The sequence below is a fragment of the Scyliorhinus canicula genome, chromosome 19, assembly GCF_902713615.1.
Source record: "Scyliorhinus canicula chromosome 19, sScyCan1.1, whole genome shotgun sequence".
Lineage (NCBI taxonomy): Eukaryota > Metazoa > Chordata > Chondrichthyes > Carcharhiniformes > Scyliorhinidae > Scyliorhinus > Scyliorhinus canicula.
In genome coordinates this window covers 88,603,565-88,891,922 of record NC_052164.1, presented here as the reverse complement: position 1 = coordinate 88,891,922, position 288,358 = coordinate 88,603,565, and the positions used below count along the sequence as shown (strand labels likewise).

At 44.4% G+C, this 288,358-nt stretch overlaps 4 protein-coding genes and 1 non-coding gene across 8 annotated transcripts; all 5 read left to right on the top strand.

The window, feature by feature from the left end:
- Positions 1 to 59,180: 59,180 nt before the first annotated feature.
- LOC119953958 (cytotoxic and regulatory T-cell molecule) lies at positions 59,181 to 99,363 on the top strand. Of its 4 annotated transcripts, none has more exons than XR_005458150.1 (16): positions 59,181 to 59,299; positions 69,170 to 69,316; positions 76,111 to 76,263; positions 76,439 to 76,579; positions 78,282 to 78,440; positions 78,994 to 79,038; positions 81,366 to 81,470; positions 83,299 to 83,388; positions 84,353 to 84,454; positions 84,541 to 84,591; positions 89,332 to 89,436; positions 89,530 to 89,580; positions 92,504 to 92,605; positions 94,549 to 94,702; positions 96,516 to 96,605; positions 98,889 to 99,005. XR_005458150.1 is itself a non-coding variant. In XM_038778680.1 (16 exons), exons 1-16 carry the CDS (start codon positions 59,251 to 59,253, stop codon positions 99,047 to 99,049), a joined length of 1,626 nt encoding a protein of 541 aa, XP_038634608.1. In that variant the 5' UTR covers positions 59,181 to 59,250; the 3' UTR covers positions 99,050 to 99,363. The 4 variants fall into 4 exon arrangements, 3 of the variants coding, with proteins under 3 accessions (XP_038634608.1, XP_038634607.1, XP_038634605.1); XM_038778680.1 differs by having other exon boundaries at positions 76,186 to 76,263; positions 94,549 to 94,698; positions 98,889 to 99,363; XM_038778679.1 differs by having other exon boundaries at positions 89,335 to 89,436; positions 94,549 to 94,698; positions 98,889 to 99,363.
- A 15,730-nt stretch (positions 99,364 to 115,093) lies between these two features.
- On the top strand, positions 115,094 to 129,242 carry LOC119953957 (heat shock cognate 71 kDa protein). The gene is made up of 9 exons (XM_038778676.1): positions 115,094 to 115,253; positions 118,519 to 118,728; positions 119,431 to 119,636; positions 122,073 to 122,225; positions 123,316 to 123,871; positions 124,177 to 124,379; positions 126,236 to 126,434; positions 126,854 to 127,086; positions 128,859 to 129,242. Exons 2-9 carry the CDS (start codon positions 118,524 to 118,526, stop codon positions 129,039 to 129,041), a joined length of 1,938 nt encoding a protein of 645 aa, XP_038634604.1. The 5' UTR covers positions 115,094 to 115,253; positions 118,519 to 118,523; the 3' UTR covers positions 129,042 to 129,242.
- Positions 129,243 to 137,566: 8,324 nt separating this feature from the next.
- On the top strand, positions 137,567 to 143,608 carry LOC119953959 (heat shock cognate 71 kDa protein-like). Its single transcript, XM_038778681.1, has 9 exons — positions 137,567 to 137,704; positions 139,416 to 139,625; positions 139,926 to 140,131; positions 140,213 to 140,365; positions 141,339 to 141,894; positions 142,041 to 142,243; positions 142,387 to 142,585; positions 142,823 to 143,055; positions 143,262 to 143,608. Exons 2-9 carry the CDS (start codon positions 139,421 to 139,423, stop codon positions 143,436 to 143,438), a joined length of 1,932 nt encoding a protein of 643 aa, XP_038634609.1. The 5' UTR covers positions 137,567 to 137,704; positions 139,416 to 139,420; the 3' UTR covers positions 143,439 to 143,608.
- On the top strand, positions 142,658 to 142,751 carry LOC119954587. The gene has a single exon (XR_005458269.1). It is a non-coding gene; the product is annotated as a small nucleolar RNA SNORD14 (small nucleolar RNA).
- Positions 143,609 to 161,214: 17,606 nt separating the features above from the next.
- Positions 161,215 to 286,929, top strand: LOC119953904. The gene is made up of 41 exons (XM_038778563.1): positions 161,215 to 161,283; positions 162,599 to 162,688; positions 165,914 to 165,965; positions 169,360 to 169,522; positions 178,117 to 178,204; positions 178,292 to 178,348; positions 180,549 to 180,675; positions 183,594 to 183,676; positions 184,919 to 185,013; positions 186,706 to 186,768; positions 188,734 to 188,788; positions 192,866 to 193,031; positions 195,292 to 195,328; positions 195,514 to 195,697; positions 198,031 to 198,404; positions 202,089 to 202,203; positions 204,898 to 205,271; positions 208,300 to 208,414; positions 211,751 to 211,870; positions 228,831 to 228,911; positions 232,107 to 232,225; positions 233,512 to 233,638; positions 237,623 to 237,748; positions 240,924 to 241,025; positions 241,330 to 241,416; positions 241,883 to 241,950; positions 247,493 to 247,581; positions 248,659 to 248,696; positions 252,172 to 252,213; positions 256,416 to 256,459; positions 258,439 to 258,841; positions 262,433 to 262,501; positions 263,930 to 264,079; positions 265,087 to 265,226; positions 273,227 to 273,283; positions 273,463 to 273,559; positions 274,840 to 274,943; positions 282,124 to 282,211; positions 283,067 to 283,848; positions 285,174 to 285,300; positions 286,423 to 286,929. Exons 2-41 carry the CDS (start codon positions 162,608 to 162,610, stop codon positions 286,633 to 286,635), a joined length of 5,502 nt encoding a protein of 1,833 aa, XP_038634491.1. The 5' UTR covers positions 161,215 to 161,283; positions 162,599 to 162,607; the 3' UTR covers positions 286,636 to 286,929.
- Positions 286,930 to 288,358: the final 1,429 nt, after the last annotated feature.

Here is a 288,358-nt window from a genome sequence, read left to right as displayed (position 1 = left end):
AAGAATAACAATTCATAAAAATAGGGTACATTTTGAACACAAAGTTCAAACATCTCTTTTATAACCTCAAGGTACTGCAACTATTAATTTCGGACTGGCAGCTACCGTGTCCATTTTCATGCAGCAATGCAACTTCACTAAATTTGGAATATCAAATGCAAACATGAGTTCTGCACTCGTGTACTAAGCTGCACCTCAGGTCATTCCATTTTAAAAAGTATTAAGCGCATAAAGGGGAACCTTTAATATGTTGTCATATGTTCTGTATAAGTTTTAACGGTGTAAATGGCCCACAAAGACTTTGTGCATTCCGTTTGGCTCGACGCTCAAGTGAAGTTCTGCAGCGTGAGAGTATCTTCTCCACAGAAGCACCGTTATCATACTGGCAGGTCGGAATCAGAATCCTGAAATATAATGTGGCTTTAGTATAGCTGTAACTGTAACATTGCAGGATGCATCCACCCTCATGAAATAAAATGCCTGCCTAGCTCCTTTTTCAGGGTGTGAAGGACCGTGTGCCATTTTCATAATAGTATGCACAGCGATGCAATTCAATTTAATTCATGTCATGATCGTAAAATTTAAAGCAAAGGTTCACCAAGCACTTGTTCATGAAAAATTGTTGCTTTAATAAATGAACGTGAAGGGAGTTTGGGCTGCCAAGATTACCTCATCTGTGATGGTTAATAAACACCATCTCACAAATTTTAATCATGATTACAGCTTATCATTGAACCCAGTCGAATTAAACTTTAGTTGGTAAAGTGCTTCCAATTCCAGTGTTGATTGCCACTATTGTAGAACAGATTCGAGCTTTTGGCTTATGCAAACATTCAGACATTTCAGTTAACCGTGTTTTTTTCAAAAGCACGCTTCTGTCACTATCTCTGCTTTTTTTTAAAAAAGAGGGCAGCATATATCTGACAAGGCAGTTAACAATTAAATTAAGTGATTAATTGAAGGCAGAACGAGAGAAAAGGATAAATCAAGCTGGTCAGAAATGCCAACAAAGACCAATACCTGAATATTTTCATCAAACTAGAATCAATTAATTTGATACAGGCTAGACAGGCTCAAGCTAAATCAATCCCAAGAGTGTTGGGAGAGTTAGAACTCGATTTTTAAGCCATTATCAATCATTATGAAAGGTACACTGGACACTGTTAAAGTACAATTAAACTGGACAAATGCTAAATTGATTCCCCCACGTTGAAACACGTTGGGTGCCAACGCCGATGCAGACAGCCTATTCATTTTGCTTCTACTCTCGTGTAAAACACTGGAATCAGTTATTAGGAATACACTTCAGAAATATCTGTACAATAATTACCTGCCACACTGCAGTCATGCTGAACTTCATGACTAACTTCCTCAAATGTTTTGAGGAAGTGACATTGCAATTTGGTTTGCGGTATGCCCTCTGACATGGTACATCCAGCCTTACAAAAGACATTTGACAAAGTTTCATTTGAAAGACCGTGGGCGGAAGCTTCCCATATATTTTCAGAGTGTCAGGCTCCATCGGAAACCCGACGTGCAGCTCTCCACCTGCACAGCTGAGGTTTTAGGCCATATTTTGAACCACTCAGAATATCAAATTCAAGGGGCTTTTTAAAGGGTGCCCCGAGCAGCACAGAAAGAACCCCCCCCCCCCCCTCCCCCCCCCCCCCCCCCCCCCCCCCCCCGTCCATCTCAATAGAATTGGAGCCTTCCTGCCCCATAAACATCAGGGGCTACCTCTCCCCCCAGCATTGGGGTTCTTACCCACCCCCCCCAACACAAGCATCAGCATCGGAGCTCTCCCCACACCCACCACCGTCAACATCTGGGCTCTCCCCCCACCCAGCAACCCCCTCCCCCCCACTCGCCACCACCACAAGCATCAGCATCAGGATCCTCACCCACCCCCACCCACCACCATAGAATATCAGAGTTCTTGCACAAGCATCAGCATAGAGGGCTCTGCATGCCAACGTCATCATAAGAGCCCCGCCCCACAGTTAGCCGACCAGAGATACTGCCCTGGCACTGCCCCCTGGCACAGGTTGTCACTGCCAGGCAAGTTGGCAGTGCCCACCTGTGCCAGGGCAGTGCCAGGGGAAAGTACCAGCGTAATGCCCAGACATGTCCCACTCCCCCCAGGGGTTATAGCTACCTTTGCATCTGGGGGGTGGGGGGTCCACTTACCAGATTCAAGTTTTTCAAAGCCTGCCGTAAAACCTGTGGACATGAAGTCTCATTGACGAGGTATGAATATTTAGTGAGGGGGGATCATGGGCAGCACGGTGGCGCAGTGGGTTAGCCCTGCAGCCTAATGGCGCCGAGGTCCCAGGTTCAATCCCGGCTCTGGGTCACTGCCTGTGTGGAGTTTGCACATTCTCCCCGTGTTTGCGTATTCTCCCCGTGTTTGCGTGGGTTTCACCCCCACAACCCAAAGATGTGCAGGGTAGGGGGATTGGCCACGCTAAATTGCCCCTTAATTGGAAAAAATGAATTGGATACTCTAAATTTATTTTTTTTAAAGTGAGGGGGATCATGTGGAGGGGGGTTCGGTAATTACACTGAAATGTATTTAAATGAGGTTCCTGCCCTTGGTGCGAACCTCATTACATCACCGGAGAGGACTGTGGAAAATCGGAAAACGCAATCGTGCTGACGAGAATCGCGTGTTCAGATTCTCAATGGGTTTTCCTCTCGCGTCGCCGTTCTTGCCGACGGCTAATGTGGGCTGAAAATCACCCCCAATTAGTGCATTAAGAGTCAAAGTAAACTCTAGGAATGGTTCAGGAATTGCAGGCAGGTAAGGGGAAAAACTTCTTAATAAGAAAAAAAACTATGAAAAACTACTAATGAAAGGAATTATTCTGTGGGGGGGAGGGGGAAAGGGAAAGTAAAGAATGGGGGGGTGTTGGGGTGCAGAATCCTCCGCACCTTCAGGGGCTAGGCCGGCACCAGAGTGTATGGCAGAGGGCTTGGCGCCACGCCGACCGGCGCCGAAGGGCCTCCGCGGCCGCCGCGAGTTGCCGCATGCGCGGGAGCGCCAGCATGTGCTGGCGTCATCCCAGCGCAGGCGCAGGGAGTTCTTCTCCACACCGGCCATGGCGGAGGTTGACAGCGGCCGGTGTGGAGGGATAGGGTGCCCCCATGGCACAGGCCCGCCCGCGGATCGGTGGGCCCCGATCGTGGGCCAGGCCACCGTGGGGGCACCCCCCTGGGGCCAGATCCCCCAGCGCCCCCCCTAGGACTCTGCAGGTTGCCTGTGGAGCCAGGTACCGCCGGCAAGGACCAATTGCGATTTACACCGGCGAGACCCGCCGAAAACGGGCAGCCACTCGACCCATTGCGGGCCGGAGAATTGCCGGGGGGGCCGCTGCCAGCAGCCGCGATTCCCGCCCCCGCCAAAACTCCGGCACCGGAAAATTCGGGAAACATTGACTTGGGAAATCAAAAACTCTGTGTAAAATGGTCCAAGTTGGAAATTATACTAAAATAGATGGAGCAATGGAATTGGTTAGAGACAATGTAGAAATTACAAAGTGAGTTTGATAAAATATGTAAAGTAAAATTTGCTGAAATTTCATTCGGACATCTAATATAATCACTGCATTTTAACCAATTAGAGACATTGAAACTTAGTTCAACTTTGAAACCCATTTCCTTATATAGAACCTCATAGGTATTGGGTATTGTATACCTGCATTGTATTGTAGACCTCCTGAAGAGGTTTTTCACCAAGGATTCAGTCCATAGGTGTACAGTTGGTGGGGGGGGGGAAGGAAGGCCAGGTAGGTTAGTTGGCTAGACAGCTAGTATGTGGTTCAGAATAATAGCAATAGCATAGTGTTTGCTCCCAATTCCAGGTGAACTAAACTTGAAGCCTGACCCTAGCCCATAGTAAAATCACAGCATAAACCTCAGTTCAGCAATTCTTCAACAACCAAGGATGATACTTGGAAAAGAAGATCAATTCCCAGATGAAAGTTATTACGTTGCATACCTTTCACAAGTGCCAAATAGCTTTAGCATGGGTTAGCGTACGTTCTGAAATGAGGGCACGTCATGTAATCAAGGTTTGAGTGTGCCGCAATATGAAACAGAGGCATAATGAGGAGAAAATTCACAAACATATCATTTCTAATAATACTGATTCTCATGGGCTTCACTTTACCATGCAAAGTAACTTGTATTGCCAATGTCAGCCTCAAATTAATATTCAAGCATCGATGTACATTTAAACTGGAGAATAGCTGATGTCACTTTCAATTTACCCATAAGGAGGCTCCCAAATAGCTGATGGTAATCAGACCAGACTGAAGTATCTTCTACTGGGCGAGGGATTATCAACATGTAAACACTAGAGGGCAAGAGAGATCGATTTTCTGATTTGAAAAATGAAATGAAAATCTCTTATTGTCACGAGTAGGCTTCAAATGAAGTTACTGTGAAAAGCCCCGAGTCGCCACATTCCGGCGCCTGTTCGGGGAGGTTGTTATTTATTCAGATAGCACAATTTTGTAAATATAAGTCACAAAAATGCCTACAATTTTTCAGAAATGAAAGTCTTGGAAGATTGTTCACATCTTTAGCTTTGACCGCACGGTACAGACCGCATGGTAGCACAAGTCGATAGCACTGTGGCTTCACAGCGGCAGGGACCCAGGTTTGATTCCCTGCTGGGTCACTGTCTGTGCGGAGTCTGCACCTTCTCCCCGTGTGTGCATGGGTTTCCTCCAGGTGCTCCGGTTTCCTCCCACAGTCCAAAGACGTGCAGGTTAGGTGGAGAGGCCATGTTAAATTGCCCTCAGTGACCAAAAAGGCTAGGAGGAGTTATTGGGTTATGGGTATAGGGTGGAAGTGAGGGCTTAAGTGGGTCAGTGCAGATTCGATGGGCCGAATGGCCTCCTTCTGCACTGTATATTCTATGACTCTATGACATCAGAAATATCCAGATAGGCTAATTGGACTGTTCCAATATACACTGATATCTGGACCCCAGTGGTGGGCTCTCTACATGGGAGTCCACCTTTTTTCCATTGAGGACCTGGAGTGGAGAGTTGCATGCAGCTGAGAAATGGAATTGTAGATTAAGATGGTTCACAGACTCCCAGGCAGCATGCATTTTCTGCAGCCAAGGGGAGTCCGTGTTTCACCTTTACGTATATTGTGCGAGGTTGCAGCCTCTTTTAGGTCATTTGAAGGGGCTGCTCCTCAATGTTTAGTTGTACTTCAGCCCCCACGCTCCTAACTCCAGTCACCCGATGCAGAGGGGGTGGAAAGGGAGCAGGTCCTTCTCATAAGCCTGCTCCAAGTTGACCAACAACAGGCCCAGATAGTGGGCGGCTGAGGGGGCCTGTGGCTGCATTCATGGCCGGATGGCTGTGGAGAGGGAGGACGAAGTGTCCACCGGCACGCTTCAGGCCTACCATGACCAGTGGGTACTGCAGGGGCTGGGGTGCATCATCACCACGGGGAATAATTTTTTAGTTTAGTTAATTAAATTTCCTTTTGAGGTTTGTTTTAGTTACAGTGCCCTCGCAGGGGCTGTCACCCCTCTATTTTGTTCAATTCATTGATTATTGTTTTCTCAAAAAGAGCATGCACGGCATCTAAATATCGGCAGAAAACCTCATAATCAATTCTGTAAAAACATTAATGGTAGGCCATTCATATTACATGGTACAAAAACTTTCAGCAGCAGCTACAACAATAGTTTGCATTTTGTTCATACCTTTGAAGCAGTAATTGTCCCAAGGACCTTAACCGGCATTATCAATAAAGGGCACTATCAATATGCCTTGTCAGGAGATATCAAGACAGATGAACGAAAGCTTAGTTAATGAAGTACTGTGGGCTTTAATAAGCATCTTGAAGAAGGAAATAAAGTTCGCGAGACTTAGAACTTTAGACTGTACATTCCAGACCTTCGGACCTAGGCAGCATAAAGCACAGCCACCATTGTGAAAGCAATTTAATTTGGGGGTGCGCAATGGGCCAGTATTGGAGGACTGCAGACATCTCAGAGGGTTGTATAGGGCTAAAGAGATAGGGGACGAGGTCATGGAGGGGTTTGCAAAGAAGAATTAAGGTATTGCCACATCACATAGCATTTTGCATGCAATGCACTGAAATGCTGTCATTTGTTAATTTGGCAAATATGGAGACCAAGATTTGCGCAGCAGGTTCCCATGAGCACAATGCCAGTAGTGACAAGTTAACATCCATTTGAACCACTAGAACAGGCAGACAGCTTAAATTTCATTCAAATAATGCAGCTCTTTCTCAGCACAGGAGTGTTGACCTCGATTGCATGGTAAGGTAAACAATCTCATTCTCCCAGTGAGGAGCCACTCCAAGAGGATGCAAATAATACGTGGGGCTTCGCTGCACCACCAGCCAGTTCCCAGTCGCTGTATATGCAACTCCTTACGGGGAGCACTGTTCTGCTAAATTTCTCCTTGTCTACTCAAGTGCAGTGTTACCTGCCTTTCTCCTTTTCAAACTTCTTTGATTTCTTTTGTTTCTCGTCACATTTCCAGCATTTGCAGTTAATGTTGTTTCAAAGACACGTATTCTACCTAAAGTGAAAGAGAGGAAGTACAGGAAAAGAATAGGTACTCTGCCCATGATCTGAAAATGTTGCTGCATATTAACTTCCTTTCATTTCATCGAACATTCAATTGTTCCCATTCTACCGATATGTAGTACCTGTGTCTGTCCATATGCAGGAAGAGAAAACAGTCATTCTGATTAGGCCAGTAATCCAGTAATTAACGCAAATATCATTGTTGGGCATTTCATGCAAAACACTGAAGCCAGTCTGAACATAACAAGTCAAGTTGACTGAAACACTAACTTCAGATAATTACTGACAGGATTAAATATGAATATAGAACGTGTTTCCCCACGTTTCTGGGGAAGCTAAAAACATGCTGAATCCTGGAAATTACGCTTTCTTGAAAAATATTTTAATTGAACATTTTTAATGAGTACAGAACAATAAAATAAAACAAAACATGCCCTCAGGCAAAACAGCAAACCATCCACACCCTCCTAACAGCTGACGGTGACTAGCTCTTTAAAAAAACAGAAAGATAGGACGCCATCTTTTATAAAACCCCTCAATTGCACCCCTTGGCATGTACTTAATTTTTGCAAGATGCAAAAACTCCATAAGATCCCCCAGCCATACTGAGGCATTGAGTGGAGAAGCTGACCTCCAGTCCACTCTAATAGCACCCGCCTGCAGGCAATCAGCGAAGCGAAGGCTAAGACATCCCCCCCCCCCCCCCCCCTCCCCCCCCCCGCACCTGTCTGCAGCTCCGGCAGATCTGACACCCCAATTATGGCCACCAGAGGACTGGGCCCCAAATCCATCTGTCGAACCGTCGGCATGATGCTGAATTTATGTACATTGCCCTGGCCCTCCACAGTTTACACACCTCCTTATCCGAGGTCACCAGATTAAACTGCGTCTGCAGTTTCTTCCTACTTGGTAATAGTTCGGGGGTGGGGTCCTCTGCATATTTACCATCCACCTCCAAAATTTCAACCACCAGCCGCTGGCGCTCCTCCCTAGCCTCCCTATCAGCCTGCATTTTATAAGCAATTATCTCTTCTCGCACCACCACCATCAACACTCCAATAGCACCGAGGGCAGGACCTCCCCATTTTGCTAAACCTCATCAATTGCCCTTGCTACCCTCACACAAAATGGCAGATCTGCTCACAGCCCTCCATCTAATCTCCAGGCCAGCCACTGGGGCAACCCCCACTCCAGCACCACATCTACCAGGTGCAGGGCATGATCTGAAATAACAATAGCAGAATATTCCATTCCCCGAACCCCCGGCAACAGAGACCTCCCCACAATAAAGAAATCCCCCCACCAGAGTCCCCCCTATCCTAATAACCAACAAACAACAGACCCAAGGAGTCTCCATATCCACCTTAATACCTTAAAAATCCCTTTCCCCATTCTGCACCACCCTGACCGCCCTCTCCATTTCCATACACCCATACCACAAGAGAGAAAGGAGAGAAGAAACCCCTTTCTGCAAACACTCTCAAAACACTTTTCATTTAACAATTCACAATACCACAACACAAAAAGAATAACGCAGCCCAAATAAAACAAAGAAAATACAAGACACATAGCCTGCCAGCACCCCACTTTTTAAACAAAGTCCAACTTCCATCATTCTCAATTCAGTCCAAGTCCCTCTGCCTCCTCCTCCGTCTCAAAGAGGTGATCCCTAGAGTTGTGCGTGACCCTCACCTTTGCTGGGAAGACCACGCCAAATTGCACTCCATTTTTGTAGAGATCTGCCTTTGCCCTATTGAAGGTAGCCCACCTTCTCGCCAGCTCCACCTTGACATCCTGGTATCTCCGAATACCACTGCCTTCCCATCTCACCTCACCATTCTGCTTAGCCCATTGCAGCATGGTCTCCTTCACCTGGTAGCTGTGAAAGCAGACTATCAGAGCTCTACGTGGCTCATTAGACCTTGTCTTCAGCCGGAGAGACTAATGTGCCCTATCCAGCTTGAAGGAGGAGGCTTCATCCCCCTCCCCCAACAGCTTCCCAAACATTGTCGAAAGTACTCCATGGGTCTAGGGGCTTCCACACCCTCAACGATCTGCAAATTCAGCCACTGGACCTGTTTTTGAGGTGCTCGACCTTTGCTCTAAGGCCCTTATTACTGCCTGCCACCTTCAACAGCTCAGGCTCCAGAGAGGCGAGCTGGTCACTGCATTCGACAGCACCGTCTCCAACATCCTTCCAACTACCTCCCTTATCGGAGCCAACGTGTCCTCCACCGTTTGCTTGAAATTCTCCAGCATCTCCCTCCCATGTCGCTCAAAATGTTTACCGAACTGCTTCTCAAACTCAGACGCCATCAACTCCGGCAGAATATCCATCATTACTGAAGCAGCCCCACCCAGAGAGCCCACCTCCACCATCTTTCCTCCCACATCACTCTTCACTGAACCCGCCCCTGCTGGCGGACTAACGCTCACACCTTTCTTCAAAGTATTCCTTCGTTGGTTCTTAGATATCCTCTCACAACCAACTTTCAATTGGGACAGGTGTTAATGTGTTTTGAGTCTGCATGGCTCTTCTTCAGTACTGAGGAGAGGTGGAAATGTGATGTTTTTTATATGCTATTGAAAAGGTGAAGCAGATGGAGCAAAATAGCAGGTCAGGGACAGATTGGAGATCAGGGGCTGGATTCTCCCCTACCCGGCGGGGCGGGGGGTCCCGGCGGGATGGAGTGGCGTGAACCACTCCGGTGTCAGGCCACCCCAAAGGTGCGGATTTCTCCACACCTTTAGGGGCCAAGCCCTCACCTTGAGGGGCTAGGCCCGCGGCGGAGTGGTTCTCGTCCCGCTGGCCGGCGTGGAAGACCTTTGGAGCCTCGCCAGCCGGGGCCGAAGGGACTTCGCCGGCCGGCGGAAGTCCGCGCATGCGCCGGAGTGTCAGCGGCTTCTGACATCATCCCCATGAGCAGGGGAGGGGGTCACTCCCACGTCGGCCATCGCGGAGGCTATGGCCAACGCGGAAGGAAAAGAGTGCACCCACAGCACAGGCCCGCCTGCGGATCAGTAGGCCCTGATCGCAGGCCAGGCCACCGTGGGGGCACTTCTTCAGGTGATTCACCTGAGGAAGGAGCTGCGCTCTGAATGCTAGTCATTCAAAACAAACCTGTTGGACTTTAACCTGGTGTTGTAAGACTTCTTACAGTCACACTTAAACAATGGGTTTATCAGTCTCCACAAATTCGAAATAGAGGATTGCGCCAGGAATGCAAAATCACCAGCCTTAAATTCTGTTGCTGCGTGGGAATCATTCTCCTTTTAATTTCCGCATGTACGAATACATATAATCAAAACTACTGCAACACAACTATTTGCGTTTAGCAAATTATCACTTGTAGACAAAGAGTGTGTAATGCCCACCGAAGACACTAAAAGACAGAATGTGACATCTGGACCACAATTATTTGATGACAGCGTGGAGCAAATTATACTCCCAACATATCTTTCCTCTCAAAATTATCAGTTGAATTGCATCCAGAAAGGCACACTTGCACCCGAGAGAGCAATAATTATATGTACGTACTGCTGGGTCTAGTGATGCATAAGTGATAACTGCTTTTATATTTTCAACATTTGTCTTGTGCAAGAACACATGAGGTTTGGCAAGTAAAGCATCTCAGGAAGTGATGTGGCATTACTATTCTTTTGAGCTATCGTAGTGTGATTTCCTGTTTTCAATCTGATAGTGTAAAAGGTTTGTCATTGATGGATGAACACTCACGTAGTGTCAGCTGCTTGCGTAGACTTTTCCTTCGCCATGCAGCCTCGCTGAATTTAACTCCTGTTATCGTAGGAATCAACCTCAAAGGGATCAAATACAACAACAACAGCCTGTATTTATAAGCGCCTTTATTATGGTAAGCACTTCGCGGGGGCAATTATCAAACAGAATTTGACACCAAGTCACAGAAGGGGTTGTCAGGACAGATGGCCAAACATCTGGTTAAGTGAGTTTTAAGGATTATCTTAAAGTAGAAGAGAGAGCTAAAGATATTTAGCAAGGCGATTTCAGAGTTTAGGGTCTAAACGGCTGAAGGCACAGCCAGCACTGATAGGGATTAAAATCAGGGATGCACAAGATGCCCGAGTTGGAGTAGCGTACGTTTAATTTGGGGTGTTGTGGGCTGGTTACATTTATGGAGATAATTCTTTATTCCATCGAGGCAAGTGGGCATCACTGGAAAGGCCAGCATTTGTTGCTTCTTCCTAATTTTCCTTGAACTGAGCAGCTTGCTGGACCATTTCAGAGGGCAGTTAAGAGGCAACCACATTGTTGTAGATCTGGAGACTTAAGTATGCCAAACCTGGAAAGGGTTGCCGATTCCCTTCCCTAAAGGACATGAATGAACCAGATGGGTTTTTACAACAATCAACCATGATTTCATGGTGACCATTAGGCTAGTTTTTAATTCCAGATCTATTAATTGAATTCAAATTCCACCAGCTGCCATGGTGGGATTTGAACCCCTGTCTGATGCGAAATTGCCTGAATGCCATCGTAATGTAAAGGTGTTCAGCAGAGCAAGGGTTAACAGGGAAACTGGAGAATAGCACCGCCCATGGTATGATGCATAAAGGCCCATCGGGCTGGATTCTCTGATTGCCAACGCCAAAATCGCATTCGGCGATTGGTCGAAGAATCCTCTCTGATGCTGAAATCGGAGGCGCGCCTGTTTTCAGATGCTCTGCCCCTCCAAAACAGCGCCTTCAATGAGTACGCCGCACACCGCCAGGACGGCCTCAGGACATCACTGGAAGACCCTCCCCAGATGCTCCGCCCCCAATCGGCCAACTTCCCGACAGCGTCAATCACTTGTGGTTTTGTCAATCGCGCGTGGCGGCTGCCGGGGGTGCTTCGGCGGGGGTTGGGCAGAATGGTGAGCCGTGGTTCAGGGGTGGCGAGAGGGATTACAAGGGGGGCACTACCTGGCAGGCCAGGTCCCCGCGCGGTCGGCGCCATGTTGTACGGAGCAAACGCCACAGGTCGCCGCCTTGCGCATGCGCAGCCACGGACCCTGACACTGTGAGGCAGGAATGCAAACCACGTGCCACGTGCCGCCCCACAGAGCACGCTCTTCAGTCCCGGCGGGAACACTTAGGGTGGAATCCTCCGTTTGAAATGAAAATGAAATGAAAATCGCTTATTGTCACAAGTTGGCTTCAAATGAAGTTACTGTGAAAAGCCCCTAGTCGCCACATTCCGGCGCCTGTTCGGGGAGGCTGGTACGGGAATTGAACCGTGCTGCTGGCCTGCCTTGGTCTGCTTTCAAAGCCAGCGATTTAGCCCTTTGCGAAACCAGCCCCTAAGGTCTCGCAGTTTGAGACTGAGGCCGGGGCTGAATGGCGGGTGTTTCCCGATAGGGGTGAGACTGGCGGAGTAATTCAGGACATATTACTGGTCCAGCACTCACACAATGTGGAACTACTGCAATTCCAAAGCACACCGGCTGAGGCTGGGAATGTATTCGAGAGCCTGACAAGTTGCAGCCACATATAAGCACACCGTTCCCCACACACTCTCATTCCAGCCAAGAAGATGGCACCACGGAGAGCGGCCCCGAGGTCTGCAGACGCAGAGCTCGAGATACTGCTGGATGCCATGGAGGAGAGGCAGGATACCCTTTTCCCCAGGGTGGGAAGGAGGCTGCAACCCACCGGCATCAACCTGGCCTGGGCAGCGGTGACAGAGACGTGGTCGCAGTGGGCCCCGCCGCAAGGACTGGACAGCAGCACAGAAAGAAGATGCTCAACCTCCTCAGGGCGGTCTGGGTGAGTCACCAGCTCCATGCTTCTTGCACCACCCCATCCCACACTCCCCACATCCATCATTCCAGCCCCCCCATGTAGCCCGCACCAGGTGGACTGGTAGGTGGTGTTGGGTGAGGATGGGAATCCCCCAGGCCAGCCAGGGGAGTCACTGCCACCACATCTCCGATACCACCCCTGTCCCACACTCCCGAAACACATACCCTCCTCCTAGAGTGTGACAGAACCACATTCACCGGCAGCCCACTTGCACCCTACCCTGCACCACATGTGAACTCCCATACCGCCTGCCATGGCCGAGTGCCCGGCACACACAGCCACTAGCTGCGGGCCCCTATGTTGCCCGCGTCTGAGTGGCTCGCGCTATGCATTATCTGACCCCTTGAGAAGGCAATCCACAACCGCCAGGAGCGGGAGAAGACTGGAGGGGACCCACCAGACGTGCGGCCCCTCACTGTCGTGGAGAAGAGGGCGATGACCTGGTTGGCACAGTTGAAGAGCGGGCAGTCGCCGAGGCAGAGGTCAGCATGGGACAACCAAGTGAGTCCCCAATGCATTGTGATGTCCCTATGGTACGTGAGTCACCCCTTCCCTCCACATCATGAACACCCGTGATCTCAGCATGCATATTGTCTTGTGCCTTGCAGAGCCACCTCCCAATGGGGCAGGCCTGTCGGCCAGGGTCCCTCGCCCCCAGCCACAACAGCTCAGAGCACATGTCCGGGGACAACACCGACTTCTCGTCACTGCTGTCACCGGTTAGGTATTTTAGTGAAGAGGCAGCTGATGCGCACGACACACATGCAGCGGTGCATCAGGTGGAGGTAGGAATGGTCGGAGGGCGACCAAACGCCAGGGACTAGCTGCTGTCAGGACAGGTCTGACCCTCCTGGAAATGGTGGTCCCACCAATGTTGGAGATGCAGGTGCAGAGCCAGGGCCTACAGAAGGGTGTGTCAGCAACTATCCAGCGCCTGCGGTTACAGTTGGAGGAGTCCAACCACCTGCTGGAGCAGGAGGCACTGCCAACAATGCGTATCACCTTGGCCAACATTCAGGGTGGAGGCCTTGGGTATGAGGGTCACGGCCATGGGTCAGTATGTCCAAGGCCTGGGACAGTGTGCGGGCAGTCGCTGAGGCGCAGGACAGGGTAGCCATGTCACAGGCAGCTATGTACCAGGGCCAAATGGACATTGCTGTGATGCTCAAGAGCGTGGCCAATCACGACGGGCCATGGCTGCGGGTGTCGAGAGCATTGGCCTGGCACTGGCTGACCTGTGCCAATCACTTAGGGACCTGGCATAGTCACTGAGTGATGTGGCACAGTCCCAGAGGAACATGACTCCATGGCATGAGCATTGAGACCCTGGTTAAGATGAGAGCAGGCCTCCAGGGCTGACAGCACTAGGTGCCAGAGAAGCTCCGGAGTTTGCTCTGGCTGCACCACCATCCCAAGTTTCAAAGCACATTTTACATCAAGTCGGTGGTCAGCTGCACATAACAACTAAAAAAGGAGCAAGCTTAAAAAAAGGGAGTGGTATGCCAGGTTCCCCTCAAGTGAGCACGTAGCATTGTACATAGCCCAATCGCTTCACAGCTCCAGGGTCCCAGGTTCAATTCCGGCTTGGGTCACTGTCTCTGCGGAGTCTGCACATCCTCCCCGTGTGTGCGTGGGTTTCCTCCGGGGGCTCCGGTTTCCTCCCACAGTCCAAAGATGTGCAGGTTAGGTGGATTGGCCATGATAAATTGCCCTTAGTGTCCAAAATTGCCCTTAGTGTTGGGTGGGGTTACTGGGTTATGGGGATAGGGTGGAGGTGTTGACCTTGGGTAGGGTGCTCTTTCCAAGAGCCGGTGCAGACTCGATGGGCTGAATGGCCTCCTTCTGCACTATAAATTTTATGAAAGTCAGCGAACGCTCCTGGGCATTATGGGCCTGTTTTGCCTGCAGAAAGAAATGAAAATGTCAAGTACAGGGACAGCTGAAAGCTTGTATCCTTGGAGGCTTTTTTCCATTTTAATACATAACCAGCTCATAGAACCAGAGAATCCCTACAGTGCAGAAGGAGGCCATTCAGCCCATTGGATCTGCACTGACCCTCCAAAAGGGCACCCTACCCAGGCCCATTCCCTCGCCCTATCCCCGTAACACTGTAACCAATCAAACTAACCTGCACACCTTTGGACTGTGGGAGGAGCCCTGGCCCACCCAGAGGAAACCCACACTGACACAGGGGAAGGTGCAAGCTCCACACAGCCAGGCGCCGAAGGCCGGGATTGTACCTGGGTCCCTGGAGCTGTGAGGCAGAGTGCTAACCATTGTGGCACCGTGCCATCAGAACCATCTCCAAGGTAAGATTATTTTGTGACACCTCAGAAAGTTAGCAAAGAAACAGTCTTATTTATACTGGATGGGCTACTTCATAGAATAACTAATGTCACTGCATTCTGACACCCTTAAAACATTATCAAACAGACATCATTGTGTGTTGTCAAGACTGGGCAGCTCAGTGCAGGCTGCAGGCAGTGAGGAGACTGTTACAGGATATTGGTGCTGACCCAAGCTGACCTCTTTGAACAGATTTGAACTGGATCCTTGAGTTTCAACCCCCCCCCCCCCCCCCCCCCCCCACCAGGACCAGTCAGAACATTATTGAAAGTTTGATTCCTGTTCGCCCCTCATCACGGAGACCCCTGTAACCACCCACTGACATCGTTGAGAAATTAAACCCCAATATTTTTGTGATGAGATTTCTCCCAGATTTTGAAATAAAGATGCATGCAAACTGAAAAAAAAAAGATTGCATTTGACACATCAAAAACTGAGTCAGCAGAATGACCATTATTCCCTTTCTTAACTTTTACTGTCAGAAACTAGGATTTTAGGATCTAGCGATTACTTTATCACTTAAGATGTATACACACTCTCTATCCAACTCATCATCCATGAGGTTGAGGTTCTGATATTTCTTCTTCACAACCAGATTTTCAGTTGCCATATTCTAAATTAAAACATAAAAATACTGTTAAGCACGCCACACACAATGTTAGATAGTAATATGTAGCTGATTTCTACAGTCATTTCATAGACTTAAAACAAATAACAAAACCTATGTTCACTTATAAATATCGAATATAATAATCTTAAATCATAAAAAAATTAAAAATTACACTTTAAATGAGTCAATGGTACTAATGTTTAAAAAGAAATTTTAAAGGGTAGCACGGTGGCACAATGGTTAGCATTGCTGCCTATGGCGCTGAGGACCCGGGTTCGAATCCCGGCCCTGGGTCACTGTCCGTGTGGAGTTTGCATGTTCTCCCCGTGTCTGCGTGGGTTTCGCCCTCACAACCCAAAAGATGTGCAGGATAGGTGGATTGGCCATGCTAAATTGCCCCTTAATTGGAAAAAAATAATTGGGTACTCTAAATTTATTTTTAAAAAAGAAAAAAAGAAATTTTAATAAAATTTTAAAAATCTTCAACATACCTTAATAATAGTAGGGAATCCTTGGGCAGTCTCAGTCTTCACTTTAGAACTGTTATTTCAGAGCAGGTCCTCGAGGGGCATTTCCAATCTGGCCCCATCATAAGGGTGTGTGGCTGCACTCCTCCTGCATTATGCTGTGGCCTGCGAAGGCTGCTGCTCCGGTCAGGAGTTCCATCGGGATATTTCAGCGGAGGTAGGTACGCAAAGAAACCTATTTTTGGCAGCCCATGGCTTTCCGCCACTAGGTGGAACTTATGGGCCAGTATTCCAACACGGTGTGCAGTGGTGGTGTCAGAGATCATAACCAATGGTGATAGTACCATGGTGACAGTAAGAAAGGGACAGTTAAGTGCAAGAACCCAGAACAGCATCCCAAGATATGAAAACTAGAGAAAAGCCCATCTGAGACCCCGGAGTGAGAAGCCACAGGAGCAAAAATAAAAGAAGCACCTGTGCTTACATTTTGGTATAGGTGGCAGTCCCAAGGCTCAGTATGCAGAGAGCAGCTGAAAGACAGATGCAAACAAACAATTTGTAAAGTCCTGCAGGAAAAAAGGTTGCCAGAGTTAAATAAAGGAACCTGCAGTGCACAGTAAAAGTAATACACCTGGAGAGTTTAAAAAAAAGAATTCCTGCTGTTCTATAGATTTTTTAAAATGGTAATCAGAGCAAAGATAGAATAACAGCCTGCTAAAACCCGAAAAGCTTGGGAAACTCAAACAACAAGAAACCAACTTTAAAGGGAAGCGAGTCGGCCACGTTCCCAGAAGTGCTCCTGACGTTCAAAGAAAATTTGCAGAGTTTAAAGGCAGCAGTCTCTGCACTTCTTTGAAATATAAACAAAAGATTTTAACAGTTTAGGAAACTTAATGGGAACAAAAGTGGCCCACAATTGCCAAGATCCCAAAAAGCACGGGAAACTTGCAAGCAAAGAAAACCAGCAGGCTGCTGACGGTGACGTTAAAAAAAACAGTTACTGCCTTAAAGCGACAACACATTTACAGCAGTAAATAGAAGAAAAAACAAACAGCCATGGACAGAAAATTAGAAAAGCCAAATGCATTTGTGGTAAGAAAATAGTTACGTCAGACACACAAGTGGTCCCAGTAATGTATGAAGGGCAACAAGAGATGCCAGAGAGAGAGCAACTTTGCCAAAGGAACCAAAAGATCCCAGAGGAAGGACAATAAGAAACTAAACAGTTGAAAGAACAGTTGATTGTCCTTCAAATCAAATGCAAAATGAACATGTGACCATGCAGCGACATGAAGAAATGAAGATTGCAACAGAATGGAAGAACAGCAGAAGAAACTCGGGGAGACTTTGCTGAATGACAGAAAAGCTCAAACTGGTGCTAGTGAGCTTCACAAAGAAAAGGAAAACCTGTTGAAAGATCTTCACGCGCTACCAGAATTCCTCAGGTCAAGGTTTATTCCTCTGGAACATTACAAAGAGAAGCAAAATGAATTTAACGTGAAAAACCATTCGGCAGAAAAATCTTGGCAATGTTCAATATTCCAAGAAGAAACTGAAAGCTACAAAGAACAGACTAAAGAGAGGAAAAAGCAGTTGAAAGGAAAAGAGGAGGCGTGGAAAGGAAAAGCCGCGGAACTTTTGAGGCTGCGAGGAGATAATGAAGCCATGAGTAGCACTGTTACAGAACTAAAAGGCTTTGCTGGAGACAGATCTGGCCAACTGTGAATCCAAAATGAAGAACAAGGGCAAAGTTATGTTGCAGACAGAGAAAAAGGGACAGAAATTGTGACATTATGTGAAATGTTCAGAATACAAAGGGTTAATGTCATATCATAATTAACCACTAGATGGAGCTAGATGCAGAACTATATAAAGCACTGACTCACAGACTGGGAGAAGGCAGGAGAGGAGCAGTGTGAGAGTGTAGAGTACAATTATAGATAGAGTGTAAAAACTAGTGTTAGTTAGAGTGTTGATTGTAGATTACTAGATCAATTGGGGAGTATGGAGTAAGGCACTGCGTAGGGTAAACAGGACCTCCTCTTGTGCAAGGATGAAGCTGATGCAGGTTAAGGTGGAGCACAGGGTGCATATGACTCGGGCAAGAATGAGTGGGTTCTTTCAGGGGGGAACAGATGAATGTGAGAGGTGTGGGTGGGGACCAGTGAATCACATGCACATGTTTTGGGATTGCGAAAAATTGGAAAAATTCTGGTCAGGAGTGTTTGCGGTCTTAGCCAGGAGAGTGGAGGAGGACGTGGACCCGGACCCTTGGGTGGCGATATTTGGGGTTTCAGAAAAGGCAGAGCTCATGGAGGTGAGGAAGGCCGATATTGTGACCTCCGCCTCTCTGATTGCACGGCGACGCAATTTGCTGGAGTGGTGGTCGGCATTGCTACCGGGGGTAGCAGCATGGTTGGGTGACCTGTATGACTTCCTGCGGTTGGAGAAGATAAAGTATGAGTTAAGGTGCTCTGCAGAGGGGTTTGAGAAAAGGTGGGGTCTGTTTGTGACCGTGTTTGAGGAACTGTTCGTCGAGGGGGATGGGGAGGTGAAAAAGAGGGAAAATCTGTAAAGGTGGTATAGTTAGGGCAGCATGGTGGCACAGTGGTTAGCATTGCTGCCTACGGCGCTGAGGACCCAGGTTCGAATCCCAGCCCTGGATCACGGTCCATGTGGAGTTTGCACATTCTCCCCGTGTCTGTGTGGGTTTCGCCCTCACAACCCAAAAGATGTGCAGGATAGGTGGATTGGCCATGCTAAATTGCCCCTTAATTGGAAAAAATAATTGGGTACTCTAAATTTATTTTTTAAAAAGATGGTATAGTTGATTGCTGGGAAGAATGTTTTCCGGGGTGTTTATTTGTTGGTTTAGCTCACCAGGCTAAATCGCTGGCTTTTAAAGCAGACCAAGCAGGCCAGCAGCACGGTTCGATTCCCGTACCAGCTTCCCCGGACAGGCGCCGGAATGTGGCGACTAGGGGCTTTTCACAGTAACTTCATTGAAGCCTACTCGTGACAATAAGCGATTTTCATTTTCATTTCATTTCATTGCTGTAACCTGTTTTGATGCATGTTTGTAATAAAATACATTTTTTTTTAAAAGGTTGTAGATTACTAGATTATTGTTTACGATAGCAGTAAGTGGTCAAGCTTTAATAAGTAGTGTAAATAAAAGTTAGCTTTGTTATTGAACTTAGCTCCTGTGGTCTTTGTGAACACTGCAACATCCATCCTGATAACAGAATCACAAAGGACACCACAGAAATGAGATCGGAAAATGTAAACCTGACACTGAAACGCAAGGCACCAGAAGAAGGAAAAGCTCTGGATGTCTTAGGCATATTGAAAACTACAAAATGAAATGTTTCACAAGCTTGCAAAGGGATTTGAAAAAACACCGGCAAACAAAGGTTTGACTCAAATTGTGAAACATGTAGAAATGAATGTTCCATTTTTGCAACACAAATGTCCAGCAAGAATACGCAGACACCACGGAAAAGGAAACTTTGACACAAAAGCAGAAAATGCTCGACAATCTCAGTAGATCTGATAGCATCTGTGGAGGGAGAATGAAGCTGACGTTTTGAGTTTGGATGACTCTTTTGTCAAAGGAAACAGTTCAGTCCAGCAATGAGAGGAGTGCACATTCACCCCTGGAAGCAACAGGATAAACTTGCAGTGTCCGCAAAAAGCTTTGAGTTGTCAACAAAGAGATGTGGAATTCAAAGGAGTGAAAAAAGTGAATCAAATGGAGCTAGCCAAGTACCGGAAACAAAGAATACAACTACCATTCCTCCAAACATGACAGACTAAGATGTGGATGAGCTGTCAGCTGTCACAATTTCTGTCTCTTTTTCTCTGTCTGCAACGTAACTTTGCCCTTAGGTTAGATGGGGTTGCAGGGTTACGGGGATAGGGTGGGCATTGGGGTTAAGTAGGGTGCTTTTTCCAAGATATGGTGCAGACTCGATGGGTTGAGTGCCCTCCTTCTGCACTGTAAATTCTATGATTCTATGATTCTATAAGACTATCTGAAGGTATGAATTCAGAGACTTGAGATGGGGGAGTAAGAATACCAACTAAAAACTGTATTGTAATACTCCATAGAGGGGAGGAATGTTTCCTTTTAGAGAAGAAAAAGGGGTGTTGTGATATTGTCTGCATGACATTGTAATGCAAAGGTGCTTGTCATGGCAAGCGTTAACGTTGAACTGGAGAATAGCACAACCCATGGTATGATGTACAGAGCCACATGGTAAGAGACTCTGGGAGAACAGTCTCGTGTAGTAACCTGACAGGGCCTAGTTTTGAGCCCGATTAAATTGGATATCTTAAATTAAGGAATTGAGCACTTTAAATTAGACTACAGTCCAAACCTCAAGCAAGCTGATGGGAATTTGGGCTTAAAAGACACAATACATAACCCACAGACCAACTGCCAGGAACATGTCGAGAGCATACCCGTCAATCACCCACCAGGAGATCTTCGCACCCTACTCGCATGCACCGGTAAGTAACCCAGAATGAACCAGACTCTCGGGCACCCAGAGTTCCTGCCATCATCGTATTTGGCAACGGTGTATGTGAAAGCACTCTACCAGAGATGTACACCTGGGACAGGCTCAGGTGACCTGTCAAACCAATCATCAGCCGGACCACTGGATGCTGAGACCCCCCTCCCAGGGCCTTACTGGCAGAAAGCCAGAGGCAAAAAGTGCATGAAGGGACGGTGATAAAAATAGGCACCCGAGGCCCATTAGCAGCAAAGACTCCATGTAGAGGCAATCGAGACATCTGACCAGAGGCAGAAGGAAGCAGCGTGCGAGATCCATCCTCGCAATGACTGGCCTGAGAGACTCGGAAAATCAGATGCAAAGTCACCTTTTTAAAAAATTTAGAGTACCCAATTCATTTTTTCCAATTAAGGGGCAATTTAGCATGGTCAATCCACCTACCCTGCACATCTTTGGGTTGTGGGGGCGAAACCCACGCAAACATGGGGAGAATGTGCAAACTCCACACGGCAGTGACCCAGAACCGGGATCGAACCTGGGACCTCAGTGCCGTGAGGCAGCAGTACTAACCCACTGTGCCACCGTGCTGCCACAAAGTCATCTTTTATGATAGCATAATGAATCTTGGGAATCTTTAGTAAATATTATTGGGTTAATTTAAGGGTAAATATTTTTGTTGTTAAATAAAGTTGGTTTGATTTTACACTTGTGTTCTCCTTTGTTCTTCTTGCTAATAAATACATCTGGGTAAAATTTTAATTAAAATACTGATCGCAGTATCTGAGAATTGGGCAGAATTGGCACTAGAGAGAGCTTCTGTAAATAAGCAGCCTGCCTGTGTGGAGCAGCACCATGCACAGCTGTAACCTGGGCTCTGTGAATAGTTAAACACTAGCAATAAATGGTTCATGTTTAAATTTGCAAGTCTCAAGGTTTCCTCATTGGGACATTTAAAGAATTCATAATAGAGCAGACAGTAGCAGCAAAGAGCACCCATATTATAACAGAATAAACCTGGGCCGCAGATTACAGTCCAGTGTCATTACCTCTATGTCCACAGCTCCTCCTCCAGGGATAGAGAAGAGCCAAGGCCATTTGAGGTTTTGCAAGTAAGATGAAACTTTAAACATCAATGTGTTGCCAGACCAGGAACCAATAGAAGTCAGTAAGCACAGATGTGATTGGTAAATGGGACTGGTGCGACTTCAGATACAAACAGCAGAGTTTCAAATTAACTCACGTTTATGGCGAATGTCAGGTGGGAGGCTGGCCAGGAGTATCTCAGAATGCACAGTTGTCTTGGTGAAGATAGAAAAATGATTCTACTCTTTTCCCCATTAAGGGCTCCCTCCCCAGTGAAATATTTAACGAGGTTAGCACCTTCCCAAAGCAGTGGACACAAGTATCAGCTGACTGGACTTGATGAATTCAGCGATTTAAGTAATTTTGGCCCTTGTTGTACAAATAAAACGAAGAGTTGGATTGAAATATAAATAATAATAATAGCTTATTGTCTCAAGTAGGCTTCAATGAAGTTACTGTGAAAAGCCCCTAGTCGCCACATTCTGCCGCCTGTTCGGGGAGGCCGGTACGGGAATTGAACCCGCGCTGCTGGCCTTGTTCTACATTACAAGCCAGCTGTTTGACCAGCCCCTGCTAAATAGCTAAAATTGATTTCCATGTAGTGGTTCTAATATGCGGGATGTGGTACAAAACAATTTTCAGCTTTTTTTAGCTTTGATATTTTGTTGGTACTTTTATGCAAAATATTAATTTTTTTGCTGAATGTTAAATAAAAAATGAGATTTGACAGGAGGTTGATTTTAAGGGAGGGCAGGCATGGTGCAGGGTGGGAAGATAACCCCGATTGAGATTTGAATGTGAGTCCATGAGTGAAGCCTCATTAGCATGAGGCTCAGGAAACTAAGGAAATTCAGCATATCCACACTGACTCTCACCAGCTTTTACAGGTGCACCATAGAAAGCATCCTATCTGGCTACATCACAGCCTGGTATGATGACTGCTCAGCCCAAGACTGCAAGAAACTTCAGAGAGTCAAGTCCATTAAATGAACCTGCCTCCCACCCATTGACTCTATCTACAACTTCCGCTGCCTTGGGAAAGCGGGCAGCTTAATCAAAGATCCCTCCCACCCGGCTTACTCACTCTTCCAACTTCTTCCATCGGGCAGGAGATACAAAAGTCTGAGAACACGCACGAACAAATAGCTTTTTCCCTGCGTTATCAAACTCCCAAGCGACCCTCTTATGGACTGACCTGATTAATACTACACTCCTGTATGCTTCACCCGATGCTGGTGACTAGGTATTCACATCGTGTACCTTGTGTTGCCCTATTATGTATTCTCTTTTTTTTCATATACTAAATCAGGGGTGGGCAAACTACGGCCTGCAGGCCGCATGCGGCCCGCCAAAGGTCTTTATGCGGCCCACCAAGTCATTAAAAAAAAAAAATTGTTTTTTTTTAAAATCTTTTTTAATTTTTTTTTTTAATTTTTAAGGTTAATGGGGGGGGCTGTTGGGTTACTTACTGGTATAGGGTGGATACGTTGACTTGAGTAGGGTGATCATTGCTCGGCACAACGTCGAGGGCCGAAGGGCCTGTTCTGTGCTGTACTGTTCTATGTTCTATGTTCTATATGAGGCGCCCAGAATCATAACCGGGTGAAGTAATTATTTTACTTAATATACTATGCGGCCCTTTAAAATTGTGAATTTCTGAATGTGGCCCTTGCACGGAAAAGTTTGCCCACCCCTGTACTAAATGATCTGTTTGACCTGCTCGCAGAAAAATACTTTTCACTGAACCACGGTACACATGACAATAAACAAATCCCACAAACAAATCCAATCCAACAGAACTGTCTCCTGACTGGAGTGGTGCCAGTGCAGGCAGAAATGGGGAATGGTGGTATGAAGATGCAGGTAGCCGGGGGAATGATGTATGAGAAGACATCAAAACTGGGGCGAGAAGCTTGACAAGGAATGCAGTGTTTCGGAGGGAGATCAGCTGGGACTGTGGGGGCCTGGGGAGAAACTATATTAAACAGAATAATTTGTCTCCTCTGGCCACTTGGGCTGGCTGCCACCAGATCTTCTTGCCGGGTTTAGCCCCATGCAGGCCTCCCAATGTTTTAGTTACAATGGTGTTGCCAAACTATATGATGTCATCAGGTGGCGACCATTCAATGTGAAGAAGGTCCCCAATTTCCTGGCGCAGGTACCCCTCCCATGCCCGCTTTATGCTGAAGGTTGCAGCCCCCAAGAACACCTCAGGAGCAAGATGCAAAGTCTCTCTACTATCTCAACGATCTTGGCAAGTTTGGTTATAAAATCTACCCCCAAGGTTAGAACATTGTTCCTTTCACTTCTAAAATCTGGGGTTTGAGTCCAGCCCAGAGGGGAAACTTGCTTTCTTTGTTGACTGTAAGAGTGGCAAGTGAAATGAATTATATATTTTGAGTGGGCATTAATCCACAAATAAGTTCCGAACATATAAGGAGCCCTTATAGTTCAGCGGAAGATAAGGTGCGGGATTCTCTGACCCCCCCCCCCCCCCCCGGCCGGGCCAGAGACTCACCGGGAAGGGGGCGGTATGAATCCCACCCCGCCACCCCGACACCAGCTGCCGGATTCCCCAGCGCCGGATTTTCGGCGGGGGCAGGAATCGGCCAGTTGGAGGCCGTTGGCAGTGCCTCCCCCCCCCCCCCCCCCCCCCGTGATTCTCCGGCCCGCGATGGGCCGAGTGGCCGCCCGTTTTCGGCGGATCCCGCCAGCGTAAAATCCCGCCTGGACAGAAGGGGGTGCACAGTTTCCCTAGCCCCACTACTCCACAAGTTGCACCATAAGTATAAATGTTCAATTCACTCACTAAAATAGTCAATTGTTTACTTTCTCTACCGTTAGTCCCAGAATAAAAGATACTTTAACCAAACTTATTTTAATAAAATTAGAATGACCGATTTATCATGAAATAAAACTTATTTTTAAGAAACAAGTTGCAAGCATCGGCTAATATACAATTTGTAATCTGGAAGGATAACCATACATTTATTTAAATCCCAACACACACACATTTTAAAAAATAAATTTAGAGTACCCAATTGTTTTTTTTTCCCAATTAAGGGGAAATTTAGCATGCCAATCCACCTAACCTGCACATCTTTGGGTTGTGGGGGTGAAACCCATGCAGACACGGGGAGATTGTGCAAACTCCACACGGAAGGTGACCCAGGGCCAGGATTCGAACCCAGGTCCTCAGCGCTGTAGTCCCAGTGCTAACCACTGTGCCACCCACCCCCCCCCCCCCTCCCTCACACACACACACACACATACACACAGAGAACAAAACAAATAGGGTCTTTGCAGTGGTTAGCATTTAAGGGGGAAATCACCTTTTGGTCAATGGGAATATTTTATGAAAAAGGATAAAGTTTGAAGGGTTTTGACACTGTTAATCTGGTGCTCCTGCATGTGAAGACAGACAACTGGTCACAGTAGTTGTCTGGAAGTTCTTTCCAAGAATCTTTGGTGTGGAGGAGAACAGAGTGGGATCTCTGGGCGAAATTCTCCGCCCCCCACGACGGGTGGGAGAATAGCGGGAGGGCCTTCCCGACATTTTTGCCGCCCTCCCGCTATTCTCCCCCCCCCCCCCCCCCGCCGAAGTCCCGACCCAAATCGCTGCCGCCGTTTTTTTACGGCCGGCAGCGATTCTCAGCTGTTAGATGGGCCGAAGTCCCAGCCCTTTCCGCCGTTTTTACGAACGGCAAACACACCTGGTCTTGCCGTTCGTAAAAACGGCGTCACAAACTCGCTATTAATAACCATGGCACCCTTGGCACGGCCGTACCACGGCCGTGCCAAGGGTGCCATGGGCCCGCGATCGGTGGGCACCGATCGCGGGCAGCGGGCCCGATGCCCGTGCACTACTTGTCCTTCCGCCGCCCCGCAGTATCCATTCGCGTAGCGGCTGAGGGGCAACCCGGCCCGCGCATGCGCGGGTTTCGCGCAAAAACGCGATGACGTCACCCGCGCATGCGCGGGTTGGAGTCTTCCAAACTGCGCATAGCGCGGCTGACGTCATATGACGCGTCAGCCGGCGCTAACTCCGGCAAGCGGGCTTAACGATTTTCGTTAAGCCCGTCTTGCCGGAGCCTACGGCGTCGGGCTGCTAGCCCCGACCGGGGACCAGAATCGGTCCCCGGTCGGGAAGGGGCGCGCTGCCGTAAAACCCGCCCGGGTTTTACGGCAGCTTTACGATTCTCCCGTTTTGGGAGAATTGCGCCCTATGTCTTTGGGATCTCTCTCTCTCGTCTCAGCCTCTAAGGTTTCCAAATGTGGATGGGTTTTGCTGAGATGACGATTTCTCGCTGGAGACTGAAACCCACACTGAACTGTAGACAGGGCAGGGAGAGAATGAATTGGGCAACCTTCACCCTCTTGGTTTATTCCCAAAACACACGTTTGAAACAGAAACCCATCTCAGTCAGCTGGTTTCCAGAAAATCACCAGTGAGAACATCACGCAGCCTGAAAACTAGTTTTCTCCCTCCTCCAGAAATGTAAGTACAAGTAAACAAACAGTTCTTATCCAATAGAACCAAAATGCTGCAGATGCCAGAAATCTGAAATAAAAACAGAAAATGCTGGATACATTCAGCAGGTCTGACAGCAACTGTGGAGAGAGATACAGAGATTATCGTTTCGAGTCCCTGCGCAGAACATTAACTCTGTTCCACAAACGCTGCTGGACCTGCTGAATTTATCCAGCATTTTCTGCTTTTATTTATTCCAAGTAGTTCTTATCTCCTCAGGTGCCTTGTTGGTCATTTAGCTGAAAGTAATGTGACTTCTTGGAAAAAGGAGATTGCCCACAGTCCAAATCTTTTAAATAAAGTTCCCAGGTCAATTACCAAGAAATTGCCCAAATAATTCAATGCCTTCCATTTTAAAAAAAATTGTTCTTGAAGATATGTGTTCATGACACAGTACATCCCCAATCCCCTTGGTGAGCATAAAGCTCAGTGTAAAAATGTAAAACAGAAAATAAACTGATATAAAATATAAATTATCTCTCAGTTAATCGCTTTTTATCACAAAACATTAACTTTATGATCATTCTTGTGGGAACCAGTGAGAATGGAGAATTATATACTCTTCTGCATCAGCTATTTCCCTCTGTTAGATTCAGTTTTAGGCACCCTCTCCACATGTTCACACCAGCTAATTATAACTTCTTCCTTATAGAAACTAAATATTGTCCTTTTGGGGATTTCCAAAGAAGTAGTGAGAAATAAGTATCACAAAATTCCACCTAAAACTTAATGGGCGGGATTCTCCATTCCCCAACACCAGTTTTGTGATCGGCGATCAGGCGGAGAATCCCACTTGATGCCGAAATTGCGGGGGGCACCTGTTCGACGCAGTTTCGTATGCTCCGTCCCTTCCGAAATGGCGTAATTGCGGTGGGCGCCGCACGCCGTTGGGACGGCCTCAGCGCATCACCTGAAGACTCCCCCCCCCCGATGCTCCACCCCCTGACGGTGTGGTTCACTTATGGTCTCAGCTGTGCGGGAACCCGAAGTGGCAGCTGCAGACTGTGTCCAGCACCGCCACAGTCAGGAGGGAGCCATGCTGCCAGCCGGGGTGGGGGCGGGGGGGGGGGGGGGGGGGGTTGCTTCCACGATGGCTTGGGGGAGGGGGGGGACTGATGGGGGGTTGCCAGGGGATGACCAGGGGCACACTATCTGGCAGGTCGGGTCCCTGCACGGCGTGCCCACAGCTGGTTGTCGCCATGCGCTTGCATGGCCATGGACCCGGCCATTCTCTGTCCGTTTATTTTGTGGAGGCCGGGCGATTTACGCGCTGTGGCTGCTAGCCCCTCACCAGTTGCAGGGTCGGTAAGGGGGCACCGCCAAATTTTTCTACGTAAAACGCCACATATCCTCCACACTTCGCCCCAGAAATGGAGAATCTGGTCCAATGTTGCTGATATTGTGCATCACAGTTTTCAAAATACTAATATCTCACTGCATACATCATCAACGTTCATTTATTTAGCATCTTTAGCATAATAAAACATCCTAAACTGCCTCACAGAAGGATACAATTCAACACAACAAGATATAAGGGTAGCTCACCCATAGATTTAACAGAGAGGTAGGCTCTAAAGCAGGAGTTCTCAACCTTTTTTAACCCATGGACCCCTTTTCCTCTTTATTTTTTTTTGTGGACCCCCATAGACATTCCACAGAAAAAAAAGCTTCTTATATGCGTGGTAAACTAATCCTAAATTCCATCTACCTTACCGTGAGGGTTGGAAACGGGTTAGCGGTATTTTCGTACGTTGCCAAACTTATTCTAATATGAAAAGTAATGATAAAAACTTTTTACTGACTAAATTGAATTAAATTACTCTAAAAATAACCAATTCATATCAAATATACACAGTTTCTAGTGATTACTGTGTTAAATCATTCATCAAACTTGTCAAGGAGAAACGTGGCATAAACGTCAGGTCAACCGTGGGTATTTACCTCAAGGTAAATTAGATAGATTATAATCTCTCTTTGACCTTTGTCAGTGTGAGAGAGAGAGAGAGAGAGAGAGAAAGGTGAATATTCATCATGAAAACAAACAGTTTTTTCTTCTACTTGATTCTCAGTAATAACAATTGTTCTGAAGTAGAATTGCTCTATGGACCACTAAAATATCACCGTGGACCCCCAATTCGGTATTTTTTTTGTGTGGACCCCCAGTAATGTTACATGGACCCCCAGGGTCCATGTGGACCCCGGTTGAGAACCACTGCTCTAAAGAGAGAGGGGAAGGAATGCCAGAACTTAGGGCCCAAGCAGTTAAGGTATGACGTGATAAAGTAAATTAAAGATGCATAGAACAAAGAGTTCCATAGGATAGAATCCTTACAGTGCTCAAGGAGACCATTTGGCCCATCGAGTCTGCACCAGCCCTCTGAAAGAGCACCCCACCCAGGCCATTCCCCTGTCCCATCCTGGTAACCCCACCTAACCTCCACATCTTTGGACTGTGGGAGGAAACCAGAGCACCCGGAGTTCGGAGAGAAGAGGGAGTTTGGTGAGGAGCGGAGGTCAGAGCTCCATTCCTTTCTCGCCTTTTCACCCTGGACTGTGTGGAGTCTGTGGGGAGTCTGCATGTTCTCCCCGTGTCTGCCTGGGTTTCTTCTCACAAGTCCCAAAAGACGTGCTGTTAGGTGATTTGGACATTCTGAATTCTCCCTCAGTGTACCCAAACAGGCGCCATAGTGTGGCGACTAGATTTTCACAGTAGCTTCATCGCAGTGTTCATGTAAGCCTACTCGTGACAATAATAAATATTATCATAATTGGTTTCTACCATTCTACAAGCGACGAGGTGAGCTGTTGGTAAGTATCTGGTAGATATCCAGTGAGTGGTCAAGGTCTATTTTCTGAAGGTTTATATTTGTCTTCCAGTTTATGCAAAGATTAATTAATATTTAAAATAAAATAAATAATGGGATAAAATGATTAAATAACTAGTCAAAGATCATAATTATGGCAGAACAGGTGGTGTGGCAAGGCTGCAGCAGGTAGGATCTCATGGATACCGGTCTTATCCAGGGCAAGCACATCAGCAGTAAACCTCTGCGTCTCGAGGAGCTCAGTCATTAAGCTGGAGGCCGAGCTACAGACACTGCAACACATAAGAGAGAGACTGTGTTACCTGTTACTTTGATTCAGAAGGAGGTCACACACATTAGGATAGAATCTTCTGGTTTGTAAAGTGGTATCTACCACAAAATAAAATAATTAATGGCACAATTTGAGGTTGATTGATCTGATCGTATGACTCTCGGCGGTTGTGGCAAGGACTAAACATCATAACGGGCTACAAAGCGAAGCCGAGCAGTATCTGTGGCAGCAGCGCACCCCTCCCCGATAAACTTAATGCATTCTATGCTCGGTTTGAGCACGTAACCAACAATCCGCTGTCGAGTGCCCCAGCAGCCCATAATTCACCCATACCCACCATCACAGTTTCCAAAGTCAGATTGGCCTTCCTGAAAGTGAACCCACAGAAGGCGATGGGCCCGGACGGGATCCCTGGTCGTGCACTCAGAGCCTGCGCATACCAGCTGGCAGAGGTATTCACAGACATCTTTAACCTATCCCTACTCCACTCCGAGGTCCCCACCTGCTTCAAGAAGACCACCATCATACCGGTACCAAAGAAGAACCAGGCAACATGCCTCAATGACTACCGCCCGGTGGCCCTGACGTCAGTTGTAATGAAGTGCTTCGAGAGGCTGATCATGAAGCGCATCACCTCCATACTCCCGGAACGCCTTGACCCACTTCAATTCGCATACCGTCGCAACCGGTCCACATCAGACGCCATTTCCCTGGCCCTACACTCATCCCTAGAGCATCTCGAAAACAGGGACTCCTACATCAGACTCCTATTTATTGACTACAGCTCCGCCTTCAATATCATAATCCCACCCAAGCTCATATCAAAGCTCTAAAACCTAGGACTTGGCTCTCCACTCTGCAACTGGATCCTTGACTTTCTGACCAAAAGACCACAGTCAGTAAGGATGAACACCAACACCTCCTCCACAATAGTCCTCAATACCGGTGCCCCGCAAGGCTGCGTACTTAGCCCCCTACTCTACTCTCTGTACACACACGACTGCATGGCAAAACTTGGTTCAAACTCCATCTACAAGTTTGCTGACGTTACGACCATAGTGGGCCGGATCTCGAATAACGACGAGTCCGAATACAGGAGGGAGATAGAGAACCTAGTGGAGTGGTGTAACGACAACAATCTCTCCCTCATTGCCAGCAAAACTAAAGAGCTGGTCATCGACTTCAGGAAGCAAAGTACTGCACACACCCCTGTCAGCATCAACGGAGCCGAGGTGGAGATGGTTAGCAGTTTCAAATTCCTAGGGGTGCACATCACCAAAAATCTATCCTGGTCCACTCACGTCGACGCTATCACCAAGAAAGCACAACAGCGCCTATACTTCCTCAGGAAACTAAGGAAATTCGGCATGTCCACATTAACCCTTACCAACTTTTACAGATGCACTATAGAGAGCATCCTATCGGGCTGCATCACAGCCTGGTATGGCAACTGCTCGGCCCAGGACCGCAAGGAACTTGAGAGTCGTGAATACCGCCCAGTCCATCACACGAACCTGCCTCCCATCCATTGATTCCATCTACACTTCCCGCTGCTGGGGGAAAGTGGGCAGCATAATCAAGGATCCCTCCCACCCGGCTTACTCACTTTTCCAACTTCTTCCATCGGGCAGGAGATTCAGAAGTCTGAAAACACGCACGAACAGACTCAAAAACAGCTTCTTCCCCACTGTCACCAGGCTCCTAAATGACCCTCTTATTGACTGTCCTCATTAACACTACACCCTGTATGCTTCAACCGATGCCAATGATTATGTAATTACATTGTATATCTTGTGTTGCCCTATTATGTATTCTCATGTATTTTCTTGAATTTTGTTTAATTCCCTTTTCTTCCATGTACTGAATGATCTGTTGAGCTGCTTGCAGAAAAATACTTTTCACTGTGCCTCGGTACACGTGACAATAAACAAATCCAATCAAATCCAATCCAATTAAAGAGATGAACGCCGAAATTCTCCAAAAATGCGGCTAAGTGTTCACACCGGCGTAAACACTGGGGTGTTTCATGCAAGCGTCAATGGGCCTCTTGGCCCAACGATTCCGTGGCACACGGGGCCAGCATGGCACGGAAGTGCTCCACGCTACTCCAGCCTCCGATACACGACCCTGCACTGCCGGCTGTGGGTCCGTGCATGAGCACAGCGGCCGCTTCTGTGCCGGCGCTGCACAACATGGCAAAGCCACATAGCCGCCGGCGTGGAAGAAGGTAGCCCCCACCCCCAGATCACACACACCTGCCTATCGGTGGCCCCGATCATGTGCCTGGCCCGGAGACTGATCTCCCCCCACCCCACTAGGATGGCCACCGCAGCCGCGGCGCCGAGCTCCCGCCAGGTAAAACCTTACCTGAACCACGCTGGCGGGAACTCAGCCGGTCAACCGCGGAGAATCGCCACGGGGGTCTCTTTCAATGGCCCCAACCGGCGCCGCATCGTCCGTGCGCGCGTGACTGGCGCCGAATCTCCAGTCATCGGAGGTTCACGTCCTGGCATCGGACCCGATCGCGGGTCCGACGCCCCATTCTCTGCCCCCGCGCCGAACGTGATTTCGGCTCGGAGAATCCCAGCCGAGGTTACAAGGGGATCAAAACTGGGAACTAAATATTCAGGGGATGTGACTTTTCACAAGGACAGGAAGAAAAGGGTGGTGGGGTAGCTTTGTTAGTCCTAGTTGGAATAAGTACGATAGCAAGAAATGATCTTAGATTGGAAGATGAGGGCCGGGATTCTCCGCTGGCGTGATTCTCCATTATGCCAGCGCCTGGGGGTTTCCCGAAGATGTGGAGCTGCCCCACAATGGGAAACCCCATTGACAGGCCAGCGTAATGGAGAATACCGCTGGCCAGTCGGAGCAGAAATGTGGGGCAGAGAATCCCGCCCGTAGTATCCATATGGGTGGAGGTAAGAAATAACATGGGGAAAATGGCACTGGTGGGAGTAGTCTAAATGCCCCCTGTAGCTATACCGTAGGATGGAAAATAAATCTGGAGACAATTAGTGCATGTAAAAAAGGCAGTTTATTCAGCATTGGTCACTTTAATCTTGAAGTAGATTGGGAAAATCAAATTGTCAGAGGTAGCTAGGAGGAAGAATTCATAGAGTGTAGTTGGGACAGTTTCCTAGAACAATATGTTGCAGAACCAAGAGATCAGGCTATTTTGGATCTGGTCATGTGTAATGAAGCAGGTTTAATACACAATCTCAGAGTAAAATATCCCTTAGGAAATAGTGACCATAACATGGTAGAAGTTAGCATTCAGTTTGAGAGTGAGAAACTTGGGTCAGAAACAACTGTGCTACAATTAACTAAGGATAATTATAAAGGAATGGGGGAAGAGTTGGCGAGAGTGGACCGGGAAAGATGTTTCGCAGGAAATACGGTTGATCAGCAATGACAGACATTTATGAAAATAGGTCATGATTCGTAACATGATTCGAAACAGCCAGAAAGAAGAATTCTCAGAAGGGGATAAATCAACCATGGTTAACCAAGGAATTTAAGGACAGTACTAAACTGAAAGAAAAAACATATCATGTGACAAAGATTGGTGACAAACCAGAGGATCAGATAAGTTTTTAAAAACAACAAAAGGTGACCAAAAAAAAGAGGGAAAAGATAAACTATGAGGGTAAACTAGCAAGTAATATAAAAAACACATAAACAAGAGCTTATTTAAATATACAAAAAGAGAGAGACTAAAGTGAACATAGGCACCTTGGAAAAGGAGACTGGGGAAATAATGGGGAACCAGGAAATGGCAGAAGAGATAAACAAATATCTCACATCAGTCTTCATGGTGGAAGACACTAACAACATTCCAAAAATACTAAATAATCAAGGGGCACAATGCTTGAGGAACTGCTGGATGTGGACAGTATGGAGAAGGGAAACTGTGGGGACATTTACAGACGTCTGTTAGAAATGGCGAGGACACCACTAGATGGAGCAAGACAGAAATGGGAGGATGATTTAGGGATGGAAGTAGGGTGGGGACTTTGGAGCGAAGCCCTGCGGTGTGCCAACTACACCTCCTCCTGCGCGAAGGGTAAACCTCATGCAGTTCAAAGTGGTACACAGAGTGCACCTAACCAGAACCCGAATGAACAGGTTCTTCCCGAAAGTGGAGGGCAAGTGTGAATAGTGCCAGGAAGGCCCGGACAACCACGCCCACATGTTTTGGACCTGCCCCAGACTTGTCAGGTTCTGGACAGCCTTCTTCAAAGCAATGTCCAAAGTTGTGGGGGTGAGGATGGAACTGTTTTTGAGAGTGGAAGTCTTTGGGGTTTCAGACCAGTCAGAACTACACATGGGGAAGAGGGCCGATGCCCTTGCTTTTGCTTCCTTAATCGCACGCCGGAGAATCCTGCTCAGCTGGCAATCAGCAGCATCACCCACAGCTGCGGACTGGCTAGCAGACCTGTCAGAATTTCTCCATCTGGAGACTATCAAATGCATAATCCAAGGGTCGGACAAGGGCTTCCACAAAGCACAGGGGCCATTCATCAGCCTCTTCCAAGACCTGTTTGAAGCCAATAGCGGATAGAAAGGGAAGGGGGCAGGGAAGCCAATGAGAGCAGACAGGACCACACAGAGCAGGTAGGAACAAGGAGGGGGGGGAAGGGGCAGCATAGAAGGAACCTAGGGAAACATCAGGAGCGGATACGGGAAAAGACCAAGGAGGGGGCCAGAGGGCCCCACTCTCCCACCAAAGCAATAAGGTCAACAGTATCAAATACAAAACGAAAGAGCCTACAGCATCTACAAGAAAGGACCCAAGATGGAGCCTTAACAACAAAAAGGGTTGAGGGGAAAAGGGGGGCAAGGGAGGAGGGGAAGGCTGACAAAAGGGGAACATGTAAATTGTACATACAAACTGTCCTGCTCACCTGTTGTATAGTGTACAAATGTAACAACTCAATAAAGATATTTTAAGTGAAATAATAAAGGGGCAAAAGGGGGAGGAAATAAATACAATAACCATCACTAGAGAAAAAGTATGAGGGAAACTAATGGGGCTAAAAACCAATAAGTCTCCTGGACCTGATGGGTTGCATCCCAGGATATTAAGGGAAGTAGCCACAGAAATAGTGGATGAATTGGGAGTAATCTTCCAAGAATCATTTAATTCTGGAAAAGTCACAGAGGATTGGAACACTGCCAATGTAAAACTTAATCAAAAAGGGAGGGAGACAAAAATAGGTAACTGTAGGCCAGTTAGCATAACTTTTGTCATTGGGAAAATGTTAAGAGTCCATATGGAAATAGGTGGGAAGTCAAACGGTAAGGATAAGTCAAAGAGTCTACAGAGAGATATAACCTGGATTCCCTGACGCTGCGATCAGGAAACCCAATCGGGCGAAGAATGGAGTGTCGACTGTGGCTTCTGTGCCCCCCCCCCCCCCCCAAAGCCGGCAGGAGGATGAAAAATCAATCACTTGCGTCACTTTCAATTTGATTAATGGGCTGGAAGCTCGATTCAACCCCCCCCCCCCCCCCCGTCCCCCCGTCCCCCACACCCATCTTATGCACCGAACTCCATAGGAGGAATTCCACTGGGTGGGCTTTGTTGCAAGTTTGCCCAAGCGTGACCTTGATACGATGAAACCCGAAGTGGGCATGTGGTCAGTACTTAACTGAGGTTCCCCCCAATGTCTATCAGAGGACCCCTCCCCCCTCAATGCAAGACTTGCCCCCTCCCCCACCCCCACTGACAAGTGGGAGCATCCACCCCGCCACCAGAGAAATAATGGGTCATCCCCCCACAAGGCGCACTAATGAGGATGACCTGAACCCCTCCCCCACTAACCCCGCCACAACTACCCAGCACTCCCCATCACATCCCCCACCACACACCCTATCACACCCCCATCAGACTCCCCATCAGAGACCCCCATCATAGACTCCTGCTTGAAAGCTGAAGAGCAGTCAAGGCAGTACAGTGAAAGATCACTTCATTTTCACTTATCTTGCCGAACATCTTCTGCCTCGGATAAAAGTATTTAAAGCAGAAGCTGTTACAAGAGTCAGAGGCTTCCTCAAAAGACAAGTACACTTGAATGGGCGTCAAATCCCCTGACAGCCTTTGAAATGCAAAACTACCATTCAATTTCACACAGCAATACATTGCACTAACTAGTGATTGACAGTTTTATTATTCCAGAGACAGGTGCTTGTGGATTGTTTATCTATCTTGAATGCATGTAAAGTTCCCTGCTTTGATGCCAACCACAATGTTTATAAACACTCTTGCGATAATTGACAGCTCCTCACCACCTCAAAAGCAGCTAAGTGCTTTCACTGTCCCTTTTTCACAGCAGAAAGCACTGGTCCTGATACTCGGCTGACGCGAGAACACCGAGTCTCCAGAGCGGTGAATCCCAGCCACAGACAGATTAGGTGAGTGGGCAAAAACTTGACAGATGGAACATGATGTCGGAAAATATGAAGTAGTGCATTTTGATGTTATTTAAATGGAGAAAGGCTGCCAAAAACTGCGGCGCAGAGGGATTTGGGAGTCCTAGTGCATAAATCACAAAAGGTTGTCATGCAAGTTCAGCGGGTAATTGGGAAGGCAAATGAAATGGTGGCCTTGATTTCAAAGGGAATGGAGTATAACAATAAGGAAGTCTTGCTAAAACCATACAAGGCACTAGTTAGGCCACATCTGGAAGACTGTGAACAGTTTTGGTCCCCTTATCTAAGGAAAGATATATTGGCATTGGAGGCAGTCCAGAGAAGGTTCATGAGGTTGATCCCGGGTATGGAGGGATTTTCTTTTGAAGAGAGTTTAAGTAGGTTGGGCCTGTACACATTGGGGTTTACAAGAATGAGAGGTAACCTTATTGAGACATATAGGATTCCCAGGGGGCTTGGCAGGGTAGATGTTGAGAAGTTGTTGCCAATTGTGAGAGAGTCTAAGACCAGAGGGTAAAGATTCAGAGTAAAGTGTCACCCATTTCAGACAGAGATGAGGAGACATTTCTTCTCTCAGAGCATTGTGAATCTGTGGAATTCTTTACTGCGTGGGGCTGTAGGATAGATCGGGGCGGGATTCTCTGTCTGTTCACGCAGCGGGATTCTCCAGTCCCACTGCAGTGAATGGGAGATTTGGCTGAGCGCCAAATTCTCCATCCTCGCTAGCAACGGTAGCCGGGAGAACTCGCAATGGAGAATCCCGGCCCTGGTCAGTCAGGCTGTGTAAGAGAGAGGTTTTGCAGCCATTGCTGGGTTCCCCCACATCCGGGGAGATACTGATTGTACCCATATGGCCATCAGGATACCAGTTGGTCAACCAGGAGCCTTTGTGAACATTAAGGGCTTTCATGAAAGGGCTTGATGAAAGTTCAGATTGTGTGTGATGACCGTTCAGATTGTGTGTGACTACGGAACTCAGATCCTGTAGTTGTGTCCTAGGTACTTGAAAAACTCCCATGGTTCATCAATCCTGCGTCACTCGCAGGTTCCCAGGCTCTTCAATGCTCCAGCTCGTTTACACGGGTGGTTGATCAGCAAGAAGGGTTACCATGAAAGCTGGCTGATGACACATTTCAGGTGCCCAAGGGCAGGTGCAGAGGAGAGAAACAACCTGTGCCATGTATCCAAGAGGGCAATGATGGAGAAGACCACCCTGGCGAGTGTCGCTCATTGTGGTAGTCTGCTGTGCTCTTCACAATCTCATTCTCTCCAGGGGGGAGCCTCTTGAGCAGGAGGATGATGGTGCAGCAGTCCAACTTCAGACATTGAAACCAACGAGGGATCCAATTCTGATGCCAGGCTGCTATGTGGAGAGGACAGCGAGGAAGCAATGAGGAACCTCCAAGAACAATTGGGAGCGGATTATCGTTTCAGATCAGTCATGATCTCATTGAATGACGGAGAAAACATGATGGGCTGAATGGCCAACTTCTGCTCCTAAGTCTTATGGCCATATGGGTCATACCAACTCAATAGCCAGGAACACTACACAGTTACCAGCAGATCTGACCAAGGAACACACCCGCCAACTCAACAGTCTGATCAAGACCTTGGATCCAGACCTTCAGAGCACCCTACGTTCTCATCCCATGTACTCCCCGCGTTGGAGATCTCAACTGCCTCCCGAAAATACACAAGGCCAACACACCAGGCTGTCCTATTGTATCAGGCAATGGGACCCTGTGTGAAAACCTCTCTGGCTACATTGAGGGCATCTTGAAACCCTCATACAAGGAAAGCCCAGCTTCTGTCGTGACCGGACTTACTACAAAAACTCAACCAGGAACATTCCTCATCACAATGGATGTCTCGGCACTTTACACCAGCATCTCCCATGACGACGGAATTGTTGCAACACCCTCAGTACTCAACACTGACAATTGCCAATCTCCAGATGCAATTCTGCAACTCATCCACTTCATTCTGGATCACAATGTCTTCACCTTCGACAACAAGTTCTTCATCCAGTCGCACGGTATAGCCATGGGAACTAAGTTCGCACCTCAATATGCCAACATCTTCATGCACAAATTTGAATAAGACCTCCTCACCGCACAGGACCTTCAACCGACGTTGTACACCCGATACATCGATGACATTTTTTCCCTGAAACGACTACACGATGACATCAATAATTTCCATCCCCAATTTTGACTTGTTGACCACCAGAAAGGCGGAGACACAGTGGAGGAGGGCGCAGGGTGCGGTATATGAGTATGGAGAGAAGGCGAGCAGGATGTTGGCGCATCAGCTCCGTAGGCGAGATGCGGCTAGGGAAATTGGGGGAGTGAAGGATGGGGGTGGAAATGTAGTGCAGAAGGGGACAGAAGTAACGGGGTCTTTAGGGACTTTTACGAGGGATTGTACCGGTCGGAACCTCCGAGGGGGAGAGAGGGGATGGAGAGCTTCATGAACAGGCTATGTTTCCCAAGGGTTCAAGAGAGGCTGGTTGAGGGGCTGGGGGCGCCGATAGAGTTGGAGGAGCTAGTCAGGGGGATCGGGCAAATGCAGTCAGGTAAGGCCCCGGGGCCGGACGGGTTCCCGGCAGAATTTTACAAAAAATATGCGGACCTGGTGGGTCCCCTGCTGGTGCGAACTTTCAATGAGGCGTGGGAGGGGGGGGCTTTGCCCCCGACGATGTCGCGGGCACTGATCTCTTTGATCCTAAAACGGGATAAGGACCCCTTGCAGTGCGGATCATATAGGCCTATTTCACTCCTTAACGTAGACGCTAAGTTGCTGGCGAAGATCCTGGCTACCAGGATAGAGGATTGTGTGCCAGAGGTAATTCATGAAGATCAGACAGGGTTTGTCAAGGGGCGGCAGCTCAACACGAATGTGCGGAGACTGCTCAATGTTATCATGATGCCGGCAGTGGAGGGGGAGGCGGAGATAGTGGTGGCGCTGGATGCAGAGAAGGCGTTTGATAGAGTTGAGTGGGGGTACCTATGGGAGGTGCTGGAGAGGTTTGGATTTGGGGAGGGATTCATCAAATGGGTGAGGCTGCTTTACGCGGCGCCGATGGCGAGTGTAGTCACAAATGGAAGGAGATCGGAGTATTTTAGGCTTTATCGTGGGACCAGGCAGGGGTGTCCCCTGTCCCCCCTGCTCTTTGCACTGGCGATTGAACCGCTGGCCATGGCGTTGAGGGAGTCAGGGAAGTGGAGGGGTCTGGTGCGGGGGGGGGAGGAGCACCGGGTATCGCTGTATGCAGACGACCTGCTGTTATATGTGGCGGACCCAGAGGGGGGAATGTCGGGGGTGATGGAACTGTTAGCGGAATTTGGGGGCTTCTCGGGCTATAAGCTGAACTTAGGAAAGAGCGAGGTATTTGTAGTGCACCCGGGAGATCAGGAGGAGGGAATTGGGAGGCTCCCCTTCAGGAGGGCAGTGAAGAGTTTCAGGTACCTGGGGGTGCAGGTGGCCAGGAGTTGGGGGGCTCTTCATAAGCTTAACTTCACCAGACTAGTGGAACAGATGGAGGAGGAATTTAAAAGGTGGGACATGGTGCCGCTATCGCTGGCGGGCAGAGTGCAATCCGTCAAAATGACGGTTCTCCCGAGGTTCTTGTTCCTCTTCCAGTGCTTGCCCATCTTTATCCCTAGGGCCTTTTTTAAAAGGGTGACCAGCAGCATCATGGGATTTGTTTGGGCGCATGGCACCCCGAGGGTGAAGAGGGTCTTCTTGGAGCGGAGTAGGGATGGGGGGGGCTGGCGTTGCCCAACCTCTCGGGGTATTACTGGGCGGCCAACGTGTCGATGGTGCGTAAGTGGGTGATGGAGGGGGAGGGGGCAGCATGGAAACGGATGGAGAGAGCGTCCTGTGGGGATACAAGCCTGGGGGCCCTGGTAACGGCGCCGTGGCCGCTCCCTCCCACGAGGTATACCACGAGTCCGGTGGTGGCAGCTACCCTCAAGATTTGGGGGCAGTGGAGGCGACATAGGGGAGAAGTGGGGGGCTCGATGGAGGCTCCGTTAAGGGGGAACCATAGGTTTGTCCCGGGGAACATGGATGGGGGATTTCGGGGATGGTATAGAGCGGGCATTAGACAGCTGAAGGACCTGTTTATCGACGGAAGGTTTGCGAGCCTGGGGGAGTTGGAAGAGAAATTTGGGCTCCCGCCGGGAAACATGTTTAGATATCTGCAGGTAAAGGCATTTGCTAGACGGCAGGTGGAGGGATTCCCTGCGCTCCCCGCGAAGGGGGTGAGTGACAGGGTGCTCTCGGGGGTCTGGGTCGGGGAGGGGAAGATATCCGATATCTACAAGCTTATGCAGGAGAAGGAAGAGGCGTCAGTAGAGGAGCTGAAAACGAAGTGGGAGGGGAACTGGGGGAACAGATCGAAGACGGGACATGGGCTGATGCCCTGGAGAGGGTAAATTCTTCCTCCTCGTGTGCACGGCTTAGCCTCATCCAATTCAAGGTGCTGCATAGGGCCCACATGACTGGGACGAGGATGAATAGGTTCTTTGGGGGTGAAGATAGGTGTGCCAGGTGCTCGGGGAGTCCAGCGAACCATGCCCATATGTTCTGGGCATGCCCGGCATTGGAGGAGTTCTGGAAGGGGGTGGCGAGGACGGTGTCAAGGGTGGTGGGATCCAGGGTCAAGCCAGGATGGGGACTCGCGATCTTTGGGGTTGGGGTAGAGCCGGGAGTGCAGGAGGCGAAAGAGGCCGGTGTGCTGGCCTTTGCGTCCCTAGTAGCCCGGCGAAGGATTTTGCTACAGTGGAAGGACGCGAGGCCCCCAAGCGTGGAGACCTGGATCAATGACATGGCGGGCTTTATTAAGCTTGAGAAGGTTAAATTCGCCCTGAGAGGATCGGTGCAAGGGTTCTTTAAACGGTGGCAACCTTTCCTCGACTTCCTGGCTCAACGATAGGGTACTGGGACAGTAGCAGCAGCAACCCGGGGGGGGGGGGGGGGGTGGGGGGGGGGGGGGGGGGGGCGTTGATTATGTTAGCTTATTTTATTTAAATTTGATTTATCTAATTTTAATTTATGGTTAAGTTCTCTTGTTTGGGGGGGGGGTGGGGGAATGTGATACATGTGATGTTACGGTATGGGGGGGAATTGTGGGTGTTATGGGGCTGTTAGTTGCATATTACTGCTTTTTGCTATACTTTTTGTTATATTTTCTGCAAAAAATTCCAATAAAAAAATTAAAAAAAAAAAAAAAAAAAAAAAAAAATAGTTTCCATCCCACCATCAGACTCACCATGGACTACTCTCCAAATCACTTGCATTCTTGGACACACTCATCTCCATCCAGGATGGTCACCTCAGCACTTCACTTTACCACAAGCCCATGGATAACCTCATGACGATCCACTTCTCCAGCTTCCAGCCTGAACACATTAAAGAAGCCGTCCCCTATAGACAAGCCCTCTGTATACACAGGATCTGCTCAGACGAGGAGGAGCATAACAGGCATCTACAGATGCTGAAAGATGCCCTTGTACGAACAGGATATGGCGCTCGACTCATCGATCGACAGTTCCAACGCGCCACAGCAAAACACCACACCGGCCTCCTCAGAAGACAAACACGGGACACAACCGACAAACTCCATTGTCATCCAGTACTTCCCCAGAGCGGTGCAACTATGACACCTTCTTCGCAGACTTCAACATGTCATCAATGAAGATGAACAACTTGCCAAGGTCATCCCCACACCCCCAGTACTTGCCTGCAAACAACCACGCAACCTCAAACAAACCGTTGTTTGCAGCAAACTACCCAGCCTTCAGAACAGCGACCACGACACCACACAACCCTGCCATGGCAATCTCTGCAAGACGTGCCAGATCATCGACATGGGTACCGCCATTACACGTGAGAACACCAGCCACCAGAGACGTTGTACATACTCATGCAACTCAGCCAACGTTGCCTACCTCTTACGCTGCAGGAAAGGATGTCCCGAAGCGTGGTACATTGGCGAGACCATGCAGACACTGCGACAACGAATGAACAGGCATCGCGCGACAATCGCCAGGCAGGAATGTTCCCTTCCAGTCGGGGAACACTTCAGCAGTCAAGGGCATTCAGCCTCTGGTCCCCTGGTAAGCGTTCTCCAAGGCGGCCTTCAGGACCCGCGACAACGCAAAATCGCCAAGCAGAAACCTATAGCCAAGTTCCGCACACATGAGTATGGCCTCAAACGGGACTTTGGATTCATGTCGAATTACATTCATCCCCCAGCATCTGGCCTGTGCTTGCAAAATCTGACAAACTGTCAAGGCTTGAGACAATTCACACCTCTTTAACCTGGGCAATCCCTCTCTCTGGCTCTGTAAAGACTTAATTACCTGCAAATGCTCGCATTCATGCGTTGTCTTGCATCTTTGACTTTATCGAAAGATATGTTTCTGGAACCATACCTCTTCATTCACCTGAGGAAGGAGCAGTACTCCGAAAGCTAGTGTTTGAAACAAACCTATTGGACTTTAACCTGGTGTTGTAAGACTTCTTACTGTGCTCACCCCAGTCCAACGCCGGCATCTCCACATCAGGTCATATGGGGGTCAGGGCTCGGTAGAATTCATCCAGGAAACAGGGCGCTTGTTGGCTGCCCGAGTTCCTATTCCTCCTTGCTGTGGCCTCCTGTTACTGTCTTCTGCGGCCTGTGGCGGCCACTTTTGAAGTTCGCGACAGGCATAAGTGGCAGCTAGCGTAATATCGCAAGTTCAAATTGAATGTGAGCTTGCCCATCAAGGGTGAAATTCTGCCCTATGTCCCAATGAACTTCTGGGAAACAATCTTACTTGCCCCTTCACCTGTTTAGTGTTAATGATAAACATATGCTGCTTGTTATTGATTTGCCAACCCAGTAGGAATGATCTTTCCCTAATTCATCATTTCATAATTTTAAAAATCTCAATTAAAATCATAACCTTGATTAATGTGACAACAATCTCCCAAATGTTAGACTCTTTCTCCTGAAGTATAGCTTCTAATTGATGATTGATGGTATGATTCTAATTGTTGAAAAGAGGTGCTTTTGTGAATTAATGAAGAACAGTGTAATTTATTTTCTTTATTTAAATTTTCAGATTATTCTACAGAGGTAAACGCCCAGATAATTAACTTAAGTCCAAAACACTTCAAACAAAATATGCATCCGTTGGATAATGCAATAATACAATAATGTGGGGAGCCCCCCCCCCCCCCCCCCCCCCTCCCCCCTCCCCGCCCAGCGAATACCTAAGGCCCCAGCAAAAACTCTTTAACCTACCTGGCCCAGGAGAACTGCTGCCTCCTTTCCCCGGTGCAGGCCTGACTAGGCCCACACCGGAGTCTGACCATGAGGCCATTCCCTCCAGACTCCGACCACATGACCTGACCCAACCACGTGGTGTTCAGCCTGTCCATCATCCTGTAGCACCTGGAGGAAGAAAAGCTAAAAGATGGGTCCTTTCCAGACTCCCACCAAGGCCAACCTCAGAGTGACGTGACAGCGGGGGTGCAGGGCCTCGCCAGGAAGCAGGAATGCCCGAGCCAACCCTGGAGCGACAAGTACCCGTTGTCCCCGCCGGAAGGTGAACCCAACCTCATCGCCCCACGCACAACCCCCTCCAGTGACCCTGATACCGCCAGATTCCACGACCCCTCCAAACGCAATCATCTACCTTACGTAAACTCAGCCCTGCCAGCCAAGAGCAGCCATCGACCCAGGAAGAGGGGGAAACGTGCCAGCCTGAAGGTGAAACTTAAATTACGCAGCTTCAAGACTCCTCTCCCCAGCGCACTCCTGGCGAACGTCCAAGCAATTGAAAACAAACTGGACAACCTTAGCGCTAGACTCACCTCCCAGAGTGAAGTGAGAAACTGCTGTGTGCTCTGCTGCACTGAGACATGGCTCACTCCAGCCACACCAGACTGCGCCATCCAACCCGAAGGTTTTTCAATCCACTGAATGGATCGCCCGAAGGCCTTAGGCAAGTTGAAAGGCGGGGTTGTTTGCCTCCTGATCACCACCTCCTGCTGTTCGGATGTGGTGTCCCTGGCGTGCCATTGCTCTCCAGACCTAGAATACCTAACCGTGAAGTGTCGCCCCTTCTATCTCCCACATTAATTCACCTGTGTACTTATCACAGCAGTCTGCATCCCACCCCAGGCGGAGGTGAAGAAAGCACTTGATGAACTATATTCCACGATCAACAACCAAGAAACAAATCATCCCAAAGCCCTGACAATCATGGCTGGAGACTTCAACCAGGCCAACGTCAGAAAGGTCCGACCCAAACTCCATCAACATATCTTCTGCTCCACCAGAAGTGCAAACACCCTGGACCACTGCTACACGAGCATCAAAGGAGCCTACCGCTCCATTCCCCGACCTCACTTTGGCAAATCCGACCACAAGTTAGTATTCCTACTTCTGGCTTCCAAACAGCAACCCAAGCGTGCTGAGCCAGTCAAGAAATACGTGCAATGCTGGTCTGAGGAATCTGAGGGCATCCTCCACGACTGCTTGGAGACTGTGGACTGGTCCATATTCAAGGCCGCGGCGGCTAACCTGAACGAGTATGCAATCACCGTCACAGACTTCATCAGTAAGTGCGTTGAGGACTGTGTACCGAAGAAGACAATACGGGTGTTCCCCAATCGGAAACCCTGGCTCAACCAAAAAGTTCACTCCCTGCTGAAGTTCCGGACGGAGGCGTTCAAGTCTGACGACCCTGACCTATATAAGAAATCCAGGTACAACGTATGGAAAGCCATCAGGGATGCAAAAAGACAATACCGCATCAAACTAGAGTCCCAGGCCAACGACACTAACCCACAACAACTATGGCAGGGCCTACACAGTCTGTAAAGCAAGACCAGGCGGAGTATCTGGGGGTGGAGCATCCCGACATGATGATCTGAACAAGTTCTATGCCGGCTTTGAGCAGTCAGCCAATGTATCAATGCCACCCGTCCCAATAGCCCTGGACACACCCATACCCACTATTACAGCATCAGAGGTAAGAGCTGCCTTCTTGAAAGTGAAAGCGACGGGCCCCGGCTGAGTCAGTGGGCGAGCACTCAGAGCCTGCGCAGACCAGCTGGCGAGTGTATTTGCAGATATCTTCACCACCTTATTCCTCTGCTCTGAGGTCCCCACCATAATACCAGTACCATAGAAGAACAAGGTAGCCTGCTTCAACGACTACAGACCGGTGGCCCTAACATCTGTTATCACAAAATGCTTCGAGTGGCTAATCATGAGACAGATCACTGCCAGCCTCCCAGACGGTCTCGATCCACTGCAGTTTGCCTATCACCGCAACCGGTCCACAGCAGACGCTATCTCACTGGCTCTGCAATCAACACTCGAACACCTCAGCAACAAGGACACCTATGTAAGACTGCTGTTAATACACTACCGTTCCGCCTTCAACACCATTATACCAACAAGACTAATAACCAAACTCCGCAATCTTGGACTTGACCCCTTCCTGTGCAGCTGGATCCACGACTTCCTCACCAACAGACCGCAAGCTGTCAGGATAGACAACAGCACCTCCTCCACAATAGTCCTCAACACCGGAGCCCTGCAAAGATGTGTGCTCCGTCCTCAACTGTACTCCCTATACACCCATGACTGTGTGGCAACATTTAACTCCAACTCAATCTATAAGTTTGCGGATGATACAACTGTGGTGGGCTGCATCTCAAACAACGATGATCAGACTACAGGAGGGAGATAATTGGTTGCATGGTGCACCGAAAACAACCTCTCTCTAAATGTTGGAAAGACCAAGGAACTGATCATCGACTTCAGGAAGCGCAGCACGACACATATTCCCATCTGCATCAATAGCTCCGAAGTGGAGATGCTCGATAGCTTTAAGTTCCTGGGGGTCACCATCACCAACTGTCTGTCCTGGTCCACTCACATTGATGCAACAGTCAAGAAAGCCCAACAACGTCTCTACTTCCTGCGGAAGATAAAGAAATTTGGCATGTCTGCATCAACTCTCACAAACTTCTACAGATGTACGATAGACAGCATCCTATCCGGCTGCATCACAGTCTGGTTTGGCAACTGCTCAGTCCAAGATCGCAAGAAACTGCAGGCTGTGGTGAGCTCAGCCCAACGCATCACACAAACTTGCCACCCCCACATTGATTCTGTATACACCTCTCGCTGCCTCAGGAAGTCAGACAGCATTATCAGAGACCTCTCCCACCCAGGCATTGACTTCTTCCAGACCCTTCCATCATCGAACATAGAGCAGTACAGCACAGAACAGGCCTTTCGGCCCTCGATGTTGTGCCGAGCATTGTCTGAAACCAAGATCAAGCTATCCCACTCCCTGTCATTCTGGTGTGCTCCGTGTGCCTATCCAATAACCGCTTGAAAGTTCCTAAAGTGTCTGACTCTACTATCATAGCAGGCAGTCAATTCCACATGCTAACCACTCTCTGAGTAAAGAACCTACCTCGGACATCCCTCCTATATCTCCCACCCTGAACCTTATAGTTATGCCCCCTTGTAACAGCTACATCCAACCGAGGAAATAGTCTCTGAAGGTCCACTCTATCTATCCCTCTCATCATCTTATAAACCATCATCTTAAGTCGCCTCTCATCCTCATCCGCTCCAAAGAGAAAAGCCCTAGCTCCCTCAACCTTTCCTCATAAGATCTATCCTGCAAGCCAGGCAGCATCCTGGTAGTTCTCCTTTGCACCCTTTCCAATGATTCTACATCCTTCCTATAATGAGGTGACCAGAACTGCACACAATACTCCAAATGTGGTCTCACCAGGGTCATGTACAGTTGCAGCATAACCCCGCGGCTCTTAAACTCAAGCCCCCTGTTAATAAACGCTAACACACTATAGGCCTTCTTCACAGCTCTATCCACTTGAGTGGCAACCTTCAGAGATCTGTAGACATGAATCCCAAGATCTCTCTGTTCCTCCACATTCCTCAGAACCCTGCTGTTGACCCTGTAATCCGCATTCAAATTTTTTCTACCAAAGTGAATCACCTCGCACTTATCAGGGTTAAACTCCATCTGCCATTTTTTGGCCCAGCTCTGCATCCTATCAATGTCACTTTGCAGCCTACAACAGCCCTCCACCTCATCCACTACTCCACCAATCTTGGTGTCGTCAGCAAATTTACTGTCCCATCCTTCAGCCCCCTCCTCCAAGTCATTGATAAAAATCACAAATAGCAGAGGACCCAGCACTGATCCCTGTGGTACACCGCTGGTAACTGGTCTCCAGTCTGAAAATTTTCCATCCACCACCACCCTCTGTCTTCTATGTGATAGCCAGTTACTTATCCAATTGGCCAAATTTCCCTCTATCTCACATCTCCTTACTTGATTCATAAGCCGACCATGGGCAACCTTATCAAACGCCTTACTAAAATCCATGTATACAACATCAACTGCTCTACCTTCATCTACACACTTAGTTACCTCCTCAAAGAATTCAATCACATTTGTGAGGCAAGACTTACCCTTCACGAATCCGTGTTGACTATCCCGGATTAAGCTGCATCTTTCCAAATGGTCATAAATCCTATCTTTCAGGACTTTTTCCATTAACTTACCGACCACCGAAGTAAGACTAACCGACCTATAATTACCAGGGTCATTCCTATTTCCTTTCTTGAACAGAGGAACAACATTCACCACTCTCCAGTCCTCTGGCACTATCCCCGTGGACAGTGAGGACCCAAAGATCAAAGCCAAAGGCTCTGCAATTTCATCCCTTGCCTCCCAAAGAATCCTTGGAGATATCCCATCTGGCCCAGGGGACTTGTTGACCCTAAGGTTTTTCAAAATTGCTAATACATCCTTCCTCAGAACATCTACACTCCAGCCTGTATCACTCTCATCCTCAAAAAATGCCCTCTCTCCTTGGTGAACACTGAAGAAAAGTATTCATTCAACGCCTCTCCTATTTCTACTGACTCCACGCACAATTTCCCACTACTGTCCTTGACTGACCCAACCTCACCCTGGTCATTCTTTTATTTCTCACATAAGAGTAAAAAGCCTTGGGGTTTTCTTTGATCCGACCCACCAAGGACTTCTTTTGGCTCATTCCTTGCTACCTTGTAACCCTCAAGCGACCCAACTGAACCTTGTTTTCTCATCCTTACATATACTTCCTTTTTTCCTCTTGACAGAACATTCAAACTCTTTGTGAACCATGGTTCCCTCACACGGCCATTTCCTCCCTGACAGGGACATACCTATCAAGGAGACGCAGTATTTGTTCCTTGAACAAGCTCCACTTTTCATTTATGCCTTTCCCTGACAGTTTCTGTTCCCATCTTATGCTCCCTAATTCTTGCCTAATCACATCATAATTACCCCTCCCCCAATTATAAACCTTGCCCTGCCGTATGGCCCTATCCCTCTCCATTGCAATAGTGAAAGACACCAAATTGTGGTCATTATCTCCAAAGTACTCTCCCACAAACAAATCTAACACTTGGCCCGGTTCATTACCCAGTACCAAATCCAATGTGCCCCCCCCCCCCCTCTTGTCGGCCTATCCACATATTGTGTCAGGAAACCCTCCTGCACACACTGTACAAAAACTGCCCCATACGAACTGTTCAACCTATGGAGGTTCTAATTAATATTTGGGAAGTTAAAGTCACCCATGACAACTACCCTGAAAGGCAAAAGGTACAGAAGTCTGAAGACTCGCACATCCAGACATAGGAGCAGCTTCTTCCCCACAGCTACAAGACTCCTCAACGACTCCCCCGGGACAGATCTGCTCCCTGTAAGAACACTATTCACGACGCCCTATGCTGCTCTTGCTCATGTATTTGCTTTGTTTGGTCCCGTTGCACACTGTAACCAATCACTGTTTTGTCGATGTACCATTTGTCAATGTTCCCTGTTGAATATACTTGTGTCTACTATGTACATACTGTGAACGTTCCTCGGCTGCAGAAAAATACTTTTCACTGTACTTCGGTACATTTGACAATAAATCAAATCAAATCAAGTACATGGAGCTGGTTTAGCACAGTGGGCTAAACAGCTGGCTTGTAATACAGAATGTAAGGCTAGCAGCACAGGTTCAATTCCCATACTGGCCTCCCTGAAAAGGCACCGGAATGTGGCGACTAGGGGCTTTTCACGGTAACTTTATTGCAGCCTACTTGTGACAATAAGTGATTATTATTAAGTAAAATCATGTTTAATCGCCACACATCTACTTATTTCTCATTAGCTACAGGTTAATATTTAAGCTTCCCCTTTCCATGTTTCAAATTGAATTTCATATCACAAGGCTCTATATTTCCCCAAAACACACACACACAAGTTGCATAAGGTTAGCTTAACAGATTTCCCCAAAGCATACCGACTTCCTTCAAGTTTATAACGTTACTGACACATCACTGAAATTCCCAACAGTGGCGCTGATACTTTTCATTCATACGTTGATATCTGCGGAGATTTATTTTTATTTTTAAGAGATCTTTGCTCTTCACAGACTTGTATTTTGTCACCCATGAAGAACAGGCTCAGGTTACTCTGCAGGTGCTCAACAGAGGCCTGGAAAGTAACAGAGAAGAAACAAAGTCCCTGTGTGACTACTTCAAAGAGATATTACACTGTGAGCAGTAGTCATCCCCAATGTGTATTTCCAACCTGTGCTTGACACGTTTTATAGAGGGAATGAGCGAGAGATTGATAGTTTATACAGTCCTACTCAATTCTTCATGCCAAACTACTATAAAGATAATTCAGAATTAGATTTGATACATTCATGGGTGAAATTTCATGGTTTATTGCATTGGGACACTATGGTGTCCCAACAGGACCTCGGCCCAGTTTATGGGGATAAAATGCATCAAAGGTAACTACCAAAATGAGGGGCTGGATTCTTCTGCCCCACCCGCCGTAAGATCGACAGGAGTGGGACGCGGACCATGGAAAAGTCCATTGACCTCAGGCGGAATTCTCCGGTCGCCGGGCGGGAAGGTGCAGCTGGAGAATCCCGCCCGAGGTGTTGAGAACCTTTATTGAGGGCTGAAACATCTGTTTTACGATCCTCGTGAAAATTGGGCTTCACTGCGTGAAACATAGGCCTCCTCCTCTCAGATATTCCAGGCATGGATGCATCCTAGTACCACCATCTCATGTCCACATGTCCGTCCTTGGCCTGCTGCAATGTTCCAGTGAAGTCTAACGCAAACCGGAGGAACAGCACCTCATCTTCCGATTAGGCACACCAACTTCAGATTGTGAAGTCTCTCCTCCACTTTTACCCCATTTTTATTTCTATCAATTTATTTAAATTTCTTCCATTGATCCATTCCCCCCCCCACCCCTCCCCCTCCCCCCAGCATTGTCCTTTTCTCTACGGCATCTTTGTTAATCTGCACCTATCGCTGGCCCTTTGTCCAGCCCCACTGTTCCACACACACACACACTCCCCCTCCCACAACAGTATCAATCTCACCGTATTTCCAGTTTCTCTAGCTTTGACATAGAGTCATCCTGACTCGAAACGTTAGTTCCGTTCTCGCTCCACAGATGCTGCCAGACCTGCTGAGATTGCCCAGCATTTTCTGTTGTTGTTTCAGATTCCAGCATCTGCAGTAATTTACTTTTATCGAAAATAAACATTTTTATTAGGTTTCATATGAAACCGGAGGATCAGGATTTGTCCTTACAGCTCCACAGTGCTCCTACTTCCAGCTCACGAGTAACCTTTCCACCCCTCAAATTTCTTTTATGTGCACCCGTACCAATCCCCCCCCCCCCCCCCCCCCCCCCCCCCCCCCCAAACAGGGCTTTACCTTTGGGCTATTGCAAGGCTATTTTTCTCAAATCAACTCATATTCCATGGGAGTGCTGCCTTTGAAGATGGGACGGGCACTGGCAATACATTCGGATAATGTCAACGCGGTTCAAGGCCTAATTTCGGTTTGTCCACTATTTTTCTTTCCTTATTCACTTTTCCCTTCTTTTGCATCTTTATTACTGTTGTCTTCTCCTGATGCTTCCCATTCATTTCTTTGTTGTTGTCACCTGACAGATCTTTCACTTTCCCTGCTGAATTATCTTGCTGGCTATATACAGCTCACTAGCTCCTCTTTCAACTGATCTTCTCCATTTGCCTTCTCTCTCCATATACCCCATGTCCCTCACCTTCTCTTCTCTCCTTTTCTCTGTCTCTTCCACAGGTCATTTATCCCCTTTTCACTTCTCCACTCCATTTTCATTTCCTCAGTTGCCTCATCTCTTTGCATTGGACACTTTCCCGTAATATCTCATTTCAGAGTTACCAGATAGCCTTTGTATGTCTGTGAAAAACTGACTACTTAGTCTTGACCAATTTTGACCAAAAACTATGATTAACTGCATGCATGGAGAAAGATAACCAAACACATCACATACATAGGGAGGGGGGTGCAGGAGTAGGCCATTTCCCCCGCCCCCCCCCCCCCCCCCCCCCCCCCGCCGAGCCGACTCCACCATTTGACTAGATCATGGTTGATCTTCGACCTCAATGTCATCTTTCTGCAAAATACCTGTATTCCTTAATGTCATTTGTATCCTTAGTGACCAAAAAGGTTGGTGGGGTTATTGGGTTACGGGAATAGGCTGGAAGTGAGGGCTTAAGTGAGTCGGTGCAGATGCGATGGGCCGAATGGCCTCCTTCTGCACTGTATGTTCTATGTTCTAAATTATGAAGAAATTCCTCATCATCTCGGTCCTAAATGGCCTACCCCTTATTCTGAGACTGTGTCCCCCCTGGTTCCAGCTGCCACCCTCCCCCACCCCCTCTCCAAGCCAGGGGAAACATCCTTCATGCACCTACCCTGGCGAGCCATGTACACGTCAATGGGGTTACCTCTCATTCTTCTACACTCCAGAAAATACAGGCCCATTCTCTTCAACATCTCTTCATAAAACAACTCCGCCATCCCAGGAATCAGTCTGGAGAGCCTTTCTTGCACTTCTTCTTTGGCCAATATATTCTTCCTTAGAAACGGAGATCAAAACTGCTGACAAAATCCTCTAGGTGAAGTAATATTTCCTCATGGCTCAAAACAATGAAATAAAATATGGGTAAAAATATCAGACATATAATTAAATAATACCAATCAAATAAGCCAATCATTAAATAATCACACTGACTGCCATCTTTTTGGAAAGTATTCATTATGCACATACTTCTTTAAAACCAAACAAAGTACATTTTATGTAGAATCAAACTGCAGAACAGGAAGTTGTCTGTTCTGGAGAAGTTGCCCCCACTCATGAGTAACCCTGTGGCTACTTGGTTGTGTATTTTTTTCCTTGTGGGTTAGAAGATCTTACAGTGAGAAATAGTGGGGGGTGTGAAGCTTTATTCCACTCTTGATTATAAACTGTAGCGACGCAACTCTGACTCCTTTGCTCGTGGGCACAATTTAAGGTCACTGATGGGCAGTGGTTCTCGCGGCCAACACTTACACGAGTTTCAAAATCACTCTGCACGGGCTGTCACTTTTTCTGGTTTTTCCAGACCACAGCGATGATCTAAGCAGAGTGTGGGCAATTCGCTTCAGTCCAGTTTCCATTCGACAAATAGCCGCTAATTCTTCTTAGCCTGACATTAATTATATTTCCTGCTTTGTTTCAGACATTGAAAAGTCAAGAGTCAATGCCCATAGCAGGATTCACTGCACCACCAGCGGACCAAGCATGCAGAATTCTTAAAATGGCATTCTTAGAAAGGGGATCCCCTAAAGGAGCTGATAGGGTAAGTGTTGGGAGATGGTTTCCACTGGTCGGGACTGTAAAATACAAGGGGCGCAGTCTCAGGATAAGGGGCAGATCATTTAGGATTAAGATGAGGTCTTTGGAATTCTTCAATCCCACAGGGTTGTGGGTTCTTCATCGTTGAATACATTTAAGACTGGGATGGACAAATGATTGGTCTCTCGGGGAGTCAAAGGATATGGGGAGCGGGCGAGAAAGTTAAATTGAAATTCAAGATCAGCTATTATCGTAGGGAATGGCAGAACACGCTTGCTGGGCCACATGGTATAGTCCCCTCCCATTTCTTGTGTTCTTATGAAGCAGCCCACTGATCCAGAGAGTGAAAAATCCAGTGTTCCTTCAGTGAGTTCAGGTGGAAGAAGGGTAGGGACTCTTTGAGGTGGCATTGAAAAGACCGCCAGTAGATCTGACGATTTGTCTGGGGCCAGGACGAATATTTGTCGCAACTATAAGGACAGCAGTCTTCATTAGTGTGTGTTTCTGTGTGAGGCTTTACTCAACTGGCTTTAAGAGGCAGAGTCTCACGGCATGGTCACATGGCTGTGGCAAGTCAGTTAGTCAGACAGTACAGGATTGCATTTCCCATACCCAAACAGTATTCTTTTCCAGGGATCTTTGAGTACTGTTTGTTAGGCTACTCTATGACAAGGACCAACTCCACCTATTGGTATGTGAAAATAACAGTGGTGCCTGGTGTATGTCAGTGAAACGGTAAGATGCAAACCAAGAGGAAGCAGTAAATTTATCAACATGCTCCGGGATTCTCCTGAAGCAGGATCCTCCACTTTGCCGGCAACGCACCCATGCCCTCAGGTTTCCTGATGGCACGGGGTGGAAATAATGGGAAACCCCATAGGCCAACTAAAGCAACGGAGAACCTCACTGCCAGCGGTGGCACGGCACGCTGGAAAACGGAGCCGGACAGCATCATTTGGCATGTGCTGGAACGTGAAAACTGGTAAATGAAACAGCTACCAAGGAAAATGATAGAAACAGAACTTGGTCAATAAACAGTAGTGTCGTAGACCCAACCATTGTCTGCTGCTTCTTCAATGACCTGCCTTCCAACATAATGACAGAAGTGGGGATGTTTGCGGATGACTGCACAATGTTCAGCACCATTCACGACTCCTCAGATAATGAAGCAGTCCATATCAAAATGCAGCAAAAACCTGGACAATATCCAGGCTTGGGCTGACAAGTGGCAAATTACATTCACACCGCACAAGTGCCAGGCATTGACCATCTCCTACAAGAGAGGATCTAACCATTGCCCCTTGACATTCAATAGCATTAGCACTCACGAACAGTGGCAGCCAGGTGTACCATCTACAAGATGCACTGCAGTAACTCACCAAGTATCCTTAGACAACACCTTCCAAACTCATGACCACGGCCATCTAGAAGGACAAGAGCAGCAGATACCTGGAAACCCCACCACCTGGAGGTTACCCTCAAGTCACTCACCATCCTGACTTGGAAATATATTGCCGTTCCTTCACTGCCGCTGGGGCAACATCCTGGAACTCCCTCTCTAACAGTACAGTGGGTGCTTCAAGAAGGCAACTCACCACCACCTTCTGAAGAACAACTGAAGGCCATTCAGCCTATCAATTCTATACTGACCCTCCGAAAGAGCACCCTACCACGGCCCACTAACTCGGCATCTCCCTGTGACATAACCTTTGGAAATGAAGGGACAATTTTAGAATGGCCAATCGACCTAACCTGCACATCTTTGGACTGGGGGAGGAAACCAGAGCACCCGGAGGAAACCCACACAGACGCAGGGAGGATGTGAAAACTCAACACAGACAGTTATCCAAGGTGAGAATTGAACCCCAGGTCCCTGGCACTGTGAGGCAGCAGTGCTAACCACTGTGTCACCCTGTCATCCTGATTGCCCAAATTAGGTACAAGAAGTGTGAGTTTTCAATTGTTGGTGTGATTCATTCTAAAGTTATGGAAACAGAAGACATAGGACGTGTGGGATTCAGTGAGGCAAATTTTGAAAGAACTTTTAAAAAATCACAGTAAGATATTAGAAATATGACTTTGGATCCTGCTTCACCTAAAATTTTAGTAGTACATTTACAGCCTATTTAGAACTTGTACATCTATGGAACTGCTAGCAGAATTTGGGGACTTTTCGGGGTACAAGCTAAACTTGGGCAAGAGTGAGGTATTTGTGATACACCCAGGGGACCAGGAAGAGGGAATCGGGAGACTCCCGTTTAAGAGAGCAGGAAAGAGTTTTAGATATTTAGGGGTGCAGGTGGCAAGGAACTGGGGGACTCTCCACAAGCTGAACTTCTCCAGGCTGGTGGAACAGATGGAGGAGGAATTTAAAAGGTGGGACATGGTGCCGCTGTCGCTGGCGGGCAGAGTGCAGTCCGTTAAAATGACAGTCCTCCCGAGGTTTTTGTTTTTATTTCAGTGCTTGCCCATCTTCCTCCCTAGGGCCTTCTTCAAAAAGGTGACGAGTAGCATCATGAGCTACGTGTGGACGGACGGCACCCCAAGGGTGAGGAGGGTCTTCTTGGAGCGGAGTAGGGATAGTGGAGGGCTGGCATTACCCAATCTTTCGGGGTATTACTGGGCGGCAAATGTATCGATGGTGCGCAAGTGAATGATGGAAGGGGAGGGGGCAGCTTGGAAACGAATGGAGAGGGCGTCCTGTGGCAACATAAGCCTGGGGGCCCTAGTAACGGCGCCATGGCCGCTCCCTCCCACGAGGTACACCACGAGCCCGGTGGTGGCGGCCACCCTCAAGATCTGGGGGCAGTGGAGGCGACACAGGGGGGAAGTGGGAGGTCTGATGGAGGCACCGTTAAGAGGGAACCATAGATTCATCCCGGGGAACATGGACGGGGGATTTCAGAGCTGGCACAGGGTGGGCATCAGGCAGCTGAAGGATCTGTTTGTAGATGGGAGGTTTGCGAGCCTGAGAGAGCTGGAGGAGAAATTCGGGCTCCCCCCGGGAAACATGTTTAGACATTTGCAGGTGAAGACATTTGCTAGACGCCAGGTGGAAGGGTTTCCCTTGCTCCCCAGTAGGGGGCGAGTGATAGGGTGCTCTCGGGGGTCTGGGTCGGAGGGGGGAGGATATCGGACATCTACAAAGTAATGCAGGAGGCGGAGGAGGCATCAGTAGAGGAGCTGAAAGCCAAGTGGGAGGGGGAGCTGGGAGAACAGATAGAGGATGGGACATGGGCTGATGCCCTGGAGAGGGTTAATTCTTCCTCCTCGTGTGCGAGGCTTAGCCTCATTCAATTTAAGGTGCTACATAGAGCCCATATGACGGGGACAAGGATGAGTCGGTTCTTTGGGGGTGAGGACAGATGTGTCAGGTGTTCGGGAAGTCCAGCGAACCATGTCCATATGTTTTGGGCATGTCCGGCACTGGAGGAGTTCTGGAAGGGGGTGGCAAGGACGGTGTCGAGGGTGGTGGGATCCAGGGTCAAACCAGGATGGGGACTTGCGATCTTTGGGGTTGGGGTGGAGCCGGTGGTACAGGAGGCGAGAGAGGCCGGAGTACTGGCCTTTGCGTCCCTAGTTGCTCGAAGAAGGATACTAATACAGTGGAAGGACGCGAGGCCTCCAAGCGTGGAAACTTGGATTAATGACATGGCAAGCTTTATTCAGTTGGAAAGGGTCAAATTCGCCCTGAGAGGGTCGGTACAAGGGTTCTTCAGGCGGTGGCAGCCTTTCCTCGACTTTTTGGCTCAGAGATAGGGTACAGAGGTCGCAGCAGCAGCAACCCGGGGGGGAGGGGAGGGGGGGGGAGGGGGGGGGGGGGTGGCAACAACGGTTGTGGTGGGTTATTTACGGTTGAAATGCGGGCAAATTTGCTCGCAGTTCATGTTTGATGTTGATTGTTGCTTTGTTTGTTTTTGGGGGAGGGGGGAGGGGGGAGGGACAACGCGCGCGCGAGTTCGGGCGGGGGGGGGATATTTGTTAAGAGGGAATATTTTGTAATATTTTATAGTTAGTTGGGGTAAATATCTTCATGTAAAAAATTCTTTCAATAAAAATTATTTAAAAAAAAAAAGAACTTGTACATCTGTAGTGTTGGGGCACGGCTATGGCATCGATAGGTAGAAAAGTAAGTTGTCACGAGGAAGTAAAGGGGACAGATTTCTGGTTCCATTCGCCACAGACACAAATTCCTTTATGGCCGTCAATTTACGCAGCAAGAGGACCATAATGGGATTTGAGACAGGGAGATCTCAGAATGAGATTATCCCTGCACTCCCGCCTGCGGCATAATCAGGTTCACACCCAGCGAGGGCGTGAACCTGATCATTAGCAATTTAAATAGATTTAAATATGCCTTACCTTCTGGATTTGCTGCATATTCCCCTCACCAGCGTGATATCAGGAATGGTTTCCAAAAATGGAAACCAGTCATGATGACCGTACCGGGAGCTTGGAGGTTACTATCGCCCTGTGATCGGCATGGGCAGGCAGTGCCCTGGCACAGCCACTGATGCTTCCAACCCCTGACGTTGCCAGGTTGGCACTGCCACATTGGCACTGCGGTGGAACCAGGGAGCAGGGCCAGGTGTGGGGCCTCTGGGAACCCCATTGGGGGGGGTTCCAATTATGTTGGGGCGAGGCGTGTTATGTTGGTGGAGGGTGGGACGGCGGGTGAATGGCAGTGACGCGCATGGACATTTAGATTGGGAGTTCCCCGATGCCATGGAGAATAGGGAGGAGAGGTAGGACCACCTTGATGCCTGCATGGTGTGGTGAGGGCTTGGGGGGGTGGCGGTGACCTGACCATTAAGTGTTTTGTGTGTGTGTGTGTGGGGGGGGGGGGGGGGGGGGGGGGGGTTTGGCCTTCTGTGTTGGAGGGTTGGGGGTAATCCCGTTTTATGCCAGGTCTCCAGATGTCTGGTGGGCAATGGGGGCCTTGAACTTCACTTTAAAATTGAGGCGCCCTTTAAAAATGACACCCCAATCTCTGAATGCCAGCTTTGTTCTAAAAATGGAGAGAGATTGCAGAATTTGCTGGTACTGCAAATATGGGTATCCTGGGCCGTGAATCACAAAAGTTAGAATGCAGGTACAGAAAGTGAAGGAAGGAAGGCAAATGGAATGATGGTGTTTATTGCAAGGGGAATGGAATATAAAGGTAGTGATGTTTTAGTACAGCTGTACAGAGTGTTGGGAGAACACGGGTGGGCGCCCGGGGCCGGCGTCAATCCCACCCCCGCCGTGTCCCGAATTCTCCCCCCCACCCCCCGCCGAGATTCGGCGGGGGCGGGAATCGCGCTGCGCCGGTCAGCGGGCCCCCCGAGGCGATTCTCCCGCCCGCGATGGGCCGAAGTCCCACCGCTGACAGGCCTCTCCAGCCGGCATGGATTAAAACACCTACCTGACTGGCGGGATTGGCGGCGCAGGCGGGATCCAGGGTCCTGGGGAGGGGGGGGGCGCGGGGCGATCTGACCCCGGGGGTGCCCCCACAGTGGCATGGCTTGTGATCAGGGCCCACAGATCGACAGGCGGGCCTGTGCCGTGGGGGCACTCTTTTTCTTCCGCCTTCGCCATGGTCTTCACCAGGGCAGAGGCGGAAGAGACGCCCTCCCCTGCGCCTGCACCGGTATGATGTCAGCAGCCGCTGACGCTCCGGCGCATGCGCGGACTTATGCCGGCCAGCGAAGTCCTTTCGGCCCCGGCTGGCGTGGCGCCAAAGGCCGTTCATGCCAGCCGGTGGAGTGGGAACCACTCCAGCGTGGGCCTAGCCCCTCAGTGTGAGGGCTTGGCCCCTAAAGGTGCGGAGAATTCCGCATCTTTGGGGCGGCCCAGTGCCGAAGTGGTTCACACCACTCCAACACGCCGGGACCTCTCGCCCCGCCGGGTAGGGGAGAATCCCGGCGCACATCTGGAATACTGTGTATAGTTTTGGTCTCCTTATTTGCAAAAAGATGTAATTGCATTGGAAGCAACTCAGAGAAGGGTTGACTTATTCCTGAGATGAGCGGCTTATCCCATGAAGGAAGGTTGAACAGATTGGGCCTATGCAAATAGGAGCTTAGAAGAACGAAGGGCGATCTTATTGAAAGATGTAAGATCCTGGGTGGACTTGATAGGGTGGATACCGGGAAGATGTTTCTTCTTGTGGGGGGGACTAGATATTTTAAAAATAAGATGGTTTTATGATGGAGATGGGAAGAAATTCTTTCTCTCAGAGTGTCATTGGTATGTGGAATTCTCTTTAACCACAATGCAGTGGAGGCTGAGTCATCCAATGTATTCAAGGCAGAGCTGGATAGATAGAAGGGAGTCAAAGATTATGGGGCGGGGGGGGGGGGGGGGGGGACAGTCAGGAGACTGGAGTTCAAATCATCCATGATCTTACTGAATAGCAGAACAGACTGAATGGCCTATTCCTACTCCTTAGTCCAATGTTCCTATAATAGCAGAGGGCTGCATTCAAGGTTATAACAAAGAACAAAGAAAAGTACAGCACAGGAACAGGCCCTTCGGCCCTCCAAGCCTCCGCCGCCCATGCTGCCCGTCTAAACTAAAATCTTCTACACTTCAGGGGTCCATATACCTTTATTCCCATCCTATTCAAGTTCTGCTGAAGGTGGAGGAAACTTGAGTGTAAGTGTAAGAAAGGGTTTAAATTATTTACACCCAAATTTCCTCGATCTCCATTGAAGAAATTGATGCAATATGAGGAGATTAGCAGCTGTCTCCACAGCTTTTTGGGAATGAAAAATGTTACATTTTTACTTGAAGGAGGAAAACAGCATCGAAACGTTGTAATGTTTACCCAGCCTGATGTCTGCGCTATACATAGATTTAAAACTGGGTGGAAAGTCCATTACCACTTATGACTTTGTGATGTCACGGGAACCCACGTCCTGTCTTGTACCAGGGTGCTTTACTAAATACAGCAGTAGAGGAAGAGACCAGAGACTGTACGGTTTGTGAAGGGATACCATGGCTACTTGTTCAATGCTGTATCTTCTAGCATTTTTAGTGCTGCAAGGTAAATCAAAGCTTTACTTTACTTCTCAACAGTAAAACTAAAATGATTTTATTTTTAACTTACACAGTGCAATGAATAAGATGAGGCTGGGTGGATATAGCTAACTGGCATCCTGTTTATAAAACTTTTGTATTCAGCTTTTTCAATGAAAATTAATATTTGGTTTTGAATACAGAAAGGTGTTTTGGAGGTATGGGCACACTTATCTTTGAAAGTGTTAAATGGTTATATTGACATTTTATTAATTGCATTTTCATATCAAGTATATTTATTGATAATTGAAAGTGATGTATTCACCCGGATTATAACAGCCAAATTATTTGTACGACATCTTATGTTGAGAAAGCTGGCCTCAGAAGAGTTTAAATTATTTATGAGCTCTCTCAGGCAGCACCATGGGTTTTTGCAGCAAATCACCCATATGCACCAGGAAGTTCAATATTTAGTTCATGTCAGCCAGAGCAACATTAGTGGTGCTTTAATTGTTGTTCAAGCCCAAGTTAGGGCAGAGAAAGGTCAGCAAGGAGTCTCGCTCCCAATTGCCAGTGTGTGAAGCCCACTGCAAGTGTCCAGACCAGCCAAGCTCAAGCTCAGCTGTAACGCTGTATGAACAAACAAACCTTGTTTTCCTTCAGTGATGGGAATTTACCTGAATATGCACTCTTGTGTTGTGGAAACATTTGTAACATTGCCATTATCGTTATATTCAGAAAGCTGAGAGAACACAGGAGAATCTATATGATGACTTTTTTTAAATTAAGGCAATGATTTATGTTTCACTGCAGTTATTTTAATTACTGTGTTTTAAAAATTATAGTAAAAGTAATCTATGTTAAAATTCTTGTATATTTTGCAATTGCTGCCACTAAACAGTTGCCTCTGCAGCATCTTTTTCTTCATATTTTCTCCAATATACTTGTCCAACTGAGCATGAGAGTATATTTAAAAGATTGAAACAGACGTCCCTCATGCTATCTCAGTTGAGTTTAGCCACTGCGTAACTGAGTCCCACAGAATAGCACCTTTATGACAAGTTCCAATTATCTCTTAGACATAGAAGACATAGAACATACAGTGCAGAAGGAGGCCATTTGGCCCATCGAGTCTACACCGACCCACTTAAGCCCTCACTTCCACCCTATCCCCGTAACCCAATAACCCCTCCTAACCTTTTTGGACATGAAGGGCAATTTAGCATGGCCAATCCACCTATCCTGCATGTCTTTGGACGGTCAGGTTTGATTCCTTACCTGTGTTAATTTAGCTTAATTGGCCAGGACACTATAATTGGGCTCAGCACTCGTAGGTTGGAATGAAACGATCATATGGATTTCTTCTTGATTACCGTTCTGCAGTGCCTAAAGAAAGTTGTCACCTGTGATGGGATAATTCCCCTGTTCTTCTTTTGAATTATGGGCATGGGAACTTTTGTGACCACCTGCCAAGACCGGGCTTGGAATCTGGACATCTAATCTGGAAGATCGCACCTCTAATCTTTTCTTCCTGCATCAGTAATGCATTGAGGTGGCAAATCTTGTGCTCATATCTCTGGAGCGGAGCTTGTATTCACAATTTTGTGAGAGGGGCAACCACTGCGACATTGCTGACACAGAGGGTTAAAATACCGATGGTTATCTATCTGGTTAAAATGTTAAACAGGTGAAAATCAGCTTCGGGGGGGGGGGGGAGCAAAACAGCAAACTGGAATAAAAGCAAATCAGACAGGCTGTTTAATAGATGTCCAATTTCCTACCTACCACATGTTTTATGCACAGTTGAATTGTACTTAAAACCCCTTTACAGACGTGACCAATATTGATCTGCTGAACAGTTGTTGGAAATACATGAACTTAAAATGAACGGGTCTATAAATTGCATAAAGAATTAAAAATACAATGGTGCATTGGGTTTACAAGCACAATTGAGGCAATTTTTATAAATAGTGAAAGTCAGCTTGTCCCTCTGGGCCACAGCCTGCTCTCTCCTTTTGAGAAAGAGCTGACTGGTGGTGATTTAACCTGAGGATCACCACACCTCAGGCAAGGTTGAGAAGGCGGGGCCTTCATGGATAACCTCAGCCGGTATGGGAATTTATAAATAGTACAATTAGTAAATATAATTGTAATGAATCAAAAAATTAGCTTAAGAACCCCTTGAATCAATCCTCTTTCTTTCATGAAAATGGATCATCTGGACATAGATTAAATAAAATCTGATTTGTTTTCTAGAAATATAGAATAGATTAATTTTTCTTGAAGTACATTAAAACATAGTGTTAGTAAAAACAGAAAGTGCTGAATAAACTCAGCAGGCCTGGCAGCATCTGTGGCGAGCGAATCAAAATTGACGTTTCGAGTGCATATGATTCTTCTTCAGAGCTGAAGAGGGGTAGGAATGGATGGAATATATAGCTGGAGGGGAGGGGGGTGGAGAAGGTGGAGCAGTTTAGAAGATCAGGGATAAGTGGGAGATAAGGGGAGATTGACAACAGTGTCATGGACACAAGACAAAGTGTTAATGGTAATTTTAAAGACTAAAGGAGGTGCTGATAGTGGCATAAAGGTAAAATAGCAGAATGTGTTAATAGGAGAACAAAAGAGAGTGCTCAGTGAAATCAATACTAAAGAACAAGCGACAGGTGGCCCTGTATGGGAGGGGGTTGGGGTTGCTTTGGGACAATCCAGCCCCTGGTATTTCAAATTGTAACAGTAAACAAATAGCAAAGAAGCTGAATATGTTTTTTCCAGTTTATTCTACTGATTGGAAAGTCAGCATTGTAATACATGAGTGGCAAAGGTCTTCCTCCCTTACCCATTATTTATATCATAAACAGCAGCCCATGTTATCTACCTTAATATCGTGAAATAAAGTTTATTGATATTTTGTTCAATTGTAAAATGGATTATTATAGTGAAAATGTTAAATTTGGAATGAGGAAAACGAGCTTCAAAATTAAACCTCTATAGGTTACAGACTTGAACTGCCATCCCGTTCCTTGCTGGCTCAATCGACTGTGCCCAAAGGGAAACAGGCACAAAGATAGTATTAAAATCATGACTTTGATCTCTGTTGCTGAATTATCTAATAAGGCTTGGGTGTGAAGACTCCCTGGTCAGAAAAGCTTTTTAACACCAATTTTCCCGTTATATTTTACATTGAAAATATAGTTGGCATGCCTGAAATTAAATTTGGAGATTTTGTTGAAACGACTGAAGGTTGCAAATCCATAACATCATTTCACATAGTTTTTTTATATATTATTCATTCAACTTATGCACAAGTTCGGAATTATCTTGTGTGTGGGGAAATGGACAAGTATTAGCTTTTTCTCCCTTCCTCTTGGATTCAACTTTGTTTCTACTGAGGGTTCATTTTGAAACTTGGATAGGAATTGACAAGAGTTCACCCTAACTGAGGCAGATAGATTTGTGAGACAAATTATCCAAAAAATGCACATAGTGGCCAACTAGAAATATTGGGATAAAATTCCATTGATGTAATAATACTGTAAATGTGTCTGCGAAGAGTTTCTTTTCAGATAAATCATGGCATATTATAACATTTATAATTTCATTGGAAATATGAGGAGATCAACATGAACATGTTTTATGATGCTGTTACAATATTATAGCCCTATTTTCAACTCATGCTCCCTTCACGCATGGGAGTGTGGGACGGGCGAAGTTACCTTACTGAGATCTTACAAACTCTTCAATACGTCCCTTATCCTTTCATGGCCATGAGAATTTAACACTGTCATTAACACTATTGCTCAGTGCTATAATTTTAATGTAAAAAGAACTTAAATATACAAACACATTTACCACAGCACGTTATTCCTATGCCTGTGGCTTATTTACTACAAATTTATGATAGTTAAAGTTACGTTATAAAGCTTTTAACACCATTAAAGAGTTTAGATGTGGACATGAACTGAAATCATTTATGTAAGTCATTTAAATTTCAGGACGAGACTACAGCTTTGTACCGAACGGTGACAAACTAGCTATCATGAATTATAATAAATCTAGCCTATTCAAAATCTTTTGTTGCAGGATTTCTCATATCTTGATTTTGATTATTATCTTGTGGCAATTCATGTTTTACTATGCCTATTCACATATTACAGCGTGACAGGAAGAGTGGCTACAGCAGACAGTTATTTTCATCTCAATTCGTGTAACAGGAAATCAATGTCGCCTCACCTTTTAACTTGCCCACTTTCTCCTGCTCCATTATCAATCCTGCGAGATACAAATACCAAATTTCCACATTGTAAAATTATTTTAGTAGCATTTTCCCTCAGGTTTATCGTGCCGAATGCAAATGCCACTACCCATATTCCAATGCAATAAGCTATTCATGGCTGCAGGGTTGAAGTGATCATTGTACAGGAAGCCAATGTTGACCTCTGTAGGGTGAACCAGTCGAATTCTGAGAAGACAGCTTGGTTGGTTTTGTGATGAATAAACTCACTCTATCTCAAGCATTTCCCAAGTAATGAATTAACCCTGAAATGCGGTGTTTGTTAAGGCAATCAACAGGTACACAAGCTGCTACAAGCAGAAATAGATGGAAGAACCAGATAATCTGTGGCTGCTGGTCTTAAATCTGGTTCAAAAACGTGCTACAGTTACATCTTGCACAGTATTAAAATCAATTAATTTAAGTTAACCTTCCCATGAGAACAATTGGAAATATAATAACACCATTAAAAATAAGTATAATCATCAGCATAGTTGATTTTGATTAATAGAAACATTAATATTATTTGCATCAATTAATCCAGTAAATGGACCTCAACTACAAATTACAAATTTTTGATTTGATTGGATTTGATTTATTATTGTCACATGTATTAGTATACAGTGAAAAGTATTGTTTCTTCCATGCTGTACAAACAATGCACACCGTACGTAAGGAAGAAAAGAGAGACTGCAGAATATAATGTTACAGTTATAGCAAAGTGTAGAGAAAAGATCAACTTACTCCGAACATTGTTAGAGAGTATAAAAGAGTTAGAATGAAGTTTTAGAAGCATAGAACGAGAGTGAAAGATAGAATTAGAGGATATGCTGGACACAGCTTGCAAGAAGTCACCTCGCTCCGGCGCCATCTTAAGTCAGTCTACAACATTTAATACAACATTTGTACTACCAACAGGTGCATTTTGCTATAGATTGGTAAAATTATGTTGAAATAGGAAAAAACGCTCTTGGCTCAGCATTGCTCCAGATATCAATCCAAAATCATTTAAGTCTTCTTCATAATGTCATGGTCTTGGTGAATCTTAAATACTTAACCAATATTTTAATGATGGCACTGATTCTGTTTCTGTGCAGTTGAACCTGTCCAGAAAACAGGGACAAACCCAACAACTCCTTCAGGGTCCTCCAGCATGCAACTGGTATTGAGGGATTCGAGTACTGGAGCTATGTTGAGAAGCAATTGTGTTGTGTAATATTTTCAATTAGTCATTGGCCAGTAATTTCCTCCCAGTTGTCATCCCTTGAAACTGTTCTCTCGGTCATTTTCATTTGACTGCATTTACAGATGTCAGATGGTCCACTTAGGGAGGCAATGCTATTAGTGGTCAGTTGGCTTTTGTCATGTTCTGTTTCTCAGGTCAAGTGGAGTGTTGTGAGTGGTCGGTGAAGAATTGAATCAAGGTTCCATAAGATCTCATGGTTCCAATTTTGCATCATCTGAGGAAGCGAACAAAAGTTTTTATTTAACATTTATAATGGGCAACACGGTAGCATAGTGGTTAGCACAGTTGCTTCACAGCTCCAGGGTTCCAGGTTCAATTCCTGGCTGGATCACTGACTGTGCAGAGCCTGCACGTTCTCCCCGTGTCTGCGTGGGGTTCCTCCGGGTGCTCCGGGTTCCTCCCACAATCCAAAGATGTGCAGGTAGTGGATTGGCCATGCTAAATTGCCTTTAGTGTCCAAAAAATGTTCAATGGGGGTCATTGGGTTACAAGGATAGGGTAGATACGTGGGCTTCAGTCGGCTGCTCTTTGTAAGGGCCGGTGCAGACTAGATGGGCCGAATGGCCTCCGTCTGCACTGTAAATTCTATGATTATATGACAGCCCTTGCTGGCATTGTTTGGGCTATCCCATGTGACGAATTGATAGTACCACTAAAGTATTTAAAGAGCAACAAATATAAATTTGGAGAAACTGAGAATGAGTAAACTGAGTTTTACTTGTCACTGGCTTACTCCATGAAGTTACAGTGTGGCTTGTGGTAAAAGCTGAATCATTGACACATTTGTCTTTAACTCGGGTGAATAATTGCAAAATGAATATGTTCTGCCTCCTAATGTGTTTAAAATAGAAATGTGGATAATGCTTGGGCTATAGCCGACGTGACTTTGACAAACTCGTAGAGTAACATCTAATTAATTTTCCAGTGTTTTTTTTTAAGTGTTAACAATGAATCATATCGTCTTGTAGTCGTCTTTGCACCGGAAAGACCACCACTGTCACAGAGTCCAAAGAATAGGGAGGTGAGGTGATTGAGGGGGCAGGAGTGGTGGAAGGTTACATATCACAACTTTTTTAAAGAAAATATTAAAGCTTTAAGCATAGGAATCTTTTAATTATTTCACATTTCCTCCTCCTTTTCACATTTTGTCAAGCCAATTAGAATTTTACACACAAAAATTCTTTTCAAATGCCTTTCTCTTTTGGTTCTGCAGCCAAGATGACTATTGAAAAGTCACATTTTGCAAACGGGTTGTTTTACAAACTTTCCAATGTGATCTCCCCTAACTTCTGCATGACCATGGCAGTCTGTTTTTTTTTTCCTCTCACTTCCTCTCATCATGCTGTTTTAGATTTTAGTTCAGATTTTAGTTGTCAAATTGGAATTCCTGTGATCTACTAAATTCCCAGAATTTTGGTACTCGATATAAAGTTTAGAAAACACAGTTTGGGACTATTCAAAAATTCCCCAAGAAATGTCTTTAAATGGCTTCTCACAATTATGGGCTTATATATATAACACACAGAAATACATCAATATTAATTCTTCCCCAAAAATGTGCAATTTGTTTCTTAACTAAGAACAATAGAATTCGTACAGTGCAGAAGGAGGCCATTCAGCCCATTGAGTCTGCATCGACCCTCTGAAAGAGCACCCTACCTTGGCCCACTCCCTGTCCTATCCCCGTAACCCCACCTAACCTGCACATCTTTGGACACTAAGGGGCAATTTAACATTGCTAATCCACCTAACTTGCACATCTTTGGACTGTGGGAGGAAACAGAAGCACCTGGAGGAAACCCACGCAGACACACTGCTAAGTCCTAATCTAAGAAAAAGTCTGGAGGACCGATCAAACAAGAAGTCACATTAATAATGTCAGCCTAAATATTTGATATGTTTTTGCCATTTGAAATTCATGATAGTTCTATCAATATATAAATGTTTAATTAAGCATCTTCTGTAACTGGCTATGAAATATTTGGCAACTATTAAATGTATTTCATATTATGTATGGGGTCGTGGTTAATGCAAATGCCTAATGTCACTCATGCGGTCCATGGGCATGATGCAGGGCCACTCATTAGCCTTGGTTGCTATTATTGATGTCATCCCTTTACCACCAATGATAGCCGTGTGTAGCATCACAAGATGCCCTGCAGCAACTCAAAGAATACTTCAAAAGTACCTTACAAATTGACGATCTCTGCTACCTACAAGAACAAGGGCAACAGATGCGCGGGAACACCACCATGTTAGGCTTGAAGCCATACACCATCCCGTCTTGAAAATATACCACCATCCGTTCATTGTAGCTGTGCCAGAATCCCAAAATGCCTTCCCTCACAGCATCTTGGCAGTTCTTACACCAGATGGATTGCAGCATTTAAAGAAGCTGGCTCACCTTCACCTTCTCAAGGGAAATCAGAGATGAGCAACAAATGCTGTCCTAGTCAGTAACGCCCACATCCCATGAACAAATTTTTTTTTAACCATGCCGGTTCCAACCTTTATTTTATTCTGAAAATTATTAAGCAATGATAATCGGAGCCTGGTACTTTTTTGGTTTGCTGTCAGACAATTCTTATTAGTTAGCTACTTAACCCGCTTGATGTCACTGTTGTGGACATCACAGAGCACCTTTTGCTGACACGGTGGTTGACTATAGCAGAGGTGATTGAGAAGGAAATGAAAAAGCCACATTTTCCCAGCAAATCCACTTCCAGAGTCTTTAGACAGATACAGAAGAGACAGGACTGTGCATATCATATCTTGAATTATTTATTGGTGTGGTATGTTTCAAACTCATAACAACCTTTGTAGCCTATTCAACCTTGTAATAAGATGAGCCACCACACCAATCAGATCCTAGCGCTGTCTGCTACCAATTTGTGGATTACAAGAGGCTTTGTTGCAAAACATTGATGCAAAGAATTACAGATAAAGTAGTTGTGTTACTTTACCAATGGTTTAATTGCATAAAGCAGCAAGGTTCAATTCCCTCTGTGCACTGAATTAATAAGTGAGGCTCAACTGCTAAACCGACAAGATATTTATACATACCGGAGTGTCACACGTGGAGAATGGCCAAGAGGGAAACATGTTGCACTTAGCACAAATTATTGGGTTGGAGTGAGGAGAATAAAAGATTTATTGGTTGTGCAAAGGTTGATAAACAATACTCATGCAAATACAGTGTGTATTTGTTACCCTGCATCTCCGAATGGCATAAGGTTGTTGAAGAGTCTCTCTTTAATAGTTTGGGCTGCACGGTAGCACAGTGATTAGCACAGTTCCTTCACAGTTCCAGGGTCCCAGGTTCGATCCTGGCTTGGGTCACTGTCTGTGCGGAGTCTGCCCGTTCTCCCCGTGTGCGCGTGGGTTTCCTCCGGGTGCTCCGGTTTCCTCCCACAGTCCAAAGATGTGCAGGTTAGGTGGATTGCCCATGATAAATTGTCCTTAGTGTCCAAAAAGGATAGGTGGGGTTACTGGGTAACGGGGATAGGGTGGCTGTGTGGGCCTGGGTAGGGTGCTCTTTCCAAGGGCCGGTGCAAACGCGATGGGCCAAATAGCCTCCTTCTGCACTGTAAATTCTATGATTCTATGAGATTGTTACCCTGATTGTAAAGTGCCTCCATTTTTCTCTTCGCTAGACAGCGTAAGGTGTTTATCATGACCTCTTTGGCAATCGAGTTCAAGTTGTTAAAGGAACAAAGGTGATTGGTACTGCAATTGATAACAAAGCAATATTCAGAACAACCTCAGATCTGTAAAGAATGAAATTCTGAGCCGTACTAAAATTCTTCAGGATGTGAGGAATTGCTGAATGTTGAAGGAAGTTTCATTGAAGAGGATGTGCAGGAAAAAATTGTGGTTGTTTATCACCTTCTGTATGTATTATAAAATCAAAAATAGCTGCGTTTCACGATTGGGCCTATTGTGAAGGGGGTATTACTATTAGGATCTTGAAAGCCGGAAATTATTGGAATGCTGATTAACTCACAAACAGTGATTAATGCAGAGGGAAAATGTTATCTTTCAGCATGATACAATATACAGTGTAAAATGCACAATATCAAATCAACCACCCAGTAAGATCCTCCTCTTCCATTGAATTCAATAAAATGACACTCAATATTTTTGAAAGTTTTCAAAGAGCAACAATCCAGCTTGCTTGCACATTGACACTTGAAATACCTTTGTTTTGATGTTGAATAAATCTCTGTCTTTCAAGCTTTTATAAAGGACTTTGGAATAATCAGTTGGGATTTGTCAAAGAGCTTGATTCTTCACACAGTAGGATTGTAAGGAGTCACATTTCCAATGAAATGTACGTAATTCAAGTGCAGGTTTTTAAAAAAAATCTTCTGTACTTTCAGCAAACTCAGCCACCCTGCCGAGGGAAAACATCACTGTGATCGAGGGCCAATCAGTCGTTCTCAATTGTTCGATGGATGGAAGTGAGAAGGCATTTATTGAGTGGACAAATCCACGGTGGCAAGTTACATATTTTAACAATATTCGAGGTAAGCAAGAATATTATTGTTCAATGTACCAGAAGTAGGCCTTTCAGCCTCGCAAACCTATTCCACTATTTATTTGGGTCATTGCTTCTTGAAAGATAGGAATATAGGAGCTGGAGGAGGCCATTTAGTCCGTTGAGCCTGCTCCACCATTCAATTAGATCATGGCTGATCATATACCTCAATGTCACTTTCCTGCAATATCCCCAGATCCACTGATGTCATTAGTATCCAGAGGTCCATCGGTTTCTGTCTTGAACATGCTCAATGATCGAGTTTCCACAACCCTCAGGGGTAGAGAATTCCAAAGATTCACTAGCCTCGCAGTAAAGAAATTCCTCCCCATCTCAGTCCTAAATGGCCTGCCCCTTATTCTCAGGCTGTGCTCTCTGGTCCTAGACTCACCAGCCAGGGGAAATATTCTAACTACATCCAATTTTTAATGGTCTGTATGAACTTTGTGTTGAGCTCCAATGATAACTCTAGAATAAGAACTGGAAAGACTTCTTCGATTCCAAGTTTGTGTTTAGTAATCATTTCATCTACAGCATCACAATGCCACCTGTACCACCTACAGCATGACAATGCCACCCTCTATATTTGGCACAATCTATTAAACAATAATGCAATCTATTAAATAATAATAAAAATTATCTTTATTATTGTCACAAGTAGGCTTACAGTAACACTGCAATGAAGTTACTGTGAAAATCCCCGAGTTGCCACACTCCGGCGCCTGTTCGGGTACACAGAGGGCGAATTCAGAATGTCCAATTCACCAAACAGCACATCTTTCAGGACTTGTGGGAGGAACAGTGCTAACCACTATGCTATTGTGCCGCCCAATTACAATTAAACCCCAATTCCAACTTAAGTACCATAGAACATTAGAGAATACAGGCTCAGTTTCATCAATTTCCCCTTATAAGACAATTCTGCCATCCCAAGGATTTGTCTGGCAAACCTTCATTACACTCCCTCCTTGACAAGAAAATCCTTCCTTAGATAAGGGCACCAATACTAGACACATTACACCAGGTGCAGTCTCACTCAGGTTGTGTTCAATTGCAGCAAGACATCTTCATTCCTCTACTCAAATCCCTATTTGTTTTCCTAAGTGCTTATTGCACCTGCATGCTAGCTTTTAGTGACTCATAATCAAGGATATCCAAGTCCCTTTGGACATCAACAATTTCCAATGTCTCACCATATGCTGCCTTTCTATTTTTATAGCAAAGTGGATAACCACACTTATTCACATTATACTCCATCTGCCATGTTCTTGCCCATTTGTTTTGCCTGGCAAGTCCTTTTAAAGCGTTCTTTCATCCTCTTCACAAGCTATATTCCCACCTAATTTTTGTGTCGTCAGCAAATTTGGAAATATCACATTTGCTCCCCACATCCAAATGTATATTGTGAACAACTGTGCCCCCAGCACTCATCGTTGCTGTACCCGGTACACAGAGCACATTTAACTAGAACCCAAATAAGCAGCGCCGGCTCTAGGGTTGCTGGCGCCCTGGGCAAGCTGAACTTCGGCGCCCTTGGGGGGGGGGGGGGGGGGGGGGGGGGGGCCGGGGGGGGGGGGGGGGGGGGGCCGGGGGGGGGGGGGCCGGGGGAGGGGGGTCGGGGGGGCCGGTGGGGGGGGCCGGGGGAGCGGGGCCGGGGGGGCGGGGCCGGGGGGGCGGGGCGGGGTCGGGGGGGGGGCGAGGCCGGGGGGGGGCAAGGGTGGGGGCGAGGCCGAGGGGGGGGCGGGGCCGGGGCCGAGGGGGGGCGGGGCCGAGGCCGAGGGGGCCGAGGAGGGGGGGCGGTGTGGGGTGGCCGAGGAGGGGCGGACCAGAGGGGGGCGAACACGCGGGGGGGCGGACGGACGCGGGGGGCGGGCGGACGCGGGGGGCGGGCGGACCCGAGGGCGAGGCGGGGGGGCGGACCCGAGGGCGGGGCGGGGGGCGGACCCGAGGGGGGCGGGGGGGGACCGAGCGGGTGGGGGCGGACCGAGCCGGGGGGCCGCCCTGGGGGCTGCCGGCCACCGCGCATGCGCTGGTTGGCACCGGACCAACTGCGCATGCGCGGGACCCGAGTCTGGCGCCCCCGAGCACATGGCGCCCCGGGCAACAGCCCGAGTTGCCGGTGCCTTGAGCCGGCCCTGCAAATAAGCAGGTTCTTCCCGGAGGTGGAGGACAAATGCGAACGGTACCAGGGAGGCCCGGCCAACCACGCCCACATGGTCGGTCATGCGTCAGACTTGTCGGATTCTGCACAACATCTTTCTCGGCGATGTCCAGTGTTGTGGGGATGAGGGTGGAGCCATGCCCAAAAACAGCAGTCTTCAGAGTATCAGAACAGTTAGAACTCTTTATGGGAAGGAGGACAGATGCCCTGGAGAGTGAGGAGTGAGGGAAGGGAGTGAGGGGAGGGACCTCCCCCCCCCCCCCAGCCTGAGGGGACCTTCTGGTTTAATGTCCACCCTCCCCCCTCCCCCTTCCCAACTCACCCCTTCCCACCCATGATTGACGGTGAAAATATTTTCAGGTTCCCATCCTCAGTCATTGGGCACCAGCCAACCTAAAAATTGGGGCTGTGCCATTAAGTGGCCACTTAAGGACTTTAATAGCAGCATGGTTCCCACCCAATACCCTGCCTGGCCCACTGTAAAATCTCATCTGGATCAGGGTGGGTGAGATTCCACAAAATGATATGTTTCCCATGAAACCCCCCCCCCCCCTCCCACCCCCACTCCCATTGTCCCCATCTCAGAACTTGTCATGAGGCATCATAACATTCTGGTAACAGTATTTTTAAATATAAATACAAATCTCCACAATCTCCAAAGCCACCTCCTTCAACACTCTGGAATGCAGCTCATCAAACCCATGAGATTTACCAACACACAATCCAATCCAATTAATTGTTCAAGTACTACCTCTTTGTTAATAATAATTTGTTTCAGTTCCTTATTTTCACAAGCCGTTTGGTTCCCTGGTATTTCTGGGAGATTTTCTGTTTCACCCTCCTTGAAAGCGAGACATGAACTGATTGGTTTCTCTGCCATTTCCCTATTCACTATTATCAATTCTCCTGCCCTGTCCTTATAATGGAGTCACATTTGTCCTTGCTATTCCTTTTCACTTACCTGAAGAAGCTTTAACAGTCCGCCTTCATGTTTTTCACTAGTTGGAGTTCATATTCACTTTTCCCTTTCTTTCTCAGTTCCTTAGTCCTCTCTTGCTGCACTCAATTTCTTCCACTCTACGGGCTTACTGGTTTATCTAGCAACCTTATAAATCACTTTCTTTAATCTAATGCAGCCTTTAACTTATTTTGTTCGCCATGGATGATTCACCCTTCCCGTTGGTTTTTGTGTCTTTCGAGAAATGTGTATTTGTTGCAAACCATGCTTCTTTAAATACTAGCTATTTCCTGTCTTCAGTTAAATGTTATGTGTATTTTCTCAATCCACTATAGCCAACTTGCCGATCATACTTCATAGTTTCCTTTATTCAGATTTAACACCATATTTTCAGAATGAATTATTTTACATTCAAACTTAATGTAAAATTCTATCATATTATGGTCATTATTTACTAAAGATATCTTTAAAGAAAGGTTATTAATTAGCCTTTTGTTGTTACATAATATTAAATCTAAAGTAACCTAATTCCAAGTTGGTTCCTCAATGCACTGCCTCAAAAATCCATCTAGTACATAATAATAATAATTGTTATTATTGTCACAAGTATGCCTACATTAACACTGCAATGAAGTTACTGTGAAAATGCCCTAGTCACCACACTACTGTGCCTGTTTGGGTACACTGAGGGAGAATTCAGATGAGCTTCTTGCTAGTTGATACTAGCCTTCACTTAATTTGCATTCTAATTTTATTTACTGCTTTCCTGCTACCTTCCCTCCGATCTGAGCTCCCTCTCAGGTTCCCATCCGTTGGCAATCTAGCTTAAATTCTCCCCAACAGCACTAGCAAATCTCCCTGAAAGGATGTTATTGCCAGTCCTGCTAAGGTGCAAACTGTCCATCTTGTACAGGTCCTATCTGGCCCGATACCAGTCCCAATGTATCAGATATCTCCCTCTCCCTACACCAATGCACCAGCAGTCCCAGTAGCAGCAGAGTTCAATAGTAGGCATTTCGGGGTTCGGCAAGTACGCCCAAGGTGCATATCGATCGATTCCAGACTAAAATAAATCCTGAGCTTTTGGAGCAGAAAGGAATCGGAGAACCTAAGGAGAGCGGCGAGGAGGGTGAATTTTCAAGGCCAGGCAGGGAGGAACAAGGGGTGGAGTAGCACCTTGATGTGCACAGGAAATTCCCCCAAAATATATAGAGAGCAAGAAATTTCCAGGTTCAGTCCTTGTCTGCGTAGAATTAATTAATCAGATTACAATGAAAACCTGCATGTAAATCACACATTTAACAGAGCAAAGCATCCCAAGACAGAACCACTATCTGATACAATTTAACACCAAAACACATACTAAGACATTTTAGGACAGGAGACCAAAAACTTGGCCAAAGAGATAAGTCAATGCCACGTGGAAATTATACATCAGATATTTCTATTGCGACGTTGTGACCAGGCTTTTAGTTACAGATTTAGGGTAAAGACACTGAGTGCAATGTCTGCTAGTTTATGTTTTTCCTGTCAAACTGTCTGTGAAACTAATGTCCGAGCTGTACAGACTTTGTTGCGGTCTGACACAACATAGCTTACTCTAGATATAGCTAAATGTGCTTGACTTTATCTTTTACACTAAATTCGCCACTTCCTCTCCATTTGTTAATAGTGCCGCCCCCCCCCCCCCCCCCCCCCCCCCACCTCCCTCCTCTACAATTCAAATGTGCTACCTAATAATAGCAAGAAAATGTGAGCACTGAAACTTAAGTTTAGCAAGAGGCATAAATGTAAGTTGGAAACCAAGTGAGATACGTTCTTACATGTTATGTACCTCAAAATTGCTTATTTTTATAAATCAACACCAGTCAGAACCTAGATCCATGAGACCAATGTGATTCTACTGCTGTCTGAATTTCTCTTCTCTCCAGCTGACTCTTGTGGTCCAGTGAAATAAAGTGGGGGGCTTGAATTCACATCGTTACCCCACAAAAACAAATTACTAGTTGTCTTCTTAGAAGTCATTGCTCACTAATATAACATTAATCTATAAGTATAGTTTCTTTTTCTTGAAAGCATCATTACAGAAATGTACATCATATCCCTTCGTCGGGCAGCACAAGTGGCTAGCACTGTGGCTTCACAGCGCCAGGGTCCCAGGTTCGATTCCCTGCTGGGTCACTTCTGCGTGGAGTCTGCACGTTCTCCCCGTGTCTGAGTGGGTTTCCTCAGGGTGCTCCGGTTTCCTCCCACACTCCAGAGACGTGCAGGTTAGGTGGATTGGCTATGCTAAATTGCCCTTAGTGTCCAAAAAGGTTAGGAGCGGTTATTGGGTTACGGGGATAGGGTGGAAGTGAGGGCTTAAGTGGGTCGGTGTAGACTCGCTGGGCTGAATGGCCTCCTTCTGCACAGTATGTTCCATGATCTATTTGATAATGCTACTTCTATTTGAGTAGCATTTTTATGAAACATTGTTAATGAAATTTGAAATACTGTCGTTCTAAACTCTTATCTGCAATGATTTGTTTTTGATTTTTTTGATTTTATTTTTTTTTATACATTTAGATTAGCCAATTATTTTTTCTAATTAAGGGGCAATTTAGCATGGCCAATCCACCTACTCTGCATATTTTTGGGTTGTGGGGGTGAAACCCACGCAGACACGGGGAGAATGTGTAAACTCCACACGGACAGTGACCCAGAGCCGGGATCGAACCTGGGACCTCAGCGCCGTGAGGCGGTTGTGCTAACCACTAGGCCACCATGCTGCCCCTCTGCAATGATGACAACAAAAACAGAAAATGATGGAAACACTTAACAGGTCACCCAACATTTTTGGAGGGAGCAGGCAGGTTCATTTTCAGATGTGGATCCTTCATCCTTCTGAAGCAGGGCCCACATCTGAGAGATCCTTCCCCTCTAATAATTCTGGATGAGCTGCTGAGTGTTTCTAGCATTTACATGTTTTTTCCCAGATTTCCAATATCCACAGGACTTCACATTTGTGTTGCAACAATGTGGACGATTCTCTGGCCGCGTTGCGTCTGCCGCATATCCTGCTACATCGGGAGAATTGAAGTAGAGCCCCGAAATGGGATTGGCATGGCCGCAAATCAATTTCCCATTCTCCCATCCTACTTCATTTGGCGTGAACAGGATCTCGCCCAGATATTTAAAATTAAGGACTTCAGAACCAAAACAAAGCCTTTATGAATAAACCGCAGTTAGAAACAACTGCTCAAAAGAGGAAGCCCTTCAGAATTAATGGACTGTGAAAAGCTATAAAAACAAAGTGAATCTCTCCTTTGAAATAGTATGGACCTGGCAGTCAAGAGGCTTGTAAAAGGTAATGGATCGTGAAATTGATTGTAACCAATGCAGTTCAAAGCTTTTAGGCTTCTCAGCAAACCCAGATGCTTGAAATAACATGAATGAAATGGAATATTTTAAATATATAATTTTCACTTACATTGATCCCTCAAGCAACAAGATGAACAGATCTCTTTAAAAAGTAATCAAATATTCTATAGAAATAAATTTCTCCCACTTCACAACGTTCAATTTCCATCTTTCAATGGAGACATATTGTTCTTATTCTCAGATATATGTATGCTTGTTTGGATATTAAAAACAAAGGTTACGAAGAAATTATTTTTTCCAACAGGTTTAAGGGACAGAAGATACAAATTAGTGCATTACTCAAGCTCAAAATTAATTGTCACTCTGCTCAATACCACAGTGCAAGACGATGGCGTGTATACCTGTTTATATTATGACCACCAAGTATTAACCAAACAGGTGTGCCTCACTGTCTTAGGTATGTATGTTCGAAGGATAGAAATGCGGCAATATTATTCAGTCATTCGATTGAACGTAGTAACAGCCGGTTTTGAGGAAAACATGAATTATTTGCAGTTTTTCATTTCATTTTAGAGGACATTTAATTTGCAATGCGGCCTTTCAAAGCAATTGTTAACCTTTTATCTCCCTAGCACAACCATCTCCTCCTGTCCTGACCATCACCACACATTTCCAGAAGGGAAGAGAGGAAAAGGTGATCAGGTGCATCACCACTGGCAGCAAGCCAAAGGCCCAAATAACCTGGCTCTTAAATAACAGATTGGAGTTGCATGGTAAGGAACGTTTTATTGAGTCAGGCATTTGAACCTTTTTTATTTATATATCTAGCTTTCTTTCTGTGTTCTCACTTTTTTCTTTCCCTATATCGCTTGCACATATCGTCCTCCCATCAGCGGTGCAGTGTTGAGGTGGCAGACTCCACTACAGCTGTATATTCTGTGTCTTCCCCACAGTGACACAATTTAGGCAGCTATCCATGAACTAAGTCAAATCCTTAAAAATGTAGGAAATCTGAAATAAAAATCGGGTAAAAAGTTGAAATAAGTGACTCAGTCAGCTGAGTAAGGGAATTCATCCAGAAGTAGAAGCACGTTTTCTACATCCACCCCATCAGTTTGAAAGACATCCACCAGGTTTTCTCTTATCCAGAAAAGGGATGCTAAAGTGTTCAATATTTTCTGATAGTTCATAGAATCATTGAATCACTACAGTGCAAAAGGAGGCCATTCACCCCATCAAGACTGCACAGACCCTCAGAAAGAGCACCCTACCTATATCCATTCCCCCTGCCCTGCCCTGTAACCCTGTAACCTAACTTGCACATCTCTGGACACGAAGGTGCAATTTAGCATAGCCAATCCACCCTACCTACACATCTTTGGACTTCTGACTCAGACAAAAGAATGTGGTCACTGAATCCAGGATGGTAACTCAACCTCAGTTGTTAGAATAATTGGAATAAATATGTTTTAAAATAGTTTAAATGATAGGGGGCTGAATTTTATGGGGAAGTGGGATGGGGGGGGGGGGGGGGGCATGATGGTCAATCACACCTTCACCCGGAAGGAAAGTTGAGACTGTACCGATCGATTGTCGATAACAAGCTGCGGTGGCCTGAAGAAGGTAAGGGTTGGACATCCCCCCCTCAGTGGGCAGAAGTCCCCGAGAACCATTGGCCGGTGGCTCCAGCAACACTAGAGTTTAATAGCAGGATTCCGGACTAAGATAAGTCCTGGGCTTTTAGAGTGGGAAGGAATCGGGGAGCCCAAGCAGGGTAGAGAGGGTGGTGGGTTTTCAATGCCAGTCAGGGAGGAACAAAGAGTGAAGTAACATCTTGATGTGCACGGGAACCACCCCCCCCCCAAAAAAAAGATTCACCCTGTTCCTGTGTTTTCCACAGTTATTTCAAAAATGGCTTCTGAATCTCGCTCCCCTGCCCATGCCAACCATTTTGTGCCATGGGCAGCATTATATTCAGGTCAACTGCTTTGTTGGCAAGCTTCAGTGCATGTTAATCATTTATTTAAAAATGGTGGCCTTGCTGCCAATTTCAGTGCCAACCAGCCGATCGTATATAATTGGGGATCATAGGGGAGGTGGTGGGTTATTGATATTTTACATGCCACCCCACCACCCCGAGTAAAAAACACCCTGCAGGGGTCCATAAAATCCAGCTCATAATCTTTGTGCAGGCCTATTTTTGACTACCTGGAAACATTCGTGTAAACTTTAAAAGCTTCTGTTGATTTTTATATCTACGCGATACTTTCATTTTCCTACTGATGTTAGCCACAAATTCCAGTTGATCAAATAAAGAATAACTATAAAGAAATTGCAGAGGGGGGGGGGGTGCTTTCAGTCCAACACAAATGTTGCAAATGAGTAGAGTTGAGGTGTAGCGTTTAAGGGTTACACACCGTCTTATTATCTTTCCATGTTTTGTAATTCCAATAAACCTTTTCTTTTCAAATGTAGGACACACAGAATATATTCCAGAAAACAATGGGGCAAAGTTTACAACAATCAGTACGTTGAAAATCAAAGCACATGATCAGGAATCCAGAATTGACTGTCTGGTTCGCCATGAAAGTTTGAACAAGGTTCTTACAGCAACCCATAAATTTGATAACAACTGTGAGTGGAATCTTCGTCATCATAGTTATATTAACAATATTTATATAAAGTAGGTGATTATGGCCACTTGATGCAGAGAAAGCGCAGCAATTAGTGAGAGACCAGATTCACTCTAGGTGCAATTTCTGGCCGTGTTGACATATCTTCTCTCATAACGATATATGCACCAACTTGTAATATGGGCTCAACTAGCAAAAGCATTATGAAATTCAAAAAAAATGTTTCAAATGTCAGAGACCAACACCAACGGAGTCATCAGTTCTGTAGTTTGCGACTTAAATATTTACCAAATATAGGTCGGAATTCTCCGGCCGTTGGTATTCTCTGTTCCCGCCGGCAGTGCACCTCCGTCTATGGGTTTCCCGGCGGCGTGGGGTGACTTAAATGGGAAATTCTATTTACAAGTGGCAGGAAGAGACAGTCCTTCGCCAGCGAATGGCGCACTGCTAAGAAGCACATGGGGACCGGAGAATCCCGCCATAATTTTTTTTTTTTAATCATTGGATAACTCTAACCTTAACCTGTATACAATTGCTATTTTTGTTTCTAACAGACAATTCCCATGGACTAACCGAGTCATACACTCAAACCGCAAATGGTGAGTTTTTGTTTCAAATTGAATGACAAATATACAAAACTTTTAGCAAAATGACTCTGTCCCCCACCACCCCCCACCCATCAATGTGACTGATTTGCACACCTCCTCCTCCTCTTCCACCTGTGGTAATGTGGGTGCAGATCAAGAAGATATATGTCTGCAACCCTCTTCACTGTATCCAGCCCACTCCGAGCTCAGTTGCTCAGAGGCACAGGCTGCAAGAGTGACGCAGGGGAAATGTCAAGTGAGACAATCCACCCCTATGTTGCACCACCACAGACTTAAAAAGAAGTCTTCATACATTCACTGTGAGGCGGGGTTGAAAATATAACTTTTTTTAAAAATACCAGATGATCTCATGGGATCTCATGATTAAGACCAAGTGTACTTCAGAACATGCCAAGGGTAACTGGGCCCAGACTGTGGTGGGAGGATTAAGAGGAGTGAGATTTAAGAGGCAGTGTGCAATGGGGAGAAAATGGAAATCAAGACAGGAGAGGAATCAGTGAAGGAAATAGAAGGAAAGAAGGGGGGAAAGAGTAAGATGGGGGAGAACAGGACAGAGATCAAAAATATGGATAAGGGAGTGAAAAGGTTAATGCATGTGAAGAGGGAGAGGGAAGAAGTTTCTGATAAGGTACAAAGGGAAAAACAATGTTCACTGGTTTGGGAGTTAGTAAGTAGAAAGTACACATATAAGATAATGAGAACAACAAAAGAAGAAAGGAGATTTTTTCAATACAGTGTTGTTATACCATAGGGTTAGTTGCAATCTGAACTCAACCTTTGACTTGCTAATACTACGTCCGAACCACTAGGCTATGAGATCTTATCAGAGAGCAGATACAAGTCCAATTGTGGGGTTTTAACAAAGGTTCCTTCAATGAAAAGAAAAGGAAACAATCCCATCTGATAGTTAAGAGATAGACTTCTGCTGTCCATCGACAGGTGTGACGTGTTAGGCAGGCTGGTTCGATGTGGACTGCACTTGATGCAGGGAAGCTAGAAGCAGACATCTAACACTGGAGAAAATCCAACACTGTTTTATTCAACGAAAGAACTGTTCAGCTGTAGGCCGACACTATACTGAACTGACTGGAGACCTTGGGCGGGATTCTCTCCTACCCGGCGGGGCGGGGGGTCCCTGCATAGCGGAGTGGCGCCAACCACTCCGGCGTCGGGTCTCCCCAAGGAATTCTCCGCATCTTTAGGGGCCAAGCCCTCACATTGAGGGGCTAGGCCCGCGCCGGAGCGGTTGGCACCACACTGACTGACGCCCAAACCGGCTCCAGCGGCCTTTGACGCCCACCGCCCGGCGCCGGGGTTGGCCGAAAGGCCTTCGCCGGTTTGCGCATGCGGCGGTGCGTCAGCTGCCGCTGACATCACCACCGGTGCATGCGCGCTGGGGGATTCTCTTCCGCCTCCGCCATGGTGGAGGCCGTAGCGGTGGCGGAAGAAGAAGAGTGTCCCCACAGCACTGGCCCGCCCGCCGATCGGAGGGCCCCGATCGCGGGCCTGGCCACTGTGGGGCACCCCCCTGGGTCTGATCGCCCCGCCCCCCCCCAGGACCCCGGGGGCCCGCTCACGCCGCCTGTCCCGCCGCCACCAGAGGTGGTTCAAACCACGGCAGCGGGAGAGGCCGCCCAGCAGCGGGACTTCGGCTCATCGCGGGCTGGAGAATCGCCGCAGGGGCCTCGCCGATCGGCGGGGCGTGATTCCCGCCTCCGAGAATTCCCGGGTGGCGGAGAATTCCGGCCACGGCCGGGGCGGGGTTTACTCCGGCCCCGGGCGATTCTCCGACCCTGCGGGGTTCGGAGAATTTCGCCCCTTGTATTAGCCTGACCAGACTGCATGGTGTTTGCACTGGCTAGCTCGTGGACTCTGACTGTCTCAGTGGCTGGGTCCAGAGAGAGCGGGAAACCTAGTGCCCTCTGGCTTTATAGTGGTAGTGTCCTGTCTGGTGATTGGCTGCACTGTGTTGTGTGCTTATTGGTCGTCCTGTATGTCAATCACTGCCTGTCTGCACTTCATAATATACATGAGTGGGTATTATGACAAGTTGAGCCTATCCCATTGGCAGGTCAAAGTTCAAACCTACTGCACTTCTGTTGCTATAAAGGGGCAGCAGAATATCTATAATCTACATATATACAGGATATTCTGTAACCCAAAGAGTTTAATTACCTTTTTTTAAGTTAGAGTTAAAGAAGTGGATATTATGTTGGTGCATTTTCATTCTGCAGTCTTTATTTTCTGATAACACCTAATATTAGTTACAGGCAACTAAATATTAATTACTTAACCACCCGTTTTGCTTTTTTGTTCAGAAATGAACACAAGTTCAACCTCCATGCCAGAACCAGCAAGTGCCAGTGAATTATTTGAATCAGTCACTCAGGAAAACAGAACAGAAGATGTACCTACCGTCAATTGTGAGTTTACAATTTTGCAAATCAAATTTGTTTGCATCAACTCACTTTTGTTCCAAGTGGCGATTGGGTCCACTCCCTAATTTACACTAATCTGACAATCTTGCTCAAAAATGTTACTTCCATTTAACTTCTCCGCCTGACCTCAAAATGCTGGAAACTGATGCAGAGTAACAAAATGGGAAGTGTCCCATTTCTCAATTCCACATAAAATTCACAAGAAGTATGAAAATAAAAAGAGACATGATTTTTTTTTAAATGTCCACGCAAGTGAATTCGTTGGGCGCGATCTTCCCAAAAAGGACAAAGTCCCCGAGCGAGCGTATTTAGCCGCATGTTTCCCAGCACTCGCAGTGCCGAGAAATGCAATGGCTATTCAACGCTACTCGCATTGAATAAGGAGCCTACACGGCGAATGGGTGGCCGAGGCTGCACTTGGCCAGCGCAGCATGGCCGGAATATTATGCCCATTGTCTCATTTGAAATGACTGATAGTGAATGAATACTGACACTTTTCATGCACTACATCAAAATAGGACGTGGATGTACAGTGATCTGAAATCCAGTTATTTACCTGTACAATTTAATCTACTGCTAACAAAGGTAATGGGCAGAATTCTCCAGTCTCGTCCCTGGCGGCACCTGTTGCGGGCAAGAATGGAAAATTGGCATTCCAGCCAAAATCCCATTCACTTTCAGCGGCACCGGGAAATCCCAGCCGCGGACAAAGATGGAAGATTTCGACACAATGTTAGAAATAGTGCAGAAAACAATTGGAGAAAAATGTTCCATCATGGCAACCTGTTGGATCATCCTCTTTTGAGCTCAGACAATGGCAAACTCTATTCTGGTTTTAGCGTCCACAGAATTGCAGCTTCTTTTAGTCACTGTGTTATCTGAATTGGGACATTTACCTCAGATATTCTACCTAATGGCTGAGGGAAAAGAAATTCAAGCCAATTTGATGCTCAATAAAAGCAACGGGAGGTCAGATTCAATCTATTTCAATATGTCTCATATTGTCACCTCTTCTCTCAGACATTTGCACACCCCTAGAAATAATGCAGGTAGTGGAAAGCACCACCTCTGTCACACGTGAACTATGTTTTTCAAATATCATCAAATGGAACGTTGGCCTTCATATATTCACAAAATATGAGTTCTGGTGTAGACAATTCCTTTGGGCCAAGTGAATTCTTAAAATTACTTTTTTTTAAATAACATTTTTTTCCCCTTTCTGTCAATGTGGCTGAATTGCAAATAGCACTGTCCATATGTGTGGGGACATAGTTAATCTGCCCTGTGCTCTCATTTCAATATCATTCGTCCGACTCGGGAATGATTACTGGCTGCAAGAGAAACGCAGGCAAAACAAGTAGCCCTACGACCACCAGCCAATTTTTTTTCCTCAGCCCACTTAAGCAACATTTTCTTGAACTGAAACCATCCCTTCTCCTAAAATGCTCCACATGATAGTTAAACAGAGTTCATCAACATCATCACCGTAGCAATAGAACGGAACTACTCATAATCTGCCTATTAATTACCAAACCATAATCTCCAGGATATATATTTATATTTTCACTTTAAAAGAACTAATTTTTAAAACATTTTGGTGTCGTTCATTACCCAAAAATCTTGAGGTCCTTCAATCATTTCACGATGGGAAATGTGAAAGGCCTCTCTGCCACTGATGTTTTTTATGTGCCATTGGGTGATGTTCCAGGATGAAACTGATGGACCTGTTGCTTAATTTTCTTTCTGATCACTATCCTCCTGCTTTACTCTTATTGTTCTCCTCAACCTTTAATCATTTTTCTTTTATGATCAGACATTGCCACAACTTTCATCTCAGAGTCAGCAGCTGACGGCGAGCAACCTGAAGCAGACACGGTGGAGAATAGCACCCCGGGTACCAATGGTGAGTGTTTTCCTTGTTTGGAAAAGAAACAAAAAACATGTTTATGGTGCTAGTAATTAGCATAGGAGTCAACTAAAAAGACCCCACATGTAACATGGAATAATCCAAATCACAGGGTCATAAGGAAAAGATAGTAATCAATGCACTGAATAAAAAATTCAATAGAAACGTCTTTATGCAAAGAGTGGTAAGAATCTGCAACCTGCTACCATGAGCTAGATACATACACAGAGGAGAAAGAAAAAGATGGGGATGCTGATAGGATGGGAAGAAGTCTGGTGACATGAGGCTCTTGTGGAGCATAAACACTGTCATAGACAATGCCATGTAATATTGTGTATTAAGCACATTTTGGGCATTTAAATAAATACTTACTTTGTATTTACCAATTTGAAAAGTTCTGATGATTTCAGCTACAATAAGGACTCCAACCAGTTTCAGCTCCTGATGCCTCATTATATTGTGATCTCATTGAATAGTGGGCAGTACCAGCTCAAGGGGCAAAATGGTTTACCCCTGTTCCCATAGTTCAATGGGTGAGATTTAACAACGTGTTTTGGGCGTGTTTAGCTGGATGCTTCTCGACGGCGAAAGACACCAGCACTTTGCTTGTATTTTTGCCCTCAATGACGAACGCTCCGCCAGTGCAGCACTAACATCATTTCCTGCACTGCCAAGCTTAGCAGTGGGCATCGTTGCGGGGGAGGGGTGGGGGCGGTAGAAATTGCAGAGCCGTTACAAGTCATTTATTCAGAGATTAGCACCTCTAATAATGAAGCACACCTTTGATTCGAGCACAGGATTGTTAGGCTAGGTTGTGAGTTTCAAACTACAACTTCCATATCCTGGGGCAAGAATGCTACAAAGTAAGTCAATAGGTTTATACAAAATAAAGTTATTATTTGTTCAAAGATTGCAAGATCCTTCAATTAACTTCTAATAACTGACTTTTCTCCACCAACAGAAAGTCAAACGGAATCCAGTCTAAACTCAACATCCAACACAAAAATACCTCCAACAGAGACAGAGCAAAGCACCTTCCAGTTTACAGAAGATTCATCCAGTTGTAAGTGAAAATATTTAATTTAGAAAGAAGTGCAATCATCTTGCTGCCTTGTGATTTCCCTAATCTGATTTTTTTTAATCTTTCAGTTGATAAAAATCATCCCCACAATTTGACTGAAGGTACCACAGAGTCAGATGGTAAGTAATTGTTTTCATCTTCATGTTAACCAAACGTGCTCTCTCAATTTTAAAAAATGCAAGGCAGCCAATGTTAATGCAACTTTTAAACAGCATGCTATGTAATATCTAGCACATGGGTAACAACAAGTTTGCTAAACATCTACTTATATATTCAGCTAACGTGTACCCAATATATTATTTATACAAGCAACCATTATGTTCACTCACTTCTACTGAGCTGTTGTTTTATTATATGTACTTGTCTGAGACTATTACTATTTTTGAAGTGCTGCAGAGCAGACAGACTAATTGTATTTGGCTTAACTGTATCTTTTGGAAAGAGTGACCTGCATGTGTTACTCTCTTCACTTTATTTATTAATTTTTAAAATAAATTTAGAGTGCCCAATTAATTTTTTCCAATTAAGGGGCAATTTAGGGTGGCGAATCCACCTACCCGGCACATCTTTTGGGTTGTGGGGGCGAAACCCATGCAAACACGGGGAGAATGTGCAAACTCCACACGGACAGTGACCCAGAGCCGGGATCGAACCTGGGACCTCGGCGCCGTGAGGCAGCAATGCTAACCACTGCGCCACCGTGCTGCCCTTCACTTTATTTTTTAAGGATAGGTTTTGGTCATGCTGGGTTCTTCAGCAATATAAGAACCTATTTGCTGTACCGGTGAATGTGCAATGGATGAGCAAGCTCAATCTGGTGGCATATCCATAGGTGTCCATGGGCTGTCAATACTGTCAGTTCACCAAGTGTGTGGCCTTCTCCATTACAAAGTGCATCTACTGAGTTTCCATCGCCTGTCCCACCCTAATATAAAAGCACCTCACTGGCATCAAGAAAAACAGATCTCCAGTACTACTTCTTTGTTGAATTAAGTGAAACTGAGAAACCATCCTGGAACTGAAAAACAAATGTTATATTCCCTGAGGATAAGAATGTCATACATCTTTGAAATCAAATATCACAAGCAATCTTTTAAAAGATATATCAGAGGGAATTTCCCCCCATCCCCGTGGCGTGTTTCTTAGCGACGGTGGGCAGCCTGCTGTTGGCCGGCGATGGGATCTTTGGTCCCGTCGCTGTCAATGGGATCTCCCATTGAATCCATCCCCCGCCAACTTAACGTTTGCAATTATCCTCCTCATTATTTACTAAATTTCCAAGCTTTGTGTCATCTGCAAACTTCTAAATTATGCCCTGTATAATATAGATCAAAAAGTTCCCATAGTGCCTCCCTCAGGGACACCACCGTGTACTTTATCATTACTGTTTACCAATACTGTCTATTTCCTGTCCAGTCGCCAATGTTGTATCTATGTTGCCACTACCCCCTTAGTGTTTAAATAATTTTGTATTTTTTCTGTCCAATTCCTCTGTTAGAAACAGACAATATGTTGCCCTTCTATATGGTTACTCAATAACTGGTCACTAGGTGGTGCAAGAGCCAGCTCTGGTGCTCCAGCCTCTGTTTATTTTCCATTTTACTGTTGCTGGCGACAGATCTCCACACTCCTCTTTTTGACTGCAAGCCACTTACCATGTGAAAAATAATAAGGTTGAGGCCATTCTCCCTGAGTTGATGCCATTTCACAATGGCATTTCAACGGCATGTGGCATCGTAACACCTGAGAATAATCTTTTTTTTAAAGCTTTTTTTTATATATATTTAGAATACCCAATTCATTTTTTCCAATTAAGGGGCAATTTATCGAGGCCAATCCCACCTACCCAGCACATCTTTGGGTTGTGGGGGCAAAAAGCCACGCAAACATGGGGAGAATGTGCAAACTGCACACAGACAGTGACCCAGAGCCGGGATTGAACCTGGGACCTCAGCGCCGTGCTAACCCACTGCGCCACCGTGCTGCCCTGATAATAATTTTAAGACAAACAGTTTTAATGATCTGAAATTGCATCCTCAACTCTCATGAATGATAAAGTATATGTGTGGATTGAATTCTACCTGCAGTGGAAAGTTTATTTAAAGTGATACAGTTAATCAGATGATCCTGGCTGATATAAAATATGTGAAAATAAATGGAAAAAAGAAAATGAAGGCATCAGCCATATAGAAACCAGACAGCTCCAGAGTGTCAGTGTCAATATCAGACATGTCATCATTTCACCTGTGTGTACAACAATTAAAAGGAGCACAAGATTTGTTCATGCAGAGTATTTTGTTTTCCATTCGGGTCTAGAATGAAATAATGTCACAAATATTTTATTTTTAAGTCCGTTCAATCAGGAACAAACTATATTGTAGAACAAATTAAGTGCTTTATTCAGTCAGAGGATATGGGTTTCACTGACAATGCCAACATTTATTGCCCATCCCTAATTGCCTTGGAGAAGGCAACGGTGGACTGCCTTCTTGAGGCGTTGCAATCCGTGAGGTGTTGTGATTTGATACAACTGAGTAGCTTGCTCTACCATTTCAAAGGGCAGATGAGAGTCAACCATGTTCCTCATAGGGACAAGTGACAGATTTCCTTCCTTCGAGAACACTAGGAACCGGATGGACCATTATTATTACTGTTTTTTTTATCCCAGATTTATTTAATTAACTGAATTGAAACCTCCAACTATAGTGGTGAGATTTGAACTCATGTCTGTAGTTCATTAGGCCAGGGTTCTGAATTACTAGTTCTCTAATATATGCACAAGACTGCAGTACCCTAGAAATATCAGATCAGTGTGACATTTTAGATGCTGTCGTTATAGAATACCATCTGTCGACTGTAATGTTTTTATTCATGTCTGAGTGTAGTTGTCATATTGAAGCTGGAGTTCTCTTGTGCTTGCAAATGCATAATGGTTATTGTTTGCATTTCTGAAACACACATGTTAAGTAATTACAATGGCCTATATGTAGATATCAAATTAAAGACTCGAGGTGTGATGTTACTTGTTTAATGCAGAACAGCAGAATTCCTGCATTTTATCTGTAATCAATGGCTCCAAAGAAATTGCACTTTTCAAAACTGTACACCTTTCCAATTTTAAATGGCTATTTTTTATGAGATGAGCAGAAATATTCTATTTTCCGTCTTTAAAATAAATCCTGCCATTTTTCATTAATATAGAAATTCATTGATTTGAAGTTGAAGCTATTGGTTAGAAGAAAGTTGTCTATTTATAATGTGATGGTCATATTTTGGGTTTAGCTGCAGTTGTTATGCGTTGTATTTACGCGTTGTCTGTTCAATGCATTGTCTCTTCTACTGTCAGAATACTGAAATATTGATGAACTGTTCCAGTTAACAGTGTTTGGGACTGCCTCTTTTCACAGTACTGCAGCTGCAGCTGAAACAAGGGGGGAAACAGTTCAATATATTAAATAACAATATTTGCATTTCCGCTTAACATCTCAAATCAATTACCACTTAAAAAGTGGTAACTGTTGTTACATTAGGCACACAAGACAGCCAATCCTCATAAGGATGATTCATGAATATCAATACAATAATCTCTCAATAAATTGTCTTTTTGATGTTGTTGATTGAAGGATAAATGCTGAGAAAATTCTCTGCTTTGTTTTGAATAGGCCAATGAGATCTTAGCATTCACCTGAACTTCCAGAACAGACAGTTATCTGGTCCAAAGAACAGTAGTTCCAACAATACAGTATTCCTTCAGCATTGCGTTAAAGTATCATCCTCAATTTAGGCAAGAAAAGCTTGTATTTATACAACACCTATGCATTTTTAAGACGTTTTGAAGTATCGCATGGCCAATTAATTAGGTTTAGAAATGTAATTGCTGTTGTCACATAGACAATACACAGCTAATTTGTGCCAAGCAAAATCCCACATAAAAATGAAACTAATATTCTGCTTTAAGCTCTGGAAGATCATAGAATCCCTACAGTGCAGTAGGAGGTCATTCGGCCCACTTAATCTGTACTGATCCTCTGAAAAAGCACGTAAACCTAGGCCCACTCCTCACCCTTACCCTGTAACCTCGTAACCCCACCTGACCTTTGGACACTAAGGGGCAATTTAACATGACCAATCCACCTAACCTGCACAATATTAGACTGTGAGAGGAAACCGTAGCATCCAGAGGAAATCCACACAGACGCGGGGAGAACGTATAAACTCCACACAGTCGGTCACCCAAGGTCAGAATCGAATCCGGGTCCCTGGTGCTGTGAGGCAGCAGTGCTAACTGTGCCACCATGCTGGTGCCGTGCTGAAGAGTCATATGGACTCAAATCCGGGACCCAGACGCTGTGAGGCAGCAGTCCTATTTGTGGCACTGTGCCAACGAGTCATAAGGACTCAGAACATTATCTCTTAGTTTCTCTCCCCACAGATTCTGCCAGATCTGCTGAGTTGTTTTCCAATATTTTCTGGTTTTATTTCCGATTTCCAGCATTCACAGTATTTTGCTATTATGCTTTAAACAGTATTAGCCGAGAGATTAATGTTAGTCAGGTCTTCTTTGGAAAAATGCAATAGGGCCTAAGTCCATCTGAAAGAATGGAAGTTTGGTTTAACATCTAAAAGATGGTACATTTGGCAATGCAGAACACCCTCAGTAAAACACTGAAATGGCAGCTCCTGTTATGATCTAAAACCTGGTATTGGGTATGAATCCACAGCTTTTAATCCCTGAATGTCGGTGTTACCAACTGACCCAAACTAACATTTATATATGTTTATTTGAGGAAGAAATTATTTGCTTAAAATCATTTGCCACTTCTTTTTGGGTTGAACTCTGATATTTTTTCTCCCACCAGCAGTAAGCGAGACAGAATCAAGTGTAAACTCAACACCCAGCATGGTGTTACCTGTCACAGAGACTCCACAAAACACCTCCTGGAATAAAGCAGACTCATTCACTTGTAAGCTAACTGTTTAGAAAACAAAAATATTTTCTTGCAAAAAGTATAATTTCTATGGCCATGATATCGTAACCTGATTTTCTAATTTTTCAGCAAGTTACAGCAATCCCCACAATTCAACTGAAAACAACACAGAGACAAATGGTATGTTGATACAAATATATTTCCTCAATATTCTTAATAGTGACTGATGAGAAATTTTCAGCACGGGTCACTGTCTACTTATGCACTCTGAACAATGAGTAACCAATCAATTCAGGCAGATGAGAATGATCTTCCTTCTAAATATGTTTTATATGGATTACATCCACCTCTCTAAATCTCAATATTATCCCTGATGTACCTCCCAGGTTTCTGCTCTTCTCCATTTCATAGAATAATATATTGCAGGTTGTTTTTTGAAAGAGTTGGCATAAAATTAATGTTATTTATGCCCATTAATTTTATGCCAACTCTTTCAAAAAACGATCTTGTTAGTCCCACTCGCCGCTCTTTCTCCATATCCCTTCATTTTTGATGGTTCAAATGTTTAACCAATTCCCTTTAGAAATCTACTAGTGAATCTTTATCTGCCACCCTATCAAGCAGTATATTTTAATCACAGCCACTCATTGAGTTTTAAAAAATCATCTATCACCTGTTCTTCTTTGTGTCAATCATCTTAAATCTGTTGCCCCAATTATCAACTCTTCTAGTCACTAGAAACAGTTCTTCCATATTTACTCTACCTAAACCCTTCATGCTTGTAAGCACATCCAACCTTCCCTGCTCTCAGAAAAGCTGTCAAAGTGACTTTAATTCTCTATCACTGGAATCCATCCTAGTAAGTCTCTTTCATATCCTCTCCAAAGCCTTCACATTCTTTCTAAAAGGTGGTACTCAGAATTGGATACACTACTCCAGCTGGGATGTGGCTGACTGAGATACAAAATTAGAACTTTGCATCAGTGCTTGCTAAGGAAAGAGGACATTGACAGGGTTACAGCAAATAGGAAGGTTGTAGGAATAGCGGATGAGATAAAAATAGATAAAGAGTATGTATTAGAGAGGCTGCTAATATTTCAAGTGGATTAGTCAAATGGTCTGGATAGGATGTGTACTGTGTTGCTAAGGGAGGTTAGAGTAGAAATTGCAGAGGTGCTAACCGCAACCTTCCAATCCTCCTTTGGTGTATGCATCAAGCCAGAGGAGTGAGGAATTGTAAATGTTGTACCTTTGTTTTAAAAAAGTGGAGAAGGTTAAACCTGGCAACTACAGATCAACCAGTTTAATGCTGGAGATGGGGAACCTTTCATAAACAATAATCCAAGAGAAAATTAACAGCTACATGGATAAGCATGAACTTAAAAGGGAGAGTGAAATATGTACCTGTTGTGGTTATATGCATACATTTATATATAAACATATAATATATCAGTCTTGATTTTTTCCAATTTCCTTCTAATGCTTTAATAAAAAATCAGAACCAAATCTGCCCCCTTCCAGATCCACAGGGCAGTGGCTAGATGCTCTTTTGCCCAGTCTCCTCCTCAACCAGATCTTTCTATTCAGGGTATTATAAAATTCAACTATTTTAATGTTTTCCTGGTCGACCTTCCATTTCCACTCTGCTGCTTGTATTTTTTCCCACACTAAGATCCACACACCCATCATCCCTGTTGTTGCCGACCTACAATGGCTACCATTTCCCAATGCTGCACCACCACCAACCACCTCAGATATAACATTTTTATCTTGATGCTTATAATCTATTATTTCCTTGCACCCCACCTCATCCCCCTTCCAAATCTTTTGTGCATTCTTCGCTCCTTTCGCCCCTAACGTTGACACTGCTTAAACCATCTAGACCCTGTGGAACTCCCTTCCTTAGTTCCTACTGTCTAGTTTCTTTCAAGGCCCTCTTTAAAACCCACTTCTTGGACCAAACCCCTCCTAACCTCGATGTTTCTGCATCCATTTTCATCTGATTAGAACTCTGAAGTGCTTTTGAATAAACATGCAAATTGTAATTGTATTACATCAAGTGGACTGACTAACATTGGCAGCTTTTCAGCAATGATATTACTGTCTTTCTTTGAGAAATTAGGACCTGTGCTCTTTGGGAATATGTCAATATTTTCATGCAGGCAAGCTTGAAAAACATTACATAAAATACAATTTGATTGTATTTGCTTTTGAATATACTGATTATTTAAAGAACCACAAATAAAATATTTAATAAAGTTGCATTGAATTGTATTCAGGGAACTGATCAGTTTCAGAAAACTCTTCAATTTTAAATGTTGAATACAATTTACTCATAGTTAACTGGCAACAACCTGGAAATCTGCAATGGTGAATTGCAGTCTTGCATAAAAGGTCATCACATATCATATAGCAAACAAAGCTCATTGATACTGCCTGACAATCCCATGCAACATATTAAAGCTCACTCCTCAAAAATTCATTCAACATATCAATTACTTAAAAAGAAATTGTGCAAAAACTCTCTCCTGTGCAGTTGTATGAAAATGTCCAATTCAAACTAGTGGATAATTAACAAAAATTAAAAGCAAAAATTACTTTAACGTAACTAGCTTGGGCTCTAACTACAAACACACAGAAAATTAAACCCATTACATCTTATGAAAATGGTTCCATGGAGTGACAGAGTTTAACCCTGCATGCCAGATCATGATTCGGCATAACACAAAAAAATGCTTACTTAGAACAATCACTCCCCTCTCCGCCCCCCACAAGCTTCAAACCAGCATTTGGCACCCATGTTCATGACAGCAGCGACCAGGTGTGGTTGCCGCCGTCGTGAACTGGTCGGGAACGGCAGGCCGCTCGGCCCATCTAGGCCAGAGAATCGCCGGTCGCTGTGAAAAACAGCGAGTGGCAATTCTTCCGAGCGGGGGAGTGGGAGAATCGCGGGCGGCGCAAGGGGGCGTGTCACCCGGCCCTCCCGCGATTCTCCCATCCGGCGTGGGGAGCGGAGAATCGCGCCCATTATCTTTATATTTATTTTAAGTATATGTTAATCAATCATTGCTTTACTTCATTCTGCGTGGTGTTTATTTTTCAGAAAAGACCATAAACTCTACAACTGCCATTAGCTTAACTAACAGTTCATCATTCGAACAAGAAGATCCAATTCCCACAGCAAAATGTGAAAATAATCAAATCAGTAAGTCAGTCTGAAAAATAATTTTTATGCAATTAAAAAATCCACAATTGCAAGTGTGAAATCGGCAAAAATACATTGTAAGAATGTAGTCAAGAAATAACTATTCATTGTAATAAGTGATACCTAGAAAAGCTCACTGTCTCTAACAGTGGATGTGAGTTCCATCCCAGTAGTATGCTCAAGTAACATTGAGTGTGGCACTTGTCTTGGTCGATGGCATTAAAAAGTGCAATAGCGTATCAGCAGTCTGATGTACAGAAATCCAATTTTCTTTTCCATTAACTCCAACAAAATCAGTGTATAAGCCGTGCAGCCTACCCACTATCACCCATGACCAATTTTATCCCCATTATCGCTACTCTGAATGGATCCGTTTCAGCACTGCCCATGCAGGCTGCTCGGCAAAGCTTTAACAGGATTCACAAGATCACTGGATAAATTTGTGCAGGGAAAGGCTTTCACACATTGCAACTTATCCCTCAGAGCTAATCTTCTCGTAAAAGTGTCAGACTGCAGCTTTAGCTGCTTTTCTATTGGGTTTGATGAAGTGCTAAAAATGCCTTGCCTAAGGGTGGCATGCGGCGCAGTGGTTAGCACTGGGACTGCAGCGCTGAGGACCCGGCATTGAATCCTGGTCCGGGGTCACTGTCTGTGTGGAGTTTGCACATTCGCCCTATGTCTGCATGTGTTTCACCCCCACAACCCAAAGATATGCACGTTAGGTGGATTGGCCACGCTAAATTGTCCTTTAAATGGGAAAAAAAAATGTCTCGCCCGACATGTGTGTCTAACCTAACTGGCTGTCGGCAGTAGCTTTTTGCTTTGCTTTCCATACCTTTTGAGAATTCCATTTCACATGTCGTTCACACTTATGTGAACAAGAACTTGCTGCCTTTCACAATGGAGAAAGTCCTCTTGAGGAGTTAGGGAAAGAAAATTGGTGGGAGTCTTGAACACCAATATTTTTAGTAATAATAGAATTAGCAAACAAGTTTACAGCACAAAGGATATCGGTCACCCATTTTGTGCCCTGCCGATATTCAATTCCACTAACTCCAATACTGATGAAACTGGTAAAACTCAGATGAATGTTTCAGGAAAACCCATGATCAGAACTGAAAACTGAAAGTTAAGGAATTTCCTAGCAGAATTTGAAAAAAGGGCGAATGATAATAGTCCAGCTGTGTACCCTGCTTTATCTTCAACATTTGAGTGTTTTTTTTTTATCTGTACAATGCATGAACGTGTTCATAACTATTTGGCAACTTAGTTAAGCGTGGTTCTAAACAAAATCAATTGATTTTCATTGATTCATAGGAGTTGGAAGGCACTGGCTCGGCCAGGACTTATTCCTCTCATTGCCTTTCAACTGAATGGCTTGCTTGGCCATTTCAGAGGGCATTTTAGGAGTCAGCCACATTGCTGTGGATCTGGAGTCACATGTCGGCCAGACCAGTTCAGGATGGCAGATTTCCTTCCCGAAAGGGAAATTAAGGAACCAGATGGGTTTTTACATCAATCAACAATTAGACTTTTAATTTAAAATTTCACCATTTGCCGTAATGGGATTCGAACCTGGATTCCCAGAGCATTGCCCCGAGTCTTTGGATTCCGAATCCAGTGACAATATCACTAAGCTACTGCCTCCCCTGTAAAAAGAAATCTGAAGAAATATTTTTAAATATGTTAAACAATCCAACCATTCTTTTTGGAATGCACAGTGATCTGAATTTTTAAAAAAATAATTTCATACAGCCATAGATGCAGTGCCCAAATGCAAGTACATTTATACTCATGGAGAGACATACTGTATATATTTTTTTTAAATGTTGATTTATTGGATTATTTCCTGTAACTGTCTGCAATATAAAGGTAAAAAAAGGATTCCTCTATGTTTTCTACTTGCAGGCAGTCATTATTAATCGTGTTTCTATCCTTTACAGTGGGCAAGAAAGAAATACCAAGGAAACAACAAATGAAGCAGAGTAGTGCCCTCTTACTGATACTTGTAGCTTTCCTGATCTGTGCTTTACTTATTGTGTTCCAACTGTTCGTGCTCAAAATCAGGAAGGAGCATTTAAAGTGGAGGAAACGTAAGTTTACTTTTAATGTTTTAACTTTGAAAATGTTCAGATATCCCCGTCTCCACGATAAATACTATCTCCTTTATTGAAAAGCAGTTCCACCTGTATTGGTCCTCCAATACCTCACCCTGGCACCAATTATGCAGTTGTGAACTTCGACAGTGATGGTTGGCAGACTGGACAACTATTTGACTATCACAGCCAAAGCTCAATACAATTGTTATGAGTAGATTATTTCCAGATCCTTTTTTAAAAAATATTTTTATTGAAATATTTGTAAACTTTTATAACAAAAACAGAACAATAGGCGATAGACATCAACATATTGAAAACAATAGAAATTTCCCCGAACGGCTCTGTCTTCACAGGCCATCAAAAATAGCAAAAAACGAAACAAACACAACACTAACCCCCCCCCCCCCCCCCCCTAACCTCGGAAAGCTGCTACTGCCGACATTTTAAATTAAATTTCTCCAAGAAAGTCGACGAAAGACTGCCACATCTGGGAGAACCCTAAAATTGATCCTCTTAAGGCAAACTTTATTCTCTCAAGGCTGAGAAAACCAGCCATGTCACTGATCCAGGTCCTTACACTTGGGGGCTTTGAGTCCCTCCACAATAACAGGATCCGTCTCCAGGCTAACAGGGAGGCAAAACTTTGGCCTCTCTCACTCCCTGAACTCCCGGGTCTTCTGACACTTCAAAGATTGCCACCTCTGGACTTGACACCACCCGTGTTCCTAGCACCTTGGACATTGTCCTGGCAAACCTCCGCCAGAACTTTTCAAGCTTCGGGCATGCCCAAAACATATGGACATGGTTTGCTGGGCTCCCCACACACCTCGCACATCTGTCTTCTACCCTGAAAAACTTGCTCATCCTCGCCGCCATCATGTGTGCCCAGTGAACCACTTTAAACTGTATGAGACTGAGCCTGGCACATGATGAGGAGGAATTGACCCTGCTTCGGGCTTCCGCCCATAGGCCCGGCTCTAACTCCTCTCCTAACCCCTCCTCCCACTTGCCTTTAAGCTCCTCCACTGAGGTTTCCTCCACCTCCAACAGCTCATGGTAGATGTCAGACACCTTCCCCTCCCCCACCCAGATACTGGACACTACTCTATCTTGTATCCCCCGTAGCGGCAGCAGCGGGAAGATTCGCACTTGTAAATACCTAAAGCTGTTCCCTGGCGGCAATTTAAACTTGTCCTCTAGCGCCTGCAGGCTGGGAAAGCTCCCATCTATAAACAGGTCACCCATCCTTCTAATACCTGTCCTCTGCCAGCTCTGGAACCCACCATCCATCCTACCCGGTAGAAACCTGTGGTCATTACATATCGGGGTCCAGACCGACGCTCCCTCCACCCTCTTGTGTCTCCTCCACTGCCCCAGATCTTCCGTGCCGCCACCACCATCGGACTTGTGGAGTATCGGGCCGGCAAGAACGACAGAGAAGCCATTTCCAGCGCTCCCAAACTGGTGCCTTTGCATGACGTCGCCTCAAACCGTTCCCATGCCGACCCCTCCGCCATTACCCACTTCCTGATCATGGCAATGTTGGCTGCCCAGTAGTAGTTGCAAAGGTTCGGCAGTGCCAACCCCCCTCCCACGTTCCAACAATAGATTATTTCCAGATCCTGCACTGCCAATGCAGGAGTCTAATTCAGCACTATTGCAACTTTGTTTCATACCTCTGCTTTTTTAAATGTGGCCCCCACTCAGAACATTGAATAGGCTAATTTACTCTACAGGGGCTAATGCATGGCAGAATAAAAAGAATCTTGAAGACTTTGTCATTGCTTACAATTTGCTTTCACTTATTTCAGAAAAAGATGACTCTGATTTAACAGTGGAAAGTAACAGATCAAACAGATCAAGTAATGAAGAAAATGTCCGACCGGAAAACAATAATCGAGGTAAGATAGGGAAGATTATTTCCTGCGCATATTTGTAGCATTTCAAATGTATACATTCGTGTAGAATGTATTCCATCAACATTACGAATTGACTGGGCGGCACGGTGGCACAGTGGTTAGCATTGCTGCCTATGGCGCTGAGGACCCAGGTTCGAATCCCGGCCCTGGGTCACTGTCCATGTGGAGTTTGCACATTCTCCCCGTGTCTGCGTGGGTCTCACCCCCACAACCCAAAGATGTGCAGGTTAGGTGGATTGGCCACGTTAAATTGCCCCTTAATTGGAAAAAATTAATTGGATATTCTAAATTTATAAAAAAAAACATTACGAATTGACTCTACTGTTCCAAATGATTAATTCTACTTTGAAACATTATTCTTTGAAATTCTTAAAAATTCATGAAAATAAATTAGATTTATTAAATTCACAGAAGATAAACCAAGATCCATAGTCCGAGACATCACCAAGATTGAAAAAAGTTACAGTGCGCAGACACAGCAAAGCAAAGATCAATGTCTTAGTGATGATAAATTTTGATTTCATAGAATCATAGAATTTACAGTGCAGAAGAAGGCCATTCAGCCCATTGAGTCTGCACCAGCCCTTGAAAAGAGCATCCTACTTAAGCCCACACCTCCACCCTATCCCCATAACCCAGTAACCCCACCTAACCTTTTTGGACACACTAAGGGCAATTTAGCATGGCCAATCCACCTAACCTGCACATCTTTGGACTGTGGGAGGAAACCGGAGCACCCGGAGGAAACCTACGCACACATAGGGAGAATGTGCAGACTCCACACAGACAGTGACCCAAGCCGTGAATCGAACCTGGGATCCTGGAGCTGTGAAGCAACTATGCTAACCACTATGCTACCATGCTACCCCTTCAGTGGCTGATATATTAAAGGAAAGAATGGCCTGAATTTCAATAAATTGAATACTCGTATTATAGACAATAAAGGGAGAAAGGGAGGGAAAGGAGATGAGAGAGGGAAGGGGTGGATTGGGAAGTACTGATAAGAGAGAGATTGCCTCACAGATGACAAGTTTTGTACCTTCAAAGCATTTAAATAGATCTGACAGTCCATTTGTAAGAATATACAACACTGATTACAACATCCTTTCATGGTTGAGCAAATTAATTTTCATACATTTCAAATTCTGAAAGAAAACAATACAGGTATCAACTTTAATTTTATGCAGTGAGGTGAAAATAAACCAGTCTCTAAAATTGTTAGGCAATGAGTTTTGTAAATGTGAATACTTTTGGTGCGTTAGTATTCTTAGTACTTACATCGAATAAACAATTTCAGAAAAGCTACTTTTCATCTATATAAATTATTTTCACGAGTATTCATTACTCTGCTATACATATGGTACAGTTGAACTGATTACAATAGTCAGTGTTCTTCACAAAACAATTATTCCTCTGTTCATAATCCGTTACTTATCTATAGAATAGCTCTCTTCAACTTGCAGACATTGTCCTTGCTGTTTTGTCCAAGTATATGGGCAGCACGGTGGTTAGCACTATTGCTTTACAGCGCCATGGTCCCAGGTCCGATTCCCGGCTTGGCTCAATGTCTGTGTGGAGTCTGCACGTTCTCCCCATGTCTGCGTGAATTTCCTCCGGGTGCTCTGGGTTCCACCAAGTCCCGAAAGAAGTGCTGTTAGGTAATTTGGACATTCTGAATTCTCCCTCAGTGTATTTGAACAGGCGCCGGAGTGAAATGAAAATCGCTTCTTGTCACAAGTAGGCTTCAAATGAAGTTACTGTGAAAAGCCCCCTAGTCGCCACATTCCGGCACCTGTTCGGGATCACCTTCAACAATGCACCTCAATATGAATTTTCTAAACTATTGATTACCATCCAATTTCCATGTTCAGGACTGAACAGTATTCCAACGAAGCTTAATAGCTGGTTTGTGAAAACTGCTTGCACTGCTGATATAACTTGGCTTTTTCAGGAGACAGCATCTTATGTAACACCGAAGTGATTGCAAATCAGCCACTGGTAGTGATAATGATGGGACCAAGATCAGATAGTGAATTAAAATTATCATAAGTACAGAGAATTAAAGCCTGTTTACCTAAATGGGGCTCTTGCCTCAGTCTATTGATATTAATATTCTCAATAGGATCTGTAAAAGCACTGCATTAAATTTGTTAAATTACAATTGCATAATTAGAAATGCTTGATAACAGTAATGAATTCCTGTTAAATGTGGGTTAAGTTTTTGAAATGTTAAGTTAAAACTGTTTTCTTTTTTCTCCTGTACAGATCCCAATTTTGGCACACAATACACAATTCAAATACATTCAGAAGAACAAATGAAGCAGTATACTAACAACATCACTGAATATACTAACAACATCTCTGAATATACTAATACCATCACTGAAGATGAAATAAATACATTGGATAAGGAGAGCACAGTATAAGTTATTGTTATCACAGCAACTTATATTTGCACGAGGTTTTAATACAAAATGTCTCTTTTGTAATATTTTTAAAGCATTTTTGCAAATAATTGCCTTTGTTGCACATATTTCAAAATATATGTTGGGGAAATTTAATTTATGAAAAGGATAATGCAACAGTTGATTGAATGTGAATCAGGAATGAATCTTCTTTAAATGTTTATTTCCAGACTGTAAAATGTGAATGTGTTTAAGTGTTTTATCATATGTAACCATTGCACCTATATTTATTGCTATTTGCACATTAAATACAATTTTTTACTTTTTAAAATACATTTATTTTGATTTTTTTTCTCATTTGTGTGTGGGAAATGGGATGCATTCTTGGTTCTTTACCAGATAATTAGGAAGTTGGATTACTACACCAAGTTTATGCTAGCGCCTTCCACATCTTGTTCATGCTGGTATTCTCCCTGTTCACTGTATTTCAGTTCATGCTTCCTTATCTTTCGCACCTCTAAGGTGTCATTCTGAGCTCTTTCAGCAAATTACCTAGCAAAGCATTATCATCTATTGCCTCCTTTTTCCTCAGTGCTACCTGACCTGTCACATTACCTCTACTCTTCATTGGTATTAATTTACTCTACCTTTTGGACAATTGCTACCTCACTGCTGGAACTAATGGATGGGAGCAGGATACTTTGCCTCTGTGCTCCTGCTGGTGGAAGGAACTCCTGCATCTGGGTTAATGGTTCCTGGTTCTTGCAAGAATTTTAAGGGCACATCAGAATCCAGGAGTGGTGCTAAAGGGAGAATATCCTGTCACATTCAGGGCTGCTTCTTTTGTGAAAATAAAAGCATATCTACATCATGGCCTACAAATTAGGTTCCCAGAATGGAAAACAGTAAAAACTGGGAAATAAGAACACTGCTCCGAGCTGTTTATTCCTCTTGCAAATTTCTGGATATATGGGCGCAGGTAACAATCCTTACACATGAATAGTGAGATAAAAGCACCTTTCAATATTAGGCATCAGACCGCAGGGTCTCCTTTTATTGTACAATTTTTATTGAGCCAGTGAATGAGAGAGAAACTGGCAGCTTGCATGATTGAAGATTGGGCCAATTCACATAGAATTTACAATGCAGGAGGTTATCCGGCCCATCGGTTCTGCACGGGCCCTTGGAAAGGGTATCCTACTTAAGCCTACACCTCCACCCTATTCCCGTAACCCCACCTAACCATTTTGGACGCTAAGGGCAATTTAGCATGGCCAATTCACCTAACCTACACATCTTTGGCCCGGGAAACACACGCAGACATGGAGAGAATGTGCAGACTCTGCACAGACAGTGACCCAAGCCGGGATTCGAACCTTGGACCCTGGAGCTGTGAAGCAACAGTGTTCACCATGCTACCGTGTCATGATATTGCAGTGGCCTTCAGATAAGTGAAGAAAGGACCCGGGTTTGCTCCTGGCCCCAGGTCACTGACTGTGTAGAGTTTGCACATTCTCCCCGTGTCTGCGTGGGTCTCACCCCCACAATCCAAAGATGGGTACTGTAGGTGGATTAGCCATGCTAAATTGCCACTTAATTGGGAAAAAAAATAGGGCACATTAAATTTTTAAAAATAACTGAAGTAGGCGACTGGGAAAAGGAAAGATCGAGTTGGAAGGATTAGGTGGAGCACTCATCCTTCCATCAGCTCTCATGTCACCTATGACTCAGTGTAGCATTTTCACCTCCGAGAAGGTGGTAAGGTTCAAGAGCACAAAACCTAGGTTGATACTCAGTGCAGTACTGAGGTGGTGTTGGTGCTGCTGTCTTTCAGATGGGATGTCAAGCTCAGACTCTGTCTAACCTCTAGCATAAATGCAAACCACCATGTGGCACTATTTTAAAGAATATCAGGGTGTTTTCCCCAGTGTTCTAGCTAATATTCATCCATAAACCAACGTTACCAAAATAGATTATCCTGTCATTATCTCATTGTTTATAGTAAGAAGTCTTACAACACCAGGTTAAAGTCCAACAGGTTTGTTTCAAACACGAGCTTTCGGAGCACGGCTCCTTCTTCAGGTGAATGGGCTGAATTCACCCCATTCACCTGAAGAAGGAGCCGTGCTCCGAAAGCTCGTGTTTGAAACAAACCTGTTGGACTTTAACCTGGTGTTGTAAGACTTCTTACTGTGCTTACCCCAGTCCAACGCCGGCATCTCCACATCATGGCTCATTGTTTATGGCAGCATGATGCATGCAAATTGGATGGTATGTTCCTAAATTACTGCAACGATTACACTTCACCAAAATACTTTCTTAGGGCTTTCAGGTATCAAAGGCTTTGGGACTACCAGAGGTTAGATGCATGTATTGCAAGTTCATTTTCCTTTCCAGCTTGATGTTCAAGTATAAAAAACTTAACATGCTGTTTGTGGTCTAATAAATGGTTTCTTTAAGCATCATCGATTTGATTGTATGAAAGTCTGTTTTTCCTGGGGCGGGTTGGAGCAATGGACTTTAAGCTCCTGACGAACATCTATTGGATAAGCTACTGGCCACTTAATAGGTGAATTCATATTCCATGAAAACCATGGGGAGATTTATAGATGATCCTTTGTGTCCTTTGTGCACACTGTAACAGTTGCAGTGATAGATTTAGATCAGGACAAATGAGAAGAGACGTGAGTACAGCTTAAGAGGCAGCATGGACCGGTGGGGCTGAAAGGTTCATAGCTCTGCTGCATATCCTATGAAAATTAAGAGAGGTTCTGAAACATGAAACCATTAAGGTGCCAAAAAGATAGCTTTGTGTTCATGAGCAAAGCGGTTAAATGGTGTTGATCAGATCAGTCACGATGTAACTGAATTTTGGAACACGCGCAATGGCTCAATGACAATGGATAATAAATAATGTGTAATTTTTTCATATATCATGGGAATTAAAACACATAATACCCATGCAAGTTGGAAAGCCTTTGCTAGCCATGATCAAAAGGGGGTTAAAAATACAGAGACAAAAGAACAAGAAATTTTATCAAGTTTCTAGGCTAGTTAGCTTAACATCTGTAAGGGGTAAAGTTTGAAAGCTATATTAAAGATGTTATGGAAGGGCACTTCAAAATATTCAAGGCCGAAGAAGCACATAGCCTCGTTTTCTACAGTGGGGAGCTCCGCTTGGCAGAACTCCCCATTGTACCGAGAGATCGGGACGCCATTTTTAAATGGTGTCCTGATATCCGAGGTACCCAAAACAATCAACAACCTGAGCGCACTATGGGATGGTCCCCAGCCACCCCCCCCCCCCCCCCCGCAAAGCCACACCGGGCAACCCGGCCTGACTGCTCGTGAGCAAATATTAGCTTGGCACCTTGGCAGTGCCAACCTGGCAGTGCCAATGCCAGCTGGCAGTACCACCTGGGCATTGCCAGTCTGTCACCCAGGTGGCACTGCCAAGGTGCCAGGCTGACACAGCCAAGTTATCCAGTTGACACCAGCAGTGCCAGAGCTTCACCCTGCCCAAAGGGCATGCAGCTGGGGGCCTCCAAACCCGTAGGAGACCAAGGAGTGCCGTTCCATCTGATTTGATTTGATTTATTATTGTCACATGTATTAGTATACAGTGAAAAGTATTGTTTCTTGCATGCTGTACAAGCAATGCATACTGTACGTAAGGAAGAAAAGAGAGACTGCAGAATATAATGTTAGTTATAGCAAGGTGTAGAGAAAAGATCAACTTAATACGAGGTAGGTCCATTCAAAAGTCTGATGGCAGTAGGGAAGAAGCTGTTCTTGAGTCAGTTGGTACGTGACCTCAAACTTTGGTATCTTTTTCTAACGGAAGGAGGTGGAAGAGAGTATGTCCGGGATCCGTGGGGTCCTTAATTATGCTGGCTGCCTTTCTGAGGCTGCGGGAATTATAGATAGAGTCAATGGATGGGAGGCTGGTTTGCGTGATGGACTGGGCTACATTCACGACCTTTTGTGGTTTCCTGTGGTCTGGGGTAGAGCAGGCTCCATACCAAGCTGTGATACAACCAGAAAGAATACTTTCTATGGTGCATCTGTAGACGTTGGTGAGGGTCGCAGCTGACATGCCAAATTTCCTCAGTCTTCTGAGAAAGTAGAGCCATTGGTGGGCTTTCTTAACTATAGTGTCGGCATGGGGGGGACCAAGACAGGCTGTTGGTGATCTGTACACCTAAAACCTTGAAGCTCTTGACCCTTTCTACTTTGTTCGCATTGATGTAGACAGGGGCATGTTCTCCACTATGCTTCCTGAAGTCGATGATAATCTCCTTCGTTTTGTTGACATTGAGGGAGAGATTGTTGTCGTCGCACCAGTTCACCAGATTCTCTATCTCATTCTTATACTCTGTCTCGTCATTCTTTGAAATCCGACCCACTACGGTGGCGTCATCAGCAAATTTGAAAATCGAGTTAGAGGGGAATTTGGCCACACAGTCACAGGTGTATAAGGAGTATAGTATGGGGCTGAGGACACAGTCTTGTGGGGCACCGGTGTTGAGGATGATCGTGGAGGAGGTGTTGTTGCCTATCTTTACTGATTGTGGTCTGTGGGTTAGAAAGTTCAGGATCCAGTCGCAGAGGGAGGAGCGAAGCCAAGGCCACAGAGTTTGGAGATGAGTTTTATAGGAATGAAGGTGTTGAAGGCTGAGCTGTACTCCATAAATAGGAGTCTAACATAGGTGTCTTTGTTATCTAGGTGTTGCAGGGTAGAGTGCAGGGCCATGGAGATGGCGTCTGCTATGGACCTGCTGCAGCGGTAGGCAAACTGTAATGAATCAAGGGAATCTAGGAGGCTGGAGTTGATTCATGCCATGACTAACCTTTCGAAGCACTTCATGATGATGGATGTCAGAGCCACTGGACGATAGTCATTAAGGCACGCTGCTCGACATTTTTTTGGTACAGGGATGATGGTCATCTTCTTGAAGCAGATAGGGACCTCAGATTGTTGTAAAGAGAGGTTGAAGATGCCTGCAAATACCCCCGCCAGCTGATCCGCGCAAAACCTGAGTGGTCGTCCGGGTACCCCATCCGGGCCAGTGGCTTTCCGTGGGTTCACCTTCAAGAAGGCTGCTCTGACATCTGCAGTGGTGATCTCAGATACAAGTTCTGGTCCCCGTTTGTGGGAACCAGTGCAGAACAACGCTCGCCCGATATCTCTGAGGCGAAGGGGTTGAATTCCAAAGCCTCAAATAACTCAGGAATCTGCATGTTAGTGAGGCTTACTGCCTCACTCTAATATGCAGATTTGCCAAAAGCTGCTCCCGCCCACAATGGGCGGGACTCACATTGCAACATCTCACGAGGTCGCGTTGCATCTCGCGAGGCGTTGCGAGCTGAGTAGATCCTGGGAGTGGGGTGTCCTGGCTTTCATCAGGCACACTGTGCTGAGGCGAGCATGGCCGATGGATCGCGCCCATAGACTGGTTTAGTGAGTGGACAAAGAACTGGCAAATAATAATAATCTTTATTATTGCCATAAGTAGGCTTACACTGCAATGGAGTTACTGTGAAAAGCCCCTCGTCGCCACACTCCAGTGCCCGTTGGTGTACACAGAGGGAGAATTCAGAATGTCCAATTCACCTAACAGCACATCTTTCAGGACTTGTGGGAGGAAATCTGAGCACCTGGAGGAAACCCATGCAGACACGGGGAGAACGTGCAGACCGCAGAGACAGTGACCCAAGCTGGGAATGGAACCTGGGACCCTGGCGCTGTGAAGCCATCATGCTAACCACGATGTTACTGTGCTGCCCACATTTCATTCATGTGATGTTACATCATCATTAAATGCTCTGATGTTAACCTATTGTCTGAAATCCATTTATTCTTTTAAGTTCTGCAATTACGTGGGGGTGGGGGTGGGAATACCGGGTTGCTGCTGGAAGGGCCAGGAGAGAGCTGGTGTGGGCCAGGGGGGTAGAGGGGAGGCGGTATCATCATGGGGGATGGGTCGGGCAGGGTGTGCTGGCCTGGGGCGAGCAGTCGATGAGCTATGGCTAGTCGGCGGGGGAGGGGGGCGGGGTGCCCTCTGATCCGGCTGATCACCTGGAACGTGAGGGGGCTGAATGGGCCAGTTAAGAGGATTAGGGTATTTTCTCATTTGAAGGGGCTGAAGGCGGACGTGGCTATGCTCCAGGAGACCCACTTGAAGGTGGTGGACCAGGTTCGTCTGAGGAAGGGGTGGGTGGGACAGGTTTTCCACTCAGGATTAGACGCGAAGAACCGGGGGGTGGCGATTCTGGTTGGGAAGAGGGTGGCGTTCGAGGCGTGAGGTGGTGGCGGACAAGGAAAGCAGATATATTATGGTGAAGGGTAGGCTGCAAGGAGAGAAGGTGGTGCTGGTTAATGTGTATGCCCCGAATTGGGATGATGCTGGCTTTATGAGGTGCATGTTGGGCCGCATTCCGGACCTGGAGGCAGGGGGCCTGATTATGGGGGGAGACTTTAACACGGTGCTAGATCCCCCCACTGGACCGGTCCAGTTCAAGGATGGGTAGGAGGCCGGCGGCGGCCAAGGTGCTGAGGGGGTTTATGGACCAGATGGGGAGGGGGGGGGGGGGGGGGGGGTGGACCCCTGGAGGTTTGGGAGGCCGAGGGCGCGGGAGTATTCCTTTTTCTCCCATGTGCATAGGGTTTACTCCCGAATAGATTTTTCTGTCCTGAGCAGGGGATTGATCTCGAAGGTGCAGGATGCCGAGTATTCGGCCATAGCAATTTCAGACCATGCTCCGCACTGGGTCGATCTGGAGATGGGGGAGGCGCGGGACCAGCGCCCGCTTTGGCACCTGGATGTGGGGATGCTGGCTGATGAGGTGTGCAGGAGGGTCCGGGGAAGTATTGAGGGGTATCTTGAGACCAACGACACGGGGGAGGTCCGTGTGGGGATGGTCTGGGAGGCTCTGAAAGCAGTGATCCAGGGGGAGCTGATTTCCATCCGGGCCCATAGGGAAAGGAGGGAGAGGGAGAGACTGGTGGGGGAGCTCCTGGACATTGATAGGAGGTACGCGGAGGCCCCGGAGGAGGGGTTGCTGGGGGAACGGCGTAGTTTGCAGGCCAAGTTCGACTTATTGACCACCAGAAAGGCGGAGACACAGTGGAGGAGGGCGCAAGGCGCGGTATATGAGTATGGGGAGAAGGCGAGCAGGACGTTGGCGCATCAGCTCCGCAGGCGAGATGCAGCTAGGGAAATTGGTGGAGTGACAGATAAGGGTGGGAATGTGGTGCAGAAGGGGGCAGAGGTGAACGGGGTGTTTAGGGACTTTTACGAGGAACTGTACCGGTCGGAGCCACCGGTGGGGGGGGGGGGGGGGGGGGGGGGGGGTGGAGAGCTTCATGAACAGGCTACGTTTCCCAAAGGTGCAGGAGGAGCTGGTGGAGGGGCTGGGGGCGCCGATAGAGTTGGAGGAGCTAGTCAGGGGGATTGGTCAAATGCAGTCAGGTAAGGCGCCGGGGCCGGATGGGTTCCCGGTGGAATTTTATAAAAAGTATGCGGACCTGGTGGCCCCCCTGTTGGTGCGAGCCTTCAATGAGGCATGGGAGGGGGGGGGGGGGGATTTTGCCCCAAATGATGTCACGGGCGCTGATCTCTCTGATCCTGAAGCGGGATAAGGACCCCTTGCAGTGTGGGTCATACAGGCTAATCTCGCTCCTCAATGTTGATGCTAAGTTGCTGGCGAAGATCCTGGCCACCAGGATAGAGGACTGTGTGCCAGGGGTGATACACGAGGATCAGACAGGATTTGTCAAGGGAAGACAGCTTAACACGAATGTGCGGAGATTGTTAAATGTTATTATGATGCCGGCGGTGGAGGGGGAGGCGGAGATAGTGGTGGCGCTGGATGCAGAGAAGGCGTTTGATAGAGTTGAGTGGGGGTACCTGTGGGAGGTGCTGGAGCGGTTCGGATTCGGGGAGGGGTTCATCAAATGGGTGAGGTTGCTCTACGAGGCCCCGATGGCGAGTGTAGTTACCAATGGAAGGAGATCCGAGTACTTCAGGCTCTACCGTGGGACCAGGCAGGGGTGTCCCCTGTCCCTCTTGCTTTTTGCACTGGCGATAGAACCTCTGGCTTTGGCGCTGAGGGAGTCGGGGAGGTGGAGGGGCCTGGTGCGGGGTGGGGAAGAACATAGGGTATCGCTGTATGTGGACGACCTGCTGTTGTATGTGGCGGACCCAGAGGGGGGAATGCCGGGGGTGATGGAGCTGTTGGCTGAGTTTGGGAGCTTTTCAGGCTATAAGTTAAATCTGGGCAAGAGTGAGGTATTTGTAGTACACCCGGGTGATCAGGAGGAGAGAATTGGGAGGCTCCCATTTAAGAGGGCAGTGATGAGTTTCAGATACCTGCGGGGTGCAGGTGCCAGGAGTTGGGGGACTCTCCATAAGCTTAATTTTACCAGGCTTGTGGAGCAGATGGAGGAGGAATTCAAAAGGTGGGACATGGTGCCGCTGGCGGGTAGAGTGCAGTCCGTCAAAATGACGGTTCTCCCGAGATTCTTGTTCCTTTTTCAGTGTTTGCCCATCTTTATCCCTAGGGCCTTTTTTAGGAGTGACTAGCAGCATCATGAGCTTTGTTTGGGCGCATGGGACCCCGAGGGTGAAGAGGGTCTTCTTGGAGCGGGGTAGAGATGGTGGGGAGCTGGCGTTACCCAATCTCTCAGGGTATTATTGGGCGGCCAATGTGTCGATGGTGCGCAAGTGGGGGATGGAGGGGGAGGGAGAAGCATGGAAACGGTTGGAGATGGCGTCCTGTGGAGGCACAAGCCTGGGGGCCCTGGTAACGGCGCCGTGGCCGCTTCCTCCTACGAGGTATACCACGAGTCCGGTGGTGGCGGCTACACTCAAGATTTGGGGGCTGTGGAGGCGACATAGGGGGGAAGTGGGGGGCTCGATGGAGGCTCCGTTAAGGGGGAACCATCGGTTTGTCCCGGGGAACATTGATGGGGGGTCCCAGGGTTGGCACAGAGTGGGCATCAGACAGCTGAGGGACCTGTTCATTGATGGGAGGTTTGCGAGCCTGGGGGAGTTGGAGGAGAAATTTGGGCTCTCCCCGGAGAACATGTTCAGGTATCTGTAGGTAAAGGCGTTTGCTAGGCGGCAGGTGGAGGGATTCCCTTTGCTTCCCGCGAGGGGGGTGAGTGACAGGGTGCTTTCGGGGGTCTGGGATGGGAAGATATCTGATATCTGCAAGGTAATGCAGGAGGTGGAGGAGGCGTCAGTAGAGGAGATAAAGGCTAAGTGGGAGGGGGAACTGGGGGAACAGATCGAAGATGGGACATGGGCTGATGCCCTGGAGAGGGTTAATTTCTTCCTTCTCATGTGCGCGGCTTAGCCTCATCCAATTTAAGGTGTTGCACCGGGCCCACATGTCCGGGTCTAGGATGAGTAGGTTCTTTGGGGGCAAAGACAGGTGTGTCGGGTGTTCGGGGAGTCCAGCGAACCATGCCCATATGTTCTGGGCATGCCCGGCACTGGAGTTCTGGAAGGGGGTGGCGAGGACGGTGTCGAGGGTGGTAGGATCCAGGGTCAAGCCAGGCTGGGGACTCGCGATTTTTGGGGTTGGGGTGGAGCCGGGAGTGCAAGAGGCGAAAGAGGCCGGTGTGCTGGCCTTTGCGTGCCTGGTAGCCCGGCGGAGGATCTTGCTACAGTGGAAGGATGCGAGACCCCCAAACGTGGAGACCTGGATCAATGACATGGCGGGATTTCCCAAGCTGGAGAAGTTCAAATTTGCCCTGAGAGGTTCCGTACAAGGGTTCTTTAGGCGGTGGCGACCTTTCCTCGACTTTCTGGCTCAGCGATCGGATACTCGGTTAGCAGCAGCAGCAACCCGGGGGGGAGGGGGGGGGGAGTTGACTATGTTTGCTTATTTAATTTAAATTTTATTTTAAGTTCTCTTGTTGTTTATTGGGTTTGGGGGGGAGGGGGGGCGAGGTACATGCGTTGATACAGTCTTGGGGGTGTTATAGTTTTTATGGTGTTTGATTGTGGCTTCTCATTGTTTGTTGTTATACTTTCTGTAAAAATTTCAATAAAAATTATTTTTTTTTTAAAAGTTCTGCAATTACGGAGGTGGCTTTGAGACCAGGAAGAGATCAGCCATGATCTGATTGAATGGTGGAGCAGGCTCGAAGGACAGAATCACCTATTTCTGCTCCTAATTCCTATGTTTCTATGTAATTCTTTGGAATATAGTATGGGAAGTTGCCCATTTTGATAGGAAGAATATTATCAAAATGGTGAGAAATTGCAGAGCTTTGAAATTCAGAGAAATCTAGATACCTTTGTGCATGATTCACAAAAGGCTAGTGTGCAGGTACAGCAAGAAATTAGGAAAGCGAACTGAATGTTAACATTGATTGCGAGTAGAACTGAATACCAAAGTAGGCAGGTTATGCTTCAGATGTACAGGGCACAGGTGTGACCACATCTGGAATAGTGTGTACAGTATTTATCTCCATATTTAAGGAAATATGTAAATATTTGTAGGATCTCTTTTTTTCTAATAAGAGTCGAAGTCTGGTGGGTGGTTTAGATTGAGCTTATTGCAAAACTTAGTCCAAATTCAGATATTAAAAAAAAGCACAAGGAGCAAAAGGAAGAGAACAAAGAACCATGCGCACAAAGGGTCAAACTTTCTTACATGCATGTTTTTGGTAACACCCTTTCTTTGTTCCACATTAGTTAAGTAATCCTGAGTTGTGACTCCTGATTGGCGCTCCATCTCAGCATTTTCTACCAGCATTTTGTACCAAGCATTTACACTTGCATTTAACTTACTGGCTGCACGTACATTGTTGCATTGTCACATTTGCCGTTTGGATTTTGAAAAGCTGATGTGTCACTCTGAAGATTCAATATTTTCCCAGTTTCAATATTTCCCCACTATGGGCAAGAAGCAGCTCAGAGGTTCATTACACTTCTACCAGGAATCAGTGGGTTGTCTTGAGGGAAGGTTGGGCAGGCTAGGCTTGTATCCACTGGAGTGCGACAAGATAGCACAGTGGTTAGCACTGTTGCTTCACAGCGTCAAGGGCCCGGGTTCAATTCTTGGCTTGGGTCATTGTCTGTGTGGAGGTGTTCCTCTTGTGGGAGCACCTTGAACGAGGGATCACTGTTGCTTCTATAACACAAGATTAAGAGAATTTCTTTCTCTCAGAGGGTCGTTGGTCTCTAACTGCGGAAGCAGAGTTTTTGAATATATTTAAGACAAAGGTGGATAGAATCTTGATAAGCAAGGGGGTGAAAGATTATTGAGGGTAGGTTATGAGGTAGTAGTGCTAACAGAGCCACCATGCTGCCGTATGGCATGTTCTTTATTTTGTGTTATTACATAAAAAAGATGGTGTACTAATTAAATTAGCTGAGCCTTTGTATTCAACCTTCTATGAATTCAAGCAATAGAGCCAATCATGCCTCGTCTCCTCTCCATCTTCTGAGGTTCAAGAAGCAAATATTCAAAAGACATCAATGTGCAGTTCAGGTGATAAAATGGACGTTGTTTTTAAGACTTCTGGGTTACACTATTTTACAAGGAAACACATGACAGTTCGGGTCACTTTGCATAAAAGTAGACTGCCATCACTAAACTCAAATTCTAGACAATGAGGGAATGCAAGAAAAATCCATAAATTTTTCAGCTTTGAGATGTAAAGAAATAACAGCATATGAAGACATGAATGAGCACTGCATTGCTGAACTGTGACATCTGCCCCATCTTTCAGGAGCTTGTCCCAATCAAAGTAGACTCAATTCCAAACTCTCGGTACTTATGGGGTGGGGGTCCCAGATGGAACCATATTCCCGTCTTAAATTAGCACATTTATTTTGGAAGCAAAATTACTTTTTTTAAATTTAGAGTACCTAATTCATTTTTTCCAACTGAGGGACAATTTAGCGTGGCCAATCTACCTACCCTGCATATCTTTTGGGATCTGGGGACAAAACCCATGCAAACACAGAGAGAATGTGCAACAAGGGGCATGGGAACCTGGATTGTAGTTTTGATGGGAACCTGGATTGTAGTTTTGGGGTACGGGAGATTGAGAGTATAGAGGTCAGGAGCACAGATTTGACTTCGCAGGAGGGTGCCAGTGTTCATGTAGGTGGTTTGAAGTGTGTCTACTTCAATGCCAGGAGTATACGAAATAAGGTCGGGGAACTGGCAGCATGGGTTGGTACCTGGGACTTCGATGTTGTGGCCATTTCAGAGACATGGATAGAGCAGGGACAGGAATGGTTGTTGCAGGGTTCCGGGGTTTAGGTGTTTTAGTAAGCTCAGAGAAGGGGGCAAAAGAGGGGGAGGTGTGGCGCTGCTAGTCAAGGACAGTATTAATGTTGCGGAAAGGATGCTAGATGGGGACTCTTCTTCTGAGGTAGTATGGGCTGAGGTTAGAAACAGGAAAGGAGAGGTCACCCTGTTGGGAGTTTTCTATAGGCCACCTAATAGTTCTAGGGATGTAGAGGAAAGGATGGCGAAGATGATTCTGGAAAAGAGCGAAAGTAACAGGGTAGTTGTTATGGGAGACTTTAACTTTCCAAATATTGACTGGAAAAGATATAGTTCGAGTACATTAGATGGGTCATTCTTTGTACAATGTGTGCAGGAGGGTTTCCTGACACAATATGTTGACAGGCCAACAAGAGGCGAGGCCACATTGGATTTGGTTTTGGGTAATGAACCAGGCCAGGTGTTAGATCTGGAGGTAGGTGAGCACTTTGGAAACAGTGACCACAATTCGGTGACCTTTACGTTAGTGATGGAAAGGGATAAGTATACCCCGCAGGGCAAGAGTTATAGCTGGGGGAAGGGCAATTATGATGCCATTAGACATGACTTAGGATGTGTTGGTTGGAGAAGTAGGCTGCAAGGGTTGGGCACACTGGATATGTGGAGCTTGTTCAAGGAACAGCTATTGCATGTTCTTGATAAGTACGTACCAGTCAGGCAGGGAGGAAGGGGTCGAGCGAGGGAACCGTGGTTTACCAAAGAAGTGGAATCTCTTGTTAAGAGGAAGAAGGAGGCCTATGTGAAGATGAAGCGTGAAGTTTCAGTTGGGGCGCTTGATAGTTACAAGGAAGCGAGGAAGGATCTAAAGAGAGAGCTGAGTCGAGCAAGGAGGGGACATGAGAAGTCTTTGGCAGGTAGGATCAAGGAAAACCCAAAAGCTTTCTATAGGTATGTCAGGAATAAAAGAATGACTAGGGTAAGAGTAGGGCCAGTCAAGGACAGTGGTGGGAAGTTGTGTGTGGAGGCTGAGGAGATAAGCGAGATACTAAATGAATACTTTTCGTCAGTATTCACTCAAGAAAAAGATAATATTGTGGAGGAGAATGCTGAGACCCAGGCTATTAGAATAGATGGCATTGAGGTGTGTAGGGAAGAAGTGTTGGCAATTCTGGACACGGTGAAAATAGATAAGTCCCCGGGGCCGGATGGGATTTATCCTAGGATTCTCTGGGAAGCCAGGGAAGAGATTGCTGAGCCTTTGGCTTTGATTTTTAGGCCATCATTGGCTACAGGAATAGTGCCAGAGGACTGGAGGATAGCAAATGTGGTCCCTTTGTTCAAGAAGGGGAGTAGAGATAACCCCGGTAACTATAGGCCAGTGAGCCTAACGTCTGTGGTGGGTAAAGTCTTGGAGAGGATTATAAAAGATACGATTTATAATCATCTAGATAGGAATAATATGATTAGGGACAGTCAGCATGGTTTTGTGAAGGGTAGGTCATGTCTCACAAACCTTATCGAGTTCTTTGAGAAGGTGACTGAACAGGTAGACGAGGGTAGAGCAGTTGATGTGGTGTATATGGATTTCAGTAAAGCGTTTGATAAGGTTCCCCACGGTCGGCTATTGCAGAAAATACGGAGGCTGGGGATTGAGGGTGATTTAGAGATGTGGATCAGAAATTGGCTAGTTGAAAGAAGACAGAGAGTGGTGGTTGATGGGAAATGTTCAGAATGGAGTTCAGTTACGAGTGGCGTACCACAAGGATCTGTTCTGGGGCCGTTGCTGTTTGTCATTTTTATAAATGACCTAGAGGGCGCAGAAGGATGGGTGAGTAAATTTGCAGATGACACTAAAGTCGGTGGAGTTGTAGACAGTGCGGAAGGATGTTGCAGGTTACAGACGGACATAGATAAGCTGCAGAGCTGGGCTGAGAGGTGGCAAATGGAGTTTAATGTGGAGAAGTATGAGGTGATTCACTTTGGAAAGAATAACAGGAATGCGGAATATTTGGCTAATGGTAAAATTCTTGGTAGTGTGGATGAGCAGAGGGATCTCGGTGTCCATGTACATAGATCCCTGAAAGTTGCCACCCAGGTTGATAGGGTTGTGAAGAAGGCCTATGGTGTGTTGGCCTTTATTGGTAGACGGATTGAGTTCCGGAGCCATGAGGTCATGTTGCAGTTGTACAAAACTCTAGTACGGCCGCATTTGGAGTATTGCGTACAGTTCTGGTCGCCTCATTATAGGAAGGACGTGGAAGCTTTGGAACGGGTGCAGAGGAGATTTACCAGGATGTTGCCTGGTTGAGGGCATTTAAAAATTTATTGGATAAGCATATGGATGATAAGGGCATAGTGTAGGTTAGATGGCCTTTAGATTTTTTCCATGTCGGTGCAACATCGAGGGCCGAAGGGCCTGTACTGCGCTGTATCGTTCTATGTTCTATCCACACGGACAGTGAGCCAGTGCCGGGATCTAACCACTGTGCTGCCCTGGAAGCAAAATAACTTGATAGAAGCAAAAAAAAATATTAAAAATAACATTGCGGTAGATCACAGATTTTACAGTCCAGCTTTACACTGGAGCATTCCAGCTGCCTACTTGCAGCAAGAGGTGAGTAACAACTGGCCTTCTCAGAATCCAAGACAAATAAATGTCAATTCTGTTTTAGTCCTTGTGGCCTGATGAAGGGACATTCACACAATGTCGGTTCTCCTATTAGCCTAGATGGTGATGCAGGCATCCACTGCATCGCCGTGCTATTTCTGTTCTATTCTCCATGTCAACGTGACTGATCCACCTGCAGCTGCAAAGTGGGCTGGCTGAGCGAGAATAGTTTGCATACTAGAACGGGGTCTTGGGTTTCAAAGGCTAATGACACTTCACAGGCTCTGAAACCATAACCCAAAGGTAATCTCCAATAATTCATCCCGGCTAACAACGTCATGCGTGTGCCCAGGACGAATATCCTGACCCTAACCTTGAACCGTGTTTCCACCTCATATTTCATACTGGTTCGGGACAGGTCTGAGGCACTGTTCCTTATTTTAAATTTTTCCAATTAAGAGGCAATTTAACGAGAAGGTGGTGCAACGCAACTGCAGAGGAGCGAAGCAGCCTGATGCCAATTGGGAAATGGGGAAGAGGGGGTGAACCAAACTTCACAGACTGGAGCTGGGAAAGTTTTGAACGGCGACCCATTATTCGGACTCAGCTGAAAAATCGAACCCGCCCAACACAATGCGCCGATTTCACCGTTCGGAGGCTCGGGGTGAAGAATTATTCCGATTTTAAAATGCGATTTTTTTTCTTGGCAGAGGGGGAAGGAAATCGATACCTTAATTAATCTATAAAAGCAAATTAATGTGGATGCTGGAACCCGAAACCAAAGAGAAAATGCTGGAAAATCTCAGCAGGTCTGGCAGCATCTATAAGGAGAGAAAAGAGTTAACGGTTCGAGTCCAGATGGCCCTTTGTCAAAGCGTTGATTCATCGTTCAAAAAAAATGCAGGATGATGGCGCCGCCGCAGCCCCTGGGGGTGAAGAGGAAGAAGAAGCCGTTCAATCGACGCTAACCTAGAAACGTCGAAGATCTTTCCAGATTGTTCCACCCGAGCTGCTGAAGGGTCCGCCTCCCGAGCGAGGGGGAGGGGGCGGGGCGACGCGGCGGGAGGGGGCGGGGCAACGCGGCGGCTCCTCTCTATTGGTCGCCCGGGCGCCGGTGGGCGGGCGGCAGAGTGACGCAGCGCGAGAGTACGCGCCCGTGATTGGCCGGAAGCTTCCAGCTCCTTCCAGAAGCTTCTGCGGTGATTGGCAAAAGCGCTCGGAGCCGCAGTGTGAGTCGGCGGAGCAGCGGTCGTCTCTCTCATCTTTTTCCACACCCCTCCCCTTCATCCTCTATCATTTAAAGAGCCCGTCGTAGGTGATCATCGTACTTACATTTCCACCCTGATTTCGTAAGATATTAAAGTAAGTGCGGTTTTATTGATGTATAATATAAATATATGAGCATTGTGCAGTTTTTCTTGATTTGTTTTTTCGTCCCATTGAATGAAGCGTCCCTTTGTCCTCCTGCGCTTCATCATCGGGGAGAACGGATTTATCTCGCCGCCGAGGGTTTAAATAATTCCATTCGCTGCGGGCGTGTGAAGGTGAGAGGAGGTGACTTTCCTGTCGAGAAATCCTTACCTCGGACACCTATTTTTTTTTTCTCTCCATCCCTCAAACAGACAAAAATGTCGCTGACTCCTCACTGAGGATGCTCCCCACCCCACACTGAAAGTGTTAAATTGGTTAATTCGCCTTGAGCTGCTTTTTAATCACGCAGCAAACGGATGTTAATTCTCTAGGTTTAAGCTTGCGGGTGTGATCGGTCCCGTTGGTTCATCAACCTTGTCTGAGAAGCTTCAATCAGTTGGGATTAAAAGAAACTGCGTCGCCCTCCATCATTACCATTTTGACTCATTCATTTGTTGGGTTGAGTGAGTCTTGTTCCCAGGTTCCACTCTTCCCCCCCCCCCCCCCCAGTTTGGTGCGGCAAATTGTCCGAACATCTTGTATGTTTTTTTTTATACGAACTTAAATCATTAACAGCAATATAGCATGTCTTGAGCATGGGAAATAGTTCCATTTGCAATTCAGTGTATCCGAAGAGTTATTATCCTGAAGAGAGAGCAGCAATTGATACCTTTTAACAAAGCTTGGGATGATAGTGTGCCTCTGAAGAATTATTATCTGAAGTGTCAAAACTTTGGACCATGTTGTGTTCTCTAGTTCATTCATCCCAGGACAACAGAAAATGCTGTTTAGGTCATTTATATTTAGAACCATAGAATTCCTGTAGTGGAGAAGGAGGCCATTCAGCCTGTCGAGTCTGCACTGACTTCTGAAAGAGCACTGCTCTCCCACCCTATCCCAGTAACCCCACCTAACATTTTTAGACACTTGAGGGACAATTTGGCATGGCCAGTCCACCTACTAAGCAAACCTTTGGACTGTAGGAGGAAACCGGAGCACCTGGTGGGAACCCATGCAGGCACTGGGAGAACTTGCAAACTCCACGTAGACAGTCAACCAAGGCTGGAATTGAACCCTGGCCCCTGGTGCTGTGACGCAGCAGTGCTAACCACTCTTGCTGCCCTGGTGGACAATTTTGTTACCTAAAAAACAAGAGGTCCACAATGAAAAGGAGAAGAACTTTGTTTCAGTTTGGAACCAGGTAACCCAGAGGCAAAGAGCATTCCACAGAAACAGCAGATTTGATGAGAAATCGGCAGAAATTGTTTACAGTGGCAACTAGTGTGGTATGTCTGACTGACACATTTTGCCTATTAGTTTATGTCAACTGTACTTTAAACATTAGTGGGGTAAGAGAGTAATGTATTATAGTTAATCTTGTTCAATAAATGTCAGCAGGGCAGCACAGTGGTTAGCACTGCTGCCTCATAACACCAAAGAGCCCAGTTCGACCCTGGCCCCAGGTCGCTGTCCATGTGGAGATTACACATTCACCCTGTGTCAGTATGGGTTTCGCCCCCACGACCCAAATATGTGCAGGGTAGGTGGATTGGCCATGCTAAATTGCCCCTTAATTGGAAAAATATTTTGGCAGTCCTGACTGTTCATCAAGCCTCTAAACAAAATTAGGATGAATGAAGTCAGGTTCTATCCTGGTATGACTTATCCAGTAGTAACGTCAGCTAGTCATAATCATTGTCTGCAGTGATGTTCAGGTATTACATGTACATTTAAACATCGCCATTCAATAATCACAGATGTACTTTAAGAATTAAGTCCCCTCTAAGCCTTTCACACTCTTGACTATCCCCATTAATATTGGGGAAGTTGAAATCCCTGACTATTATTACGCTATTGTTTCTACACTTCTGAGATTTGGTACATTTTATTGTATTTGTTCATGGGATGTGGGTGTTGCAGGTTATGCCAGCATTTATTGCCCATCCCTAATTGCCCTCGAGAGGGGCACAACCACACTGCTGTGTGTCTGGAGTCACATGAAGGCCAGACCAGGTAAAGATGGCAGATTTTCTTCCCTAAAGGACATTAGTGAACCAGATAGGTTTTTACAGCAATTGACAATGGTTTCATGGTGACCACTAGACTTTTAATTCCAAATTTTTATTGAATTCACTTTTTTGAAGTGCTGAGGGTTTTGGCCAAGGGTGGTAATAATAATCGCTTATTGTAACACGTAGGTTACAATTAAGTTACTGTGAAAATCCCCAAGTCGCCACGTTCCCGTGCCTTTTCGGGGAGGCCGGTATGGGAATTGTACTTGCGCTGCTGGCATTATTCTACATTACAAGCCAGCTGTTTAGCCCACTGTGCTAAACCAGCCCGGTCATGCTATCATGACTGGTACAATGGGCCTGTTCCTGTGCTATATTTGTTAAAGTTCTATTCAGCCACTATCTCATTGAATAGTGTTGAAGATCCTACTACTGTTGAATACACACTTGTTCTACTTTGTTTTACCATTTAATCAACAAATAAAAAAGTAAAAAGCCAGGGGCATTTCTGTTGCTGGTCTCTTTGAAATGCAATTTTGACATCTGAATTGCCCACCAGGGGTGTGTGTTGCTAATGTATTGAACAACGCTGCTGTAATGGAGGTTATCATTGGTTTGCTCCTGTAAATTCCTTTTGGCTGGGAATTGTCTGGAGGAGGATCCTGAGTGCTGACATGAATATATTTTGAGACTTCATTTTATTTTGTTATTCTGAGCAGTTATTTGGCATACCATTGTTAAAGTTTAACACAATTGTGACTTGTTTGGAAATTAATATGACCTTGTAAACCACACTTACAACCTGTTTAATGAATAGAATCTCAATCCTGTAGAAAGAGACCATTCATCCCATTGTGCTAGTTCTCGGAAGCAATTCACCGATCATCACTCTTTCACCTTCTTCCTCTTCAGATGATCTAATTCCCTCTGAATGCAATGATTGAATTTGCCTTCACTCCTTGAAGCTGCCTTCATTACAGTCTTAAGGCAGTGCATTTCAGATACTAATCACATGTTGTTTGGAAAAGATTATCCTCCTGTTGCCATTATTACATTTGCAAATTATTTTGTATCTGTGCCAATGACCCTTACACTAATGGGAACAGTTTTCCCTACTATTTTGTCCAGACCCTCATGAATTTTGAATAAACTGCATTTGATACTGCAAATAACTATTTTTCACACTCGTTTTTCTTTCATTGCAGGCAAAATGTCTAAGGGACCAGCTGTTGGTATTGATCTTGGGACAACTTACTCCTGTGTAGGTGTCTTCCAGCATGGAAAAGTTGAAATTATTGCCAATGACCAAGGCAACCGAACCACTCCAAGCTATGTTGCCTTCACCGATTCAGAAAGGCTCATTGGTGATGCAGCCAAGAACCAGGTGGCAATGAACCCAACCAATACTGTCTTTGGTGAGTTAAGTTTGGTGTTGTGCAGATAAAGTTAAAATACCATTGCTGAACTTAACCTGGGCAAAAGAGAGGCATACCCAGTGAACCCAAACGGGGGAGGGAGAGAGCCGGAGGTGCACCCGTTCAAAACAGCCCAGAACAGATTCTGCTATCTGGGGATCCAGATAGCCAGAGACTGGACACTGATCCACGAGTGGAACCTGACCAGCCTGGTGGAGGAAGTAAGAAGAGCCCTTCAGAGGTGGGGCTCACTCCCACACTCCCTGGCGGGGAGAGTGCAGACGATCAAGATGAACCTACTGCCAAGGTTCCTCTTCCTGTTTAGATCCATTCCGATCTTCATCCCCAGGACCTTTTTACAAACCGTAGACAGCCTAATCACGTGTGTGCGTGCCTTCAATTCCTTAACTGCGATAATTTGATTCACTGCGTCTTGTGCACAATCACGGCAATTGATGTCAGTGTCCCAGGTTGGACGACTGGGAACGTTCTTCCAGTTGGGTGAGACTGAGGACCGAGAATAGAAGTCCGCTACCCCATGTCACACAATGATTAGTTTGCTGGCATGAACCACTGTCAAAAGTTCACATTGGGGGAAAAAATATTATCTTTAGTGGAACTGTACTAGTCTAGTACACATTGTCTTGTGGCAGATGAGATTATTTCTCTGTTGCTTGTCTTCAATATTCTAAAATTTTGTAGATGCCAAGCGCCTCATTGGACGCAGATTTGAAGACACTGTAGTTCAGGCTGATTTGAAGCACTGGCCTTTCGATGTCGTAAATGATGGAGGTCGTCCCAAGGTTAAGGTGGAATACAAAGGAGAAAACAAGTGTTTTTACCCTGAAGAAATTTCTTCAATGGTACTCACAAAAATGAAGGAAATTGCAGAAGCTTACCTTGGAAAGGTGTGTAACATAATTACTTGTGATAAGCCCATTTAAAAAAAAAAAAAAACATTTTTAGTTGGCCGTTGCTTTCTATATCTGCAAGATTCTGAATTTAAATTTTATTTTTCATTTTAATGTGGTTAAACTGTGGACCGATGACCCGGAATAGATGTAAGCAGTTGTGCACTTAACATAATGTGTGAATTTGAAAATGGGGATTGAATTGAATCGCATGCATGTAATACATATTGTTCTGCCACCCTGGGCAAGAGTGTGGTCAATACCAGCCCCACCTGCCCCAGAGTCTCCATACAAGTGAACTGACCAAAGATTTTCATAAAAATTCCCAAGTGTTTGGCCCTTGGCAGCCCATAGTCACTGGGTTTGTAAGTTGAAACACAGATACTGTTTATTAATAATAATATACACTAAATATAACAAGCTAACTTACTACCCCCCCCCCCCCTTTACTGTCCCACCACGTATGCACAAACATGGGTGGGTGGAGGAAGGGGTGAAAATAATACGGATAAGGTCAAAAGAGTCTTTGCTTCCATTGGTGGTTTGCTGATAGTCCTTGGTTTGTAGCCTAAAATGATCATCTCTGTAGTTTAGAAATCTATTACTCACAGCTTTGTCTGAAGAGGCACTTTTGCTTCACATCAAACTCTCCTTTCAGTTTGTGGTTGTGGTTTATTTCCAGGCCTCTGCCTTTCCTGGAGAGCATTGGTCAGTTTACATTTGTCTGCTCTGTAGAGAATTGATTGGTTCTGGACTCTGCTGGCACAGCCTGTAATGGTTCTTCTGTACGTAGATTCATCCAGACTATCTGATAGTCTGGAAAGACTGAGACGAGAGGACAGGAGTCCTTTCTCTTCAGAGGTCAGGAGTCAAACTGAAACCAACAACTTAACCTTGAAGCTGTGAAACATTCCAAGCAATCCGATCCAATCACTGCCTGTTGCACAGCCTTTTAGGGCCAATCCATTGATCACCAGGCAAATCAATCAAACCACATCATCACTGATGCCAGCCAATCTGTCATTGATGCTGGTCTGGCTGCAATCACCAATTTTAGATCAGCACAGCCTTCTGGTCCTTTTGAATTAAAGACACAGACTGCCTTAAACACACGTCTCCAAAAATCATCTACAGATCAAAACTAAGGAATAAATAGGAAGGACCATAACAATACATAGTTTTTCATCTAGTTCACTTGAGGAATACTTTTGTCAGTACTGCACAATATGGCACATCAGCCAGTGTTGTTGACTGCAGTTTGTTTCGGTTTTTCGCTAACACCGTTGCTATCTTGTGATTTAAAGCATGGTTTTATGGTCAAGGTAGAAATGGTTAGAATTTCCAGACTGCTAATTTTTAGCATCCAGGGACACGAGAATTGAATTCCTAACGAGGTCCAGCATCTCGGTCCTAGGACATCACTGCAGCAGATCCTCGGGATTTGCGGCCCAACTATCTTCAGTTGCTTCATCAGTGACCTTCCCTACATCCGGTTGGATTTGGGCATGTTTGCTGGTTGTGCTTCAATGTTCAGCACCATTTGCAACTTCTACTGAAGCAGTCTGTGCCCATATGCAGCATGACCTATACAGGCTTGGGCTGATGTGGCACAAATGTTGCCAATGGCCATAGGCCATTTCCCCTTTTTAAGGGGGAGAGAGCTGATGCTGATTTAACCTGAGGATTGTCCCACCTTGGGCAAGGTTGAGAAGGTGGAGCCTTCATGAATAACCTCAGTTGGAGTTGAACACATGCCGCCTTTTTAGTACTCAATTATTTTTCCCCCAATTTAGTGTGGCCAATCCACCTACCTTGTACATCTTGAGTTTCTGGGGGTGAGACGTATGCAGTCACGGGGAGAATGTGAAAACTTTACACGGACCGTGACCCAAGGCCGGGATCAAACCCGGGTCCTTGGTGCCATGAGGCAGTAGTGCTAACCACTATGCTGCCCACAGAACCCCTGCTGCTGATGCCTGTCTGCATCACAAACACTCCTATCCCGTGAAGGAATACAAAGTGTCTATCCTGGTTAAGTGTGTAGTGGAATATTTAACCAGGTACGGCATCCTCTGAAAGGAAGGTTGTCTCACTCATTAATGCAGACATTTTGTCATGCAGTAATCCAGTACTTTGGCGGCAGGGAAATGTAGCCAGCAGGTTGGGCATGACCGGAATTCAAGGTCAGGAACAGTGATTCAAGAGGGCTGAGTTCAGAAGGCAGTTGGTTTAATGGAAGAGAGATTTAATGGAAGAGAGATAATGTAGAATTTGGAGCTAAAAATCATTTTAATAAGTGCATGTATAAACCAGCTGCCTTGTGCAGACTAATTTGGGTCCAAAAGTCATTTTAATTGCACGTATAAATAAGCTGACTATGTTGAGCTAATAATTAAAAATTTATGTAAAACTTAAATATTCTCTATCTTGTAGACTATTACAAATGCTGTTGTCACAGTACCTGCTTACTTCAATGATTCGCAACGTCAAGCAACTAAGGATGCTGGAACTATTTCTGGTCTTAATGTTCTTCGTATTATAAATGAACCAACAGCTGCTGCCATTGCTTATGGCTTGGATAAAAAGGTATGATTTATGACTTCAAATTAGAATGTAAATACAATTTTACATAATGCTTAATGACAGGTTTTCAGGGATCCTCCTTTTGAATGTTGTAGCTAATAAGTCAATCACGTGTTTTTCTTTTACCATAGCTTGTGTGTTAGTCACCGTTTAGTTGGTAGTACTCCACTCTTTAATCAGAAGCTGTTCACACATCGGACTAGATTAAAAATCATCATCGTTCTTGTGCAGGACTTTGGAAGTGCTACACTGTCAGAGATGCCATCTTTCAGGTGAAATGCAAGTCTTGAGGGTCAGTCTGCCTTCATGGGTGGATGTGAAAAATTCTGTGGCGCAATTGTAAGGAAGAGCCGAGGAATCTTGTGTTCTGGCCAATATTTAGTTATCCTTCAAACAACATCAGATATTTTAAAATGTGATCATTATCACATTGCTGTTTGTGGGAGCTTGCTGTGTGCAAATTAGCTGCTGCATTTCCTCCTCAACAGCCAAGACTACACTTCAAAAGTACTTGATTGGTTATAAAGAGCTTTGAGACATTTGGTAGCTGTAAAAGGTTCCAGGGAATAGCCAAGTTTACAAGACACCTTCTACAGACAGGTTTAAACCACTTATTAGCTGACTGGTGACTACATTTATACTCCAGGAGGGCATAATATACATTATCCACTCCAATGGGGGAATGCTGCAGTATTGGAATTGTGATCCTTTAGACAAAACAAAGCCAACAACATTTTAGTTTAAAAAAAATATAGATCAGGGCTGAGGTAGCTGAAAGATATGTTTTATCGTGAAGTGATGCTCTAATTGGACGAATCAGACTGAAATGGATGGGAGGGGATACAAGACTGGGGAGAAGTATAGGGTGGGACTTGGTGAAAGCATTTTGTCAGTTTGAGGGTTAAGAAGTTGGTTGAGGACTTGGGTAAAAGATGACTGAGACATGGTGTGTAATAAACTACAAGCATTCAAAAATGATAAAGGAGGTCCTGAGGGTGGCAGCTGGGTGGGGGATGGCAGTTGGAAATATAGAAAGGGACCTAAAATAAGACCACAAAATAAAGTGCCATTGAAACACATTGTGTTTTTGCAGGTTGGTGCTGAAAGAAATGTACTGATTTTTGACCTGGGTGGTGGCACCTTTGATGTCTCCATCTTGACCATTGAGGATGGTATATTTGAAGTCAAGTCTACTGCTGGTGACACCCATCTTGGTGGGGAGGACTTTGACAGCCGCATGGTCAACCATTTTATTGCTGAATTCAAACGGAAATACAAGAAAGACATTACTGACAACAAGAGAGCTGTTCGCCGTCTCCGCACCGCATGTGAACGTGCTAAGCGTACCCTGTCATCTAGTACGCAAGCTAGCATTGAAATTGACTCTCTGTACGAGGGTGTTGATTTCTACACCTCCATCACCAGGGCACGATTTGAAGAGCTCAATGCTGACCTCTTCCGAGGCACGTTGGATCCTGTTGAGAAATCCTTGCGAGATGCAAAACTTGACAAGGCTCAAATCCATGACATTGTACTGGTTGGTGGATCCACCCGCATTCCCAAAATCCAGAAGTTGCTGCAAGATTTCTTCAATGGCAAAGAGCTGAACAAGAGCATCAACCCTGATGAGGCTGTTGCATATGGTGCAGGTAACCAAACTTTATTTTTGCAGAAATCAAAATCTCGTACTACAATTCAAATAGGACTGTATCAAAATGTTGCAATTAGTATGAGTGGAAAATGTAAGATCATTAGTCACTTGCAGAACAGGTTCAGGAACTATTCATGCTTTTTCCATTATTTTGATGCTTGCATCAATAGACAGATGCAGTAGTATGTATGCATCTCCCTTTTGTCTCAATTTGGTGTTTTTTTTAAATTTCCAATCCTGAAACAAATGTTCTTGTGATCTAAGCATCTATTAATTTGGTAATGTAATATGATGTATTTTCAGCTGTGCAGGCTGCTATCTTAGCTGGTGACAAGTCAGAGAATGTACAGGATTTGCTATTACTGGATGTTACTCCACTGTCCCTGGGTATTGAGACAGCTGGTGGTGTAATGACTGTCCTAATCAAACGTAATACTACCATTCCAACAAAGCAAACACAGACCTTCACTACCTACTCTGACAATCAGCCGGGTGTGCTCATCCAGGTGAGAACTTAATTTGTTTGCCTTTAAGGTCATGTGACTATATTTTGTCTAATATACTTGGGTGTATAAATGTGCAAGAAATGCTTTCACTGTACTTTGAATATAGAAAAGATGCATTCGTAAGATGAGTGGAAAAGTTGAACATTTCAGGGAAAAATGGAGAGGAGTGACCGAGCTTAGTTGAAGAGGTGGCTGGTGAAGCAGAAGAAATTGGGAACAGTGTGGGTACCCAGGCATTTTGGAAGGGGGGGGGTTGAATGGAGGTGTTTGGGATGGATAAATGCTCAATAGACCAGTGTCTGAACGATGTGAGTGAGGAAATGGGATATTTCTGGGTTGCAGGTAGTTGCAGAAAAATGAGGAGAGCCCATGGAGGGATGAGAATTTTATATTTGAGGCATTTGGATGAAATAACCTTGCTGACTTGGAACAATTTGCAATTAAGAACAAACAAGGTGTATCAGTGTTTTTGAGATGTACTCCGAGAAAGCAGAACTGGATATACGCAGCAAAATATGGATGTGATGGTAACAAAGACCTGATATGACAAATAGGTTGTTTTATTAGCAGGTGATGGAGCCAGTTGATTCAACAAACATGGAGATGGGCTTTTCTTTGGCCAAAGTGAGGATATAGAGAGGCTGAGCTCAGTTCACCTTCAAATTGAATAACTGCCAAGGATGTGCAATGATTTAATAGTCACAGTCACAGTCCAGGAAGTTTGACATTACAAAGAACAATACAGCACAGGATCAGGCCATTCGGCCCTCCAAGCTGTACTGGTCATGATACCAACCTTTGCCAAAAACCGTCAGCTCTTCCTTGTGCTGTATCCCTCTATACCCATCCTATCCATGTGTTTGTCAAGATGCCTTTTTGAATGGCATTAATGTATCTACTTCCACAACCTCCCCTGGCAACACATTCCAGGCACTCGCTACCCTCTGTGGGTTTTTTTTTTAAAAACTGCCTCACACATCTCTAAACTTGCCCCACAGACCTTAAAACATATGCCCCCTGGTGACTGACCCTGTCACCCTGGTAAAGTGCCTGCCCATCCACTCTATCCATGCCCCTTGTAATCTTGTAGACCTCTTATCAGGTCACCCCTCAACCTCTGCCTTTCTAATGAAAACAAAAGACAATCCGTCTATTCAGCCTCTCCATGTGGCTAACGTTCTCCAGACCAGGCAACATCCTGGTAAACCTCCTCTGCACCCTCTCCAAAGCCTCCACATCCTTCTGGTAGTGTGGCAACCAGAATTGTGCGCAATATTCAAAGTGCGGCCTGTACAACTGTAGCATGACTTGTCAGTTTTTATACTCTGCCCCGTCCAATGAAGTCAAGCATTTTATATGCTTTCTTGACAATACAAACAGTTGATGTTGGTATAGTAACACTGCAACCGAGTAGAGTTTCCTTGTCTAACAATCACAGGGTTTCACTTCCAGGAAAGATTACTAACAATGGAGTGTGCAGTCTGGTTACTCTAGATTTGGTAGAGCCAAATTTAACATTTCTGATGCAGTACAGACTAAGTGAACCTCCATTTCTGAGAACCTGAGCATAGCTTACCAAGATGCCAGGTGCCTTAGAGTGGGTAACTGGGAGAAGTTAACTCCTGTTCTGGAACACCTTTTTCAGGAATATTCCAACATTGACAAACATCTGTGGACTAGTGAAGCATTAAACAGTAATTTTCAACTGAGCCAAGCAACAATTGTACACCTTGTTATTTAACTGATAAAAGGTATAAATATTCCTTTAGTTTTATGTACAAGCAGGATCTGGAGATTGATAAAGTATGCTTGTCTATAATGTTAACTTTAAGACAACCGTCTCATTTTCATTTTAGGTGTACGAGGGTGAAAGAGCCATGACTAAGGATAACAACTTGCTGGGCAAGTTTGAACTGACTGGAATTCCACCTGCTCCACGGGGTGTGCCTCAAATTGAGGTGACATTTGATATAGATGCCAATGGTATCTTGAATGTGTCTGCAGTGGATAAGAGCACTGGAAAGGAAAACAAGATCACCATCACAAATGACAAAGGTGAGTCACTTATCTAGATGGTGGAGTTTCTGTTCCAAAGCTAACTCACACCCACATTGTGGTGAAAATTAATGGAATGATTCACTGAACACTTTTGCACTGAACTAAAAGAGCTTTGCTCATTATATTTTAGTTTTTTTTTGATGTGAATTTGCTCTGGCTGATCATTGAACTGATATTGTAGCTAAAAATCCACATCAGCCTGATATAACATAGAAATTTAGTTTATGCTATTCCTGAGGATCACTGATAAAAGGCCACTGCTTTATTACTTCAAGTTCCACAGTTCTTTCTGGAAACTTGAGGCACTGCAGAATTTAAAATTTGTTATGCTTGTTTGAGATTACATTGACTGATTTAAATGTATCTCAATATTTTATAACTAGTGGCATAAATAGCATTTTGAATTATATAAACAGGTCGCTTGAGCAAAGAAGACATTGAACGTATGGTCCAGGAAGCGGAGAAGTACAAAGCAGAGGATGATCAACAGCGTGACAAAGTTTCATCAAAGAACTCTCTCGAGTCCTATGCTTTCAACATGAAGGCTACGATTGAGGATGAAAAACTAAAGGGAAAAATAGGTGATGATGACAAGCAAAAGGTTTTGGACAAATGTAACGAAGTTATCAGCTGGCTGGATAAGAACCAGGTAAATTGTAATTAATGGAGGTTATTCTGTTGCAGGATTATTGTAATCGCCACAACATTCATTAATTATTATAGCACAAGAGGGCCATTTGTCCTATCTAGTGTGCTGGTTCTACTGTGGAGCAATCCAGTCAGTCCTATTTCAATGCTGTGTCCATGTAGCCCTGGAGGTTTATTTTCCCCCGGGTATCCATCCAATTTATTTTAAAAATCACTCAACATAGTCTTCTACTCCCACCTCCCCTCATAGTGATTTCCAGGCCGTTATTACTTGATGTAATTGTGTACTCTAATTCTCTCAACCTTTAAATCTGTGACCCTCCTTACACAAGGGCCAGACCAGAAATCAATTGCACCATCTGGTGTGGCACAGACCCATAAACATCAAGAGGGTCTTTGTTCTGTCTGTCGTATCTCTTGACTGCCTGTAGTTACTAGGAATGCTCTCCCATACTTTGGTTAAATATGGGTGTAACATTTGGCACTCCAATGTTCTGGCACCTCCCCTGAATCTAGGGCAGACTTGTCACTATTTCGCCTTCTAACTATGTTTAATATAAAACGAGTATTTGACTGGTGACGTTCTATTGGCTGCCCCGTATTAATTCAGCTGTTTGTCCCCAATGTCCTTGTTTTCTGACATGGTAAGTGTTGACAATAATTGGGAATGAAGTAAAGTACCTATGCATCTTTGCTTGAAGTGCATGCATCTGGCCTTACCACCCCTATCTCTCAAGTATGAGATCAATTCAATTGAAGTGCTAATTTACAAATGGGCTCAAACTTGGGACAGTCTCAATGTTTGTGTCGTGCCCATCGACTTGTAGGCTAGTTAGGAAAATGGCATGTCTCAAAAGTGAATAATAAGGAATGCAACTTCAGTAATTGCATAAAGAGCAAAGTGATTTGGGTATCCAGGTACTTTTAGAAGTTGCTGCACTTGTACAAAATACTTAAATGCTAATAGTGTAAATGCTAATAGTGTTGGCTTTTATTCAAGAGTTACATGTAGGCCAGACCCAGTAAGGATGGTGGATTTCCTTCCCTAAAGGACATTAGTGAACCAGATGGGTTTTACAGCAATCAACAATGGTTTCATGGTCATCACCACTAGACTTTAATTCCAAATTGTATTGAATTCAAATTTCAACATCTGCCATGCTGTTTGGAATCCAGGTGCCCAAATCTTGCCGTGAGTCTCTGGATTGCTAGTCTAGTGACAATACTGCTATGCCTCCAACTCCAGTATTAGCTGCAAAAATTTGACTTGTATTTCCTTGTGTGATTAAGTTGATAAGACAAGATATAGATAGAGAAACCATCACTGGGAGAATTCTGAATAAGAATATAATTGCATGTAAGCTATTTAGGAGAGTTGTTTGGTGGGGTCATCGAAACATGGGGGAAGGTCAGGTTAGTGGGGTTTAGATACATATCTGCCTTGAACTGATCTGTTGCAGTAAACTGAGTTGAATAACCTATTACAAGGAGAAACAGATGGTAAGCAGTGTGACCTGCAGCAATTTGTAACCTGGGTTTTTTTCCAAAAAGGCACCCCTGCTTAGTTCATGGGGGATAAAAGAAGAAATTAGTATTAGTAACCCGAGGCACATAAGTCAATTTCTTGGTGGAAAGACAAACATTTATTTGCATTGCCTGGAGATTCTTTCATTCTGGAGTCACAGGTTTGACATATCCTTTTAAGGAAGTCTGATAAATTACAGTTGTTAATATCTATACCTATGGTAGTAACCTGATTGCTTTTTTTGTTAGACTGCGGAAAAGGATGAATATGAACATCAGCTGAAAGAAATAGAGAAGATCTGCAATCCAGTTGTAAGCAAATTGTATCAGGGTGCTGGTGGCATGCCTGGTGGGATGCCAGAAGGCTTTCCTGGTACTGGAGCTGCTCCTGGAGGAGGATCTTCTGGACCAACTATTGAAGAAGTTGACTAAAAACATTAATGTACAGTAAGAATCAGTGAGAATAGGAAACCGAATGTTTGTGTATTGTGATTTAAGGAGAATCCAAACTGTACTATTGCCCTGTAATTAAATATGGTGTAAAAGTTAATGAAACTGAAAAGCATCTTGTTAATTTAAATTCGCGTTGAAAACTTCTCATCTTCTAATAAAAGAGCAATACATATCTGAAAAGTTGTTTTCCTTCACTCTTAGCCTTGCTGACCCATCTGTTTAAATATGGTAGCTGAATTCCTACTGCAGTGTGATTTAAGGCATCCAGTACTGTAATCATTTTTCATGTTTGAACTTGACGATGAATAACTGGCTTTGACAGGAAGAGCAACACCTAAATCCAGTACTTTTATTCCCCTAATCTTCATATGTGCATTTATAACAATCCAGGATAGGAGCCCTGGATATGTTTTTGGCTATTACACCCTACAAATAAAAAATGCTGTACAGTTTATTGCACTATTGGTCTGATGCTCTTTTGCAATCAAATATGAATATAAATCTACTGAACCCTCCAGCTGCTTTCTCTACCAACAACTTTGATTTTAAATATTCTCCCCCCTTTTTTGCTAACAGGTTAAAAAGTATTCAGACTTAATTACCTGCATTGTTTCCTTGCAATGTCTGCAAAGATGACCCAGGTTGCCCCTCTTGCACCCAAATCCATGTCAACTTTTTCCCACCTTCCCTTGTGCTTAAGCTTGTTCCATTAACCAACATTGCTTAAACAAAATCGGATCATTATCATATTACCCTTGGAGTACAGATTTTTTACTAAATATTTAATTGGTTGCAAATCACTTTGGGCTGTACTGAGATTGTAAAGCTTTGAATGCAAGTTATATCCTGCCTTTTTCACAAAATTGCCATGCCAACATTGGGCACTCTTCTGCACTGGCCATAGCCTTTGTGCAGCAAATTGGCACAAAGTAGGGTTTTGCAGGGAACCCAGACTACAGCTGTAGTGCACGCCAATCAAAGGCGCACACCATTAGATTGAACACTGCCCCCTGAAAATTCAGCGGCTGGCCCTCTAAAAGCTATTGCGTGGCTTGGTGATCACTGCATGCATTGTGTCTTTCTAGGCTAGGAAACAGCCACTTCACCTTGTAAAGCCTTATGAAAAATGTGTTTCATGAGACCTATCCAAGCTTCCAAACTCTGGAACAAAGGTCTGTTTTCCTCAATCTCTTAGTACAGCCCTTTCATGCCAGGAACTAATCTAATCCATCTACAATGTCCCCATGTCTTCCCCCTTCCTTCTCTTCTTTCATCTTCTCCTCTTTTCCCCCCCCCCCCCCCCCCCCCAAAAGACGAGTATAGCTTGCCTTGCGTAAGACCAAAACTGTATGTGGTACTCCAGATTTTATCTTGCCAAAGCTCTTATTGCAGAAAAAATTGTTTGCTTATAGAGCTGCAACCCCCATTCCATAGATGCGAACATCATCTGCCTTCTTAATTTATTGCTTTTATCTTCTGGGGGAGGGGTGTGTGGGAGAGGAGGAAATGTTTCATTTAGTCATCATGATGGACTTGCTGATGTTGTCCTGCCTTAAAGTTTGGCTACAGTTGCTTTTTTGCAGCAAACACCCCCAGGTAAAAGGTCCCAATGAATCACAACCCTTGAGTAGGGCATAGAGCAAAAGTAGGTACGATGTTTGAAATTGTGAATGGTTTGATAACTTAAGGGGAACATTTACTTCCAGCTGCAGAAGGGTCAGTAAACAGCAGACACATTTTAAGGTAATTGTATAAAAGCTTCTTCACACTGCTTTTTCTGATAAGTTGTTGAGATCTGGAATGTATTGAAAAGGTGGTGGAAGCCAGTTCAATAAATTTTCAAAACATAATTTGATAAATACTTGAGGAAAGATTTGCATGCCATGGGGAAGATTGGGTATGTGTGACTACTTGGGTAGATGTATTAAGTGGTTGATATAATACTAATGGCTTCCTTTTGTGCCATATTAGTATGTGGTGAACTACTAGGACTACAAGTATGAAAGAACTGTAATCCGCTTTCTTTATAAAATGAATGGTTAATTTTAGCTACCTTGCATATGGAATGTGGTGAACCTGGTCAACAGTGAATCATTATTTTGCAACGTGCAGTTTTTCAGTGTGCTAACTTAATCTCACTTGTATAAAATACCTTGTTTCTGATCCTGGGTAACATTTTACAAACTTCGATTAGTAGTTGTAACTGAACTAATCTAGATATTTTCTGATTAGACAATATTAAAATGTCACCATAACTGAATATTTGGAAAGAAATAACTGGTATTAGTAAAAGTGATTGAAGCTGCCAGATGGTCATAAAAGCCCAACTTGTTCATTAATGTTCTTTGGGGAAGAAAACATTCTTTAGCTGGTGTGGGCTGTGATTCCAGCTCCCCACCAATGTGGGCTACTCACTCTGAAGCAGTCTCACTAGCTAGGTTCAAGAAAAAGACTCTTATCTACCGGCTCGGGCTAACTAGGGGTGGGCAAGAAATGCCCGGCTTGTCAGCAACATATCTTAGAAAAGTTACATCTTTTATAATGCCTTGAAGCATAGTACTTCAAAGGAACAGCACCAAACAAAATTTGACATCAAGTCATAGATATTAGGACAGGTACCTAAAGTTTGACCAAAGGTAGATATTAAGGAGCACCTTGAAAGAGCTAGAGGAGAAATTTATGGATGGAATTCCAGAACCCAGGGCTCTCGGGTAGCTGAAGGCATACTTACCAATGGTGGAGGGATGAGCAAAATTAAAGAAGCACAATTGCTTCAGGGCTGTAGAGCTGGAAGAGTTTGCAGATGCAGGGAGGGGTGAAGCCATAATGGGACTCTAAAATCAGAATGAGCATTTTAAAATTAAGACTTTGCTAGACCAGGATCCAATGTCAGCGCAGTGATGAGTGAACCAAACTTGGTGTGAGTTTGTGAAGGTTGGAACATGAGGTCAAAAGTGCATCAGGATAGGCGAGTCTAGAGGTAACAAAGTCATGGATAAGGGTTTCTGAACCAGAGGAGCTGAAGGAGTGGAGTAGAGTTGCACAATGTTAGCAGAGGTGGAGGAAGGCAATCTTGGTGATGGAGCAGATAGGTCATTTGTGGAAGCTCACCTTGGCATCAAAGTTGAGAATAGACTCTGATGGTGAAAGGGAAGAAAGCCAGGAGCTGAAGATAATTATTTTGATCTGCCCAAAATTTGGTTGAAAATTCTACTCATCCAAAACTGGGTTCTGACCATGCAGCAATATAAATAGAGACTGGATTGTTGAGAGGGAGGTGGCAGAGGTATAACTGGCTATTATCAGTGTACACTTTTTTTTATTATTTAGATTAGCCAATTATTTTTTCTAATTAAGGGGCAATTTAGCGTGGCCAATCCACCTACTCTGCACATTTTTGGGTTGTGGGGGCGAAACCCACACAGACACGGGGAGAATATGCAAACTCCACACGGACTGTGACCCAGAGTCGGGATCGAACCTGGGACCTCAGCGCCGTGAGGTGGTTGTGCTAACCACTAGGCCACCGTGCTGCCTTTATCAGTGTACACTTGACCCTGGCATCATATTTTTGAATGCGCTTGCTGAGGGCCAAGGATAGATACTTGGAGAATCCAGAGGGTAATATGAGGTGAGAAGAGAAAATAATGCAGACGTTTCTCTGGTGGCAACTGGACAGAATCTGATCAGGTGTGTACAGTTTTGCACAGCTGTAGAGATTGATTAGGATGGTGGTGTCAACTGTTAAACACTGCAGATGTGTCAAGCTGAATAAAAGGGATACTTTACCATAGTCACTTGGATGTTACTTGTGACTTTGAGGCTGTTTCAGTGTTGTAAGCAGACAGAAACCTGTTTGGAGGGGTTGAAACAGTTGCAGGTCAGCTGGATATGGAATTTATTTGGTTACAACATCTTAAAGACTTGAAGAAAAGACATGGGAGAAAACAAGTGGTGTTAGGTTCTTGTCTGGAGCAGCAATCAACACATGGATGTGGGAGAATTCAACTTACAATTATGTACATCAGATGATCAAGGTAGATTTTGACTTATTCTTTCAAGGTATGTGGATATTGCTGGCAAGGCCAGGGTTTGTTTATCCCAATTGTCCTTGAACTGAGTGGCTTGCTAGATCATTGCTGAGGGAAGTTTTAAATACTGTGCTTCTGGAGTTGTATGTAGACCAGACTAGGTAGGGATGACAGATTTTGTTATCTAAAGGACATTAGTGAACTAGATGTATCCTGGTAACAAGTGGAAAATGGAGGCATAGTAGACAGTCCAAAGTTAAAGTCAGCAAGTTTTGTGATGAGATGAAGTTGCCGTATGGTTGGAGCTAGCTTGAAGAGTTGACCAATTGATGGACAGGTTTAAAGATGGATTTGGATGGCAAGTGAGTTCGGAGCTATTTGTTCTCCCCATGTCTGTGTGGGTTTCCTCCGGGTACTCTGGTTTCCTCCCACAAGTCCCAAAATACATGCTTTTGGGTAAATTGAACATTCTGCATTATCTCTGTACCCAAACCAGGCACAGTTGTGTGGTGACTAGGGGCTTTTCACTGTAACTTCATTGCAGTGTTAATGTAAGCCTACTTGTGACAAAGATTATTGAGGTAGAATAGAGGAGAATGCAGTTCTGGAGGTATTTCAGTGGGACACTGCTGAATCGATTTTGAGGCAGAAAAACTGAGGGCTTTGGAGGTCGCTATAGGATCTAGAGCAGCTGATAAATGGACTTTTGTCCCAGAGACTGCATGTATGGCAAAATAACACACAAAGTAAAGCTGAAAAACCAGTAGGGTGACCATAAGCTCAGCAGGAAACGGCAAGGTGAGAGAGTATGTAAGTGAGAGGAAGTTACCGTAAAACATGAGCAACTAAATAGAAGCTCGGTCACAGCAGCTGTGTCTTGCAGTGGAGTTGCAGAGTCCTGATGGCAGAATTTGAACAAAGCTGCATCACCCACTGACGAAACAAAGATGAGGCATAGTTGTGAGTTAACTTTAAACCCACAGCTTGAACTTTTAACAATTGGAGCTTAATTGCACCCACTATTACAGGCAGGGGAATTTCAATAGTAAAAGTGCAGCAATTGGGGGAGAAAAGACAAAGATGGGAACAGATGGCTAAGAGTAGATAGCTGCCAGCCCAGCACTATAATGGGATAGGTTTGCAGACTTTGCAAAAATAGAACCACAGTTATTATTTTCACCCATCTAGAAAAATCTACAAACCTCGTACTATCTGAAATAATTCCTTTCTAAAATAAATTAAGAGTACCCAATTAAGGGCAATTTAGTGTGACCAATTCACCTACCCTGCACATCTTTTGGGTTGTGGGGGTGAGGCCCACGCAGACACGGGGAGACAGTGACCTGAGGCAGGGATCGAACCCGGGTCCTCTGCCATGAGGCATCGAACCTGGGTCCTGTGCGGTGAGGCATCAGCGCTAACCACTGTGCTGCCCTCATTTGAAATAATTCCAAGCTTTGTGCATTCATCATTGCCCTGTCTGGGAATCTATTCTGAATGCTGATTACTGTGTTCAACATTTGTCCCCAAGACAATCGGGATCAGCGTCCCCTTATCCCTCCTGTTTTGTATAAAGCAATGCAAAGGCTATCCCACAAACGGTTACAAGAGGGTGCCAACATTAAAGTGAAATGGGATGTCCATGCAGATTAAAATCAATAATTAGAATAACAAAATTGGTTTTATACTGCATATAATTCTGTGTTCCCCATCAAGAAAGCTTCTTCTAACCTTGTGGAGACTGTAGGGCCATGCACTGCTTCACGCTAAACCTGACACCAAGTTTGACTGTCATAATTTACCCTGAAGTATCGTACCAAATTTATGTATTTCTGTACAATTTAATATATATCTGAAAGGTTGTCTCACCTATTGAGGTTGAAAAGCTTACTTTTCTCCAGCCATTCTCAGTCATAATCCTTGTCCAGAGATGTCAAAAACTTTAATGTTTGTTTTGCCTTGGTGAGCAAGTGTGGTTGCGAAGAAAATGCAGGTAACCTGACCACAGCATTGTACAATTTCAGCATAACATTCCCTGACTTGCACTATACTGATTAAACAATAAAGCATCCTATTGGTTGTTGCTGTTCTGCAATGAATTACCATGTTACATACTGAGTATACAAACACTTTTTTTGTGGCCACTATAAGAAAGTAATGGCACAGAAGAGCCATTCAGCCCATCCTGTCTGCACCAGCCAAAGAAACAAGTGGCTCGTTTGGATACCACTTTCTAGAACCTGGTCTGTTGCCTTGCAGGTTACAGCACTTCAAGTGCAGATCTAGGTCATTATAAATTAGCTGAACGTGTCACCCTCAACCACTAATTTGAGCAGTGAATTCCAGGTGCTCACGATCCTCCGGGAATAAAATAAAATATTTGAAAATGTTTTTCCTCATGTCCCCTCCAATCCTTCCATCAAATATGCATCTCTGTACCTTCTGCTGCTCGTGAAACAGGTATTCCCTGTTTACCTTATCCAGGCCTCTTGTAACTTTGTTTACCTCAAATAGGTCACTCCTCAACCTCCTTTGTGCTAAGGAAAACGATCCTAGCCTAACCAGTCTTTCCTCATACGCAATTTTCAAGTCCTGGCGACACTTTTAAATCTCCTATGTACTCTAGAGCAATTATGTCCTTCCTGTGATGGCCAGAACTATACACAAAATTCTAGCTGTGACCTAACCAACATTATAAAATGCTTTTCATGACGACTAGTCATCTCCATGTGCCAACAAAGTACATCAGTGCATTAAAGGATCATTTTAAATTATTGAACACTTACATTTCAGGACAATGTTATGACTTTTTAAAATTTTGCACCTCAGTTCAGAATAATTTCCACATCTTTCATAAATGCCATACTCCTGCACAAATTTACTGCGGCCCAAACCTTTACACATAATTCCTCTTCAATCAGTGAGCATGTCCAAAATTAGGAATAATGGAGAATTTCAATCAGTGAGCATGTCAAGAATTTGGAATAATGGAGAAAAAGTATGCATTAAGATAGCAGTCAGCGTCTGTGCAGAGTTAATGAATCATAGAATCACTACCGTGCAGAAGGAGGCCATTCGGCCCATTGAGTCTGCACCGACCCTCTGAAAGAGCACTCTACTTTGGCCCACACCCCCACCCTAAACCCATCACCCAGTAACCCCACCTAACCTTTTGGATACTATAATTTAGCATAGCCACTCGACCTAACCTGCACATCTTTGGATTTTTATTTTACTTTTTTGCTTTTATGTTTTTTTTGTTTTACAGGATATGGGTATTGCTGGTGAGGCCAACATTTATTGCCCATCTCTAAATTGTCCTTGAGAAGGTGACGATGTGCCATCTTCTTGAACTGGTGTAATCCCTATGGTGTAGTTACAACTTTGGGCCTGTTAGGAAGGGAGTTCCAGGATTTTGACTCCGTGAAGGAACAGCAATATAGCTCCAAGTCAGGATGGTGTGTGGCAGAGGTGATGGTGGTGTTCCCATGTATCTGCTGCCCTTGTCCTTCAGGATGGTAGAGTTTGTGGATTTTAATAATAATCTTTATTATTTTCACAAGTGAGCTTACATTAACACTGCAATGAAGTTCCTATGAAAATCCCCTAGTCGCCACCTGTTCAGCTACACAGAGGGAGAATTGAGAATGTCTAATTCACCTAACAAGCGCATCTTTCAGGACCTGCGGGAGGAAACCCACTGAGATACAGGGAGAACGTGCAGACTCTGCACAGTGACCCAAGTCAGGAATCGAACCTGGCACCCTGGTACTGTGAAACAGTGCTAACCACTGTGCTACCGTGTGATTTTGAAGCTGCTGTTCAAGGAGACTTGGTGAGTTGCTGCAATGCACCTCAGAGATGGCACACACTGCTGCCACTGTGTGTTGGTGGTGTTTAAGGTGGTGAATGGGATGACAAATCAAGTGGGCTTGGCTTTGTCTTCATGCATCTTCCTGCATACATAAATAGAAATAGGAGTGAGCTGTTTGGCCCGAGCCTGCCCCACTATTCAAAAGGATAATCCAACATTCCTCAAGTCCACTTTTCTGCCCTTTCCCCTTAATCCTTGATTCCCTTATTGATCAATAATCCATCTCAGCCATAAGCATGCACAAGTACTCTGCCCCACAGCTCTTTGTATCAAGGGCTTCCAAAGACTGACAACCTTCAGAGAATAAATTCCTCCTCATCTCAGTCTTAAATGGGCGACCTTTTATTTGATTTGAAAATGAGACCCGAACAATGTCTGCCAAACAAGTGATGGAGATGGATCCCTCCCTCCTTCTGAAAATAGTTCTTAGAAATAAAAATGCAACCAAACGTTTGGACTTGCTGTTGCACTTGTGCTGGACTGTTCACGTGCCGCACTCCCAGCTGGGAACCTCAGCCAGCCCCGCCCCTCGCCTCGCTTCCCGCCACTCGCGCTGACGTAGCCGCCTGGGCGCGGCGCCGATTGGCGGGCAGCCGGAGTGACGCGGTGCGCTTTCTCGAACTTTCTGTGGAGGTTTAAAAGGCGGCGCCGGGCGGGGCTCAGCCTCATTGCAGCGCTCCGGACATCGCCAACAGCTCTCGGCGTTAAAGCACCTACCAAACCGGACAGCAAAACAGGTAATTATACTGAGAGAAGATTATTTAAAAGAAGAATCTTACTCGGAACCGACACCCGGTTGCCTACTTTCCATTTGACTCGAATGTTAGGCTTGGCTTCAGCCCTGGACGTCGATTTTTTTTTCCCCCTGCCTGGCCCGCTCGGCGCTTTCTTTCTTTCCCCACCCTCTGCGTTTTAGTTTCTGGAAAGGGGTTATTCCGGGTGAAGAGTGCGATCGTTAAACATTTACCCCCCCCCCCCCCCCCCCCCCCCCCCCATTTTTGCTGATCGGTCTCGAAAACCGTTCACCCGCCTCATTTGTAAGAAAAGAAACGACGGCGTCTGTCTTTCTTTCCAACATGAAACAAGGGGGTCTGGAAGGCGCAGCGAGGCTTAGATTGAGATGTTTCTGTAAGGTTCCAGGCCTTCCTGCCTCTCGGTAGAGCCGCCGGGAGCTGACTCCTCCCCACCCTGGGGCTGCGCTCTGTCCCCGGATGTGACTCCCTCTGCTCACACCACGTGATGTCCTTCAGACACTTGCTGGGGGGGGGGGGGGGAGAGAGGAAATGCTGTTTCAGTTTCTAATGGGGTCCAATTGAAGTTGCTTCTACTGCAAATCAATTGGATTTTTTTTTGTAATCCTGCTCGGACAGAAGTTCAGGTGTAGGATCGTCCACCTTTTTCTTTTGACCTTCCAGTGTGTCGGCCGTTTATTTTACTTTTTGGTTTGCATTTGCGATATCTCGTTTCTCCCCCCACCCCCCCACGCGCATAGCTAGCAGGGCAAGGTGACGGGAGACAAACTTGCAAATGTTGTTGGCTTTTCGAAAAGTCGTGTTGCATGCAGCTCGCGTTGATTTTAGAGATCGTCACCATCAGATTTTGTAAGACTCACATTTCTGGGTCGTCTTTGGCGAGCTTAAAAGTGGGTGCCGCCTTGTGAGGTGTTGGCTGTTTAACAGTCATGTTGCAACGTGAGCAATGATTTTAAAAATGATTCGTGTTCTACAAGCCAGGTTTTTGGGTGACTCACTCACTGCTAACTTGGGTGGGAGGCTGTGTTGTAAAACTCCAGTCACTTGTGAGATAACCTGGATGACTTGGTGAATATAGTAAGAAGTCTTACCAGGTTAAAGTCCAACAGGTTTGTTTCAAGCACGAGCTTTCGGAGCACAGCTCCTTCAGGTGACTGGAGAGGTATGCTCCAGAAACAAGTATATAGCTAAGTTCCGCACGCATGAGTGCGGCCTCAACCGCGATCTTGGATTCAAGTCGCATTACATCCACTCCCCACCATCTGGCCTGGACTTGCAAAATTCCACCAACTGTTCTGGCTTGAGACAATTCACACCTCTTTAACCTGTGATTATCCCTCTCTCTGGATCTGTAATGATTTGATTACCTGAAAATTCTCGCATTCCAAGCATTGTCCGGCATTGCTGACTTTGTCTATATAAATGTTTCTGGAACGTACCTCGCCATTCACCTGAGGAAGGAGCTGCACTCCGAAAGCTCGTGTTTGAAACAAACCTGTTGGACTTTAACCTGGTGTTGTAAGATTTCTTACTGTGCTCACCCCAGTCCAACGCCGGCATCTCCACATCTTGGTGAATATGGTGCAAAGATAAAATAACAGTTTACCGTAAACAAATAATTAGTACTCTGGTATGTGACGTGTCGGGTGATTGTTAGCGGGGACTTGTACATAATAACTCTGTAAATCTATTTCAGACAAAATGTCCAAGGGACCAGCAATTGGTATCGATCTAGGGACAACCTACTCCTGTGTAGGTGTCTTCCAGCATGGAAAAGTTGAAATCATTGCCAATGACCAAGGCAACCGAACCACTCCAAGCTATGTTGCCTTCACCGATACAGAAAGGCTCATTGGTGATGCAGCCAAGAACCAGGTGGCAATGAACCCAACCAATACTGTCTTTGGTGAGTCTAAGCTCTTGTCTTTTTGCCTATTTGCGATCTCATTTTGTTACTTGCCCATGCCTTTTTATACTGACTTCATGGAGGGGGTATGTGAAACAAAGGGGAGCTTTATTTGAGAAGCTGGTCTTTGAACCCATTTAGGGAGTGTTGGGTTTATTGTTCATGGAAATTAAATAACTAGGCGTGTTGAGTTTTGTAGTTAATAATGCCAACTTATTGCTGCAATCCTGGTGAAGGAGTTTGGTGAGGAAGATACTTTGGAGTAGCTTGCAAATGACAGAATATTTTTTTAAATTTCAGATGCCAAACGCCTTATTGGCCGCAGGTTTGAAGATGCTGTCGTTCAGTCTGACATGAAGCACTGGCCATTTTGTGTCATCAATGACAGTGGCCGCCCCAAGGTTGAGGTTGAGTACAAAGCTGAAAAAAAATCCTTTTATCCAGAAGAAGTGTCATCCATGGTGTTGACTAAAATGAAGGAGATTGCTGAAGCCTATCTTGGGAAGGTAGGATAGAATTTTTCATTAATTTGAGAGTTTTATGATGTGAAAAAATTGATGCTAATTGCTGTTTTCTCTACTGTCTAGACTATTACAAATGCAGTCGTCACAGTACCAGCTTACTTCAATGATTCTCAACGACAAGCTACAAAGGATGCTGGCACAATTTCTGGCCTGAATGTGCTGCGTATCATCAACGAACCAACTGCAGCTGCCATTGCTTATGGTTTGGACAAGAAGGTATGCAGTTAACCAATTGAATTAACGATCCACTGTAAATGTGCATATGTGTACAGACAAATTTCCATGTTTGTTAGTTTTCTATCTTTGTTTTCCTTTGTGGTGTCCCATCCATGTGACCAGATGCATGCGTCACGAATCATGATTTGATCCTGAACTGCCTTGTCTTGGTTTCATGTGTGCTTTCACTGGCAGCTGTTTTGTACTTCTACAATTTGCTGTCACACTGTTCCTAGTAAGAAGTCTTAAAACACCAGATTAAAGTCCAACAGGTTTGTTTCAAACACTAGCTTTCGGAGCACTGCTCCTTCCTCGGGTATCAAGATGCCAGACAATGCTTAGAATGTGAGCGTTTGCAGGTAAGTCTTTACAGATCCAGAGATAGGGATAACTCCTGGTTAAAGAGGTGTGAAATGTCTCAAGCCAGGACAGTTGGTAGGAATTTGCAAGCCTAGGCCAGATGGTGGAGGTGAATGTAATGCAACAGGAATCCCAGGTCCCGGTTGAGGCCGCACTGATGTGTGCGGAACTTGGTTATGAGTTTCTGCTTGACAGTTCTGCATTGTCGCGTGTCCTGAAGGCCGCCTTGGAGAACGCTTACCCGGAGGTCATAGGCTGAATGCCCTTGACTGCTGAAGTGTTCCCCGACTGGAAGGGAACATTCCTGCCTGGTGATTGGCACGTGATGCCCGTTCATTCAATGTCGCAGCATCTGCATGGTCTCGCCAATGTACCAGGTGTTGACTTTAACCTGGTGTTAACTTTTACTGTGCTCACCCCAGTCCGATGCCGGCATCTCCACAACACAGTTCCTTGTGCAAGATAACTTTGCACAGTGGTGAAACCAAATTTAGTTTGCAGCAGTAGGATTTTTTTTTCTGCGACTTAATAAAGCTTCATACAGTTCTGTCATGACTTGTCTTCTAATTACAAGTAACTTCTGGGTTGCCCTGACTGCTGTTGCCATTTGCAGGTTGGTGCTGAAAGAAATGTACTGATTTTTGACCTGGGTGGCGGCACCTTTGATGTCTCCATCTTGACCATTGAAGATGGTATATTTGAAGTCAAGTCTACTGCTGGTGACACCCATCTTGGTGGTGAGGACTTTGACAGCCGCATGGTCAACCATTTTATTGCTGAATTCAAACGGAAATACAAGAAAGACATTACTGACAACAAGAGAGCTGTTCGCCGTCTCCGCACCGCATGTGAACGTGCTAAGCGTACCCTGTCATCTAGTACGCAAGCTAGCATTGAAATCGACTCTCTGTACGAGGGTGTTGATTTCTACACCTCCATCACCAGGGCACGATTTGAAGAGCTCAATGCTGACCTCTTCCGAGGCACACTGGATCCTGTTGAGAAATCCTTGCGAGATGCCAAGATTGACAAGGCTCAAATCCATGACATTGTACTGGTTGGTGGATCCACCCGCATTCCCAAAATCCAGAAGTTGCTGCAAGATTTCTTCAATGGCAAAGAGCTGAACAAGAGCATCAACCCTGATGAGGCTGTTGCATATGGTGCAGGTAATTTAATTTCTTGATTCAGTTGAAAATTGTTTTTGTCCCATCAATTTTTGTCCTGTTTCCAGTACTCTTATGGTAATGCATGTGGCTGGTTTATTGTACTTGTTCCAATCATGAAACATCTATTAATTTGAATGTATTTCCAGCTGTACAGGCTGCCATCTTGGCTGGTGACAAGTCTGAGGCTGTGCAAGACTTGCTGTTGTTGGATGTTACTCCATTATCACTGGGTATTGAGACTGCTGGCGGTGTGATGACTACATTAATCAAACGTAACACCACCATTCCAACAAAGCAGACACAGACCTTTACTACCTACTCTGATAACCAGCCTGGTGTGCTGATTCAGGTAAGTCCTTGCTGCATGGTTCTATTCTTGCAAACATGTTTTTATTCCATACTTACATTATTGATGATGTGTGTACAGGATATAAATTGATTTCAATTTAAGTGTGCTTTTGTCTATAATGTGTATACCGTGTATCAATTTAGGTGTACGAGGGTGAAAGAGCCATGACTAAGGATAACAACTTGCTGGGCAAGTTTGAACTGACTGGAATTCCACCTGCTCCACGGGGTGTGCCTCAAATTGAGGTGACATTTGATATTGATGCCAATGGTATCTTGAATGTGTCTGCAGTGGATAAGAGCACTGGAAAAGAAAACAAGATCACCATCACAAATGACAAAGGTGATGACATTTCTGCACTCTGTATGCACCATTTATAGTTGCGCTTGCTGTCTGCACCATTTATAGTTGCACTCGCTGTGATGAAAGATGCCAAACCATTCGTAGTTTCCACCAGAGGTCTTGAGACCCATGTTGGCTAAAACACCTTCCTTGGATGTCTGAGCGATTAACTAACTTTATATGTGTAAATAAAGACTTGTCATGAGCTATACCAATAGTAGCCTTTTTGTTAATTAGGTCGCTTGAGCAAAGAAGATATTGAACGTATGGTCCAAGAAGCTGAAAAGTACAAATCTGAAGATGACCAACAACGGGAAAAAGTTTCTTCCAAAAATGCTTTGGAATCTTATGCTTTTAACATGAAGGCCACAATTGAGGATGAGAAGCTGAAAGGAAAGGTTGGAGATGATGATAAGCAAAAGATTTTGGACAAATGCAATGAAGTTATCAGCTGGCTGGATAAGAACCAGGTAAATTACCAGGGACAAAATTTATTTTAGAATGAGCATCTTCTACGCTATGATGAAGTAGAGACCATTACCATTCGTAGTTTCCACTGGAACCCTGTCGGGTTATGATGGCAAATCTTCCTTGGATGTCTGAGCGTCTCTTTTCTGAGTAATGTTGAGACTTGTCAAATCAAGGGTATTGATTGTATGTATTTTTTTTTTCTTAGACTGCTGAAAAGGATGAGTACGAACACCAACAGAAGGAGCTGGAGAAAATCTGCAATCCTATTATCACAAAGCTATATCAAGGTGCTGGTGGTCCTCCAGGTGGCTTTCCTGGTGCTGGCGCTGCTCCTTCTGGTGCAGGTGCATCTTCTGGTCCAACAATTGAGGAGGTTGATTAAAAGTAAACATCATTTCTATTTGGTCATTTGTGTTTGACTGGGATTGGCTAATAAGTGCACTTAAAATAGACTCCAGGAACTGATTTTTAATTTAAGTGCCAAAGTTTTGGATGCACATGAGCATCAATATAAAGATTCTTGTCAGTCTTAATAAAACCGTTTGACCAGAACTTTCTTTGTTTGCTTCTTTTATGAATGCTGACCTTTTTTAAAAAGATGTGAATAGCCGTTATCAAAGTTTATCCCTGTCCTTAACAACTTTCTCTTTTCTACCCCCTCCTTCAAAAATCAAATTGAAGGCCATGGACCAAGCATATTTTTTACCCAGAGGTATTTCTGGAAGGGTCTTTATGATCAGTGGTAGTTGTGAGCTGGGCCAGCATTTGTTGACCAAGCCAGGATGTTGTGGTCCCATGTATCTGATGCTCTTATCTTTCTAGGTGGTTTAGAAGATGCTGCCCAAAGGAGCCTTGGTGGGTTCCTGCAGTGCATTTTGTAGATGTGCATCGATGGTGAAGGGAGTGATGTTGTGAAAGGTGTGATTTGTCCTACATTCTGTTGGAGCTGCATTCATCCAGGCAAGTGGACAGTGGTGGTGGACAGGCTTTGAGTAGTCACTATTCCTGACATCTGACCTGCTTTTTGTAGCCAGTGTTTATAGAGACAGTTCAGTTTGTGGTCAGTGGGGGATTCAGTGATGGTAATGTCAAGGAGTGATTCGTATCCTTTATTTGAGAAGGTCATTGCCTGGCACTTGTATGGTGTGACATGTCAACCCAAGCCTGGATATTGTCCAGGTCTACCTACATTTTGCATGTAGTCTGCTTTCGTGTCCTTGGGTGGTGGTGAGCTGCTGCCTTCTGCGCAGTCGATATAGGTACACTGCTTTTTCAGAGAAAATTTGGAATAGTGATATATTTCCAAGTTTGGATGATGAGTGACCTGGAGTGGAATTTCTAGATGGTAAGTAGTGTTTGGAAGGTGTTGTGTTTCACCTTGAGTGAGTTCCTAAAGTGCATCTTGAGGTTATATACCATGCTGCTGATGGTCCACTGCTTCCTGTGTATAGTTGCTGGATCTGTTTGAAATCTATAATGCCACAACTCCAATGTGAAGATGGGACAATCTCACTTGTCGAGGGCAAACCTGTGAGTGGTAGATAATGAGGTGGAGATGCTGGCTTCCTCCAAGTGGTGTTGGACTTGAGCCTGGGGCCCCACTAGTCAACTGGCATTAACACTACACTAACCCTTTGCATAATTATTGCTAGTATTTGGGAATAGTTTATTCCACAAGTATGATATGGGAGATAACATTTCACTAATAAATACATTGGGAATTCAGGAGAAACGTCACCCATAGAGCAGTGAAAACAACCTGCTCAATAAGAAATAGTTGAGACAAAATAAAGAGCATAGGGCTCATTTTGAACATCTAGAAAAGAACAACTGGCTGAATTACCAGTTCCTTGATTACTTTTCAAAAAAAAAAATTGCCAGGCAGTCCCTCGTCAAAAATAAAACTTATTTTGCGTTCTTGGGTAACTGAGGCGTCCAATGCATGACTGCAGTCTGCCACCGGTGGGGGAGAAGGTGGTTGGAGAAGCAGGTAGGTGGGGTGCATGCTTTCTAGTCTCTTGACGCTTCAGCTGGAACTTGCTATTGGAATCGGGTTCAGCTCCTTCCTTTTGGGGGGGGGGGGGTCAGTTGTATGGAGAATTGGGAAATTGAAGTTCAAGGAGATACACAGTGCGATTCCCGGTTTGGATCTGCCGGGGCAGAGTGCGTATTCTTCCTGTGGGTTTGCTCTGGTCTCTCAAGTCCTGACCAAGATGCGCTGTTGGGGGGAGTTGGACATTCTGAATTCGGTGTATTCTTAACAGGTGCTGGAATGTGGCGAGTACAGGCTTTTCACCGACTTCATTGCAGTGTTAATGTATGCCTACTTATGACAAAGATTAGACAATTATTACTACTATGAAGGTTCTGGGGAAAGAAGGTTTGAAGGTGGATAAATCAGATTGACTACATCCCAGGGTTCTGAAGGAGATTGTGGAGGCATTGGTGGTAATCTTTCAGGAATCACTGGAGGCAGGGAGAGTCCCAGAGGACTGGAAAGTAGCTAATGTAACATTGCTAATTAAGAAGGAAGGGAGGCAGCAGATGGGAACTCACAGGCCAGTTAGCGGGCATTGGCAAGTGATTGATTTAGATTTCCAGAAGTCCTTCAACAAGGTGCCGCAGAAGAGACTTTAAGAGCCCATGGTGTTAAGGGTAAGATTCTGGCATGGATAGAGGATTGGCTGACTGGCAGAAGGATCTTTTTCAGCATAGCAGTCAGTGACTAGCGGTGTGCCTCTAGTTGGAGTGGAACCATAACTTCACAACATACATTAATGATTTGGAAGAAGGAACTAAAGGCACTTGCTTGGTTTGCAGATGGTGCAAAGATATGTAGAGTCTCGGGTACTGAGGAAACAAGGGAGCTACAGAAGGACTGGGGAGAGGCTAAGGACGTGGGAGGTGCTGGAGAAGGACTTGGGAGAGGCTAGGAGAGGGCAAAGAAGGTGGCAGATGGAATACAATGGGGGAAAAGTGAGGTTATTGCTTAGGAGGCATCGACTAATTTCTAAATAGGGAACCACAAAGGCACTTGGGAGTCCTTGTTAAAGGTTCTCTTGTGTGCAGGTTCAGTCAGCAGTTAGGAAGGTAAATGCAACGTTAGCATTCATGTCGAGAGGACTAATGTACAAGAGCAGGGTTGTTCTGAGGGTGTATAAGGCTCTGATCAGACCCCATTAGGAGTATTGTGAGCAGTTTTGGTCCCTGTATCCAAGGAAGGGATGGCCTGGGAAAGAGTCCAGAGGAGGTTCACAAGAATGATCCCTGGAATGAAGAGCTTGTCGTATGAGGACATGTTTTGCACTCTGGGTCTGTACTCGTTGGAGTTTAGAAGGATGAGGCGGGTAAATTATTGAAACTTACAGGATAGTGCGAGGCCTGAATAGAGTGTACGTGGAGAGGATGTTTCCACTTGTAGGAAAAATTATTCGAGGGCACAATCTCAGACTAAAGAGACAATCCTTTACAACAGAGATGAGGAGGAATTTCTTCAGCCAGAGGGTGGTGAATCTGGAACTCATTGCTGCAGAATGCCTTTAAGACATGGTTAAGGGTTTGATTCATAAGGAATAAGGGGTTATGAGAAAGGGGAGGCGAAAAATATCAGCCATGATTGAATGGTGGAGCAAACCTGATGGGCCAAGTGATCTAATTCTGCATGTGTTATGGTCTTTTGAGGGAGTCCTTTAGGTCAGTAAGTACTCCTTTATCAACATACAAATATGCTGACATGAGGATGGGATAAAGTTGGGCATACTGGCTCCCATATCCTTCACCTGGGCAATCGAATGCCCTCGGGTATGCACTGTTGATTTTTAAATGCCGCCTGTTGCTCTCCTCGCAAAACCAAATACCAGGATGTGGATTTACAGTTAAGCAGAGGTCTGTGCCGGGAGGGAAATCTTAACAGCATTTTGATTTTCAGTCACTGATTCCTGATTTTGACCAGATCGTTTGAGATGAAGCACAACATGGAGGGCAGGCTACTTCTGATACTTTATGGACTCTTGATGAACAGTTTACTTTAAGGCTAAATCACAAAAGGCACAGCCAGTATTTCATGCGCCCTTGACCCATAATTTCATATTACTCCTCTTTCTACCCTTTCAATTTTGAGCTGATTGTGCTAATGATAGTTAGAGAGCAAATCTTTGTACTATTTCACGTCCATTTCAGTATATCCGCATACTAATGTGCTACATATCATTGCCGAATTCCAAAAGTTACAGTCCCCCGGCGTCTGGTACAAATAACATGAAATAAATGAAGGTCATATGATAAAACACGTAGAACTGCTTTCCTATCTTAAGTAAACAGGATCTTTTGACTTGCTTAGTTTTAGAAACTTCCTTCAACTTTTCTTCAAACATACCAAAACTAAAAGTTAACTGGATGCTCAATGAAAGTATGTATAATGTAGAAAGCATGTAAGCATAAATTTGTTCATAATGTTTATCTAATAGTGGATAATTTGGTTATAAGAGAATAAGTAAACTGAAGCCAACTGTATGGAAATTAAGCTGATGTAACACAATTATGGTGTTACAAATTGATAATGTGCCCCATGTTTGGTTTTTATAGTTTATCGGTTTGTTGCTTCGTAATTTTCTCCCACCTAAATAGTGGAAGAAGATCAGCTAGATATTTATTTATCTGGATTGGGAAGTACTAAAATGTTCACTAAAGTCGCAATTCATAAGTGTCCCATCATGTGGTGGCACAGCGCCAGGGACCTGGATTCAATTACCGTCTTGAGTGATTGTCTATGCATGCATATTCTCCCCGTATCTGTGTGGATTTCCTCCAGGTGCTCCGGTACCTACCAAAGTCCAAAGATGTGCACGTGAGGTGGGCTTACGAGTATAGGGCTGTGGAGAAGTGGGCCTAGGTAGTGTGCTCTTTCAAAGTGTCGGTGCAAACTCAATGGACCAAATAGTCTTTCTTTTGCACTAGGGATTCTATGGATTCTCAACAATACTCAACAGTTGTATACATGTTGTCATTCATGCATATTGTTGACTGCAAGAGCTTGGATAATGGTCAGGAGGAATGTAGCCTAGTTAGAAGTCAGTTTAATCAAGAGTACACTTAATCTTGATGATTCATAACATAGTCTGATGCACTTTGAATTAGTGTATTGATGTATTGCAAGATACTGTAGTTAACTCATTCTTGATCTTAGCCAGGTTGCGAGAAAAGTGTCAAATGGAGCTCAGGAGCTGTTTCAAATGGTAGCTGTGACAGGAGTGCCAAATTTGAGTCTGCTAGACCTGTACTTCAAATCTGTCATCTGATGAATTATACAGTAGAGTTATGGATCTCTGAAAACAAGTTGCCTAGATGTCCTTTTTAAGCAGTGTAAATCTGCATGACTTGGGTGAAACAAAGTTTAAAAGAAAATCTTTCATTAAACATCTAGGAGCAAGAGTAGGTAATATTGTACACCTGGAGTACTGTGTACAGTTTTGTTCCCCTTGAATTACAGGCAGTTCAGAGGAGGTTCACTGGATTGATTCCAGAGATGAGGGGTTTGTCTTATGAAGAGAGATTGAGCAGTTTAGGCCTACACTCTCGCGTTTAGAAGAATGAGAGGAGATCTAATTGAGGAATATAAGATGATAAAATATATTGGCAAAGTTTCTTGTGGGGCAGTCTAGAACGACAGATAGTTTTAGGATAAGGGGTAGCAGATTTAAAACAGGAGAAGAAATTATTTATCTCGCAGGGCCATGGATCTGGAATTCACTACCCCAGAATGCGATGGATGGCGGGACATTACTAATTAAAAATTTACTCAATGGGTTGAAGGGTTATGGAGAACGGGCAGGAAAGGAGATGAGGTTGAGATGAGATCAGCCATGGTCGGGGCTGAATTGCCTTATGGCCCATCAAGCGTTCACTGCCATTTAGTACAATCATGGCTGATCTTTGGCTTCAACTCAATTTTCCTGCAGACACCCCATAATCCCTCGATGTATTTATGCGATTTGGGTGGCGTGGGCTTGACCAGCAATTATTGCACATCCCTAGTTGCCCTTCAAAAGATGGTGGTGAGCTGCCTGCTTGAACCGCTGCTGTCCCCAAAGTACAGGGACACCCACAATGCTGTTGGTGAGGGAGTTTCAGGATTTTGATCCAATGACAGTGAAGGAATGGTGATATATTTCCAAGTTGGGTGGTGAATGATTTGGAGGGGAACTTTTAGGTGGTGAGGTTCTTCTGCTCTTGTCCTTCTTCTAGATGGTGGTGATCATGAGTTTGGAAGGAGCTGCCTAAGGAACCTTGGCGAGTTACTGCAGAATCTTGTCTGCTGCAATGAGATCACTTCTCGTTCTTCTAAATGCCAAGTCAGTGGGCCATGTCATTCAATGTCCAAAAAATGCTATGTCGGGTGCATTACCAACAAGGAGCCACCAACAGATATATTTAAGTCCTGTAATGAAAATCAAGGTAGATATCAACCATGCCTCGGGTTAAAAATAATCTTCAGTAGGGATTCCATATTCAGTGGAAAACATTCAAAGCAAACCGAGTTCTTGGATTTCTGATGAGGAATCTTTGGTCCTGCAACAAAAAGATCAGTTATAGTTTTGCAAACGTTTGTTCATCCAAGTTGTGTGTGTGTGTGGGGTCCTCCATGCGGTGAGAGATATAAAGACATTCTGCATGATTCAGTATGGGAAATACACCAGTGTCACATCCTTGACCAAAGATTTGGAATGGAATGGACAGCAAAGAAGGGAGGAAAATAGACTGACCATGTTTTCTAAAATATGAAATGGACTGTTGGGAATTGACAGAAACAAGTACCCGATGATAAATTACCGAACAAAGACCATTTGTTTCCAAGACTGTCAATAATCTTTCTTCCCAAGGACAATATGACCGTGAAACAAGCTGTCAAAGGAAACAGTCGCAGCCCTAGCACTTTGTCTGCAAGACCCATCCTTGGATAATTTTGATTTTAAAGTTTTATTTATCAGGTCTACCATTCACCTGAAGAAGGAGCCGTGCTCCGAAAGCTCGTGTTTGAAACAAACCTGTTGGACTTTAACCTGGTGTTGTAAGACTTCTTACTGTGCTCACCCCAGTCCAACGCCGGCATCTCCACATCATGGCTACCATATAAATGTGTGAGGTATACAGATATTAGTCTCTGATGCCAACACTAGATGCAGAACTCCAAGGACGAGAGGCCCAATTTACTCAGCCTCTCATCACAAGGCAACCATCTCATACCAGGAACCAAACTAGTGAACCTTTGCCATCTTCCGTAGATATGGAGACCAAAGCTTGCTACATGTTCCTCTGAACATTAACATAAGTTGAATGCCGTTTAAAAATTAAAAATAAAAAAAATTCTGCTTTTCATACTACCAAGCTGAATAACCTGACACTTCTATATGATACTCTGTTGCCTTGTTGCCCAATCATTTAACCTGCTTCCATCTCTTTGCAGCCTCATTGTGTTCTCACAGTTTACATTTGGCTTTGCATTGTGAACAAGTGTCGATATATTACTCTCTGCCTTGTCACCTAAATCATTAACATAGATGATAAATAGCTGAGGCCCAACAGCCTTCCTTGCAGAACTCCACTAGGCAAGCCTGCCAACATGAAAATGCCCCAGCTACCCTCACATTTTGCTTCCAGTCTGTTAACCAAAACTTTATCCATGTTCATATATTACTCTCAACTCCTGTGCTCAAATTGAAAAGTTGACTACTAGGCGGGAAACACATCTGATGAAAGATCCTTGACCTCTATTGTTAACTCTGTTTCTCCCTCCACAGATGCTCCTTGACCTGATGGGTGTCCCAGCATTTTTTGTTTTTACTTGTGTGTTCTGATCGTGTGTATAACCATTTCTATGGCCTTTTGAAAGTTATTTCAATGAGTATTCTAGGAATAATGAATATTAATAGTCGCCCGGTAGTACAGAACTATTACTGAAAAGAGGCATGCTGTTGAAGTTTCCCATCTTGCATCATCATTCACAAGAATACCAAATTTCAAAGGGAACAACAATATATACCATATGAGGAAAGGTGGCAAGTCTATTCTGTCATTGCCATTGTAAGCATCCTTCCTGTTTGTTCCCTGTTCATTCCCTTATTTAGCCTTTTAATTTTGTCATTACATTTCTGATCAATGGATTATTAATAGACATGCCGCTTTTAAGGCAAGTAGACTGTATTCAAGCAGAAATAATCTGGAAGGTTGTGCTGGTTTAAACAGCATCTGCAGACTGGCCGGCATTAGTGGCAGAGAGATGGGTTGGGACTTGGTTTGATTGATTTGGTGGTGGGCAATGGATTGGCCCAAAAGACTGGTCTGCCTGGTAACAGGTGGTTATTGAATCTGATCCCATTGAAATGCTTTTCAGAGTCCAAGGTTTCCGTTTCAATTCTGGCAGCCTGGTGAAGATATCCAGCTAACTCTTTCTTTCTAGAAGGCAACTGTGAGGGCTGACTCCCTCCAGAAAGCCTCTGGGTGCTGTTTTCTTAGAACTACAGAGGCCTGAAGACAAACTACTGTGACGGCCTTTCCTGTTTATTCACTTATTTCCCTTCTTTAATTTCTACGATTACCATTTTGATCCAGGGATGAGTAATGGGCATGTGATTTCCATGCAGCCTGTGTCCTTAAACTCAAGCAGAAGCAATAGCTTGTGCCTTTAATTCAGGCAGGTAGAATTCGTAAGGTGTTAGTGATGACTCATTTTGATTGACTTGAGTGTGGGAAGGGAAAGAGGGAGGTGGATAGGCAGAGCAGGTAAAGGGGATAGCGGGGTGGATCAAGAGAGGGGAGAATAAAAGGGGGAATAAAGAGGGGGTAAAGAGTGGGGAGGGGGAACGAAGAGGGGGAGGGGGATAAAGTGGGTGGAGGGGGATAAAGAGGGGTGGGGGGATAAAGTGGGTGGAGGGGGATAAAGAGGGGTGGGGTAATAAAGAGCAGGGCGGGGGAATAACGAGCAGGGAGGGGGTAATAAGAGTGGGGAGGGGGATTAAAGAGCGGGGAGGGGGATAAAGCAGGAGAGGGTAATAAAGAGCGGGGAGGAAGACAAAGAGAGGGGAGGGGGGATGAAGAGCGGGGAGGAAGACGGGAGGGGGAATGAAGAGCGGGAAGGAAGGTTATAAAGAGCGGGGATGGGGGATGAAGAGCTGGGAGGGTGAAAATAAAGTGCATGGGGAGGAGGGGAAAGAGGAGAGGGGGGAGCGGGTGTGATGAGAGGTAGACTATCATCGGTATATAATATGAATAGATCATCATCAACTATGTATTATAAGATATATATGTTTTCCTGTTGTAGTTCTAGCATCCGACCAGCAGGTGATGCGGGTCTGCAGGCATGTGACCCGGATGCACCAGGGGCAGGATTCTCCGCGATCGGCGTGCTGGCCCCCCGCCTCCGTCAGGGACCACTCCGGCGTCGGGTCAACCGAACGTCGGAAAACCTCCCACCCGGAATGGGCTAGCATAGGCGTGACGCCATTCACAACGGCGGCATGCGCACGCCGTCATTGACGCCGCGTGGCGTCGCAGCACAAAAGACGCCCCCACCGGAGACCCAGCAAAATGGCAGCCCACCGACATGGCTGCACCCACCCATGCAGGCTGCATTGGCAGGATGGGGTGTTGATCTATGTCAGCATACACACAACCGCTGGTCCGCATGTATATGTCTGCCTGCCACCCCCCCCCCCGGCAGGAGAAGCACACTCGTAACAACCAGAAGCGTGAGAGGACCGGAGGGGGTCCACCTGACATGCACCCACTCACCTTCATGAAGAGAGGGCCCTGGACCTTGCAGGCGGACCCGAGGACCGGGAGGTTGCAGATGCAGAAGTCGGGGGAGCACCACCAAGTGCCAGCCCCTTCCCCCATCACTGCTTCCCCCTCACTCCTTCCTCCACACCCCATTCCCCCCTTCCCCCTGTCCCATCCTCGCCTGCGTGTCTAACCATGCACTCAGGACACTGACACGCAGGACACCCACACAAAGGACACCCACACACAGGACACAAACCCCCAGCACACCCACACACAGGACGGACGGACAGGAAACACCACTCCAAGGGACACCGGAGTTTGGGTCGGATGAGGGCCTCAACATTGCGCCACTTCTATCTTCTACACCCTTTACCATCGCAGACACTCACCTCGGTTAAGCACTTTAGCGATGAGGCCTCTGGTACACTAACTGGTGCGCAAAACACAGCCGTCCCGGTACAGCAGGTGGAGGTAGGAACAGCCGAGGAGTCGGACGGTCGAAGGGCAGCCCGGTGCAAGCAATCATCTGCTTCCCAGATGGGTCTCGGGTACCTGGAGTTACCACAACCACCCATAGGCCTGATGCAGTCACGGACCCAGGGACAACCGAATCGGGTGGCGGCAGGCTTGCGGCAGCTGCAGACGCAGGTGGAGGAGTCCACCCGCGTTAAGGAGAAGGGAGTGGTGCCGGTCATGCGTGCCACCCAGGGCGACACTGCATGGGTGGTGTCCGCGGAGGAGGCAATGGGGGCGACGGTGTCAGACATGGGGAGCAGTTTGCAAGATCTGGGGCTTTCCGTGCAGGCGGAGTCCGCAGAGGCATTCAATGCTGTTGCCCAGTCTCAGCAGGCCATCGCTGGGGGCATCAGCGCCATTGTCCAGGTGCTGGCCGGCGTCCCCCTGTATGGGATCCTGGAACACCGCAACACCTCGGACACCCCCCCCCCCCCCCCCCCCCCCCAAACCCCCTTCCGTTCCGGGTGCATCTAGTGGGCAACGGGCTGGACAGGCTGGCAGCTCGCCATCCCAGTCGCCCAAGCCGCGGACTGGCCCATTCAGACTGGGCCGCCCCAGGAAACGGCCACCAAAGAGGACCCTAGTCACAGGGCAGGAGTGTTTGTTATTAAAATAATTTTCACACCTACAGAAACTGCCTCTACGTTCTGTCCGATGCGTGCGGGGATGTGGTGTGAGGTGAGAGCCAGTTTGTGTGTGAGGGATGATAGGACATCAGCGTCAGGTGAGTGTGACCCCCTCCCCCCCCCGGGTCGCCCTCGCCATCCCCCCGGGTAGACGACGGGACGGTGAGCTGCAGTGTCAAGGCCGCATGCAGGGACGGTCCAGGTGGAGGGTGGTACTGTGGCCTTGAGTCAGATATTGTCTAACGATGTAGAGCCCAGAGCTCATCGCAGAGCGGGTTGTCATCATCCTCCATGGCATGTAATAGACACGCTTCCACTCGTGAACGTGTGAGCCCTGCTCAGTATGCCGTAGGTGGATGTGCAATGGAGGGGTGGTGTGCATGTGGGTGATGTGAGGGTGGTTGGTGTTGGGTGGGTGGGTGGGGAGAGGGTTGTTGGTTGGTGCCGTACTGTGCAGCCTGTGCCATACCCGGCGATTCCCACACCGCTGGCCCAGCCGGTAACGGTGGGCAGCTTCCCGTCCATGTCCAGCCCATCTGTCCTGTACATTGCCCCCATCCTCCTCACCTGGGGAGGCCTGCCCTTCGTCATGTTGCTCCTCCCCTGCCTCCAGCACATTGCCCCTCTGCTGAGCTATGTTGTGCAGGACCAGCAGACCACAATGATGCGGCCGACCCTATCCGAAGGGTACTGGAGGGCCCCTCCAGAGTGGTCCAGGCACCTGAAGCGCATCGTCAGCAGCCCAAAGCACCTCTCTATCACACCTCTGGTCGCTGCAAGGGCATCATGGTAGCAGTTCTCCACGTCAGTCTGTGGCCTCCGTAGAGGCATCATCAGCCACGACCGCACCGGGTAACCCCTGTCGCCCAGCCCCTCAGCCAGGTCTCTCGAACATTGCGGGGATGAACGATTGCGCCAATACGAACAAGTCATGTACACTGCCCATGTACCAGGCGCAGACGTGCAGGATCCTCATGCAGTGGTCGCAGACCACCTGAATATTCATGGAGTAGCCCCCTTCCTATTCGTCAACACAGCCCTGTTATCCACTGGTGGCCGCACGGCGACATGCATCCCATCGATTGCCCCCTGGACCATGGGCATCCTGGCTACAGCAGGAAAGCCCGCTGCCCAGGCATCCTGGCTGGCCTGGTCCACAGGGAACTGAATGTCGCGGCCCGCGATAGCATACAAGGCGTCCGTCACTGCACGAATGCACCAATGCCTACGCACCAAATCATGGTACGACGTGCGGCGCCAGTACACACGGGGCCTCATCGGGCGTCTACGTCGCCATGGCACCACCACCTCCTCCTCGTCCTGTTGGGCATTGTTGCACGTTTTACTTGAGTGTAATACGCGTTTATTGGAGTGTATTAACACGCCTCCGTTTAAAGGCCGTGTGCTTAACACTGCTAGGCTCTGTATGTGTAATTTCAGCTCGGAGTCGCCAGGTGTCGTATATAAACACCTCACAAGTATCTCAAGGTCAGGTTCAAAGTAATAAAACTATACACCGATTAGTAAGTTCCAACGATCAATATTTATTATACAAATATAATAAATACGCATGCACACGCTAAAGACTAATACCTATTTCTACTATTAAACGACTAAATACTTATCTAAGTGGGAACCAGCAAGGTCAGGGGACAAGGCCTTTGTTCCTTTCTGGGCTGCACCTTCTGTTCGTTATTAGTCGAGTACTGTATAAGTTCACGTAGCGAGCGTCGTTTTGGGACTTACTGAACGATGGCTGGTGCTCAACGGCTGGTGATAGAAGACAGGATCTGGAGGCTGGAGTCGGAGTCAGGATACAACAGCAACGGAGTCAACAGCGGAGCCGGAGTAGAGCAGAGCAGAGCAGACAGGACCATCTATCTTTATAGTGGCCCCCAATGTCCGTGCCTTTTCGGGGCGGGCTTTACCTGCCATGCATCGATTGGATCAATTCCCAATCCATGCCTCACAAATCCCCCAATCTGAGGGTCTCTTCTCGATGGGTGGGGCGCTCTCTAGGGTCTTTTGTGATGGATACTTCTGGTGCCGTTTCGTCTGGGCGTCCACTCAAAGTATCCATTCAAAACCAAATGTTGCTATTGTGTGTGCCCAGATCTGGATTGCCTCATTAATATGCAAAGCGTTTTGCTATTAACACCTTTGGTTGAGATCTTCCACCTGGCCATAAACTAGTTTTGCTACGTGCAGAATGCTAATTAGTCTTTGCAGACTGCTTGTCCTGGCTAAACTGCTTTTTCCCTGCAGTCTTAGCAGTTCTCCATTTTGTTAGCCCAGTGTCCATCTTAGGTGGCTACAGCATGCAGTCCTCCAGCCTGGGCAGCTGCCACCTGCCTCTCTGCGGCACGCTCCACTGCGGCAGCCTCCCCTGGCACGCTCCTGCTCCAGGTCCCCCGGGGCAACATGTAGAAGGTCGGCTCCCACCACGGCGGCCAACATCGCTGGGTGATACCCAAACATTACAGTCTGCAGTGGGTGGGGGATAGACGACATATCATCATTGTACATACCGCACTCCGCAGCCAGGTGCCGTGGGCTGCATGGTCGCGACTGTTGGCACCGGGCCAGGCAACCCCCCCCCCCCCCCAGGTACTCACCCTCCCGGCAAACACCCTTCCCAGCACTCACCCTCCCCACCACCTCCCCCGCAGCCCCCCCCCCCGAGCACGCCCTCCCCAGCTCCCCCTCCCCACACTCACCCACCCCAGCACCCCCCTCCCCTGCCCCCCCCCCCCCAATCCCCCCCTGCACTCAACCCCCACCAGCACTCACCCCCCACCCCCGGCACCAACCACGATCACCGGCACGCACCCTCCACCGGCATCCGCGACTCTTCCCCCCCTCACCCTTTTCCGCTGGGTCACTGTCTGTGCGGAGTCTGCATGTTCTCCCCGTGTCTGCGTGGGTTTCCTCCGGGTGCTCCGGTTTCCTCCCACAGTCCTGCAAGACCTGCAGGTTAGGTGGAATGGCCGTGATAAATTGCCCTTAGTTGCCAAAACGTTTTGTAGTAGTTATTGGGTTATGGGGATAGGGTGGAAGTGAGGGCTTAAGTGGTTCGGTGCAGACTTGCTGGGCCGAATGGCCTCCATCTGCACTGTATGTTCTAAAGCAATCGGAGATTTGGGCTGCAAAACAACATACTACCAGAATCGTCGAAGCAAGATGGAAGCATTGAAGACTCCTAGCCAACTGCTCACAACTAGTAAAGTAGATGTGAACTGGCGTGCTTTCAAGCAACAGTTCACTTTTTACGTGCAAGCTCTTGGTCTCCAGGAAGCTTTGGAAATGAGAAAAATAGCGCTCCTAATGACAGTGGACCGTCCCCAAGCAATTGATCTGTATAATACCTTTTAGTTCGCTTTGGAGGAAGACAAGAAGAGCTATTCAAAAATAATCGAGCAATTTACTAACTATTGCCATCCGCAAATAAACAAAACTTTCAAGCATTATGTATTCAGGATGAGGCTGCAAAAATCGTGTGAAACCTTTGACCGTTTTGTCACGGATCTACGTCTCAAAGCGCAATCCTGCAATTTTGTAGACCTCCATGATTCATTGATAGAGACCAAATTGTATACGATCTGCAATGTGATAAATTACATGAGCGATTGCTGAGGGAAAACAATTTAAAACTAGCAGATGCCAGAAAAATATGCAAGGCCAGTGAGATTGCACAAAAGCAAATCACTGAGATCCAGACACAAGAAAGTGGCGGAAAAAAAGAGGGCGCGACCGATGCCATCTTTGCTGTGTCGCAATGGGATCAGAAATATGGTCCAGGCGGTGGCCATTTTGAGAAATGTTCCGAGAACGCCATTTCATGTCGGCGGTGTGGCAGAACGCACAGCCCGAGACAATGCCCTGCAATACCTGTCGATTGAAAGAACGCAGCAATCTAAGAGTTGCCTAAACCTTAATGTTAATGTAATAACCGAGGCTAAAAAAATGAGTGATATGTCAATTATGCAAAGTGCAGCCCTGAACAGGCAAGCTCAGTTTAATGATACACTAGAGGAAGGTTCTTTTATCGTGTACATGATCAATGAAGCCGCTGACAACGAAACACAAAAATAGGAGAAGAAATAGCAAACCACTTGGGTAATTGGATGATTCCAATCATAATTAATCAAACCAGCATGAACATCAAACTGGACACAGGTGCCAGAGCGAACTTAATCAATGAAGCAGACCTGCGAAAGATGTGGATTCAACCACGCATAGAGGATAATGATTGCAATCTCACTGACTGCCACGCACCAATCACGACCTTGGGAATGTATAACCTGCAAGTCGAAGTAAATGCACAATTATTCACAGTTAAATTTGCAATTGTTGAAGCAGACAAGAGATCACTGCTGGGCACAGCAGCATGTGAGTCACTACAGCTAGTACAGTGATTATTAAATACAGACACCGAAGATACAAACACCGACTATATACCAATGCAGCACACGGCAGCCATAGATGCAAAATTGGTACAGTACACAACAATCCAAGACTCAGGCCACAGCTCTGCACACAACGAATTACAAAAAAGTTTCTGCTGAAAGACTGGTGGACCTTGAAGATACGGGTGCCCTCAAGAGTGGGAAACAACGCATAAATACCAAGTCAGAAGTCGACAGAAACAAAGTCTTCAAAGCGAAGCCAAAGACTGCTTCAGAAGATGATTCCACGGGTTCTGGAGGCAAATGTCTCTTCGAAAAGAAACACGACGGTGATGTCAATGGCTGCTCATCAAACAGAAGTGCTGTGCCAGAACAATAGAAAACAAGAACAAATGGTCCGAACAGCAGGACAAACAAGAGTTTGAAAAGCACGGAAAGAAATCAAATAAGCCAAAAAGCACTCTGATCTTGAGCGACAAACAAAAGAAAACTGGCATAGTGTAGCATATCATGGCCTCACAAAAGGAAATTATGAACTTTTGGAATTGAAACAGCACCATGAGCTAAAAATGAAGGAACTGGAGGGGACATAAGCTGTGCTACGGGGAGTGAAGAAGGAACTAGAGACCCTTGCAACTCAGTTTCAACGAGCAGAAATAGTACACCAGGAACAGCTTGTTGAGAAGGATCGGCAAGTCATAAATCAGCTGAACAAAAAAGTTTAATTCCCGTCAACACAGTATTGAGTCTCTGGAGAGAGAGTGAAGCCACATGAAAGGGAATTGCCTTGCACTGGAGAACAAACTTACTCAGTCAAAAAACGCATTTAAAGCAAGTGAAGACAACAACAGAAAAGCTTTGTTTAAACTGCGGAAAGTACAAACTGAGATTGGTGAATTGCATCAGGAAACTGCAAGAGAAAAAGACAGAGCTGCAAGTTGTGACGAATAATCTCAGAGATACCAAAGAACAGCAGATCAGCGCAAAGAACAGCACAATCGGGCAGCACGGTGGCACAGTGGGTTAGCCCTGCTGCCTCACGGCGCCAAGTTCCCAGGTTCGATCCTGGCTCTGGGTCACTGTCCGTGTGGAGTTTGCACATTCTTCCCGTGTTTGTGTGAGTTTCACCCCCATAACCTGAAAGATGTGCAGGCTGGGTGGATTGGCCACGCCAAATAGCCCCTTAATTGGAAAAAATGAATTGGGGACTCCGTTCCCAAAAAAATAGAACAGCACAATCAAGCAACTAGAGGAAAAGCTGAAAAGGCAGTCTGACTATGAACAGGTTAAAAAAGAGCTGAGTATCCTGAAGTCGATGAAAGGTGTAGCATCAGAAGGATCGGGATCACAAGACACATCCAAAACCCGAGAGGTACTTCTGCTGGAGAAGAATCGCTCATTGCAATCTGAAAATGCAACTCTGCGGATCACCAACAGTGATCCCATTCCAGCATTAGATCTAGGACAACAGCTCCAGCTCAAAGTCCATCGTATGCAAGATTTAGAAACCGAGAATCAGAAACTGCGGGACACACTTGAGGAATACAACAAGGAGTTTGAAGAAGTCAAGAATAACAAAGTAACAATAAAAACACTTAAAGAAAAAAGCAACAAGTATGAGTAGACCTTGAGCAGCAAAGCAGAAAGCCTTGCTCTTGGGAAAGAGCAGAAATTACAGAATGACTTCACGGAAAGGAAAGGAAGTTGCAGGAGTCTCAAACATTTTTGGCCTCCAGATTTGAAGTGGCTGATCACAAGGTTCAAGTGATACAGACAGCCCTGAAATCAATTCAGACTGAGCTATGTGATTTAAAAGCAAAGTATGATGCAGAATTAAATGCCAAAGTGGATGAAGTTAAAGTTATCAGGACATGTCTGGAAAGAGCCAATCAGAGGGCAGAGGTGGCTCAAAGAGAGACAGAGACATTGGGCTGGATTCTCTGTTTCAGTGGCTAAATGCTGGCTCGAACGGAGAATTTGCAGGCTTTTTACAATGAAAACAATCGGCGCCGACACCTCACCGATTCCAGGACTGGTGAGGGGCTAGAAGCGGCGCCAGGTGAAACTCCTGGCTCCCGCGCCATAACTGGCCGGAGAATGACCGTAAGTGAATAGCACTGTGGCTTCACAGCACCAAGGTCCCAGGTTCGATTCCCCGCTGGGTCACTGTCTGTGCGGAGTCTGCATGTTCTCCCTGTCTCTGCGTGGGTTTCCTCCGGGTGCTCCGGTTTCCTTCCACAGTCCAAAGACCGTGCAGGTTAGGTGAATTCGTCATGCTAAATTGCGCTTTGTGTCCAAAAAAAAAAGATTAGGAGGTGTTACGGGGATAGGGTGGAAGTGAGGGCTTAAGTGGGTCGGTGCAGACTCGATGGAGCAAATGGCCTCCTTCTGCACTGTATGTTCTATGTCTATGACTGGGTCCCTGGTGCGCATGTGCACGGCGGCCACCTGCAGCCCTCATGCCGTACAACATGGCGCCGGCCGTGCGCGGACCAGACCCGTCATCCGCGACCCCATACGCCAGTTCCAGTTCCCCGCAGCCCTTGTGGAAGCCTCCCCAGCCAGCGGCATGGATCCCGGCAGGGTTCCTGACTGCTGAGGCCGCACATTATCCCGCGGGGTCGGGAACTCAGCCCATCAGAGGCAGAGCATCGCGGGAGCACCTGCCGATGACGCGCCAATGGCGTTACAACGGTGCAAGACGCCATTTCGGAGGGGGCGGTCCATGGCTGACCGGCGTCAACCGGGGGATGGGGATGGTGGGGGGTAAGGAGGAGGAGGGGAAACTCTGGCTTTTGGGGCCAGTTTGATGGAACTACAAATCCCAGCGTGCCGTGCGGCGAATGGAAATCCCGTTCTCGCGAGATGTGAGGGACCCCGACCTCCATTTTGGTCTGTGCCGGTGAGTTTTATGCGTCCCGGGGTTGGTGCCAATTAATCATTCTCGGTGTGTTTAAATAAACAAAGACCCGGACCGGGGTCGGGGTGGGAATCTGGTCTATTATTGCGCGGGCAGCTTTCTTACCAAATGACTGACTGAAGGGTTTTGGAGCAAGGCTGGGGGGAAGTCTCTGTCTCTCGGTTGCTGGGGATCAATCCGGCCAAAGTTTAGTTGGGAGAAGCCGAGCGGCGGAGGCTGCGCCAGGCGCATTGTTGGCGGAGCGGCAGGAAAACCCCTTCCAAAAAAAATACCGGCAGCTGCCTGTGTTTTCCTGCCGCCAGCCAGGCATTTTGCACAACTCGCTCTGAGGTCGGGGTTTGGTTTCAAGTTTCATCCGGACCAAAATAAGAACAATTGCAAATGTTTAAATTCCAGCTAGGCCCTTTCTGCCCAGCCCCCTCCTTTTGAATGAAAGCCCTGTTTAAAATTCTGTCCCACTTTACATCTCATGTCACCGTGCATCGACACGAAAATCATCCTGAATGCACATGTTTACTTTGGAAGGAGATGATGGTTTTCTTGCTCTATGGTTTTGTTTGACGTTTATTGTTGTCGTTTCATCTTCAAATTACCTACATGGCCACTCACATGAACGTCCCATTATTTGTATTTAATTTTTCTGCTTTTACTCAGAATTATAGTGCAGAAGGAGGCTATTTCGCCCATTAAGTCTGCACTGACCCCCTCTGAAAGTGCGCCCCACCCAGGCCCACTCGCTTGTCCTATCTCCGTAATGCCATAACCCCACCTGACCTGCACATTTTTGGACACGAAGGGGCAATGTTTAGCACAGCTAACCTAACGGAGGAAACCGGAGCATCGGGAGGAAACCCCGCAGACACGGGAAGAAAGTGCACACTCCAACACAGTCATTCGAGGCCGGAATTGAATCTGAGTCCCTGGCTCAATTCCGCCTGGCGCTGTGAGGCAGCAGTGCTAATCACTGCCACCTTTGGAGTTCACTGTTTGCACTTATCCGTACATTATTTGCATGCGTTCACACACACACAAATCGTTCCATTATTTTTGTTTTGTGGAGGATTGGTGTTTTATACTTTAACGCTGCATGTGCATGTTAATTCCCAGCTGAGTTTGCACAGCCATCCACGTTCACTATTGTAGCATAAACCAGCGTAAAGGAGTTTGTGTGAAATTCAATAACGTGTAGCTGATGGTGTTCAACTTTTTTTTGTTTTGTTTGGACAGGATAGAGTTGGTTGACAAAAGGTGCTTGAAAGCATTGTTTATGGCTACTTTTTAATATTGCCATTGCTAGGTTGCAGTTATGGACTGTGCGATTTGGGACAGTGATGGCTGTACTACGTCTGATTCGAGTGACTTGCCAGATATTGTTTCCTCTGATGAGGTAAGTAATTGTGAACAAACCGAATCAATAATTTTTGTGATCAAAGTGCATTTCGACAAAAGTGGCATGGTGGTGCAGTGGTTAGCACTGCTGCCTCAGCGGCGAGGACCCTGGTTCAATTCTGGCCCCAGGCAGCACGGTAGCACAGTGGTTTGCACAGTTGCTTCACAGCTCCAGGGTCCCAGGTTTGATTCCCGGCTTGGGTCACTGTCTGTGTGGAATTTGCACATTCTCCCCGTGTCTGCGTAGGTCTCACCCCCACAACCCAAAGATGTGTAGGGGTTGTCTATAAATCCATATGATAGTGTTGATTCCTAGATTGGCCATGCTAAATTGCCCCTTAATTGGAAAAAAAGAATTAAAATTTTTTTAAAGTGCTTTTCGACAAGCTGGAGAGATTTCTCTTCAGTCGCAATTATCTAAATACAGCTTAAAAAATATTACTGAAGTAGGAACACAAAAGTAACAGTGCCCAATGGCTCATTTCCCCTTTGTGAAGATCTTTGTGAAGTGTGCAACACCAAATGAGGATCTTCACCTTTCTCCAACCAACCTGCAGACATCATTTGTTCATAATAAATGGACACAGCGGTTCAGGTGAACAAGACATCTTGTAATGTTCATTTTCCATCTTATCCTTTCCTCCGGTCATCAAGCATGTTTTGCACCAATTTAAAAAACTAATTGTCTGCACAAATGCAACTTGTGATGTTTTATTATCGACCAAATGCTTGGTTACTTGCACATTTTTGAGGACCAGTAGGCCTGATGGTGTTTGGAAAAAGGCCCACCAAAGATATTGAGGGGTTAGTTTAGCACAGTGGGCTAAACAGCTGGCTTGTAATGCAGAACAATGCCAGCAGCGTGGGTTCAATTCCCATACCGGCGACCCCGTACGCAATGTGGCAACTAGGGGCTTTTCACAGTAACATCATTGAAGCCTACCTGTGACAATAAGCAATTATTATTATTGATTAAAGCTCACATATTTTGACTGACTCATACAGGGGTGAATAGAGTGTCAATATTATCATTTGAATTTCTAGCTAACCGTTGCATTCTGATCCTGGTTCCTTGCTGCTGTGGTACCATCATACAATCTGCTTTCTAGTTCAGTACAAATATTCAGTTTCTTTAAACATTACTTTCTCAAAGAATTCAAGTCATAAAAAATCTAGTGCTGTTTTTGAAGAATGCATTTAAACATATTGTAGAAAAGTGTTAATCTCGTCAATAGAAACTTCATACATGGTGTCAACATACATGGGAAGCAGAAGTTTTTTCTACATTGGGCAGGCAGAAGCCACCTGCTCTAAACCAGTTGTGAGATCTTGTGACATTGACACAGAGTTGCCTGGCACTTACATTAAATTAAACAAAATGATCAGACAATGTCACATTACAAATGTTACATTATATTCTTACATGTAAATTATTCTTACTATTTCAAAATTGGGCAGGGAGGTGAGTTATTTAATTTATTTTTTAAAACTGCATGGATGCATGAAATAGGAACAATTAATAAACAGTCTGCTTGTCCAAACACAAATGCAGAAAGTTGAATATTTTTATGCTTGCACATGTAATGGCACTAAATTGCACAGATAGGAGCAGCAAGTTACAAAGGGATATAAACAGATTTAAGTGGGTGGACAAAATTTAAGTGGGTGGCAGGTAAAATTCAATGGGAGGGGAATCAATTTTGCCTCCAAGAAAGACATGTTGGAATATTGTAATGCGAGAGACTGGGAACTGGAGGAACAGGGATTTGGTAACACAAAGTAATCCAAAAAAATGGAAAATTGTCTTTATTTTTAGGGAACTAGAATACAAATGGGTGGGAACAATGCTTCAGTTATATGGCGTTTGTTGGCTCCTATCTGGAGTACTAGTTCTGTTTTGGGCAGAGTGCCTGAAGAAGCTTATATTAACCTTGGATGGGGTTCTCTGCAGATTCACCAGATGTATATCAAGTTGAGAGGGTAGAACTATGAAGGCAGGCTGCAAAAACCTGTCCTACATTTCAACAGTTGGCGAGTATTTAATTATGTTAAAAATGGATTCAGCAGCATGTATAAGGAAAAGCAATTCCTTCTGGTGGGGGAACAATCTTATGTCATTTGGGTGAATCAGGAAGCATTTTTTTCACAAAACGTATAGCAAACATTTTGTCTGGAAACGCCATAGATACTTGCTCAATTTAAATTTTCAAGATAAATTGACAGATTTGTATTCGGGAGGGGTGTCAAGGAATATTTTAAGATAGTTATCTGTACAACTCTATTAGTCTTATCATCTAATTGACTGATGGAACAAACGTGAGGAACTAATTGGTTTGTTGCAGTTAATATGTTCCTCAGTACAGAAGATTTGTGCATGCACAATTGGACTTTTGCAAATGCATACGGTCCTTTTGGGGAAAAAAGGTGTAATAAAACGGTGACGGCATAATTCTGAAAAGAAAATCACCAAAAAACAGATTCTGTTATTGTTTGGAACTTTATTTCAAAGTAAAGTATGCATCACTGGAGTTTGCTGTTTTGGAATGCAATGCACCTTTCAATCTATATATCACTTATAATCAATATAAAAATAGTACATTTGAAAGTCAAGGTACAAATCCTATCATTGTTTCTGAAGGCCTCAAAAACAGAGTCTTTTCAGCTTCCAGCATCAATCAACTTCAAGTCAGCTTTATGCCATCCTGAATTTTTAAATAGTAGACGTGACTGAACAACAAAATATCGCATCAAATGGAAAAATGTTATGGCACTAATGGATTACATTGCACCCTGAGAGGGATATAATATATAGCAGAAATAGGCTTCACCATTCAGTAAGATCATGACTGATCATCTGTTTCGACTCCACTCCCCCCACCCCTCATTCCACTTATTTCTTGAATGTCCAAATGTGTATTGATCTCTGTCTTAAATATACTCGATGTCTGAACAGCCGCAGTTCTTTGGGATAATTGATTCCAAAGATTCTCGGCACTTTGTAAAAATTTCTCCGAATCGCCATCTTTAATGGTGACCTCTTATCTGAGACTATGACTCTCAATTCGAGACTCTGTCCAGTGAAAGCTGCCGCTACGCATTGCAAAGAATATGTAAAGGGCATTTTAGATTTCTTCAACTGTCTCAAATCTCATGTTGCTTAACTTTGGTTGTTTTTCACACGGATGAATGTGCTTATAATAGAGTTGCTTGATTATAATTACAGGATTTGAAATCGTGGTTTCCTCCAATTAATGCACCACAGCTAAGTTATGAAGGTAAGAAAATTCAAAAGGACCCTTGTTTTGAGAATAGAGATTGGCTAATGCACAGCTAACTAGGTACAAAAGTTAAAGTAAGCTCTAATTTTAGCTGCGGTTGGTAAATTAATTTACGGATTGCAGAAGGAGACGACACATTGAACTAACAGTGGGATTTTATTATCATTCTCCAGGTGGTGAAGTCACAGATGGCTGCCCTATTGTGGAGTTGCTAAGTTGAAACTAGTTACTTGCCGAAGTTAAAGGAATATTCTAGGCTGTGTTATTGCAGAGCACTGTTGTGTACCTCTGCTGTTACGTTAAGAAAACAGTGACTGAGACAATGGAGAAAACCACCAGCAGGAAAATGGTGCAGGTTTAGAGAACCAAAACAAGGACAATATTTAAACATTTTCAAAAGTAGGAAATTTGAGGTTGATGAGAACACTCTGCTTTTTTGTCTAAACTTTGTGCGCAGATTTAAATACCATGGAGATTGGATGAAAGTGTCCTTTCTCTCTCTCAGTCCCGGTTATGAAGGCCTTGTATGAAATATATCTAAATAATCTGAACTCAGTTGACATATGGTGTCAAACCATCTGGTTGCAACCTGATTGGCTTTATCCCCAATGAGACCTCAATGATGGGCATTTGCAAGTCATTGTCATTTTGTTGTAAAAGGTTACTCGCTTTTGGGACTGAAGAAGAGCAAAAGGGTCACTGCTTTGTTTCTAGTTGAATGAATGACAAAGATATTCTGTTTCCAGCTGTAACATCTCTGTTTCCTCGATTCTCAAAAAATAATTGCCAAAAAGAGGGAATGAAGCTTGGATCAGATGTTGAATAATTATTGCAGACTTGATTCTGCCAATTCTTCGGTAAACGTGACTTTTTTGTGTAATTCAAGGAACAAATGCTGCTGGCCTTCAGAAGTTTATCCTGTTCTAAATTTATTTTGTGTTAGGTTTAGAATTTTGAAATGTTAGAATTATGGAGAAAATATTTGTCATTCAGCAGTGAAGTCATTCATAGGAACATACAGTGCAGAAGGAGGCCATTAGCCACATCGAGTCTGCACCGACCCACTTGAGCCCTCACTTCTGTTATGGGAGAGGTGTTTTCAGAACCCCAAAATGTATCATGGAGTTCAACCAACCCCCACCTTTAATGGATTGTTGCTTTTGAAGCACATGGCTTGTTCCCCAGGTGTAGTATTACAATTATGGACACGTGGTTTTTGTCAAACAAAACAATGTTTATTCCATGAACTCAAATTAACCTTTTAAATAAACATTGGATCTCTTAACCCCCTACTTCAAAGATAATTCCGAAAATATTACACTACCCAATCCTGCAAACTGTTCCTTTACACATCCAAAAGACTTAACAAATTCTTCAAACAGAAGCATATTAGATTTATAGTCAATACTTTTTTTTTTGCCTTTTTAAAAAATAAATTTAGAGTACCCAATTTTTTTTTCCAATTAAGGGGCAATTTAGCGTGGCCAATCCACCTGCCCTGCACATCTTTTGGGTTGTGGGGGTTAAACCCACGCGCAAACGGGAGAATGTGCAAACTCCACCCGGACAGTGACCCAGAGCCGGGATCGAACCTGGGACCTCGGTGCCGTGAGGCTGCAGGGCTAACCCACTGTGCCACCGATTTATAGTCAATACTGAGAACTTTTTACAATTCCGAATTCACCAAAGGATTAAGAGATAGTCCATCATGGCAGAGATCACCAGCAATGCAGCTCACAGCCACACCCAAGCTTTCTTCAAACTGAAACTAAAACTCAGAACTAACCTCAAAATGGCCAAACTGAGCTCAGCTCCACCCACTCTCTGACATCACTATTGTCTTGAAGGTACATTGCTTAAACATCCATTTCTTAAAGGTACTCTCACATGATACTTCCACCCTATCCTCTAACCCAATAACCACATCTAACCTTTTTTGGTCACTAAGGGCAATTTATCATGGCCAATTCATCTAACCTGCACGTCTTTGGACTGTGGGAGGAAACCAGAGCACCCGGAGGAAACCCACGCAGACACGGGGAGAACTTGCAGACTCCGCACAGACAGTGAACCAATAGGGATTCGAACCTGGGACCCTGGCGCTGTGAAGCCACAGTGCTATCCACTTGTGCTAACGTGCTGCCCTATGTAGTCATTCATATGTAGCAATAGGATAATTTAGAATAAAGAATTTAAGTTCTGTCAAAATTCCATGTCATAGGGCAGCACGGTGGCCTAGTGGTTAGCACAACTGCCTCACGGCGCTGAGGTCCCAGGTTCGATCCCGGCTCTGGGTCACTGTCCGTGTGGAGTTTGCACATTCTCCCCGTGTCTGCGTGGGTTTCGCCCCCACAACCCAAAAATGTGCAGCATAGGTGGATTGGCCACACTAAATTGCCCACTTAATTGGAAAAAATAATTGGGTACTCTAAATTTATATAAAAAAAAAAAAAAAAAATTCCATGTCATAGAACTTCTGATTCATTTGTTCCTCATTGAAATCGGACACTAATTTGGTAGGCAAAGAGAGAGAATATTTTTTATATATTGCCAATATGTCAATTTAATTTGTTAGCGAAAGTTATTGCAGCATAAGTATAACTTTGATATTTTTGCATCATTATCTGTTCAGTGTTCAAAATATTTTGGGATACCCACTGCACTGTAGCACAGACCTCCCTATAATGCTGCTACAATTTTGATTAAGCAGCCAATTTTTATGGTGAAGATCAAGGCAGTTTTTGTTTTTTGCACACATACTGCTCTTAAGAGTTTTTGGTATAACATTGATATTGAGATCCTAGGCAGGCAATTTGATACCCAGACTTTAAGTTGCTGCTATATGATCTGTTGGAATGACCTGCAATAAGTAGGCTGCTGATTTAATTGATGGTTTTTACACGCCTGTGTGTTTACCTCTATTTTCCTTTCACTGAGCTAAAGTAATTGGGATATGCTTGCCTCCCCCTTGACAAATGGGCTGAATTTGAAACTGAGCTGTCACAAAGTAAATTACCTTATTATTACGTAGAACAAAATGCAGCTACACCAACCGTTGTACCAAACACTCTGAAGAGATAAGGAGGGAAGAAATTTGATACTTGCTAAATGCATTGTTTCAGTTTTAGTTCGATTAATTTTGAATGGTTCTTTACATTTCTCTGCGTGAGAAAAGTTATTGTAGAAAGGAAGGGTGTGTTTTTTATAGCAGGTACAAAAAGCTTAAAAAGGCTGTTTTGAATAGTAATTGTGGAGATACTGAATGTTCTGATGCTGACTGAATTATTTTTATTCTTAGCTTAACTCTTCTGCTTGTTGTTGAAAGGTTGATTAGATCAGGTATCTGACTAGCACCTATTTTCCCTAAGGTAATGCATGTTTTTGTTTACAGTGTTGATTCGTAAGAGATGGTGTTACCTGAGGATGTCTGTATTGAAGAGGTACTGTCACATTGTGAAAGTTCAGCTCCTCGGCCCAATTCTTTTTGGCAGGCCTTATCTGGATGAACGTTACAGGAACTGGGCTGCTGAAGCAGAGCTCATCCAATACGAACAGTAAGTTCTGTTAATAAGGACAGTTATAAAATATACAAATAAATCAATATCACTAATTCACAATAGAATTCTAAAGTTGCAATAAGGCTATAATTTTGTATGTGAATTTTGTTCAAGATTTTCAATAAAAATCTATCTACTTGGTATTCCTTATGTCCTTTCCAGCTTTTATGGATACATTTCCCAATGTTTAACATACTTGTTAGCTTTTACTGATGTTTAACCCAGAACTGTCAAGTCTCATCCCTTCTGAGTAACTGCAAGATTCTCTTTTTTTTTTGTTAACTTTATGAATTTTGATTTTGTACATCTGTTTCAGCTGTACTTAGACTTGTTGGTGGTTGTTGTCTGCCAGCCGTTTCTAGCCTCTTTCGCATTGTATTGTCAGAAAGTTTGATAATTGATGTGAGAAATTCAGAATATAAAGTGATCTATGCAAGGGATACATGAAATGGTTAAAATGAACTGTTTCTAAGGCTTGTCAGCAGTACGTGAGCATTACATGGGCAGCCCACATTGTGGCGTTTTGAATAGAATGTTGTTTCCTGTTGCAGTCATTGTACTGACTGACACCTGATGGAGACTGTTACAGTTGCAGCTGACATTACTACTGGACCAGTCAGCTTGCAGATAAGAACCTGGAAAATTACTAACTGGTTTACAGGAGTTTGCTGATGAATTTTAACACCAAGAATAAAACATTTATTAAACAAGAAAAATGAACTCTATTACATCAGATAAAAAGGCTGGAAATACTTCAATGCAAACACAAAAAATGATTCAAATGCTCATTTCCTACACCCCAGATATGTTTTTACATACAAAAATTTAGAAAGATCAATTAATTTACCATATCATGGACTTATAGAATATCTATCTTATACTCTAATATTCAGGGTAAGTCTGTGAACCATCCGGCGAACTTTGGCACCTCACTCAAGTTTTTAATTTTTTTTATTTAAAAAAATAAATAAATTTAGGGTACCCAATTATTTTTTCCAGTAAGGGGCAATTTAGGGTGGCAATGCACCTATCCTGCACATCTTTTGGGTTGTGGGGGCGAAACCCACGCAAATACGGGGAGAATGTGCAAACTCCACATGGACAGTGACCCAGGGCCGGGATTCGACCCCGGGTCCTCAGCGCCGCAGGCAACAATGCTAACCACTGTGCCACCGTGCTGCCCTACCTCACTCAGAAGTTAATGACACATGTGACCAAAGCAGATTCCGTGGATTCTGGACATCCCACTCAGACACTTGTCACACTGTGAGCCAAACCAGTGTCACTGAAAAGCTGTCTTTCTCACAAGTGTTTTCAATCTCCACATTTGAAGAATCACCATGGAATTCCCACCAAATGTTGCTCCTCTTCGGACAACTTAAACAAGAATCCACCTCCAAGGTTTCAATCTTGCAATTTGAAATTCTTCTCCAAGTACACTTAAGTTTCATCTTCCAAGCATGCTTTCAGAACTTTCTGCAAAACAGAAAACCACTGTTTCCATGAGGGTACCTTTGCTCTTGCAGTCCACAACCCGGAGTCACCAACCTTCGGCTGCCCTCTTGGATCTACTGGGCCTCCCTAAAGCCCACTTCACATCTGCTCCTTGCAGCTCTCTCTCTTTAACTCCAAGCCTATTGCCTGTCCATTTCACTCAACTTAACTTAATAGCAGCTTTTCTTGATTTCTGTCCTGTCCCTGCATGGAACCCTCTCCAGGGACCTACTTCTTCCCCCTCCCTAGTTTTGAACCACTATCTTGGTTTGGGACCTTCTCCCCTGTATCCTCCTCTCTAGGATGCCATGGGTGTAATACCGCTTCACTACATGTCGCTTAACCTGTGTTCCGCGCTGTTTCACTTATTCTTTTGTGCATTTGCGCAGCGCTGGTTCCCAACCAGAAGACGAAAAAGACGTCAACGATGCATTTGTGGCTCCTGCTTTGGTCGGACTTTTGGACCTTTCCCCTGTTTATCTACCGGTCTTGAATTGTAAAACAGGCGTTAGTGGCAATTGTTTACTGAATTCCCACTCCGTGCATGGAGAAGTATGGGGAAGTAGATTTAGCACTGAGCTTAGGAGGAACGTCTTCACCCAAAGGGTTGTGAATCTATGGAATTCCTTGCCCAGTGAAGCAGTTGAGGCTCCTTCATTAAATGTTTTTAAGATAAAGATAGTTTTTTGAAGAATAAAGGGATTAAGGGTTATGATGTTCGGGCTGGAAAGTGGAGCTGAGTCCACAAAAGATCAGCCATGATCTCATTGAATGGCGGAGCAGGCTCGAGGGGCCAGATGGCCTGCTCCTGCTCCTAGTTCTGAAAAGTGTCTTATAAGAGAGCAGGACTAGAAGTATTCGTAAGGGCAGAAACAAAAAGATAGAGAAGGCTTGGGCTGCAGCAGAATACAGAATGGCGGAGGTTCGGACCTTTGGCTTGTCGACCCAGCAGTCTATGGAGCATTTGATGCAAGTAATTCAGGAAGGCTTTGCTACGCAGAACCGGGACTGCTTGGACCCGATAAAAGAGTCGATTGAGCGGTTGAAGTATAGATTGGACGCCCAGGATCGGGCGATCCAGAAGGTGGAGACGGCACTGGCTGAGCAGGAGGAACATCAGACTGCAGTGGAGCTGGAGGTGGGGATGCTGAGGGATCAGCAGAAGTAGCCCCTGGAGAAGGTGGAGGACCTAGAAAATAGATCACGTCGGCAGAACCTAAGAATTATCAGGCTCCCGGAGGGTCTGAAGGAACGGATGCTGGGGCATACATCGCAGACATGTTTGTGAAGCTGCTGGGGGATGGGGCATTCTCCCGGCCCTTGGAGGTGGACAGGGCTCATAGAGCACTTGCGAGGAAGCCGCGAATGGGAGAGCCACTGAGGGCAATGGTGGTGATATTCCACAGGTTCTCGGATAAAGACTGCATTCTACAGTGGGCCAAGCAGACACGGAGCTGTAAATTGGACAATAGCATCCTGCGAGTTTACCAGGACCTGAGTGTAGAGGTGGCCAGGAGGAGAGCAGGCTTCAACCAGATCAGGTCAATCCTTTTTTAAGAAAAAGGTGAAGTTTGGACTGTTATACCCAGCCTGTCTCTGGGTCACGCATGAGGATCAGCACTTCTACTTCGAGTCGCCTGAGGACTTGTTGGACTTTGCGATAAAGAAAGGGCTGGTGATGGATTGCGAACTTTTTGAATTTGGCTGCAACTTTCATGTTTTTGTTTTTTCTTTTTGCTTCTCTATTTTCGTAAAAAGTTTCTCGTTTTGCGTTTCATTGAAGATGTTTGTGATGCCGTTTGTATTGATTTGGAACCAGTGGTAGAGTTGAGTGAGTTAAGGCTTTCATTTGCACTATTGGGGTTGGAGGTGTGCTTGTTTTGATCTTGCTGTCTTTCTGTTGGGCAATTATGCGGGGATTGCTTGATGTTGGAGTTTGTATGAGCTGGGGGGGGAGGGGGGGAACAATAGGTGGGAGACTATCTGGCACCGGGGATGGGGGCCACCAAGCTAGCTGGGGGAGCTAGCTTTCGGAAGCGCAGTGGGGGGTGTGCATATGTTTGGTTTAGTAACGGGGTTGGTTTACAGGATGTTGTTACTAGGGGAGGAGCGGGTGGCAAATGTCCTGCTGACGAGGGAGGGACTTGGTCTGAGGGACAGGGAGGAGGTTGGGGGCGGGGACTGCCTGTGGATGGACCAGTGGAGGCGTGGAGCACAGGCTGGAGGCAGGCCAAAAAAAGGGGGTGGCTGATCGGCGGGGTGGGGGGAAATGAGCCCCCCCAAATAGGCTGATCACCTGGAATGTTCGAGGGCTGGTCAAAAGGGCACGTGTGTTCGTGCAACTTAGGGGATTGAAGGCGGACGTGGTAATGTTGCAGGAGACGCATCTTAGAGTGACGGACCAGGTTGGACTGAGGAAAGGCTGGGTCAGTCTGGTCTTTCACTCGGGACTAGATTCAAAGACTAGAGGGGTCGCGTTCCTGATCAATAAGCGGGTGGTGTTTGAGGCGGGTAGAATAGTCTCGGACGTGGGAGGTCGGTACATTATGGTCAGTGGGAAGCTAGAGGGGGTGCAGGTGATATTAGTAAATGTGCATGCGCCAAATTGGGATGATGTAGAGTTTAAACAGGTTTAGATAAAGGATCTGGATACCAGGCTGGGAGGGCCGCAGGGCCTGTTCCTGTGCTGTAATTTTCTTTGTTCTTTATAAAGAGGATGCTGAGGAAGATACTGGACCTGGACTTGCACAGTCATGGGAGGGGACTTGGACACAGTTATGGACCCTGGTTTGGACCGGTCACGCTTAAAAACGGGCAGGGTGCCAGCAATGGCAAAGGAACTAAGAGGGTTCATAGAGCTGATTGGGGGGGGGGGGGGGGGGGGGGGGGGATATCCATGGAGCAGCCGAGGGTGGAGGAGTTCTCCTTCTACTCACGCATGCATAAAGTGTATTCCCAGACTGATTTCTTTATTTTGAGCAGGGCCTTGCTGACTGGGGTGGTGGACACTGGGTACTCGGCGATTACAATCTCAGACCATGCTCCACATTGGGTTGACCTGCAGGTTAGTAAAGACAGTAACCAGTGCCTGCACTGGAGGTTGGATGTGGAACTTTGGGCGGATGACGGGGTGTGCGAGCAGCTTAGAAAATGTATTCAGAACTACCTGCAGGTCAATGACACGGGGGAAATTTCAGCAGCGGTGGTGCGGGAAGCACTGAAGGCGGTGGTCAGGGGGGAGCTGATCTCGATCCGGCCCATAGGGAGAAGGTGGACAGGGCAGAGAGGAACCGACTGGTAAAGGAGATACTACAGATTGATAGGAGGTATGCGGAGACCCCAGAGGCAGGGCTTTTAAGGGAACAGCGGAGGTTACAGGCGGAGTTTAGCTTGCTGACCACATGGGGAAAGGCAAGGGGGATGATCTATGAACATGGAGAGAAGGCCAGCAGAATGCTTGCACAGCCGCTTACGAAGAGGGAGGCAGCTAGGGGGATAGGGAAAGTAAAGGGCGGAGATGGGAACCTGTTTGCTGATTCAGTAGGGGTGAATAAGGCGATTAGGGATTTCTACAGCAGGCTGTACAGGTCGGAACCCCCTACGGGGCCGGAGGGGATGAGGCACTTCTTGGAGGGGCTGAATTTCCCAAAGGTGGATGGGGAGCGGGTAGAAAGGCTGGGGGCCCCGATCGGGTTGGAAGAGATAGTGGAGGGTCTGAATGCAATGCAGTCGGGTAAAGCCCCGGAGCTGGACGGGTACCCAGTAGAGTTCTATAAAATGTTCTCTGGGATATTGGGGCCGGTGTTGATGAGGATGTTCAGTGAGGCAAGTGAAAGAGGGGTGTTGACCCAATGATGTCACAGGCAACGATTTCGCTGATTCTTAAGCGGGACAAGAACCCGGAGCTGTGTGGGTCCTACAGGCCGATCTCCCTGTTGAATGTAGATGCCAAGTTGCTGGCCAAAATCTTGTCCTCCAGGTTTGACGATTGTGGTCCGGACGTTATTGGGGAGGCGAGGCGGGGTTTGTTAAGGGCAGGCAGTTGGTGGCCAATGTAAGTAGGCTGTTAAATGTGATCATGATGCCCCCGGAAGGTAGGGAAGTGCAGGTAGTGATCGCAATGGATGCACTTTGATCAGGTAGAATGGGACTATCTGTGGGAGATACTGGGACGGTTTGGATTCGGGAGGGGCTTTACTGACTGGGTCAGGTTACTGTATCAGGCTCCTGTGGCAAGTGTACGGACGAATAGGACAACATCGGACTATTTTAGACTGCACCGGGGGACGAGACAGGGATGCCCCCTCTCCCCACTGTTGTTTGCGCTGGCTATAGAGCCGTTGGCAATTGCTCTGAGAGCCTCGAGGGGCTGGAGAGGACTGGTCCGGGAAGGGGGTGTGTGTGGAGCACAGGGTTTCGCTCTATGCGGATGACCTGCTTCTATACATTTCAGACCCAATAGAGGGGTTGGAAGAAATCATGAGGGCTCTCGGGGAATTTGGCCGGTTTTCGGGATATAAGCTTAATATGGGAAAGAGTGAGATGTTTGTGGTCCGGGCGAGGTTACAGGAGAGACAACTGAGAGAGCTGCCGTTCAGGTTCGTAGAGGGAAGCTTTAGGTACCTAGACATCCGAGTGGCGCGGGAATGGGACCGGCTGCATAAATTGAATCTGGTCTGGCTGGTGGACCAAATGAAGGATGATTTTCGGAGATGGGATGCGCTTCCGCTGTCTCTGGCTGGGATGGTGCAAACGGTGAAGATGACGGTCCTCCCGAGATTCCTATTTGTACTTCAGTGTCTCCCCATCTTTATCCCGCAATCCTTTTTTAAGCGGGTCAACAGAGTGCTCGCGAGCTTCGTCTGGGCGGGCAAGACCCCCGGGCGTAAGGAAGGTAATGCTTGAGCGGAGACGGGGAGAGGGCGGGCTGGCGCTGCCAAATTTTAACAACTATTACTGGGCGGCAAATATAGCCATGATCAGGAAGTGGGTGGTGGGGGAGGAGTTGGCATGGGTGCGTATGGAGGCGGCTTCATGTAAGGGCACCAGTTTGGGGGCGTTGGTAACTGTGCCTCTGCTGTTCCCGCCGGCACGTTACTCCACCAACCCAGTGGTGGCGACCCTGAGAGTTTGGGTCAGTGGAGGCGGCATGTGGGAGCATGGGAGTATTGGTCTGGGCCTCAATCTGTGATAATCACCGGTTTGCCCCGGGGAGTATGCACGGTGGGGGGTTCCGGTTATGGCGGAGAGCGGAGATTGAGAGGAGGGGGATATGTGCATAGAGGGGAGCTTTCCGAGTATGATGGCGTTGGAGGAAAAGTTTGAGTTGGCGAGGGGAAATAAATTCAGGTATCTACAGGTGCGGGACTTCCTTCGTAAACAGGTGTACCGCTCCTACTGCTAAGGGGGATTCAGGACAGGGTAGTTTCCAGAGGGTGGGTAGGAGAAGGGAGCGTCTCGGACATTTATAAGGAGCTTATGGGGTCGGAGGAAATACATGATGCTACAGCATCATGTATATCCATAATCGCAATTATAATCCCAATGGTGGGATGGGATTCAAAATGATAACCTGCCAAACCTTGTTGAGTAACTGCAATTTTCCCAATCCCATCATTTTGATATCTGGGTTTTGAGAGAGTGGCAACCAACTGCATGTTACATAGATACTGGAACTGTAATGTCAGCAAATGTGATAGACATTTTGTGTCAGCAACGTGCCAAAATGATGCTGGGAACAGCTGTGTATATATTACACAACACGGTAGCACAGTGGTTAGTATTGTTGCTCGACAGCTCCAGGGTCCCAGGTTCGATTCCCGGCTTGGGTCACTGGCTGCGAGTCAGGATGTTCTCCCCATGGCTGCATGGGTTTCCTCTGGGTGCTCAGGTTTCCCTCCACAGTCCAAAGATGTGCAGGTTAGGTGGATTGGTCATGCAAAATTGCTCTTAGTGTCCAAAAAGGTTGGGTGGGGTTGCAGGGATGGGGTGGATGTGTGGGCTTTATTAGGGTGCTCTTTCCAATGCCAGTGCAGACTCATTGGGCCGAATGGCCTTCTTCTGCACTATAAATTCTATGATTACACAATTGTACAATATGTTTTATAAAACAGTGTTGTCTTGAGTCGTAGTGAATCATGGGACATCACCTAATTGTTCAACAGGGGAGACTGATTTTTGGAAATAAATTAGAAACAAAATGCTGATGTTGAATAGACTGTTAACACTCAATCAAACCACTGATTTCTTCCCTTGGTTTAAGTCTATAAATGTGCTTTTCAAGAGACTTTTACCATACTGACTAATCCCTTTAATTCAGACACCTTTATTGTGTTCTCTTCTAAATTTTTATATTTTTCAATGCAAGTGCATAACTTTAGGATTAACTAGGAACAAGAACAAAACATTAGGATATATGGGGTCACACCTTTCAGGAAAAATTGTTTTATTTTTCAGAGCATTGAATATTTAGAATTAAAGTTTAAGAGTACAAAATTAATTGAACATAGCCTTCAGTTAAGACACTTCAGATTCAACACTTGCCGTTTAAATTGAAGACACTCTTTCATTGGAGAGGCATCTGAGTGCCTGTGGAACTATATACTTAATGTAGTAGTCATGTTTTCTAGGAAGAAAAATGAGAGAAAGAATAGTTTTCTATATTGTCACGATATCTGCTGCATTTTGCCCTGCTTTGCTCATTTTACTGCAACCTGCAGTATCTCTTATCTGAAGCGCCACCAAGTGTAATACCATTTAAAATAACCATAGATTGGTTTCCTCTTTATATAATTATATCTGTCAATAACATTCATGGGTCCAAGCACATAGTTTGAAAGATACGAGAAAACCAAACCACTGTAGCTTATTTTCTCATTGCAAAGCCTATGTTGTAATCTGGAAGATGAATGTGCTCTATTCCTTCGCATTAACATTACCTATCTTGAGCATGAATTCAACCACAGAAAAGGTTAAGGGCAGTACCAAACCAATATTTATATGGTTGAGCTGACTTTTGAGAGGGCGGGGTGGGTGCATAGGGTAGTTTTGACTGACCAATAGTAGGAAACTATTCACAAAGCATTTTTCCTTTGTAGTTGTGACGAACTTCAGGATCTTGATCTCAAAACGCTGAAGATAATTGATCTTTTGGAATCTGCACACAGAGCTCTGCTCGTTTATGCTGTAAGTGCTAAAATAATGGTTGAATGGCCTAATTTTCTTTTTATGCCCCTAAACCAAGTTTTTCATCTATTTCAAATCCTTTTTCAGTTGAAGCGACCACTGTTGATTCAGTTTGTTCGTGTTGTTGATGAAAACCTTGTTCAGGTAAGAACCCAGGTATTTTTCATTTGTGCAAAACTGATTCTTAAAAAGCGCTAAAGGACACATTGGATTTATAAATTTGAAATAAATTCCTGAAATATAACTGATTGGAATGTAGAAGTGTGTAGGTTTGGACAGGGCCATCACAGTTCATCAGACCAATCCCAAAGTCCATAAAATATCACAGGTCAATATCAAAACAAGATCTCAGTCCTTTAAAAATACTATTGTGATAAAGCAATCATCTTGTCAATGTGGTTTTTCTTCATTCTCTTTTTTAAAAATAAATTTACAGTACTCAATTACATTTTTACAATTAAGGGGCAATTTAGCATGGCCAATCAAGGGGCAATTAGCATGGCATGTGCCGGGGCTGGTTTAGCACAGGGCTAAAGAGCTGACTTTTAAAGCAGACCAAGGCAGGCCAGCAGCATGGTTCAATTCCCGTACCAGCCTCCCCGCGCCGGAATGTGGCGACTAGGGGCTTTTCATAGTAACTTCATTTGAAGCCTACTTGTGACAATAAGCGATTTTCATTTCATTTCAATCCACCTACCCTGCACATCTTTTTACATTGTGGGAGTGAGACCTACACAGACACGGGGAGAATGGGCAAACTCCACACGGACAGTGACCCGGGACGAGATTAAACTCGGTGCCGAGAGGCAGCAGTACTAACCACCGAGCCGCCCTTCTTAATTCTCTGATATTAAACTTTCCTGGCTATTTATCATGTATGTTCAACTAAAAGCGATGCATCGCCTCTGCAAATGGAGAAAAGGGGGTGTTCTGGTGGATCTTGGTGGGTATAATGTTACGGCACCTGGGCTAATGGCACGGTTAATCCAGCCCCACTTGATACAGAGTCACAACACAATAGAAGTAACCAATAATTCTTAGAAAAATACCCAAAGTCTTTGCCCCTTGGCTGCCCAATAATTACAGTCACCAGATTTGGAAATGTAAAGACAATTGCTTTTTATTTATACCAAGAACTGTAATGAAATATACAGCAAATACAACTGTTTAACTATTATCTAATTCCTAATCCCCCCACTTTAACATGCTCTCCACCCTCATTATATATATATATCTTTAAAATATGTAAACACAAACAAGACAGACAAACACCGAGGGGCAGAGAAGAGTGAAAATAGAAGAAAAATGGAAAAGTCTTTTGTTTCAGATGGTTGTCTTTGAGCAGGCATTCCTTCAAAGTAAGCGTTCTCTGTTTGCCACCTGTAATGGTTTCACAGTAGATTCATTCATTCAGGTTCTCTGTAGATTCAGAAGTACAGCAACTCAGCCTTTGTGGAGAGAGAGAAAGTCCTTTCCCCTGTGTCCAGGGCTCAAAACTGAGGTGGCACTGCTGCCTCACAGCGTCAGGGACCCTGGTTCAGTTCTAGCCTTGGGTGACCGACTGTGTGAAGTTTGTACGTTCTCCCCATGTAGGCGTAGGTTTCCTACGGGTGCTCCGGTTTCTTCCCACAGTACAAATATGTACAGGTTACATGGATTGGCCATGCTAAATTGCCCCTTAGTGTCCAAAAGATTAGGTGGGGTTACTAGGATGCCTGGATAGAGTGGGGGCCTGTGCCTAGATTGGTTGCTCTTTCAGAGGGTCGGTGCAGACTCCATGGTCGAATAGCCTCCTTCTGCATTGTGGGGATGCTGATTCCATGAGCTCCTTGGGTCTCTGAAAACCATTCCACTTTAGTTGGACCAATCACTACTGATTACCAGACAGAATGTGGCCTTTTAGCCAATTAATTGACCACCAGCCAATCAATTGAATCAAATCCCACCCATCTCTTGAGTACCAAAAAGTCTGAATTCTCCCATTCGAAAAATCTGTACCATGTTGCAATTTCTTGAATTCCTCCACCTCTCTGCTGCTTGATTTATCAAGATACATGTCCATTAAGCATCCATAGATCAAAATCATAACAGCAAAAATAAAGGGGAAATAAGGGAATTATCAGGAAGGATCCTTACAATGAAGAGTCCTTTTGTTCATATGTTAGCATAGCTAAAAATATTTTCTCACTGTAGTGTTCTTTACATAAGTTAATTGTAAAATATATTGAAAATGTAGACTGACTATGTTTAAAATGATAGCTTTGAGTCTTGATTTGTACTTTATGGCATCTTGAAGATGCATTATGCATTTTAATTCAGAAAATAAATTGAGATTTATTTTCAGTGTTCTACTTTGGAAGAAGCAATACAAGTGGTAAAGCAACAAATGATTTTTCGGGATGCCTGGAAGACATTGACTTTTGGGAATAAAATGCAAACGGCTACAGTCCTCGCTCTTGCTGGTCTTCATTGTGAGTACTGTTGCTCGTTATGCTTCTCTTAATTTGCTCTGTTTTAATTACCTTTGCTCAAGAGTCGCCAGGTATCTTTCTGATACCACCACAGGGTTCAAAGCCGAATACTGATGAATGACTTGATACACCAGTTAGTAAGTTTGAAATCAATGCACATTTATTTACACACACAGTCAATTATTACTCATGCATAAACTCTACTCACTAAACTACAACTACTACTAAAAGCCTATACTTAGCTTCGAGTGGCCCACTCAGTCAGAGGAACAATGGCCGTTGTCCGGTTCTGATACTGCTGGCTTCAAACTGGTATAGAATAGTAGCTAGGAGCGCCTATCTCGTAGTGTGCGTTGACCTTAGACTTACTTGGCTGGTGCTTGGCGGGCCTCTCGTCGCTGAGAGCCAAATGCCAAGGTGAAGATGGAGAAGCTAAGAGTTCTCAAGAGCTTCTAAGAGAGCGAACTGACCTTGGGGACTCTGCTTTATACCCCAAGGGGTTTTGCGCCCTTCTGGGCGGACCCTGGACTTGGTCCCAATTAATTGGACCATGTCCCAATCGTTTGTATCGATTCTCTCCAATAACGGGGTCGTTCCCTGATCGTTGGGCGGGCTCTATGTAACCGTTGGCCTGCCTTTGTTTTAGCTTCAACTGGCGCTGGGAAGTCTGTCCTGGTACCGATTGTTTCAATGTTTCTTTTGTCCCCGGAGATAGCTCATTACTATGCTAATGGCTTGTAGTTTCAGTTCTGTCTGGGTTCTGCAGATTTCAATCCACAGGAAACCTTGCACCTGCTTGTTTTCTAGTGCTGTCCATTTTTCCCTGCACTCTTTGCGAGTGTCCATTTTGGAATAGGGACGTGGCCACCTGAGGTGGCTACAGTACCACCTCAATAAATGTTACTATCTGTCAAGAATTCTAAACGCCATTTCCTAGTTCCAGTTGATAATGTATGCATTGTTTAAAGTCCACTTCTGTCTTTCATTCCAATAGGATTTTACAGCATTTGAAATTTTGTTACAAGATAAATATTTCAAATTATAGTACTTGAATATTAGTTGGTAAAAACAACTGCAAGAAAGCATGGTGCATTGGCTGTGTGCTGATGCTAAACTAGTGCTTTGGAAATGTATAATTTGATGGCATCTTTAACTTGCTAATTTATTCGCTTCTGGCTTGCTGGATTTTGTTTGTGTTATGCACTTCATGTGTCTCCTAACCATTCTTGGGTTTTATGTTGATTAAGAGAGTACTGGTGCTGGACATAGGGAAGCAAAAGGGAAAGGGAGGACACAGGAGTGGAAAGCAAAAGTGATACAGAACTTCATGACGCTGTTATCTTCCTGTAATGTAAGCTCAAATGAAAGAGGTCAGGGGTTATGAGGAGAAGACAGGAGAATGGGGATGAGAAACATATCAGCCATGATCGAATAGCGGAGCAGACTCAATGGGCTGAATGGCCTTATTCTGTTCCCATATCTTATTATCTTGTGGAGACATCTTGTTTAGTTTACATAAACGAGCCATTCAAATCTCGCTTTATTTATATGAATAGAATTACTTTATAATAGACTTTATAATTTAAGTTCCATTGTGCAAAGTTATAAGACTGACAGGAAAGTGATCTTGCAACCACACTATTAAGAAGTTAGCATATTTGCTCTGTAAAAGTCAGCCCCAAGATTTCTGGCCTAAACTAACTTTTCATGTCCCTTGTGTAAAAGTTGACCTAAGTTTATCGAGGATCAAACCCAAATTTTTAAGAATTAAACTGGAGATGTTAATTATTACATTTCAAATGTAAAGATGCTAATGAAAATGAATACTGGTAACTAAATTGTTAAAACATTTCTACATTTAAAATTTATTATTTATTCAAATTATTTATGTTATCTGACTCTGGGTGACGATATGAATTCTTCAATATTGTTTTTACTTTATTCTGTTGTGATGGTCTTTTTTGGGGCCCAAATCTCAAACACATGCCAAACTCTCAAAAACATTATTCATATAGCAGTCTTGGCGTTTGAAACTTTGTAAGACTAACTTTAAAAAGTTGGTCTAAAAATTACCAATGTTAAATGTGTGTATACAGATTGTTATGGTGCATCTCATACGTTGTTTGTCCAGAATTTGCTCTGTTATGACTTATGAACATAATTTGATCAATGCCAGAAATTTGGCCACAAATTGAATCCCATAGTATCTGTTGTTTTGGTGCTGTGCATTCTGTTCAGGTGTCAAAATGATGTCCACATTGCAAACACAGTTTGGTGTGGCCTGTGCTGAGCAGCATCTTGTTATGGGCACTAAAAGTATGCAGAATAGGCAAATTGTGACATTAGTATATAACACTGATTTAACATCAGCCATGTGATTTTTCTACCTCGCCACTCCACCTAATGCCCTCTTTTGAACACTCAAAGCTAAACAGGTGTTCAGCAGCAGAATGACATGCCAGAAATTGTATGCAGCATGTTAAAGGTAAACAATGCGCAGTGGTTAGCACTGCTTCCTCCTGCTGCCGAGGACCTGGGTGCAATCCCGGCCCTGGGTCACGTTCCGTGTGCGTATTTGCATATTCACCCAATGTCTGCGTGGGTCTCACCCCCACAACCCAAAGATGTGTAGGGTAGGTAGACTGGCCATGCTAAATTGCCTCTCATTTGGAAACATGTAAAAAAAAGTTAAACAATATATGATGAAAAGTAGAATGTTCTGAAGTTTCATCCAATTTAACTGGGAGGGCATGTATGATAAACTTTTAATTCCCTTTGACGATGTTGAGTTCATGAAAGAACGATTGTTTACTTCTCTTGATGTCATCAACGTTTTCTATTAAGTTACACTTTAGCAATTCAGGATTAAACATGATAGTTGATCTGTAGCTTAGCTGTATTTTCTTTCTTTGCTGTAGATTTCAGTCTCATAAAGCAATATTCTATGGGTCATAATGATCTGTTTGAACAATTTGAAGATCAGTGCTTTCAGGAAGAGGAGGTAAGATCTTGAAGTGACCCGTTGGAAGGAATAACATTGCTTCACAAAATGCTATGAATTTGGACATTTATTTCAATTTTTGATGCTACAATTAGGAATGTAAAAGAATATTTTTTGAGAGGATGCATATTTTTCAAATCAAATGTTCCTTGAAACACAAAAATGATCAATCAGTAAAACAGATTTCCTTTATCACTTTTGGTCCTGTGAATGTGTGTCTAATTCACTTGTCTCTCAGTCCGGAAGAAACGATCTCGAACACGTCCGTACTTCAGAATATTCTTTATTGCGATCGGGGCTGCTCTCTAGGTATTCCAAAGAAACACCTCTCTGAGAGTGCCAAAGTCTTGCTCAAAGCACCTTTCTTTTATATGTTTTTTTAAGGGGTTGTCTCTTACATTCACTTGAGCTTGCCTCCAGTACAGATTACAGCTTGTTTTTACCAAATGTTCAGTACATGATTAATTTTTCAATACATAATTTTACAGACATTGAGGTAGATATTGAGGTTATCTATTGGCACATGATAATGTAGCAGTTTTAGCTTAATTAGTAAATGTTAGCTATAATTGCAAGCGGCCCCCATATTTCATATCTCATCATCCGGCCATTCGCCTTGTTTCTCAAGGCTGTTTGGCTTATAGTCGCACTCCCTTACCTTGAACATCCTTCAATGGCTTCAATGACATATTCTTTTAATTCGTGATGTTCCACCTGCCTCTTTCTGGCTATTAACCCTTGCTTCACATCCTCAGTCCCACCTCTGCACACAGTATTGTTGACAGTACAATATCAACATTGAAAAGAGTTTCAGTAGTCATTCTTCAGTGTTGTAATCACAGTTCTTTCACACTTAACGGAGAGTATGAACAATTCATGCTGGAGTGAAAAAGGGTGTATTTTATAGGTGTATATTGAAGCATTTTTTTGCTCATTGAAGTAAAGAATATTGCTAGAGATTGAAGTAGTTCTTCAGTTTTGGCATTATTCTTAATGAGTTACTCTCGTAAATTTAGTAATGCAAGTTTGATGTAGAGTAAAGCTTCCTTTGCTGTTCGCCTCATCACCAATGTGTTGCACCATGATTTCCTTTTACTTCCAAATCCAGCATCCTCATGGCCAATGTGTAAAGAAATGTTGCCAAACAAGGATAGAATTTTAGAATCTCGTTTGCTTGATTTTCCATTAGGCCTTGAAAATTGAGTGAGTGCTAATTATCTTTAACTGTCCTTTTATGATTAGAGAGCAAAAATGTTTCACAAACATTGGGAATCTGACATGAAAAAGCAACATTATGAAGCAGCAGTGAAGTCTTTGAATGAAGCAATAAGAGTATGGTAAGTTTCCCGCGTTAAGGGTCCACACACAGGTAGAAGGTTTCTGCTTATTTGTGAGTAAACATATATTCGGATATGTTGCATTTTTAGATGTTTGTGTGTGTTGGAATGGGATCTATTCTTTTAATCAATTCTAGTTTTCACTGGTTTATTGCTGACTGTGCTATTATCTGTATTCTGAACAATGGTGTGTTCATGTAGTCATGGCGACCTTTGATCAGTTTGTGGTATGGCTGCATAGCTTTTGCTATTACAACAATGGTCAGTTTATGATATCAGTAAAATGTTGCATAAGCTCTAGCTAGCTTTTGAATGTTTCAGATTCTGTGCTTTGCCGCGGCAAATTCTGCAAGCTGTGTGTTTTTGTAATGATAAAATCCATTTTAAAATGGATTTTAAACTGAGCTTTAGTATTTACATTAAAATGGCTAAATCAATTACCCTTTTACCTATCAGAAATAGCCAGTTTCCTTTAGTGAGGCTAATGGATTCAACTGTAATATAAGCATTTTAGTACCTTTGCCTGAGCATGAATGAATTTCACTTTACCCAATTGTTGGCTTCTGTGCAGCAATTCTTGCTAAAACTGCAATTCTAAGGATCAAAAGGCCTAAGGCAGTAAATGTGTCAGTTTATGGTTGTGATTTTTTAATCAAATGGTAAGCTTGAAATTTCACTAGAGACACTGAGGTTGTGATGAGTTACTCTAGGCTGCTTTTCCAAGCATTTACTGTCTGATTATAAAGCATTAGATTTTGAATCTGTTCTCTCTGGGTTTATGAAGGAATTAAGAAACTAGGGGAGGGATTCTGTGATCCTGAGGCTAAGTGTTGACGCCATCGAAAATGCTGTTGCTTTTCCCGACGCGTCAACACTGCCACAGGATCCGCAATTCTGGCCCCTACAGACGGCCAGCAGGGCGCTGGAGCGGTTCACGCCGCTCCAGCGTTTGATCCGGCCGTGGAATGGGCACCGGGGGATGCGTGCATGCGCAGTGGGGCTGGCGCGAACCCGCGCATGCGCAGTTCTACCGGCGTGATGTCTGCCTTGTCCCTGCCGACCCAACATGGTGCAGGAGTACAGGCACCGGCGCGAAAGAAAGGAGGCCGGGATACAGCGAGGCCGACCCGCCAATAGGTGGGTCCCGATCACGGGCCAGGCCACATCGGAGCCCCCCCACCCCCCCACACTCAGGCTGCCCCCGGACCCTTCAACGCCGAGGTCCCGCCGGCTCAGAGCAAGTTAGAACGGTGCCAGCGGGACTCTTTTTTTTAAAGCCGCTCGGCCTGTCCGGGCTGGAGAATCGCGGGCGGCCGCGTAGAGATCCCCCTGACCGGCGTGCCGACCACACCGGCCCCAATGGAGAATCGCGTTGGGGCGACGTGGTGCGATACGCACAGCCCGCCGGCGATTCTCCGACCCGGCACGGGGTTGGAGAATCTCGCCCCTGAAATGTCTGGAGCCGTTTCTCTCGCATGTGTTTTATTCAGCATTATTCAAATATTTTGTAACTCACTTGTGTGTGATGTAAACCTCTAAAGTAACTTCTCAAGGCAACTGATATAGCCTAGTTTATGAAAATATTGATATTAATTATTGATTATTTTGCCTTACATTCCAAATAATGTTGTATTTGTTTATTCTATCAAATGTTACGGTATGAATAACTAATTGTGTAATTTCTTGTTGTAGTGCATTCAATCATTTGCTGTATGAGAAGAGATCTTACTGCTATTTCCAGTTGTGTCAGTACAAGTAAGTCTGCATCTGTTCACCTAAGTATTGTTATTTTTTTTAAATTTAGAGTACCCAATTCATTTTTTCCAATTAAGTGACAATCTAGCGCAGCCAATCCACCAACCCTGCACATCTTTGGGTTGTGGGGCTGAGACCCACTCAGACACGGGGAAATGTGCAAACTCCACACGGACAGTGACCCAGAGCCGGGATTGAACCTGGGACCTCAGCACCGTGAGGCAGCAATGCTAACCACTGTGCTGCCCAGTATTGTTATTTTAACAAGGAAAATAATTCTAGATAATGGATTACACTTGAAAAGTTTAGTCTCAGATATGCCGCATGGGATAATTGTATTTTTATTAATGCACCACACGTGGATGGGATGAAGCCTTTTGAAGAGCTTTTCACTGAAGTTAGTACAATCTGCATGTCTTGCAGTATGATAAGAGGATCAAGGAGGATCAACCAAGAGTACCCTGGAGCATGGTTGATATTTAGTGTTCTTGATTTTTCTGATGAGGTTTAAAACCAGTTCAGAACCAGTCTTCTAAAACATCAGGCACTTTTGGTTGTACTTGTTTTGAAATGTTTTCGTATCTGGCTGATGTTACACAGAACTGCTGCAAATTAGTTTGCAGTGACTAGACATTATTGAACCAAACTTTCTAAATTAAAACAATTTTCACTCCCTTTTCATACATTTCAGCAAACATGAAGATTTAAAGCTCTATTTTATTCGGTCGAGAAACAATCCAGATATTGTGATAAGTGCTGAATGCTCGGCATACCCCTCAGGATTTGCTGATGACACTGCAGCGCTGCTGTTCTGGACTTGTTTAGCTCAGTTGGCTGGACAGCTGGTTTGTAATGCAGAGTGAGGCCAGCAGCGTGGGTTCAATTCCTGTACCGACTAAGGTTATTCATGAAGGCCTCACCTTCTCAACCTTGCATTACCTGAGATGTGGAGATCCTCAGGTAAATCACCACCAGTTAGCTCTCCCCATCAAAGGGTAAAGCAGACTATGATCGGGCGGCATTGGTCGCACAGTGTTTGCACTGTTGCTTCACAGCTCCAGGATTCTGGGTTCATGCGGAGTCTGCACATTCTCCCCGTGTCTGCGTGGGTTTCCTCCAGGTGCTCCGGTTTCATCCCACAAGTCCCGAAAGACGTGCTGTTAGGTGAATTGGACATTATGAATTCTCCCTCGGTGTACCCAAACAGGTGTTGGAGTGTGACGACGAGGGGATTTTCACAGTAACTTCATCGCAGTGTTAATGTAAGCCTATTTGTGACAATAATAAAGATTATTATTATTCCTCCAGCAAGTGGACATCTTCTGATTTTGTTTTGATGGAATTGTTCAAACACAATTCCTAATTTTATTGAATGGAAAAATGTAATGACCACACTTGTATCAGTGGGCTGAGTACTTTACTGAGTACTTAATCATGAAGATTCCATGTCTTCCTTCCAACTAAATACTGAATGGTAGCTGTGACAAATTTCAAGCAACTATTACATTAAAAAGAAATGTTTACATTTTTAACAATGGTTGTCGTATCAAATGTTCCATGCTACTTTCTATAGCTCAGCAAAACCCTTACTTGCCATTAGCAGAAATTTTACCTGTGAAAATATAGAATAATGCTAAATGCTATGACTTACTGGTAAAAGGTCTTGCATTCTTCCCGTGTACTTCTCGGGTTTTAAGAAGTGCACCTGTAAGATGTTCCCATTTACAGATTTAAAATAATGACTGGCTTTAATTTTCTGTCATCTCTCTTTTGGAATTCCTTGTCCAGTTTGTCACTTGGAGAAATTATTAAAATGTTCTTTCTCGATGTTGAATTTTAATTATGACAGCAAAAATCCAATCTGTTGAATACATGCTAATCTGTTCGTTAGAAATACAGTACAAACATTATTATAAGATTTGTACACTACATTTTGTTCACATTGTGCCACTTTACATTTGACAGAAAAGCATGGAGTGATGCCAAAAGGTGTATTGTCCTGCGGCCTCATTCCATTGAGGTAAGTTTAACAAAAGGATTCGGTTAGTAATTAGATTTCATTGAGAGTTTCAATTGATAACATAAGCACAAAATGTCAATGGTAGCTGAACCCCTCATTATTACTGCTCAGATGTCACATTCTGAATGCGACACAGTCTCGTTTGGTGATACTCTTGGTTCCCTTTTGTAGTTGCTTGATGACATCCTTATTGAAGCTCACTAATTGTGACTTGAGCTTTAAGCTTAAGTAATGTCTGTACTCATTTCCAGAAAATAAGGTATGGGTTGTAATATCTGAGCTCTAGGGCATTTGGGGGGGTACCCCAAAAACGCACGGGGGAACCCCCCCCCAGCTGTTCCCAAGTAAGGTTTTTGCCTGGGAAGTGCCAGCATTTGCCTGGGAAGTGCAAACTTCCTGTGGGCATTTGCTCTGTACTGCGAGCGCTCCAAAAATGCAATTTAAATCACTTACACCACATGGACTGCAGCGGTTCAAAATGGCAGCTTACCACCACCGTAGAGGGCAATTAGGGATGGGCAATAAATGTTCGCCTAGCCAGCAAAGCCCACAACCCTTCAATGAAAAAAATAATTATGTAACAACCTAAGATTGTCGGCATGTTTTCAATTGAATGGCATTTTCTGATTAAGAATTTCTGTATAGTTGCACACTTACTGTTGTGTCTCCATCATTCTTGTAACAGGTCCTTAGCTTAAGTAGCCCAGGAACAGGTATTTTGCTAAGAACTCAGAAATGATTATGAGAACATAGAACAGTACATCACAGAACAGGCCCTCGGCCCTCGATGTTGTGCCGAGCATTGTCCGAAACCAAGATCAAGCTATCCCATTCCCTGTCATTCTAGTGTGCTCCATGTGCCTATCCAATAACTGCTTGAAAGTTCCTAAAGTGTCCGACTCCACTATCACAGCAGGCAGTCCATTCCACACCCTAACCACTCTCTGAGTAAAGAACCTACATTGGACATCCCTCCTATATCTCCCACCCTGAATCTTATAGTTATGCCCCCTTGTAACAGCTACATCCACCCGAGGAAATAGTTTCTGAACGTCCACTCTATCCCCCTCATCATCTTATAAACCTCTATTAAGTCGCCTCTCATCCTCCTCCGCTCCAGAGAAAAGCCCCAGCTCCTTCAATCTTTCCTCATAAGACCTATCCTGCAAACCAGGCAGCATCCTGGTAAATCTCCTTTGCACCCTTTCCAATGCTTCCACATCCTTCCTATAATAATGTGACCAGAACCGCACACAATACTCCAAATGTGGTCTCACCAGGGTCATGTATAGTTGCAGCATAACCCCGCGACTCTTAAACTCAAGCCCCCTGTTAATAAACGCGAACACACGATAAGCCTCCTTCACGGCTCTATCCACTTGAGTGGCAACCTTCAGAGATCTGTGGACATGAACCCCAAGATCTCTCTGTTCCTCCACATCTCTCAGAACCCTGCCGTTGACCCTGTAATCCGCATTCAAATTTTTTCTACCAAAATGAATCACCTCGCACTTATCAGGGTTAAACTCCATCTGCCATTTTTCGGCCCAGCTCTGCATTCTATCAATGTCTCTTTGCAGCCTATAACAGCCCTCCACTACTCCACCAATCTTGATGTCATCAGCACATTTGCTGACCCACCCTTCAGCCCCCCCCTCCAAGTCATTGATAAAAATCACAAATAGCAGAGGACTCAGCACTGATCCCTGTGGTACACCGCTGGTAACTGGTCTCCAGTCTGAAAATTTTCCATCCACCCTCTGTCTTCTATGTGATAGCCAGTTACTTATCCAATTGGCCAAATTTCCCTCTATCCCACACCTCCTTACTTTCTTCATGAGCCGACCATGGGGAACCTTATAAAATGCCTTACTAAAATCCATGTATACGACATCAACTGCTCTACCTTCATCTACACGCTTAGTTCCCTCCTCAAATAATTCAATCAAATTTGTGAGGCAAGACTTACCCTTCACGAATCCGTGTTGACTATCCCGGATTAAGCTGCATCTTTTCAAATGGTCAAAAATCCTATCCTTCAGGACTTTTTCCATTAACTTATCGACCACCGAAGTAAGACTAACTAGCCTATAATTACCAGGGTAATTCCTATTCCCTGAGGTTCTGGTGATGGTGAAGGATGGCCTTGCATGTGTCATTGGAGTGGAACTTCAGAATGTTAGAAAGGGAAGGAGAAATACTACATAAATGACTATCAACAGCCTGAAAGAAATCAGCATTTCGAAAGTAAGGAAATAAAAGAGAGTCATCAATAAACAGTCAAGTATTTTCCTGTGGAAATAGTTGGAGTTTGGCAATTCAGTGATATACATTTCCACTATAGTTTTTGAAATACTAACATTCTCCTTAGTGCAGCTTTTGTTTTTACTCCTCTGGATAAGGATGCCAAACTACCCCAGTCTTGATGCAAGATCATTGACCTGAAAGAGTAACTCTGTTTTTCATTCCACAGATGCTGCTTGACCTGACCATTTGCAGCAATTTCATTTTAGATTTCCAGTATCAGAGTATTTTGATTTGTACAAAACCAACTGGATTGGCTATATTCCCAAAGCCTAAGAACTAGTACACTCTACTGCAGAAGTTGTGTGGGCGGTGGGTAGTGTCACTACCTCTGAGCCGGAAGCTTTGGGTTTGAGTCCCACTTCAGGACTTGGGTCAAAGTGTAAATCCTTCCAATGTGCCTATGGCAGATGGTAAGAGTAAGAGAGTCTCTTGGTCAGCCATGCTTGATGTGGAGTGTGATGTCATAAGCTTGAGCCTCTGGGACATGCTGGCGACCTGTTTCAGGAAAACTTTAAAAAAAAATTAGAGTACCCAATTAATTTTTTCCAATTAAGGGGCAATTTAGTGTGGCCCATCCACCTAGCCTGCACATCTTTGGGTTGTGGGGGTGAAACCCACCCAAACACGGGGAGAATGTGCAAATTCCACTCGGACAGTGACCCAGAGCCGGGATCAAACCTGGGACCTCGGCGCTGTGAGGCAGCAGGCCTAACCCACTGTCCCACCGTGCTGCCCTGTTTCAGAAAAACCTAACCATGGAAACTGACATAAGCATGTAATTTGTCTGCTTCAAGTATCACTAGATACAGGAAAGCCTCTTAAATATAAGAAAGACACTATTTGTTCCGACACCCTGCGCTAGTGCGTGGTCAATTCCAGCCCCACTTGACCAGGAGTTACAACACAATTGAATGAACCAATAATTCTTAGAAAAATATCCGAAGTCTTTCGCCCTTGGCTGTCCAATATTTGCATTCACCAGGTTTGTAAATGTAAACACAATTCTTTTTATTTATAACGAGCTATAAAATATTCAACAAATGCAATTGATTAACAATTATCCAATTCATAACCCCCCATTTTAATTTGCTCCCCACCCTCTATATACAAACACAGAGGGGAAGAGAGGGGTAACAGAGGAAAAAGAGTCTTTGTTTCAGATGGTTGTCTTTAAGCACACCTTCCTTTAAAATAAGCTTTCAGATCCAGGTCTCTGCCTGCAGCCTGTAACGGTTTCACTGTAGATTCATTCAGGTCTGTGCAGGAACAAAAAAATGGGCTTGACCTCCCTCGACACTTTTGTTTTGAACTTTGACTTGGAGCCGCGGTACACTGCCTGAATCTCATCCAGTCTGAATCAGGAAGGTTGAGTAAGACAGGCACTTAAAAATTTTAGTGCAAGTGAGTGGAATGGAGTGGCAATCCAATGCTGATTGCCACACTAAGGAAATTATGGCTTATTGTGCTCTGGACCAGTACTCTATTCAGTATATTCAATATTTCTAAATTGTGAAAGAATTGCTGTTTGTTGGCAGGACCATTATTAATGATTAACATCATTCATTGATGTTTCTTGCCATCTGGTACTGTTGCACCATTTGAAATGCTCAGGTTCTGAGATCTGTGTATAAGTTGGGACACAGTTTTGACCCTGCATTAGTGATATGTGACCAGAGAAATCATACAGGATGTATGAGCAATTTGCTTATTGCCAGTTCTCCTGTATTAGTGTAGTAACTAAAGCACAGTATTGTTTTTCTTCCCTCTTAGGGCCATTATCTATTTGCAGGAGCACTCTGTGGAAAAGGCTGGTATACCCGTGCTTTGAAGGCTAATTCTTTGGCAGTTCAAGTATGTCAGTGGAAAGGGTTGAATGTGAAGGGTTTGACAGAACAGAGAGAACTGATCCAAACTGAACAAATACTTGCGTCAAAAGGTTGGTGTAGACTTGTTTATACTTGATGAATCTACTTAGTTAGACAATTCTAACAAATTGATATTCCTTTATTTTCAGGCTGCATGAACGACTATATAATTTAACAAATTATCCCTAAACCTTTGATTCTAAGTTATTAATATATTGTTACGGTGCCAATATCTGGTATCAGGGTTTTGGCATCTGCATCATATGGTTTTGTTACAGAAATAAATTTGGTGAGTGAATAAAGTCGTGGGAAGGGACATTAAGCTTATAAATTTCTAACTTCTGTGATGTTTAAAAATTAATGTATTACATGTGCTATTGTATAGAATGAGCAGACTAATGAGATAACCATGTGCAGTGTTCCCTGGATAAAATGTATTTAATTTCTTAAATAGCAAAGATGCTCTATGAAGTTTAGAGCATTTGATACACAGCAATAGTAATGTGAGCCCAGATCCTAATGGAGACAAATAATCTGAAAAGAAAGGAATCCCCAAAATACTCCAATGGAAGGAACTGAGTGACAAGATTTCACTTTTAAAACTTTTACTGCAACAATGAAATGCTAAATCACCGTAAATTAAGCATGCATTAACAGACAAATTATATTTCAATAAAAACAATTAATTTCACTTTAAATAATCTATACAACAAAGATAACTCCAATATTCTGCTTCATCCCTGACACACATGTGGCAGCCTGAGCAGTCTCAAGATCTTTCAATTCCTCACTTCGGCAAATAGAACATACAGTGCAGGAGGCCATTCGGCCCATCATGTCTGCACTTTAAGCCCTCATATCCACCCTATCCCCATAACCAAATAACCCCGCCTAATTGTTTTGGACACTAAGGGCAATTTAGCACGTCCAATCCACCAGCCTGCACGTTTTTGGACTGTGGGAGGAAACCGGAGCATCCGGAGGAAACCCACGCAGACACATGGAGAATGTGCAGACTCCGCACAGTGACCCAGCGGGGAATCAAACCTGGGACCCTGGAGCTGCAAAGCAACAGTGCTACCCACTGTGCTACCATGCTGCCCCTACAGGACCACTCAAATTCCACGCTCTCTGGATTTGGCCCTGGAGTTGCTTTCACTGGCAGCTTTATTTCATCAGAGCTCCCCTGATACAATTAACACCGACAAAGTGCACTTCTACAAAACCTTTCTCGCTTCAGTCTCAAAAATTCTCGTGGCATGACTTTCCAGAGTTCTCTTCAACCGACCAAACAACAACATCCCACTTCACAGTCTGCTCACATCTAGTACAAACACTGTTTCACCAGGAGCTCCATACATTTTGTGTGTTCTTCTTACAGCTAAACAGCCTTATCTTTTTTGGAGAGAGTCCTGCTTGCTTCTCCTGAGCACTGTGTTCTGTGTGAATTCTTCTGCAACACAATAAGCCCCACAAATTGCTTCTATTTGCCCTTCTTGGTTACCCAGTTCTTATCTCCATAGCAATGTCAAGTTGTCAGGTTACTTTGTAAAAATGGCCTCTCAGCCAGAAAATTCAATTGCAAATTGCTTTCTCAGTACTAGCTTAGTACAGTTTCACTTTGGGTTATGGGGATATCTCAAAAATACAAGTTTTTTTGCAAACTGCAGAGTTAATCATATTACTAATATGTTTGTGATTTCTCAAACAACAATGTTGTTCTCATGTTATAAATGATTATGCATGATCAATAGGATAAATCTAACATGACCAATTCTATTATTTGCCATACCCAATCACTGTTAAGCTTGGATGGTATCTCGTAATAAGAACTGGAAAGCAAGTCTTGAATTTAACTCCAATTTTACAGTGCCATCTGTATCCCTTTATATAATTTATATATATTTGAAGCTCCAATTCTAGCTTGAGCACTGGGCAACATTAACTCTTTACCAACACTCAACCAGTGAGCTGGAATGAGTCATCGTTAGTGCTATCAAATGAGCTTAACAACATCCTGCTCCCAAGCGCCCATGTTGAATTCCACCAGATATACCTTGTTCCAGATCTCATGGTCCTGTGAGTCATAAAGTGTTAGTTCTTTTAGGAGCAAAAGATTACACACACCAGTCAGTAAAGATTTTTTTTTAATGGCTGAACGAGACAGTAATGCCTAGATGAATGTTAATTACAATTATATAATGGACACCTAAACTTTGAACATTAATGAATAAGTAAGACCACTAGTGTATGACTTTAGTTCACCACAATTAGGGACTGGAGTTTGAATGGAAAATGTAATATTCATATATTTTTAAAATTCATTTTTAGAAAAAGCAGCTGGGAACTGGGAGGAAGATGACATCAGGTAAAACAATATGTAAACTTGTTTTTCCTGATTACAGTGTTGACTTGTGTTATCATAAGTTTAAAGCACACACACATGGAATAATTTTTCAAAAAGTAAAATGTTTTTTGTGTGCCGGTTAAATGTTGAGCTTTTAATTTGAAAAGTCAAAAGACTAATGTTGGGTAAACCATGTCTATTGAAAGTTTGAAAGATCAAAGCTGTGATTCTGAGGGTTCTACAATTGAAGAGGATGATGAGGAAGATGATATATCTAGTGAAGATGATGATGTGATCCCTACAGTAGAATCTGTGGATGCCTGGGTAAAAAATAACAACAAAAACACTTGCTCTGATATAGAGCAAAATCAACAAGCTCTACATTTAGATGTAAGTATGCAATGTATTGTTAATGCCTAATTTAATTTGATGAGGCAATATTCTTTTCCCAAAACTCTACAAGAACTTTTATTCAACACAATGCTGAATAGTTTTGCACTGTTCTTTTGGTCATGTTAAAATGTAACACCTGTTGATCAGATTTTAATCAATCCTGTAATATGGCATAGAAATTATTGTCAACAAAAATGATGTAGCATCATGCTGTTCTATTTTATAAAAGAGGTAGTTTTAAAAATCTGATATCTGGCTCCATCTCCTGTCTTTAGTTTGTCATTGCAGCCAGTTTTGCCAGAGAAAAAATGCATGTCGATGAGATGGCACTTATTCATGGAATGCTTACAGTGCAAAAGGAGGGGGGTCACAGGTTCAATCTCTACTCTGCGCCGAATTACCTAATGTCAACGTTGGGTAACAACACCTAATGTGTTTCAGTGACCTGCTGCAAATGAAGCTTCTTGAATCCATGTCGGATAATCTGTCCAGTAAAGTTAAGTGCTGTCAAATTGAGGTCCAATTGTAGAAAAAGACCCAAATATGGCAGCATTTATTTTCCGAAGACATATTTAGCTTATTGTTGTCAGATCTTCGCAGGCGTCACTGTTGTTTTTCACATCTTGGTCCGTACCTGTGCTGGTAATCACCAATGAGTGCAGATGCTGCTGTGATCAGAGTCACCTTATTGCATAAACTCAATTCACTGCAGCATTAACACCCACAGTTTGAACTTCAGGTATCATTTTTACACAGGTGGTTAGAATCTTGAATACACAGAGTGTGGTGGAGGCAGATCAATAATCACTTTCAAAAAATAATCGGATTGTTATCTAATGAGGAAAAAATTGTAGGACTACGGGAATAGGGGGTGCAGTGACACCAGGTGAATTGTTCTTTCAGAGAGCTGCTGCAAATGTGATGGGCTGAATGGCCTCCTTCTGAGCCTTATGTATTCTTTTATGCATTCCAACAAAGTGCAGACTCTGAGTAGCTCGTATTTCTAGTATTGTTTCATAAACTAGCCTTGTGAATATAAAAAATATAGTTTTCTGAATTTGTTTTAACCAAGTGGTACTTCAATATTCAATTTGTGTTGCAAAGCTTGAGCCATTGCAATCATAAAACTCCAGTTTGTTCTGAAGTCATTGCTGTTGTCCTCAGTGGATATGGATATGGACCTGATTGCTTCCAGTGACCTGTGTGGGAAATGAATTGTCATCCATGGGTGCAGGGTTAAATCATAATGGAAGTCCATTTCCAACAAGTGCAATTGGCGCATGGGAATACAGTCCCCTCTTAAGACCCTGAGTCACACACCATCCTGACTGGAACATAAAGATTTGTTCTATCATTGATCCTGAAACTGCCTGCCAAACGGCATGTTGGAGTATCTTTGCCAGACAGACTGCAGTGGCCCTCCATGAGGATTACCTCAGGCAAGCAGGGATGGACAATATATGTTGGACTTCTCAGCAAAGCCTTTGTCATCATACTAAATGTAAGATTATAATGTTATTTGAAGTGAGAGTTCATTGTTTACGAATGGTTCTTTGTGCAGACTGAACGGTACAACAGCATGCCTTTCAGTTTCAGAAAGTAGAGAAGAGAATAAAAGTAAAGATTACACATTGGTGGAAAAAGTATTTTATCTATTATATTTCTGGCAAAGAGCTCCAAATGGCCTCCTTTTGTATTGTAAACTCCTTTGATTCTATTTAAGTTATGACTTGGGTCAAGCACTTGTTAGATTCAATTCATCGAGCACTTCATTTGAATTTAGATGATTAACTTGTCCTGAAGTCTTTGACCTGAAACCACAAATGTTGAACGACATTTTAAAAGCAACGTTTTTAAATTTCATAGATTAGAATACCTACAGTACAGAAGGACGCCATTCAACCCATCGAGTCTGCTTCGACCTTCTTGAAGAACACCCGGCCTAGGCCCGCTCCCGTGTCCTATTCCCCCATCACCCCGTAACCCCACCTACCCTGCACGTCTTTGGAATGCGGGAAGGAAACCCACGCAGACATGGGAGAATATGCAAACTCCTCACAGATAGTCACCCATGGCTGGAATCAAACTTTTTAAGGGCGGCACGCGGGTGCAGTGGTTAGTACTGCTGCCTCACGGCGCCGAGGACCCAGGTTTGATCCTAGTCCCAGGTCACTGTCCGTGTGGAGTTTGTGCGTTCTCTGCGTGGGTCTCACCCCCACAATCCTAAAATGTGCAGAGTAGGTGGATTGGCCATGCTAAATTGCCCCTTAATTGGAAAAACCTTTTTTGAAAAAAAAACATTTTTCATGACTTTTAATTTTATTTTACAGATTCCTTTCTTGTCAATGAACTTCAATGCTAGCAGCTCTGAGTCTGAAAATGATAGTGTGGCCAAGTTAAACCAAGGACAGGAATCAAAGGTATCATCTGAAGGTGATAATTATGGTTCAGGGTCAAACACCAGTTTGAGACAAAACGAAAGAGATGTTGGAAATCCATGTAATTCTTTGGAATCTGACAACCTCGAAAAAACTGTAGACGTATTTGTTCCAGAGGTTCCAACCTCTATCTCCGCGGACCCTGAACAAGTGGCATTCTTACCTTCTACGGATCCTGTAAATGCTGCATCATCATCTATGGATCCTAGCAAGGACATGTTCTCATCTTCTGTCTCCACAGTAGTGCAACCATCATCTTATGAAAGGTACGGTGTTCAAATTGAACAGTTTGCAAGAATTAGTTGCCTCCTGAAAATGGAACTGAAATGAAAATCGCTTATTGTCACAAGTAGGCTTCAAATGAAGTTACTGTGAAAAGCCCCTCGTCGTCACGTCCGGTGCCTCTTCGGGGAGGCTGGTACAGAAATTGAACCTGCGCTGCTGATATTGGTCTGCTTTACAAACCAGCTATTTATCCCATTGTGCTAAACCAGCTCCTGGGTCTCAATTAAAAAATTTATGCAGAGCTGTCTTTCAGTTGAATATAAAAACTATGCCATAAAATTTTGAGTTGCTCCACTAAATCTTTGTACGGAATTCTACCATCAGATACCGAAGTGCTTAAACTTGTCAGTGTCTTAAACAGTGGCCTACGGCCAAAACACAGCAGAATGGAGAAGTCTGAAGAACAAACTCAATTTGCCTTTTGCCATAAATCCAGGTTATTTGAGGCTCCCTCATATACCTTGCTTATGTGGGCCATGCCAAATATGTAGCACAGTAGCAAAGTGGTTAGCACTGTTCCTTCACAGCGACAGGGACCCGGGTTCAATTCCTGGCTTGGATCACTGTCTGTGCAGAGTCTGCAAGTTTTCCCTGCGTCTGTGTGAGTTTCCTCCAGGTGCTCACGATTCCCTCCCACGAGCCCCGAAAGACGTGCTTGTTAGGTGAATTGGACATTCTGAATGCTCCCTCCGTGTACCCGAACAGGCGCAGGACTGTGGCGACCAGGAGATTCTCACATTAACTTAATTGCAGTGTTAATGTAAGTCGACTTGTGACACTGATAAAAAGTATAAAGTCCATAGAGTGGAGGGATTCAGGAAATAGTGAGCTGGCTGTAGCTAAAGTTGTTTCATGGAACCAGGCAGCATACTCCAGCTCCTTCCAACTCATGGAAAAAGGTAATATTTCATTTTTTTGATTAGTCAACATTGGTCACGCAGTTCAACAAGCCTGTACGTCACACACTCCAACCAGACCACCAATTCAGTAGTTTGGGTCTGAACTGGACACGGGAATCTGTCCAACCCAATTTAGCAGTGCACCATGATGATCATGCTTCTGTACTGCTTACTTGGTTACATTCAGTTATTTAATTACATTTAGGCTAGAGATTTAATAATCGTGAAAAAAATGTCACTCAATTATTCAAATCCTTTTGACAATTTTCACTTATCGTATGATTTTATTTTCATCTGATTTCCTTCTGAATTGGTCACACTAGGAACTGCATGCAGAATGAACCATGAGTCTGTAAATATTCTATTTGGACATTGCCTCTCATTCTGATCGCTTAGCTATTGGATAATTACTGAAATTTATCATTCTTATTTTGTATAAATGCAAGGTTTCCCTGCAAATATTTCTTTACTTTTCACCTTAAAATGCCTTTTAATCGAATCAAAATTGTGATTTGTCTTCACTACTTAATATTCCAAGGAGTAGCTTATTTTTCAAAATACATTTTGTGTTCCCAATTCTTTTATTTTGAATTAAGGGGCAATTTGGCGTGGCCAGTCCACCTACCATGCACATCTTTGGGTTGTGGGAGTGAGACCCATGCAGACACTGGGAGAATGTGCAAACTCCACACGGACAGTGACTGGCTGGGATCGAACCGGGTCCTCAGTGCCGTGGGGCAGCAGTGCTAACCACTGTGCCAGAGTGCCACCCTGTCCATTGAGTAGCTTTACATTTTGTATTTAAATTTAATTTGTCCAAATTAGCAGTGCCCCATGATGATCATGCCTCTGAACTGCGTACTTGGGTATATTCAGCTATTTCATTACATTTAGGCTGGAGTGTTTAGTAATTGTGAACAAAATGTCACTCTATTCAAATCTTTTTGGCAATTTTCACTTGTCATGTGATTTTATTTTCATCTGATTTCCTTCTGAATTGGTCACACTAGGACCTGCATGGAGAATGAATCATGAGTCTGTAAATATTCTATTTGGACATTGCCTGTCATTCTGATAGCTTAGCTATTGGATAATTACTAAAATTTATCATTCTTATTTCCTATAAATGCAAGTTTTACTTGCAAGTATTTATTCACTTTTCACCGTAAAATGCCTTTTAATTGAAACAAAATTGTCTTCCCTACTTGATATTTCAAGGAGTAGCTTTTTTTTCAAAAGAGTTCCCAATTCATTTTTTTTTTTGGAATTAAGAGGCAGTTTAGCGTGGCCAATTCACCGAGCATGCAATCTTTTTGGGTTGTGGGAGTGAGACCCATGCAGACACTGGGAAAACGTGCAAATTCCACATGGACATTGACCCGGTACAGGGATCGAACCCCGGGTCCTCAGTGCCGTGGGGCAGCAGTGCTAACAACTGTGCCACCCTGTCCATTGAGTAGCTTTACATTTTGTATTTAAATTTACATGCGCACAAATTTAACCTGTTAAATATTGCAGCATAGGAGAAAGAAAGAACTTTGATTTGTATAGTGCCTTTCATCACCTCAGAATGTTCCAAACTGCTTCAGTGCCAGTGAAATACTTCTGAACTGTAGTCACTGTTGTAATTTAGAAAGCACAGAAGCCAATTTCCATTGAGGTGCCCTAAATTGGTGAGAGGAACTATATAAATGTAATGCTTTTTCTTGTGAGGGTCAAAGCATTGGGCTTGGGCAGGAATTTCTACCACGAGGCTATCTGGTCCAAGTCCAGACTAGCCTTGTTGGTGCCCATGCGTGAATTTAGAAGCAGGTTGTTAGGTGGTTTGTGTTTTTCCTAACCCCACATCATTTCCCAGTGACATCAGTGTGTCTGTATTTTGACACATTGGCTCAGATTGGCTAATTCAGCTCAGACTGAGGATTGAATTTGGGACCTTTTTTTTGGCTTGGATTCCACATTGAATTGTGCCAAGGGTGAAGGGACTGCATCAGATAAAACTTAATGACACATGAATTTTGATGGTTCCGGTTTTAAAAGTGCCTGCTGGAAATGTCCATGTACCTTTAAGTAATTTTAACTGTTCCTACATAAAATGTGAGCACCCTGTGTTTGTATCATTCCCATTTGTCAATTTAAAAAGATATAGAATCCCTACTGTGCAGAAGGCCCATCGGGTCTGCTCCGACAGAGAACACCACCCAAGTCCAATCCAGTCTCCCACACTACCTCCCTAAACCAACTAGGAGCAATTTAGCACAGCCAATCATAGAATCATAGCATCCCCGCAGTGCATTCGACCCATGGAGTCTGCACCGACCCTCTGAAAGAGCACACTACCTAGACACAAGCCCCCACCCTATCCCAGTAACCCCACCTAACCTATTGGACACTAAAGAGCAATTTAGCATGGCCAATCCACCTAACCTACACATCTTTGGACTGTGGGAGGAAACCGGAGCACCCGGAGGAAACCCACGCAGACACAAGAAGAATGTGCAAACTCCACACAGAGTCACCTCGGAATCGAACCTGGATCCCTGGCGCTGTGAGGCAGCAATGCTAGCCACTTGTCACCCCACAGTTATAATCTGGAAAAAGTACTCTACTGTAAAATAATCCAAATCATAAGCAGATGTATTGTTTTATAAGCGTTTGTGATTTTCTGAAAAATATTCCAAAATATTGCATCTCCTTCAGTTGTAATGCAATAGTAAATACAATTTTACTATAAAACAAGTTTTTGTCATGTTCTCTGTATTACAGTGATATAATGCGTGAGGAAATCAACCAAGCAAGCAGTGAGAGAATGCAGAATATGTTGTCTGATGCCAGGAAAGTGCAGCAGAAAGAGCAAAACACATTGCAAGTGAGTTCAGAGGTAGGAACAGTAAAACAAAAATAATGTTTTGCAAGAATGTAAGAGCAATTCTTTGAACTTAAAGGTGCTCAATTTGTATTTTGTGCATTCAAGACACAACAAACCTACTTGAAGCTATATGAGTAGCAACTTTGATTTGAACCATAAAGTTGTGAAAAATTTTAATTTTTCATTCTGAAATGAAATTCCTATGTTATATGAGCATCAAATCCTGCAAATTAACTTTTCTTGTATCTGTTATTTCTTGAACCGTTGTTCTTTGTAATGAAGGGTGTACCCACAAAGTTAATTGGGTGGGAACTCCAGGATTTCGAGCCAGCTGCAGTGAAAGAGCAGCAATGTTGTTTCAAGTCAGGATGATGTGTGACTTGGAGGTATGAAGCCTGTATTTGTGGTGTTCCTATGTGTCTGCTGCCCTTGTTCTAGATGGTAGAGGTTATGAGTTTGGAAGGTGCTATTTGAAGGAGCCTTCAAGAGTTGCCGCAGTGCATCCTGTGGATGGTGCACACTGCTTCCACTCTATGCCTGCAGGTGCTCGATGGGGTGCCAATCAAGTGGGCTGCTTTGTCCACGATAATGTTGAGCTTCCAGTGTTGCAGTTGTAATGAAAAAGCTTGTCTCGGGTCATGGTGAGTCCTGGAGCTGCTGTTCAGTCACATAGCCAGGATGTTATTGGAGCAAATAGTCTGCTACATCCAAAACATTCATCCATTTCTTGATATCACTTAGGAGTGATTCAATTTGGCAAAAGACTGGCATCTGTGATGCTGTCGGCCGATAATTGACTTGACACTTGTGATGGAAGGTGGTTTGCAAATGCTTCATCTTGTCTTTTGCACTGACATACTGGGCTTTCCCATCATTGAGGATGAGGATGTTTGTGATACCACCTCCTCAGGTTAGTTATTTAATTGTCGTCCACCTGTTTAGCACAGGGCTAAATTTCTGGCTTTGAAAGCAGACCAAGCAGGTCAGCAGCACGGTTCGATTCACGTAAGAACCTCCCCGTACAGGCGTCGGAATGTGCCGACTAGGGGCTTTTCACAGTAACTTCATTTGAAGCCTACTCGTGACAATAAGCGATTTTCATTTCATTTCATTCTCATCTGTATGTGGGAGCCTGTAAGATTATGGTCTAATCCGTTGGTACCACTTGGCTCTGACAAGATGTTTGTTGTTTTCATATCTGATTCTTAATGAACAGCACAAATTGCGAAGTAACCATTTCTTTAAGCCTTTCAATATTATATTTGTGTTCCAAAGCTTGAGTGATCGCAATCGTAACACTCCAGTTCATTCTGAAGTCATTGTTGTTGTACTCAGTGACACTGGGCCAAGAAATGGATATGAACCTGATTGCTTCCAGTGACCTGTGTGGGAAATGAATTGTCATCCATGGGTGCAGGGTAATGGAAGTCCATTTCCAACAAGTGCAAGTGACACATGGGAATACAGTCCCCTCTTAAGACCCTGAGTCACACACCATCCTGACTGGAACATAAAGATTTGTTCTATCATTGTCGCTGGTTACGTTCCTGAAACTGCTTGCCCAACAGTAAGTAGGAGTATCTTTGCCACGCAGACGGCAGTGGTCCTCCATGAGGATTCTCTTAGGCAAGCAGGGATGGACAATAAATGTTGGACATCTCAGCAAAACCTTTATCGTCATGTTAAAAATAAGAATGAGGGTGGCACAGTGGTTAGCACCGCTGCCAAGGCGCTGAGGACCCGGGTTTGAATCCCGGGCCTGGGTCACTGACCATGTGGAGTTTGCACATTCTCCCTCTGTCTGCGTGGGTTTCACCTCCACAACCCAAAGATGTGCAGGGTACGTGGATTGGCTACACTAAATTGCCCCTTAATTGGAACAAAAATAATTGGGTACTCTAAATTTATTTTAAAATAATAGATTGTGATGTTATTTGAAGTGCAGGTTCATTGTTTCCAAATGGTTCTTTATGCCGATAGGATGGTACAACAGAGAGAAGAAAATATAAGTAAAGATGACACATTGGTGGAAAAAGTATTTTACCTATTATATTTCTGGCAAAGAGCTCCAAATGGCCTCCCCTTGTATTGTAACTTTTGATTCTATTTAAGTTATGGCTTGGATAAAGCACTTAGTTAGATTCAATTCATGTAGAACTTCATTTGAATTTAGATGAATAACTTGTATTTTGTCTTTGACCTGAAACCATATATGTTGAATGACATTTTAAAAGCAACTTTTAAAAATTCATAGATTAGAATCTCTACAGTGCAGAAGGAGGCTATTCAGCCCATCGGGTCTGTGCCGACCCTCTGAAAGAGCACCCTACCTAGGCCCACTCCCGTGCCCTATCCCCCGTCACCCCACCTACGCTGCACGTCTTTGGACTGCAGGAAGAAAAACCACCCAGACATGGGAGACTGTGCAAATTCCACAAAGTCACCCAAGGCTGGAATTGATCCTTTTAATGGTGGCACGATGGTGCAGTGGTTAGGACTGCTGCCTCACGGCGCTGAGGACACGGGTTCGATCCCAGCCCCAGGTCACTGTCCATGTGGAATTTGCACATTCCCCCCGTGTCTGCGTGGGTCTCACCCCCACAATCCTAAGATGTGCAGGATAGGTGAATTGGCCATGCTAAATTGCGACTTATTTGGAAAAATCTTTTTAAAACATTTTTTAAATGACTTCATTTTATTTTACAGATTCCTTTCTTGTCAATGAACTTCAAAGCTAGCAGCTCTGAGTCTGAAAATGATAGTGTTGGCAAGTTAAACCAAGGACAGGAATCAAAGGTGTCATCTGAAGGTGATAATTATGGTTCAGGGTCAAACGCCAGTTTGAGACAAAACGAAAGAGATGTTGGAAATCCATGTAATTCTTTGGAATCTGACAACCTCGAAAAAACTGTAGACATATTTGTTACAGAGGTTCCAACCTCTCTCTCCACGGACCCTGAACAAGTGGCATTCTTACCTTCTACGGATCCTGTAAATGCTGCATCATCATCTATGGATCCTAGCAAGGACATGTTCTCATCTTCTGTCTCCACAGTAGTGCAACCATCATCTTATGAAAGGTACGATGTTCAAAGTGAACAGTTTACAAGAATTTAGTTGCCTCCTGGGTGCTCAGTTTTAAAATTTATGCAGAATTGTTTTTCAGTTGAATATAAAAACTATGCCATAAGATTTTGAGTGCTCCACTAAATTTTCATCAATCTCTGTACGGAATTCTGCCATCAGATACCGAAGTACTTAAACATGTCAGCGTCTTAAACAGTGGCCTATGGCCAAAACATAGCAGAATGGAGAAGTCTGAAGGATAAACTCATAATCCAGGTCATTTGAGGCTCCCACATATACCTTGCTTATGTGGGTCATGCCACTTTTGGAGTACGGTAACACCGTGGTTAGCACTGTTCCTTCACAGCACCTGGACGTGGGTTCGATTTCTGCTTGGGTCACTGTCTGTGCGGAGTCTGCAAGTTCTCCCTGCGTCTGCGTGATTTTCCTCCGGGTGCTACGATTCCCTCCCACAAGCCCCGAAAGACGTGCTTGTCAGGTTAATTGGACATTCTGAATTCTCCCTCCGTGTACCCGAACAGGCGCTGGAGTGTGGCGACCAGGGGATTTTCACAGTAACTTCATTGCAGTGTTGATGTAAGCCTACTTGTGACACTAGTAAAAGGTAGAGAGTCCATAGAGGGGAGGAATTCAGGAAATGGTGGGCTGGCTGCAGCTAAAGTTGTTTCATAGAACCAGACAGCATACTCCAGCTCCTTCCAACTCATGGAAAAAGAAAATATTTCATTTTTTTTCCTGAGTTGTCAACAGAACCATTGGTCACGCAGTTCAACGAGCTTGTATATCATGCACACCAACCAGACCACAAATTCAGTAGTTTGGGTCTGAACTTCTATATGCTTCAACCGATGCCAATGCTTATGTAGTTACATTGTATATCTTGTGTTGCCCTATTATGTATTCTCATGTATTTTTTGAATTTTGTTTAATTCCCTTTTCTTCCATGTACTGAATGATCTGTTGAGCTGCTTGCAGAAAAATACTTTTCACTGTACCTTGGTACACGTGACAATAAACAAATCCAATCCAATCCAACTGGACACATGAATCTGCCCAGTCCAAATTAGCAGTGCCCCATGATGATCATGCCTCTGAACTGCGTACTTGGGTATATTCAGCTATTTCATTACATTTAGGCTGGAGTGTTTAGTAATTGTGAACAAAATGTCACTCTATTCAGATCTTTTTGGCAATTTTCACTTGTCATGTGATTTTATGTTCATCTGATTTCCTTCTGAATTGGTCACACTAGGACCTGCATGGAGAATGAATCATGAGTCTGTAAATATTCTATTTGGACATTGCCTGTCATTCTGATAGCTTAGCTATTGGATAATTACTAAAATTTATCATTCTTATTTCCTATAAATGCAAGTTTTACTTGCAAGTATTTATTCACTTTTCACCGTAAAATGCCTTTTAATTGAAACAAAATTGTCTTCCCTACTTGATATTTCAAGGAGTAGCTTTTTTTTCAAAAGAGTTCCCAATTCATTTTTTTTTTTTGGAATTAAGAGGCAGTTTAGCGTGGCCAATTCACCGAGCATGCAATCTTTTTGGGTTGTGGGAGTGAGACCCATGCAGACACTGGGAAAACGTGCAAATTCCACATGGACATTGACCCGGGACAAGGATCAACCCCGGGTCCTCAGTGCCGTGGGGCAGCACTGCTAACAACTGTGCCACCGTGCCACCCTGCCCATTGAGTAGCTTTACATTTTGTATTTAAATTTACATGCGCACAAATTTAACCTGTTAAATATTGCAGCATAGGAGAAAGAAAGAACTTTGATTTGTATAGTGCCTTTCATCACCTCCGAATGTTCCAAACTGCTTCAGTGCCAGTGAAATACTTCTGAACTGTAGTCACTGTTGTAATTTAGAAAGCGCAGAAGCCAATTTCCATTGAGGTGCCCTAAATTGGTGAGAGGAACTATATAAATGTAATGCTTTTTCTTGTGAGGGTCAAAACATTGGGCTTGGGCAGGAATTTCTACCACGAGGATATCGGGCCCAAGCCCAAACTAGTCTTGTCTGGTGCCCATGTGTGAATTTAGAAGCAGGTTGTTGGGTGGTTTGGGTCTTTCCTAACCCCACATCATTTCCCAGTGACCGTGAGATCCGTTGTGGCTGTATATTGACAAACGGGCTCAGATCGGCTAATTCAGCTCAGACTGAGGATTGAATTTGGGAATTTTTTGGCTTGAATTTTACATTGAACTGTGCTAAGGGGGGAGGGATGCATCGGATTACATTAAATGACACATGAATTTTGATGGTTGCAATTTTAAAAATGCCTGCTAGAAATGTCCATGTACTTTTAAGTGATTGTAACTTTTCCAATGTAAAATGTGAGCATCTTGTGTTTGTGTCATTCCCATTTGTCAATTAAAAAATATATAGAATCTCTACAGTGCAGAAGGAGGCCTTTTGGCCCATCGAGTCTGTAATGACATCCGAAGGAGCACACCATCCAGGCCCAATCCAATCCCCCACCCCATTCCTGTAATCCCACCTAGGGGCAATTTAGTATAGCCAATCATAGCATCCCCACAGTGCAGAAGGAGGTCATTCAACCCATGGAGTCTGCACCCACCCTCTGAAAGAGCACCCTACCTAGACACATGCCCCCACCCTATCCCTGCAACCCAGTAGCCCACCTAACCTTTTGGACACTAAGGGGCAATTTCACATGGCCAATCCACCTAACCTGGAGGAAACCCACACAGACACAGGAAGAATGTACAAACTTCACACACACAGTCACCCGAGGTGGGAATCGAACGTGGATCCCTGGCGCTATGAGGCAGCAATGCTCGCCACTTGGCCACCCCATAGATATAATGTGGGAAAAGTACTCTACTGTAAAATAATGCAAATCATAAACAGATGTATTTTGTAAGTGTTTGTGATTTTCTGAAAAATATTCCTTCCAAAATGTTGCATCTCCTTCCATTGTAATGCAGTAGTCAATATAATTTGACTATAAAACAAATGTTTGTTACATTCTCTGTATTACAGTGATCTAAAGCGTGAGGAAATCAACCAAGCAAGCAGTGAGAGAAAGCAGAATATGTTGTCTGATGTCAAGAAAGTGCAGCAGAAAGAGCAAAACACATTGCAAGTGAGTTCAGAGGTAGGAACAGTTAAAAAACAAAATAATGTTTTGCAAGAATGTAAGAGCAATTCTTTGAACTTAAACGTGCTCAATTTGTATTTTGTGCATTCAAGTCACAACAAACCTACCTGAGACTAATGAGTACCAACTTTGATTTAAACCATAAAGTTGTGAAAAATTTTAATTTTTCATTCTGAAATGAAATCCCTAAGTTCTCAGAGCATCAAATCCTGCAAATAAACTTTTTTTTGTATCTGTTCTTTCTTGAACTGTTTTCCATGTAATGAAGGGTATACCCACGAACTAATTGGCGTGAACTCAAAGTTTTCGAGCCAGCTGCAGTGAAAGAGCAGCAATGTAGTTCCGAGTCAGGGTGATGTGTGACTTGGAGGTGGGAAGCCTGCAGTTTGTGGTGTTCTTGTGTGTCTGCCGCCATTGTTCTAGATGGTAGAGGTTATATGTTTGGAAGGTGCTATTTGAAGGAGCCTTCAAGAGTTGCCGCAGTGCATCCTGTGGATGGTGCACACTGCTTCCACTCTGTAGCTGCACGTGATTGATGGGGTGCCAATCAAGTGGGCTGCTTTGTCCACGATAATGTTGAGCTTCCAGTGTTGCAGGCGTAATGAAAAAGCTTGGCTAGGGTCATGGTAAGTCCTGGAGCTGCTGTTCAGTCACATAGCCAGGATGTTATTGGGGCCAGTAGTTTTTGCTACATCCAATACATTAATCCATGTGATTCAGTTTGGCGATTGAGTTTGGCAAAAGACTGGCACCTATGATGCTGTCGGCCGATAATTGACTTGACACTTGTGACGGAAGATGGTTTGCAATTGCTTCATCTTGTCTTTTGCACTGACATACTGGGCTTCCCCATAATTGAGGATGAGGATGTTTGTGATACCACCTCCTCGGGTTAGTTGTCGTCTACCGCCATTCTCATCTGCATGTGGCAAGCCTGCAGGGTTATGATCTAATCAGTTGGAACCACTTGGCTCTGACAAGATGTTTGTGGTTTGATATCTGATTCTTAATGAACTTCACAAGTTGCAAAGTAACCATTCCTTTAAGCATTTTAAAAAGAAAAGCCAGTTTACAAGAATCCTGCAAACCTAGCTTGTGCGAGTTTTTGTCACCCAACGATTTTGTATCCCTTGCAAAGGAAAGAGATATCCAAAAAATGATTGTGGAATGAAGACTGCAGAAACCCGAGATATTTTTGTCAGGAAAGCTTGTAAAAGATAATATCCAGATCTCTGACAGTCTGATTTTCTTAGTTCTAGGATAAAATCTAAAGTCACAAATGAAAAATTGAAAAACAAAAGTACTGCACAGTTGCTGCACAGTTACTCTTCAGTTTAACAGTCTAAAAACAATTGCAAACTTTTGGCAGTTATTTTGCCAGCTCAGTGGAGTTACAAACCATCAGAATAATCGACTACTTTGCAGGAAAATAAACACATTTGGAAATTATCAGCACCAAGCACTTCAAATTACTCTAAAGAGAGAGAGGATTTAAATTTATATACATTCTACTTAATTGACTTAAAATGCAGTACCTTCAATGTGCAGCTTACTTACCACTGAGATAATGTTAAGCAGACTCAATAATTCATCTGTCATGTACTTCTGTTTGATGCAAATCTTTATTGGATGGAAATTATATTTATAATGCATCTCCACCTACACCCATGACATTGTTCCTTGAAGTGGGATACGCAAGTTCACAAAAATGCTAAGTGGAGAGATTTCTGAATGAATTTTGAAGTGATGCCAATTTTTTTTCCCACCCCCCCTTGTCCTTCAAGGGAAATTTGATATCCTTGCATAGTCATTGCAAAGTTTCCGATACAGTTGTATGAAGTTAGCTTCCCAAACATTAAACTTTTCCCATTTAATTTTCTAGTCTTTATTGTGGATGGCTGTTGATGGATTTTTTAATACTTAAATTGACATTCACAATCTAGAATCTAAGACAAGCATGCAAAAACAGTGTGTTTCCAAAATGACTTTGGCTTCAAATTTTCAATTCTTTTTATAACTCGTGTAATAAAATTTTCTGCTTAAAGGTAGCAAAATTAGGAGTTCCTGTCAGACTTTTCCAGGGAAAAACATTTGTTCTGGTTATTGAGCATTGCTCAAGATGAAACAGTGAGGAATTTATGATGTCAAATGGAAGCTTTGTTGGCAGGAATTCAGGAATATTCCATATAATGTTGTAACCCTGTCTGTCTGCAAGTATAGTTCCTAAAAGGAGCTGGTGATTATAGTCATCCCAGCAGTGAGATGACTGGAAAGTCCTAAATACTGTTTTGTCTGCTTCATCCAAAAGGTACATTCAACTAACAGAGGGTATCTGATTCCTAAATTGTGTTTTTGATTACAGATTATTTTAATCATCTGAGGAATTATGTTGGAAAGCACCACTTGGTAAAAAAAAAGCTTTGTGAATTTTATTCAATAGTGGGCCCAATTTTCATGTCAACATTGTAAACAATTTTCACAACTCACTTACTCTGAGATCTCAGGTACAGGCTTGCCAAAGCTCCTGACCCCATTGGCTCTATCTATATCTCTCGCAAATCTCTATTAGATCACCTCTTAACCTTCCCTGTTCCAAGGAGAACATTCTGAACTTTCCTCATAACCGAATCCCTCACCACTTGTAACATCCTAGTGAATCTTATCTGTACCCCTTATAAGACTTTTTCATCTTGCCGGAAGAGTGGTACCCGAATTGTTTGCAATATTAACTTGGTTAGAGTATGAAATGCATTGAGAGTGCGCTGGAGGTAAATTCAATTGAGGCTTTCGAGAGGGAATTAAATGGTTTGAAAATATTGTGCAGAGTTATGGACAGGAGAATGACACGAGATGAAATGCTCATTTGGAGAGTTGGTGCAGGCAAGATGGGCCAAATGGCCTCCTTTTGCACTGCAACAATTCCATGATCCTATGAAGTGATTTAAATGTAGAATTTTATGCCAACTGTGCATCACTTGGCGTTACAGCATGTATCTAAATTAATAAAAAGATAATTTAATGTAAAGATTGTGTAGTGATTTTCACATGGCGGACGAAGTATGTTTACTTTAAAAATTGTATATTTATATAAGCTAAGTTTATTGCTTTATGTATTGTGATATATATAGAGTTAAAATTAATCCATTTTCAATTTATTTATCATAGAATTGATTCTATTTACTGTTACTTGACTTCTGATCCAATAGCAACAAACACCATTTGTAAAATAATGCACTTTTATTTAAGGCCAAATAAGAAATAATTAGTCTCATTATTAAGCCAAATCTGCTTTTCAATCAGTGTTATTGATGATTTTTTTCCCGTGTGTTACAGAAGGAAGAAAAATTGGTAAAATGCAAACTTAAAGAAGCCTCTGAGGCACTGCTTGCGTCTAATTTTAGAAATGCCCAGGAGAACTATTTGAATGCCCTTAAACTCATAAAAGAAAAAAAAGTAAGTTTTCCTGTTGGGACTTAAAATACTACTTGTTTTAATGTTATGAAATATCCCTCATTAGGCCAGTGCAATCTTGCAGACTGGAGAATTTCCCACATGACCGTTACGTACAATTTGACATGTCCTTCATTAACTTATGGGGAAAAATGGGTGAAAGGAAGTAACTTATAATGTTTGTCTTCCATTTAGTCATATATTGTCACAAATGACAACAAGAACTTATAAAACTTTGTACATTTTTTGAAAGAAGCTTCTTAAATCAAACTAGATATTGGCAGACATTTACCTCTGTTGGGGAAGCATTCATCTTCAGTCCTTAGATGGGTAAACGCACCCACCATATTTTAGCTGCTTAAGTAAAGGTAGTTGACCCAAACTAAGGCTAAATGAGAAGTCTTCATGTGTATGACATTTGTTGGAAGACTTCCATGTAAACAAATCTAAATTATTACTCAATGTGAACTTTCTCCGGATTTATTGCTATGAATTAAATAGTATTTCTATATCAATTCCTTTAAAAAGGTGGCAGATATGTTCAAGCGTTGTACATTTTGTTGTTTTAGACCCACTGTTTCTTAGATTATCAATATGTAGAGATATATATGAAATCTGCTATGATTCTTTTCTTGCTTTAAATTGCAGTGTGCAATTCCAGAAATTAGCCAATCCATGATCAGTCTTTGAATAAGGCTAAAGTTCAATCCTACACTATCCAGTTGCTTGGCTTCTTGCCTTATACAATGAATCAGTGTGCATGTTTCTAATATTTGCAATGTTGAAACTGGCCCTTATTTTGTGGTTTTAGAAAGCAATCCAGTTTATGTGCAAAGTCTAACTTTTCAGTCTAGACTATCACTGCAATCAGGAACTCAAGTTTGTCGTCAAAAATGACCCAGGTTACATACTTGTTAGAATGTTAGTAAGGAAGCAAAGCCCTTTCTGGTAAAAATAATGTGAAATATTGGTACGTTGTGACTCGGTTTCTTCCTTACAGATCCTAAATTTAAGTTAATTTAATTTTAAAATTAAAATAAATAGCCAAACCTAACTTTTAAAAGCCATTTTTAGCTTTGTTGAAATGAGTTGATTTGTGATATTGCGCATCGACAGAGTCATAGAGTTTTACAGCACAAAAAGAGGCCCTTCGGCCCATCATCTCTACACCAGCCATTAAACACCTATCTATTCTAATCCCGTTTTCCAGCACTTGGCCCATAGCCTTGTATGCTGTGGCATTTCAAGTGCTCATCTCAGTGCTTCTTAAAAGTCAGGGTTCCCGCTTCTCCCATCCTTTCAGGCAGAGAGTTCCAGATTCCCACCACCCTCTGGTGCAAAAGCTTTTCTTCACATCCCCTCTAAATAAATCTCTTTCCCCATGCCATAAATCTATAAAGTGTAAGTGTGTGTGTGTCACTCTCTGCTTGTGTTGCGCATTCTTTGTGGCTGTCTTTCACTCTTGCTGTGCACTCGTGTTTTATAGCTGAATTCCTCTTTGTCATTCTTCCTGACTTAATGTGTATGCTCCATTTCTGTTCCATTACTGGTTTACTCATTTTGTATAATGTTTTTTTAAAAGTCCATTTTATGGAAGAAAATTGCAATCTTTACTTCAGAGGTGGCTACTGAAACTGGATGGGGAGAGTTCCCATACATGTGGCAGAACAAGAAACTTGAGTTGGAGCGAGGGCTGGCCTGGAGTTGAAAAGAGGAACACAGTCAGAGAATATTATTATTATCATCCATCCATCTCGTGAGATGATGAACTGCGACCAGGGTGCATGCCGCATCTGCATTAAACAGTCTGTTATGGCTTCGGAGGCAGATTCATGAGTGGCAGTCCCTTCCTCAGTTGAAGAACAGCATTGGCCCAAGGTTGCCAGATGGTTTTTCCTTCTGGTGGACTCACTTCTCTGTCCTCTGGTCATTTGTCTTCTGCTTTTACTGCTTTGGCTCATCTCCACGCACTCCAGTCAGCAACAAGGGCATTCCATACATCGACTCTGATTCAGGTCGACTTGAAGTCTCACTCACCGACATTCTAGTATCGTAGACGACTTGTTAGTCTCGTGCTGATAGTTAGCTCATCATAGAGCATATCTTTGGGAATCTAGCTATATTCTTCTCAGTTCACATGACCCAGTCAATGGACTGACCGTTGATTTAAATGGACAAACATGCTGGGATCCCTGCACGCTGGTGTACTTCCAAGTTTGGCTCTTTCTTGACAGGCAATGATCAATGTTCATCTGAAGCAGCAGAGGAGGAAGCTGTTCAGTTATTTTTCTTGGCTTATGTAAGTTCATGCGTCACTACTGTAAAGGAGAGTGCTGAGAACACAAGCCTGGTACACACCAAGCATTGCATTTTGGTTAGTGTGCTGCTGCTCAATACTCAATGTCTCAACTTTTATATAACAACTGCAGCCGTGGCAGTCCTGATGCTGATTTCGGCATCAAGGGCCAGGTTACTTGTAATGGTTGTTCCAAGGCATGTGAAGTTGTCAATGTTTGTCAGTGTTGATGAAAGGTGGTATCTCTACTCCTGGCCCATAACTTTGGTCTTCCTGACACTATTGTCAGTTCAAACTCCTTGCAGGCTTGGGAGAACTGACTTACAAGGCGTTGCAAGTGAACTTCATTATGGGATGCCAAAGTAGCGTCATCAACTCACAAACCAAGACGTAATGCACTTTGGCCTTAACATTCAGTCTTTCCAAGTTGAACAGCTTACCATTGGCTCTGGCATGCAGGTAGATTTGCCAAAAGTGTACAGTGGTAGCATGGAGAAAAATATGCCAGAGAGATTTGCAGCAGCAAGCAACTCTACTTTACCCTGCTGCTGATCTTGAAGCCTCCGATGATGCTCCATTGTAACTACCGAAATTCAGTATGTTGTCGAGGAAAGAAGACATGTTTTCCACGAGTTGAGCCAGGCAGCCTATTTTCAGCAGGATTAAGTTTGTATCTGCTGATGAGGTCAAAGGCCTTAGCGAGGTCTATGAAAGCAATGTAGAGTGGTCTGAACTATTCACAGCACTTCTCGTGTAAGTGCTGAAGTGAGAAATTCATGTCAATTTTCGGTCTGCCAGCTCTGAATCCGCACTGAGACTCCTGGGATGTCTGATGCCAGAGTCTGCAGTCTGGTCAGAGCAATGCGTACAAAGTCTTTATCCACAATTTTTTTTTTTTTTTAATATAAATTTAGAATACCCAATTCATTTTTCCAATTAAGGGGCAATTTAGTGCGGCCAATCCACCTACTCTGCACATCTTTGGGTTGTGGGGGCGAAACCCACGCAAACACGGGGAGAATGTGCAAACTCCACACAGACAGTGACCCAGAGCCGGGATTCGAACCTGGGACCTCGGCGCCATGAGGCAACAGGGCTAACCCACTGCGCCACCGTGCTGCCCATCCACAATATTTCTAAGGGGATGCCTCAGTAATTGTTGAGGCCATTGAGGAGAGCATAGATATGAGGCAACATGGTTGGCAGTCTCATATCAAAACCTGAATAAAGCAACATTTGCTCCAGCCTAATGTCATTGGAGCCATCCTCTTTGACCAGTACTTCTCCCTTCACCCCCTCTACTGCCGAAACTCCAGTTCCTGGCTTGATCAACTAATGACTCAATTTCTGTTACGCAATCCTAACACTGCTTTCTTCCTCACCCCTCAAATTTCAACTCATCGGCAATGTTGCAGCCCACATTTTCATCTTTTACTAAGTCTTAGATTCCTATTTCTGCAAATTTATATAATGCTTTTTCAAACTTCCAAATGCTTTCCTGTTGTCCGTTACCCGTTCCAAATGATTTTCCTCCAGCATACACACTCTGTTTCCCGAAGCTTCTCTGTCCTAGAGCACGGTAGCACAGTGGTTAGCACAGTTGCTTCACAGCGCCAGGGTCCCAGGTTCGATTCCCGGCTTGGGTCACTGTCTGCGGAGTCTGCACATTCTCCCTGTGTCTGCGTGGGTTTCGTCCGGGTCCTCCGGTTTCCTCCCACAGTCCAGAGATGTGCAGGTTAGGTGGATTGGCCATGCTAAATTACCCTTAGTGTCCAAAAAGATTGGCCTGGGTTACTGAGTTACGGGGATAATGTGGAGGCGTGGCCTTAAGTGGGGTGCTCTTTCCAAGGGCCGGTGCAGACTCGATGGGCCTAATGGCCTCCTCCTGCACTGTAAATTCTATGATTCTGCCCCGGTTTCTCTTTGTTCACCATTCTCTCCAGGTTGCAATTGATGGTCATTCTCTTCGACAATTACATACCTGTCCCTTGTTAAACTCCTTTGGTAACTATCATAAGAACGAGGAAGAAAGTCTTGACTTCTAAGTTTATGTTCAGTAGTCACTTGTGCAATAACAAAACAACGTCACCAGTATCCTCTTTATATATTGGCACATTCTTTTAAACAATGACACCTCAATTGCAACTTAACTAGGGAACATTAACTCTTTCCTAACAGATTTCCCCCTCTTAAAAAGAAAACAAATTGTCTTTAATTTTGATGTAAATGACTACATACCATAACACAAGTGTGTTTATATATTTTCTTCCACAATAAATGCAACCTATTCCCCTTTCCTCACTCTGGTAAAAGACACCCTTTAATCATTTCTGATAATTTTGAGCTAACCCCTCTTCATCAAACAGTCAGATAGTTGGTAACTGCTCTCAACCCACTTGATCTGGAAAATCCCTGTTTCCTAGCATCTGTTTTAGACTTGCTATGTTAATCCGTAGTCTCTTTTCAGTGATGCATTTTGTAGAGTGGACATTCTTATATCTGTACTGTTCTAGAATATCCTGCGGCATTTAAAATTTCACTCAGGACCCCTGATATAAAAATTTTACCACTCGGGCAAGTGCCTCCACTGCCAATGTCCTTTTTGTCACTTAAACTTTTAGTTTCCCTGCCAAATGGCAACATTTACCTTTCTCCCCCAGGAGAAATATTATAAATCCTGCACTCAAAAAACCATCACAGAGATTAGAGTAAGATGTATCACTATAAACACTCCGTTTCAGTTGTCTAATATCGCCTAAAAATGGGATGTTCAAAACACGGAGCACCCGGAGGAAATCCACGCAGACACAGGGAGAACGTGCAGACTCCACACAGACAGTGACCCAAGAATCGGGCTGAGAATCGAACCTGAGACCCTGAAGCTGTGAAGCAACAGTGCTACCACTGTGCTACCGTGCTGCCCAAATGTTCAATACTCAGATATTCCCAATCCATGGGCCTTCCTTTATCTTGTACATTCAGCCAGTTTTTATATTTTTTGGTGGTCTTACCTGCTTGACCAACGATAGTTCATTTGAAGCCTACTTGTGACAATAAGCGATTTTCATTTCATTTCAGTTGTGTCCTTCCACTGACTGTCCCCTTCTGGCAAGTATGTCATTTTAGCACCAACTTTTGGCAGTTCTCCTTTGGGACAAATAGTCTCCTCTGGTTCATCAGAATCACTATGTCACTCTCCACGGTCTGGTCCTCAATTCTGTAACTGGTCCTCTCAATGCTGTAACATGTGTATGTGTATGAGAAGTACCTGATTTTTCAGCCTGTTCAATAGCCCCTTTTGAATCTGCAAACTTGTAATATGGCTCACTAGTCTTGACGAAAGGACCCGAACAGTCTGAATTCTATGCTGCAAAATGATTTTTTTACCATCTGAACCAATAAACTTTCCTCTCGTTAAATCCATTTCTTTTATAATATGCAAGTCTCCCTGTTTGAAAATAGTTACCGATGGCCGTACATTGTGCCTCAAAGCTCTCCGAATTTGTTGAGATTTCTGCTCTGAGGAATTCTTTCCTGCCCATGAGCAGTGCACTTAAATGCTCAGAAAAGGTACAGCTAATCATATTTCCCTCCCAAGCTGGAGGATGATTTATCATGAATGAAAGAATTTTGACCATAAACCAACTGTAGCCCTCTACATCTGTAGTGAATTCTTTGTATGGATGACCTATGCTAAAGCCGAATTTAATTTACAATCTGGCCTATCTGCCAAATTGTTATGAAGCATTTCATCACAACATGGTTTCTCTTGCACGCCCTGTTACTAAATGGGCATTCTGCAGCTGTATTCATGACTATTACATTCATATTCTCACACACCATAAATTTCAGTAAGAAGTCTCACTAAGAGGGCAGCACGGTAGCATGGTGGTTAGCATAAATGCTTCACAGCTCCAGGGTCCCAGGTTCGATTCCCGGCTGGGTCACTGTCTGTGCGGAGTCTGCACGTCCTCCCTGTGTGTGCGTGGGTTTCCTCCGGGTGCTCCGGTTTCCTCCCACAGTCCAAAGATGTGCGGGTTAGGTGGATTGGCCATGCTAAATTGCCCGTAGTGTCCTAAAAAGTAAGGTTAGGGGGGGGGGGGGGGGGGGGGGGGGGGTTGTTGGGTTACGGGTATAGGGTGGATACGTGGGTTTGAGTAGGGTGATCATTACTCGGCACAACATTGAGGGCCGAAGGGCCTGTTCTGTGCTGTACTGTTCTATGTTCTAAGACTTCTTACTGTGCTCACCCCAGTCCAACGCCGGCATCGCCACATCACCATAAAATTCATCATTAGCAAATTCCCCCCATTATCCATGAGGAACTTTGCTGGTCGTCCTAATCTGGTCCCTATACATTTTTCCATTATGACGTTCCATGATTATTTTCTTTATTATGTATAACCGTGGACTAAACCACGTTGCCAAGTCTACAAAGTGTGAAATGTAAATGTTCTTTTCTTTTCTCCCACACTCTAAGATCCATAACCACAACTTAATTAAAATCTGTCGCTAAGGGCATCCTCACTATGGGTCGAGATGGTGTTCTTCTATATTTGTTTATGTTTCATACCTGTCACTTATCTGTTCTATACATTCGGTGTATATCCGCATTCCTGAGCAAAATTTTTAATCTTTGGGAAGACTGATGGGCAAATTTCTGATGCAATCTTAACACAATCAATTTGACTCCTGTTCTCTGATGCTGACAGTACTTAATTAATTTATTTGCAAGAAAAGTTAGGATTCATTAATGGGACAGTATCCAGACTGTAAACTGTAAGTTCACAGTTTTTCCAAATACGATGGTCTTGTCGTTTTCCATGTGAAGTTTGATGTGTGCTTTCTTCATCGATGGTCGGCTCAATAATAAAAGTATTTCGTTGGATGCGGCATAAACAAAATGATTCCTTCCGGTGATTTTACAAGGAACCACTACTCTTTTCAGCGATTTAAGGATATTATCCCCAAATCTGAAACTCGTGCAACTTCCAAATTTCTTACCCGTATTCTGATCTTTGTCACTTAAGAGTCCAGGTAACATCTCAACCAGTCTATTTCACATTGTGTAGATGTCCATCTGCTGTCTAATACGGCACAATTGAACGACCATGCGAGCAACACTTTCCGTTATTCAGACAACGCCTTTTCTTTGGTTAATATCTTCCTCTTTCTCATATATTGCTAAGGACAGTTATTTCATAGTTGAACTTGAATCACACCTGAAACACAGGTTGACCACACCCTGGCCATTTCAGGGGTTAATTTTTCTGTTGAAATTTCCCAATTCATTCCTCCTGCCATAATTGTTGAAGGTGTTTCTGTCCTAATTATGTTTAGTTATAAATCTTTTGTATTGATGCTTGCGACCTGTTTTTAGGCCATCTTCCATCCTGTGAACATCGTGTCTTCCATAGTTTGTCTTATTGGCAATCGGTCCATTTGTGTCAGGGTGGTTGTCGGAATGGAATATTTGTCTAGGAACTTGTTTAGAGCCTCTGACATTAGTTCGAGCAGAGTGTGTCTTTGTGCAAATTTACTTCCCGTCAACCAAAAACTGATCTATATTTGTAACTTTAGCATAGTCCAATAATTTGAATGCCAGCACTGATTGTTGAATTTCCGGGTGGAATTTCTGCAGCCTTGTATACAGTCTGCTAAATTCTATTATGTATTCTTCCATGGAGGTATCCTCCGACCGTCCAAATCTGTCAAAATCTGATCAGGCCTCATAAGTGGGCGACACAGTAGTCAGCATGCTGCATCACAGCGCCAGGGACCTGGGTTTGATTCCGGCCTTCGGTGGCTGTCTGAATGGAGTTTGCACTTTCTGCCTGTGTCTGCGTGTGTTTCCTCTGGGTGCTCTGGTTTGCTTCCACTGTCCAAAGATGTGCAGGTTATGTGGACTTGCAAAGATCAATGTGCAGAGTACAGGAATAAGGCTAGGGAGTAGGCCTAGGTACCGTGGTTTTTCGAAAGGTCGGTGCAGACCTGATGGGTCAAAAAGCCTCTTTCTTCACTGTATATAATATCTATGAAGTTATCCTTTTGGTACATCTTATCCATGAAATTTAGTAATGTATCCAAACCTTCATCTAAGCCTAATTGTTCTGACTCCAATTTCGGAAATGCCTTACACCTTGTTATACGTACGGTAATAAAAGTGCCAAGTTCATTCCTTGTTTTTTCTTGGGCAAGAACGTAATCTGTGTCCACATAGTAACTTCATTCTTACACTGGTCATAGGATTGACGCTCAAACAATAATGGTGGGTAGTCATACCCTGACAATCTACCCTTGGATTCAGCCATTTGTTTTCCAAGTTACTCTAAATCATTCTTCAGGTACGTCTTTTGTCTGAACAAATCTTAGTTTGCAGTACCTTTTTATTCGCAGGCAGAAACCATACTCTTACCATTGTTAAGCTCCGATGGTAACTCTATGATAAGAACTAGGCAGCAAGCTTTGACTTCTCCAACAGCAAAACAGTGCCACTTGTATCCCCTTCATATTTTGGTATAGTCTATTAAACCAGTCATTTTCAAACTCAGAGTCGTGACATGCGGGTGGATGTCGGGAGGGTCAAGGAGCGATCAGTCGCGGCGTTCCTGATCGCAGGAAGAAGTGCCCAACGGCCGCGACTGGCTTTCAAGAATGCCGGCCATCATGCTCATTCATGCCCCCTCAGCCAGATGTAGCAGTGCTCAATCTTGGAGCCCAGCGGGGCAGACTGCCTCCTCCGTACTTCAACGCGCTGTTCCAGGAGCAGATATTTTTTTTATTTTAGAGTATCCAATTCTTTTTTTTCCAATTAAGGGGCAATTTAACGCGGCCAATTCACCTAACCAGCACATATTTTTGGGTTGTGGTGGTGAGACCCACGCAGACACGGGGAGAATGTGCAAACTCCACATGGACAGTGACCTGGGGGGGACGGGGTTGAATCCGGGTCCTCAGCGCCATGGGGCAGAAGTGCTAACCACTGCACGCTGTGGCGCCCCATCATTCAGTGTAACATTTCTATGTGGGTTGTTCATCAGAGGTCCTGGAGCTCACACCAGCACTGCTTTGTCCTGCCGTGGACTCTCCTGCGAAGCTCTCTCCAGATTCAGTTGTGAGATCCTGTTCTGTTTGTATCTCTGGCCTTCTCTTCCTTCGTCCAAAAAGATCCATCTTCAGCTCTTCACACAGTCCGGTTGCTAGCCTACTGGCAGCAACAAAACGGAGGAAGCTCGCCTAAGTAATTCCACGGCCAGAATAAGTGAATTCAGTGCACCGGACCTGCTCTCTGCCGCCGCTTCTGGTGGGAAGACTAATCCCCAAAACCCAAAGATGTGCAGGGTAGGTGGATTGGCCATACTTAATTTCCCCTTAATTGGGAAAAAAAACATTGAATGACCAAGTGAGCGAGGTAGTGACGGCTAAGATAAGCAAAAATAGTGCGCCGCGAAGGTCGGCCGGCGTGGATCGCGAAGGTCGTTTCGTTGGCAAAAATTGGTCACCGGAAAGCAAGTTTGAAAAACACTATATTAAACAATAAACATAATCTATTAAGCAATTACACCCAGTTTCAACTTAAGTGCTAGGGAACATCAACTTTTTCCAAACATCCCTTGGAATGCCATACACTATTCCACCTTTTATTTTGCTTTCAGAAACCTCCTCAAACCCCTTTTATTAATCTTTGGTCCTCACTTTATAGACCTAAATTTTACCTTTTTCTTCCCGCTCAATATCCACTGTTTGGAATGCTATAGGAATGCAAGATTGTCTTTTTTAGTAGGACTTTGGTGATTTTAAGAATATGAATGTCAGTAGAAGATCAGCACTGAAGTATTGGCCTGAATTAACTATCAGAGATTTGTGTAGATTTTTATTAAAGTGAGTCTTCATTTTTAATCGTGCTTCATAGGACGAATTATGTGGGGAAATGCTGGATGCATTGGGCATGTGATTACACAGCCTAATAACTATCCTTGGCTGCTATGACTGTTTGCAGGAACACATTTTTGACTAGCACGTTTTCAGTTGGAAATTGAACTTTCGAGACATTGTTGAAGATTTTGAGTTAATTTTAGATATTCTGTCCCTGTAAGTAATGTGTGGGAGAGTACAAATGTTGCAATTTATAGCATTTGGTGTGTTATAGGTATTATCTTTTTTTTTTTTTTTTTTAAATAATTTTTATTGAAAGAGTTTTTCCATACAGACATTTACCCCTACTAATTTTTAAATTATTTACAACACAATCCCTCTAGGCAAATGTCCCTCCCTCGCCCGCCCTCTCGCGCGCACCAGTCCTCCCCCCCCCCCCCCCAGGCAACCTTAACAACCAAGGCAGCCTACAGTTTCAGACATGAGCAGCGAGCAGGCTTGCCCGCGTTACAGTCGTGCGTGTCCCCCCACGACCCTTGCTGCCCTCCCCTCCCCCCCCCCCTCCCTCCCCTCCCCCCCCCCCCCCCCCCCCCGGGTTGCTGCTGCCACGACCCCGAACGTCTATCTCTGATCTAAAAAGTCAAGGAAAGGTTGCCACCGCCTGGCGAATCCCTGTACCGACCCTCTCAGGGCAAATTTGATCCTTTCTAGCTGAATATAGCTAGCCATATCGTTAATCCAAGTTTCAACGCTTGGAGGCCTCGCGTCCTTCCATTGAATTAATATCCTTCGTCGAGCCACTAGGGACGCAAAGGCCAGTATTCCGGCCTCCCTAGCCTCCTGTACCCCCGGTTCTACCCCGACCCCAAAGATCGCAAGCCCCCATCCTGGTTTGACCCTGGACCCCACCACCTTCGACACCGTCCTTGCCACCCCCCTTCCAGAACCCTTCCAGCACCGGACATGCCCAGAACATATGCACATGGTTCGCTGGGCTTCCCAGACATCTGACACACCTGTCCTCACCCCCAAAGAACCGGCTCATCCTTGTCCCCGTCATGTGAGCTCTATGCAGCACCTTAAATTGAATGAGGCTCAGTCTCGCACACGAGGAGGAAGAGTTGACCTTCTCCAGTGCATCCGCCCACGTCCCGTCTTCTATCTGCTCTCCCAGCTCCCCTTCCCACTTGGCTTTCAGCTCCTCCCCCGATGCTGCTTCCGCCTCCTGCATTATCTTGTAGATGTCTGATATCTTCCCCCCTCCGACCCAGACCCCCGAGAGCACCCTATCACTCGCCCCCTTACTGGGGAGCAGGGGAAACCCCTCCACCTGCCGCCTAGCAAATGCCTTCACTTGTAAATATCTGAACATGTTTCCCGGGGGGAGCTCAAACTTCTCCTCCAGCCCTCCCAGGCTCGCAAACCTCCCCTCTATAAACAGGTCCTTCAGCTGCCGTATGCCCACCCTGTACCAGCTCTGAAATCCCCCGTCGATGTTCCCCGGGATGAATCTATGGTTCCCTCTTATTGGCGCCGCCACCAGACCTCCCATTTCACCCCTATGTCGCCTCCACTGCCCCCATATCTTGAGGGTGGCCGCCACCACCGGGCTCGTGGTGTACCTCGTGGGGGGGAGCGGCCATGGTGCCGTTACTAGGGCCCCCAGGCTTGTGTTGCCACAGGACGCCCTCTCCATTCGTTTCCAAGCTGCCCCCTCCCCTTCCATCATCCACTTGCGCACCATTGACACATTTGCCGCCCAGTAGTACCCCGAGAGATTGGGCAGTGCCAGCCCTCCACTGTCCCTACTCCGCTCCAAAAAGACCCTCCTCACCCTTGGGGTGCCATGCGCCCACACGTAGCTCATGATGCTACTCGTCACCTTTTTGAAGAAGGCCCTAGGGAGGAAGATGGGCAAGCACTGAAATAAAAACAAGAACCTTGGGAGGACCGTCATTTTGATTGACTGCACCCTCCCCGCCAGCGACAACGGTACCATGTCCCACCTCTTAAACTCCTCCTCCATCTGTTCCACCAGCCTGGAAAAGTTCAACTTGTGGAGGGTCCCCCAGTTCCTTGCCACCTGCACCCCTAAGTACCTAAAGCTCTTTCCTGCTCGCTTGAAGGGGAGTCTCCCAATACCCTCTCCCTGGTCCCCCGGGTGTATCACAAAAACCTCGCTTTTGCCCAAATTTAATTTGTACCCCGAAAAGTCCCCAAACTCTGCTAATAGTTCCATTATCTCCGGCATTCCCCCTTCTGGGTCTGCCACGTACAGCAGTAGATCATCCGCATACAGCGATACTCGATGTTCCTCCCCTCCCCTAGTCAGTCCTCTCCACCCCCCTGAACCCCTCAGTGCCATCGCCAACGGTTCAATCGCCAGTGCGAAAAGTAGGGGGGATAGGGGACATCCCTGCCTGGTCCCTCGGTGGAGCCCGAAATACTCCGACCTCCTCCCGTTTGTCACTACACTCGCCGTCGGGGCCGAGTAGAGCAACTTCACCCACTTAATAAACCCTTCCCCAAACCCAAACCGTTTCAACGTCTCCCACAGGTACTCCCACTCCACCCTATCGAATGCCTTCTCCGCGTCCAGCGCTACCACTATCTCAGCCTCCCCCTCCACTGCCGGCATCATAATTACATTCAGCAATCTCCGCACGTTCGTGTTGAGCTGCCGCCCCTTCACGAACCCCGTCTGGTCCTCATGGATTACCCCTGGCACACAATCCTCTATTCTAGCTGCCAGGATCTTTGCCAGCAACTTGGCATCCACGTTCAGAAGCGAGATAGGCCTGTAGGACCCGCACTGCACGGGGTCTTTATCCCGCTTCAATATCAGGGAGATCAGAGCCTGCGACATTGTCGGGGGCAGAACCCCCCCCTCTCGCGCCTCATTAAAGGCTCGTACCAGTACCGGTCCCACCAAGTCCACATTTTTCTTATAGAATTCCACCGGGAACCCATCTGGCCCCGGCGCCTTCCCCGCTTGCATCTGACCTATTCCCTTGACTAGCTCCTCTAGCCCTATTGGCGCCCCCAGCCCTTCTACCAGCCCCTCCTGGACCCTTGGGAACCTCAATTTGTTTAGGAAGTCCTCCATTCCCCCTCTCCTTGTCGGCGGCTCAGACCGATACAACTCCTTGTAAAAATCCCTGAAGACCCCGTTCACTTCTTGCCCCTTCTGCACTACCTTCCCGCCCCTCTCCTTCACTCCCCCAATCTCCCTAGCCGCATCTCGTTTGCGAAGCTGGTGTGCCAGCATCCTGCTCGCCTTTTCCCCATACTCATAGACCGCGCCCTGTGCCCTTCTCCACTGCGTCTCTGCCTTCCTGGTGGTCAGCAGATCGAACTTGACCTGCAGGCTGCGCCGTTCTTCCAGCAGCCCCTCCTCTGGTGCCTCCGCATATCTCCTATCCACTTCCAATAGCTCCCCCACCAGCCTCTCCCTCTCCTGCCTCTCCTTTCTTTCTCTATGCGCCCTTATGGAGATCAGCTCTCCCCTGATCACTGCCTTCAGGGCCTCCCAGACCATCCCCACCTGCACCTCACCCGTGTCATTCAAGTCCAGATAGCTCTCAATGCTCTTCCGGACCCTTTTACACACCTCGTCGTCCGCTAACAGCCCCACATCCAGCCGCCACAGCGGGCGCTGGTCCCGCGCCTCCCCCATTTCCACATCCACCCAATGCGGTGCATGATCAGAGATCGCAATGGCCGAGTACTCAGCTTCCCGTACCCTCGGGATCAGCCCCCTGCTCAACACGAAGAAATCGATTCTGGAGTACACTCTATGGACGTGGGAGAAAAAGGAATACTCCCTCGCCCTCGGCCTACCAAACCTCCATGGGTCTACTCCTCCCATCTGCTCCATGTACCCCCTCAGCACTTCTGCCGCTGCCGGCCTCCTATTGGTCCTTGCGCTCGATCTGTCTAGCCCGGGGTCCAGCACTGTGTTAAAGTCCCCCCCCATGATCAAGCCCCCTGCCTCCAGTCCCGGAATGAGGCCCAATAGGCGCCTCATAAAACCCGCGTCATCCCAGTTTGGGGCATATACGTTGACCATCACCACTTTCTCCCCCTGCAGCTTACCCTTCACCATCACATACCTACCCTCCTTATCCGCCACCACCTCCTCCGCCACGAACGACACCCTCTTTCCCACCAGAATCGCCACCCCCCGGTTCTTTGCGTCCAATCCAGAGTGGAACACCTGTCCCACCCACCCCCTTCTCAGGCGAACCTGGTCCACTACCTTCAAATGGGTCTCCTGTAACATTGCTACATCAGCCTTCAGTCCCTTCAGGTGTGAGAATACCCTTGATCTCTTGACCGGCCCATTCAACCCCCTCACGTTCCAAGTGATCAGCCGGGTCGCGGGACGACCCGCCCCCTTCCCCTGCCGATTAGCCATGTCCTGTTCCCTGCTCGCCCCGGGTCGACCCTCCCCTTCTGACCCGCTCCCCATGGCGATGTCCCCCTCCCCCCACCTCTCCAGTCCTCCACTTCCCGTTTCTGGTCTTTTCAGCAGCAACCCGGTGTCCCTCCCTAACCCCCCTCCCCCCCCCCCCCAGGCTAGGACCCCTCCTAGCCGCGATGTACCCTCCATCGTACTCCCGTAAGTCAGCTGGTTCACGCTGACCCGGCTGCTCCTGCCCCACTCCGACTCCCCCGGCTCGGGGGGGGGGCCTCCCCCCCCCTTGCCACTCCTCCCTGGCCCCGCTCCGGCGCGGGAAAGGTCGCCATTGCTAGCCACGCCCCGCACTCCTCCCCTCCCCCCTCCTCTGCCCCGCGCGCGGGAAAACAGAGGAAAGCCCGCGCTTTCGCCCTGCCACACCCCACCCCGCCATCTTCAGTTCCACCCCCGTCCCCGTCCATGCCTGTAAAAGAACCCCCCCTAGGAGCCCATATCCCCGATCTGCTCTCCCCCCCGTCCCACCTCCCCAACTTAACATTATAAATAACAGATAAATAACAAATAACAATGTACTTAACAGTCGCCCTCTACCAAACAGCATAAATAACCATAAATAACCATGAATAACCACAATAACAATAACTAAGGGAAGTTGGCAAAGGGGGAAAAAACATCAGAAGAAAAACCACAGCAAGAGTTCAAAATCCAAACAAAGAATTCAGCTGAAAGTACCCGAGCGGCTACGGCCGCCAAGTATCCCCTGGGTCTAATTCGAGTCCAGTTTCTCTTCCTGTGCAAAGGCCCACGCCTCCTCTGGGGACTCAAAATAGTGGTGTTGGTTCCTGTAGGTGACCCACAAGCGCGCTGGCTGCAGCATTCCGAACCTGATCCGTTTTGCATGTAGCACCGCCTTCGTCCGGTTGTACCGGGCCCGCCGCTTTGCCACCTCCGCACTCCAGTCCTGGTAGACCCTCACCGTCGAATTCTCCCACTTGCTGCTCCTTTCCCTCTTGGCCCACTCCAGCACTCTCTCCCGATCGCTGAGTCGCTGGAACCGCACCAGCACCGCCCTCGGGGGCTCATTTGCTCTTGGCCTCCTAGCCATGACCCTGTAGGCCTCTTCCAGCTCCAGGGGCGAAGGGACGGCCCCTGCCCCCATCAGGGAGCTCAGCATTTCTGCTACATATCCCGGGAGGTCTGACCCCTCCAGGCCTTCTGCCAGGCCCAAGATCCTCAGGTTCTTCCGCCTCATTCGGGTATCCAGCTCCTCAAAACGGCTCTGCCATTTCAGGTGGAGTGCCTCGTGCACCTCTACCTTTCCCACGAGGACCGTGGCCTCCTCCTCCCTCACAGTCATCTCCTGTTGCAGCTCCCGAATCGACGCCTCTTGGGTCGCCTGGGCTCCCATCAGCCTGGTGGTCGTCGCATTCATTGACTCCAAGAGCTCCATTTTCAGCTCCGTAAAGAAGCGCAGGAGAGCGGCCTGCTGCTCCTCCGCCCATTTCCTCCATTCCTCGGGTGCTCCACCGGCCGCCATTTTGGTCTTCTTCCCCCGCTTTTTTTTGGGAGCTGCTGTTGCTTTCTTTACCACCCCACTCCGGGTACCGACCATAAAGTTGGTCTGGTTCTCTTCAGGGAGCCTTCCCCCACCGGGATTTGTCCTTACAGCGCCGTTGGGGCCCTCCAATCGGCCCGAAAACACCTTTGTAGCAGGAGCAGCCAAACGTGCGACTTAGCTGGTCATAGCCGCAACCGGAAGTCTATAGGTATTATCCTCTCAGATATGATACTGATTACTTCTCAGGAATTTAAAAAAAGGACTAGGTTTTGATTATGCAGGCGTTCTTTGGAAATAGATTATTATCATAGAATTTACAGTGCAGAAGGAGGCCATTCGGCCCATTGAGTGCACCGGCTCCTGGAAAGAGCACCCTCCCCAAGGTCAACACCTCCACCCTATCCCCATAACCCAGTAACCCCACCCAACACTGCGGGCAATTTATCATGGCCAATCCACCTAACCTGCACATCTTTGGACTGTGGGAGGAAACCGGAGCATCCGGAGGAAACCCACGCACACACAGGGAGGATGTGCAGACTCCGCACAGACAGTGACCCAAGCCGGAATCGAACCAGGGACCCTGGAGCTGTGAAGCAATTGTGCTATCCACAATGCTGCCATGCTGCCCTAGTGTAACTTCTGATCCTTCCATACATTTCACACTGACATAATGCGCTGTAGCTGAATGAGTTGCATTTTTGGCATTGTGTATTGAACTGGAGTCATTGTTTGATAAAGTACTACACCTAGCAAATATTAAATTCTGGTATAATCTTGGATATTGGTTAATTGAGCTGATTTTCCGTTACAGGTGTATAACCTGACTACGATGGAGTACATTCTTATCGAGTACGCCTGTGGATTGTCGTTTCTAGGAAACAATTTAATTCAGGTATCTAATGTTATTCCATGTTGAAAGTGAGAAGGATCTAGAGATTAAACCCATTATATAAAAAAGGTTTCTTGATGGCCTTGTGGATAATAGGGATCCCAGGGTAGTATTAATGTGCACAGCTTGGAAGGTCTCAAATTTGATTCCTGGTATGTTCTGTCTTTGCATCATTCATGTGTATTGAAGTTAGGTGAGGAAAAAAAATCAGGTTTACTGCACAACCCTCTGCAGTTTAACAGGCACTTGGATGTGGTACCACAGTCTTCGAGAGATAGGAAGAAAATTGTGAACCTGATATGATGCTGTGTCTGCAGAGAAGGCAGACAACTTGGCCAGAGACAATTATCTCAAGTTGAAGAGGAAGGAAGTACCGAAACACAAACCTGAACTTTAGAAAGACATTGACTGGAAGCCATCCCAGAGTACAATGGATCTTTATGCTTTTTAAAAATGTAATGTTTCCTTCCCTTTCCACCACCCTTTCCTCTCCGTCCTCCCCGTGTGTGCGTGGGTTTCCTCCGGGTGCTCTGGTTTCCTCCCACAGTCCAAAGATGTGCGGGTTAGGTGGATTGGCCATGCTAAATTGCCCTTAGTGTCCTAAAAAGTAAGGTGGGGGGGGTTGGGGTTGTTGGGTTACGGGTATAGGGTGGATACGTGGGTTTGAGTAGGGTGATAATTGCTCGGCACAACATCGAGGGCCGAAGGGCCTGTTCTGTGCTGTACTGTTCTATTCTATTCTATTCTCTCTGTGTTGTTTGTCTGTGTGTTTGTGTGGAGAGTGAGGCGATTTAGGAAGGGGAGGTTGGGTAAGGTATTTGATAGCCAGTTAGTTACATTTTCTGTCCATTTAATACTGTACAGAATAAAAGGGTACTTGTGTTTAAAGTTACAAATGTGGTGACTAGTTTATTGAAATTAACTAAGGACTTTGAATATTTTATAAAATCTAATTTCAACTGTGTTGCGACTGTGGGTCAGGTGGGTCTGGAATTGACTGCGCACTAGCTCAGGGTGTCGTGACAGCATATTGAGACTGGGTATAGTTGGGTTCAGTTATGATGTTACATGATGAAATAATCTGACACTCCCTATATAGACCCGATGTGGAAACTTCGTAGACGTGGGTGTGAGGCTGTAGATTGCACACAGTGAGGAAAAGAAAACCAAGAGTATAAGTTTGAATCTTACGCCTTGCATCTATTTTTGAACAATAAATGTTGATGATCTCCTGCAGTGGAGGGAAAAACAGTGTTCCATCTGTGCTGTGACTTATTATTTCAGTAAACTGATCTTATTTCAGTGCTCATTTTAACTTGATGTTGAATAGCCCTTTGATTAACTGACAAAAACTAAGTAAAAGTACCCAAAAGTAAATGCATGTGTTTCTGCAATGTAAAGCTTGGGACAATAAATGTGAGCATAGATATGTATCTATCTTCTGACTTCTTGAACAATATGTTGAAATATCATCCCTGTGACCTTCAATAGGTTAAGTCCAGATTGCTGTAGTAGCTTAAAGAAGTATTCATGATGGATTTACAACAGAAAATGGCCTTAAATTCTGTTCTATAATATAAAACAAAATATGCAGATACCATTATTTTATTCTGCCATCGTTTTTGAGGATACCATATGTTATCTCCTGGAGCTGAATAATCTGTACATTTGTGGTCCCCTGCCAGAGAGTGACTGGCACTGATTGTGTCACAACAACATGTCAAGGTCTGCATAGGGCAATAGGAACAGAGAAAGTTGGTGAGAAAAAAAATCTGTTGAGAACAGTGCAGGCCCAAGTTTCATTTCTGGCCCTTTGGGAGAAGGTAGGGAGCTGATTAAAAAGGAACAAAATAAAATTCCATCTGAACTATTTAAAATTCAGTCTGTACTTAATGCAGCTTCATGGCAGCTGGTGTGAAGCTGAATCAATGTAACATTGCTTTCTGAAAATGATAATGAGCCAGTTGCCTAAATGCATTTCGGCTTACTTCAACCTAGGATTGTGTTATATGATTTAAATTGATGTAAAGATAAAATCTCTTCACTTTAAGACTATAATTGGTTTCTAAATGTTACAATCTGTCCCTAATCGTTATTATATTGTGCAATAATTTACATCTTACTGCTCCCTGTGACCTATCCATCGCTTGCATCACTTTTGTGATTACATTGATTACAGCATTGTAGCGCACGAAGTAAAAATGAGATTTCTCATGTAAAGAATTATCCAGAATGGCAAGTGACTCACATGATCTTAAGATATTTGAATGTGGCTTGTTCTACTGGCAACAAATCTGTTTGCCTTCAGCTAACTTCGTAGGTGGCTTTCTGATGGCCATGAACAGTGCTGATTTGACATGCTGTCACAGACTTGCAGTGTTGATTTTGTCAGGCAATTTTAGCAAATCAAGTGATTTGAATTTCAGAAAAAGGTGAAAATAGTTTTCTGATGAAGTTCCACCGTCTTACTGGATCTGACCAAGGGGTGGCATCCATACTCTAATGTCTCATCCAAAAGATGATGCCTTCAATAATGCAGCACTCCCTCAATACTCCACTGAAGTGTCAGTTTGGATTGTGTGCTCAAGTTTGGTGCCAGACTTAAACCCACAACGTCTGACTCGGCAAGAGTGACACTACAGAATTGTTTATATTTGCATTTTTCACGTGAAGTTACTTGATAGCGTTACAGGCTAGAGATTGTCCCATAAGAAAGTGAATTTCTATATTTGGTAAATAATTCTTGCGGGAGATATTGCATTGCCTCAATTTTTCAGAATATTTTGCACTTTTTACATTTATGAAGCTGTTAACAATAAAGGAATTCTTTACACAGTTATAAAATTGGAAAATCATACAACGATAATATAATAACCAGAGGAGTAGTGCAGCTGAATTTTTGGTCAACCGAATCAACTGTAGTTCAGATGTTTTTGAATAGATGGCTCCGATTGTCGTATGTCACATTTTCATTATTAATTCCTGGAAGAAACGATAGTCATGCCAGTCATGGAAAGGTCCACAGTCTGAGCAGTTGCATGCTCAGGCAGATGCAGCTCATTAATTTAAAATGTTGGCCCAAAATAATTTTTCAAAGGCATTACAGTTGATATATGGCTATCCAGCATTAAAGCATGTGATATGAAGTTGAAGGGTAGACTTGTGAAATTTATTCCCTTCATTTCATTGTTGTCTTAGGATATTTTGGAAGCTGAGCAGCACTTCACAAAAATTCTTGAGTTCAAGGAAGAAGATTCTAGTCCCTTCAACTGCCTCTCGTATTATGGTCTCAGCCAAGTCTATCTCAAATGGAATCGGTAATCAAGTTCTAATTGTTTTCACTGAAAGTAATCATTTCAGTCAGTCCTTTAACTTATTCCATTGTGAACTTAAAGCTGCCAATGTTAAGCGGTAAACATAATTTACTTGCGTTTTTCCATGTACATGTGGGGTGAAATTCTCCGCCTTACGTCGCCAGTAGCAGAGTTCTAGGAGAGGCGGAGAATCCAACAGTAGTGAAGAAAATAGGATCGGAGCCCATTGCTGGCGGCAAAATTGAGGTTCGCATCCCTTGCCAGTGGGAGCTTGCAAATGGGTCTTTAAGACCACTTTGTGGACCGGGCACCAGATCTTCCGGGCCCATGAGATTCTCTGATCCTTTGGACTAGGAACCACATGGGCGAGCATCACTCCCGGTCTTGGCAAGCGTGGCCTTGTCGTGGTGAACCTCGTAGTGGGGAACTCTAAGGGAATTGCCCCAAAGTCCATCCGAAGGCCACCCTTTCTTCCCCCCCAGAGACCCTCTAAATATAGGGATGCCCCCAGAGACCCCTAAATAAAGAGACCCTCTAAATAAAGAGACCCTCTAAATAAAGAGACCCCGTACATAAAGAGATCTCCCCCAGAAAACTAACACCTGTCAGGAAGCCCCTCAGAAAAGTGACCAGTCAGGGGACCCCCACCCCCCACAAAAGAGACCCATTCAGGAAGTCCCTAGAGGTGAGACCCCTGTCTGGCAGCTCGAGAACTGTCCAGGCAGGCAGTGAAAAAAAATAAGGCTTTGACATTTACCTGGGCAATACATTTGCTGTTTCAGGCACAGAAAATACCACGTGTCAATTTCTGGAACGAGAAAACCAGTCAGTTTAAACCCCCTCAGATCTTTGAGCTGTAAGCCAATCATTAATTCATCAATACTAGGCTGTGATTGGCGGCTTTCACACAGTCAGCATTGCTCCATTATCTCCCTTCACAGTTGAGTAACTCTGAACTCTAGCCTCAATGTTCCTAAATGTCAAGTTTTGATTGACAGCTCCTGGACCATTTCAAACATAAGTGCTGTCAATTTTCAGCTGACCACTTCAAAATCACTCGAGTGTGACAGTTAATTAGCTGCACTAATTAATTAATGATCCAAAGTCAGCAAGAGACCCGTAACCATCTAATGGCCTTCATAACTCATACAAATATGTGTCTGTGTTGAAGATGATAAAAACCACAAGATTGCCAAAGTTTTTGCAAAGTTTGTCCTTTCACTGAATTAAGGATTATCCAAAAACACAAGGAGGAAAAACATTTAATTTGCATTTTCTTTTCTTTCTAGATATAAAGAAGCAAGGACAACTTTAGAGAAGTCTCTTACACTGGTTGAGAGTAATTTAGTCCCAGGACACCGGACTTGGCCAGGCACGGATACAGTAATTGAAGAAACTAGGGAAGGTGTATTGGAAGTAAGGAAGTAAAATTGTACATTTTCCTTTAATAATTTAAAGATGATCATTAGATACAAACCCACCATTAGCCCATTCTGTTATGAGTCCATCCTGAATTGTATCACTTCAAACGCCATTGCATGGGAGTGAAATGTTTTGGATATTTTGTTTGAGTGTACCATTAGTGTACTTTGGAGTATAAAGGCCATATAGGAGAAGTTACAATTTGAGCTTTTGAATGAGTCTATTTAATAGAGGGAAATTTCACCTGTTAAATAACCTTGCATTCGTAAAATGAAAGGCTGATCAAAGCTAGAATTTCCCCCCCCCCCTCAATTTTGGCTTCGTTTTTGGCAGTGACAAGAGGCACTAAATTCAAAGTGGATTTACATAATAGCAGGTGATAGGATAAACATTGTGCTTGTGAAAGATGAGTTGAAAATTATTACTGATAAATATTTAAGGCTTTTTGGCTCAAAGTAGGCTGATGTTTGATTTACCTCAGATTGGATAGTACTTTATTTTTAGTTAATGGTTCAGAAAGGAGCTAGGAATTTAAAATGTTCTCTGCCAATTTGGCATTCAGGAGTAAGCGCAAGTAGAACATAGAACAGTACAGCACAGAACAGGCCCTTCGGCCCTCAATGTTGTGCCGAGCCATGATCACCCTACTCAAACCCACGTATCCACCCTATACCCGTAACCCAACAACCCCCCCCTTAAACTTACTTTTATTAGGACACTACGGGCAATTTAGCATGGCCAATCCACCTAACCCGCACATCTTTGGACTGTGGGAGGAAACCGGAGCACCCGGAGGAAACCCACGCACACAGGGGGAGGACGTGCAGACTCCACACAGACAGTGACCCAGCCGGGAATCGAACCTGGGACCCTGGAGCTGTGAAGCATTTATGCTAACCACCATGCTACCCTGCTGCCAAGTAACATGTAGGACATTGGTGATTCGTTCAGATTAGACCTCATCAACAAAAGCTTGTACTGATCGTACCTTTGACAGAAAACTACCAGGGGATTTCATAAAATGGACAAGAAATCAAAAGAAGTGGTGACCAAAAGCTTGGCTGAAGGAGGTTTTAAGGAGGTTCTTAAACGTTAAAAGGTGGAGGGATAAAGGAAAGGATTTCTAGTGCAAGGGCCTAGACGGCTGAAGATGTGCTGCCAATGGTGAGGAGAAAGGTTGAAGGGACTCCTGAGGCCATAAAAGATGAATAGAGAGTTCAGGAAGCGGTGTGAAATAGGAGAGGAAATCACAGAGCTCACAACCCCGGAGAACAGTAAAGGTGGGGTCATTGAATATGGTCAAAGCGGAGTTAGATGGGTTTTAATCTTCAAAGGTTACGGGAGCAGGCAGGAAAGTGGTGTTCGGCCACAATCAGATCAGCCATGATCAATTGAATGGCAGAGAAGGGGTGAGGGGCCAAGAATATTACTCCTCCTGTTCTTTATGTTCGATAAAAAGGGGCAAGATTATCTTTAAAAACGAGGATGAGAGTTTTATATTTAAGGACTTGGGTGACGCCAATGTGGATTAGGAGGAGTGGGTGATTGTGGATTAAAGATCAAGAAACTAGAAGGTAACAAGTTCTGAATTTATTTTAAGATGGATGAACCAGTGAAGTAAAGTAGTTTGCGTGCAAAGGTAGAGGAGACAATTGCATGCCAATACAAAGAATGCAGTAGAATATGAAAAGCGATCATCTACATGTTCTTGCATTTCTATGGACATGTGGAGCACCTTGCCAATCACATTGTTAGGGAGGGTAATCAGAGGGTATTGGGTTGCGAGTAGGACCCTAGAGAATCTGAAACCAATCAGAGCATCACTGCCAGAAATATTTCTATTTTTAATCTTTTGTCATAATATTTTCAAAAGAATTTTGCCAAAATATTATGGAAAGAGATGAAAACCAATTCATATGGAGACACAGGAAGCATGAAATCATTTGTCCCAACTGGAAAAGTTCAAACTAAAATACTTCTGCTTATACGTAATACTTCTTATAGATAAAGTGTTAAAATATTTCACTCCCAGTAAGCTGCTGGATACATAATTGGCATTCTTGAGCAGAACACATGGTATTTCTAGTACTGATGAGTTACTGATTCCTAATTTTTGTATGAGAAATTCCTTGTTCAAGAATATTGAGTTTATTCTCAGTGTTCATTTATTCACTAATGTTTCCACAAGTTGCATTTGAAAGACTGTTCCTCGTCAAATGCCAAGATATAGGACTATCCAGGTGCAGAATTTTTTTATTCATAGGACTCCCCAATTTAAATAGAAAAACAATATAGTCATTTTTCTTTCCACTTTTGTTGTGGGGGGGGGGGGGGGGGGGGGGGGGGGGGAATTGCCCTCTGGATGTTTCTTTATAACATCAGAATCCTGCCAGATCAAGGGGTAGAAATTAATACGTGTTGCTCCTGATTTTCGGCAGGTCGCAATGACAGATTTAGCATAGAGATACTGTACCCTACCTGAATTTTGTGTTCAGCCACTGCTAAAGTTATTGGATCATTTTTTAAAATAACTGTTGCAACCAGCCACCTAAAACAAGCATTCAGCACCTTGCGCATCTTAATGAGAGGGTTGTTACCGTTTGAGGACTTCGATGGGAATTTCATGTATGCGGAGAAGTGCCTTTCTTGGCCTGCCCTTTCATCAGTTTAACCCTCCACGGTCTGAACCTTAAGACTGTCAAGGAGCCAAGACTGTCAAGGAGCCAAATGACTCGACATTCATCTTAATGAAGTACCTATGTCAAAGGTATACTAGAAATGCAAACTTTTGTTGATGCTATGTAATCTGGATGAATCCACTGCTCAGCATCCCAAATGTTGCTTGCTGGTGATCGAAATATTTTTGCTTCTGAATCTGAAATGTTTAACTCCCAGCTTTTTTGAACCACCAACTAAAAATAAAGTACTGCACAATTTGACATCAGCAATTCATGCAGTTAATCTTGATGCTGCTAGATCTGCTGCATATTTCCAGCATTTTTTGTTTATATTTCACATTTCCAAAATCCAGTGTTTTGCTTCTTTTAATGGGGCTGTCTTTCAAATGCAGCTTAAGAAATGGTAGTAAATAGATGTACATATCAAACGCATCACATTTTATTGCAAATTTTTAAACCAGATAAATTTTGTTGATACTGTCTAATCTGGGTGAGTCCATATCTCATTGCCTCATGGGTTTCTAGATCTTGGAAATATCTTTGATTCTGAATTGTCAGAGGAAACATATAACTTAGTCCTTTTTGAACCAGGAATTGAAAATAAAGTATCACCCAAACTGGCTTGAACAACTCAGGCAATTAATCTTTATAGGGCCTGTCGACTAATTGTTGACAGGGCCATATCTGGGTCACTCACATTAGGGAAAGAAACCTGCCATCCTTACCTGGTTTGGTCTACCTGTGACTTCAGACCCACAACAATGTGGTTGACTCGTAACTGCCCTCTGACGTGGCCCAGCAAACCACTCGGTTCAGGGGCAATTAGAGATGGGCAACAAATGCAGGTCTTGCCATTGCCCACATCCCATTAAATAATAAACAAAATAAAGTATTAAATTATTAGGTCTGTCCCTAATGGTGGGTAGACCTTCAAGTGAATTAGTATATTAAACAATGTTGTAATGGGTTTATTCCATTGTATTAGTTTGTAACATTGAAATACAAAAGCAGAAAGTCACCTCCATTACTTTGTTAAAAGAGAGCAATGCTCACAAGGCAACTGTGATTCAGTACTATTGAAGTATTTGACTCGTGACTATTCTGAGTAAGCTGCTGAATACTGAATTGACACATTTAAGCACAGGTGCTTGCAGTGCTAATGAGTTATCTACTCCGACTCTTTGTGTGGGAAGTTCCTTATTCAAGACGTTATTGACTTTTTGGTGTACAGTTAGAGTTCACAATAAGTTAGTTGGTTTTAATTTTCTGTTCTGAATTATTGCACTATATTTTAACCTAGGAGCTGTTAAAATCCCTTCTTAAAGAATGCTTGTACCCCCCACCGCCCGATGCTGTCTGCCATTATCAGTTCTGTTATACCCATAACAACAAATGTGACATTTATAAATCCGATCCTGACTTTAAGGTAAGATTTTATTTCTGTACAGTTTGCACCTGTATGCATCATTTGAACTATCAAAAGTTTGAACAGAAGCATTAGAAACAAAAAACAGAAAATGCTGGAAACCTGCAGCTGGTCTGGCAGCAATGCACAGAGAAACAGTTAACATTTTGTCAGAATACAATTAAAAATTCTTGTTCTCTAATCTGTGTTGTGTCTGGGATGATTTTTTGAGCTGTGTAACTCTGAGGTGAAATACCTGTGTTAGGTCTATCCCTAATGGAGGGTAGACTTTCAGGTGAATTAGTATATTAAAAATGTTGCAATGGGTTTATTATATTATAGGCTATTAGTTTGTAACATTGAAATAATAAAGAATAAATTCACATTCTCTATTACTTTGTTAAAAAAGAGCAATGCTCACAAGGCAACAGGGCCTAAACTATTAATTTAGATTGGTAATCTTTTTCATTCTAATTGAAGTTTTTATATCTAAAAGCAAATGCTCGCTATTGTTTAAAACTTCAAGAGGATAGTTTGCAATTCCAGATGAAGCTTTGACATTTACTTCATTCTTCATCTCTGTAGTAGAGCAATGCCATTACATGTGCTTCTTGTAGTGAAGAAAATCCGAAGCTAACTTCAGAAACAGATCTGATAATCTTCAATGTAAAAAAAAAAAGATTTTCATCATTTCTCCCGCTCGCCTGAAAAATTGGAACAGAATATAATAAATTTGGCAAAATGGCAAATGGCATTTTGTAGTAGCACCTACAGCTTTACTTTTCCTTGGATGTTTCTTGTCCTCTAGTACCCTGTGCTAATGACCATTCTTCACATGTAAGCAGCTCGGGCAAAGAGTAACACAGTTAAATATAAATCTTCACCTGATGTCTGCATGAGCATACTAAACAGGGTGGGTCATTTGCAATCAGGTAAAAGCAATAGTAGGTGCTTCATACATGGTACATTCAGGCCCGTCTTTGATGCTTCCACCTGACTGAGCACTTTTCAGGGACAGTGTGGTTCATTGGTATACTATGCAATGTTTTATCTTTTGGGCCCATTTGTAGTTTTTTGAACTTGTCAAGATTAGGTGTGTCAGTATGATGGAATGGGACAGTATTTTTGTACTTTTGGCATCCAGCATTCCCGTCATATAACATGGGACTAAATTAGATGTTATCTTGAATCTCTACTGCACCAGTTCAACAATGAGTCTTAGAACATTACAGCGCAGTGCAGGCCCTTTGGCCCTCGATGTTGCGCCGTGCTGTGAAACCACTCTAAAGTCCCTCTACACTATTCCCTTATCGTCCATATGCCTATCCAATGACCATTTGAATGCGTTTAGTGTTGGTGAGTCCACTACTGTTGTAGGCACGGTATTCCATGCCCTTACTACTCTCTGAGTAAAGAATCTACCTCTGACATCTGTCCTATATCTATATCCCCTCAATTTAAAGCTATGTTCCCTTGTGCTAGCCATCACCATCCGAGGAAACAGGCTCTCAATGTCCACCCTATCTAATCCTCTGATCATCTTGTATGCCTCAATTAAGTCACCTCTTGACTTTCTTCTCTCTAACAAAAACAGCCTCAAGTCCTTCAGCCTTTCCTCATAAGATCTTCCCTCCATACCAGGCAACATCCTTGTAAATCTCCTCTGTACCCTTTCCAATGCTTCCACATCCTTCCTATAATGTGGCGACCAGAACTGCACGCAATACTACAAATGCGGCCGCACCAGAGTTTTGTACAACTGCAACATGACATCACCGCTCCGAAACTCAATTCCTCTACCAATAAAAGCTAACACACCGTACGCCTTCTTAACAACCCTCTCAACCTGGGTGGCAACTTTCAGGGATCTATGGACATGGACACCGAGATCTCTCTGCTCGTCCACACTACCAAGAATTTTACCATTAGCCCAGTACTCTGTCTTCCTGTTATTCCTTCCAAAATGAATCACCTCACACTTTTCTGCATTAAACTCCATTTGCCACCTCTCAGCCCAGCTCTGCAGCTTATCTATGTCCCTCTGTAACTTGTAACATCCTTCTGCACTGCCCACAACTCCACCGATTTTAGTGTCAACTGCAAATTTACTCACCCATCCTTCTACGCCCTCCTCCAGGTCATTTATAAAAATGACAAACAGCAGCGGCCCCAAAACAGATCCTTGTGGTACACCAGTAGTAACTGGACACCAGTCAGAACATTTTCCATCAACCACCACCCTTTGTCTTCTATTAGCTAGGCAATTTCTGATCCAAACTGCTAAATCACCCTGAATCCCATGCCTCTGTATTTTCTGCATTAGCCTACCATGGGGAACCTTATCAAATGCTTTATTGAAATCCATATACACCACACCAACTGCTATACCCTCATCCACCTGTTTGGTCACCTTCTCGAAGAACTCAATGAGGTTTGTGAGGCACGACCTACCCGTCACAAAACCATGTTGACTATTTCTAATCAAATGATTCCTTTCCAGATGATTATACATCCTATCACTTATAAACCTTTCCAAGACTTTTCCCACAACAGAAGTAAGGCTCACTGGTCTATAGTTACCGGGGTTATCTCTACTTCCCTTCTTGAACAAGGGGACAACATTTGCTACCCTCCAGTCTTCTGGCACTATTCCTGTAGACAAAGATGACTTAAAGATCAAAGCCAAAGGCTCAGCAATCTCCTCCCTGGCTTCCCAGAGAATCCTAGGATAAATCCCATCCGGCCCAGGGGACTTATCTATTTTCACACTTTCCAGATTCGCGAACACCTCCTCCTTATAAACCTCAAGCCCTTCTAGTCTAGTAGCCTGTATCTCAGTATTTTCCTTGACAACTTTAGCCCTGACCACTTAGTATCTCCTGTGTCTGCTTGATATCCCACGCTGCCTCCTGAGAATTGTAGATAATTTCTGATGGAACCAAGGGGGGATAAGGTTTGAACAGTTGAACTTGGAGAAAAAGCACTCTTTCAATTTATTGAACCAGGAATCAACAGTTTTTCTGGGTCATTATATTTTAACTTGCATACTCTGTTTCAACATTCTCCATTGGATTGTTTCTATAATTAATAAATAGTCCAGTTTGTTACCTGAATTATCTTTTTATATTGCCAGATGCAGTTCAGTTATTTTTCTATAGGTTGCAGAACTTAAAGATTCACCTTTCTGTATCTACAGGGGTTTGTTCGAGTGCACTGCAGTCACAATTGCCGTATTGAATACCATTTGTACTGCTGGAAACGCTGCAAAATTAAAGAACTCCAAGATAAAGTAGAAAAAGTGTGTATTGTAATGTTTATTGTATTATTTTTTGAGTATTTGGAAGTACCGTGTTCTGACAAACATACCTGCAACATATCATATATTTCAAACAGTGAGATTGGACTTTTTAAACAAATATATTCAGCTAAGCGAAGATTAGAATATCTTCTGAGGATCTAACCTGCCAACTAGATTTGCCATAGTAGTAAGACTGACTATGCAGGTCCCTTTAGCTTAATATATTGAAGATATTCTTATTTCTTGATGTGATGTAATTGAATCAGATTTTTCCACTTCTAAGATTTGTTTTGAATTGTTGCAGGACATTATGGGTTTAGACTGCCTCACCCCAGACTGTATAGGATGCATCTGGAAGGCGGACATATTTCAGGACTCGCGGCAAAAGACAGTAAGTTGTATTTGTTTATAACTGTATCAAGCTGCCATTTAACATTTGCACCTGTGGAGCAGTTGTTACTGTGATAAATGAAGTATGGTTTGAATGTTGACAACTAAAAATAAAAGATTTTCATCAAACCGGCTGAAAAGAACACAATAGATGGATAAATCCTTTTGTACGGAATATTTTATGAGAGCCTTATGATGGACTCATTCATTTGATCATTATTTGCTCACTCTGTGACAGGTGGTGCAACACATAAAGTGTACTTTTTCTCTCACTCGCCTTGTAACGTGCTGCCTGCAGCTCCCCAACATCAAGCCTTTTGAATGGAAATGGAAAACATATTGGCTTTCGCATCTGCGATGGTGACTGGATATGTCTGGATAAAAAATTTGGAAGTGCTAACTTTGCAGGAAGAATAAACTAATAGCAGTTTGCATAGCTTCACCTGTTCTTTCCACATCTCTTGCAGATTGAATGTTCAAAATCAAAAGAAAATAAAGTTAACCAAAATCCAGAAACTAAGCCATCTGCCAGCAGGTAAGTTCAGCAATTTCCTGGTTTCAGTTTTACTTATTATTACTGGCATGAAGGTTTTCCTGTGTCTGTCTATCTAAGTTCTCTGGACAGAGGAAAGTATGAATGAAAGAAAAATAGCTGGCCAATCAAAATCAAACGTACTGCACAATCAAACGTAATGCAGTGTACGGTCTACTATATTTACATTATCTGAAGAAAGGATTCCATGATTTCAGTCTTACCTGAAAAAGTAATTGAGCAAGTTTGCAGATTATGCATTCATGTCACTTCTCCATTATCTTTCCTTGACAGAATCCATTTTTGTCTTGGCAGGAGATGAACTATAAAATTATCCCTTTCCTGTCATATTCTGTACAAAAACAATTTCTGGTCCAAACTCTAAATTATATATTAAAATTGCTGTCCTGTGTTGCAGCATTCTGTTTCACACTATATTGAAAATTCCGACGTCAGACTCTGTGGGGAAAGTTCATTACATGTGACCTACCTAAGGGCAGGTCCTCTAATCATTTCTCCATGCTTTGCGCTTTCCTCTTCATTGCTCTTAGGAGCCTCTCAATTTTAATTTCAACCTGTCTTAATATCGTCATGCTTTTTGTCCCTCTTGGTTTACATCCCCCCCAATCTACCATTAATCACCGTATTCAGGTTCTCAGGCCGTAGAATACAGCCAATCCAACCTTGTCGTTTTCCCTTGATGATATTCACAAACAATCTTTCCTCTTTCACCATCCTCAGAACTTCATTACGCTCTCCAGCTGGCCAGCTCCAGCCTTTCCAGAACCACGTTTCATAACTTTCTAGTCTAGCTATAATGTAAAGAAGCATTAAATGAACTACACAAAGGCGTCAAAGTAGTCAGTCAATTGGTGATGGTAGTAAAATGTGCAGGCAAACCAGCCCAGTGGCTAGCTCAGCAGAAGATCTACAGGTACAAATGATCAAATGGTGAAGTGGTGATATCACACAAAATTAAAATTAACATAAAGATATCTCTCAAAATAAAATTGAACAAAAAAGTTATGAAGACAAAGAAAGAATGACAGAACAATGATTAACAGCTGGACCAGGTGTCGCAGTTTAAGTACTTGGGAAGCGGGCAGCACGGTGGCGCAGTGGGTTAGCACTGCTGCCTCACGGCACCGAGGTCCCAGGTTCGATCCAGGCTCTGGGTCACTGTCCGTGTGGAGTTTGCACATTCTCTCCGTGTCTGCGTGGGTTTCACCCCCACAACCCAAAGATGTGCAGGGTAGGTGGATTGGCCACGCTAAATTGCCCCTTAATTGGAAAAAATGAATTGGGTACTCTAAATTTATTTTTAAAAAGTACTTGGGAAGCACCTTGGCAGAAGATGGTTCTTGCTGTGAAGAATTAAAAGAAATGAGAAGGAATGCATTCTCCAAACATGCAGAATTGCTCAGCAGAGAAATGAGTAGTTATCTTCAGAAAATAATTATCAAGACTATGATTTGGAATGCCGTCTTCTACTGGGCTGAAACATCAACCGTGAGCAATGTGGACATCCAAAGATGAGAAATGTATCGGTGTTTTGCTGGAATATCTGTTTTGCTTGATGGTGGCATGGTGATCAGATTATTGTTTAATGTCTGATAAAGATAGCTGCTCCGATAATAACCGTTTAATAGCATGTTGACAGTTAATGATAAATGGTTATGTTATTAGATGAGCAACCAGAGTTTGAGCGCTCAAATCACACCAGTGCAGATTTGGAGCTCGAATTCAATTACACTAATAATTTGTGGGCTGGCACCAAAGTGCGATGTTTTTCAAAAAGCCCAATTGATTCACTGAGGTTTTCAGGTAGCAAACCTGCTAATTTTACCTTGTCTGGCCGAAATTCCACTCAAGCACAATACTATATGGTTGTCTCTCAATGTTTTCAAATAAACTAGGGACAAACAGCAGCTGTCTTGCCTGTGTCACTGATATTTTAAAACTGAAAAATGTAGATTGAGGCTCTGGCTGCATAATGTGAGACAGTGTTACGTTAGTCAGGAACCACGCTGGTATATGTCAAGAAGTACAAGGGTAATGTGGGACCTTTGAAAAGAAATGGCATTCCCGCTGCAAATGGAACTAAGGGAATGATAGGCTTGTCAAAAATAAATCACAAAAGCAAATTACTGTGGCAGCATACTGAAAATCTGAATTAAGAACAGAAAATACTTTAAATTCAGGCAGTAACTGAAGAGAGAAGAGATGAAGTTTCAAATTGATGATTTAATAATTGCTTTGTGCCGGTCTTCACAAGTGTGGAGGATAACATACCTGACAGTCCAGGGAAACGAATAATGAACCACTAGGTTTTAGAGCTCACTAAAGAAACTCAGTTTCTGCAAGAAAATAACATTTGGGAAAAATAATGGCTATAGATTAACAAATCCTCAGTATTTGATGGTTCCCACCAAGATTTTAAAGGAATTAGGAGATGTTGAAAATCCTTTTAGTCACTTGGTAGTTAAAAAAAACTTGAGTATGGCTGAAAGCGATAGCCATTGACTGGTGCATTCTTCATGGCAAGGTTTCCACCAATCAGAGTTCAAATGCCAACCAATCAGCACCATCTTCTCATATAGTATAAATTTTTGTTCCCTTTGCATTTGCTTTCATATTGTATCAAGTTACTGTTTCCTCTTACATGATGTTTTAAGATTTAGTAATTATGCTAGTGCAAGGTTACTAATATAATTAGATGGATATACATAGAAATTACAGTGCAAAAGAGGCCATTCAGCTCATCGAGTCTGCACCGGCTCTTGGAAAGAGCACCCTACTTCAACCCACGCCTCCACCCTATCCCAGTAACTCCACCTTACCTTTTTTGGACACTAAGGGCAATTTATCATGGCCAATCCACCTAACCTGCACATCTTTGGACTGTGGGAGGAAACCGGAGCACCCAGAGGAGACCCACGCAGACACGGGGAGAATGTGCAGACTCCACACAGACAGTGACCCAAGCCGGGAATTGAACCTGGGACCCTGGAGCTGTGAAGCAACAATGCTAATAACTGCTACCGTGCTGCTCTTATTCAAGAGCTTTGGTTATTTTAATGGTAACAAAGGACATTGTGTCCATATTGGGTTTGAAGAAAGATTTAGGAAGGAAGAAAACTCTAACTAAAACGTAACAATTTTCTCAACAGGAAAGTTAAGAAGTCACTTGTGGGAGGGGTTCATGTGCCGCCGAACACTAGCTACGATGTAAGGCAGAGTATACAGGGAGAAATCGGTGGGGCATGTAAGAAGGATACAGCAATAACCATGGGTGACTTTAATCAATATGTAGATTGGGTGAATCAGATTGTTAAAGGTGACCTGGAAAATGAGTTCAGAGTGTACTTGGGATGGTTTATTTGAGCAATACATTCTAAAGCCATTAAGGGAGCAGGTTATTCTGGATCTACTATTGTGCAATGATGCAGGATTGATCAATAACCTCATGATATAGGAGCCTATATTTAAAGTATTCAATTCATTTTTTTTAAATTAAGGGGTAATTTAGCGTGGCCAATCCACCTACCTGCACATCTTTGGATTGGGGGGTGCGACCCATTTAGACACTGAGAGAATGTGCATTAAATAGGAAGTTAAGGATAGTATTAAATTGTAAGAAATTATCCACAAATCTGCAATGTGATAGGTCAGCAGAAGTAACAAATAGTAACTAAAATTATTAGAGAGGAAGTAGCATATGTGTCTGGGGAATTGATAATGGAAAACAAGGAAATGGCAGAGGTGCTGAGCAGGTATTTTGTGTCTGGCTTCATTGTGGAAAATTTAGAAAGTTTCCAAAAGGTGAAAGGCAGGTATGAATTCAAAACAATATCCATCATCTGGGAAAAGATGTGGGGTCAACTATCAGACCTAAAGTTTGACAAATCACCAGGACCAGATCAGGTCTTAAAAGAAGAGTCTACAGAGGCATTGGTTATCATCTTGAAAATTCCTTAGATTCTGAAAGGATCCCAGTGGGTTGGAAAATAGCAAATGCAACACCTTTATTCAACAAAAGGAAACAGAAAGCAGGAAACTAGCTGGTTAGCCTAATATGTGTCATAGGGAAATGCTAATAGCCATTATTAAGGGGATTATAGCAATATGTTTAGAGAATCATAATGTGATCAGGCAGAATCACCATGGTTTTGTGAAAGGGAAATTGTGTTGAACTAATTCATTAGTTATTTGAGGAAGTCACAAACAAGGTCGATGAAGAGGAGCCTGGAGATGTGACACACATGGATTTCCAAGTGGCATTTTTAAGGTGCCACATCAAAGGTCACTATGCAAGCTAAATGCACATGGAGTAGGAAATAAAATCTGAGCATGGTTAGCTGACAAGAAGCAGCGGGTAGGGATAAGTGGATCTTTTTCAGGTTGGCAATCTGCAGCTAGTGGAGTGCCACAAGGATCAGTCCTGGGACCTCAATTATTTGCAATTTCTATCAATTACTTGGCTGAAGATATCATGGCAGCTAGATTTGCTGATGACACCAAGATAGGTGTCATAGGAAATTAAGTTGTCAAGAGGAGTTGGAGCATTTGCAAAGAAATGTAGATTGATTAAATGAGTGGGCAAAGATTTGACAGATAGCGTATACAATGGGGAAAATGTGAACTTGTCCACTTGGGCAGGAAGAATAGAAAAGCAGTATGCTATATAAATGGAAAAAGATTGCAGAACTCGGTTATGCAGAGGAACCTGGATGGCTTGGTACATGCATCACAATAATTTGTTTTCAGAGACAGCAAGTGATTAGGAAGGCAAATGAAATGTTGATATTTATTGCAGGGAATGGAATCCGAAAGTAGGGAAATTGTACTCCAGCTGTACAGGGCATTGGTGAGACCACATTTGGAATAGTTTATGCAGTTTTGGTGCCCTTATTTGCAAGATTATACTGTGTTAGAAGCATTTCAGAAAAGGTTCACTCGATTCATTCCTGGGATGAAGAGCTTATTTTATCAAGAGAGATTGAACAGGTTGGGCCTATGCCCACTGGGGTTTAGAAGAATATAAAGTGATTTTCTTTCCCCTGAGGATCCTTAGCCTGTGGAATTCTGTTCCCCAGGAAACTGTAGAGTCTGGGTCACTGAATTTATTCAAAGCTGAGTTAGATAGGTTCTTGTTGACAAAAGTTATTGGGAACAGACACAAAAGCGAAGATGAGACCACATCAGATGAGCCATGACCTCGTTGAATGGCGGATCTGGCTTGAGGAACCGAATGGTCCTCTGTAAATCATAAGATCTCATTGTATAAAGAAAATGCTAAATTTTCACTGCAAATGCCATCAGTTAAACTTCAGTGTTGATGACTGATAAATTTTATGGGCTTGTCTTTCGTAGCGTTTATAGCTTTTTATACTTGTTATATAATATATAAACTTAGACTTAATGTGCTTTTAAACAATCCTTCCCAACATTTGATTTTGACAACAATTCTGGAGCTGTGTGTGCATAGTTGAGGAATTTTAAGAATTTGGAAGATAACTTATGTAGATTTTATTTCTTTCTTTAGTTTTAACTTGAAGAAAGTTACCAGAAAAAAAGAAAGGAAACACCCAAATCAAGGACGACTACTGTTGAATATCCACCAGGAACAAACTGGTGAGTTGATTAACTGTTATAAACAACCCCTGTTAGAACTTTGATCGTCATGACTCTGCATTAACTTTTTCCAACTAGAGCACTCCATTGATTCATAAGAAAACTGCATTTGTAGAAATGTCTCTTAAATGGAAAGACCTCAGTTGTTTAAGACAACTTAGCATACATCTGCTATATTTCTGTCTGTTTGGAAAACATGCAGGATAGGCTCACTTGGATGGTGCCACAGATAATGAGTAATAATTAGCATTTAATTGGGCCTTTTTTCACTTGGACTGAGAAAGTTGGGTATTAGCATGGCATCCTGAAGATAGTTTATAATGAGATTAGATTGTTCATACTGGATGCAAATTTACGATGATCAAAAAAGGGAAGTTTAGAAACAACTGGGTTGATCTTTGGGTTTTCCTGCTGCTGGCATCCTGAGAACTGAATCACTTGCGCATCACGCCTGATTTGACTCTCAGTAGTGAGCTGTGTGTGCCAAGTGGGTGACGCTGCAGCTTGCCAAATATGGGAGGACAGGAAATCAGCTTGCTCCCATGTTAAGCCAGTAAGTAGGCCAGGCTAAGAAGCATGTATGGGACGTGGGGCTCAAATGGCCATCAAAGGTTGTTTGTGTGTGCCCAAGTGGAGCACTGTTATTTCTCGTGGCCTCGCAAATAAAATGTAAAATCTTCCTGGACTGCTTATTGAATGGCCTCTAGCAACCCTGTTAAACCACTCAAAGGATTGATAAAAATTGGCAGACTTGTACTGAACATGTGTATCGTTTTCCAAGATTATGAGCTTGAGATTCCGAATAAATGGAGCCGTTCAGGTGCCTCAGTTCATATTTCACTGCCTTGTATTTTAATATTTATCAGAAGAATTAAACAGCATCTTTTTAAAAATTGACTTTGCTTGACAAAAATGTTCATTTGGAAAATGGTAAATACAAAAGAAAAAGGGATCATTTTGAAACCATAAGTAAATTTCTGCAGAATTTATATTTAATAGCTCTGCTGTACCAACAAGCAAGGGTAATGTTAACACGACAAACTTATAATAATATGAAGTCTTTTATTTCTTAAACAGATATTTCAAACAAACAACCTGAACAGAACGACCTGAAGGTACAGTGACTATATTGTTATATTGAATTGCAAGAGACTTTAAAGTTTCTCTATCCTCAGCAAGAAAGTTTAATCAGCTGAAGAAATGTTACAGATAATGCTTTGACACCGTGCGGCATATTGGTCAGACACACGACATGGAATTTCTTTGCCAGCAAGTACTCTAAGTCCACTCAGTTGCCATGCATAATATCACGACACCCGAGGCTAGTGCGCAGTCAATTCCAGCCCCACTTGATCCTGAGTCGCAACATTGGTGAAATTTATTTAAAATGTCCAGGGTCCTTGTTTGAGCCCAATAAAGTGCAGTCACCAGGTTTGTGACTTTAACACAAGTAATCTTTTATCCTGTACAGTATTATAATTAAATGGACAGAATATATATATATATATATATATATTTGTTTTTAAAATTTAGATTACCCAATTATTTTTTCCAATTAGGGGGCAATTTAGCATGGCCAATCCACCTACTCTGCACATTTTTGGGTTGTGGGGGCGAAACCCACGCAGACACGGGGAGAATGTGCAAACTCCACACAGACAGTGACCCAGAGCCGGGATCGAACCTGGGACCTCAGCGCCGTGAGGCGGTTGTGCTAACCACTAGGCCACCGTGCTGCCCTTTGGACAGAATATATAACTGATTATCTGATACCTCTCCTCAAACCCCCCTCCCTAACTACCCTAACTCTGTACACAGCCAAACAACACAGACGGAAAAAAACTGATGGAAAGGGAAAAAACATATTAATAAAATATAAGGATCTTTGATGCACTGGGCTGACTTCCAGTTCATGTCTTTCTGAAGTTCGGCTCGTTTTGACATTTCTTCCTTCTAGGCTTGAGATGGTTTTCTCTGGCAAGGTTGTCTATCTTTTCCATTGACTTCACTTCATTTCAGGTTCACAGCAGGATGTGCTGGGCACCCACCACTTTCAGAACAATAAAGCAGTTCTTTCACTTCAGCAAGCAGGGGGGAGAGAGAGCATTCCTTTCACTTCCAAAGTCTGAATGCTTCTGCCAAGTTCTCTCAGAAAGCACCATGCAGAAACTAATCACTGACCATTGTCAGGCAGAGCTCTGTCCCTGGCTGACCCGCCAGTTGCAAGTTAACCAATCAATCCAATTCCCTCCAAATCTGGTTCCTAAGATCCACTTGGTGCCGAGGAGTCTAGCCTCTCGTCTCAAATAAAAAAACCTGGGAACACAGTGTCCTGATGAGCAGGCTGCTTCAACTTTGAGCCTTCTGCTTAAAGGCACATCCCGATTATGGGTCCACAGACCAAAATAATAAAGTATCAAAAGCAATGGGAACAAAGGAAATAAACAGAAGGACTCATCCAATATTATCTCTTAGAGTCAGCGTAGGTTGTTTGAAAGCACTTTTGCTTTCCAGTCAGGCAGTTTTAGTTTATGTCTCATGGAAGTGCACGATTAAGTTGACATGTTGGTGTACTGTATTATGCATGTCAGTACACTCTTGGTTGGCGTGATCTTGAGATTATCCACTGCCCACGTCCAAACCTGCATCAATCCCATCACCCATCAGCAAGGCCGGGATGTGTCTTTAAGCAGACATAGTTGCCCAGATTTAAAATTCACCCTTCCTTACAAATCCCGTTGCCTTATCTTTGTAATCACGTTCAGCCCCACTGTCCTCGGAGATATTCTGACCTCTTGAGCATCTTCATTTTAATCACTATGCCATTGATGGCCATGACTTCAGCTGACAAGATTGTGAGCTCTTGAATTCACTCCTTAATCACCTCGACCTCTCTTTCCTCCTTTTAAGATAGTTGGGTGGGTCTTCAACAGTTACATCAAGCAGCACTTGCTAAGCAGTAACCTGCTCACTGATGCTCAGTTTGGGTTCGCCAGGTCACTCAGTTCCTGATCTCATTACAACTTTGGTTCAAACAAACATGGACAAAAGAGTTCAACACCAGAGGTGAGGTGAAAGTGACTGCCCTTGACATCAAGGCAGCATTTGACCCAGTTTTGCATTAAGGAGCCCACGGGCAACTGGAGTCAATGAGAATCCGGGGGGGAAGCTCCCCTGGTTGGAGTCAGACCTAGCAAAAAGCAAGATGGTTCTGGTTCTTGGAGGTCAGTCATATTAGAACATTGAACATTACAGCGCATTACAGGCCCTTCGGCCCTCGATGTTGCGCAGACCTGTGCTGTTTTCATCTTTCTGAAAACGAAAATCCAACTTCCCACGTGAGGATGCCGTGAAGGGCAATAGCAACAAAATGCGTGTTTTACTCCACACTGGATGCGCCTGGAGATGCTCCGCCAGAATGCCGACAGCCTCATGGCCTTTTGGCGTGGTTTTAATTTGGTATCACAGGTCAGCTACAGCAGCATATTATTTCAGTTGGGATTTGGCTCTAAATTAATAACTGATTCTGGAGTATCGATCTCAAAAGGAATTTTTCACCCACCACTTCTCTTTCAAAATCTGAAACTTCTCTCATTTGCCAGTACTTCCCTTCATATATCACACATGGGCTTTGCATCCTTATTTGCGGTAGCACAATTGACACACCATACCTCAAGAAATCGTCTTGTACTGCTTTGTTCACAAGTTCAATTTCTTCTTTATAGACTGTTAACCAGAGGCCCTGGAGTTCTGTACAGAGCTAACACTAGCTCTGTCCTGCTCTGCATTCACCTGAGCAGCTCACTTCAGATTCTGTTGTGAGATCCTGTTCAGTAGGTACGTTGTTATTTCTGTCTCTGGTGATCTCTTATTTTTAAGAAAGAGATCCATCTTCACAGACCTCTTGCCAAAAACAAGAAAATGGAAGCAACTCTGCACCATGATTTTAAAAGCAGAGACATGGTGGGCCCTTGACGTCATGTACACACTGGGCATGTAACCTCACTGCAGCCACCTCTGGGTGGAAGACTGCACACGGTCTCATTTATTTTCATTTAAAAGGCGACAGTGGCTGCCATTCTCAACTTAAAAAGCCAGTAGTAGCTGTTTCCCACTTCTCCCACGATCGGGACCTTCACAAGAAGGGTGCGACTAGTCGCTCCTCGATCCGCCCAACGCCTGTCCGCGATGGTTGCGACCCGCACTTTTTAAAACCCTGCTCTGGTGTTAGATTGTTCACTTAAAGCATTAAATGTAAATCAGTTTATTCACTGCTCCTCAATCCCTGCTGTTATATTACCCAATCGCATGAGTTATAAAATATACTTCTTAGAACAAGTATTAATCTTGGGAAAAACAAGATGCCTCAGTGTTAATTCAATGCCTTACACAGATGGATTTTTCTCCTTGCAATTGTTCACACACTTTTGGTGTATAGCATTTGGGCATTTGTTGATGCAGTTTCAGCTGACTGCACGTTTGAACTCCAATAATGTCTAAAATGTCCTGATTTGAGCACATTCATCTTTTTTATCTGGTCGTCTTTTCCCTTTTGAGTTTGCTAAATTGTATTTTTAAATCTGTGAACAGGATGAAACAGTTGGAGCCAGAAAGAAGGAAGGGAAAACTAAGGTATTTAAAATATTCCCTTGCAAGATAGACAAAACAAGTTAGATACATTTAATGTAAAAGTCAGTTCAATTGGAAAGTACGTTAGTCAGATCATTACTTCCTCAGTAAAATTGTTACTAAAATATATATTTTTTTGTAAATATTTTTTATTGGGTTTTTGAACAAAGTATATTTACCGTTATGTACACAAAATAGAATATATATATATATTATATATATATATATATATAGAGGGAACACGCACAAAAAAACAAAGCAAACAAAAAATAAAGTTAGAATAGAATAACTGGTAGGGTATTATGTGCTGGCTCAACAACAGCAGCTCTGTACAATTGACAGTATTGTTTTTAGCACAGAAATCGGCATCTGTTTTTGGGGGTGGGGGGTGGAATCTGGGGAGGTACAGAGACATTTGAGTGCCGGAGAAACAATTACAGAGGGCAATACGCGAGTGGATCTGGTATTGGTGTTGTCGCTTGCTTCTCCCGGACGGTTTTCGCGATCACCTCCGCTTCAGCCGTTCGTCCCGTCTTTCGCCCGGATTTTCCTTGTTCTCTGCTCCTATAAGTGCCAAGTTTGTTATCGTTTCCCGTGTCCTCCTTCCGGCTGTCATTCCCCTCCCCCCAACCTCTCTGGTTCCTCTCTATTGTTCCGTGTCCCCTTCCTCTTTCTCTCCTCCCCCCCCCCCCCTTCTGCCCCCTTGTTGGGCTTGTTTAAAGGGAAGATCTCGCTTTTGTTCATGTTGAGTTTGTAGCCTGAGAAGGCAACAAACTCTTTCAGGAGCGTGATGATTCCATCCATGCTGCTTTGTGAGTCAGAAATATAGCCCCTTTGGATCTCCCTCCAGCTTTTTGCTGCTTTGAGAGCAATTGCTAATGGCTCGATCACTAGAACGAACAGCAGCGGTGACAGTGGGCATCCTTGTTGGTGCCCCTGCGCAGCTCGAAGTATCGGGAGTTGGTGTTGTTGGTCCTTAAGCTCGCCATGGGAGTGTTGTATCGCAGTTTTACCCAGGAGTTGAACCCTGTTCCAAACCTCCAGTACCTCCTATGAGGTATTTCCATTCGACCCTGTTGAAGGCCTTTTCTGCATCGAGGGAGACGATCACCTCTGGTGTTCTCTCCTCGGATGGGGTCATTATTACGCTTAGCAGGCACCTCATTTTCGAGGTTAGCTGCCCACCTTTAACAAAACCTGCCTGGTCCTCTGCGATCAGTATTTTGGCATCTGCATTCAGCAGTGAGATGGATCTGTATGACCCACATTCCGTTGGGTCTTTATCTTTCTTCGTTATCAGCGAGATTGAGGCCTTTGCTAGCGTAGGTGGCAGTGTGCCCTTGGCCAGCGAGTCTCTGAACATCTCCCGCAGGTGCGGGGTCAGCGCTGTCGCAAATTTTTTGTAGAAGTCTGACGGGAACCTGTCTGGTCCCGGTGCCTTCCCCACCTGCATGGTGCTAATGCTGCCCACGATCTTTCCCAGTGCTAGTGGTGCTCCCAGGTCCCGTTTTCTGCCCTCACCCACGACTGGTATGTCCAGTCCATCAAGGAACCGTTTTCATTCCAGACACCCCAATTGGGGCTCTGAGGTGTACAGGCCTTGGTAGAAGGCCTTGAAGGTTTTGTTGATCTTTTCTGGTTCTTTTTCCAATGTGCCTCTGGTATCCCTGATTTGTGCAATTTCTCTGGTGGCTGCTTGCTTTCTCAGCTGGTGTGCCAACAGGCGGCTGGCTTTGTCTCCGTGTTCGTATAGGGTCCCACGTGTCTGGCGGAGTTTGTGCACTGCTTTGCTGGTGGAGAGCCGATCAAAGCTCCTCTGTAGCTCTTTCGTCTTCGCCAGGAGCTCTACGGTCGGGACCTCGGAGTATTTAAGGGCTACGTCCAGTATGGAGTCGACTAGCTGCCCTTTCCTCCCTATTTCTTTGAGCTTTGAAAGCGATAATGTCCCCTCTTAGTACGGCCCTGCCCGTCTCCAGCCTCACGTCCATGTAGTGTGGAGCGTGGTCGGATATCACAATTGCGGAGTATTCCACTTTGTCTATCCCCGGAAGCACTGTTTTCCCCACCACAAAGAAGTGATTTCTGGTGTGTATGTTGTGCACTGGGGAGAAGAAGGAGAATTCCTTCTCCCATGGGTGGGTGAACCACCAGGGGTCCACCGCTCCCACCTGTTCCATAAAGTGGCCTAGTTCCCTTGCTATGCTTGAGGTTCTCCCCGTTTTGGAGCTTGATCTGTCATTCGTTGGATCCTGTCCAAAGTTGAAGTCCCACAGCAGGAACGGCAGGTCTGCCCACCCAGCCCTTTCTCACCCGCAGTCGGTCCTGCTCTCTCAGGTGTGTCTCCTGGAGGAAGACTGTCGGCTTTCATATTTCTTAGGTGAGGACTCTGGATCTTTTCACTGGGCCGTTGAGTCCCCCTACATTCCTGGTGACAGCCAAGCATTCTGTCTCCCCCGTTCCTGTGGGATTAACCATACTTACCTGGTGGACACGTCCCTGCCCTCCGGGGTTTCCCTGTGTCAGGGGGCTGTCCAGGATGGCCGCTGTCACTGCTCTCTCCATGCGGTTGAGTCCCTGCGCTCCGGATTTTCCCTTTGTCCAGGGGGTACCTGACATTGCCGCCCACTGTGCATCTGCCACACGGGTAGTCTCCTGCACTCTGGAGTCTCCCTTTGCCCAGAGACCATACTGTGTCGATGCTTGCAGTGATTCCTTGTTCCGAGCCTTTGGTTGTGGCACTTTGTAGCCCTATTGTTATTCTCTTTCTAGCCTTGTTTGTCTCTCCTTCCCTGTGGTCCCCTTCCTCCCGGTCCCGTCTCCCCCCCCCTTCCCATCTCCCCTCTCCCGTATACCTCTCTTTTGTCCCTCTTTCCCCTGTTCCTATCCCCCCTTCTCTCTGGGTACAGCATACCAAAACGCATGTTGCTTTTGTGAAGAGCTGCTTTCGCCCTATTGAATTTGGCCTGTCTCCTGGCTAGGTCTGCCCCAATGTCCTTGTAGACTGTAATGAAGTGTCCTTCCCATTTGCAGGTTCTGTTTTGCCTGGCCCAGCACAGGATTGTTTCCATGTCCTGATACCGGTGCAGTTTAGCCCTCGGGTGGTCCCAAGCCTTGGGCTTCGGGTGCAGCGGCCGGTGTGCTCCCTCCATTTCTGGTGGGTTGGGGAAAGTTTTCCTCCCCACTAAGTTACCCAGCATCTTAGCCACGTATGCTGTGGGGTTTTTACCGTCGATCCCCGCTGGAAGGCCCACTATCCTTATATTTTGCCTTCTCGAGCGGTTTTCCTGATCGTCCATTCTGCCCTTCAAGCTCCCCTGCGTTGTGACCAGTTTTGCCGCCTCCTTCTCCAGGGCCGTGATCCAGTCGCTCGTGTCAGTCGGGGCTTTTTCTACTAAAATACATTCACAAGGAGCCAGCCAAGCATTCTGAGCACTGTTAGTAACATCTGCAGTCAACAGCAAATGTCCATGTCAGAACTCAACAAGTTTAAGGCATTGATTTTTTCCTGATTTGAATGCCTCCTGATTGATATCCAGGAGGCGACACTGATGTTACGGCAAATGATAGGTGAGCAACTACCATCTGAGAGGAATACATCATGGCGCAGCGTGAGAGATGATGCTGGAGACATTGTAGTGATGCATGAATGAGAGTGAGATGATCTAGGGGAGACCTTTTGCTGAGTCTCTTGCGTGGCTGACTCAAAATTTGTTGGATGCAGAAAGGCTGGAGAGACCAACCAGAAACAAAATTGCACGTCAAATGTTGTCCACTAATAAAACTAGCATCGTCACAAAACAAGGTGGTAGTATCTTCAATTTTTTTTTTAAAGCATCTATTATGCTTTAAACCTTTTGTATTTTGTTTTAAATGAAACATATTTTCTCACTAACGCAGTGGAAAAATATTTTTTGCAAAAATTATCAACCTGTTATTTTCTATAATGTTTCCAGCCACACTGATTGTTAATCAGAAAATGTGTATGTACTGTTCTCTCATTCACCATAAAGAGAAGCTTCAACTTCTCTTTAGCTTCCACACTGTCTTTCTCATTTCCCCCCATTAACTCTTTCCTATCTTGTAATACCGCTTTTTCCTTTCATCAATTTTTTTTTTTAAAGAGCAAAATATTTTAATTAAGGTACTTGAGTTAGCTTACCGACAAAAGTGCATTCTAATCCCTGTTCTTCCCCACTTCTATTCAGAATGTAGGAGATTCAAATGAGTGGATGAAGAGTGATAAAAGCAGGTAAGAATTTAACCGTTAAAAGCATAATAGTCTGCCATTGATTAACTATGAACTTAATTAAAAAAGATGAGCTAGGCTCTTTGTAGGGGGTTAGTGACAGTATAGCAGGGCAGTATAATGGTGGCATGTTGTCCTAACGTTCTCTTCAAAACTAAAGCACTGGTTGCATGGATCAAGAAGCTTGGAATTTTCTTTGAAGACAGCGACTTGCATTTATGTAGTGCCTTCAAATGTAGTCAAAAGCCCCATAATGTTGATCAAATCTTAATCAAAGCAGACTAGATGGCAAATCAAAGAAGGAAAAAGTAGAAGGGGTGTGACCTAAATTTAGTCAAAGTGGTGGATTTTAAGGAGGACCTTAAAAGAGGAAGTGGGAAGAGGTTAGGGAAGGCAACATAGAATCTCAACAGTTCAAGGCACAGCTGGTGGTGGTAAAGGGTTGCAAAAGACACGAGAATTAGATGAACGGGGAGTTTGGGAATGGAGGTGTGGGCAGAGAGGGGGGCAGTTGTGGGTGGCGGTAGTTGGTTATAGGGTTCGGAGATTACGAGTGGCAATGTGATTTGAACCTGAAAGCAAGATTTTTAAATTAGCGATGCTGAAGTCGAGAAACGATATAGGTTACTGATGTCGGAAAGCGAATGGGTAAATTGGACTTTGGATGAGATTAAGTTCATAGGAGGTCGGGAGACTGACCAAGGAAACATGACAGTAGTCCAGACTAGAGGAATTTATTTTACATGGGTATGGCAGAGACTTGACGAATAAAACAAAATACTGCGGAGACTGGAACTCTGATAAAAAGAAAATTGTTGGAAATGCTCAGTAGGTCAGACAGCATACTTGACTAGCACTGTTCAATCTATCTTATTTTAAATAGTGTCATAGTCAACATTGCAGTTGTCTATTTGGAGGAACTGTGTTGTTGCTTAATTCACTGTGTGGTAGATTATGTAATCTGCTATTTCTGGATGATCTAAGGCATGCATTTGATGTGGTGCAATTAATTTCTTGCCATTCAGGTTGGTGGAATGTGTGGGAAAACACTGAACTAATGCATTCTTGTCAATATTTGCCAAAGAATCAAAACATCAGATTCGACTAACTAATGAAACAGCGTGGTATTACATTGATCTACTGTACCAGTATTTAAATTGAATGTGATTAAGCCTCATTCAGAAAGGAACCATGGCCTGTGACCCAGCATTTTAGCATCTCTGTGCAATTCGCACAGCTTTCCAGGATTTAAGCCTCTTTTTAGCCAACTTGCACATTGCCTCCAAGAGCTTGGACCTCCTTTCCTGCCATTCAAAACGGACCTCCTCCAACAACTCCTTACCTGAGGCACTAATGGTCACATGTTGAAACTTGGCAAAAGCTTGTTGGAAATAGTGATATGAAGAGCGGTTTAAATTTGGCTGAGAAGTGCAAGAAAGAATTGAGCTAGGATAGTGGACAGAGGACATCTGTGTTTTCTGGTTTACACGGTTGTGGTTAGGCACTCTAACATCATTCTATAATCCAGAAATGACTTGATCTCAAACATTCTGGACTAGAGACATTAAGTGTGTGTTTTATTTCCAAGCCCATATCTCCTCCCCCTAAAAGGTAATTCCACTTGTCTTCAAATGCCACACATTAATTGGAAAGCTGTGTCGATATTTTTGTTGGCTGTAATAAAAGTAATTTCAGAAATATTACAGTGATACTGTATTGGAAACTCTGTAATTTCAAGCAGATTCTTTTCTTTGTGAAGTCTGCATACTTCCACGACAGTTTGTGGCCAAGAATAAATATTTAAAGGTGACGTTTGGTTTGGCAGGTACTGCCTGCAAACTACTTTTCAAAAGTAATTCATACCTATAATTTGTTGTGCTTATTGCAAATTGCCATATCTTTGAATTATCTGCACTTATTTTTTGAAATGGTATGTGCCTCAGGACACTATTCTAAAAAATGTTTGTAACTTGATTTTTCAGATTTTTGGAAGAGGTAGAACCTAAACTGGACGACAGCAGTTATGCGGATTCTGATATGACAGATTATTACCAAGAGCCACCAAAAGAAGAAAAAGTGCAAAACTCCAATACATATTTAGATAATGTTCTTCAAGATAAGATTTACTCAATAAATTTGGAGCCATGTTCCATTAAAAAGAATAAACGCAAGGCTAAAGTATGTGAAACATCTCAACATAAAGATGGAGAACATGTTACACCAGTTGCTGACAATGACCGATTTAAGTATAAATCTCACTCTCCTGTAAAATTTTCACATTCTGCCTTGTTAGCAGAGGAACAAGCAAGCTCAGATAATACTTATTCTAAGTTAAAGTTTTTAAAATTCAGCAGTGGACCAGATGAACGCAGTGCTGTCAGTAAGGTAGGCAATTGTTCTAATTCTAATAAGTCAATTCTTGTAATTGATGTTAACGTCTGTTCATCTGTTAAACAATCCATGATATATTTTAACAGTGACAAGTTGGTTCCACAGAAGAATCTTTTTTATTAGCTTTGTTCCCTCTGAGATCAGTTGACCAAGAATGGCAAAACCTTTTGTACAAGAGTGGTGCTGCATTACTGGAGGGGTGTGAATGTCATGTTACTATTCAACAATGCTCGGCACAACATCGAGGGCCAGAGGGCCTGTTCTGTGCTGTACTGTTCTATGTTGTAGTTGCGTTGATACTGGAAGTCATTATTAGGAACAAAATAACTTTCATGTGGAAAAGCCTGGGGAAAGGGGAAAGTGGCAAATTGGATACAATAAATTGATAGAATTGAAATAATTGTAGAAATTGATGGATGTTTCTTAGAGGTGATTTGGCCTTGTTCCCCATTACGGGCCCATTACTTTTTTCAGCTGTTACGATCCCTGTTAATGTTGTAACTGGACGGGAAGATTCCAGAATGGAACCCTGGCTCAAAAGACCACCACTTTTACTTTTTTATATAGAATGTGGAGGAAGAGAGTCACAGGACCGTTAATTAGTTTTAACAACAAGAAAAAAATTGATTAAACATGAAAAACGTAGATTTAAACCCTCCTTATCTTAACAATTACATACAGGTTTTAGGAAAACATGGATTACAATGGTTTTATTCACACAGAGGCCCTTTTAAGTACACAAGATGACTGGGCAAATACATACTCCACTCTGAACCCTAAGTGAATGTTTTTGAATGTCTCTTCAGATCCCTCCCAGATGATTGTCACGTGTGGGTTTCCAAATTTCACTCCCAAAAACACATTTTAAAATCTTCTCAAATTTTAGCAGTTTGCATTCTGAAATCCAGACCAGGTTTTCCAAATGCTTTAGCTTCCGCTCCACTTTTAACAGCAAATCTAGTCCAGGATTTCACACCAAGCCCTTTAGGATTTCTTTGTCTTGATGGCTGTGCAAGTGCTCCTTATAGCTCAAACTCTCGATTCCCAGGCTGTATTAAAATGGCATCAGACGTTTAATTTACCTCTGATGTCTGCTGTCCCACTTTAAATCTGGTTACTGCAATTGTCTCTTTAACTCAGAACACTTTGTTTACTCATGAATTCTTATGAATAATGCCTTTGTCTCTGTTCTCTTAACTTCAGATGTCTTACAGGTTCTTTATGTCCCAATTCCCTGGTTTTCTGGACTGTATCTTGTTCCTTAGGAAGCCAGCATCTTTGCAGTTCCCTTGACCTGTCCAGCTTCTCCTGGCAGAGTGGAGGGTGGTTCACTCCCCAGTGTCCTGTCTCCAACTGCTCGGTCTTCCAGTTAAAACAAAGAACAAAGGAAAGCCCTTCCCTCACTGGAAAGTGGCCTCCTGTTGCTAAGCAACAACTTGTATTATTTATTCTTCACGCTGTAATCCCCTATAAGCACAATAGAGACATAGTTGGAAGTGAACCAATCCCCACACATACAAACACTAGGTCAGGCTTAAATCTTGCTATAGGTTTTACCCTTCCAGGGTTACAAACATTAAATTAAACCCACTGAAAAAATACCTTATTTCTGATGTTCTGATTCCTTAAAACTACCTTTGTTTTCCGAACACAACTTTCATATTTGACCTAGATTCAGGTGTAAGGAGCACCATTATAAATTTCGCAGATTAGTTCAATAACCAGAGGTCATGGATTTAAAATCATTGGCAAGAGGGGCGACGAGGAGAAATGTTTCATTGAATGTTCGGCATCTGGAACACTCCACTTGAAAGAGTTGTGAAAGCCAATTTTATAAGTTATTTCAAAAGGGAGTTGACTAGGAACTTGAGGCTGAGACTTACAGGGTTACAGACAAAAGCCTGTAACGAAACCACTCTTTCAGAGGCATGATGGACTGAATGATCTCTTTCTGTGCTGTAAGTAGAAATATAACATTGATTTCCATTTTTCTCCGGATGGGAATTTTTCCTGTTAAGTTAATATTTTTTGATCTCCTGCACCTGTAAGTAAATTTTAACTGCCGCATTTTAAGTGAAGAAGCATTTTGGATGTAAGATTGTAATTACACATTATAGAATTCATTGAGTATTCATTGAGGAGTACAAGATGGTAAGCACTTTGATTTATGCAGCTTTCCAGCATCCTTCACATTAAATTTGGTGTAATTGCAGCTTTTTTGGTTTTGTGCTGAAACTAAGAGCGCGATTCAGCAGCCTTGATTTAAAGTATGCTGGATGGCAAGTTTAGCGGGGTGTTCCTGGCGCCTGCAGCACCAAGACACATCCCTCTTTTGGATGGCAATTTGCCGTTTTCTTTGGTCTCGGAGAGATTCTCTCCGCCGAGGCTACACTTGGGAAGGATTTCCTGCTGACTGGCTGGAAGGCTGCCCCTTTCAACAACACCCCCCCTCCCCCTGTTTTTGCCCCCCCACCACCACCCCAACCTTGGGGAGGCCCCGGGAACTCCCCCTCTACCTGGTAAGGCCACCGGGCCCGATCCCTGGCAATGCCAACCTGGTACCTAGTCATTTTGGCACTGGCACCCTTGTAGTGTCGCTTCCTGCCAGGCAGTGCCCCGGCTGGCAGTGCCAGGTGCCAGAGGGAGAGTCGGGGTACAATCCTGGCCTGTCCCAGACCACCCGAGGGTCTCCAATGGCCTAAGAGATTTCCCCCCTCCACCCCCACCCACGTGCCATTACGCCTGGTCCATGTTTGTGTGAACCAGTACTAATTGGCGCCCTGGTGAGGTCTCCCAGCTGTGGCGAATCCGACGAACGTGCATTTAAATGATCCATACAAACCTGTTTCTGGATTTCGCCCTCACAGATCGCGATGCCTTGCGAGGTTCTGTTGAATCTCAAGAGACATTTCGAGCAATGCGAATCTCACGAGTGGCCTCTTGTGAGATTCAGCGGCCTCGTCCCAACACCAAGTCGGGTCAGCGACAAGGCCTCTGAATCGCTCCCTGAGACATTTGTATGTTAACCATAATTTCTGAACAATTGCTGGTATGGGGACCGTGTCAAATCAATCGCTACAATTAGATTTTATTGTAGACCGAAAACATGATTTGTACTTTTTTATTGCATTGGATATAATTGTATGGTGGGTACTAATTCTCTGAAACTTTAATCAGTAAAATCACTTGGGTTCACAAACCAAATGGTGTAAAAGAAAAATGAGCAGACAGGCCTATACCGATGCCAACTCCTCACCCCGTCCTGTCTTTAGTCCGGGACTGTTGCCAAAAATGTAAAATGGGTTTATTAAACATAGGAAAAAAACATTTGAATTAGGCATAGATATAAGTCGGTGTTTGACAACATTTTAATGGAAAATCGTTAAAATAAATGTAATTTGAATCGCAAACCCTGAGCAGATAATATATCTGGAGAAAAGCATTGGATAGAATATGGAAATTCACTTGTCTTCCATTATTCTTAAGCATGCCTCTAGTTCCCAGAATCCATACTGTTCCTTCATAATTATATAAAATCAGTATACTATAGGTGCTGATTCTTTTCTTTTCCTTTTCACCCCAAAGAACATAAAGATAAAGACTATTGATGCCGCAGTACTCACTGATCCTATAAAACCCTTTGAAAGCAAAAAGGTAAGATCAGAAAAGAAATGTAAGTCTGAAAATGATTGTAAGCCAATCTTTAATTTAAAAAGATTCTAAATGTGAGTAACTAAGAAGCTTAAATTGTTCCTTACTAACCACAAAACATTTAAATTGTTTTTAATTGACAGGTTCAAATGATGACCTTGCATTGACAGTAAAACTTCTATATTAGATTGAACCATTGAATTCTTACAGTGCAGGAGGGGGCCATTCGGCACATTGAATCTGTACTGACCCTCTGAAAGACACCATACTTAGGCCCACTCCCCCGCCCTATCCCCATAATCCCTACTGAACCTGCACACTAAGGGGCAATTTTAGCATGTCCAATCCACCTAACCTGCACATCTTGGATTGTGGGAGGAAACTGGAGCACCCGGACAAAACCCACGCAGGCAGTCACCCAAGCTGGAATTGAACCCGGTCCCTGGCGCTGCGAGGCAGCAGTGCTAACCATTGTGCTACCTTGCCGCCCATTATAATTAAGAGCTGAAACAGCGTGATCCAGTCTTGAACATTTATTTATTTATTTTTTAAAATTTTTTTCCAATTAAGGGCCAATTTAGCCTCCCCAGTCAACCTACCCTGCACATCTTTTGAGTTGTGGGGTGAGACCCAAGCGGACATGGGGAGAATGTGCAAACTCCACTTGGATAGTGACCCGGGGCCACGATCGAACCCGGGTTCTCGGTGCCATGAGGTAGCAGTGCTAACCACTGCAGCACCATGCCGCCCAAGTCTTGAACACTTTTGTTTTAAATTTGGAGTGCCCAATTCATTTTTTTTCCAATTAAGGAGCAATTTAGCGTGGCCAATCCACCTACCCTGCACACCTTTGGGTCGTGGGGGCAAAACCCACACAAACACGGGGAGAATGTGCAAACTCCACACGGACAGCGACCCAGAGCCAGGACCGACCCTGGGACCTCGGCGCCGTGAGGCATCAGTGCTAACCACTGTGCCACCGTGCTGCCCCAAGTCATGAACATTTATGATATTCCTGTCTTACTCATTATTCTGAATAGCTTTTAGCCTTTTCTCTAACACACAGCAGAAAACAAAAGATATTGTAAATCATAATGGGACTAAATGAAACACTCTTTCAGAAAGCCAGCACAGAAATGATGGAGCAAATGGCCTTAAACAGAATAAAATCTCACAATTTTCTTGTAGATATTTCCTAATAATCTACTGTTGAACTAAATTTCTGTACTTTTAGTGGACATTGAACAAATAACATTTAAATAATTCTGGTGAGATAGTAAGTACTTCATACTTGTTTGTTGATGTTGTGATGAGACTGTTCTCTGTCCGAACAAAAGGTTTGCCTAATAGTTTGTTTTGCATGATTAGTCTTTGCTCTGAACAAGGTACCAGATGCATATTATGTGGTTTTATTTGTTTTTTGACTTGCAGAGAAACTTTTTGTATCTTTACCATGAGAACAATCACCTTTTGCAGAACTATGAGAAGTCACAAAAATTGTATGTTCAACTTTGTGCTGACACTCAAAATGAAATCAAAACCTTCAAAGAAAAGCATGAACGGCTTAGGTTCAATGAGAAGGTGGGCTTAACTTTGTTATAAAACTTGACGCTATTGTCAAACTTGACTTATTATTTTAAGCAGAAAACTGGGCTTGCCTTGCTATTAACTTGAAACACACGCTGTAATATTTCATGACATCACGCATAGATTCCGCAATACTAATTTTAAGTAATGGTAACTCTTATCTAGATTAACAGGAATAGGCCTAAATTTTCCAATGGGAGTTCTGTTCATACCCAGAATGATTGGAAGCAAGTTTTAGACTAACAGAAGGCAAGATCAGCTCATTGGTACTGTGCAAAGTACAATTTGCACCTGTCTCGTGACTCAAAGATTGCAGGAGTGGGTAATTAGCGTACAAGTCACATTAGAAGAAATGGGAATAATCAGAGGCGTGTGTTGCAATAGAATAGCAAGAATTCTTAGTGTTTATGTAAGCTTTAAAAAAAAAGTCTATTGCTATTTCAAAACTTTTTATTGGAACAAATATTACTGGTGAAATAGCAACGTTAGATCTTAAAATCACACAACATTGAAACCAAGTTGAAATCAGTCCCATATTAACCATAGTATATACTGTATTGCACCTGGTGTAATAGCAGTCAACATTTCTTAATATTTTGAGAATTGAATAGCTTTTTCATCCACCCTCATTCTCTCAAATTGTTAATTATGTGGGACTGGGAATTTTAAAACAAAAGGGAACAATGTGAGTCTTGGTGGGGGTAGATTGGAGAGAAGATATAAATTGTTTCTGCAGTCTTTAGCGGAACGGGTATACTAATAATTAGTGTGAAATCATTTTTTAAATTCTCATTGAGGCTTAAGGCTGGAGAGGTTCAGTAATGTACATGTCTTAAAAATCCGGTAAGCATGATGTAAGTGTAAGCGTGATGGTAAGTGTATTAGGTTATTCAGGTTTTAGAGGATGGTTAACTTATCAATGGGAAATAGTGGAAATGGAAACAGACACACAACATAACAAAATAAAGTAAGATTATTAATTTTCTAACTCTTTGTTACAGAAACTGAGGGAAGAATTCGCAGCAGCAAAGGTACAGTTGGAGACTGAAAAAGAGAAACTTCATGATCAACGAAACTATCAATCGCAAGAACTCGTTGCACGACAGGAAGAACTTAAATTTATGAAGAATAATTTAGAAAGGTACGATGAACCTGAATGTCTCAGATTTTCTGAAGCCTCTGAGTTACAAAGTTGTGCAGTAAATGCCACCCTTGCCTATTCTAAGGAAGAGCTTTTTTATAAGTTTGGCTGCAGTTTCAGAGCCAGCTTGTTTAAATGAACTCCAGTAGATAAGCATGGATTTAGGATTTGACACATTATTCACATTGACAATTTTATGTCTGTTACTCACGTGATGATTAACATTTAGTTGGGAAAGGATTGACAGGCTTCATCTCTTCACTCTTGAAAAAACAAGGCTGAGTGGTGGCCTAATCGAGATCTTTAAAATTGTAAAAGGTTTTGAAATTGTGGCGAGAGAGACAATGTTTTCTCTTGTGGGGAAGAATATAAGTAGAGGTCATTGATATAAGATAGTTACTCAAGTACAATAGGGAATGCAGAATAGATTCTCTTGCCCGAGACGTGGTAAGATCGTGAAAACCTGACACCACATGATTGAAGAGAATGGTAGAGCTGCACTTAAGGGGAAACAAAACAATCATGTGGGAGATGGGAATAAATGGTTATGAGAGTAGATTTAAGATGGCAAATTATGGGAGGAGGCTTGAGTGAAGCTTTTTTTAAATAAATGTTTTTTATTGGGTTTTTGAACCAGGTATATTTACCGTTATGTACACAGAATAAGATATAAGAGAAGGGCACACGCAAATATACCAAAAAAAAGAAATAAAAAAAAATACAATAAAAGAAAAGGTATTATGCACCAGCTCAACAGCAGCAACTCTGTAAAATTGGCAATATTATTTACAACACATAAGTAGGCATCTGTTTGGGGGCGGGGTAGATATACATTTGCGTGCCGGAGAAACAATTGCAGAGGGCAATACTCAAATGGGTCTGGTGTTGGTCTTGTCACTTGCTTCTCCCGGATGGATTTCGCTGCCGTTGTCGTCTCACGCTCACCTCCGCTTCAGCCGTTCGTCCTGCCTTTCGCCTGTATTCTCCTTCCTCTCTGTCTCTGTAGTTGCCAAGTTTGTTATCGTTTCCCGTACCTTCCTCCCGGCAATCATATCACTGCCTCCCCCCACCTCCCTGGTTCGCCTCTATTGTTCCCAGTCTCTTCCCTCTTCTCCTCTCTCTCTCTCTCTCTCTCTCACCCCTCCTCTCTCTTCCCCCCCCCCCCTGGATTTTGTTTAATGTAGGACCTTCTTTGGGATCCTGGCATTCTTCCCTCCCCATAGGAACACCATGATTAGTTTGTCTAGTGCTTTGTAAAAGGCCTTGGGGATGTAGATTGGAATGGATCACAGTAGGAAGAGGTACCTGGGTAGTACGTTTATTTTGATCGTCTGGAATCTCCCCGCGAGAGAGAGTGGGAGTGTGTTCCATCTTTGCAGGTCCTTTTTTACTTCCTCTGTCAGACTGGTGAGGTTCCATGTGTGGATCCCTTTCCAGTCATGGGCTATTTGGACCCTCAGATAGCGGAATTTGTGTCGGGCTTGTTTGAACGGCAGTCCCATTAGTGCTGCCCCCCTACTTGTGGGTGTACCGGGAAAATCTCGCTTTTGCTCATGTTGAGTTTGTAGCCCGAGAAGGCGGCAAACTCTTTCAGGAGCGTGATGATTCCATCCATGCTGCTTTGTGGGTCCGAAATGTAGAGGAGCAGATCATCTGCATAGAGTGAGACTCTGCTCTCTGCCGCCCCTTTAGATCCCCCTCCAGCTTTTTCCTGCTCTGAGCGTAATTGCTAATGGTTCGATCACTAGAGCAACAGCAGCGGGGACAGTGGGCATCCTTGTCTGGTGCCCCTGAGCAGCTGGAAGTATCGGGAGTTAGTGTTGTTGGTCCGTACGCTCGCCATGGGAGCGTTGTATAGGAGTTTTACCCAGGAGGTGAACCCTCTTCTAAGCCCGAACCGCTCCAGTACCTCTGAGGTATTTCCATTCGGCCGTGTCGAAGGCCTTTTCTGCGTTTAGGGAGACGATCACCTCTGTTACTCTCTCCCCGGACGGGGTCATTATCACGTTCAGCAGGCGCCTGATGTTCGAGGTAAACTGTCTACCTTTGACAAAACCCGCCTGGTCCTCTGCGACCATCTCTGGTACACAGTCTTCTAGCCTTTTGGCTAGGTTTTGGCCAGTATTTTAGCATCTGCGTTCAGCAGATTCCGTTGGGCCTTTATCTTTCTTGGGTGTCAGCACGATTGAGGCCTGTGCTAGTGTGGGTGGCAGTGTGCCGCTAGCTAGCGAGTCTGTGAACATCTGCAGGTGCGGGGTCAGCGCTGTCGCAAACTTTTTGTAGAAGTCTGCCGGGAACTCACCTGGTCCTGGCGCCTTCCCCACCTGCATGGAGCTAATGCTGTCCATGATCTCTCTCAGTGCTAGTGGTGCTTCCAGGCCCCATTTTCTGCCCTCCCCCACGACTGGTATGTTCAGTCCATCAAGGAACCGTTTCATCCCAGACTCCCCCATTGGCGGCTCTGAGGTGAACAGCCCTTGGTAAAAGGTTTTGTTGATCTTTTCTGGTTCTGTTTCTAATGTGCCTCTGGTATCCCTGATTTGTGCAATTTCTCTGGTGGATGCTTGCTTTCTCAGCTGGTATGCCAACAGGCAGCTGGCTTTGTCTCTGTGTTCGTGTAGGGTGTCACGTACCTGGCGGAGTTGGTGCACTGCTTTCCTGGTGGAGAGCAAATCAAAGTTCCTTTGTAGCTCTTTCCTCTCCACCAGGAGCACTACGGTCGGGGCCTCGGAGTATTTACGGTCTACCTCCAGTATGGAATCGACCAGTTGCTGCCTAGCCGCCCTTTCTTCCCTATCTCTTGACGCTTTGAAAGTGATGATTTCCCCTCTTAGTACGGCCTTTAGCGCTTCCCAGAATGTGGAGGATGAGACCTCCCCGTTCTGGTTGTTCTCCGTGTACTCTGCTATGGCCTGCGATATCTTTTTGTTGAACGTCTTGTCAGCTAGTTGGGCACTGGCCAACCTCCATGTGGGACATTGGGCCCTGCCCGTCTCCAGCCTCACATCCATGTAGTGTGGAGCGTGGTCGGATATCACAATTGCGGAGTATTCCACTTTTTCTATGCCCGGAAGCACCATTTTCCCCACCACAAAGAAGTCATTTCTGGTGTATACGTTGTGCACTGGGGAGACCAAGGAGAACTCCTTCTCCCTTGGGTTGGTGAACCTCCAGGGTCCACCACTTCCATCTGTTCCATGAAGTGACCGAGTTTCCTTGCCGTGCTTGAGGTTTTCCCCGTTTTGGGGCTTGATTTGTCAGTCGTTGGATCCTGTCGATGCGCCGCTATGTCAAGGATTTCTGCATGGTCATTTTGATGAAGCTCCTGTCGTCCCAGTTGCGCTCGTACACGTTAACTAGTACTACCGGTAACCCCCCCCCAGGGCCCCGCTGACCATGACGTACTGTCCGTAATTGGTTTTGTCGCCCTAAACATTGTCCTCTTGCTGATCAATATTGCCACCCCCCTGGCCCTCATCCCGTAGCAGGAATGGTAGGTTTGTCCACCCAACCCTTTCTTATTGAGTGGCATGGACTAGTTTGGGCTGAATGGACTGTTTCCCTGCCATATACCCTAAGTAATAGGGGCGATGGTGGCACAATATTAATGTCACTGGGCTAGTAATCCAGAGACCCAGGGTAATGCTCCGTGGATCAGAGTTCTAATCCCACCATGGCAGATGGTGAAATTTGAATTCAATAAAAATTTGAAATAATTTTTGATTGCTGTAAAAATCCATTTGGTTCAATAATGCCCTTTAAGAAAAGAAATCTGTGTCTCCAGAAATCTGTGACTCTCGCAGTGCGGTTGACTATCGAGGGCAGTTAGAGATGGCTCAGCCAGCGACACCCACATCCCATGAATGTTTTTTTTTTAAAGTAGTTTTGTTTGGAGTCAACTGAGCGGCTTCAGAAACCTAGACTTATCAGGTTTTTCAAGCCATTGATATTTTAGTAAAACCTCTTCAGACTTCTATTGGTCTTCTGTTCATTTGCGTTAATTATTGGGAGGTTTTTTGCCCGGCGTTGAATTGGTTAACCTACCACCTCTGATCTTAAATGGAAATTATATACTTTAGATTTGACCGTTGGATATGGGCTTTAAAAATAGAAACAATATATGAAGACCTTAGAGAGGTGATTCTTTTCGAAGAATTAAAAGATTCACTTCCTTCGCTTATTAGGATACATGTTGAGGAAGAAAAAGTTAAAACTGCTTGATGGGCAGTAGAGCTAGCTGATAATTTTCTTTTTTTTCTTTTTCAATTTAGAGTACCCAGTTAATTTTTTCCAATTAAGGGGCAATTTAGCATGGCCAATCCTGCACACATTTGGGATGTGGGGGCGAAACCCACGCAAACACGGGGCGATAGTGCAAACTCCACATAGACAGTGACCCAGAGCCGGGATCGAACCTGGAACCTCGGCGCCGTGAGGCAGCAGTGCTACCCACTGTGCCACCGTGCTGCTCTCCATCATCCTTTTAAACCAAAGGAGGATAGAAAGTGGGAAGGAGAAAAAACAATTCATAGAGAAAGAGATGGAACAGTTTGGAATTGTCAAGAAATTTCTCCAAAAAGGAAGGTGCTGAGGGTGGAAGCGACATTCAGAGGCCGAAGTGTTTCCATTGTAACAAAGTGGGACATATTTGGGAAGTTTTTTGGAAGACCATTTGCAGTAGTAGGAATGGAAGCATCTGAAATTAAATGGCTAACACTGGTGCCGATTGGCTATGATTAATGTACAGGATTATGGGAATAGGCCAGGGGAGTAGGCCTAGATACGGTGCTCCTTTGGAGGGTCGGTGCAGACTGGATGGACCAAATAGCCTCATTGTGCATTGTAGGGATTCTATGAAAGAGGAGTTTGCGAATGGGAAAAGAGAACTAATGAGAACAATTGAGAATCAGTCAGGAAAAGTGGAGCATTTGACTGAGGATTTGAACTGCCTGTAGGATAAACTTGAAAAACAAAGTATTTATGAAGTATTGTGGAAAATGCCTTGAACGAGAAAAAGAGGTTCTGGTAAACGAGAATAATTGGTTGAATGCAGAATGAAATAACAAAACTAACAAACTGTTCGAAGTTCTCATGAGAAGAACAATGAGATTTGTGACCTTCAAAGCAAAATGGAGGAAATGAAGAAGATGGATGGTATGAAGTGTTCCAATTCAAAAGTTGTTCCTGTGAATAAAAACGTATTTTTTTTTTTAATTTAATAAACATTTGATTGAGGTATTTTTGGTATGGTAACAACAACAAAATAAACAATGTACATGAAACTATAAACATAGTGCAAAGTACTTTCCTTACAGGTTCCACCTTTATTAACCCCCCTCCTCTTTCCCCCCCCCCCCCCCCCCCCCACCCACTTCTGACGCGAAGAAGTCATAGAATACATTTTCATAGAATTTAGAGTGCAGAAGGAGGCCAATCGGCCCATCGAGTCGAGTCTGCATGGCTCTTGGAACGAGCACCCTACCCAAGCCCACACATCCACCCTATCCCAATTACCCAGTAACCCCACGCAACACAAAGGTCAAATTTGGACACTAAGGACAATTTAGCATGGCCAATCTGCCTAACCCACACATCTTTGGACTGTGGGAGGAAACCGGAGCACCCAGAGGAAACCCACGCACATACGGGGAGAATGTGCAGACTCCGCACAGACAGTTACCCAAGCCGGAATCGAACCTGGGATCCTGGAGCTGTGAAGCAATTGTGCTAACCACAATGCTACCGTCGACAAACGGTTGCCATCTCCGGGCGAATCCTAACAGTGACCCCCTCAGGCGAACTTAATTTTCTCCAAACAGAGAAAACTAGCCATGTCCGATAGCCAGGTCTCTGTCTTCGGGGGCTTTGAGTCCCTCCAAGCTAATAGTATCTGTCTCCGGGCTACCAGGGAAGCAAAGGCTAGAACGTCTGCCTCTTTCTCCTGGATTCCCAGGTCTTCCGACACCCCAAATATCGCCACCTCTGGACTCAGTGCCACCCTGGTTTTTAACACAGTGGACATGACAACTACAAATCCCTGCCAAAATCCCCTAAGCTTCAGACATGCCTAGAACATGTGAACATGGTTCGCTGGTCCTCCCGCACATTTTGCATACCTGTCACCTATCCCAAATATCTGCTCATCTGGGCCACTGTCATGTGAGCCCGATGAACGACCTTGAATTGTATCATGCTGAGCCTGGCACATGTAGCGGACGCGTTGGCTCTACTCAATGCGTCCGCCCATAGACCATCCTCTATCTCTCCTCCCAGCTCCTCCTTGCGCTTCAGCTCCTCGGTCTGCGTCTCCTCTGACCCCATAAGTTCCTTGCAAATGTCAGAGAAGCTCCCTTCTCCTACCCACGCTCTGGAAACTACCCTGTTCTGAATGCCCCTTAGCGATAGGAGCGGGAAGGTTAACACCTGTTTATGTAGGAAGTCCCGCACCTGCAGATACCTGAATTTGTTTCCCCTCGCCAACCCAAACTTCTCCTCCAGCGCCCTCATACTCGGAAAGCTCCCCTCTATTAACATATCCCCAATCCTCTCAGTCCCTGCTATCCGCCACATCCGGACCCCCCCAATCCATACTTCCCTGGGCAAACCGGTGATTATTACAAATGTGGACCAGACCGATGCTCCCTCTGCTCCCACATGTCTCCTCCATTGCACTCTGACTCTCAGGGCTGCCACCACCACGGAGTACCATGCCGGCGGGAACGGCAGATGCGCAGTTACCAACGTCCCCAGACTGGTGCCCTTGCATGAAGCCGCCTCCATATGCTCCCATGCCGACCCCTTCCCCACCACCCACTTCCTGATCATGGCTATATTCACCGCCCAGTAATAGTTACTAAAATTTGGCAGCAGCAGCCCTCCCGCTCCCCGACTCCGCTCAAGCATTACCTTCCTGATCAGTAAGGTCACAGAGTTGAAAAGGAATTGGATCATAAGAGGCCAAAAAGATTTCTGTAGTAGTACTAAGGTTTGCGATCAATTACTTTGAAATCTTTTAGGTTAGGTGGGGTTGCGGGGTTGGAGTGGGGGGGGGGCCTAGTTAGTGTGCTCTTTCGGAGGGTCAGTGCAGACTCGATGGGCCGAATGGTCTTCTCCACTATAGGGATTCTATGAAATTACTGAAGTTTGGGAGACGTTATTTGAAATAATGGTGGAAAACGGTGGCTGAACCTTGGAGTTTGTATGAAACGTGAAAGCGAGAGGGAAGCAGCGGAGGGAAAACATAATTTAAAAGAAGATTTGAAAGTGTGACTTTTGAAAGCAGAATTTGAAATCCCTCGTGGAAGCCAGAGTTCAGTCAGACAAGGTGGCTCACGGTAAGAATCATCTGGGGGAATTTTGAGGAGAAATCCAAACGTTCACTTGAGTTCAGAGAGGTGTGTGTCTTACCACAGTCATTTGGTGTGCTTAAAAGGAACCATCATAGCTTAAGATGTACTTTGTAATCAGTGTTAATCTTAAAATCTGTGTGTAATTGTTAAACGAAGGGGGAGTAGAGGAGTATCATCCAATTTTTTCATGCTTAGTAAATGTTTTTTTTCTTATTAAAATTAATAACGGTCCTGTAACTCTTCCTCTGCGTTTTATGAGTAAAAGTTATGATCTTTTGAGCCAGGGATCCATTCTGGGATCTTACCATCCAGTTATAATAGCAACTTGGAGCGCACCACCTCGTATTTATCTAGGTTCTTTAATGTAACAATATCTTGCAGACACATTATGAAACAAAATCGGATACACAGCTACATAAGGCAACAGATATTGGGTGGGATTTTCCTCCCCCTCTGCAACATGATCTGCAGTGGCTGTGAGCGACGTGCCAGTGGCCGGTGGTGGGATCTTCTGGTCCCGCTCTTGTCAATGGGGTTTCCTATTGAACACAGCCCTTGCCTCATGGTGGAAAGTCCCGCCCATTAGGGAAGATTAACAACAGCTTGATCAAAGAAGTAGAATAAAATCTCACATGTGACTTTTCTTGTTAGGTCCAAAAAAGCTATTCATGAAAACGAAACTGAAGTTCGGAAAATAAAAGAAGAAAGGTATTCTACTGCTACTTGCTGCACTATACTTTAAGCTTTTTAATATTGGCTGTTGAAGTAAAATGCTTAAATATATGTCAATTCTTAGCGCTGTACTCTACATGTCACTGTTAATAATGCATGCAACAAGCAGCCAGTAATTTTGAGGTTATCTTCATCAGAATGATTATTGTTTTCAGGGAAAAATGGAACAGTGAGAGGAAGAAGTTGCAGAACAATTGTCGCAAGATGAAGGAAAATTGCCGAGAGTCAGCAAACAGACTGCTTTCTGTTGAGGTAGATATTGCTGGGAAAGATTATATAAATAATACTACATTGATATTTGTGGAAAACTGACAAAAATGAAATCAGTATTGAGCAAACCGATAATTTGGTTTATTTCCGATCATATAGAATTTATTTACTGCTACTAGTATTCAGCAGATTGAAAGAAAGGTTATGATGTTCGTACTGTTGGTTTGATAAACTGAACTATTTCATTTGGTCAATTAGTTTTTTTCTACGTAAAAAGCTCTGACCTCTCACGTCCAAGCATTGTCTACATCTGCACCCAAGCCTCTCCCACTGAGAAAACAGCACAAAAGTGCTTTCAAGAGTGGGTTGGTAGCAAAAATGGCTGACATACGTATTGAATCTTTGCGTAAGAACATGACTCGCAAATGCAATGGGGCAGATTATCAATCCTGCACTCCATAGCTCACTTCTTGAAATTAAATGAAAATCGCTTATTGTCACGAGTAGACTTCAATGAAGTTACTGTGAAAAGCCCCTAGTCGCCACATTCCGGCGCCTGTCCGGGGAGGCTGGTACGGGAAAGCATGCTGCACAATCAGATTCCAGTGCTATTAACATATGCCAAGTTGTATTATATTTATACGGACACGCAAAATTAAACAACTTACATCCCCTCACTTCTCTGCCCAATAGCAGCTTAGTTGATATCTTTCAGATTTAACACATTGGGAAATTCTTGAGATCTTCAGTACAGATGTAAATTTATGAAACTAGCATTATAAAGTCATATTATAAAAGTGACATTTTTCAACTCTGCTCTCAGTATGTAGTATTTGGTAGTTCAGCAACTTGTCCAGTACATTTAATGTAATTAATATTCCAAGGTACTTTGCTGAAGCATAATTTGACACCCAGCCACATAATGGAGAGATGAGGGCAGATGATAAGTTTGATAACGCCCTAAATTTGAAAGAACTTTTTAAAGGAAGAAAGTGAGGTAGAAAGGCAGAGGTTTAAGGAAATTTCAGAACTTAGGGCCCATGCAACTGGAGGCATGGCCGTGGCGCACTTAAAATGGCAGATGCTTAAAAGGTCAGATTTAGAGGAACACATATCTCTGAGAGCCAGCAGCAATCCTAGGGGGTGGTTCAGTAATGGTCTTACACAAGTTGTAATCTGGATATGTTCATAAGAGTATACACTAATGGCAGAAGAATAATAACATTTCTGTTTGTTGTTACATATCTGGTATATTCTTTAATTAAAGGTAGCAAAATTGCCTTTTCTGTACATATTTTCTATATATTAATTTCCTGCTCCAGACACAAATTCAAGAATGGAAGAACTACACAAGGTTATATTTTCTTAATACCTTACTTGAGGAGGCTGTTGAAAATGTGAACTTTTACACTACAAAGAAGAATCGGTAAGTTCAATACATTTTGTAGTGTATTGGATGTTAAAAAGGCATATGAATCTGTTTGTTGATTCCTGGAACATCGCTCATTTAGTACGATTAATGCTGACTTTGATAAAATGTTGAACCAAAATCTGATGCAACAGAAAGTAGAAGCGGGTTTCGGAAGGTTTTTTGAGATAGATATGAGGTAGAGATGGATAACTTTTTTAAAAGCATTTACAGTGACTGGAAGGATCTCACAACAACAAAAAAACCCAAGTTTTAAGACTTTTACTGTAACAACACTGAATAAGCACTTTATAGGTAACAAACTCTAGACCTCAGAAAGATTTCCCCATTTAACTTTGCAAGCAACTGAAAATCCCCTGCCATTACTTACTTTATATTGTTCCTTAAGGGGACACTTGATTCTCTTGGAACTACTCCAAAGCTGTTTTATGCTCTCGATGGCCTCTTTCCATTCCCAGCCCCACAACTTCTAATCCCAGACCTGACTTTCACAGTGAAGGTTATCCTGGGGATTCCTCCCTCTAGCCAGTGCTAGGCAAATCTTCCAGCCTCCTTTAAATCATTACTAATTAGTATTTTCAATTTGATTGTGAGCTGCCACCCGTCTTCCACTTGGTGACTGTTTTTGAGGTTCAGGGCTATCTTAAGAAAGCTGCAATCCAATAACACAACAGCTTTCCATTGACTTTTCCTTCCTGAAAGCCCATCCCATGGCTTCCAGATAGAAATGCTAATTAGCTGCCCTCCAGATCCCCAACTCCATTTTATCTTGGAATTGAATAGATAATTTGTAATACCACCATTCATAAAACCTGATATTCCTAAGATCTTCCTGTAAGACCTGGAGACCAACAGTCTACTCATAGTCATCAGAGATGCTCTTGCCAGAGATTACAATTATGAATATATTTCTCTTCGTACCATTAAGTCAACCCAGGCTCCCTTTAATCATCAGCAACCAAAACACTCATACTTGTTGTCAGGCAGGATCCAGCAGACCAGATGATGCCCTTAATTCCATCATTAACTTTAAATCAAAAATAACTTCCGGTGGCGGCCATGAAGGAGTAGGTTGCACATTTGGTGGCTCCCGCTCGGGTCGGACCTTTAGACCTTTTCCCCGATTTTTCTTCGGATTTTACTTGAAAAATTGATAGTGGACGCAACTGTAAGGAGGAGCCCAACACCAGTGCATGGATAGGCGGACCAGGAGCGCTCGCAAAGGAAGAAATAGGCAAACAGAGAAGGCCTGGGTTGAAGCTGCAGAGGGAAAAAACATGGCGTACGAGCAGAGTCCTGGCTCGATGACCGAGTTGTCGATGGAGCATTTGATAAAGTTTATCCAAGATGGCTTCGCCAAGCTGAAAAAGGAATGTTTGGACCTGATTAGGGAATCGATTGCTCGGCTGGAACAGAGATTGGATGCTCAAGATCGGGCGATTCAGAAAGTGGAGAAGGCACTGACCGAGCACGAGAAACACCAAACAGCAATGGAGGTAGAGATGGGGATGCTGAGAGACCAGCAGAAAAGGCTCCAGGAGAAGGTGGAGGATTTGGAGAATAGGTCCCGCCGGCAGAACTTGAGGATCGTTGGTCTCCCAGAGGGGTCTGAAGGAGCGGATGCAGGGGCATAAATAGCGGGTATGCTCGAGAAGCTAATGGGGGATGGGAAGTTCACCTGACCCTTGGAGGTGGGCAGGGCGCACAGAGCACAACGGAAGAAGCCGTGTGTAGATGGGAACCCCCCCCCCCAACCCGAGGGCGATGGTGGCGAGATTACACAAGTACCTGGATATGGAGCGTATTTTACGGTGGGCCAGGCAGACACTGAGCTGTAAGTGGGAGAACAGCATCCTGCGCATTTACGAAGACCTGAGCGTGGACATAGCCAGGAGAAGAGCAGGATTCAACCAAGTAAAGTCAACCCTTTTCAAGAAGAAGGTGAGGTCTGGACTGCTGTTTCCGGCACGCCTTAGGGTCACCTATTGGGTCACTTCTATTTTGAGTCACCCGAGGAAGCGATGGACTTTGCCAGAAGGAAAGTGCTGGCAGGCAGCTGAGGTGTTTGAACTTTGCTGCAGTGTTCACGTTAAAAATGTTTTGTTTTTGCACTATATTTGTAATGCTTTCTGTATCGATCCTGGAGCTGCCATGTATTTTTGTAACTTAAAGTTTGCATTTGTACTGGTGGGGGGTGGAGGTGTGAATTTCCGATGTGGGTCTTTTCTTTTCTTTTTTGTTTCTTTCGGTTAACTGGGCTGGGAATGTTTTCTCTCGAATATGTGTGTCCAAGCGGGGGAGCCATGGGCGGGAGCTACCAAGCTAGCTGGGTGGGCTGGCTCACGGAAGCGCAGTGGGAGGTGAGCAGATGCTATGCTTGTTGAAGGGGGCTGTTTTTACTGTGCTGTTATTGGGGGGGGGTGGTGGAATTGCTCTGCTGATGGGGGAGGGACTGTTGCTGGGGGCCAAAAGGGAGGTCGGGGACGGAGGCTGCCTGTGGCGCGACCTGGAGACTGGCCTAAGAAAGGTGATCGCTCTCAGCGGGTGAGGCGGTGGGGGGGGGGGGGGGGAGAGTCAAGTCGAGAAGCCTCCCACCAGGCTGATCCGTGGAATGTTAGAGGGCTAAATGGGCCGGTTAAGAGGGCACGCGTGTTCGCGCTTTTGAAGGGATTGAAAGCGGATGTGGCAATGTTACAGGAGACGCATCTTCGGGTAATCGATCAGACTCGACGAAGGAAGGGATGGGTCGGGCAGGTATTTCATTCGGGGCTGGACTCCAGAACAGGGCTTTACTGACGGGGGTAGTGAACACTGAGTACTCAGCGATCACAGTCTCGGATCATGCCCCACACTGGGTGGACCTACAGGTGAGCAAGGAGTGTGGCCAGCGCCCGTATTGGAGATTGGATGTCGGACTGTTAGCGGATGAGGGGGTGTGCAGGCAGTGAGGGAATGCATCCAGAACTATCTGGAAGTTAATGACATGGGGGAAGTCTCGGCAGCAATTGTTTGGGTGGCGCTGAAGGTGGTGGTCGGAGGGGAGCTGATTTCAATATGGGTCCACAGGGAGAAGGTAGATAGAACAGAGACGGAAATACTTCAGGTTGATAGGAGATATGCGGAGACCCCAGAGGCAGGGCTTTTAAGGGAACGATGGCAGCTACAGGCGGAGTTTGGCTTGCTAACTACAGGGAAGGCGGTGGAGCAGCTGAGGAAGGCGAAGAGGCGATATATGAGTGTCATGTGAGAGTACCTTTAAGAAATGGGTGTTTAAGAAATGTACCTTTTAAGAAATGGGTGTTTATCAGTGATGTCAGAGTGTGGGTGATGCTCGGCTGTCTGTCAGCTTTTTAGTTTCGCTTTAGGCTGTTTGCTGAGGGTGTGTTTTGGTTTCTTTTTCAGAGCTGGATAGCTGCAGTCACAGCCAGAAGGGGTATGTGCTTCCCATACCACAATCTATTAAAAGTTGTGGGTCAGGTGAACTCCTTGATACACTTTGGGGTTCTCTAAACCCTGGCCCATAACATGTATATGGACAGAAGGCCAGCAGAACGCTTGCGCAGCAGCTCAGAAAGAGGGAGGCAGCCAGGGAGATTGGGAAAGTGAAGGACAGAGGCGGAAACTTGGTCGGAGATTCAGCAGGGGTAAACAGGGCCTTCGAGTTTTATAGCAGGCTGCATGAGTCGGAACCCACAGCTGGGCTGGAAGGGATGAGGCAATTCTTAGGGGGGCTGAGGTTCCTGAAGGTGAAAGAAGGGCTGGGGGCCCCGATTGGGATTGAAGAAATAGCAGAAGGGCTAAAGGCCATGCAGTTAGGTAAAGCCCCGGGGCTGGATGGGTACCCAGTGAAGTTTTATAAAAAAAAGTTCTTGGGGGTGCTGGGGTTGCTGCTTATGAGGACGTTTAATGAGGCAAGGGAGCGAGGGATGCTTCCCCTGACGATGTCACAGGCCACGATCTTACTTGATTTTGAAGCGGGGGAAGGACCCGGAGCTATGCGGGGTCTACAGACCGATCTCCTTATTAAATGTTGACTCCAAACTGTTGGCCAAAATCTTGTCCTCAAGGATCGAAGACTGCATTCCGGATGTGATTGGGGAGGACCAGACGGGATTTGTTAAGGGCAGGCAGTTGGCAGCCAACGTTAGAAGACTGTTAAATGTGATTATGATGCTCGCAGAGGGTAGGGACGTTGAGGTAGTAGTCGCAATGGACGCAGAGAAGGCCTTTGATCGGGTTGAATGGACCTATCTGTGGGAGGTGCTGGGGCGGTTTGGGTTTGGACGAGGCTTCATCGACTGGGTTACACTGCTGTATCAGGCGCCTGTGGCAAGTGTACAGACAAACAGGTTGACATCGGGCTATTTTAGGTTACACCGGGGGACGAGGCAGGGGTGCCCCCTCTCCCCATTGCTGTTTGCGCTGGCCATAGAGCCGCTGACAATTGCACTGAGAGTCTCAAGGGGCTGGTTCAGGGAGGGGTGAAACACAGAGTCTTGCTATACACAGATGACCTGCTCCTATATGTTTCTGACCCACTAGAGGGGATGGGAGAAATTATATGGATTCTGGGGGAATTTGGCCGGTTTTCGGGTTATAAATTGAACATGAGCAAAAGTGAGATGTTAGCAATCCAGGCAAGAGGGCAGGAGAGGCGACTGGGGGAGTTGCCCTTTCAGAGTGGTTGGGGGATGCTTCGGTATCTAGCCATCCAGGTGGCACAGGAACGTGAACGGCTACATAAGCTAAATTTGACCCGACTGGTGGACCAAATGAAGGAAGATTTCCGAAGTTGGGACATGCCCCCACTGTCACTGGCTGGGAGGGTAAAAACAGTGAAAATTACGGTCCCCCCGAGATTCCTGTTGTTTTTCAGTGTCTCCCCATCTTTATTTCACAGGTAAACAAGGTGGTCTCTGGCTTTGTATGGGCGGACTCCACCAGCCCTGTGGCGGTGGCCCTGAGAGTCTGGGGGCAATGGAGGAAACGTGGGAGCAGAGGGAGCATTGGGAGATCTGTTCACAGAGGGGAGCTTTCCCAGCCTGAGGGAGTTGGAAGAGAAATTTGAATTGACGGGAGGGAATGAGTTTAGGTACCTGCAGGCGCGGGACTTCCCGCTCCTACCACCAAGAGGGATACAGGACTGGGTTGTTTCCAGAGTATGGGTGGGAGAGGGGAGGGTTTCGGACATCTATGAAGAACTCATTGGGTCAGAGGAAACGCAGACCAAGGAGCTGAAACACAAATGGAAGAGGGGTTAGGAGGAGAGATAGAGAAGACAGGTATGCAGGAGGAGCAGCAAACCATATCCAAATGTTCTGGGCATGCCCGAAGCTTGGGGGATTCTGGCAGGGGTTTGCGGATGTCATGTCCAAGGTGTTAAAACAAGGATGGCACCGAGTCCAGAGGTGCGATTTTCAGAGTGTCAGTGGATCCGGGTATCCAGGAGGAGAAAGAGGCAGATGTTCTGGCCTTTGCCAACCTGGTAGCCCGGAGACGGATATTATTAGCTTGGAGGGACTCACAGCCCCCGAAGTCAGAGACCTGGCTCACTGACTTGGCTAGCTTTCTTGAGAAAATCAGGTTCACCCTGAGAGGGTCAATGTCAGGGTTCGGCCGGAGGTGGCAGCCGTTCGTCGACTTCTTTAGAGAAAATTAACCGTCAGCGTCAGCAGAGAAGAATTCTTTAATTCTTTTGCAGATATAAAATTGCTTAAATGTGAAAATTGAGAAAAGTGCATTTAAGTGCCATTCAAGTCTGTTCTTGCCACAAGTCATATACAGTTTGTCCATACGTGGGTTCCACCCAACTTACTTCATTGTTTAAAGGAAATTTTTCTCTTTTATGCTTGTTCATTTCCTGTGGTCAGCAATTAAGAATGAGGTTGAGACGAATGTCTCTTAAAAATAGAACACAGGAAAAACCCTTCACCAAAATAAGAGTGCAGTGACGTGCGTTTCTGAAAAGGGCAGCGTATCCCACCCCCACTGAGTTGACAACAATTTTTTTTAAAATTAGAGTATCCAATTTTTTTTTCCAATTAAGTGGCAATTCAGTGTCGCCAATCCACCTCCCCTGCACATCCCCGAATAGGCGCCGGAATGTGGCGACTAGGGTCTTTCCACAGTAACTTAATTTGAAGCCGACTTGTGACAATAAGCGATTTTCATTTTCATCTTTGGGTTGTGGGGGTGAGACCCATGCAAACACGGGGAGAATGTGCAAACTCCACACGGACAGTGACCCAGGGCCGTGATCGAACCTGGTCCCTGGTGCTCTGAGACTGCAGTGCTAACCACTGCACCATCGTGCCACCCCTGACAACAATTCTTAACTGCATGTAACTTAAACATCTAAAGTAGGAATTAAATAAAGATATTTCCACTGTGCTGTCTTTTTGTGATTTGTTACTGAACTTTTATAAAATAAAATAAAACAAAATGTGGCTTCAGCAAATTTTTGAAATGGCTGTGTATGCAGGGCAACTAATCGACAGATTTCTGCCTTCTCAGCTTATATTTGTATTTCAATGTACTTGTCGGGAATAGTTACCTGACTGATATTGTTATTATTGTTAATTTGAGCATTTTCTGCTTTTGTGTTTTCAGTTTAAAAGTGATATTTTCTATTGCTCCAATCAGGCAATCTTTGGATCATAAAATACATTTCATTGCTGCAGCAGCAATATTGAAAACTCAAGTTCAAATACTGCAATTTATACATAGGGCACATTAAATTTTCTGCAGCCGTGGTAATTGAAAATAATGCTTTTAAAGAAAAATGTATTTTAAAATTACTATTTAAAGCACTGTAAATTAGTGATTCTTAAGACAATTAAAGTCGCTGCCAAATTGCACATTAACCATCCCATTGTAAGAACACTTGAGGTTTAAAAGAAAGCAGTACGGCCAAATTGCCTTCTCCTGTGCTGTAACCATTCTGTGATTCTATGGTACATGGCATTGCCATCATGGTCCTCAAGGATTTGACTGTTCTAAACTTGTTGCAAACTATTTGCATAGCGATTTGTAATCCAAGTTATCTCACTAAGAGTTGCCCTGTGCTTACTGGTTGCAAAAATAATATTACTTCCCACATTTAAAATGAGAAATTGAGACCACTGTAACAGTTCAAAAGTAAATTGCTATCCTTTCATATGTTTCTGATTATTTGAAGGAACGTTGGTTCTCCGGATATCATTGCTACTTGTGACATGTGGGAAAAAAGAGTGAAAGGAATTCAAGAACAAATGACTCTGGTCAATGTAAGTTTTTTAAAATTATTTAATTAACTTCAACTTTCTTAGCATTGCCACAACAATGGAAAATTGTGTGCTTTCTTCATTTTGTATTCAAAGTTAATTTCCAGGTGAGAACAGCATTACAGATCATAGAATCCCTACAGTGCAGAAGGAGGCCATTCAGCCCATCGAGTCTGCAGCGAACCTTCGAAAGAGAATTCTACCTAGGCCCACTCCCCCTGCCCTATCCCCATGACCCCTTAACCCCACCTAACCATTGGACACTAAAGGGCAATTTTTGTATGGCCAATCCACTAAACTGCACATTTGTATGTGTGTGTGTTTTGGCTGGTACTTCAGATAACTTTCTCTCTAAGCCTTTCCATCTTTTCCACCTCTCTCCTCACCTTCCTGTCAACTACATTTCTCCCTCATTCAGTATTTTGTACCACCCCGCCCCCAACCAAATCCCTATCCCAGCCATGATTACACTTCTGCCTTTCTATTTACCTGCTGCAATCCCCCTTAAATGGGACCACAGCTACCATATGTTCTACTCTTCGTATTCTCCAAAAAAGGTCTCCATTGAGGTTTACACCATTTCTTCTTCCTTGGAAGCACCAGCCTCCACTGACCTCAACCGTTGGTAAGCTTCATGCTGAGCACCCCTGCTAACTGGAAGATAACTTTGTCATCCATCTATTCCCCCCACGCACCACCAGGACTTTCCTCAACCAGTCAATCACCACTCCTTGTCCATCTTTAGCTAACAGTGAATCATGTACCCCTCCATATATGTGTGGAATAAAAACATACCAAAATATAAATGTAGCATGCTGTATGTTATGGGAGTTTACTAAAAATTGATTTTTGTTATAGGCTGTCTCGAGGCCCCAGGGTACGGGAATTTATAATAACGGTAAACTTTCGACGAGTTCTTGTAATTTGAAGCCGTCCCAGTACAAATTTGAACATCAAAAGTATTCTGCAAATCAACAAAGACTTTCACCATCGTCTGCAACAATTGAAACGGGTCAGAATGTTGCATTTGCTGGAAGCGCTGATTCTACGAAAGCTGCCTGGTTTTCACCAGGAACCAGGAATATAGGACTTGATGCAAAATCAGCGATGAGAACAGAGAACGGCGTCTACATGTCAGCTGCTTGGCCACCCAGTTACTCAACACAACCAACTATGCAGCCTAATTCAGCAATTGATCAGTTTGATCGCAACCAATCTGATCTTGAGTTAGAGTTTAGATTGTTGCCTGGTAAAAAAAGGTCATGTCCTCTTCAACTTTGCGGTGAGGGTTTGGAAATCCCAGATGTCTCCTCTGAAGAAAAATCATTAATAATCCCAGATGTTTCTCTCGCTGCGTTACGAACTTCACATGTTTCGAAGAATTGTCAAAATCACTTATTTGTGCCTTCAGGTTCAGCGACCAAATCCTTTAACAGCCCCTTCAATCATTTACAGTCTGCACGTACAATTGCCAAGATCAATAAGGACTTCCAGGCTTTACAGACCCAAAGGCTACTTGGTGGGACATCCACTGCTAACAGTTCACGAATTGATGGTGGGTTATCTGTACTTGCAGAGCCAAGATCATCCTATCATGCAGTAATGGAACAACTTTTCTTCAAATTTCCTACAACAAGCACGTAAGCCCTTATTTATTTTAGCGTTTGGAGGAAAAATATTTACCTCCTATTGAATGATGATCGTCGCCATCTGATACAGATCCCAAACTTTACTGCTGTTTGAATCCTGCATCTTTTGAAACCATTGGGAATGCCACCAGAAAATCTTTGGTGTAACCTGTTGAAGTGCTGATGAGCAACAAGATAAATGTAATAAAACACAGGCTCACACCCAAATTATACACAGGAGTTCATATCTTCAAACTAAGCTTGACGTCTTCCTAGTAGCTAGCTTGTGAAGGCGTCAAATTTCATTTAAGGTGCCTGTCATATACAGAATGGCATGATCTGGAAATGCAGACAATAGTAAAAACTTATTCCTAATGCAAGGATACCATTTAAGGTGGCTCGTATATCTTGTTTGAATACCAGCAACTTCACTAGTTGGAGTCTTGTATTTCAAATTTAAAAAAAATAAGTTAGTGCTTGAAGAGAAAAAGTGATTTTTAAAAAAAATCACTGTTTAGTCTCCTTTCCTCTCAAGCATGTGAATGCTACAGTTAGCTTTGACCAAAAAGTGGGGGTCATAATGGAAACTGTAGAAATTCAGTGAGTACACAATTGGTTTACAGCTTTTTATTCAATAATTTGAGTGACATAAAGGGCGCGATTTAACAAAAAGGAGTCCCATTTTGGCAGCATATAGTCGGGTTTTTCTCAGCACCTGCCGCGTCGAGAATAACCCCGCTATAAAACGAGACTCTTTATTTTTTTTCAGGCCTCACTCCAGAATGCACGACAGTGCGGGAAGAGAAAGAGATTGGGGCGCCATCTGTAAATGCCGCCCCGATCTCTCAACCCCCCCCCAACAGACACCAGACCGTGGCCACAGGACCTCTACCCACGCCCACTATTACAACTTACCCCTTCCGGGATCTTCAAGCCCCCCCCTCCCTACCCCGGGCTTGATCCCTGGCATAGGCAGCCTGGCACCCAGGCACCTTGGCAGTGCAGGTGTGGCACTGTCAAGGTGCCAGGCCTGCAGTACCAAGTGGCAGGGTGGCAGTACGAGTGCCAGGGTACCACACTGACCAGGCCCGACCACCTGGGGGCCCTCGATGGCCTGGGAGAGAATCCCCCCCCCCAAATTAACAATAAATATGTTAATCTCACCCAGCAAGGGCGAGATCCAGATCATGACTTCTTGCTAGATTTCGTTAGATCTCGTGAGGTCTGCCAAGCATCGCATTTCTCACCAAGTCGGGCGTGTAGAGACTGTTTGATCACACCCTTAATCTTGCAAGACCAGTAACTGATTAGTTTTGTCACTTGGTTTTATTTTACAGAGATGTATTTCATTTACTTATTAATAAAGTGAAAGAGGAAAATGGTGGTACTCTGTCAGGCTTATCTGTCATTGACCTGGTCAGACATGTCTCTCGCCATGTTGTCCAGGGCACCAATCTAGAAATGGTAAGTACAATTTACCTCTGCCTTGATTGTCGTGTTCCTAATCACATCCCAACATTACCTTTGTATTACAGTGTCACCACCACATTGCATAATAGCACAAGCTGTACCAGATACTACCAATAAAATAATAACCACCAGTCATGAAGAAAAACTCCACAATATTGTATTTATAGTTTTCTTTTCCATTGCTGTTATTGAATTGCTGCTCCTTCCCTTTTAATGATTGCTGTACTATTCTTGCTCTTTGTTTCATTTTTCAAACTTTTATTGATGTACTTCACAATCAATGACTATTTTTCCTTACCTTTTTTCCATTACTACAAAACAGATAGCATTTTTCACATAGAACAGAAACAATATCAAAATCAATATTTATGTTAATAAGGTGCCTGGTCGATGAATGGATTTGATCAATTGTGAATGTATTTTGAAGTTGGGTCCACTCATTGTTTACATGACATTTAGCATTTGGGTTAATGTGTGTCATAAAGTTTTCACATTTTCTGAGATTCAATGTTAAAATATTATTGACCCAATAATTTTGAAGGTATTAAAATGCATGGAATCTAAAGATGAAAGAAACTCACATCAGATTCTTGTGTAAAAATATGTCAAAGAATAAATAAATAACTGGTAGATTCCCTTTTATAGAGATTAGTCTGCCATTCCATATATTACATGACCTAACTTGAATTTTTATCACTGTAGCTTAAAACCTCCAGATGTTTTTGTCAACTCAAACATTGCAGCTGTACAGCTTCCTGTCAGGTTATTTTTTAAAAATACATGATTATTATACATCAGGGTTGAAGCAGAACTCATTAATAGGCAGAGTGTAGTAATCTAAAATTTTCATCGCTTTACAGAAATAATGAATTTATTACAGCAACAGTCAAATTTTGTCTCCTGTTATGTTCTAGACTTGCATATTATGTAGCTAAACATTCATGTAACACTTGATTCAAAGTTATCTTCAATTTGACCTGGAACAAATCAAAAATGGTAGCTAACATGAATATTACAAGTAAGCCGTATAAAATGTTTTCTTAATTGTAAATCACAAGAACACTTATAAAGTTGTTAGCAAATTTAATTAATTTGTGCATTTTGTCTATCTTTCAGACCTATCCAACTCCTTCAGAACTTTTTCCATTTAGCTCCACAAACTATGAAAACTCTTTCTTGTCCGGCCATGCCACAATGCAGCCTGACCTGCCACCCGCAACACCTGATAGATTCAGTGGCCGTATGTCTGCAAGTGCAGATCCTTTATGTTTTGAATCATTACCGCTTGGAGACTTACTGGAGCTGGAAGGCAGTTTTGATGGCTTGTAGAGTTTGAAGACACGTTACTGTTAAATTGGGGCATAAGAATTTATTGTAGAATTATGTGTTTGCTGCTGGCTAACAAAATTACTATTATTTTGATATTGCCATGCAATTTTAAAAAAAACCCTGCAATGTTTCGACCATATGTGTTCTCCACTATAGATACAGACAATGGCAAAATGATAGATTCAAACTTGTGTCGATCCATTGTAAAACGGTATTGTTTCCTTATGAACTTTAATCACAATGCAAGTGTAACTTCCTTTTTAATAAAATAGTATCTTTATTATATAAAAGGGGCATAATTTTCAAGGAAACTCTTTATTTTGGTGTGATATCCCTTTCTAGTGCACATGCTTTTTCTTTTGCCATTGTAGTCCGTGTTTAGTTGCCTACAAGTATTGGATATTGCACACACTTCCTCTCCGCTTTAGCATTTCTCCTTGAGTCATGACTTTTAAGCCATTCATGTTATGTCAGTATTTAGAATGGCAAAATGCTACATCAGTATTTACCCGTCAAAGCGTATTTGAAGGCCACCAGCCATTAAGTGGCGTAGTACAAAATAAATGATGCTACGTACGAACAGGGGGAAGGTGAGGTTGAGAGGTGAAGTGTCGAGAGAGAATTCTAGAACATGAGGCATAGGCAACTGATGGCAGGCAAACAATTGCCTGCAATTCAGGTACAAGTAAGCCAAGTCCACTCAACATTTTCTTCCCACATGATTTTTAATATTTCCTACAAGCTGTTTTATTTGCTTTTCTGCCTCTCAAAAGTTTTTAAAGCACCACTTTTCCATTCTTGGGCAGAATAAAGTACTAATAATAATCTTTATTACTGTCATAATTAGGCTTACATTAACACTGCAATGAAGTTACTGTGAAATTTCCCTAGTCACCACACTCCGGCACCTGTTCGGGTACACTGAGGGAGAATTCAGAATGTCCAATTTTGCGGGACTTTTGTGGGAGGAAACCGGAGCACCCGGAGGAAACTCGTGCAGACACGGGGAGAATGTGCAAATTCTGCACAAGCAGTGCCCAAGCCGGGAATCAAACCTGGGACCCTGTCGCTGTGAAGCAACAGTGCCAACCACTGTGCTGCAGTGCCACCCAGAGACTGAACAAAGATGCTATTTGTAAAACGCTTGTTAAGTTTGCATTGTTGATTTGGTATTATGAAAGTAGGTGGTATTCCACAGTTGAAAAATGAATTGAAAAGGAACTCTTATCAAAGCTTAGTGCAGTAGTAGTTTGCAATTGGAAGTTCAAGCTCTGCAAGAATCAACAAACTAACTGCTGTCAGAAGCAGCGTTGAATTTGAACTTTTACATGTAATTTTTTTTAATGATTATTTTGAAAGTATTGTCATATTTGGCGTGTAGAAAGCTGCTTGAACCTAACAGCCATAATAGACAGTTATTTCATTTGAATAATTCCATGGTTTTATGTCATGCACTTTGTGAACATGTTATGGAAGCACATAAGGACACTGGCCTGGATTTATGGTCAGTGCTAACCTCAAGCAACTGCCCACAAAAATTTAATGGACCTAGTGCATAGATATCCTTGATTTTAACATTGTTTTAGTTTTTCTGCCATTTATAGACGATCTGTTGATGCTCCACAATAGGGATGGTAGATACCAGACTGATCAGCTAGTCGGGTTGAAGGATTCTCAGAGCAAAGCATGGAATAAAAATACAGAATATAATTCACATTTCAAA

Excerpts from the sequence above, each read along its gene's own strand:
- LOC119953958 (XM_038778677.1), top strand. The coding sequence starts at position 59,251 with ATGGCTACTTGTTCAATGCTGTATCTTCTAGCATTTTTAGTGCTGCAA. Across the intron at positions 83,389-84,352 it reads TAGCACCCCGGGTACCAATG|AAAGTCAAACGGAATCCAGT; the intron begins GTGAGTGTTTTC and ends CTCCACCAACAG. Across the intron at positions 84,592-89,331 it reads AGGTACCACAGAGTCAGATG|CAGTAAGCGAGACAGAATCA; the intron begins GTAAGTAATTGT and ends TTCTCCCACCAG.
- LOC119953957 (XM_038778676.1), top strand. The coding sequence starts at position 118,524 with ATGTCTAAGGGACCAGCTGTTGGTATTGATCTTGGGACAACTTACTCC. Across the intron at positions 118,729-119,430 it reads CCCAACCAATACTGTCTTTG|ATGCCAAGCGCCTCATTGGA; the intron begins GTGAGTTAAGTT and ends AAAATTTTGTAG. Across the intron at positions 126,435-126,853 it reads CACCATCACAAATGACAAAG|GTCGCTTGAGCAAAGAAGAC; the intron begins GTGAGTCACTTA and ends TTATATAAACAG.
- LOC119953959 (XM_038778681.1), top strand. The coding sequence starts at position 139,421 with ATGTCCAAGGGACCAGCAATTGGTATCGATCTAGGGACAACCTACTCC. Across the intron at positions 139,626-139,925 it reads CCCAACCAATACTGTCTTTG|ATGCCAAACGCCTTATTGGC; the intron begins GTGAGTCTAAGC and ends TTTAAATTTCAG. Across the intron at positions 140,132-140,212 it reads CTGAAGCCTATCTTGGGAAG|ACTATTACAAATGCAGTCGT; the intron begins GTAGGATAGAAT and ends TCTACTGTCTAG.
- LOC119953904 (XM_038778563.1), top strand. The coding sequence starts at position 162,608 with ATGGACTGTGCGATTTGGGACAGTGATGGCTGTACTACGTCTGATTCG. Across the intron at positions 193,032-195,291 it reads ACAAATACTTGCGTCAAAAG|AAAAAGCAGCTGGGAACTGG; the intron begins GTTGGTGTAGAC and ends ATTCATTTTTAG. Across the intron at positions 282,212-283,066 it reads AACAAATGACTCTGGTCAAT|GCTGTCTCGAGGCCCCAGGG; the intron begins GTAAGTTTTTTA and ends TTTTTGTTATAG.